The sequence below is a fragment of the Nomascus leucogenys genome, chromosome 22a (genome assembly GCF_006542625.1).
Source record: "Nomascus leucogenys isolate Asia chromosome 22a, Asia_NLE_v1, whole genome shotgun sequence".
In the NCBI taxonomy this organism is placed as follows: Eukaryota; Metazoa; Chordata; class Mammalia; order Primates; family Hylobatidae; genus Nomascus; species Nomascus leucogenys.
The window spans coordinates 59,370,846-59,659,203 of record NC_044402.1 but is presented as its reverse complement, the minus strand read 5'-3'; the positions used below and the strand labels follow the sequence as shown (position 1 = coordinate 59,659,203).

The following is a 288,358-nucleotide window of genomic DNA, read 5'->3' as shown; positions in this document are numbered from 1 at the left end:
CATTTAGTCCTTCTACTTAAGTCAAGAGAAGTTTGCACACCACAATTACAGTGTCATGATATTTTGTGTTTTTCTGTGTGCTTACTATTACCAGTGAGTTTTATACCTTCCGATAATTTCGTCTCACTCATTAACATTCTTTTCTTTCAGATTGAAGAATTTCCCTTAGCATTTCTTGTAAGACAGATCCGGTGTTAATGAATTCGTGAGCTTTCGTTCATCTCAGAAGGTCTTTATTTCTTCTTCACGCTTAAAGGACATTTGCATCACAAATACTCATATATAGGGTAAAAAGTTGTTTGTTTGTTTGTTTTTCCTTTCTCCACTTTAAATATGGCATGCCACTCTCTGCTGTCCTGTTAGAGTTCCACTGAAGTCTGCTGCCAGCTATATTGGAGCTCCTTTATATATTATTTGTTTCTTTTTTCTTGCTGCTGTTAGGATCCTTTCTTTATCATTCTTGGCCATCAGGAATTTGATTATTAAATGCTTTGAGGTAGACTCCTTTGGGTTAAATGTTCTGGCTGTTCTATAATCTTCTTGTACTTGAATGTTGATACCTTTCTCAAGGCCTGGAAAGTTGTCTGATATTATCCGTTTGAATAAACTTTCTACTCCTATCTCTGCCTCCTCTTTAAGGCCAAAACCTCTTCAATTTGCCCTTCTGAGACTATTTTCTAGATCTTCTGGTTATGCTTCATTTGTTTTAATTCTTTTCTCTTTAATCTCCGCTGACTATGTATTTTCAGATAACCTCTCTTCAAGCTCACTAATTCTTTCTTTTGCTTGAACGATTCTGCTCTTCAGAGATACTGATGAATTTTTCAGCCTGTCAGTTGCATCTTTCTACTTTAGAATTTCTGTTTGATTGTTTTTAATTACTTCAATCTCTTTGTTAAATTTATCTGATAGAATTCTGAATTCCTTCTCTGTGTTATCTTGAATTTATTTGAGTTTCTTCAAAACAGCTAGTTTGAATTCTCTCTCTGAAAGGTGATAGATAGATAGATAGATAGATAGATAGATAGATAGTTATAGATATAGATATATGTATTTCTCCAGGATGATTCCTGGTGCCTTATTTAGTTCATTTTTTGAGGTCATGTTTCCCTGGATAATGTTGATGCTTATAAATGCTCTTCAGTGTTTGGGCATTGAAGAGTTAGGTACTTATTGCATAGTCTTCATAGTCTGGGCTTGTTTATGCCTGTCTTTCTTGGGAAAGTTTTCCAGGTGTTCGAAGGGACTTGGTCCCCAAGCCTAACACTGTGGTTGGTGGTCTTGGGTAAGATCTGGAATAATTCTCTGAATTACTAGGCAGAGACTCTTTTTCTTTTCCCTTACTTTCTCCTAAATATATGGAGTCCCTCTCTCTGTGTGTCTGTGCTGAGCCACCTGGAACTCAGGATGTGATGATGCAAGCAACCCTGTGGCCACCACTACTGGAGCTGCACTTCGTCTAACATGAAGCTGGCCAGCACCAAGCTACCTTGCCTTGTCAAGATCCTTCCCTTCAGCATGGCAAGTTCCCCTAGCCCCTGGTTATGTCCAGAGATGTAGTCTGGAAGCCAAGAATTAGAGAAAACAATCTTGTGATTTATCTGATGTTCTATTCTACTGTAGTTAAGCTGGCACTCAAACCTCTAAACAAAGTCTTCTTTGCTCTTCCCTCCCATTTCCACAGGCAGAGAAGCCTCTCCCTGTGGCTACCACCACTACCTGTCCAGAGGGTGTTCTGCCAGGCCACTACCAATTTTTGCTTAAAGCCCAAAGACTCTTCTGTCAGCTTGTGAATGCTACCAGGCCTGGGACTCACACTTAAGGGAAGTAGGCTCCCCGCTGGCCCAGGGTAGGCCCAGAAATGCTGTCCAAGAGCTTTGGCCTGGACTTATGGACCCTAAGAGCCTGCTGGTTGGTCTATCCTACTGTGGCCAAGTTGGAACCTAGGGTGCAAGGCAAAGTCACCTTTACTTTTCACTCTGCTTTTCTCAAATAGGAAGAGTCTTTCACTGTAGCCACCACAACTGCAAATGTGCTGGGTCTCCCCTGAAGCCAGCATGTGTAAGAGCCCAGTTCCTGCAGCATACTCCCTCAGTATCCCTGGCTGTAATTCAGAGCTCAAGCTCTGTAGTCAACATGTGATAAATCTGGCCAAGACTGCATCAGCTTCATGTTAGACGAAGTGCATCTCCAGTAGTGGTGGCCACAGGGTTTCTTTCTTTAAGGCAGTGGGTTTCCCTTTTGGCCAAGGCTGTGTCTAGAAATGTTACCTAGAAGCTAGGGCCCAGAATGGGGCCTCACAACTCTGCCCTGTGCCTTATCCTACTGTCACTGAGCTGTTATCTAAGACACAAGACAAAGTCCTCTTTATCCTTCATTCTCCTCTTCTTAAGCAGAAGGAAGGAGCAACTTTCCTTGCTAAGAGCTGCACTGCCTGGGGTTGGGGGAGGAATGGCACAAGCATTTCCTTAGCTGTGCCAGTTGGTTTCTCCCTAGGTCATGTGCCACCCTAGTTCACTGGCTCTAAGCCCAACCTGGGACTAGGAGCTGCCTAGGAATTGTAGTCCTTGTGACCTAGACTGTCTGTTAAGTTGACCTAGGACCCCAGAGCACTTCAACCCATGGCGGCAAGGCTTGCCAAGAAACTCAAGTTATGACTACTGGGATAGGTGATGCCCTTCTGACTAGGGCTGGTCTAAATGTTGTCTCCATGTACAGGTGCTGGCTTAGCCTAGCAGAGCTCTATTCTCTGTTGTGAGAGAGCAGCACTGAGTTCAATGTAATGTCTCTGAGTCACTCCACTCTCCCTTCCCAAAGTGCACAGATTCTCTCTCTGGGCCAGGTGGCTGCAGGGGGGATGAAGGAGGGGTGGTATTGTTGATTCAAGGCTGCCCTCCTCAATGACTCTTAGTGGTATGAAGTTAAAACCACATACTGTGATTGCCCGCCTGATTTTTGGTTCTTAGTCCTTTTCTATGTGCAGACAGTTGTTAAAATTTGGAGTTCTGTGGTCGCAGGGAGGGGAGATAAGTGGTGTGTGCTTTTATTCTCCATTTTACTCCACCCCCTGAATGAATTTTTGATCAGCTGGATTTCTTATGCTTCTAACAAGATATCCATTTTTGTGACTTTCTTCCATCTATCTCTTATAAAATCTTTTTATTAGCCAAGAGGACTTCAATGTTGTCATACCACTATTAGTACATCAATATCAACACTCATTAAAAATCTGGTAGACACTTGTAGGTAAATAAAAACTGATTTTGAATGTATAATGTCTAGATATTGAGAACTCTGCATTTACATAAAATTTAGACACTTTAGTTCATTATGCAGACATTTTAAGGAAAAAATAAACCCTAAGAGAATAAACTGCTATGAGAATAGAGAATAGAATGTTCTCCATGAGATAGAAAACAGGTATCTGTGTCTGTGCTGAGGAACTCCTGAATGATTCTGTGGTTCTGCAGGTGGTTCTTCAGATAATTAGGCTTGTCAGTGATGTCCATGTTCTGCAGTTTGTCTAACATTGTTCCTGTTTCACAGAACTTGAAACTCATACAGCTCATGGCCAGGGAAATTTCATGGCCTTCACAAGTCACATGCAAATCAATCTTTTCTGTAAATCTTGTCTACTTGGGAAAACAAGGGCTGCCTCTGTCTTTCTTTCTAGAAATTCTCTAAGTATCATAAAGACAAGAAAATATCCATGAAAAAATTGTCAAATTAAGAGTGGATCTTGGATTGTTACAAATTTTAACACATATGTCTTAAATAGTTTATTTATCTGTATGCAAATGTGTTGTTATTATTAGCTCACCTGAAGAAACAACTAGCATATTCCTTATTTCTTTACCTACTTGCTTTAAATAATTATGGCTTCATTCTGAAGTCACCATTCTTTCCCAAAATGGTGCTTGTGAAGGAAAAACTCATGTTTATAGGGAAATAATGAAATTCATATCCAACTTGATTTCTAAACTCCATATTATATAATTACATTTTCATTGCCATATTAAAGAAACAAAAAAGCTGCTTTCCAAAAGTTCATTCCATTCAGCTTCTTTGTTTCTTTTATGGCAAGAAAAAAATTCTTAGCTACTAACAAAAAAAAGTTTCTCCCCAGTATTTTTCTTGTTGTATAGCAATAATCTTCCTGTGAGACAAGGGTCTTCAACACTCCAGAACAAGAGCAAACACAGAAATGAAACAATTTTAAGAAATCAGTTAAATTTTAAAGTCAATTGTATGAAACCTAGAACAGGAAAAAAAAATTAAAATACAAAACAGTTTGGATTTTCAAGAGGCAGATCTAAGAGAAAAAATACATTTTTTATTACCAAAAGACATGCCTTCAAATAATAATGAAAACTTCAAGCTACCCTATAGGTAGAATTTATATCATAAAAACAGGACTAGGAAAAATGTATGATATCTAAAATAGACAAAGTCAATCCAGTTTGAGGAAATAAAAAACTTTAAAAAGATGAGCAATAGAATTAAGTAAACCTAAGAAGGTGCCTTGCTCCCCATCTCAGCCACAGGCAGAGCCCTTAAGGTATTACCAATAGGAACCCTGGACCAGGTCAATGGGAACCCAGAGCAGAACAACACTTCCCAGTGTGTGTTCTGGGAAGCCCCTTGGGAAGAGCTGACCTCCTAGAGAAGTTCCACTTCCAGCATAGCACCAAAGTACCTGATTACAAATGTGGCACAGTCCATCTAAGCAAAGAGAAGACCTGTATTAACCCTCCCATTCCTGGGGACTTAAGAACAGTTTGAAGAAAGACTTGAGAATGTTTCATATCCCAAAATAATTATATTGACTTTAACATTGAGATGGAGCACCCGTGGAGATTTCTGATGGTGGGAAAGAGGGCAGTATCTTAAGGGTGAGCATGGCAAGGCTGGGATCATCATCTAACTATCAGCTTGGGATCATCATTTGAGTATCAGCTAAAGAGTGTAAATGCCAACAACCTAAGGCCAACCACCTAATCCTACATTTCAGCGAAAGCCTACCGAAGAAAGTACTAATAATTGTGAACCAAAAATGTCTTCCCCAGATACTAAACAATATATAATCCTATGAAAGGGAAAGAGGAGGACACTGAACTGACTGAATTTGACTGAATTTATAATGAAATTTTTTGAACACTCACCAGTTTAATGGTGTTTATCTTATAATAATTATATATTATATAAATATGCATTATATAATTTATTATTAGATTAAACTTACTGTTGTTGACTCAATAAGGACTTGAAATCAAAATCTGAAGTTATTTATGAAAATGAAGAACATTATATTTTGCACAACAGAATAAGTTGCTTATGAGCATATACCTACCATAATGTCATCTATCGACTAACTCTGGTTCCTTGAAGACTTTAGCATGGAGTACTATCTTCCTGGCAATTAAAAGTTCTGCCATCTCCTAGGTGATTTCAATGCCATTGAAGATGATATATTCAATAGCATAGCTTATCAGTTGTTTGACTTCCAGTAAGTGCTTGATCAGCACTTACTGTCCAAACTGGTACCTGGAAAACAGCAGGATAGCTCATCTCTGAAATATTACATTGAAACATTATATTGGTCATCACAACTACTCATCCTTCAGTTTTCACATATCACTTTATCAAATTTCTTCTTCTCTGTCAACCGTTTCCAGGATTCATTTTTTACAATATTCACTTTAGACTCTGTAGTTAAATCATGTAATCAACTCTCCTCCTCATAACCTTAAATGAGGTGTTCTGTGGCCTTGCAATGATTCATTCTAAAAATCCCAACCATGATTCAAATGGTGAATTTCTCTTGCACCTACACATACAGGCACTGAGCATTGTTGGAGAAAATTTTAAACTACGTAGATTAGCCATATTATAGATGTTTTTTCTCTAGCATAAATTGAGTCCTCAATTCTTCTGATTGGTATTTCTCTATTTCCCAAATAAGCTATTTTCCAAATCCCCTACGATGTATTTTCAACCTACTCTACTTTTATCAGATCTCTGATCTTTCTTCTTATTTCATTTTAGTAGATAGGCTTTCCTTCTACTTTCTAGAGAAAATATAATCTACCAGTGAAAAATTACATCAATTTACTCACCAATCCTATTCACTTACTTTAATACATACGTATTATTTCCCCCAACCTCCATCCCCCTCTTGTTACAATTATATAGAACTCCTTATTTTAAGGTAAATCCTGTCATGCATACTATGGCTCTGTGTCCTCTCTTTTTAATTTATATTTCTACTGGATTCTTCCCATCAACATTTAAATATGTTGCAGTATTTCCTTACAATGATAAATAGATGATAGATAGATGGATAGGTAGGTAGGTAGATTGGTAGATAGGTAGATAGATAGATAGATAGATAGATAGATAGATAGATAGATAGATAGATATCCTGCCTCCAACTCAAGTTTCCTTACAAATACCACCATAACATATTAAATGAAATATGTATGGACTCTTTCTCCACTTAATCACCCCTATTTGTTCCTCAATTCACTAAATCTGTCAACCACCTTCATACTTACCAACGCTTCTTTATACTATGGTCTTGGCAAAGTTTTCTACAGCTTACCTTTGCTAAATTATTGAATTGCTTTTAATTGTTATCTTAGACGACCTCATTAGGTGAGAACATTTGAAATTTTTAACAATTTCTTCTTATCAGAAACATCTACTCCTATACATTACCCTTTCCTAATTTAATTCCTATTTTAACGTTCTCCTAGTTACACATTGGTCATCCCTTGATATTTGCTGAGTTCATTTCTAGAGATCATTTCTTCTTCATCTCCCAAGGTAATCTCATATATTCTCTTGATTTCCATTCCTATGCACATACTGATAATTCCAAAATAATATATCTATCCAAGCTCTCTTTACTGAACTCATGATTTAGAAACCCAACTTCCTACTGGGAATTTTTTTCAATATCTCATTAGAATCTCAACTTTAATATATTCAAAAAGTTTCATTTCCAAAGATGTCCCTCCTACCTCACTGAATAACATCATTACCTAACTCATTTCACAAGTCAGAAATCTAGATGTCATGTTTTACCATACCCTCCTCCTAACCTAACCCTAAGTTTCTCTAGGTCTGAATTTATGGATTATGGTGAAAATTTCAGACTGTACTCTAAGAATTATAGGAAACAATTGTGAGAAGACAAAGTGTTCATCAATATCTATCTTTTTATTTTTCTTCCTGATCACACGGCTGAGCCATATTCCTCAGCCCCCGTGCAGTTATGTGGGGCATATAACTAACTTACCAGGTGAAAATTATAGGCACCATTAACAGGCCTGGCCACTTAAACATCTTGTGTACTTCCCTCCACTCCTTGATATCTCTCTTTTCATCCATCTGCCAGCCAGATCCAGGAGAGCCGGTAGAAGACTCGGAGTCTCTGTAAGGTAGTGGAGCCACAACAAAGAAGGAAACTGGGATTCTGAAACACCACAGTAAATAATGCCCACTGAATTGTGATGCACTAAGAAATAAACTATTGTTGTGTTAAACTATCAAAGGTTTCTTTTTTTCCCCTAAAGCAAGCAGTTTATCCATTGAAAGTTTCTGAACATAGTAATAACACAATATGATTTCAAAGATTGCTGAGGTTTCTGTGTTGAGACAAGGAGTAGAGGGCAATGGGTGAACGTTGATGAAGGGAGACTAGTTAAATTTTTATTGCAAAAATCTGGGTAAAGAAAAATGGCTACTTTGACACCGTATTACTTGTGGCAGTGGTGAGAAGTGGTCAGATTCTGAATATATTTTGAAAGAAAAGACCACAGAATTTGCTGATGAATTAAATATAGAAGTGTAGGATGTACTTTGCCCACTTTTTTATGGGGTTGTTTGTTTGTTTGTTTTTTTCTGTAAATTTGTTTAAATTCCTTGCAGTTGCTGGATATTATACCTTTGTCAGATGCATAGTTTGCAAAACTTTTCTCCCATTCCGTAGGTTGTCTTTTTACTCTGTTCATAGTTTCTTTTGCTGTGCAGAAGTGCTTTAGTTTAAAGAGATCCCATTTTGTCAATTTTTGCTTTTGTTGCAATTGCTTTTGGTGTTTTCATGATGAAACTTTTGCCCATGCCTATGTCCTGAATGGTATTGCCTAGGTTGTCTTCTAGGGTTTATATAGTTTTGGGTTTTACATTTAAGTCTTTAATCTATCTTGAGTTATTTTTTGTATATTATATAAGGAAGGGGTCCAGTTTCAATCTTCCACATATGGCTAGCCTGTTAGCCCAGTACCATTTATTGAATAGGGAATCTTTTCTCTATTGCTTGTTTTTGTCAGGTTTGTCGAAGATCGCAGAGTGTGTGGTTTTACTTCTGAATTCTCTATTTTGTTCCATTGGTCTACGTGTCTGTTTTTGTACCAGTACCATGCTATTTTGGTTACTGTAACTCTGTAGTATAGTTTGAAGTCATGTTCATTGTAGCGCTATTCACAATTGCAAAATATGGAATCAACCTAAATGCCCATCAATGATAGATTGGATACATAAAAGGTGGTACACATACACCATGGAATACTATGCAGCCATAAAAAAGAACAAGATCATATCATTTGCAGAAACATGGGTGGAGCTGGATACCATTATCCTTAGCAAACTAATACAGGAACAGAAAACCAGATACTACATGTTCTAATTTATAAGTGGGAACCAAATGATGAGAACACATGGACACATTGGGGGAACAACACATACTGGGGCTTTTTGGAGAGTGGAAGGTGGAAGGAGGGGGAGGATCAGGAAAAATAACTAATGGGTACTAGGTTTAATACCTGGGTAATGAAATAATCTGTACAACAAATCCCCATGACACAAGCTTACTTATTTAACAAGCCTCCACTTATACCTTGAACTTAAATAAAAGTTAAAAAAAAAAAAAGCACAGGATTTGTGACGAGAGGGGAATCAATAAAAATTCTAAAATTCTTGAGCTCCCACTTACTGAGCTGAGGACAAAAGATTGATTTGACAAGACTTGAGAATAGGTGACAAATTTATGGATCAAAATGCCATCTGGACTTAACTTCTCTTTTTGTCTGCCTTCCACCTTGACAGCCTATTCTCACTTCCAAGTAGAACCCCAGGCAAATTCTGTTTCAATGTCTTAGGTTAAATTCTACATAAAATTCTTGCTCTCTTTTGCTAATACTCCCAACAAAAATATCATCTCTGATCCTAAATTGAATAATGTGTCCAAACCTGAAACAACATCCTCCACCTCCAACCCGATGCAAACACCACTGGGAGTGAGATGGGAATGCATTGTGGGGGCTTGGGCTTCTGTCAACTTGGGCACAGAAATAGAGTCATTCCTCTGCAAACCCCATGGACCGAGATTTGAGAAGTGTTATTGTATTATGTATATATCAAAAGAAGGTTAATGAATATAGGGAAACCAACAACAACAGCAAAAATATATAAAACCTCTTTATTTCAATAATCTACCATAGGGATTGTGTAACATGGTATATAGGTAAATCATTTCTTCAACAAATACTTTTGTTAGATATTGGGATATGTTCTGGTAATAAATGATAAGTAAAAATAGACATGTTCTATATTTTTGTAGAGTTGAATAATTCTATGAAGAAGAGAGATTTGACCCAATAACTCACTAAACAAAGTATAATTGTAAACTTTGTAGGTACTATGAAGAAGCAAGCATATTCTAGGATAGAATATCAAAGCACAGTGACCCAGACTGGGGCATCAGAGGATCCTCTAAGAAATTTGTAAAGATCATTCTGACTTCAGTGTGGAGAAGGAACTGAAAGAGGGGGCAGAGTCTATATGTGTAGACAAATTAAGAGGCCGTGTTATCAGTCTAAGTAGAGGTCAATGGTTGATTTAGCATAATGTTAGCACAATATGAAGAGAAGGGGACACATGTAATGGATATTTATGAGAAATACCATATCATATATGGGTGGATATAGGTAACAAGAGAGAAAGGTCAAGGGTTACTCCTAGGTTTCCAGCTTATGCAATTGAGTGGATAGAGATGTCATTCCCTGAGAGAGAGAATACAAACAAAAAACCCCAGAAAATTAGGGCAGGAAAGAGCAATAATTTGTGTTGGATGAATAATTCAGTAGAATATATAACACGGGCCCTAACTAAAATCGTTTATGACTTCCTTAGGTATAGTCTCAAAGATTCTCTGGGCTGAAAATTAAAATTTATTTCCCACTTCTCACTCTTTGTCTCTCTGAAGGGCAAATTGCCCTGCAGAGATAGAATCAGAAACATGTGTCTTAAATGTCAAAATAAATGTCAAAAGAAAATAACTGGCATAATTGGTTAATTGCTAGTTGTCATGCAACTGAAGGAAGGAAATGCAATTAGAAGAAGGCGATTTTTCCAGACTTCTCATATCTATCATACTTTTCCTTTTACTGTTCAAGAGGTGTATGTGAAGTATAATTTTTCACTGACTGGCTTAATTATATGTTTACAATTCTCAGGTTTTCTGATGTGTTCATTTATTTCTATTTATCCTGAAGTTCTACAGATATGTATCTTTGTTCTTCACTTTATGCTGTATTCAGCACTAGGTTATTCCTTCCTGAATACAACTGAGAGGTAAATTACACTATAATCTCGTCTAAACAAAAAGTTACCAAATTATTTCCCCCTTGAAATGTCAGTCTATAATGTAGCTGCAAGATCAGTTCTAAATCTTGTATTTTGGACATATCACACTCTGAATACATGTCAGAAAACGACAGAAGTTTGGGATTCATTGAATTCACTACTTCCACAGAGTGGAAGTCCAGTGAGATAGAGGTGTCCAGTGGGATAGAGAGATAATTATACTATGAAAATAAATGCCTCCTTCAGTGTTTTTATCCTGGCTAGATTGTCTTCAAATTCGGGAGGGAGTCAACTCAATAATTGGTTCGTGAGCTGAACTATCTAATTTATGCACCTCATACCCCTGCATTACTGACTAATATTTAGTGTGTTCCAGACTCTGTCTATGGTTTCAGAAAGACAGGAAAAAGCCAGGTACAATCATTATATTTAACTTTTATTTTACTTTCATGGGTACATATGCAGGTTTGTTACACAAGTAAACTCATGTCAAAGGGTTTTTTTGTGCAGATTATTTTGTCACCAGGGTACTAAGCTTAGTACCCAATAATTATTTTTTCTGTTCTTCTCCCTCCTCCCACCTTCCACTCTCAATTAGCCCTGGTGTCTGTTTTTCCCCTCTGTTTCTGTGTGTTCTCATAATTTGGCTCCCACTTATAAATGAAAACATGGCATATTTGGTTTTCTGTTCCTGTGTTAGTTTGCTAAGAATGATGGCCTCCAGCTCCATCCATGTACCTGCAAAAGGCATGATCTCATTCTTTTTTATGGCTGTAAAGTATTCCATGGTGTTTATGTACCACATTTCCTTTATTCAATCTTTCATTGATGGACATTTAGGTTGATTCCATGTCTTTGCTATTGTGAATAGTGTTGCAATGAACAAACATATACATGTGTGCTTGTGGTAGAATGATTTATATTCCTTTGGGTATATACCCAGTAATGGGATTGGTGGGTTAATGGTAGTTCTGTTTTTAGCTCTTTGAGGAATTGCCACATTGCTTTCCACAATGATTGAACTAATTTACACTACCACCAATGGATTATAAGCATTCACTTTTCTTCTTAACCTTGCCAGCATCTGTTATTTTTTGACTCTTTAATAATAGTCATTCTGACTGGTGTGAGGCAGTATCTCATTGCGGTTTTGATTTTCCCTAATGATCAGTAATATTGAGCTATTTTCCATTTGCTCGTTGACCACATGTATGTCTTCTTTTGAAAAGAGTCTGTTTATATCTTTTTCCCACTTTTTAATGGGGTTGTTTGTTTTTTCTTGTATATTTGTTTAAGTTCCCTATAGATGCTGGATAGTAAACCTTAGTCAGATGCATAGTTTGCAAATATTTTTGCTCACTCTATAGGTTGTCTGTTCACTCTGTTGGTAGCTTCTTTTGCTGTGCAGATTCTCTTAAGTTTAATTGGATCCTATTTGTTAATTTTTGCTTTTTTTGTGATTGCTTTTGGCATCTTCATCATGAAATTGTTGCCTGTTCCTATTTCCAGAAGTCTATTGCCTAGGTTGTCTTTCAGAGTTTTTACAGTTTTGGGTTTTACATTTAGGTCTTCAGTCCATCTTGAGTTTATTTTGTATATGGTGTAAAGAAGGGGTACAGTTTCAGTCTTCTGCATATGGCTAGCCAAGTATCCCAGCACCATTTGTTGAATAAGGAGTTCTTTCCCCAGTGCTTGTTTCTGTCAGCTTTGTTGAAGATTAGATGATTGTAGGTGTGTGGGCTTATTTCTGGGCTCTCTATTCTGTTTCATTGGTATATGTATCTGTTTTTATATCAGTACCATGCTCTTTTGGTTACTGTAGCCCTGTAGTATAGTTTAAAAACATGTAGTAATGATGCCTCCAGCCTTATTCTTTTTGCTTAGGATTGCCTTGGCTATTTGGACTCTTTGGTTTCATATAAATTTTTAAAAAGTTTTTTTTTCTAGTTCTGTGAAGAATATCACTGGTAGTTTGATAGGAATAACATTGAATCTGTAAATTGCTTTAGGCAGTATTGCCATTTTAGTGATATTGATTCTTTCTATTCGTGAGCATGAATTGTTTTTTCATTAGTTTGTGTAATCTCTGATTTCTTTGAGCAGTGGTTTGTAGTTCTCCTTGTAGAGATCTTTCACCCCCCTGATTAGCTGCATTCGTGGGTATATTCTTTTTGTGGAAATTGTGAATGTCTCTTGGCTGTTGTTGGTGTATAAAAATGCTAATGACTTTCGTATGTTGATTTTGTATCCTGAAACTTTGCTGAAGTTGTTTATCAGCTGAAGGAGCTTTGGGGTTGAGATCACGAAGTTTTCCAGATATAGAATCATGTTGTCTCCAAACAGGGATAGTTTGGCTTCCTTCCTTCCCATTTGGATGCCCTCATTTCTTTTTCTTAGCTGACTGCTCTGGCTAGGATTCCCAATATTATGCTAAACAGGTGTAGTAAGAGAGGGCATCCTTGTCTTCTCCTGATTTTAAACGGGAATTCTTCCAGCTTTTGCCCTTCAGTTTGATATTGGTTGTGAGTTTTTCATTGATGGCTCATTATTTTAAGGTATAATCCTTCAATGCTAGTTTACCAAGAGTTTTTAACAAGAGGGCTGTCGAATTTCATTGAAAGTCTTTTCTAAGTCTATTAAGATTATCATGTGTTTCTTGTTTTTAGTTCTGTTTATGTGAGGGATCACATTTATTGATTTGCATATGTTGAACTAACCTTGCATACCAGGGATAAAGCCTATTGGATCATGGTGGAGTAGTTTTTGACGTGCTGCTGAATTTGGTTTTCAAGAATTTTGGTTGAAATCTTTTGCATCGATGTTCATCAAGGATATTGGCTTGAAATTTTCTTGTATTGTTGTGTCACTGCCAGGTTTTGGTATCAGGATGATGATGGCCTCATAGAATGAGTTAGGGAGGAGTCCCTCCTCCTCAGTATTTTTTGTAATAGCTTCAGTAGGAACAGTACCAGCTTTTCTTTGTACATCTGGTAGAATTTGGCTGTGAATCCATCTGATCCTGGGTTTTGTTGTTGTTGTTTTTGGTAGGATATTTATTACTGATTAAATTTCAGAGCTAATTATTGATCTATTCAGGGAATCAATTTTTTTCTTTTCAATCTTGGGAAGGGGTATGTGTCCATGAGTTTATCTATCTCTTCTAGGTTTTCTAGTTCGTGTGCACAGAGGTGTTCACAGTAGTCTCTGATGGTTGTATTTCTGTGGAGACAGTGGTAACAAACTCTTTATTGTTTCTGATTGTGTTTATTTGCCTCTTCCCTCTTTTCTTTTTTATTAATCTAACTAGCGACCTATCTTATTAATTAAAAAAAATACTCCTGAACTCATTAATCATTTTAATGGTTTTTTTTTGTCTGTTTGTTTCTCAGTCTCCTTCAGTTCAGCTCTGATTTTGGTTATTTTTGTTCTCTGCTAGTTTTGGGGTTGATTTGCTTTTGCTTCTCTAGTTTTTGTAGTTGCAATGTTAGGTTGTTGATTTGAGATATTGCTAACTTTTTGATGTGGGTATGTAGTGCTATAAATTTCCCTCTTAACACTGTTGTAGCTGTGACCCAGAGATTCTGGTATGTTGTATCTTTGTTCTCATTAGTTTCAAAGGTCTTCTTAATTTCTACCTTAATTCCATTATTTACCCAAAAGTCAATCATGAGCACATCTTTTAGTTTCCACGTAATTGCATGGTTTTGAGCAATTTCTTTTAGTATTGATTTCTCTTTTTATTGCTTTGTGGTTTTTGGTACAATTACAGTTCTTTTGCATTTGCTGAGGATTGTTTTACTTTCAATGTGTGGTTGATTTTAGAATAGGTGCCATGTGGTGATCAGAAGAATGCATATTCTATTGTTTTAGGTGGAGCGTTCTGTAGAGGTCTATCAGATCCATTTGGTTCAATGTTGGGTTCAGGTCCTGAATATTTCTGTTAATTTTCTGCCTCAGTGAGATCTACTACTGTCAGTGCAGTATTGATGTCTCCCACTATTATTGTGTGGGAGTCTATGTCTCTTTCTAGAGCTCTAAGAACTTGCTTAATGAATCTAGGTGCTCCTGTGTTGGGTGCATATATATTTAGGATAGTTAGGTCTTCTTGTTGAATTGAAACCTTTACCATTATGTAATGCCCTTCCTTCTCTGTTTTGATCTTTGTTTGTTTAAAGTCTGATTTATCTTAAATTACAACTGCAATCTCTGCATTTTTTCTAATTTCCATTTGCTTGGTAGATTATTCTTTATTTCTTTATTTTGAGCCTATGTGTGTCATTGCATGTGAGATGGGTCTCTTGAAGACAGCATACCATTGGGTCTTGCTTTTTTTGTGCAGCCTGTCATTCTGTGCCTTTTAGATGGGGCATTTAGCCCATTCACATTCAAGGTTAGTATTGATATGTATGGATTTGGTTCTGTCATTGTTTTATTAACTGGTTACTATGTCAGCTTGTTTGTGTGGGTGCTTCATTGTGTCAGTGTTCTGTATATTTAAGTATGTTTCTGTATTGGCTGGTAATGGTCTTTCCATATTTAGTGCTCCTTGCAAGATCACTTGTAAGGTACGTCTGGTAGCAATAAACTGCCTCAGCATTTGCTGATCTGAAAAAGATCTTAGTTCTCCTTTGTTGAGGAAGCTTAGTTTGACTGGCTATGAAATTCTACCCTGTACAATTTTCATATATATATACAGAGATTAATAATATATATGTATGCCTCAGTAAAAATGCTATTAAAGTATAAAGTAAAATCCTATTTGTATTTTTAAACAGTCAAATTTAAGTATTTTGATTTAGCTATCTATTACTTTGTAGCCAACTTTCTCAACACTTAGGGCTTAAAACAATAAACATTTATTATTTAACAATTTCTTTGGGTCAGGAATCTGGACAAGCCTTAGCTGAATGCCTTTGGCTCAAGGTCTCTCATGAGATACATTCAATTTGTTAGTCAGGCTGCAGTCATCTCAAAACTCTGCTAGGGCTAAAGGATACACTTCCAAGCTCACTCACACAATTGTTGGCAGCCCTCAGTCGTTTGTTCCTTTGGCCTTTTCACACATATGGCAAATCCTCACTACATGGCAGCTGGCCTCTCCTAGAATGAGGGATCAGACATAGAGTGAGAGTGAGGTGGGGAGAGAGAGAAAGAGAAAGAAAGGGAGAGACCAGGAAAATTCATGGTCTCTTTACGAGCCAAACTCAGAAGCAGTATACTATCACTTCTACCCTGTACAGTTTATTAGAAGTGAGTCAACAGGTTCAGCACATGCTCAAGGAGGAGGAGTTTATATAAGAGTACAATTACTAGGGAATAGGAATCATTTCCCCTCCCTGCTTAGAATTTGCCTACAACCTACGTATTTTTACATGTCTATGTTAACAGGATAGATATGTATCTCGATAATGCAAGAAAATTTTGAAATTATCTTCAGGGACAAACTTTTTGTTGTTATTAGTTCGATTTTTAGAGGCAGACAAGTATATTTTAAAGTAGATTCTGAAGAATATAATAGATAATCAAGTTATGTAATGTTATTTTATCCCAAACAAGGGTGTGACTATAAAGTAGGAATACACTCCCTTGTTGAGTCATTCATAAGTTTTCATTCATCAGGGCAGCCACAAGGTAATTTAAGTGCACACATTTTCATAATTAGGCTGTTCTTTTGTGACTTAAAGGGGCATGTTAGTAGGATTATAGTTGATGGGGGAATATAAGACTAGGAAGAGATTCCAATGCTGAAACAAGTGGTACCCCCTCTCTTGGTAGTTTCACTAAGTACATTATCTGCCTCCTTCCTCACCTCACAACTGTCCAGCTGTTGAAATTGCTTCTTCATCCAAGGCCAGTCAAAGCCTTTCTTTTTATTCTTGTTGGAAAATTCTCCTGGGCTTTTAACTGGAATTAAAACATTACTGCAAAGTCATCTGTCTCAAATCTCTGCTATGGTACAAAATACCTTTATGTTAACTGAACTAGTTACCTGAGGAAATTATTTAAATTATTGCCAAAAGTCCTCAATACAGCCTATTCTAAAATTTTTCAAGATAAGTAGATGAAACATTTCATTGAAACATTTATTTTTCTGAACTCTAAGTTATGTTATAAAGATAAAATGATATACCCACTATAAAGTTGGACAAACTGATAAATTATTAGTTATACAACTGAAACCTACAGGAAGGGCCACATATTGTCTCACAATAACCATACGAGAAACTATGGTTCCCTTGACTAGAACATAAGCTTCTGAGAATGAAGTAACAGAGAGAGGCAGAGGAAAGGAATCCCTACGCTCATAACTTTTCAGCTCACAAGCTTTTCCGCTACAGGAATGTACTTCTATAAACCCTCTTTTTTTTTTTTTTTGGTTCTGAATCAAGCGTGGACAATAAAGTCCCAATTGTATGCTAAAAAGTAATGGAACCAGCATGATCCAGCCATGCAAATAATTTTATAAATAGGGCCTAGAAACAGCATTAACTAAACAGGACTATATGCCAGAAACAGTTTCCCATTTCAAGAATTAACCCACAGGGTACTCAGTAATCAGTTAACCCTCTTCAAGGAAAACCACATTTTTATCCACTCGAAGTTTCAGAAATCAGTTACTGTACTTTGTGAAGTGCCCAAGTTAAAGTCAGGGTAGGCAAAGTCCTTAAGGAAAAGCAGTTATGTTTTCTTTCCCACTCCTTGCCACGTCAAAGAAAAAAAAATTACATGTTATTGCATCTAATATTACATGTTAAAGCCTTGTAAAGATTAAAGTTTTTATTTTTTTATTATGAGAGACCAGGCCACAAATTATCATAGATTCATAGCAGGACTCATTTATTTTACTCTAATATTTTCTAGCTTAACGGAGCATGAAGGACTCACACAGATATTCTTTCCAAAGCAATAAAACTCAAATTATTTTCTCTCAGCTATCATCTTAAATGTTTGATTTATACCAAAAGGAAACAAATCCTACTGCATGGGTAGCAGCCAGTTTAGAAAGCTGCACCAGTTAAATTTTTCAAAATTTTTGGACACATCATCTGCCAAAACTGCATGGAACATCCCTTAACCAGACATGGGAGGAGAGTACCAAAAGACATTGCAATTGAGTCTCTTTTACAGCATTATACATAGAAGCCAGGAAACATTCACAAGCTTTTATTTTTTTTTCAAAAGTTTGGGTTCCTGCACATCATGTTCTTAAAACAGACTAGGTTGTAAAAGTCATGAGTTTCCATTGACCTTTGCCCGGCCTTCTTAACTTTGAAGAGCATTGTATCTTGTGTTTGAAAAGAAGCATAAGTGGGTTTCCAATAGAGATATTCCAGATTCTAATTACCTTCTAACTCCACCACATACGAGAAGGTGGACAATATTTAGCATTGAGAAGCACTTTAATATACGAATCACTTGGAAAGATTGCATCACAAATCACAAAATATTCATTAGTTGTAACAAGTAATTTTCATTCTACTCAACACTGAAGATACTTTTGATTATCTTAGAGGGCAAAAATAAATGACTTTATTTTATTGACATATTAAAACATTAATAATACTAAGCATAGCTGAAGTTACCAAGTGTTTACTATGTACCAGGGTTTACATTTACCTCCTTTAATCCTCTCAGTAATTCTATAGGATTGGAACGGATATTATCACCCTCATTTCAAAGATAAGAATCCTGGATGCAGAGAAGCTAAGTAATTTATCCAAGCCTACTCATCTAGTAAGTGACAAGAAATGGTACAAAGGAGGCTTTTTCACATCAGAGTCTGTGTGCTGTACTCTACACATTAAGACACAAGCACTTCAGGGGGAAAGAAGCCAGTTTGTGCTTTGTTGGTGGTGGTGGTGATTTGTTTATAGCACAGAATCATAAAAAGGAAACATATATAACATTATAAATTCTAAGCACAACTAGAGAGAACATTATCTATAAAACATTTGCCTTGTCTACCAATGTTCAATGCCACAATCAAAACACATAAAAATACCTGTTAGTTTTACTAAACTTTCTAGGAATACGAACAGATGAATGCTTCTAGCATAATGATCACATATTATTAGTAAATAAATCAGGACCGACATTTCTTATACAATATACACTAAACGCAACAGACTTTTTAAATATTTTTTGATTTTTGTGTTGCTTTATGTTTTTTATGTTTCTTGGTTGCCCAATACCTTTTGAATACCCTGACTATGCTTGGGGAATTTTCCTCCATGAAGTAGAACCCAGAGAACTCACTTCTATGGCACACTTTCACTGTTAAAAATATAAGTATACAACTTGGATTGCACAAATTAAACTCACCTATGAGACATTTTGATTTAGATGTGAGTGACTTGATTAAGAAGGCATTTCGGGCTAAAATGAATGTTTGTTTGAGTTCTGGCTTTGGAGATGGAATCACTGCTGATGGCATGGCTGTTGTGAGAAAGCTGAGTTTCTGGTAAATGCCAGCTTTGTTCTCGTAGCAGGTGTTCCCTGATCCAGCAGGATCTGTGACAGGGTTAACAGAATTGTCCCTAAAATATAGCCTTCCGGCTAGTTCTTAACACTCTCAAAACGTCTGTAAATTACTCACTACCCTTTTAAAAGCTTTTCTTCTCTATCAGCCAGAGTCAGCTTCTATTGCTTATGTTAAAGAACTGTAAGTTAGGGGCTCTGGTTCTGGGTAAAATAAAGTAAACACATCACATCCCAGCCCGTCTCTCTCACTTTACGTGACTATAAAACCTAGGCAGATTGAATGTACTGGACTATGAGGAGTCTGAAAAGGAAATAGCAATATGTGGATAAAGAAAAGACACCAGAATTCTAATCATCACTAAGCCTGTGGTGAGTTTACATTTTTTCCCTTTAATATCCTTGACCTGAACTCAAGGCAGCCAAAAACCCAGAAGTGAAGATTGTGGTAAAGAGCGAGCTTTAAGAGAAGCCTGGCTCAGGGAACAGGGAAGGAAACTGCCAGATCTCAGAGAAAGTAGAGGAAATCAGCCAAGAGGTTATTTTTCTTTCATTTTTCCTGTATTCACTCATGACTTATCCCCCAGGCAATTCACTGGTACCACAGCAGCAGCAGCAGTAGTGGCCAGCAACAGCAATCAGTAGGGTATACAACTCCAGGGAGGGAAAACTTCCTTTCCATTTGGTAGGGCTGTGTCTTCAAAAGGGTGAGGACAAACCCATTGCTTTTTTCCTCTTTTCCTTGTCCTACCACGTGGCCTCAGACTTGGCACAATAATAGAAGTCGACAATTTCTGGCCAAAGAACCAAAAACTAGAGCCTGTGGAAACCAGAAAGTTCCAAGAAAACAGTAGAGAAGGAGGAATTAAAAAAAAAAAAAAAAGAAAGAAATGTTTTATTAACTCCTGGAGTCACTGTCAACCTGAACATGCCTGGATCTATCATTAGTAGCATACAAAAGTTTGGCCAGCTGAATTAATGGATCAATTTCCTTCCAGGTCCCACATGGAACAGTGAATGATGTACACATAAAACAAATTTGAATAGCATTGCAACAACTTTGGCAATTAAAGTGACTTTGGAAACAGCTTACAAAAGATGAGTTGATACATGTAGTCTGAGCCAAACCAGTCAATTGCCTGCTGAACTAAAAAACATCAACTTCCTCCATGAGATTTAAACAAGACTCAGTCCCACAATATTCAAAATGTCCAGTATGTAATCCAAAATTACTTGGATTATGAAGAAAAAATAATCTAAAATTATATGGTAAAATACAATCAATAGACACCAATAACAAGATAACACAAATGAAAAAGGCTTTAAAATACCTATTATAAGAATGTTCAAAAAAGCCACCACGAAGTCTTGAAACAAATATTAAGATACAAAGTATCAGTAAATAAACAAAAGAGGCAAAGAAGAATCAAATGGAAGTTTTTGAAATGAAAAATTCAATAACCCAAGTTAAAGGCTCACTGGATAGATTAAAAAGCAGAATGAAAATGACACAGGAAAGAGCCAAAAGACTTGAAGGTAGATCAATAGAAATTGTCTAATGTTAAAAGGTAGAAAAAAGATTTAAGAAAAATGAACACTATGCAGCCATAAAAAATGATGAGTTCATGTCCTTTGTAGGGACATGGATGAAACTGGAAATCATCATTCTCAGTAAACTATCGCAAGGTCAAAAAACCAAACACCGCATGTTCTCACTCATAGGTGGGAATTGAACAATGAGAACACGTGGACCAAGGAAGAGGAACATCACACTCTGGGGACTGTTGTGGGGTGGGGGGAGGGGGGAGGGAGAGCATTAGGAGATACACCTAATGCTGAATGACGAGTTGATGGGCGCAGCACACCAACATGGCACATGGATACATATGTAACAAACCTGCACATTGTGCACATGTACCCTAAAACTTAAAGTACAATAATAAAAAAAAAACTTTCAGCAATTTTGAGAGAGAACTTCTTCAGTCCAATAAAGAACATCTATAAAACAAATAAAATAAAATAAAATAATAAAATAAAATAAAATAAAATAAAATAAAATAAAAAAATGAACAGAGCCTCAAGGAAAGGTGGAGCAACAGCAAATATTTAACAATGATGTTGTTGAAATCCCCGGACAGAACAGACTCTAGAGGTTTAAAAATGTGAAAAAGTAACAACTAAAAACGTTCTAAATTTGGTGGAAAACATAGATTTAGGAAGTTAAATTAGAAATAGAATCAATCCTAAGAAATTCACATTCAGATTCATCATAATGACAATACTGAAAACTATATACAAAGAAAAATTCTTGAAAATGGTCACAGTCTCAAAAAGACACATGACCTCTGCGAGCAGAAATATGTGAATGACTACGGAGGTCTTATTACAAGCCATGGAGGTCAGACAGGTGTCACAAAATATTCTTCTTCAGTGTGGAAAGAGAACTGTCATTCCAGAGTTCTATCTCCAACAAAAATATCCCTCCATAATGAAAGAGAAATAAAGATATTCTCAGATGAAGGAAAACTAAGATAATTCAATGCCAGCAGGCCTGCTATTTAATAAATTGTTAGAAAAGCACTTCAGACAAAACAGAAATTATACCAGAAGAAAATACCATAAATAAACAAATAACAACAAAATGGTAAACATCTGAGTTATGTTACATTTTTATTCCATTTGAGGTCTATTAAATATATTCGATGCTTGAAAGCAAAGAACATAACATTGTTAGGATTTTCAATATATGTAGATGTAATGAATAAGATACCTACATCACAAAGAGGGAATGTAAAGGAATTTATATAGTTATGTTTCCATATTCCTACTGAAGAGGTAAAATACAAATTCTTAATAGACTGTTAATAGTTTAGTATGGATTTATAATCCTTGGGCAACCACTGTAAAACATTGTAAAAAGATACATTATGAAAATTACAAATGGAAGACAGAAAAGGGGAAACATATAAAAAAAGGAGGAACCAACAGAAAGTAAATAATAAAATGGTTCACTAATAAAATAATTGCATTGTATGTAATTGCAACATCAATAATTGCATTATATGTAAATAATTTAAACAAACAAATTGCAACAGAGATTATGAGTGAATAAAAAGCATGACCCAACAAGATGCTGTCACCCAAAAACTCACTTCAAATATAATGATAAGGACAGATTAAAAGTAAAGGAAATCAAAGAAAACTATGGTGGCTATATTAATAACAGGCAATATAGGCCTTAGAGAAAAGAAAATTACCAGGAATAAAAAGGAAAATTACGCAATGATAAAAGGGTCCACTTTAAATGTGTATTCACTTCTGATAAGTGAAATTTCGAAGAATGATCCTCGACCTTTTGCCTTTGTATAATCTGCCTTCCTTTGAGTATGGGCTGAAGCAGTGAATAGGATGAAATACCACTGCCATGAATATGTTACGTTTCTTGGTAAAAGGAATGTTTCAATTGTGTTGAGTTTAAAGCTGAATGTTTTCTCTGACTGGTGGGATTAGTCAGAGAGATTTGAAGCATGAAAAGGACTTTATATGCCATTGCTCTTTAGGACCCAATAGAATTCACCCGGACGTCTGACTTACAGAAATGTGAGGTAATAAATGGAAGTCATTTAAAGCCATTGAGATTGTGATAATTTTTTACTCTGCAAAAGAAAAAGAAAAAAAAAAAACTATTACAACCTCTAACATGAGTTTTTTTTATTATTATTATACTTTAAGTTTTAGGGTACATGTGCACAATGTGCAGGTTTGTTACATATGTATACATGTGCCATGTTGGTGTGCTGCACCCACTAACTCGTCATTTAGCATTAGGTATATCTCCTAATGCTGTCCCTCCTCCCTCCCGCCACCCCACAAGCGAAACTAACAGAACCGAAAGGACAATATGAAATTTTAGTTGGAGACTTCAACGCTCCTCACTCCTCTCCTAGTCGTAGATACAACTGGTAGAAAACCATCAAAGACATATAAAAACTTAAACTTGAAATTTTTCATTTATTCATATGAGGTTCTATCAGCTTGATCCGTTGAAAAAGAACTATGTGGAGTTAGGTACCTGGGAAACCAACAGTGGACATGCAGCATGGATGGAAATTAAACTTTTATTGTATAAGTGCTGAAACTTGGGGATTTTTTTTTTTACAGCAGCCGTATCTTCTTCTTCTGTTTGATACAGTCCATTATTAGGGTATTGCTTAAATAATTACAGAACATAGTGTAATGAAATATGAATACTACATCATATAATTTTAGATACATTGTTGGTTGAAAAAGATATAATACAAAAGAAAGTGAAGAATATGCTAGCCTACAGGGTATGTGTTTGTAGTGGATATGTGTTTGTGTGTTCATATGCTCCTGATTAGCCCAGAAGGGTGCATAAACTGATAATATTGATTACCTCTGGGAAGAGGAACAGGGAACCAGGGGACAGAGGAGGATTTTCAGTGTCTATCCTTTTGTACCTTTTAAATTTTAATTATTGAGAATGCATTATGTTTTCAAATATCAATAACTGATCTTAATTTTTTAATCTGTATAGTTTCAATTATGTTTAAAAATACATTTACAGAAAAGACAGCCAAAAGAAATAAACTAATCTACTTTATTAGCCTTTAAAATTACTGATTGCTTAAAATTTTGTCTGCAAATTTTATCTGTCATCTATATCTTCTAGAATAAATATAAATTAATTTTGTGAATTTGTTTTATAAAATGAAAATTTATGTATTAAGCTCAAATTCTCTTAGTTTAAAAAATAAACTTTTAATCTCTTTTTATGACATCAGATCCTTCACCATTTATATCTAACCTGCTTTCCTAACCTATACTATTTTCCTTTATAATAATCAAATATAATATAATCAAATTGAACAGCATTCTCTTTCCTTGAAGACAGGAAGAATCCTGTTTGTTTCTAGTTTGAGGGTATGTAATAACACAGAAAGAGCAACAAGCAAATTGGAATACTTTGCAAATCACTTTCGCCTAATTGGCTTGTTACTGAACATTAGCCTTGAACATTAGAAATACTATTCGAACATGCATATACAACACTAAATTACAATTATATGTAATTGCAAAATACTATAATAATATATAGAATCTACTCTTGATAAGAGACTATATTCTACTTGAGTTTTCCATTGTGTGTTATTAGTAATCAGCACTTCTGCATGTGTAAAGTAAAATGGTTGATTTAGCTATAAAAACTGATCACAAGTTAAGTGCATGTTATGCATTCACACGGAAAACCTTTAGGCACACTAATATTGGAATTTTTTCTTAAGTATGTCAGGACTAAGATTTCTAATTTTCCCATTTGACAATCATTATTAACAACTCAGTTTATATACTGGATACTCCTTACAGCTCTTTCTAAGGAGGAATAAAAAGAAGTGCCTTAGCAGAGGCCTTCAGCTGATACCTATACAACCTTCCTATGGAATCAGTGTCCAAATATAAACCATTTCTCATAACAGCAAGATTTTAAACCCAATTTGAAAGCTCAGAGATTTCCAACTCTGTAGGTGAGGTGTATCTCCTCATAGCTCCTGTATAAATATGCAAGGAGGCAGGAAACTGGTTTCTCTCTTGGTGGAGAATCCAGCTATACTTAGCCTATTGGTATTGTCTAGAAGCAAAGTAAGCACAGTGTAAAAAGCCATGTGCACTTATCAGCCTCGGCTTGCAAGCATTACTGAGCCTGTACTATGTATTTTATATGGTGATCATGCTCTCCCTGTGTCCAATGATTATCAATATTACAAAAAATTGAAATAAAGACCCAAACTATTTACATAAAGATAAATGATGCAACGTGACATAAAATAATGTAAAAACAAGCTAGAAATAATGTTTTAAACCTACACAAGGGCAAACGAACATGCTTTGGAGAAAATAGCAAACCCCCATTAACAGAATTAAACAAGCAAATAAAAACAAGACGGGATTAAAAAGCAGTCACGTTAAAATATTACTAAGATGAATAATTTGCTATAAATTAGATACAAATAATGCATAATAGCAAACTATTTTGGTAGTGATGCCCCTTAAGGGATGATGATAATAATAAAAATAACATAATCGCAACACTAGTATTAATACTTTTCCTGCTCATTGTGTGTCAGATACTTTACAAAGTATTTCAAATATATTATCACATTTAATATGATGTTAAATGGTCCATTTTGTTTTGACCTTAATGTTATGGTCAATTTTGTTGTTTACTGTTTTATAGATTGAGAGAATTAGGCTTAAGAACATTCAGAACTTTCAAAGACATCAGAGAGATTTAAAAAATGCCAGAAGTAAAACTAAAACTTATTATCTTAACTATTGTACTATAAAAATTGTGTTGATATCAATGAATGCAAATGGAATAAGACTGATAATTGGTAGATGGAGAGCAAAGAAGGACAAAAGGAATTGCTTCCAAAGTAGTAGCATGTCGTAATGTTTCTAGTTGAAAATGATGTTGATACAGGTTACCATTATCAAATTATTCTCTAGATGCCATTATCTTTTTATATTCCTGACTCCTACAGGACTTCAGGGAATCAATAGAATATGGCGTCAAGTTATATAAAGGAAAAGTAAGCTAGTTTTATGACTCATTCTGGCCTTCATTTACAAAAGAGATACCTAATTTAAAGTAGAATAAATGATTTGCTGAGCATGGGGTTCGAGGTTATAGGTGATACGATCATGCCTGTGAATAGCCATTGCACTCCAGCCTGGGCAACAAAGCAAGAATCTGTGTCTTAAAAAAAAAAAGAAAAAAAAGATTGGAAAAATGTTCAACTTAATTTAGGTCATTGGTAATGAGAATAACTAATTTTAAAATACGCAATGCAAAAGTACTAAATTGTGAAAAGCAATTAAAAGATCACAAGCCATCAGTAAATTTACCTTTACTCCATGTTATTATCGTAACTACCTACGAGGTTATGCAAATGAGCTAGATAACCATACTTTTGCTGTAATTTCTGTCTTTATGAGACTACTCTTCCTAATTTGGGGCTCCACAAATGAGAGGCAATGATAATGTTACTATAAGATTGCATCCAACAAAGTTAGCAAGGGTAATAGGACCTGTGAGGAAAAATTGAGGGCTTGGGGCTTTTAGAGGAACTGAGAAACAAAACGTTAAAGAGAGACTTATTGTAAGAGCATGATGTCCAACAGCTGTTCTCTTTTTCCAGCAAACCAAAAGGAAGAGGAGACAGGCTTCAATTAAGGCAAGAGAAATTTAAATTAGACATCTGCTGAGTTGGCATAATGATCCCATATTCTTTTGGAAGTGGAAAGAAATGAAGAAATCTATGAGTTCAATGTTTGAAAATATTATTTAAACAATTTCATAAAAGACAAAAATCCAGTCACACTGATACATGCTGGAAGAAGGAAAGAAAAACATTTACTTGTGCCTAAGAAGTATTTTGTTGCATCATCCAATAACATTCTAAATAAATATTTTTGATCACAGGAATTAAATCAAAAGTTCCATGTAAACATGGGCATAAGGTAGAATGCAATCACTGGAAGTTGTACAGGATGTGCTGAAAATCCTATTCACCAGAAGTTTCGATAGTAAATTTTATCTTGTATACAGGCAAAAGAAAAAATACTAGAGAACACACACATTTTTTATCCAATCTATTCTTATCCTTTCTGAGTGGTGTTTCACCTAATTGGCTTGTTACTGAACATTAGCCTTGAACATAAGAAGTACTATTCAAACATGCATATACCACACTAAAATTACTATTATATGTATTATATTAACACTGCCAGTAACAATAAAATGTTTTCCATTTTTGGAATAAATTATGTCTTAGGTGTCAGTGGCCATATTCAAACTGACTGAAATGTCAATGATTGATTCTTTTCTAAAGGATGTAATGCCTAGATATCTTACTGTGATTCTTGGAATTCTAGGTTCCAGGTTCCTAAGGCATTTGAGAGAGCAACAATGTAAAATAACAAGTAATAAATGAATTTAGTCTGGAAACACTTATGGTGATGATCATTGCTTCTCTCTTCTGTCATGCGCTACTCTCTGAAACCCTTAAAATTCCTTCAATCTATGTAACCTTAATGACATCACTCTTTGTGCATGTGTGCTTATTTTTATTCCATCTGAATGCAAAATAAAATGGGAATGTTTTATGTTATTGCTCATTTTAACACTGTAACTTTAATTACATCATTCTTTGTGTTTGTGTGTGTGTGCTAATTCTTATTATATTTTAACACAAAATAAAATAGGAATATTTTTTATTACTCATTTTAGAATTGTTAGCAATACAATCATTTCCCATTTACATATCAAGGCTCTGAGCTGCAATGCTTGGAATCCAGAATTGGCTGCTTATCTGGCCACCTATAGCCAATTTTTGCCTGAAGATTGGCCTTATATGTTTGATTATTTCCAAATAGTTAAAGCATATGCTTTTTGAGAAAGCACACTACATATTTTTAGAATTTCATCACTCAAGGCCACAGCTGGTTAATACCAAACACCACTCATTTTCAAACTTTTAATAGCCATTAAAGTAAAATCCTGCACATCACAGAACAGACACTCTTATGCTTAACGTACAAACATAAAAACAAGCAAAGATAAACAAAAAAACAAGGGGCTGCATGTCTCAGCTACCATAAACTACTGACACTAGAGACAGGTATAGCAAATTTTCCTTCATTTCTCTTCCTCCCTCTACCATCTTATGAGAAATGGCATACCAAAACAGGTCAATATTCAGACCAATGTCTTCCAAAATTTTAACACTATATTATTGCCTTATAAAAACCTGTGGATGCTAAGTTCATTAAATAGCCTTGCATTGAGGAAGTAATGACAGCAACAGTATGGCCTAAATTTTTCCCTTTTCCTCACCCCTTCCCCATGGCCCTTTACCAAGCATTCCTCCCACTTATTACACATTTGCCTACACTTAATAATGGCAGTGGAGGGACAGCATGGCATCTAATGCTGAGCATATTCTGTACAGTATCTGAAATCTCCAAAGTTGTAATAATCTTCATACACTTTCTTTCAAGAATGCTTGAAACAAACACTGCAATAAAACTCTTCAATTTGCAAATGTTTTGATTGTCCACAGTTTCCATAAAAGAACCCATGTAACAGCTTGGTTTTAAGAATAAAAAGAGTGTCTTAATAAACGCAGTTTAGAAACAGTTCAAACTGTCTATCTTGACCGAAGTTAAGTTCATAAGAGATGGTTCCCGCGTGCAGGGAAAAATGCTTTCCTTGCTTTTGCATTTGCTTGGCACTTGGGGCCTATTTATTACTTCATATACTTGGACGTAACAGCAGCTAGCACGTAGTCATAGTTGTGGAAAGGGGTAGTATTGTGGTAGATACACTGAGTGTTAGCAAATGTCACATAATTGTTATCTCTAGGCTTTTTCAAGCCCAAATAACAGGAAAGTTTAAAAATAATGACTTTACAAAGTACTTTCGGCTGTGCACAGTGGCTCACCCCTGTAATCCTAGCACTTTGGGAGGCCAAGGCGGGAGGATCACTTGAGCTCAGGAATTTGAGACCAGCTTGGTCAATATGGTGAGACTCCAACTCTTCAAAACAATTAAAAATTAGCCACGCATGTTGCTGTGCACCTGTGGTCCTACTACTTGGGAAGCTGAGGTGGGAAGACTGCTTGAGCCCGGGAGTTCGAGGCTGCAGTGAGCCTTGGTGACAGAGCGAGTCCCTATCTCAAAACAAAACAGAAACAACCCCCCCGACACATACACAAAATATTTCCTACATAATAATCTTTAAAGCCTGAGACAAATTGTGAGGAGAAATTTACTCCATTAAAATTCACACTTTTAACATCCAAGTTTGTTTTTCTTATGATATTGAAAACTGCTTTATACATATGAGTTAGTATTTTAGAACAAATTTCTTTTTAAGATTCCTTGGTTTGAGGATTCCACTAAAGTAATTCTTCAATTACAGTGTGTGTGTCTTTAATTTGTCAGAGAATACTATAATTCCTACATTACGGTGATACCTGTTATCAAATGACTACACAGGGAGGTACTTATTTTGCCAAATAACTTAATCCAATCTACTTATGGCTCAGTTTTACAGTTCACTGAGAGTGTGAAATAAAACACAACCTATAAGTGATAATATCACAGTAACCTTTGCTTCAAAAGCCATTCATATTTATTTCACCTAATTTTCACATTTATCCAATAAAGTAACTATGGAAGACATTGTATTTTATGCATCTTGGCTGCCTTAATGCCTATCTGTAACGTGTAAGAACTTACTATTAGCGTCTGACAATAATGGATGAGGTTGATGTTGGTTACCTAACCCCAGGCACTCAGTGAGACTGTGTCATTGTACAAACTAGATTCATGAACATACTCTAGCCTCCAGACTCTTCTCATAATACCATGCTGAAATTAACTAGGAGATTGTTAATAGTCAGGAAGCTACCGTGTATGAAAAATTATTAACCACTCTAGGTCAGGGTGTTGGCTCTTATGGCTGGCATTTTGAGAACCAGAGCTATGGGTTAGGTCATATTAAATAGGAATAAAAATGCTTGGCACTTCCAATATCTGGAAAGATCATTCAGGTCTATCTTTGCCTTTCTCCTCCAAATCCTTTAGCAGAGATACAGCTACACAGATTTTTTAGTTTACTAAGGGCAGGGAAAGATCATTAGCACAAACTTTAGTTTCCATGAACATTATTTAAACACAACATAATCAAGAAATAAAATGAAATACAGGGAATGAATAAACAATAAGCTACTAGTAAGCCTGCTTTATGGTCTTAAGGGGGCCAACCTATGCGTAATGACTGGAAGTGATGTAATAGTAAAATTGTACCAAAGCTGTCACGTACAGTGTCTACGAAATCTGATAAGCTCACTGATACTGAGCAAGAAAAAAGAGGAACCATCAACAGAAGGGGACTGTTTTTCTTTGTGATGTCACTGCATTAGCTCAGTCAGTTAGTTAAAAACAAAAACAAACAAAAAAACTAGTTTTGTCATTCAGAAAACCAATAATCCCATTGACTTTCCAGTTTGTTACTATCATGAGGCATAGTCCAAGGAGAGAAACAAGGCTGTAACAGAATTTTAACAGAATTATCTTTTTTAACCAGTTAGAAGACAAATGGAAGTGAGAGGTGGAGGAGTAAGGAGAAATGAAAGGGCACAGACAGATTCCCAACATATAAGCATTATTAAATATTATTGGTATTTTGTTGACTATACTTCTGTTAACATTAACTTGGTCAGTGCTTGTCTATGAATCAGACTCACTGGACTCATGTCCATGGTGTACTCTAGAGCAGTAACTTATATCGTAATGGGCATGCGATTATGTGGGCATGTTTTTAACATGCAAGCTCTGATTTAGGAGGTCTGGGCTGCTAGGAGACGCAGCGGATCCAGGGACCACACGCTGAGTAGCACTGCTCCAGGCAATCCATATTAGCTAAACTGAAGGTCTTCATAACAGCTTTCTTCCTGTCCCACAATGGATTGTTATGAAGAGGTTAATATTTTCCCTAATTGTGTTTCTAATTCTCAAATAATAAGATCCCCATTGTAAGCAGATAATATTACCAATGTGACTTATGCCATAAAGAAACTGTGCTATAACAGATTGTTTCATAATAGAATTCTCAAACAAAGATGATGAAATTATAGAATTTAAAGCTATCTATCTGCACACTGGAGCTCTATAAAAATACGATTTCTTAAAAATGGGTTTTAACAACAGATGCCTTGTTTTTCACGTGAAACCCCTCATGCCTCTCTATCTTCAATATGTGAATATGTGAAACAGATAAATGAGAAAGAGAATATCTTTCCTCTGACTTTGCCTGTGTGTAATGATGCTGAGAACCTTCTTAATACCGCTGAGAAAGCCCTTGGGTATGAAAACAGCTTTTCCAGGGAAAAGTCCTGTCACCTTAAACCAAACCTGAGACTAAGGCCTCACACATAAAGTAAACCACAGAATGAGCCTTTGCTCTCTTTGCTCGTCAATACTGGTTTTCAGCTCAGTTAACTCTGTCCCTTTCAGTCCATTTACCACACTGCCAAAAGTAATTTTGCCTAAATATCATATTTCTGATGTTACTCTCCTGTCCAATAAAACCTTCAGTTCTTTCTACCTCTTTAGAAAACAACTCATTTACTAGCACAACATTCAAGATTTAGAATTAAGCATGGGTTCTAATTTACTCTGTGACACAAGTCCCTTAAGTATTGTCTTATTTTCTCCAACTACAAAGTAAGGACATACAATTGGGTTGAAAGAAATTTAGAAAAAACTAAATGAGCTGTTGGTCAAAATGATTATTTGGTAAGAAATGAATCAAAATAGTCACTCCCCTACTTCCCCCCGCCACAAAAAGCTAGTTACTTTGAAGCATCTCTGAGAAGTTTTATAATCTTTTGATTTTTGGGGGGAGTCTTTCATTCTTTTATTATTATATATATATATATATATATGCAGATACACACACACATATATATACACACACACACATATATATATACGCACACACATATATGTGTGTGTATATATGTGTATATATATGCAGGCCTGTTTTATGTACAACAACTGATCCCATCAAATAATCAGACGAAGGCATTCTACCGGTAATTTCCCCCCAGATCAATTCAGGTAAAATTAGATATTAATGTACTTAACAGAATATTAACATTTGAGAATTCATGATCAATTTCAGTTCTGAGGCCATACACACAATTCAAAATATACATTCACTGAGTTAAGGCAATAAAAGTGGATTGAAAGAAACCACAGGTTTCAGAACAATTAAACTTTGTATTTTGCTTGCATTAGAGTCACGATATGAAGAGCAAATACTGCGTGTATCTCACAGGTGTTTTGTGCAGTGTGAGCACCTTCTGAACACCTAAGGTGATTGCACAGCAGGTGGGCAAACAGCTGGTGTGGCCTGCTTAAGGCTTCTCGGAGGGCACATTTCTTCTCCGCCTCTCCTCTCTCGGGTCCTTATTTTAGTTTGTAACCAGCCAGGTGGCCTTGGTTGCATCTTCAGCCAGCAGGGAGTAGGCAGTTTCATAGGAGGAAGGCAGGGCTCCTTGGCGATGTCTGTGTTTTTGAGGGTATAGGCTTTCTCTATCATATTCTTTTTCACCCAGTCAGTGGCTAACGGGCTGGAGGCAACTGCAGAACTGCAGCCAGATGTTTTAAACCTCATGTCCACAGTCTTCCCCTTTTCGTCCACTTGAATCTGTATTTTATCACCTCATGCTGAAGCCCACACCAATCCAATTCCAATATTTTTAGATGTCTTATCATGGGAACCCACATTTGTAGGATTTTCATAGAAATCAACAATGTTCATTTGACCTTTTGTTTAATATTTTTGTTGGTTTTGAAGGGTTTTATACTTGTTAGATGTTTTTCTATTTTCTTTCTTTCAAATATTATTGCCTTTCCCTATCTATATTAGTCATATTAAGTTAGTTTCTAAACCAGTATGTGTGCTCCATGCAATAATCATAGAATATGAACTTAATGGAAGAAAATCAAATGAAAAATTTTTAACTTTTAAAAATGTTAACATATTATTAGAGGAGGTAAAATGAGATGAAATAATTGTGGGAGACAGAAGAAGGAGGGTTTGAACAGGACAATCCTTCCAAATAACAAATGTTAAAATTCTATTATTTGGTTTGTTGACTCCATTCAGTTACTGTTGCTGGAATTACAAAAATGTAAAATAAAATAAAAATTGTGATCCTGTCACACATATAAGAAAAACAGCAAATACAAGAACGGTATTAAAAAACTTATAAAGCTGTTCACAAAAATCAACGATAATCTGCACAGTTTTATATACTTCCAAATATATTTCTATGCGCATATACATGAATTTACAGAATGGAGGCTTGCTTTGTCCCAGGCATTGAGCTAAATGCTATTCTTATGTAACTTCATATAATCCTCACAACAACTTCGAGGAGTAGATATTATTCCCATTGTTTTTCATATAAAGTAACTGAGGTTTAGAGAAGTTACAAATTATTCCACTGCATTGTTATGTCATAATGCATTTAACTAATCATTTATGTTTAAAAATTCAGATTTTAAAACCTTTTAACTACCACAAAGAGCTCAGGATAAGAATAATTGCCTAAAGATGATTTCAAATAATTAACAAGAACAAGAACAAAACTTTATTTTACAGTTTAGCAGTTCTTGGATAAATGTTCACATCTTTACCTTAGCTTCTTTTTGTCTAGTACAATATTGCAGCTTTACTATCAGGCTCTGCTAAACACCTTCTTTGTGTGGGTGTGTGAGTGCATTTAGTTTCCACAATAACTCTATAAAGCAGATACATCATCCCCATTTTACGTAAGAGGAAACTATAGGTCAGTGAGGTTAAGTAGCATGTCTAAGGTCACAGAGCTACTGTACAACACATTTAGAACACAAGCCAGGTCTGTCTTGCTGCCCAGCTTTTCACCATCAGTTCATCAAATTGCTTCTCACCCCACTAGAGTCTCTTCAAGTAACAGAAACGGCCAACATTAGCAAACTGGAACTCTGTACTCTCCCTTTTGAACACCCAATTCTTGTATGCCCCTACTAAAATAAGGTCTGTATCCTCCAAATGCCTAAGAAAACCTATCATCTATTTAGACTCAGTTTTCTGTTTTTTCGTTTGTTTTTTGTTTTTGAGACAGAGTCTTGTTCTGCCGCCCAGGCTGGAGTGCAGTGTCGCGATCCTGGCTCACTGCAACCTCCACATCCTGGGTTTCAGCAATTCTACTCCCTCTGCCTCCGGAGTAGCTGGGGTTACAGGCGCATGCCACGCCCAGCTTTTTTTTTTTTTTTTTTTTTTTTTTTTTTTTTTTTTTTTTTTTAGTAGAGACAGGGTTTCATCCTGTTGGCCAGGCTGGTCTTGAACTCCTCACCTCGTGATCTGCCCACCTCAGCCTCCCAATGTGCTGGATTACAGCAGTGAGCCACCTCGCCCAGCTGGACTGTTATCTTTAAGCTTGTTTTTAATTTACCTCTCCACATATTCTAGATTTCTGCACTATGGGCTCATGCTTTAGGTGTTCAGTAAATATTCAAATTGCCATGAAGATGGAGGAAATGATCAAATTACCTGTTACTGTTATGTTGTTTCCATCACAAAATGCAGACCAAGCCTTTTTTCATCTTTTCAATAATTTTATTTTCTTTTAAGTAAAGACATTGCAAACAAAAAGTAACTTATTAATAGATATTTAATTTCTTGTTAATAAAATTTCTTTTTCTATTGAATTTCTTGTTAATCATTAAGTAGTCGTTGCCTTTAAACCTTCGGTCCCCAACCCAACCCCCAAGCCGCAAACCAGTACAGGAACCCGGCTGCAGAGCAGGAGGTGAGCGGCCTGTGAGCAAGCATTACCGCCTAAGCTCCGCCTCCTTAGATCAGCAGCTGCATTAGATTCTCTTAGGAGCAAGAACCCAATTGTGAACTGCGCATCTGAGGGATCTAGGTTGTACACTCCTTATGAGAATCTAATGCCTGATGCTCTGAGGCGGAACAGTTTCATCCCAAAACCATACCCCCAACTTCATCCACAGAAAAACTATCTTCCACAGAAACCAGCCCCTGGTGCCAAAAGGTTTGGGGACTGCTGCTTTACACATTTTTAAAATTTATAATCTGTCAAAGAATAATTTTGCCACAGCCATTTTCCTTTGGTTAGTATTTTTCTCTTAGCTTCAAACAATCTGTAAAGTGACTTCTGAAGGTGTCTTCTGTAAAAAGAATATAACATGATTTTTTATAAGCCAATCTACTTTCTGTTTTCACACTTTAGAAGTTAATGGCAAAATATTACAATGAGAAAACTCAAATTTAAAAAATTTTTATTTTGGGAAATAAAGCAAATTATATAACAAAATTTCATTTATCTATTACCCAACTTCAACTAGTATCAACAATTAATTCAATTTTTTCAATGTATATCTCAACACACTATTGAGAAAGTATCTTTTGACATATACCCTTGACCTATTAACATTTTTTGCAATTGATAAATATGGAAACTATTTCTACAACTTTTTTTTCCAATTTTTCTTTGCTGTCTTTTATTGAATCAAATTTTTAAGTTCCTTTTCATCTTTCATTTATCGTACATTATATTTCCATTCCTTCAGTAACTGCTTCAAAAAAATATCAGTTCCTAAATTAACAAAGCCTAATATTGATTAATATATTTTTTCTGCTACTGAATACATTTGATATGGTTTGGCTGTGTCCTCACACAAAACTCATCTTGAATTATAGCTCCCATAATCCCCACCTGCGGTGGGAGGGGCCCGGTGGGAGGTAATTGAATCATGGGGATGGGTTTTTCCTGTGCTGTTCTTGTGGCAGTGAGTAACTCTCACGAGATCTGATGGTTTTATAAAGGGCAGTTTCCCTGCATATACTGTTTTGCCCGCTGCCACGTAGGACGAGCGTTTTCTCCTCCTTCACCTTCCACCATGATTTTGAGGCCTCCCCAGCCATGTGAAACTGTGAGTCTATTAAACTTTTTCTTTATGAATTACCTGGTTTCGGGTATTTCTTCATGGCAGTATGAAAATAGACTAATATAACTTTAAAAAGAATTAACTATATCCTAACCCAGTTGCTATTATTTAATATTTTATATTTACTTTCTATATACACTCAGGCAATTATTTTTAATTTACATAGTCAATGTTTCTTTTATGTTTACAACTTGTTACTTCTTGCTTTCTTCTATTGCTTCATTTTGGGTGCAATTTCCTTCCTCAAAGTACTGCTTTGGTCATTCTCAGTGATGGTCTGGGAATGGTAACTGCTTGAATTTTTACTTTCTCTAAATATGTCTCTGCTTTACAATCAATCTTGAATGGTAACTTAACTCAGTAGTCGTTTTATTCTCCTAACCTAACAGTATCTCTAGAAAAGGAAAAGCTTTTAAGATTTAACAAAAGTACAGTTTGTCAATGTTTTTCTTTTATGTATCATACTGTTGATGTCATATCTAAGAATTATTTGCTTAACCCAAGGTCACAAATATATTTGTCTTATAAAGGTTTCTTTCTAATTTTAGGTGTTTCATTTATAATGTAATGAATGAATTTTTTGAAATGGATATTCAGTTGTTCCCCCACCATTTGTTGAAAAGTCTATCATTGTTCTCTGAATTTCCTTTGCATTGTCAAAAATTAGTTGTCAATACATAGGTGATCTGTTTCTGAATTCTTAATTGTTTGACTTCAAATTCTTTTTGAAATAAAAATATCTTGATGCCAGTATCATGTCTTGATTACTATAACTTTATACTTTTTGAAATTATCAAACATGAATTCTTGAACTTTTAAAATCGTTTTTGAAGTTGTTTTGGTTATTTTTCTCATTTGTATGTCCATACAAATTTTAGAATATGTCAATTTGGGAAGAATTAACAATATTAACAATATTGACTCTTCCAAGGGGTATCTCCTCATTTATATTTTTTAAATATCTCTCAGTAATGTTTTGTAGTTTTCAGTTTAAAGGTTTTGCACATCTTTTGTCAGATTTGTCCCTAGCACTAATATTTTCAATGTATGATTTACTTTTAATTTCAACATCCGTTTGTTCATTGGTAATAGAACTATGCTTGAATTTTGCATATTGATCTTGTATGCTATAATATTGATGAAATACCTTAATAGTTCTGGTAATTTTTTTGGTGGATTTTGTGAATATTCTTTGCAGATGAACATGTTATCTTAAATACATACAATTTTACTTCTAATCTCTTTTTGCCTCATGGTACTGGATCCAATCTTTAGTATAATGTGGAACAGAAGTAGTGAGATCTGACATACATGTCTTGTTCTTGATCTTGGTGGGAAAGTATTTAACACTATTAAGTATAATGTTAACTTTCCAGATTTTTGTTGGTCCCTTTTGTCACTTTTAAGATGTTTTCCTTTTTTCTTATTTCACTGAGAGATTTTAAATTTTATTTTAAAATCAGGAATGGAAGCTTGATTTTTGTCAAATACTTTTGATGAATCTATTGAGATGATCATATGGTTTTTCTTCTTTTACTTACTAATACGGTGAAGTATATTGATTTTTTGCAATGTTAAACCAAACTTTCATTCCTGGTATAAAATATCTTTGGCTGAAAATGCATTATCCTTCTATCTATTTTATTCAGTTTACTAAAATTTTGTGCAGAATTTGAGATTCTATGATTATAAGGAAGAGTGGTCTGTAATTTTGCTTTCTTTAACTGTTTTTGTTTGGTTTTGATATTAATGCAACACTAGTCTTATCGAATGTACTATGAATCTAAAAAAATCTGTGTAGGATTAGTATTATTTTATCCTTAAATGTTTAGTAGAACTCACCTCTGAAGCTATCTGAAGTTTTCTTGTAGAAACATTTTTTTACTACAATTTTAATTTATAGATATAGTACCATTCAGGCTATTTTTTCTTGAATACACTTTGGTAGTTTGTGTTATTCAAACAAGTGTCTATTTCGGCTGGGCATGGTGGCTCATGCCTGTAATCCCAGCACTTTGGGAGGCCGAGGTGGGTGGATCACCTGAGGTCGGGAGTTCGAGACCAGCCTGACCAACATGGAGAAACCCCGTCTCTACTAAAAATACAAAGTTAGCTGGGCATGGTGGTGCATGCCTGTAGTCCCAGGCATGGAGATACTCTGGAGGCTGAGGCAGGAGAATCCCTGGAACCCGGGAGCCAGAGGGTTGTAGTGAGCCGAGATCACATCGTTGCACTCCAGCCTAGGCAGCAAGAGCGAAACTCCATTCCCAAAAAAAAAAAAAAAAGTGTCTTTTTTATTTAATTTGACTAATCTATTACCATATAGTTGTTTACAATGTTCTCTTAACTGTTGTTTCAATACCTGTAGGATCTCTAGTGGACCATCTTTCCATTCCAGATATTGGTAATGTGTATCTTCTCAATTTCCATCTTTTTTCAGATTAGTCTGGCAAAAAGTATTTAAGTTTTAAAAATATTTTCAAAGAGACAGTTTTTGGTTTCATTGGTTTACTCTCTTCGTTTTGTTTTCTCCTTCATTAATGTTGACTGTGTCATTATTTTCTTATTTTTTGTGCATGTTTGTTTCTTAAGGTGGAAACTGAAGTCATTGATTTGAGCTCTTTAGTGCAGTCAATTTTCCTCTTTGCAGTGCTTTTTCAGTATTTCACAAATGTTGATATTTTGTGTTTTTATTTGCTATTTTTTTTTTCAGTTAAAAATAATTTCTGACCCCAGTGTGGTGGCACACACACGTAGTCCCAGATACCTGGGAGGCTGAGCCTGGAGAATACTTTGGGCTTGGGAGTTCCAAGTCCAGCCTGGGCAATGCAACAAGATCCCATATCTTAAAAAATAAATAAATAAATACTCTTCTATGTATTTTTTGACACATCAGTTATTTAGGAGTCTGTTAATTTCCTCATACTTGGGGATTTTATAGATGAATTTCTACTATTTATTGCTAATTAGTTCCACCATGGTTAGAGAATACATTGTGTATTCCCTTAATGATTCTGTATTCATTGAGAGTTGTTTCACATACCAAATCTATCCCGTGATTTATCTTAGTATTTCATGTTCATATAAAATAATGTGTATTATGTTATTAGATAAAATGTTCTAGCAATGTTAATTAAGTCAAGTTGGTTGTTATTCAGTTTTCTATGTCTGTGCTGACTTTCTGCCTATTGTTTCTATCAATTATTGAGTGAGGGATATTAAAATCTCCAGCTGCAATTATAAATTTGTCTCTTACTCATTGTACTTCTAGTTGTTGCTTTATGTATTCTGAAACTCTGCTATTAGGAACATAACTTTAGGATTGTTATGTCCTTCTGATGAATTGACCACTTTGTACAAAATGACTTTCTGTACATGTAAAAATGGTGAAAATGGTACATTTTATGTTTGTATACTTCACCAAAATTAAAATAATTGAACATTAAATTGGGTGAAAAAATAATTTAAAATCAATTGTTTGCAAGTTCCTCCCATAATACCTTTCTTTCTCTTTTTGTTCTTAATATAATCTAGATTGTAATGTTATGATTTATCCCTTTCGCTTCTGTTGCAGCCTATTTCTCCTCTGTGAAACATGGAATTTCCTAGATTTATAGACTATTACCATCCCAGCCTTTACAGTCTAATCTAAACACTCTTGAGTGACTTATCTTAAATTGACAAACAAAGAAACAAAATTGAAACATTCTGTGCATACTAAGGTCAAGTTATATTTTTTATCTAATTTATACTATTTGCCAATTAAAATAAGGAGCATTGTCTTCATGAAAGAACAATTGATCTGTTAATGATTTTAGGCAAGGAGAAGTTTATTTTATCTTAATCCACCCTGTAGAAAAGCATTTCCTTTTCTTTTATGTGGTCTAAATTAAGTAAAAACATCATACTCCGAGCAAAGAAATAATGGAATGGGCCCCTTGCTATTGTGTGCTGATGTTAATATAGAAGAGAGACTTCATGACTGGAAGGCATCCATGATATTAAACAGGCCATGGTGCTGTGAAGTGCTGAGAGTGGTCATGCCGAGCAACAGGCCACAGGAATGCAAATCATCCACAAAGCCAAGAGTGGAGCTAGCAGGTGGCCTCGCCCATTCATCTGATGTCAACACTTTACTCAGTCCAGGCCCCTTTAACATCTGGGAAGGCCCACTATAGCTTTTAATTAAGTAGAATACAGGCCACGCAGTGTTCCCTTCATTAAAAAAAAAAAAAAAAAAAACCCACAGTCACAAAAAGAGGTATCTTCTATACACTGAGGGTCACTCTCCTTATATAAATAAATATGGGCATTTAACTTAGATTGTATGGAGGTTTTCGTTTCACAGATTTTTCCATACATTATTTCAGCATTTTATAGAAAATATTTATTTGGCTTTTGGTGACAGATCAAATTTTCTTTTGGGGAAAAATGAGTTCTTTTAGTTCTCTTACGATTAACATTTCAGACTTTTGAAATATTTCTACTTTAAGGAGTTTTGGGATAACCATAACATATCATTTCAAAATGAGTTTATAGAAGATTAACCTATAGCAGTGGAAAGTGTCAGGTTATGGAATTAAGTCATTTTCTGAGGTCTGAATCTGAAGCCAAAGTCATTTGTAAGTGTAATTCTGTCTGTAAGTGCATAATACATGCACCCACACACATATTGAATATTTCAAGTTATGTAAAACAAGTCACTGTCAAAAACTATTTAAACCACTACTCTTTAAGAGTCTTTTAAATGTGAAATTTCTTAAGATACTCATCATGTATAGTAAATATTTAAATTAGAAATGCCAGCCAAGGTACAAAGTATTTAGAAGGTTCAGTTAGAATTTCATAACAAAGATCTTATAATTTAATTAGGTTAGTATTTTCCTTCTTTAGATGTCTTCGAAAGGCAAAATTTTGCTTTCAGAGGTAAAAATGTTCAATGTCTTTGTGGGAAAATATTGTTTTCTGTTGGAAATAGGTTAAACTTTCCTTTACAAGTAACCAGTTGTTATAAATTCTAAATTGTTAAACATGGCAAAATTTTTACAGAGTCTAGTAAAGTATTAAGAGAATCACACTAAGAAATTCTTGATATCATAAATCACATTTTTATATCCACATCCTTACACCTTCGTCTAACATATAATAGGTATTCAATATGTGTTTGTTAAGAAATAAAGGAAGAAAGGAAGGAAGTGGGGGTGATTCTAAGAGTTAAAGATGAGTGACAATATAAAATACAAAAATGATACATATCCATAAAATAAACAAACTTCAATCAAAGTCATAACTTTTGAGCAGATTGTTCAACAGTCTTGAAAATCCAATTTTATCTGGATTTTGAGTGAGGTCTTATTCTTTTCTGCTAATTTAACCTTCTATCCTTACGTTTTTCACCTTTCTGAATGCAGACACACCTGTAAAACTCCTTCAAGATCTACATCATAGAGTTCTATTCCAGGCATGCTTATTCCGACTATCCCATTTAGGAGCCTGATATACATACTATCTATGGAAACATTCCGGATGGTTTCATGTCCAACAAACACTAGTAACCACCACTTTAGCAGCACCAAACTAAATGTTTTTCTTTCAACATACTTTTTTTACCTCTCTATTTTTACTTATACTTTTCCCTCATCCTCAAATGTTCTTTTCTCCTCCTATTCCTAATCAAAACTTAAGGATTACATATCCCTTCCTCCAAAGCTAAGGCCCCTGGAAAAATAATTGTTCTCTGACCTCTCCTAAATCATTTCACTTGTAGTTAATAATGTTGGTTACTCGAGAATATTTTGCAGCACATTAAATTTGATTCCAAGCTCTCAATGTCAGGAGATCCCAATAAAAGCCATTATTAGAGAACTGCTGCAGTCACTAAGGATTTGTAGGTATTTAGACTGGGTAGACAAGGGTCATCTTGCCTTCGTTGAGAATGCCCAGGCCCTCAGGCTCATTCAAATGGCTCCCTCCATCCACGCAAAATAAAGTCTCAAGCTCTCTAACCATGGCTGAGTGTCCAGGCTCCATAGGCACAGTACACAGCTATTCCTCTTATAACCCTGGGAGGGAGGGACCCAGGTTTGGCTTAAGCACTTTTTACTTACTCAGTTCCTAGATGAGTTTCCCAATGGACTTCATCTTCTATGATACAATCTGTATAGGGATTATTCTCAAGACATTCCCAGAAATACATAGGAGTTCCTATTTTCCAATCCACTAAAAGGGCATCTAGAATTCTGAACACAGATCTATACTTTTGAGCTCCTTTAAGAAGGCAAATGTACCTGCCATTTTTTGCTGTCTCTGTGGCAACAAAAATGAGCCACAAAATAACCTCTCAACATATTACCCTACTATAGAATTTTTAACTCGTTACATAGATGTTTATTTTTTTATCTAAAATGTCAATGATCTTGTTTGAGATTTGTAATTCATTCATCTTGAGTTGTTTACTAAACTGCTTGGTTATGAGCACTGTGCTAAATGCTAGAGATAAGAGGGCAAATAGAAGCTACCAATCCCCACCCCATGATGGTTATAATCTGGTGAACAACTCAAGCCAGTAAACAGGCAATTACAATATAGGATCCTGTGATGTATACTTGAAAAGTATAGGAGGCTTTGGGGGTATATGAGAAGGGCTGTCTAACCAAGGTTTTCACCTTTAGAACATAGTGCCTATAGATAATTGGTGATTAATGTTTATTAACTGAATAATTTTATAAAAAAATCTAAAAATACATTATAAATGTCATCACTCATTTTTCAAGGTTGATAGGCCTCTATTGTGAAGGCAATACTTTTAAAATTTATGAAATGGAGAGATAATTCTTTCTCCACTATAATATTAAGTTATACTGCTTTTAATATTTATCTTCAGAAAAGGAGAATGCTGTGGGGGTCTACTGCTATTATCTGGACTATGGGAGGAATAAATAATATAAAAAATCACACTGATGAAAAAATGTCAATGGCATCAGAATTATGTTCAAGTCGCTTGCTAAGAATTAGGAAGACACAGCCTTATGTGCCCAGCACCATTCAGAAAGGCTTGGGTTCTTAAGACCTGGAGTCATTCATCTCTAGATTAAGGTCTGATGGTGACAGGATGTTGAATCCTGGGGCAAATCCATCCTGTGCAAGGTGAGGTGTCCTAAAAGGTGGTGAATATTTGCACAGTACAGATTAGAAGAAAAGCAAGATTAGGTAGAGTCGGGCAGGTAGTACTTGGTTGGCAATGGAGAAATCTGACTTTAAAAAATGAGTGTTCCCAGGCCAGGCGTGGTGGCTTAGGCCTGTAAATCCAGCACTGTGGGAGGCTGAGGCGGGCAGATCACGAGGTCAGGAGATGGAGACCATCCTGGCTAACACGGTGAAACCCCGTGTTTTTTTGTCTCTACTAAAAATACAAAAAATTAGCCAGGCGTGGTGGCAGATGCCTTTAGTCCCAGCTACTCAAGACGCTGAAGCAGGAGAATCACTTGAACCCGTGAGGCGGAGGTTGCAGTGAGCCGAGATCGCGCCACTGCACTCCAGCCTGGGCAACAGAGCAAGATTCCATCTCCAAAAAAGAAAAAAAATGGGTGTTCCCCAAGATAGACCTATGGGTGTACAGGGAAGCACAATTTAACAATGAAATTTTCAATTCCCTATAATTAGTACCAAACTTTGAGAAAAGTTTTATAAAATCATACCATGTTGAATGGTGGTGGTTTGAGGAATGAGACAAGGTAGCAGACTGAATGTGCTGTGCCCCACAAAATATTCATTGCTGCTTCTCCTGTAGGACAGAAATATTTCTTTAGAAAATTGGGTCTGGAAACTTGAGGCTGCGACCAGTAATAAAGTGAAAGATTTCCCATAATGAAGCTGTTAGCACCATGGAAGGCCCAGAGACTGAGGTATGTTTTCACAATACACAACTCAGGAGATAAATGAAATAGCCTCCTCTCTCCCCATAGTATTTCCTTGAAGAAAGGAGAGGGAAGCAGGTGATTAATTATTCTGATTAACCTTAAGCAAAATTCACTCTTCTTTCTCTCTGTTTTCTAATTAGAAACATGATGATATTTTGCCAGCTTCAGTGGACTGATGTGGAGAAGAAATAAATCAGTAAAAGAAGTATAAAAGTTCTATAAAGACAAAAAAGACTTTATCACTGTACATATGCTAGATTATTCTCATGATGTGTAGCAATGATTGGGATCAAGTTTTAAATTGTAAAAGTTCAAGTGCATCCTAAATCAATTTAATAAGAATGTGTTGGCCTGTTAAGAATTTCATACATGTTGCTGTGATTAATAACTAGAAAGAAAATTTATGGAATCTTGCCAAAAATGCTGTAGAAAGATGAGCATATTTGAAATTGTTTTCACCAAAAAAGTGTTCTGAAGCTCAAATGTGTATGCTTTTAAAAATATTATATTAAAAATATATGTTAAACTTACCTCCTAATATTGCATCCCTGTTTGTCTTTCATATTTATTGTTACAGAAGATTCCATGTCTGTTTAACTCATAATTAGCCATGGTTGGTAGGTCATATAGACTTCTGGAAGAGGCTATTCATTAAGGATATTAAAGAGTATGTATAATAGATATTTTTCTTAATATAGCAATAAATATCCTAAAATTTACTATTACAGACATAAGGTTTTTACTCCAGAATTCAAGTATTTCTTTAGAAATATTCTCTGGCTGACTAATTGAAAGTACTAGTGGAATTTCTTCACCTTATTCATTGCAAATTGGAAGCTCTATCATTTTACTTACCCATTTATATTAACACTTTTCAGATCAAATAAGAAGGTTGGTACTCAACTCTAATTAGGAATTTATTTTGCATGTTTAAAAATTTATTATGATTCAAAGTGTAATAAAAGTTGCTTCTACCAACTTAAATTGAAGAGTAGAAAAAAAACCTGATTTAAGCTGTGTAATAAAGGCGAAATAGTGTCTTCTAATTTGTATACTTTTTCTCACTCTTTGTGGGGAAAGACAATCTTTCCAACACTCCCATCCTTGCTTTTCTCTAGTTTTTGTCTGAATCTATAGAAGGATTGAGGGGCTTGGGCCATCTCAGCATGGTGGAGAAGTGAGCCTTATGGCCACAAGTTAGCTTCTGAATCCATGCTAGTTTCTGCTGCAGTCACAGGTCTGATCCGGCCCCTGCTCATTGTCCATTTAGATACAGTTATGATACAGAAAAAGAGGCAAATTTTATTGGAATAAAGTAATTGTCAGGGAAGAGACATAGTTTGAAGGGGAATTGTTTACACTTCAAGGAAATGTAATATGACTTCAGAAATAAGACCCATTTGAGGATGGTGATCGTTAATTTATTGAGAAACTAGCAAACATAGCTGCATTTTTCCTCCATTGATTCTGGGGCAGACAGTATAGAGTTGAATCCAAGCAGGGTTGGGTTTTTGCTAAACTAGCTAAAGTTAGAATAGCAGGGTTAAGAGAGTCTCGGTCTAAGGAGTTATTGTTTTGATGGAGTCTTTTCTGGGTAAAGAGAGAGATCAAGACTTGAAGGAGACATAGAAGAGCAAAATGTAGTGGGGTTGATGAATAGGGAAGCATTACTAGAATTGCAGTGTAAGCTGGAAAGTGGAAAGGAAGCATGATTGAAATTAGATTTATACAGATACTGCAGTTATATCTAAATATGACAATGGATGTTGGTGACTGTGGTAATTGATAATTTGACTACATATGAATCTGGAGTTATATATCAAAACAAATACAAAAAATTGCAGCATATATAATAAAGGGCTAATAAATGTACCAAATATGTTTTTCAAATCAATAAGGAAATGAAAAACATCCCAATAAAATTGGGAAATACAGGCTTAGGCAATTATCAGAATAGAAATACAAATTAATAATAAATATATGAAGAACTATCCAAGCAAATTAAAGCATCTGTCAAACTGGCAACGACATTTGCAAATTGTACTATCCAATGTTAGCAGATTTATAGTTATAAAATCACTCCTGTACAATGCTGGTGTAAAGGGTAAATCAGAACAACTTTCTCAAAGTCACTTTGGCAATTATTTTTAAGAATCTAAAAATGTGCATAGCCTTTGACACTAATTCTGTATCTAGGAATTTTTTCTAGGACACAATAAGAAATGTGCTTCTGATTTTTATTTCAGCATTTATTTAGCATTATATTAGTGAAACATTGGAAATATCTTAAAGTTGAAACATCTTACACGAAATGATTAATGATAGAATGAAATATTGGGCAATCTTTGAATATCAAATTTTCAAATAAAGTCTAATAACCAAAAAAATTATTTAGAACGTACTAGGTAGCAAAAGCAGGCTACAAAATGCACACAGATACTGTTCTCTGAATAATTATGTATTCCTGTGCAGTGTTCAGGGTGTTACACGTGTGTACAGTAGCATGCATAAAGCCTGGAAGACAAACTCAGTTGTCCTTTTATCTGGATGCCGGATGACTTAAAAAATACTTTCAAGCTGGTCTCAAACATGGCAAAACCTCATCTCTACACAAAAAGAAAATTAAATAAAAATTAGGAAAATAATTTTACTAGTATTCATGCCCAAGACCATATGTGAACACCCAGCTACAGCTTGAGGGAAGTCAAGTAGAAGGAGAGGTGAGATAACAAAGTTAGGAAAAGGAACTCTTGACATCATTTGGGTTTCTGAATCTAGTCATGCATAAACAGTTCCCTATTATCCTTCCCATGATTTTATTGAATATACAAATATGTTGCTCCCACTTTTTTGTTTTCTGTTTTTCCTTATGTAGATTTCAACTGGATTTCTATCACTTGAATCAAAGAGTGGTAGACAAGATTAATATAATCACTATTATGAATTACATAACAGTGAATTCTTGGCACATATATCTTTGTCCAATTTTTACCCATTTTCTTATATAAGAGATTCCTAGAAGGGACTGAATGTATCACAATCTTACTGGCTGCTGTGGCAGTTAAAAGAACTGTAGCATAGAGATATCATCCCAGGGCCAGCCAGCCGTAGAGGCAGGGGTTCAAAACATGACCATAGGTGAATGTGTCTACCAGTTCTTTTTTTTTTTTTTTTTTTTCCCAGACCGAATCTCGCTCTGTCACTCAGGCTGGAGTGCAGTGGCGTGATCTCAGCTCACTGCAATCTACGCCTCCTGGGTTCATGCCATTCTCCTGCCTCAGCCTCCTGAGTAGCTAGGACTATAGGCGCCCGCCACAGCGCCCGGCTAATTTCTTGTATTTTTAGTAGAGACAGGGTTTCACTGTGTTAGCCAGGATGGTCTTGATCTCCTGACCTTGTGATCTGCCCTCCTCGGCCTCCCAAAGTGCTGGGATTACAGGCGTGAGCCACATCGCCTGGCCGAATGTGTCACCATTTCTAATTTTAAAAGTCAAGAAATTGAATTTTCATTGGTGAAAACAAGTCTCAGAGATAATAGTATCAACCCTAATAGAAGTGCTAAATTATGGAGTCAGAACTATTACCATTATACCAAGTAAAATATCCGTGGCATTTGATCAGTGCAACTCTTTCTACAGGGAAGCAAAATCCCCCCACCCACTCTGGCAGCAATATCTGAAGACATGTTTTGTTGTCACAACTGAGGATTGCCACTAACATCTAACCGGCAGAGGCTAAGATGCTGCTAAACATCCTACAAGGCACAAAACATGGTCTCTATGACATAGAATTATCCAGCCTTCAATGTCCATAGAGCCAAGATTGAGAAGCCTGCAATAGAGACGTGTACTTGACAAGTAATTATTTATCCCAACTGATCATTTTTATAAATGGGAAATGTTAGACAGAAATTAATACTTTTTTGACCGTTATGATCCCTATTTCTAGGTTACATTGATCATTTCCTAATACAAATGCCTCCAGTAAGGGTACAACACAGTTAATTACGTTACAAATTTCTTGGTTCCAAACACATTCCACCTCTGCCTCCCTAGAATTACAACCAAGTCAACTTGATTGCAGTGCTTCATTCACATGGACAAAGCTTTATCATGGTATATGCATATTTCAGTTTTTCCAGAAATAGTCAAATTGGTTGTGTCAGTTTATACTTCTTCCAACAGATTTTTACCCCATAAACTAACCAATAGCTGGCACTTCTGGACTTTTAAATATTTGTCAATCTGGATATAAAGTTGTATTTTATCATTATTTTAATAAGCATTTTTTCTGAATTCTAGGGCAGTTGAGGATCTTAGCAATAGTTTTATAACCATTCTGGTTTCTTTTATTAAAATTTATCTGTAATATTCATCTTTTTTTAGTTTTTTAATGTTTCTTATAACTTTATAGAAATCCTTATAATTTCCTGGTACCTAATAATTTTTTTTTCTGTTTAACATGTTGCAATACAATTTAGTGATGTTTATTTATTCATTTATTTGTTTGTTTTGGTGTTTTTTGTTGGTTGGTTGGTTTTGGGTTTTTGTTTTTTGAGACAAGGTCTTACTTGGGTTGTCCAAGCTGGAGTGTAGTGGCGCAATCTTGGCTTACTGCATCCTAGACATTCCGGGCTCAGGTGATTCTCCCATCTCAGCCTCCCAAGTATCTGGGACTACAGGCACACAAACCATGTTCAGCTTTTTGTATTTTTAGTAGAGATGGGGTTTCACTATGTTGGCCAGACTGGTCTCTAACGCCTGGACGCAAGTAATCCGCCTGCCTCGGCCAGACAAATGCTGGGATTATAGGCATGAACCACCATACCCAGACAGTAATGTTTCTTTATCATTGCAATACTTGGGATTGAAAAGACATTTCAGATTATCTTCATTTTTAGTCTAGGAAAATATATACCTGAGTGTTATCTCCAAAAATACTACTCCCTAATAGTTTATTAATTTCATAGAAGGAGGGATAATCATCAAGTATTATGTTTGAATACATTTTTCACTTTTAACAAATATGTTCCAATTGTAATATAATCTTCTACTTTTATATATTTATACTTCAGGGAACTTTAATGAGTTCTTTTTTTAACCTTTTATTTCCTTTCAAATCACAGATCTTGTGTGATAAGTTTATCAATTATTACTTATATTTATGCCACTTAAGGTGGTCATAAATGTTTCACCTAATGATTTTTAAAAAGAATATGATGTAATTTACCGTTGTTCACTTTAACAGAGCTTTATTTTATTTTGTACGGAACTGCATGGCACCTCTCTCATTTGCTGGCTCAAAAAATATTTATTGCATGCACTCTTGAGTGCCAAGTAGTGTTTTAAGTACAGGAAATACACCAGGATACAAAACAAATTTAATTCCTGTCCATATGGATCTAACTTAATGGAAAGGGAGGCAAACAATAAACAAGATAAATATATAAAATGTCAGCTAGTAATAGAACTAGGAAGTCCAAAAATGGAGTATCTGCATGGAACATAAGTGAAAGAAGTGTGATTTTTCAATGGAATCGCCAGAAAAGCCTCGCTGAAGTGATATCTGGGGGAAGAGAGAGGGCTGTGGATATAAGGAGAAAGGTCATTTCACCTAAAAGGTAAAAGGAGAACAAAGCCTCTGAAACATGAGGCTTTAGACATGAGGCTTGGATAGCTAGAGATAGGAGAACTAGAGAGAGAAGAATGGGAGATAAGGTCAGAAAGATCATTCAGGAGCCAGATACAAATTTTTAGCTTATACCCTGAAAAAGATGGGAAAGCACTGGAGGGTTTATAGTAGACAGTAACAACATCTGATTTAGATTTTAATTGGATCACTAGAACTTCTGTTGCCAGAAAGTCTTCCAGGAGGCAAGGGCAAAAGCAAGATCAATAAAAAGATGTTGCCTTCACTTTTCTCTCTACCCTTTATCTATCTGTCTGTCTGTCTGTCTGTCTATCTATCTATCATTTTAATAGAGACAGGGTTTCACCATATTGGCCAGGCTGGTCTTGAACTCTTGGCCTCAAGTGATCCACCTGCCTTGTCCTCCCACAGTGCTGAAATTAAAGGTATGAACCAACCACCGTGCCCACCCACCCTTTCTCTTTTTAACGCACTCCAATGGTGTATTTGCTGTGACTCATTTTCCTATTAAGGACAACAATGATATCCACCTAGGTAAATTCGGGTGTCCATTCTAGTTCATCTTCACAGACCATCAGCACTTTGGCCTTGATACACTTTCTCACTTGGCTTCCAGGATAGCATAATCTCTCCCTTTATCTCCTAACTTACTGGCTTTTCCTTCTCAGTTTTCTTTGCTGGTTTCACCTCATGTCCCCAGACTCTTAATGTACAGAATCCAAGAGTTCATTTTTTATTTTCTCATCTCCAACTACACTGACTCCCTGCATGATCTCACCCAGTCTCCTGGCTTTAGATATCATGTAAATGATAGCAGTTCCCAAGATATATTTTTACAGAGACTTTTCTATTGAGATATAACCTCATATATCTAATTATCTGAATAAACTCTCCACCTAGATGTATACTAAACATGTCAAAATCACTCTGCCTAACCAAAATCCTGAGGTTCATCCCTAGTCCTTCTCTATCTGCAGCCTTATTTATCTTAGTTATTCCAGTTTCATTCTTCTAGGTGCTTAGGCTAGAAATCTTGGGTTCTGAAATTAGGGTTTGAAAACTGAGCTACAAATATAAATTTTAGAATTATCAGCACATAGATTATTTTCAAAAAATTCCCTAAAAACATGTTTTAGCTGGTATTTAACACGATAGTCATATAAAGTATCTTTTTGTTTCTGTAAGGCACTCTTCAATACAAATGTATTTCTTACCTACATCTTATGTTAAATCTATAAACACTTAAACATTTAGTTAATTAGGCAAATAATTATTATAAATAACATTAATAAAGCAATAATTGATGAATGAATGAACTAATACAAAGTACTTATTATATGGCTAAGCACAGATTTTCTGAAGAGGTTTGACTAGCTGGTCCGTTTGAAGCTAACTAAACTAACAACAGTTATTTTCTTTTCTCCCCTCTTTCTTTCAGATCCTGTAATCAATCTCTTAATAATTTTTGTTTAACGATGATTTTCCTAAAAAAAGTAAAATCATTACTCTCAAACAGATAAAAATTAGCATCTGTAAGATATCTTACGTAATTCATTATTAATGAAATAAGTGGGCAAGTGTTAAACTGCTCAAGGGAGAAGTCAAAGAACAGACACATTTATAGATAAGGAATATTAAAATGAATTTGCAAATAGACACGAAACTGACTTTTTACATAGTGGAGGAGGGAAGTCTCTACTTGACAGAATTTATTTGCATGTCTATAGAGAAAAATTGTTTTGGATCACTAGTAAGTGCAATTTAGGGAGCTGTAAAATAACTGTAAGAGAGTGGAGGGCACAGAGCCCCGCAGAATTAGAATCAGATAAGCCAGGGGAGGAGATTGTAAGTAATGCAGTTTTTCATTGGAGACACCCAGTATTCTTTTTTGCTTATTCCAAATTTTCTTCTGTAAATACTTATACCCAGTATCTGTCATACAATAGAATGAAAATCTGAAAACTGGAGAGTAATAACATGAAAAGAGGAAGTTATTACTTTTCATTAATCCATATGTATTTAGCTTCTTCATAAGAAATGAAAAGTTATGTTAAACATAATAAACATACTTTAGTAACAACCATTCTTCAAAAATTTTTATGACATTAAAATGTTGTATTTTTAGTTATCAAGTTTATATTCAAATCTTCTATTATCATAATTCAAACCACAATACCTCTAACAGACTATAACACTATTATTCTCTGTAAAAAAAAAAAAATAGCACTTGAGAAAAAATTGGCCTCCGTTATCTTAAAGATTATCAATTAAATAACTCCAGTTAAATTTATATATGTGTGGTATAATAAAAGATTTCTACCCTTTGTTATCCATTTCTGTCCTAGAGCTTCAAAAAACTTGGAATTTCCGGAGTGGAAATTTTCTGAGTCAGAGTATTTGTTAGGTTAATTAGGTGACTCATTATGGGACCTTATGCACATTCTGAATGGGAGTTGGTCATTGAAAACACCCACCACATGATTGTGACTAGAGGATTGAAACTTTGGGACAGCTCAATCTCTGGCAGGGACCAGGGGTACTGGAATTTGAGCTCAATCACATGGCCGATGATTTAATAAATTATGTCTACATGATGAAACCTCAATAAAAACTCTGAACCTGGGATTCAGTGCAGCTTTTGGGTTGGTGAGCACATTGATTTTCTAGGAGGGCAGTAGGCCAGATTCTACAGAGGAGCGTGGAATCTCTGTGCCCCTACCCCACCCCGATCTCAGACCTTGCCTATATGCCTCTTCCATTTGACTGTTCCTGATATGTATCATTCATAACAAAACTGTAACTGTAAATACAGTGATTTTGGTGAATTCTGAGTCATTCTAGCAAATTATCAAATCTGAAAGGAGCAGTGAGAACTCTTGACTTTATAACTGGTCAGTCAGGTGTGCCTGTGGCCCTGAGATTTGCAGTTGATACCCGAAGTGAGTGTAGTCTTGTCTTCACAACTGTTTGTACAAACTTGTGAGGTCTGTGCTAACTCTAGGTAGTTGGTGTCAGAATTAAATTGAATTAAAGGGCATCTAGTTGTCAGAGAATTGGTTTTAGAACATGTAGATACTGAGCAGTGTAGAATATTAAGTCAGCAATAATGGGAAAGTATTATGATGAAGTACTATATTTAAGAAACACATAAGGAGTGACTGAACTGCTTATTGAGTCTGTCCATGTGCTATTCGATTATCTGCTCAATTCAGTTAAAATAAATCAAGCCACAAAACAAAGTAAGCTCTTCTATCTATGAGTATTGAGATCTTTTGCATATAAGTTACAATAACCTTTACTGAAGCAACTTTTCCAGAAGGCTTCCTTTTCTACCCACATAAAAACATAAAGAGGAAACTTGTGGGCCGGTTCTTCCTGCTGCAAAAAGGAAAATGGCAAGTATCCAATGGTTGTGAATAGTGTAAGTGGTAAGCCTGGATGATGTTGGAAAGAAAACTACTTTTTAAGTCATCATATTTCATTACTTACACAATTTTCTGGCATCAGTGCATCTTGACTTCATCTAACCAATTTTTTCAGCCATCTACAAAATAAAAATGTAAGGCTTTTACAAAGAAATATTGGGTAAAATAAATCCAGACATAAACAGCATGTCTGCAGGATTGTTATAGCAGCTCCAATTATAATGAAAGCAATGTCTTTAAGCTTTCTTGCATTATGAACAGAATGCTCCCAGTATTACAGAATCCAGGAGTCTATTTATAATGCTCTCAGCCTCCCTCTCTATACCAAATCCTTAGCATGCTAACTGAAGCCAGAAAACCAAGGATCCAAATTACACCATGCAGAATGCCAAGGCAAGTTTCTCTTTCATTTCCTAAAGTGTTAAGACTAAGAATGTAAAAAAAAAAAAAAAAAAAAAAAAAAGCTAAAAATATGCTTATCCTTGAATCTTCAAATGTGTAAAATAAAAAGCATTCAATCTCTATTTCTTTATTTCTTGAATCACATATGCGTAAAGCAGCACTGAAAGTATTTCAAGCTGATTTTGTGGCAAAGAGGAAGCTTTGCAAAGAACTGAAACAGCACAAAGGATTTAAGTCCACATAACACATCACCTTAGTCTTGCAAGACACAGTAGCGAGATCTCACTGATTTCAAAAGAAAAAGAAGTGCTATTATGTTAAAAGGTCTAAGCATAAAACTGCTAGAAAACAAAGTACTACAATTATATCTGCTATCTGTAAATCTCAGGTAGTGAATGAAACAAAATGATTAGATGGTTGTTGAAAATCACTGTAAAACTGTGCTCTTGATATTGAGTAAAATTGGTTCCTTGAAAACCTTCATTTCCACATGTCATAATGAGAACACTGGTTTCATACCTACATGTTGTTAGGCCATTTTACAAAATAAAACACCCAAACTTTGGAATTTGAGCTATTTTTCTTCTGTTTTCCATTTCAACTATTGAATTAGTAGCAAACCATCACAACTGTTCGTTATTACACGAGTTAAAAGCTATGAAGCTCTGAACATATCCGTTATAAAAATGTGTTACTTCCTAAAAGTACTAAAACTTTCTTTAGCCTAGATATGTCCAAAGTTTTTCTAATCCAAAAATGAATTCTGAACTGTTTTATTGTTTCTAAATTGAAAATATGAAATTAAACAGTAATCATATTTTAGCAGACATTGGCTTTTGTTTTTTATACTCAAGATATACATGGATGGATGACCTTCTCCTGCTCAGTAGGCATAAAACATAACGTGTGACACCCAACTGGACTCACAAGTAAGTCCTGACACCTCATGCCTACAAGCAGGAGAGATCCTAGGCAAAACTTCAAGGCAAATGAAATGTCTTCTCGTAACCCTTAAGGTCCTTTTCATAGCACTTCACAGCTTCAGAATCTCTTCTGTTCTATGATCCCATGGGCTCTTTTGAGACTTTTTATGTTTTAAAGGGCAGTTTCTGAAGAGCGCAATGCTTAACAAAAAGATATAAATTAGGTTAGACATATTTCAAGTATTTCATGCTGCTTGGTCAGCTTCCACATTAGGCTCTTTCAGCCTCTGTATAGTGGTGGAGAAAACTGTCTTTATAATAGTGAAGCTAATGATTTAAGAATGCTTGGGATGGATCATTTAACCCAGAAATACTTTGATTAAAAAATGCTGTCTTTGGGTAGGTCGCACTTATTCTTTATGAAAGCCTCTTTCTAAAGCTAGAACATTTAAATTATTTCCTTGTTCAACTTATCTATTATCTGTCTCTCTTGCTCTTGATATATTCCTTTCTCTGCAATTCCATCCTGATTTTAATACTTCATCCTAAACTTCTAATGTTTAAGTTATTTCTTGTAGTATTCATAAACCTAAGTAACCTTTTGAAATTATATTAGAAGACAGTAAGTATTCTTACTGAGAAAATACAAATCTCAGACTATTTATTTTAGAAGTAATCATAAACACTACTTCCAAAATTCTGTCTTTTTTATTACAGCACTTGACCTGGGTTAACCTCAACAAATTCAAAAGTCTTTTAATAGTGACCTAATATTTTCTATTCATTTAAACAATATTTTATTCCTGGTGAATTACTAAGCTTTTCGATCTATTAATCTCTTATTTTTTAAACTAAATATTTTTAAGTGTGTTCATAGCACATTTCTGTGCCATTTATTTCTACATAAGTAAATGAAATTCAATTTAACAGTGTTATTTTGTTTTTATTATTTCAAATATTTTCAATGTGTTCCTGAATAAGAAGGCTTTTTAGCTTTTAAAAATATTTTTAAAAGATAAGAAAATAAGTGCTATATTTTTCTTTTATAACTCTAGCAAGTCCGTAACCACAAATATTCAGGTATAATGATTATTTTATTTACCAAACTAATTTGGTAAATATGTGTTCTCTATGGGCATATATAAAGTTCCAGTAAAAATTTCACTTATTTGGAGGAAGCATAGTAATCTCTAAGTATTTTTTTTTTTTTTTGAGATGGAGTCTCACACTGTCGCCCTGGCTGGAGTGCAATGGCGCAATCTCAGCTCGCTGCAACCTCTGCTTCCCGGGTTCAAGTGATTCTCCTGCCTCAGCCTCCTGAGTAGCTGGGATTACAGGCACCCACCACATGCCCAGCTAATTTTTTGTATTTTTAGTAGAAAGGGGGTTTCACCATGTTGGTCAGGCTGGTCTTGAACTCCTGACCTCATGATCTGCCAGCCTTGGCCTCCCAAAGTGCTGGGATTACAGGCGTGAGCCACCATGCCTGACCAGTAATCTTTAAGATGTTTTTAATTATGTTCTTTGACAAATGAAAAAAGAAACCTATTCCTATACATCTTAATGTCTACATTAACCTGGCTTCAGTGGTCTTTATGGAATTGTCTTTTTTGTTTACTACAGGAACTTTTGAAAAGACTTATCAACTTTTCAATAGAAGACATAAACAGACAGTTAACCTAACAAGATTCTTTGAACCCCTTGCATAAAAATCTTGGCATTGCTGCTTGCACCAATTATAGCCTCTTATGTCATAAGAATTTCCCAAAGCTAATCAAGCTTCCTCCTACAACCCCTTCTTCCTGCCCCATTCCCTCCATTGCTTTCTTTAACCAAGTTTCAGAATCTCAATAACATTCAATCTTGCCCTTCCTAGTCTGAGACATTCCCAAAGCTCTGTTCAAGTGGTGTTCTCCCACACTGCAGTGAGCAATAAACTTAACTTTGTCTTACCCACAGTTGGTGATATATGAGGAGCTGGCATTCAACATAAACATAATTGAAAACATTTTTTCTCTCCCTCATAATACAAATGTTTCTAAATTAAACACAATTTTGGACCTATCATTTAAATTGGCTGGAAAACATACTTTTTTTGGAATCTCTTTGAGAAATTCTAAATAAGCGTGTATTATAGCTTTAAAGCTTTGAAATGGTTACCTGAGTTATATGGTAGTAAAAAGTTCACAGAAAAGACAAGGTTTTTCAGGTTATAAACGTAGTAATAGGAATTTTTCTCTAAACTTTTTCCAAGTTATTTTAAAGGTCTGTTTACTGTGTTTTTTATAGAATTTATGAAGTTTTACCACAAAATGCAAAGCATTGAAAAGGTCATTCACTACTATGTTCAAAGGAGTGGAAAAAATAACATTTGTGAATTGCCCATCTTCTTTTTAGAGAGAAGAAACATACATTAATTCATTTAAAAATTGTCATGGTAAAAGTGCTTGTGGCAAGACCTTTCTGAAATTTAGATATAGGTCTACATTCATGACTCATTCCACTGGACCATTGCATATTCCCACAGTGTTGCTCTAATGTAGAACCTCATACTACAGTTCTGTTCAACAGCAATGACAGAGCTAAATTCATGCTTCTTATTTTGAAAGTCCTGGGTTTCTTAAGTGTAGGATCCATGTCTTCTACCCATTAAGTAAGCAAGACGTATTTTAATGAAGCCAGTTAAAGGAATGAGGTAAAGGCAGGCCAAGAAAGTGGAGAGATGTCCAAATGGGGGAAACAAGTGAGAAAGAGCTCCCAGGGTTTATGGACTTCTACTAGAGGGTGAGGAATACGTGGAAACACATGCACTGTTAAGTTCAGTTTAGATAAAACAGGAAGTCAGAGATACGAAGACACACAAGTGTACTTTTATTGTCTAGAATCTTGTAGATCCTTGTCAAGCTCACTTCTTAATTACACAAACACACACATACAATCATCATATGATGGTCAGTTCACTTATATGCTAATTGGTAAGATTTCTTAAGGGTGGTTCTAGTATCCTTTAAAATTAGCTTTAAATTGATGCCAAGGTATGAAACATTAGTTTTTATAATGGCCCATTCTAAGGATGCTTTGCTATTGCTTATTTTGAACTGTGCCTTTATGCTTTATCCCAGGTACAAGTGCCTTTCTTTAAGAAGTATTCAGTTTAAACTCATGTGTGCATACAGGCTTCAGGATATTCTTAAGTGGGTAGATTCCTTCCTTTTTTATTAAAAAATGAGATAGTATCTTTTAGATCCCCTAAAACTTAACTGTACATCTTTTTCATATGTGTAGGTAAACATTAGTCCAGAAAGTTTGAAATAAATTTGATTATATAAAGTGTGGAGATAATAGTGGGCACGTGGGCATTTGAAAAGCACGTAACACATTTCTGGAGACAAATGGTGGCAATTATTTGAGAGTAGTTTTTCAATTCCCTGGCACCATCACCGATCTTGGTCTGATGTCTCTTCTGGGTCTGCAAGCCCATGATATTAAAACTTTTTGATTTTTATCTACCTTGAAAATATATGTCATTTTTAAAATTTTTTTAAATAATTTTTAAAAATTATTAAAAGATGAAAAAAGTCAACTATTTTAATACCTGAAAATTTGATTTAAAAAAAAAAAACACAGTGCTACCAATTTTTGTTTTGTTTTCTGTTGTTTTGTTTTATTTGGAGTGGAAAACCTATAGGAGATTTTGCCAGTCATAGAGCTAGTAGAAGATGGAAAAATTGGATCAAGATTAAATGTAACAATTTATAGAATATGCAAAATTTCTAACACAGTCCATACATACCATAGGCTCTCAATAAGTTTAAAACACTCACTAGGCTCTCAATAGTTTAAAACACTTACTTCCTAGTCTGTGCTAATGATTATGTACCTATTTACTTGCACTGTATGATCCTCACACCATGAGAAAAATTAGAATATCATTAATCCCATTTTCCAGCTAGGAAACTGAAGTTAGGCAACTTTCCTAAGGACAAACAGCTGATAAATGATAAAGGGGCTTTTTAATCTGGCAGTCTGGCTCCAGAGTCCCGGCTTTTAACCACTGAATTATACTGCTCTTTCAATTGTTGTCATTAATACAGTTGCTTACAGTCGGAAATTCTTTAAATATTCATTATATTGACAAATGAAGTAAAGAAAAAGTGGAGATGCATAAAATCAAGATCTGCCATTTAAGCATATATAATTTTCCTTGTTTTATATTTTAAAAAGCTATATGAATAGTACCTTTGAAGTTTGACACTTAGGTTTGAATTCTGACTTTCCTATTTGCTAGTTTAAGTTATTGCATCAGTATGAGATTTGTTTACTCACATTTGAAACCATTTATATGTAAGGGTTATTGCAAGGATTAAATAAGTTTTAATGCATATAAAGTGCCTAGTAGATAATACACACTCAGTAAATGGTTGCTGTTGTAGCAGTCATAGGAGTTTTTATGTTCTTCCTACTCACTCTCTATTTTTTTTTTACTCCCTCTTCTCAAAGGAGAAAAGAAGAGGCACATAGGAAGATCCTGGAATGACCCAGTGGCCTTGGGCTATAACGTATTCAACTCTCTGAGGTGGGAAGACAGGCAGAAACTATACATGCAAGGCCCTGTGGCCAGAGGAATGATTACTAAAAGCAATGGATTGAAAAGGCAGATAATCTCAACTTTAGAAAGTGAAGAAGCAGATGAGACTGGAGAGGTATCAAGGTACCAGATCACAGGGGACTGTCAGCAATTTAATGAAGTTAATCTTTATCCTAAGGACACTGGGAAGTCACTGAGAGATTTTTATGCAATAAGGTACATGAACAAATATGCCAGATTATTATTTGACTGCAGTGTGGAAAACAGAATTAAGAGGCAAAAGTGGCAATCAAACAAATTAGGGTCTGGGTTTTTTTGTTTATTTTTGCATTGTCTAGTCTAAAGAAATACGATCTGGGTCTAGAAAGGTGCTGTGGGAGATGAGGTGCTTTGGGGATCTGCTTCACACTACCTAATAAATTATTACACTAGGAAATGAATTCCGTGGTAAGCATTGTTTTTTCTCATGGCAGCATCATTTCTATCTAAATCAATTATCCCCTATTGTCATCACCCCCACATTCTCTTTTCTCAGGCACTATACTTGCACACTTTTACAAAAGACTTTATATTTCGTTGGACTTAATAAAATAAAAAACTCTCATAAAGAAAAGTCTTTAAAAGAGAGATTAAAAATTATTAATTATAGAATGAACCATAGAGAAAATCTTGTGTCTATATGTACTTATTCCAGGCAAACAATTACAAACATTTGGTGAAAGAAGTCAAATGGCTTTCTACCTACTTGGTCTATTTTTGAAGTCAACAGGTATTTTTATTTGTTGTATAAAAATTTATTGAATTTATGAAGTGCCTGTTTGGTGCAAATTTCTATGAGTGATACTATACAAACTAAACAAAATTATTTTCAAAATAAGAAAGGTTCTTTTTGAGAAGATACAATTTATTTGAAAGTTTATTTAGAGGGCCGGGCGTGGTGGCTCACGCTTGTAATCCCAGCACTTTGGGAGGCCGAGGCGGGTGGATCACGAGGTCAGAAGATGGAGACCACGGTGAAACCCCGTCTCTACTAAAAATACAAAAAAATAGCCGGGCGTGGTGGCGGGCGCCTGTAGTCCCAGCTACTCGGAGAGGCTGAGGCAGGAGAATGGCGTGAACCCGGGAGGCGGAGCTTGCAGTGAGCCGAGATTGCGCCACTGCACTCCAGCCTGGGTGACAGAGCGAGACTCCGTCTCAAAAAAAAAAAAAAAAAAAAAATTTATTTAAATAAATTATGTATTATAATGACTCCAGGAAAAAATAGCCATCTCTAGAAGTCCTACCCTTGGTGGATTTTACCCATTTGCAAAGCAACAATTACATCGCAATAAGTAAAAACTAAAGATTCAAGGAAGAACAAATCAGGTTTTCTAACCTAGAATGACTACAGAAGTTAATATTAACTTAAAAGCAACATTTTGTCTCACTAGAGACCATGCTGTATAACATACAAAGGACTTATTTTGAATTGTAGCAAATGTAAACTGTAATGTCATCCTTATTATTTAAGGGGTCTCAGTTTACTTATCTGTAAGTGAGGATAAGCATATTCACTTTGAATTGCGGGGATTGGAGGAAATAATGTATGCTAAATGTCTAGCTTGGTGCCTAACACATAAATGGAATTAACTGTAATTAACACACTGACAGGCAGAACCCAAACTAAATCTGCATTTGAGACCAATACCTTCTCTATCTCAAATATAAATTCATTAGAATAAGCAATGTAGCACGTTATTGAATGCAGGATTTGGGGTAGATATGCCAGAAATGATAAAGAAGCAGGGATGGATTGTTGTGGGGATAGGAATGGGCAGAATTTCTGAGCAGTGTGGTTCCTGACCTGAGATTTTTTTTTTCCCTGGGTAGGAAGAAAAAATATATAGAAAATTTACGCATTTAAGATATTGCATGAATTTAAAATTGTTACAACATCCTGGAGAATTAGACTAATCTCACCTATGAAAAACCTCATCTTTAAGAATTTCAGTTAGAATGATTTAATCAAAATGTTAAAATAATAGCAAAGGATTCATAGAATCCTTCACAGAGCAGCGCACTGTATTCTAAAAGTGTGCTGTAGTTGCTGTAGATTTTCCTCGCATTTAGGGTCAGGATTTGAGGCTAGACAAAAGGGTAAAGATGATTCAAAACCACCAGATTAATTTACTTTTAACTAATTATAATTAATATCACTTCAAGACTGTTTACATTTCTGCTGTCATCCATATGCATTAGCACCAGGTTAATGTGATAACCATGAACCAAATAATAGCTTGCATAAATCTCCACTGTATTCAGATAGTAAAGTCCATTGCCCTGTTCTTACTTCCTGGAAGCAACCTTTGATCTTCAGATCAACAGTAAAAATAATTACTGGCATTGGCCAAACCAGGATTAGTCATTTCTGTTCTGAGTAGCTGCACAGCTGGAGACAGATGTGCAGGTCTCTTTGCACAGATCTGAAAGGATCATCTCCAAGCGTTTATATCATGCTTGTCATTCGTTTATCAGAGGCCAAATGTTTTTCTTTGTAAACGTGTGTAAAACATTCTCAGAATTTTAAACAATAACAAATCAGGGCTGAATGTGGCCAACATGCAAAAAGGAAATCTCCCATCTGTCCAAATCAAACAGTTGTATTATTAGAAACTGAGGGCTAAAAACTGTGCACATACCCAGACACACATATTATTTTAATATAGATTTTCTATATTGGTCTAGGATAATTGGTCTAGGATAAGGATAATATACAGAGAACATGCCAAAAGTTTAAGCAAGAAGAAAACAAAGACTGTTACTACGGAAAAATGAAAATAGACTTTAAAACATGTTAATTCACGAAGTTAATTTTTGTTAGATTTACTTTTCTTCTTTCACTTCTTACCTGTCAATGTTATTAATATTTTTAGGAACAATAAATCACACTAATTCCTTATCTCATTTGAAATTTCACATTTATGATTGATACCTTTAAGTGTCGTTTGTTGAAGGAAGATTATTCATTTATTCATTCAATAAATATTTTTTAGAATAGTAAGTCCCAGGCACAAGACCAGTATTATGTTCTAGGCATTGGGGATACCATGTTCACAAGACAGACTATGATGTACAGGATCAGATGTGGACTCTCAAATTCGACTGAGAATAAAACAGACACTAAACAAGTAAATAAAGTTAATTTCAAGTTGTAATTGATGCTAGAAAGTCAATGAAACAGAGTCATGTGACCAATGAGAGAGATGAGGGTGGCAGCAGCCTGTTTTAGATAAGGTACCTGATTGGTGGGATTGGAAGACCTCTCTGAGATTAGTGTCTTCAGATATGACTTAATGATATGAAAGAACCATTCATGGGAAGGCCTAGCATTAAAAACCATCTAGGCAGAATGAGCAGCAAGTGCAAGGGTCCCGGATAGGAATGAGCTGGATGTACTCAAGGATGAAAGAGAAAACCAGCATAATGAGCAAATTAGCTCAGGAAAATTTGGCAGGCACTGATTTTCACTGGGCCTTGTAGGCTATGGTTAGCAGCACCAACTTTATTTTAAAGATGATTTGGTGTTTCTAAGCATATTTTTAATATTTTCCCCTAAAGAGCATTGACAGCATGGGAAAGCTAGAACTCTCTCTTTAATAAATAAGTTAACGAATAGGAAAGAAAAATAGATACAATCAAGCCTATTCTAACATTTAAAAAATCACAGACTCCTCTTGTTTTGAAAAAGAAATATATAATCCAGCCAAATTGTTTCTGCTCATCTCTTTAGGCTATTGTTAAACCCGTGACGAAAAGGGAAATTTCAGGTTAGATTTCACACCCCTGGGGGCTGATTTTTACATTTTATTGAGTTTGGCTCCTGGATCATATGACTTGAAAGAGCTGATTTTACTCGGGTATTACACAGACACAGACTAAATAAATTTGCAGCATTTCAGGAAATCCATTGTTTTTATTCTAGTTGGTCACCAGAGTTGAGCCCCTTTCTTGCTCACTTGAGAAATCGCCATTCAGAGGCCTTACCTCACTTGAAATTAGCTCATGATTGACATTCTCAAAGCTAAGCAATAAGTTCCCAAAGAAATTAATAGGACTTTAAAGAATCATTAACTAAATAGTATTTTAATTTATCTTCCTAAAGTCAATAATTTTATTCTGATTACTGAATAAAATTGCTCCTGCTGTGGATCTGTGCTTTAAGAAGTGTTTCCAAGAAAATGCACTGTTTAAGTAGAATGTAAATACAGGATTACTGATGAACGCACACGCAGAAAAAAAAGTATGAGAAGGTAAAATCCTACCCCAAGAACAGCATAACCAACATTGGAAACTGGGAAGAACAATTAAATCAAATAGGCAATATTACAGGTGACAAAGGTGGGCTTACTATAGATTTAAATTGTATAGAAAAGAGTAGAAATACATTGAAATAAAGATATAGAGCAAACTTGTTCAACCCACGGCCCGTGGGCCACATGCAAACCAGGACGTCTTTGAATATGACCCAACACAAATTTGTAAACTTTCTTAAAACATTGAGATTTTGCATTTTTTTTTTTTTTTTAGCTCATCAGCAATGGTTAGTGTTAGTGTAATTTATGTGTGGCCCATGGCAATTCTTCTTCCCATGTGGCCCAAAAAAGCCAAAAGATTGGACACCCCTGAAGTGAAATATATTCCCTTTTATTTTAGACCAGTTAACTAAATTGCCTGAGCCTGCATTTTCTCATATGTAAAACTAAGGTAATAAAAGCGATATGCGTCTGACTCTATCATAGGAAAGAAAGGAAATCAACTTTATTATTTTTTTTGTTTTTCATTTTTTCTTTGTTTCTTTTTTTTTTATTATTATACTTTAGGTTTTAGGGTACATGTGCACAATGTGCAGGTTTGTTACATATGTATCCATGTGCCATGTTGATTTCCTGCACCCATTAACTCGTCATTTAGCATTAGGTATATCTCCTAATGCTGTCCCTCCCCCCTCCCCCCACCCCACAACAATCCCTGGAATGTGATGTTCCCCTTCCTGTGTCCATGAGTTCTCATTGTTCAATTCCCACCTATGAGTGAGAACATGCGGTGTTTGGTTTTTTGTCCTTGCGATAGTTTACTGAGAATGATGTTTTCCAGTTCCATCCATGTCCCTACAAAGGACACGAGCTCATCATTTTTTATGGCTGCATAGTATTCCATGGTGTATATGTGCCACATTTTCTTAATCCAGTCTATCGTTGTTGGACATTTGGGTTGGTTCCAACTCTTTGCTATTGTGAATAGTGCCACAATAAACATACGTGTGCATGTGTCTTTATAGCAGCATGATTTATAGTCCTTTGGGTATATACCCAGTAATGGGATGGCTGGGTCAAATGGTATTTCTAGTTCTAGATCCCTGAGGAATCGCCACACTGACTTCCACAATGGTTGAACTAGTTTACAGTCCTTACATCTTATACAAAAATTAATTCAAAATGGATTAAAGACTTAAATGTTAGACCTAAAACCATTAAAATCCTACAAGAAAACCTAGGCAATACCATTCAGGACATAGGCGTGGGCAAGGACTTCATGTCTAAAACACCAAAAGCAATGGCAACAAAAGCCAAAATTGACAAATGGGATCTCATTAAACTAAAGAGATTCTGCACAGCAAAAGAAACTACCATCAGAGTGAACAGGCAACCTACAGAATGGGAGAAAATTTTTGCAACCTACTCAGCTGACAAAGGGCTAATATCCAGAATCTACAATGAACTCAAACAAATTTACAAGAAAAAAACAACCCCATCAAAAGGTGGGCAAAGGACATGAACAGACAAATCAACTTTATTTTATGAACAATTTACGGTACAATCCTGATCTGTCCTGAATAAGAGAGATAAGCTGTAAGTACATCTAAAACAAGCCACGTGTTTATCAGACTTCCCACTCTTTCTTCTTCCCTCCTGCTCCAGTACGTCTTCCATTCGTTTTTTAAAATAAGAGTTTTCTTGAGACACAATTATATATCATAAGGTTGATCCTTTTAAACTGTTTAATTCAGTGATTTTTTAGCATATTCTCAAACTTGTGTAACCATCACCAATAATTTCAGAACATTTTCATCACTCCCCGAAAAACTTCATACCTATTAGCAATCACTCCCTATTCTCCCTCCCTCCAGCACTAAGCATCTGCTAATCTACTTTCTGTCTCTTTGGATTTACCTATTCTGGATATTTCATATAAATGGAATCATATATACCATTTGTATCTGACTTTTCTCACTTAACCTAAAGTATTCAAGGTTCATTCATGTTTACCATGTATCATAACTTTGTTTCTTTAATCTCTGCTTCATTCTTCTTTTCTCTGTCAATAGAAGGCCTTAGCTGCAATGGCCCACATGAAGGAAAACATGGCTGCCAATACATCCAGAGTTTAACTTCTTACAGATCACACAATGAAGAGAATGGTTATACTATCTGGGATCCAAATGCAGGGAGAAGAGCTCAGGATGGATAAACCTTGATAAGGCTCATCTTTAGATCAATCCATGAGACTAATGTACAAGTAGCTTAGTTTTGATTCTTCCTTGGTACCAACCAACTGTTACCAGGGAAAAATTTACCAGGTTATAAAATTGTCAGATTTGAGGAAGGCTTGTGAAATAGAGGTGGAATTGGATCTGGGAGGCACATTTTTCAGAATATTTGAGGATAGTTGGTGAGTAGATGAAATAATGTGCTTAGTATAATACATATCTGTCAAACTAGTGAAGAATAAGAAAATATATATTAATAAATACATACCAGTATAAAACTGTCAATTGGCATATACAAGAAAAGCTTAGATATTAAAAAGAAATCATGGAAGGATGGTGGAAAGAAAAACAGTTGCCAGGATTTTGATGAGTGGAGATCATAAACATTTTCGTTTAATGAGCACTGGTAACAACTTTTAACTGTTTATCTAGGAAAATGTAGAGTCTTGTGAGATGGAATCAAAATTTCTAATTTTCTTTGAATCAGAAGAAAGGATGTATTAAATATTGATTAAGGCAGCTTTTTATTTTATTTCAATAACTCAGTTCCTTATTTACTATAAGCATCCTAAAAACAGAGGTGTTTTTAAACACCCTATGCTACCATCACTAATAATATTGATCAATTTATAGCACAGATGGTTGATTCACTTAAATATTGTGCTGCAGCATTTTTTTCTCCATAGCCTATAAAATATTTGAAAAAATCCTTGCATATTATAAAATTAGCATCTTTTTATCAGTAGTTTTTTTGGTTGCAAAGGAGGTTATAATTGGAGCTTGCGAATACTGACATTTTAAAACTAAATTGTTAAATCATTTGTTCAATTAAAATTATTCGAATGTAAATATCATAGCTATTTGGTACCTATCATTATAAATTTTAAAAATATATGAGAAGATAATCAGAAATTTTGCATTACCTATTTTGAAATTATACTTCCAATCTAATTCTACCCAAAAATATTATTAATATATTATAATCTTACCTAAATAGGTTACATATGGAACATCTTGTCATAGCTATAACAAAAGGATATATATATATTTGGAATTAAATAACATTATTTTCTGTAACTGTAAAATTTTTCAAGATTCAGTTATTCAGATTATTATTGAATAAATATGTTTAATATATTAAACATAAAAATAAAATGTATTTGAAAGTGTGTGTGTGAAAATTGGTGTGATTCTAAAATTAGTTGGTATATACATAGATGAATATTTCCATCACGGGAATGAGACAGGACTCAACATAAATTATATAGTTAGTTTTCACATTGGGGATATAAGTTGTATGTACTTCAGTTACCTATAAATAGTTACATAGAAAAAAAGTTTATCTCTGGATTTATCACTTAATTTTTTAATACCCTTTCAAAGTTTTATATTAAAGTTACAATAAAACTTACATTAAATATATATATGTGTGTGTATGAGTTTGTGCACGTGTGTGTCACCCAGACTGGAGTGCAGTGGTGCAATTATGACTCACTGCAGCCTTGGCCTCCTAGGCTCAAGCAATCCTCCTGCCTCAGCCTCCCACGTAGCTGGAATCATGCGCAGATACTTTTTCTATTTTTTTTTTTTTTTTAAGAGATGAAGTCTCACTTTGTTGACAAGCTTATTTTGCACTGCTGAGCTCAAGTGATCCTTCCACCTTGGCCTTCCAAAGTGCTGAGATGACAAGTGTGAGCCACTGCGCCCAGCCAAAAATATTTTAAATAATATACCAGATTATATCTTATTTAAATTATTTCTAATTTTGTTGCACGAAAACAAGTTGTGTGAATTGCAAGAAGTTTTATTATACAGTCATAAGAGTAATGATCTTTTTAGTTACCCTAAGAACAAGTGTCCCTCAGTTTTGTGCCTGGAGGGCGGTTTTTACCCTTAAAAAAGTAAGAATCAGGATGGGTGAGTGAGATGTGTTTATTTCACAACTTGGGTAAAGAAAAGACAATAGTGAAAGGAGTAATTGGAAAGGAGTTTCAGAAAACTATGTTCTCCAGGTAGATCAGTTTTTCAATAGTACAGATGGAACTTGAGGATATGGATCCTGATTCCTTTAAAAATTCTGGGTCTGCTTAAGTCCAGACCCAAAGTCTGAGTGCCTCGGTTTTAAGACAGCTTGTCTTGAATGGTGGTCTCCAAATGAGGTGCACGAATCCAAAAGGATGCAGAAGACCATCCACAACAACGCACAGGAATAAACCGGTGCTATATTTATATTTTGACCCAAATTTAAAAAAAAAAATTTTACATTATAAAATATATGCATTCACACTGATATCCCTTGTATCTAGCGTTATAGTAAGTCCTGGGGAGAGTGAGTGCCACATGATCACTCATTTGCTTTCAGCATATTGCCACAGATTGAAGGCTATTGTTTGCTTATGTGAATTTTGGGCTTTTATTATTATAAATAACAGAATCTTTATAACTCTGATATGAAATGGTAAATGATCATGAAAAATTTTGTGTATCCCACATAGATTCACCAGTTACTGCATGACAAAATATTTAAAGAAGTTGTTGAATATAAAACTTGACCCAAAAAAGAATTTTAAAAAGCATAAAATACCATAATACATTTTACTATGTGAAAAATTAAGAAGGTATACTCATCAAAAATACCATAAAAAGTATATAAAAGCAAGCAACAATTCAAGAACAGACATTTCTAACTCATATTGCATATTCTGAATGTACATTTAACTTCTACAGATCAGTAAGAAAGCATAAAATACCCTGCTACCACCATTTTACATAAAAGGAATTAATAGGAATTTCACAGAGTAGGATACAAAAATGGCTCTAATCTCAAAAGATGTCCAATCCTAGTAGTAATTAGGAATATGAGAAAACCAAAATGAAATACCCTTTCATATCCACAATTTGTCAATACCATGTGCCCATGAGAATGTGAAACAACAAGAATCATTTTACTATTGCTGGTATAAGCAAAAAAGTGGGCAAATATTTGGAATATGGTATGTATCGCATAGTAAGGTTGAACGTGCATGTAGCATGTATCCAAGAAAGCCTACTTCTCGAGAGTTATTTTAGGTGTTAGAAGCTTTTACACATGTTTTCCCAAAGCTATGCTAATAAAGTTCATAACAACCTTGTTAATAATAGCAAAACAAACAACATCCGGCCAGCCAAACAAAATACTTTTGAACAATCCTAAAGTCCATCAGCAGTAGAAATAGACAAATAAGTGGTGGTGTATTTATACAGTGGAATATGATTTGATAGTGAAAATGGGTTAATGACAATCATAGGCATCAGTACATTAAAATCACAGAGATGTACTATTGGGCGAAAGAAGTCAAGAATAAATATATGGTATGATTATATAAAGTTCAAAGCCAAATAAGCTACTGTTTATGAGTTTCTACATATCTGTATGTATAAAATCTGTGAGGAAAGCCAGTAAATTCAATGTTATGGTTAACTGGTTGCAGGAGGAGGCATTGGAAGTGGGCAAGTAAAGTCATAGATAAGGAGCTTTTAGAGTACAAGGTTTTATTTATCAATTTGGTAGTGGCCATATGGATATACACATTTTTTATTGTTTTAAAATTATACACGTAAATTTTCATTCACTTTTGCATATGTGGCTTATTTTACAATTACAAAAATTATTATTGCCCTCAGGGAGGGAAAGAATATGAGTTATGGATATTTCTTTTACAAAAAGACAAATGTTTCAAATGTGCTGCCCTTTTCTGCAGAAGATAACTGGCCAACATTTATATGTCGCCAAAGACATATTTGGGGATGGAGAGTGAGAAACACGTTTTATGTAACCTTCAAAGTAAAAATAGTGTTTGTAAAAAGGACATAAGAGAGAATTTTTCAAATTATTTTAGAAAATTTTTATCATTACAAGATTTGTGGTAAAAAATAATGTGCCTCACCTATGAAAATTATGTGTACACATAAAATTAATTTGAGAAAAGAGTATTGTTAACTACTTTTCAAACATTCCAAATGAAAAGTTTCAATGGGTTTCAAACAAGTTTATTAACATTATTAAAATAGTGCAACTTCCCGGTGATGGATACACCAAACTCTCACAAATCACCACTAAAGAACTTACTCATGTAACCAAATACCACCTGTACCCCAATAACCTATGGATATAGAAAATAAAAATAAATAAAAATAAAATAGTACAACTTCAAAAGAATATTCAGGAAAAATCAATTGAAATAAAGGAAGATGAAAATTTTCTAGCCAAATTGCAAAAATTTTAGATCTATGTATCATTGTGAGTTTTCTAGTTATGGTGGCATCAAAACCAAGCTTGAAAGCCAAAAAAACCCCTCAAAATCATAAAATACTTCCTCTGAAGTTAAAAAAATAAAATAAATCATAAGATATGTTTAAATTGGTGTATCATACATTACTAAACAAATATTCTAAAATTCATGAAGCAAATTTAGTTATGTTGCACTTACTACAATGTTGGTATTTAAAATGGTTTCTACCATTAATAGAAAAATTAAAAATTCCTTAAATATTATATTTCAAAAATACTGATTTCAATTTTATCAATTTATTTCAAAATCTTATTTCAAAGCTAACAGTTTAGCTCACCTTTTAAATGTATATTTAGGGTATGCATAATGAACAATAATTTTCTGCCATTCCAGTGGTTTATGCATGTAATTTATATGTGGATAAATATACGCATATTGTATGTTCATGCTACAAAATTATAGTGATAAGATTGCATGATTCTAAAAAGTTTGGAGACCAATGGTCTAAAAATCTTTCAGCAAATGAAATATTAAATTTGGGTTTCTTGCCGTTCACCGTAGACATACGGCCAGAGGACCAGATTAGCCCTCAGATTAAACAATTATTACAATTCCAAGTCCTTTGCCATACAAATCTGTATTCTTATACAGGTATCAACTTTGCAACGTAATTGTTTTAAATATTAATGTAGTTTGTTTCACTCTTCAGCATGAGTTGCCAATGAGTTGCATAGAGTTTGCAAGTGTTTTCTGGTTTTTCAATATTCAACATACCAGTAGTTAAATAGTATGTTATATAGACTATATGAGTGATTGAATTTCTAAACAAACAGGACATGATTCAGAAGGATGAATAATTTCTAATACATGAACTGTATAGCTATGATTTTAGGTCATTCATAGTTCCAAACATTACAAAAACATTTTATATTTCCCCATGTGAAATGTCTTCTCTATTTCTTCTGGAAAACACTTTGAAAGTCAGCAGCAGTGGCACACGCCTGTAATCCCAGCATTTTAGGAGGCCGAGGTAGGTGGATCACCTGAGGTTTGGGGTTTGAGACCAGCCTGGCCAACATGATGAAACCCCATCTCTACTAAAAATACAAAAATTAGCTGAACATGGCAATGAACGTCTGTGATCCCAGGTGCTTGGGAGGCTGAGGCAGGAGAATCGCTTGAACCTGGGAGCTGGGAGGCAGAGGTTGCTGAGATAGCACCACTGTACTCCAGCCTGGGCAACAGATTGAGACTCTGTCAAAAAAAAAAAAAAAAAGTCAGTTAGCAGATGCACCAACTAATGGAGGAATTTTCTCCTGTTTCCCTCAGCCAGATTCATTTTCTTCGCTTTTCTCCCTCCTTCTTGTATGTTTCATTAGATTTTTAATTATTCTTATTACTTTTACCATAATGAATTGTAATTGAACGTAGCCAGTTGTTGTCATTTGTATGTGTTTGAATTCATTTATGAATTGTAAATTATTTGAGGACAATCTTTTTTTTTTTTTTTTTTGAGACGGAGTCTCGCTCTGTCGCCCAGGCTGGAGTGCAGTGGCGCAATCTCGGCTCACTGCAAGCTCCGCTTCCCGGGTTCACGCCATTCTCCTGGCTCAGCCTCTCCCAGTAGCTGGGACTACAGGCGCCCGCCACCACGCCCGGCTAATTTTTTGTATTTTTAGTAGAGACGGGGTTTCACCGTGGTCTCGATCTCCTGACCTCGTGATCCGCCTGCCTCGGCCTCCCAAAGTGCTGGGATTACAAGCGTGAGCCACCGCGCCCAGCCGAGGACAATCTTTTATTATTTAAACTTATAAGAGATGATTCAAGAATTATTTCTGAATAAATAAAATAGGCATTCCTTCAGTATTCCTTAAATCAGTGTTTCATAAAAAAAATTCAGAAGAACAGTACTATCTTGATAGTCTCTAGGTAAAAGAGTTCCATTGTCAAATAATGTTGTTTGGTGCATAATAAATATTACACTTCCCTTCTGAAAATCAAAAATGCACATTAGTCAGAATTCCTACCATAAATAAACCTGTTAAAATTTCTTAATTCAGTATTTTTCAAATATATATTACAAATCTCTTTTTTTTTTCGTGGAACACACATTAATGTCCTGTGGAAGCGGTTTTCTATGTAATAATACTCTAGGAAATGCAAAAATGCTACATTTCAACATTTATATTGCTAAATGTGCATGCAGAGAAAGTAGCTAAGGGGGAGAACTATAATTATACTTATGTTATTCAGGGGACCATGCTGCAGCTAAAGGAAAGGAAATGAATTCTAAATAGTTAAATTATTTATCCATGTAGAACTATGTCATTTGTTTATATTAAAAACATATGTTGTAAATTGAGAGATAAATTTTATTCCATGTACATTTTTAAAGGAGAAAGATATGACTTTGTCTAAGAATGACTATCATATGAAAATGAAAAAAAATAAGCTTTAAATTAACTAAATCAACAGAACTCATAAATTCAGTACAACAAATTTATGCTGCCCTCCATAGTGTTAGACATCAGAATTGCCATATTTAAAACTGTGATGTTAAATATCTCTGAGGAAAGTTCACCAATCACAAAAGGAAATCACTCTCATCTATTAATTTTTGGCATCAAAGAGCATTATGAATTTGATCACCAATTTTATTCTTCAAATTTAGATTTTAATTCTTAGTCTACTTTTCTTAAAGAAATTCTTAAATGGTATAAATTGTTACTGCTGAAGTTTCTCAAAAGGACTTTATTGAGCATATGAAAGTAATTTTAGTTGATAAGATTGATTCCAAAATAAAAATTGACATTTAAATATCAGTTCCATTCCTTCAAATAGCTGCCATGGTAGGAGTGCTTCTAAATGAATTTAGTAATGAACATGTTAAACATTTGAGATACTCTTAGGATTACATATTTTATTAACTAAAAGAGACTATTTAAAGGAAATATCTTTTAGACAATTGAAATGCTAAAAATTGCAAATATAGGCCGGCGCAGTGGCTCATGCCTGTAATCCCAGCACTTTGGGAGGCCGAGTCGGGCAGATCACGAGGTCAGGAGATCGAGACCATCCTGGCTAATACGGTGAAACCCCATCTCTACTAAAAATACAAAAAAAAAAAAAAAAAATTAACTGGGTGTGGTGGATGGCGCTTGTAGTCCCAGCTACTCAGGAGGCTGAGGCAGGAGAATGGCATGAACCCGGAAGGTGGAGCTTTAAGTGAGCCCAGATCACGCCACTGCACTCCAGCCTGGGCAACAGAGCGAGACTCCATCTCAAAAAAAAAAAAAAATTGCAAATTTAGATCATCTTTATTCATTCTTTCAAAAAGTATTAGTTACCTGTGTAACTAAAATGAGTTAATACCACTGAAAGATTAGTTTTAGAATACCTGTGTGGATAATAAACCAGCATAATATTTGACTTTTTTTTAGTACCAGAAAATGCTACTTGATGAACGTTCTTTCACATGGAAAAACAATGAGTTGTTTTATTCAATCTCAAACATGTGATTTACAAGGCGAAAGGGCTGGAATAAACATAAAAACACAAGAATCTGACCCATAAGGCTTTGAAGCTCTTTATACTACTCATTGGGATCCAGTCCTGGTGTATTAATATACATTCCGCAAACTCTTACTCTTTACGTTTATAGAAATCTTCAACACTAATGAAAGAGGGAAGTAATTTTCAATATCCTATATATATTATTGTGTTCTTTGGGAGAAGAGGTCAAAGAATAGAAGTCTACTTTCTTCCAAAGAAGCATCAGAATTAAGGGGAATGTCAATAACGAGGAAGCATAACATTTTCTACCCTTTTACATGATTAAATTGTCTAAAGTCAGTACAAGTGTACCATATGAAAGACTATGAAATCACCAAGATTTAGGAGAAAGTACCGGGCTAATTTTTACCCTTGAACCAAATATCTCTAAGGGATTCTCTGTCACAGATGAAAAAGAAGGAGAAAAAAAGAAAGTGGAACAAGAAAGATAAAACTAACTTTGTACAGACTTTTGGAACACATACTTTTGCTTTTTAGAAACGTCATTGCATGGAGTTCTCTTTCTGTGCAAATGTTATTAATAACGCATACATATTATTAATACAAATATAGACTGGAACTGAGAAGGATATTTAACAAAGAAAAGCTTATGAGTAGTGAGAGGAAGGGATGAAGTTGTTTGTAAAAGCTAGGAGATGCAACGTTCTTTCCATACATAGTGGAGTCTTGCATGTTTATTTTAATACTTGAGTTTGTTAGCTTTTTTGAAGTATTTATTAATGGTGCTTACTCTGGTTTTCAATAAAATCCATAGCTGCTTCCTATTTCTATATATACAGCACTGTCATTGTGTGAATTTTCAACAATTTACATATTTTTGATTAAGTCAAACAAATAAGTTTTATATTTTTAAATTTAAAAGACTGATGACTTGAAATCACACATTCATTTCTACACATTTACATGCACAGTCACAGTACTAATATGTAGACATGACTATAAATCATGTCAAATAGGATGCACTGAAGCATATACACTGCAGTATCTGCAGTCTATATAGTGTGACCCTTGTTTAAAAAATGCCATTTTCACAAAGGAAAATGTTAACTTGTCTGAGAAATATTCTACTGACTTAAAATTTAATTCTATAATCTAGCCTTTTCTTGCTTTTAAGAATGTCAGCCATAATTGCTAAAAATGAAGTTTTAATCAAACTTGGTGCTTGTGCCAAATAGTCACACTTGGGAAGGGGAGTGGGTCATTCAGTGAATTCCAGAGAATAGGCAGATAGAACAAGTGTTTACCAAAAGCTGTGGGGGCTACTGAAATAAGAGAAGTTTAAGGAATCAAGAATTGAGCTAGAAACAGAGTTTAGTGAGCTTTAGAGATAAGTCCAAATCAGGAGTCCAGAAAACATATCAGAAAGTAGAGGCATAGAAACTGGCAGGGCAAATTCGATGGAAGCAAAGCAGGGAAGGCTTTTGAACAGTCATCTAATACGCAAGCTATTGTCTGAGGCTGGTGTTAAGAAACTTATTGAGGGTGGCCTACAGAACATCTGTCATATAAAGGACTGCCAGTTTGGACTGCCTCTGATATTTTCTTTTCAGGGCACGTTTTTTCCCCAGGCAGGTTAAATTATAAACAATTTGCGAGAAGAAACAGTCTCTTTTAGCTTTTGTCCATTTAAAGGAGAACAAAACAAGGTGTCAGAAGACCCTGATTTCGGTTTTAGTGTTTGTATAAGTTTTCTATTGTTGCCATAACAAATTACCACAAACTCTGGCTTATAACAACACAAAATACTTATCTCTAAGTTCATAAATCAGAAGTCTAAGTTGGCCCAACTGGTTTCTCTGAGTTTTGCAAGGCTGCAGTCAAAGTGTCAGGAGGATAGGGTTTTACCAGGAGGCTCTAGGAAATAATCTGCTTCCAGGTTCATTCAGGTTGTTGGCAGAATACATTTCCTTGTGGTTGTAGGACTGAGTCTCCTATCTCCTATGTCTTGCTGGTTGTTGGCTGAGAATTGTTCTCAGTTACTAGTGGCTGCCCACATTTTCTGGCTCGTGCCCCTCTTCCTCCATTTTTCACAGTTCAGTCTCCCCTCCTGCCTCACCTCTCCAGCCTTCCTTTTCTGCTGCATCTCTGTCTGGCTCTGCTATTTTCATTTCCTGCTTTTAAGAGTTCATGTGTGTATTAGTCTGTTCTCATGATGCTCATAAAGACATACTTGAGACTGGCTAATCTATAAAGAGAAAGAGGTTTAATGGACTCAGAGTGTCACATGGGTGGGGAGGCCTCACAGTCATGGCAGAAGGTGTAAGAGGAAGGCACGTCTTACATGGTGACAGGCAAGAGAGCTTGTGCAGCATAACTCCTCTTTATAAAATCATCAGATTTTTTGAGACTTACTCACTGTCATGAGAACAGCATAGGACAGACCCACTCCCATGATTCAACTACCTCCCACTGGGTCCCTCCCACTATATGTAGAAACTATGGAAGCTACAATTCAAGATGAGATTTGGGTGGGGCCACAGCCAAACCATATCAATGTGATTGCATTGGGTGTACTCAGATATTCCATGATAATCTCTCTATTTTAAAGTCACCTGACTAGCAAGCAGAATTCCATCTTAACAACAATATCTACATCAGTGTGTGATTAAATAACCCAGGACGGGACTCTTGTGGGGACATCTTTAGAATTCTGCCTACAATTGTCTTACAACCAAAAAAATTGTGTGAAGCTGGCAAAGCAGGCATCTGCTTTGTAACTCCTTTTAGATAGTCTCCCGTTGAAAAACTCAGAAATTAGGCCAAATAAATGTTAACTTTCACTTCCAGCTGTCTATACCTAAGATCAATTTACTTGACTTTAATATAATGTCATGTAATCAGTTGCAGCCCAGTGAATATTTGTTTTTTGAGATGAAATAAATAAAAAAACCTTAATTGTTGAATACTTGAACTTATACTTTTTGGCTTTGTTTCACAAAATTGTATTATACTAATAAAAATTCACATAAATTGTTATTAATATATTCTATTATATATCTAAGTAAAATTCATATGGCATTCTTACAGAGTAATACTGGCACAGAGTTTTTTAAAAAATAACTTCACTACCAAATTCTCTAACTTCAGGACAGTTAAATCTTGCCTATTACATCTTCCAATGCTAGACTTATGACTTCCAAAAATCTGCTTTTAGTTTTCTATTTTGATGTAGAATGTACCTATTGCTTAGCTACTATAAAAGATGAGAAATTTACCAAAACTGCATTTCTCCGCTTACTCACATCCTTCATATTGGTGACTGTGGCAGATTGTATTTTCCAGGATAGCCTCATTAAGATCTCCCACCTCTTATCTTACAGCATGATGCTGACTTTCCACTCATCAAGATGTGGGATGTTTTTTCCCTCGCTTTGACTCTCAGAGACTTGTGAAAACAGTGGAGGTGTTGCTACTTGACTTTCAAGGGTAGGTCATATAAGACAACCGGCTTTCTTCTGGTTTTCTGGGGATGCTTATTCTTGGAATACAGCCAGCATGCTCTGAGGAAACCCAGATCACAAGTATAGGCGATGTTTAGGTGTTCTAGGCAATAGACCTAGTTGAGGCTCCTCCTGACAGGCAGATCCAGTATCAGACTCACAAGAAAGCTTTGGAGATGATTATTGTCCCCATCATCATCTGGCTGTAACCACATGAGAGACCCAGCTTGAGAACACCTAGCAGAACCTGGTCAACCCAGAACCATAAGAGACAATAACATGATTATTATTGTTTTAAGTTATCAGGCTTTGGGTCAGCAATAGGTAACTGGAACAGCTACAGCTATATTTTATATTCTTAAGTTTTATTGACTCAGCATTCTGTCAGAAGTTCAATTTTAATTTGTTGAATGATTTTAAATATTTTAAAATGAAAATAAAATTTTGTTTATTATGGTTATATATTAATAAATGCAACTTAATAAAGAATAAAGAAATGAAACCTAGGGGAGGAAATGCATGCTTGTCACTAAGTTCCTGAAACCCAAAAAAGAATGTCTCAAACAGAAAGGTCCAGTAAATTCTCTGCTAATGTTTTTATAGTTGTAATCAGCTATCATTCTTCCTGTACCTGAAGACATCCTCTTTTTATGGCCCTTTTCTTTTTCCATTTTTCTTCCTTACTGTCCTTACTTTTCTTTTTTTTTATTTTTTTTATTTTTTTTATTTTTTTTATTTTTATTTTTTATTATACTTTAGGGTTTTAGGGTACATGTGCACAATGTGCAGGTTTGTTACATATGTATCCATGTGCCATGTTGATTTCCTGCACCCATTAACTCGTCATTTAGCATTAGGTGTATCTCCTAATGCTGTCCCTCCCCCCTCCCCCCACCCCACAACAGTCCCCGGAGTGTGATGTTCCCCTTCCTGTGTCCATGAGTTCTCATTGTTCAATGCCCACCTATGAGAGAGAACATGCGGTGTTTGGTTTTTTGTCCTTGCGATAGTTTACTGAGAATGATGTTTTCCAGTTTCATCCATGTCCCTACAAAGGACACGAACTCATCATTTTTTATGGCTGCATAGTATTCCATGGTGTATATGTGCCACATTTTCTTAATCCTTACTTTTCTTAAGTAATATTTTTAGAAATTAAATTACTTAAGGAACTTACTTTTCTTCTGTAACTTTTTTACTAGAAATAAATGAGTGGGGAATACTCTGGGTTATATACTTTTAAATGTTTTTATTTTATACTCCTGCTTTCTTGATAGTGTGGCTTGATATGAAAATTTAAGTTAGAAATATGTTTTTAATTAAAGACATTGTATTTTTTCTCATGTCCTCTATTAGTCATTAATTGATCTTAATTTCTTTGTATGTAAGCTATTTCTTGATCTCTAATGGGTGTTGGAATTTTTTTCTTTTCGGTAGATTTTAATTTTTCACCTAAAAGCATTCAGATGTAGGTATCTCTTAGTCTATCCCTTTTGGCAATTGGAAGTCCTTTCAATTTGAAGAACTATGTCTTATGGCAGCTTGGGAAAAAAAAAAAAAATATATATATATATATATATATATATATATATATATATATATATACTTGATTGGTTTCTACCATCTCTTTTCTCTGCTTCTGGATATTTTATAAAATGACCTCCAAGATCTATCATTTCTTTCTTACTTCTCTCATGCTTTAATATCTGTCTTTAGCTTTGCATTTGGGGAGTTCTTTGTGTTTATGTTGTAGATCACTAGTTTGGTTTTTTAGCCTAACCCGTTGTATTATTTAGTTTATTCATTTGTTTTGTCTCATTTTTGGAGATAATATTTGTCATTTTTGTCTTGATATCTAATTATTTTTAGGAACAAGCTGTTTTTAATTTATTGATATAATATCTCAAATCTCTGTAAAAATACCCTGTGTTTCTTAAGAGAATTCCCCCGAATCCCAAGATATTTGGCAACATCTGGAGACATTTTTGCTCATCACAATTGTGAGGGTTGCTGCTGGTATCTAGTGGGTTGGGGCCACGAAAGCTACTAAATAGCTAATAATTAATTCCTAGGACAGCCCCCTGTAAAAAAGAATTATCTGACCCTGAAAGTCAATAGTGGCAAAGTTGGGAAGCCCTGGAATATAACTATTAGAAATATGAAAAATTCTCTTTATTCCATATATTGCTTTTGATTCCTCTGGATTTGATGGATATATTTTCCTCTTTCTTTTATTTTGTGGTTTTTCTTCACCCAAATAGGTGTTGATCTTAGCTCCTAGTTCTCAACATGTACAAAGTTGAGTCATAGAATTTTCTCTCTGGTTGTGTTTACCTATTTTCCCAAGAGCTTCTCCTTTAAATGAGTGGGGCCAACTACTGATTTCTCTTAGAGAGCAGGGTCATGTCAACAAATCAATACCACTGTAGGGTGCTTACGTATGGAGCAGGTAGGCTAGAGATCTCTTCAATTATCAAATTAAGAAGAGTTTTACTCTGGAGATTAAGTATTTTATTGGATTTCACTACTAGATGAAACTTTTTGTTTTCTTCTTTTACTTGATATTTTCTTGGTGTCTGAAGTAAATGTCTGGAGCTATTTCAAATCCTTCTCTACTTCTCTCTCAGGCCAAAACTCATTCTAGAATACCTTCCCAGACAAGTGTTAGGTTCTAGCTTGGAGGCAAATACTACTGCTGTCAGCCATATCATCTGCATATATTCCAGAGGAGGAGAAAGAAAAAGGTCTCTCTAGGCCCAGCTATTAATAAAGCGGTTGTTTAATTAATTAATTTCCGTGATGATTCCCAGGACCCTCTCCTATTCTTTGTGTTGATGTCATTGAGTTTAGGATTTCTCATGGGCTCCGTCAGGATTGATTGCTCTCACTTCTGGAATCTTGGCTTGAATTCTTCTGCTCTATTTTCTCCATTAATCCCATTCCACCTACTTTTTGATTTCCAGGGTTTGTTTAAATTTTATGGTCCACTGGTAGCACTTTTTTCTGTTTCCCAGCACCACTATTGTATTTTAAAATGCTGATTCTAACCATTTTGATGAAACAGCGTGCAAGAGGAGAAATAAACATGGAAACCAAAAGCTACCCTGAATCAACTATAGATCCCAACTTTCATAGATGTTTGTCACTTTTTCATTGTCAGCCCCCCTGTATTAGATGATGTGCCCTGGTAGCACATCTTGAGCATGTCTTGTGCAAGTGATTTATTGACAAATGCTCCTAGGGAAATGGTATGGGAATACACAGAGCAGGATGGGGGAGGAGGAGGAAAAATGCCAAGTCTGATAGGCAGAAAACTGCCACACCCAAAGACGTCCAAGTCCTAATCTCTGGAACCTGTAAATACATTACCTTACATGGCAAAAGGTACCTTACAGCTGTGAATAAATTAAAGATCTTGAGATAGTGAGATAATCCTGGATTAGCCAGGTAGCCCAGATATAATCACCAGGGCCCTTAAAAGTGAAATAAGGAAGCAGGAGTATCAGAGACTGAGAAAGAGTTGAATATACTATGTCGCTGGCCTTGAAGATGAAGCAAAGAGCCACAACATGGAAAGCATATGGCTTCTAGAAGATGGCAGGCAAGCATGGGAAGGATGTGATTCTTGCTGAGAACCTTCAAAAGGAACCCAGCACTGTCAACACTTTGATTTTAGCCCAAAGGAACTAAAATCTCAGGCAAAGTCCATGAGAGAACATCTTTGACCTGATCCCACACGAGAGTCCTATGGTGTAAGTATTGCCTCAGAGCTGTCCCACTGATGACAAGGGGTTGAGACTTTAATACTGACACACCTATACATTTTCTGGTTATAGTTAAATTCCCAGGTATTTCTGGCTATCCACTTGAAATTGGGAGAGCACACGATTGTCAAAAGGGATTCAGAGTTCTGGAATGAGCACTGACATTATTCGCTAGGCCTCTCTTCACCTAATCTTCCCTTTAGATACTCAGCTATTATATATTCAGAATCACTGAGAGGGGATGCATCTCTAAATGTCCATTTCCAAGCCTAGATCCCCAGCAATCAACTGATTCTCTATAACCCTACTTTCCAGTTTTCTATCCAAAAGAGTTCTATCTTGACTAAAATACAATCCATTTCTATTTCTTGCACCATAAAATATGAACAACAAAGAAAATATGGAGTGGGAAATCATTCTTCAGAGAAATGAGATGAAGTAGAAGGCAGCAAAAGTCTTATTCCAAGATGGGAATCAAACAGCTTATACCATGAAGTGATGACACCTGATTAAAGATATAATCGAAGGTCATGAGAAATAGAGTGTCCTAGAGAGGCAAATATCTGGGCTATTGTGAGTCTGGTGCTAGAAAACACTATAAATGGCATTAAAAAATCAAAGGCTAAGAGATGGGTAATTAATTCTGGATTTGAAAAGTTAACAACAAAAAAAGATACTCATTTAAATACTAAGTATTAAGCTCAAGGCAAAATTCCAGTAACACCCATTTTGATGTCTGAATCTCTGCCCTTAACCTTATAAATGAAACAACCTGAATGAAGTTATTTAACTAATACATCCTTTTGCCTACTAATGCATTTATAATTGGATTATGTCTATAAAATGCTGGCACCTGTGTAGATGCTAGAAATAAAGAAAAATAGTACTGTACGTATTCACAAACAATCTTTGCCTTCAGATAGCTTATAGTCTCATAGTGTAGGACACTTACAGGAACCTAAATATAAAATATACATATATCTTTGTAAACATAAGATATTAAACATATTATTTGAGTTCTTCGATTTCATTATAAGTCTGATAATAGCGTAATTCTGACAATTAGATTATTAGAGATAAGCAGGTTCAACAGGTGCTATGGTTGATTAAATAGTTACCTTGAAAATTTAGGACCGACAAAATGCCCAATCTAATTCACAAATTTCTTTCTACCAACACACTCTTCCTGATTTTACAAAGACATTTCCTTCAGTTTTTGTTTGAGAAACTAGATTACATATCGTCTTCACCATAAAAAAAGTAATCAGATCAATGTGGTACTTCAATACATAAACATTTAACCAGCTATTTATTATTTTACCCATCTTTCATTTTACTCATATTAATATAAAATTCAGGCAATTGTGTAATGAGAATTCAAGACTCTCACTGGTATAAGAAATGAGCTTTGAAATTTAATTTTCATATTGACACTTTATATATCTTAGATTTAGAATTGTTGGTTTGAAAATAAGATTCCGTTGACAAAATAAAACTATTTTGCTATCCTAGAAACTATGCTCACTTATATTACAATTAAATAACACAATCAAGTTTTATCTATTTATGGTAATTGAGTAATTAAGTTACATTTCTTTGTAAGAATTTCCCCCGAAGATATTCAAATTTAAATCTTTAAGATATTTAAGCTTAATTTCCCTAGGTTTGAAATTGTATCCACAGATTTGGTGGTAAAATGAAAGTTTTAGCAGCCTAACAGAATGCTGACAAATTGGCTCCATGTCTCTGGTTTGTCAATTTAGTTGCTGAAATCTAGAAGACAGCAGTCATGATTCAACTAGATTGACCCTTTTTGTAAGCCAAAAATACTTCAGTCAAAATTTTAGAATGTTAATATATGATTTTTAAAAGATCCTCATCAACATTCAAGACTAATTGAAATGATTAATATGATCCGATGACCAATATCTTATAGGCCTTTATTGCTTTTGAAATACTTCTCTTAAGCATTCGTAGTATTCTTCCTCTGCTAACAAAAAACCTGCTATGGCATTTGTTTGTTTTTGTTTTTGTTTTTGTTTTCAGATGGAGTCTCACTCTGTCACCCAGGCTGGAGTGCAGTGGCGCGATCTCAGATCACTGCAACCTCTGCCTCCCAGGTTCAAGCAATTCTCCTGCCTCAGCCTCCCAAGTAGCTAGGATTACAGATGTATGCCACCATGCCCAGCTAATTTTTGTATTTTTTAGTAGAGATGGGGTTTCACCACGTTGGCCAAGCTGGTCTCGAACTCCTGACCTCAGGTAATCCGCCTGCCTAGGCCTCCCAAAGTGCTGGGATTACAGGCATGAGCCATCGCGCCAGGCCTATGGCATTTATTAACTCACTTTTCATTGGTTTTATGTGGTATATAGAACTTTTAGCCAATTATCAATAGTTTATTAGTTTATCATTGCTGCTCCTGTTTCAGAGGGTTTTTTGTTTGTTTGTTTGTTTGTTTTTTGTAGCAGCTAATGTTGTTTTTGCCATGGAGATACAGACACAATGCCATTGGTTGGACTTTTATCAGGAAGAACATAGCTAGGGGTTCAAACTCAATATTACAGAAAGTAAATCCTTCAGGATCAAGTCTTGGCCAAGAAATGTCCAGTAACTGACCCCATTTGTATCTCCGTATGACCCAACTGTACAAAAGTCTCTTCTCCACTGAATAGTTTCCAAATTTTCTGTTATCAAATGAACCACTTTCAAATTGTATCTGAAGTTTGTAACTTCATATTGAGTCTTCATTTTATTGACACTGAAATCTATTACTTGAGGTAAGATGAAACACTGAACTAATGATCTCACCCTTACAACTTCCCAGAGATAAACATACTGAGAGCAGAACCAATCAAGAATGAGACCTAGTGATACATGGTATTTGGTTTCTTAAGGAGAATAGAGAAGAGACAAAAGGAATTTCTGGCCTCAGAGACCCATACAGACATTCCTAAACTGGACTAGTAAGAAATATGAGCCTTCCAATTGCCTGAGAGGGAAGGAATCTGAATTGGTATGCTGTTCTCAGAAAAAATTATTCTCTTAGCAAGAGGGCTAGGGGCAGACGAAGAGGAATGTAGTCTTTCTATTCTACATATTTTCCAGGACCAGCCCTTGAAGGATGTCACATAGTGAATACTTTCCTAATGGATTTCTTTCACTATAGTATACTCTTCCAGAAAAATCTCCAGTTATAAGTGTTTTGAGTTTGTAAATGAAGTTTTAATCTTATATCTCTCACCCAAAAAATCAGTCATGTTCAAAAATAACATTATGTTACTTAAAACAGCCAACAGACAGCCAAATAACTACATAATACAACTATACAGGTAAGAAACAGATATATGTATATATGAATATATAGTTGTATACAGGTACACAAATTATAAAACAAAATATATTAGCTAGTAAGAGACAATATCTAAGTCTCAGGATTTTTCTACCATGTAATTAAATTATAAACTCTCTTTTTTTCCCCGAAGATCTTTACTAAGTATTTACTTAAAAAGAAATTTTAAAAATATTCTTGGGAAATAACTTAATTTTTAGGTCCCCCAAAGTGACAATTTGAGAACTTTCAACAGAGTCACATTAGTTGTTCTTAATTGCCATAAGTACTCATGGAAGATAAAGTACGTGATATAGGACTATACGTTTACTTTCTGCAAAATTAAAGAATAAGAGATAATGTGAAAGTAGTTTCAACTGTAAGTAAATGTTGTTTGTTTAAAGAATATTATAATGATCACTTTTGTGATTTGACAACCATAATGAAATTTACTTGATATGAACAGCAAAATTAACTTTAGTTTCTTCCTCTTTTATTATAAATGTAATATGGACTGTGATCTTAAAAGTAGATCTTGAGTTTCATTCCTATGGAAAAATAAACATATATTTATTCTAGAAATATGCTGTAAAATACACTGATCTCTGTGCTTGCCCAGAGCTAACATTGCTGAGAAATGAGAGCATAGTAATATTTACATTGAGAGCCTTTCTTATATCAACAAAGTGTCTTTCACCATGACAATGAGAAGAAAGCTCATGAAGCAAAATAATAACTTATGTTTATAGCTCTGTAACAGTAAGCTAAGGCCACGATAAGGCTGTGTAACAACCAACCACAAAAATCACAGCAGAATATACAATCATTTATTACTCACAATCATACAAGTGTTTTTCAAGGCTTTATTCATGTAACACCCTTCAACCTTCCATTGGATAAAGTAAGTCATGTGGTCCACTACAAAGGCGAGGAGTAGAAAAACACACTTCACCTTTTTAGTGAGAGAAACTTCAAAGTGCAATAGCAAAGTGTATAGATGCAGGGAATGATAAACAACTGGGTCCATTAATACGGTATAACATAAGCCTCCCTGGAGCACATAGGAGTCTCCTCCAGCTTTACCTCTGGCTGCCTTCTCTAACTCTATGGGCCCCAAGAGACATCATACTTCCCATTGTTTTTTTTTGTTTTTTTTTTTTTTGAGACGGAGTCTTGCTCTTTCACCCAGGCCAGAGTGCAGTGGCGCGATCTCGGCTCACTGCAAGCTCCGCCTCCTGGGTTCAAACCATTCTCCTGCCTCAGCCTCCCGAGTAGCTGGGACTACAGGCACCCGCCACCGCACCCAGCTAATTTTTTGTATTTTTAGTACAGACGGGGTTTCACCGTGTTAGCCAGGATGGTCTCAATCTCCTGACCTCGTGATCCGCCCGACTCGGCCTCCCAAAGTGCTGGGATTACAGGCGTGAACCACCGCCCATTGTTAATTTTTATTTGCTTTTGAACACATGTAATATCATTTCTCACTCAACCGTCTTATGCAAACATTCACAATTAATTTTAATATAATCAAACCTCTCTTGATTCCACAAAGGCCTCATTCAGAAAATACCTCTTTCAATTTGCTTATTTGGGGAAGTGATTTAGGAGAATGTGATGTCTGAGGCTCATTCTTTGTAGGAACGTGTGCGGTACTGCAGGCCAACATTCGAGCATCACCTTTTAATGAGGGCCTTAGTAGACACCAGTGCACAACAGTATGAATGCAATAACCAAAGAGCAAAGAATAACAAAATGTGTGGGGAATGGCTATTCTCCTACCTGGCCTCCTGTCTCCCATCCATTCTCTAATTAAAGCTAGGGTACTATTTACATTATTTCTTTCTTTCTACATTTTTGGCTTTATTACATCACCTTATTTTTTTAAATTCTTCCTTACAGGCCATATACATGCAATGTGACAGAAGGTAAACAATGAAGATGAACAAATCTCAATAGTTTTAGCAATTACTTTGAACAAATTTAGATGTTTATCCACAATTATCTAAACAATTTCTCCCCCCTGAAATTGTTTAGATTCCAATTCCAGAGTTTCTATAATGAGCTTATTACTTTCATAAGGATCCTAAGAAGAATCAAGAATAATCTTACAGTATTAGGGTTTCTGACTTCCCATCTCATGCATTACCAAATAGCAAATAACCAATGTTTGGCTAAGAAAATGTTCAGTTTCTTTAAAATAAGTAATCTATATTTTTCAAGAATCAAGTAGCTTCATTTGAAGGTAATAAAGGACCATCTTCGTGTTCTTTTCACTGGCCTGATTAATATGGACTTGAGCTGTCAGGAATTCAGGAGGAAAGTTGTACGAACATGTTCAGGATGCTACAGAAAGACTTATCTTCAGAATACCATTATACCCTGATAAATTCAGAAACTCAGGAAACTTGATCAGTTATTCAAAAAATCATCTCAAAGATATTGTACTATTAATTCCATTATTAAAATGGCTTTCTTCAAGGCTGGTTTGTACGCAGCGAACCCTGTTAGCCAATTTGTTTGCCTTAATAACTTCATGCTTCCTACAGTCATACCCCATGGTAAATTTTAATGGAGTTTGCGCAAGATTCTCATGCCATCAGAATTATAGCCACCACTCGCTAATTTTCCTCTTTGTGCCAAGAACTGTATTTGAAAATATTATTACAAATATTCACAAGAACAATCAGGTAGTTTTTGTTATTATTCTCAGTTAAAAATGAGAAAACACACTCCAGGACCCTGAGTCTTGTATGTTAGAGATCTAGGATTTGTTTTTAAATAGGTGATAGGAAGTAACTAAAGAATTTTAGGCAAGAGAATGACATAATCAAAGTTACGTTTTGGATCAATTATTCTGGTGGAAGAACTTACCTAATCCTTGGGTGATCTGCCACGGGCAAGAATGAAAATGGATGCTTGTTAGGCCGTCATCATACTGTAGTGAGGGTGATGAGAAACACTACAGGCTAGAATTAAGGTAGCGACATTGTTAATGAACTTCAGCTTTTTAATTTGTTTTAATGTGTAAACTTGCCCTAAGACCTTTCTCAACAGTCTTTCATGCAGCCTTTACAAATATATAATAATTGACATGCATATAAATCATTTTTGTTATTCTTGCCAAGATTTGTGGTTCCCTACTATACACACATGCTTTCACACTGCAGCCTGATTGCTTGTATTAGCTACAACAACGGCTAATGCCCTAATGAAGAGAAGCTAAAGTAAGAAAAAATCTCTCTCACTCTATGTATTTCTCTCTTTCTTTCTCTTTCTCTGTCTCTCTCTCTCTCCCCCCCCTTTCTCTCTCTCTCTCTCTCTCTCTCTCTCCACTGACTGAAATATCCCACATTTCAGTAGGAGGGTAGGGAAAGAGAAACAATCAACTTTTTTTTATCCAAATGAAAAAAAATATAGCACACAACACTTCCTCTCCCATTCTTTAGTGAGAACTTAGTTATGGCACCAGAACTAGCTGCCAGGTAAGCAGCTGGTTTCCAATAGGGCAGCTATATGTCTATAATGAAGAGAAAAAAGGGATTTGAAATGACAACTGAAAGCGTACAACAAAATTCTTCCTTACGTTTTTCTATGTCATTCTCATAAATACAATTCCTCAATTATTTTAATTGCCACACAAACTTTAAACCCTTTCTCCTATTATTCATGTCCTGTTTTATCTGACTCTTTCCTACATACAGGGTATTACTTCCTGTTGCTGTCATTTAAACCTTGTTGTTTTAGTAAAAAATAAATAAATAAACAAATACCCCCTTACTCCGTTCCCTTTTTTGCTTTATGCTTCTCTTTTCTACTAGATTGCAATGCATTCTGACTTCCCAAAACCCTAAGCCTGCATCTCTTCTAATCCCATATTTAATGTTTTCTCTGCTACAGAGCCTGATTTGATCCCACCACCCAGAGTAACCCTTCTTCCATTGAACATCTTGAGATCTTGACATATATCACTTCATAGGTGTTAATCATTTGATTTTTAAAAAATGTAAGCACTTTTATTATTGAATATTGCACATATGCAAAGTAATATATAAAAATAAATGTGATAGATTGTTGCAGTAATAACCCTCAATTTGTTCGTGCCTCTTGTAGCTGTGTTTTTGTGTAATTATCTCCCTCTGAGGTAAAAATCACATATACATTTTTAAAAATTTATAAGATCAGATTTTTAACTATCATTTATACTAAGAAGTAGCATTATAAATATCTCACTCACTTATTAAATACTGTGCCATAATTTTGGGATAACCATTATGAATTTTAAAATTTTTAAATCATTCCCTTGCTAACCCTTAATGTACATACATATATGCCTAAAATATTATTTTGCTTTATTTTGAGGTTTATAAAAATTATACTATATGTAATCTTCTATGATATACTTTATTTCTAAAACATTATGTTTGTGGGATTCATCTATAGAATTGTGACTAATTTATTTTCACTGCTATATAATGTGATATAGTTGTCCATTTTCTACGGATCAATATCTGTGTGACATCCATATTTTTAGTTATAACATACATGCATGTATTTATTATTCTCCAAGATAAAGAGTTTTGTCATAAACCTTCTTGCATAATTTCCAGGTTCAGATCACCAGAAGTGTTCCAAGGTAAAAATTTAGGAGAAGAATCCTTAGGTGGTGGGTATGTTGAATGTTCTTCTTAACATTATTATATTAATGGCTTTCAAAATTATTTTACCAATTTATACTCCCACCGGCAACATCGTAATACATAATAATATTCTCTTCAACCATGTTAAAACATTCTTTAAAAATTATTTGCCAATCCAGTGTGTATTGTGACATTACTTTGGTCGTTATTTGTCTTTTCATAAATTTTAGTGGAGTTGAATCTTGTTTTGTATATTACTTGGCCGTAACTGGCTTGATAACAATTATTTCAAAACAGATAAAGTATTTTTCTTTCTAATTGATTGTTTGGCACTCTTTATATCCTTATGAGGAGATGCTTGAAAGAAAAAGCAAGAAAACAGACTCCTTCAATGTGTTCATTCTAGTTCAACACACAGCCATGAAAGAGGATAAGCCCTTTCAAATCAACTCCTACAACATTATCTAGGATGTAGCATTTCCTATGAGAGCTGGATTAAGAAAATGTGGCACATATACACCATGGAATACTATGCAGCCATAAAAAATGATGAGTTCATGTCCTTTGTAGGGACATGGATGAAACTGGAAAACATCATTCTCAGCAAACTACTACACGCAAGGACAAAAAACCAAACACCGCATGTTCTCACTCATGGGTGGGAACTGAACAATGAGAACTCATGGACACAGGAAGGGGAACATCACACTCCGGGGACTGTTGTGGGGTCGGGGGAGGGGGGAGGGACAGCATTAGGAGATATACCTAATGCTAAATGACGAGTTAATGGGTGCAGCAAAACAACATGGCACATGGATACATATGTAACAAACCTGCACATTGTGCACATGTACCCTAAAACCTAAAGTATAATAATAAAAATAAATAAATAAATAAATAAAAAAGAAACCTTGAATAATAAAACAGATAAAATACGAAGCATTTTAGAAGACTTCTTCAGGCTCTAGAGACAAAGTTCGAGGTACTGATGTTTAAAACTAGTAAAGTTGAAATAAGAGAAACCAGCACAGATTTTAAAAAGTCATCCAAAAATTCTACATATTTTATTAAATTGGTATTGTCACAGAATATATTATTTGTCTAATAATAACATACCTTAACCCAATAATATGTTCCACTTACAGAATGGTCACACTAATACTACAACATCTAGAAGTGTTTGGATGGATATTCACATTGTTTCCCCATGACACAAATTCTTCTGGACTAGTAGTACTTACTATTCTTGGAAAACCAACTTTCTTGATAACTAGGTCTTAATGCAAAAAATATAGCAAGTTTACAAAAAGAAAGTAGACGTAATTTTAGCACAAAGTAAAGCCGTGTAAATCAAGTAAATCTAAAGAATATATAAAGGAACTGAATCGAAAGTAAGGCAGAACTATCATGTCAATGGTGAGAGATGAAGATGATCAAATATTAACATCGCTTCTGCAAAGGGTTTTTCAAAGCCTTTTCTTGGAGAGCCATTTTAATGTTCAGTGATATTTCAAATCAGAGAAACCTTCTTATGTCTCTCCTAAACCTTTTACGCTACAATTTAAGCTCTTTTTTCTCACCACATATACAGTATTGGTGAAAAATACATATTACTTTTTTTGTTTGTTTTTCATTAAATACTCATCTTCATGTAGCATTTACATCAATGAAATGTTATACAAATACTCCCAGATGTTTAGCTTCATTTTTTTTTTCTCACTGCCATATTCATTTTCCCAAAAGCTCTTTGGACTATCTAAAAGTTTCAGCAAGTGAAGACATTTAGTAACTAGTACCTAGATTTTATTTTCTGAAAAACATATAGAGATTTCCAAATGACCCTTCTCATTAAACAGAGATAACGTGATTCCTAAAGTCCTGTGGCATAAGAAATATCCCCAGCACTATGCTGATGGGCTTCACCTTAATACCTGTTTTCCACAGGTAGACCCTGGTGTGATTTAGCTGAGTAGTAAAAGTTGGAGAAGGGTTCTTATTTACTTCCAGTACTTCGCACCTACAGTAGTAATCTTGCTGAGTATATGGTTTTAAATGCCGTTACATGCTGATGACTTACAGATTTATATCTCTGGCCCGTATGTCTCCTGCAACATCAGGACTTATATTTCTAACTGCTTTCCGGGCATCTCGCTCCGACATTAACATGCCCATAACCAAGGTCTCAATTCCTTGGAGCAATTCCTTTCTGTCCTATACTGAACCTAATAAATGACTCCTCCTTCTTTCCAGTTACTTGAGCCTTATTAACAGGAGTTCTGAACTCACTTTGGATGTTTGTCCCCCCAAATCTCATGTTGAAATGTGATCCCCAGTGTTAGAGGTGGAACCTGGGGGGTGTGGTTTGTGTCATGAGGGCAGATGCCTCATGAATGGCATGATGTCTTCCAGGTGGTTCTGAGTTCAAGCAAGATCTGGTTGTTTGAAATGGTCTGGGACCTCTCTCTCCTCTCTCTTGCTCCCTCTCTTGCCATGTAACACGCGGGGTCCCCTTTATGCCTTCTGCCGTAAGTAAAAGCTCCCCAAGCCCTCACCACAAGCCAAGCAGATGGTGCCATGTTTGTATAGCCTAAAGAACCACGAGCCAAATAAACCTCTTTTCTTTAGAAGTCACCCAGTCTCAGGTACTTCTTTAGAGCCATGCAGAATGGAATAACACATTTGCTCTCTTCTCACACCCCATTAACACACCTTATCAACTCTGCCTGTGAAATATTTCCAGATTCCAATTACCTTTCATCACCTCTACCATTACCACACTAGTCCAAGTTACCCTATTCTCTAGGCCTGGCTTATTTCAGTGTCTTCTAACCTGCCCTCCTTTCTTTCTGCCTTTACTGTAACACCCAGTATTCTCCTCACGTGGCCAGATTCCTTTTAAAATACAAGTCATGGCCTCTTCTGCTCAAAAACTCCAAATGGCTATGCATCGCTGAGTAAAAATTCAAAGTCCTTCCAGTGGCCTTCAAGATCCTATACAACCTGGCTGCCTACTATCAGCCTTCACTTATGTTCTTCCTCTTTTCCCATCAATTACTCGCATGGCCACACTGGCCTCCTTGCTGTGTCTCTAATATGCCAACCATACTTCTGCAATTGCTGCGATCTTTGCCCAAAATGCCCTTCTCATGGATATCTACATAAATCATTCACTTCGTCTCTATGCCCAATTCTGTATCACCACTATGTGAATTAGGCAACACTTTCTACCTTGGTGGGAAGCTTTTTTCCCCTCTTATAATTTAGAAAAAGGAAATCATCCTGTGGGTTTCATATTGTGTTTCTTGTTTTATCTAGACTAGCATACTCTAAAAGTGAAAGATACTTGGGGTCTATTGGTTTTAAAATAAGGAAATTCGTCCCCTCACTTTCTCAATTTTGATGATGTGCCTTTCAGATGTGCTATTTATTTCCCATTAAACAGTAAATTAGGTCATTTTCCAATTATTTCTAAATCATTCATTGAGCATCAACTCTGAGAAAATCTTTGTGATAACTTTTTAAGGAATTGATAATGAACGTGCTAAGATTTCTCTATCTTTCAATGTAGAGGGAGTATATTTCCAAATAACTGTAGTAACTGACATAATGGGATGATGTGAAGCATGTATCAAAATAAGAGTGCTATAGTTATTTATTAGAGGAATTAAACACACATGGTTTCGTGTATTTGGTCATTTTGAAGGAATTCGCAAATGAGAAAAGTCTCTAGGAATCAATAGAATATCAGCAGGCAAAACTTAGAAAGGACATTACCGGTGAATAAAAGAAAAATGTTTTCAAGGTGCGTCGGGTGATACAGAGTAGTTAAACTTATTTTCACTTAATAACAGCCCTCAATAATAGAAGGTTAGTGTGAGATGAGATTCATCGGGCCCCTATATTCAATAGCCAAGATTTTTCAAATATTTCCTCTTTCTATCATGACATCCTTGGAGAAACGCTTGCCATCTCAAATAAACTATTTAAAGTCCTAAGTAGAACACCTTAGAAAGGCTTATTGACCTCAAGATGTATTGTTTGGTACAATATTGTTGACTTTCACCTTTAAAACAAGTAATTGTCAAATAACCAGCCACTATGTAACACGTGTCTTTCCTCCTCCATCTTCCTCCATGATTGTGAAGCCTCCCCAGCCATGTGGAACTGTGAGTCCATTAAACGTTTTTCCTTTATAAATTACCCATTCCTGGGTATGTGCTTATAGCAATGTGAGAACGGACTAATACACCTGTCATATTTGCTTGAAAATAATATATATTCTGCCATGTTCTACATATGTCCATTAAGTCATATTAGTTAATAAGGCATCTGCTGTATTCTCAGTAATCTTTTTTCCTGTTAATCTATCAACTAATAATAGCGTTTGCTAAAAATCTTTCACTAAAATTGTACACTTTTGATTTATCCTTCTAGCAATTTATAATTTATTCACTTCTAAACGTAGTATTAGGTACACTTAAGCTTATTAAGCTTAAAATAATAATGATGATTGAAAACCTTATCAATATGTGTTGATCTTCATTGTCTCTAGTAATGATTGTTTTGTGTTAAAGTGTAAACACACTTTATACATATGATTAAGTCAGAGTTTTTGTTTCTGTTGTTGACTATTGTTGTCCTGATAATTTCCCTTCATTTTACTTTAAACTTTTCTGTGGTTTTGGGTCTTTAAATAGCATGTAGCTACTGGTTGAAGTTATTATTTTTAAATCTAATATGGTAAAAGTGACTTTTCAATCCACTTAAACATTTAAAATTTCATGAGTTTATCTGGATGTGTGGGACGGTCAGGGTCTTACTGTGTCACCCAGGAAGTAGTGGCATGATCATAGTGCATTGCAGTCTCCACCTGCTAGGCTCACGTCACTCTCCCACCTTAGCCTCCTGTGTATCTGGGACTACAGGCACATGCCACAATGCCAGGCTGATTTTATTTTTTTTAAGTAGAGATGAGGTCTCACTATGTTGCCCAGGCTGGTCTCGAACTCCTGAGCCCAAACAATCCTCTCTCCTTGGTCTCCCAAATGCTGGAATTACAGATGTGAGCCACCACACTCGGCCTGGATTTATTTCTATCATATTACTCTATGCAACATTTCTCCCTTTTAATGTGTCTCTTTTATCTTTTCCTCCTTTTTTTATTTTGTTGAAATAATTGCATTTTATCACATTGCAATTACTGGCTTAGAACAGGGGTCAAAAATCTACAATTCAAGGACCCTAATCCAATCCAACACATCTTTGTAAATAAAGTTTTATTGTAATAGACCTACACTCGTTCATTTAGGTATTGTTTATGGTCGCTTTCACACTACAGATGCAGAGGAGAGTAGTTGGAACAAACCTACAAAGCCTAAAATATTTACTGTTAGGTCTCTACAGAAAAAGTGTGCTGACCCTGATTTAGAAGATATATATTGTTTTTCTGGTATTTTATCTTTGCACTTAAAACTTTACCATGAATTCTGAGGCCAAATCAAATTTAATCATCATCATCCAGTAAAATGCAAAACATATATTTTCAGTTATTTACCTTCTTGCATACATTCCATAGTTTCACTGTATTTAAACGCTATCTTAACTCTTTTAACACTATTCTAACTCTACTCTGCTTTTTTAACCATGGTTGTTAGACAATATTATTTATTTTAATCCATCCCCCATATTTACTATTTTTTACTTATCAGTTTTGCATATATTTCCTTTCGGAGTTCATTTTCTTTCTTCCTGAGGTATAGCCATTAGCAGTGGCTTTGCTATTAATGATTAATTCTTTTTCAGTTTTCGTTTTATTGTCTCAAAAACGTTTTAATTTGCCCTAATTATTGAAGATGGTTTTGCTGGATATAGAATTCTAAATGACAGTTATTTTTCCTTATCAATTTAAAGACAGTAATTACAAGTTGACTGACTTTTAAGTTGAGAAAACAGTTTGATTGAGAAGCCAACCGTTAGCCCAAAAATTGTCCCCAATTTTCTGGAAGACTGATTAGATGGATGTTAGAAGTCCCTTTAATCCCCACATACTTTTAGTTCTCTGTTAGATTTTCCATCTCTTTATCTGGCTCAATGCTGCCTTCTGGATAGTTTCTTCAGATCTGTCTGCCAGCTCACTGTTTCTCTTGTTCTGGATATCAAAACCACTATTTATCACATCCAATAAAGCTTAAAGATTTTTCTTCTTAGATGTTGGATATATTCATTTAAAATATGTTTATATTTATGTTCTGATTCTTTCTTTTTGAAAACTCACATAAAATATACTTACTTATATTCTATATCCAGTAATTCAGTAAACAGGACATTTATGAGTTTGGTGTTACCCTTTTTTATTTCTTATAGCTCTTATGGTGCCTTGATTGTACATTTATTGTGATATTTTTGTTTTGTTTGTTTGTTCCTTTTGTTGTTTTGGTGTGAGCTTATATTCCTTGGCATATTTTCAGTGGGAGTTCCTTGAGTCCTAGGTTGAACGTCAAGTTCCAAAAGATAAATTTTGCGTTTGCTTCTCTCAAATGCTTTTTCAGCTTCACTAATCAGATCAGAGACTTTTAAAACTTACATTTATGCCATAACTGCACATGAGTATATGTGTATGTGTAGATGCCATACATAGTGTGACTTCTAATCTGAAATCTGAGCTCTGATCTGAGCTCCTGCCCTGCACAGACCTAAGGCTTTGGCTCTTGCCCCATGGAATGGTCATTGACCAAAGCTCCAGGCTAATAGAAATCAGAAAATGCTACTAATACAGTACTCATTTCTCCCGTGTGTGTGTGTGTGTGTGTGTGTGTGTGTGTGTGTGTGTGTGTTGGAGAAAGTGATATGTAGTCTAAGCTATCCTATTGGGCTTATGCTCAAGTTTGAGAATTTTTCTCCTACTCAGCTTTTTCTGTAGATACCTGAAAGAAAATAAATATAGTCCAGCTTTTTAAGTAAGTTCTACGATATTTCACTACATAGTATTATGCACAATGAACTGAAAAATATATTGCTTATATCCCACTAAACTCTTGGGTTAGGTCCTGTTTCCAGACTGATTCTTGAGGCTCTTTATGCAGTATTATCTACTTTATTCTCTTCCCTATAATTTGCAGAAGTTGAGGCTCTACTGTATCTACCCATCCCCTACCTTGAGCTTTCAGATTTGATTAGATTAGATTAGATTTGATTTGATTAGATTTGATTTGATTTGATTTTTGAGACGGAGTTTCACTCTTGTTGACCAGGTTGAAGTGAAATGGTACGATCTCAGCTCACTGCAACCTCTGCCTCCCAGGTTCAAGCAATTCTCCTGCCTCAACTTCCCAAGTAGCTGGGATTACAGGCATGTGCCACCACACTCAGCTAATTTTGTATTTTATTAGAGATGGAGTTTCACCATGTTGGTCAGTCTGGTCTCAAACTCCTGACCTCAGGTGATCTACCCACCTCGGCCTCCCAAAGTGCTGGGATTACAAATGTGAGCTACCATGCCTGGCCCAGAATTGATTTTAGGCTAGCTGTCTTAGTGAAGTTGAAACAAGGATGCAAAAGTTAACATACATGCTTTTAATTTTTGAAATTTCTTTGTAATTTTTAAAGGCTATATCTGATGTGACTTTTCCAGTCTTTGAAATCTCTGTATTTAAAACAGCCTTTAACAAATATCACAATAGACTTTTAAAATTTTGCAGAGCCTTTGCTATTTTTTTTAAATTGCTAACTTGGATATAGCATCATTTTCTACTTAAATAAGCATTGACATTGATTGTTACTTTTTGTACTTTCTCTTCAATTATGATCTTAAAGAAACTTGATAAAACACAGACGTATACCTGTATACCAACAATTTTTACGCTTTATCAGCAAAGGCATCTTCAGTTCTAACTTTAAAAAATTCCAGACCAAAAAAAAAATTGTGAAAGGAAAATAGGTAATCCGAGATGGAAATTAGATAGTAGATTGAGCACTGGACTCAATGGTTATGAGATGGTTACTTGTGTTTGGGAATGAGGATTTCTTCTGCCTTTAATGGAACTGGAACATAAGCTAATTATTCACTGTAAATGTCTTGGGAGATGATATCTGCCAGCTTGTGAAGTACCCAGTAGACTCTGGCTCGGGTTTGATGATGATGATACAAGGATTATAAAATGACAGTTCTTAGTTGAGAAAAAAATAATTTTGGATTTTCTGCCTGTGTTTTCTTAATTTCTTTAGTTTAATGCAGACTATTTTTGCCTTAGTTTTAAAGAATTTGAATATTTATGACTTATGCCCTTCTATTTCCAAAAAGGATTATGGCCACTTTACAAAGTAAAAACAAGTATAAAGCAGAAAAATTAAAAATAAACAATCAAAAACACGAGTACGTCATTAACTAACTAAAAAGACCTAAATGAAGACCTGTTAAAATAGGCCAAATTATTCTGGTTTCTAGTAATAGCTTGAGTATCACCAAGGTGATACTAAGAGTTTACTGTAATAGTTATTAGAAAATAATGTGATTGAGTATATGTGCATATTATACACATAGGTAATTTTAGAAAATGCAAAAACCCTGATGCCAATTACCTCCCTTCTCATATGAAAAAGAACAAATGAGATATTTCTCCATTCTAATTATTTTTTGCTATTTTTAAAATTTGTTGTTTGAACAGATTAAGAAAATCTTTAATTCATGGATTGTTGCTTTGCACATTTAATAGTGAGATAACTATTAACAACACAAAAAATAATTTTGGCAATTAAGAACAACACAAAGAATCATGTGATCCACAAACACTTTACATTTGATAAATATTCTTATTGTCTCAATTTATGATATACTTACATTTTGTATTCCTTTTAAATAAAGAACCAAATCAAGAACAGCAGAAATTAGCATCCGTTTAATATATTTTAAAATATGGAAACATATTTAAACAGCACATTTAAAGAATAAAATAATAGACTTCCATTTCTTATTCTCTCAATGGTACACCATTAATTGAAAATATATTACTTAATGTACCCCTTAATATAGTTACTGTCAAATTTTCTTTAAGATAAACTGTATTTCAAAAGAACATTTTAATATACCTGAATTACAAACAAAGCCATAACATTTTTGAAGACATTTTTGATATGTTTTGTTTGAAAGATCCAAAAGGATGATTAATAAATGGTGCTTTATGAATATTTTAGATTAACTGTAAATAAGCCTAACCACAGAGTCACCATAAATAGCAAGTTATCAATCAAAAGATCATTCTTCAAAAAGTCAGTGTGTGTTAAAGAAAGGCCTTAGAGGGCATTCTAATAGATAGAGAAAATAAATTAATTTTAGAGGGAAGAACACACATGCACACAGAGACACACACACACACACACACACACACACCAGAACCTTCCTGTTTGGAATTATTTGTGCTTGGAAGAAGGTTTACAAAATCCCTTTACAAAATAAGGTTTTCATTGAGCTCACTCTCAAAGATATGAAAAATGAATTTCAGCTGTTCTTTAGAAATGGCAATTCTGTCAAAGCCATTCTGGGACTTTTGGTAATTTCCTCCAGTTTAGTTTCAGTGCTTTTACTTCTAAATAAAATCCCTTGCATCACATCAATCAGCAAACTCAGTTATAAAGGAGAGCTAAAGAAAATGGTTCTTTCGGCATCTTCTGCTCTTGTACATTTTATGCATGCAGTGACTCTTGCCTGTGGGGAGGAAAGTGGAGCACATGTAAATGTTTCTTTATTTTGGACTAGGTTTTTAAATCTGAAAAAAAAAATTCTGCAGCAGTAGTATTCTAGATAATAGGCAGACATGATTTATTTGAGGTAAGAAGGTTGTACTACAATTAGTGTTAACTTGGAAAGCTATGGACACAGGCTCAAGCCTGTCTCCTGAAGCTTTGAGCTCTTTGCAAAATCTACAATCCACAAGCCAAAAAGGAACATGCTCCTACAGTTACACCAGTTCTGTTAAAGCAAACAGTTAAAACAATTATGTGCAATCTTTCAGCTTCTATGTTCTGCCTACTGTTTATTTATTCAAATCCAGTTCAACATTTCACTTTGTCTAATGAAGCAGGAACTCTAAAAGAGAAATTGTGTTTATCCAAGAAGTTTTGTTTGGGTCGTTATTTTTTTAAGTCTTATTTCTAAATAAATATTCTATCATGGTTTTCATTGGCACAATATAACTAAATTATTCAATTTCCTTCCACAATATTAAACAGTCACAGGAGTTCTGTCTAATCTCAGAAAATTATATAAAATTGTATTAGAAAAAAATGTTGAAATGGAATTGAATGGACTCAGCATAACCCATTGAAAATTAGACTAGATGATCTATTGTATAAAGTAGTGGCCTATAAAATAGATTTTATTGATAAAGCATCCACAAAAGAGAATATATACCTTTAAATAAATAAAAATGACTATATACATGATATTGTACATAGGAAAAGAGCCAAATGAGCCAGACTAATTTTAGGAAATTCCCCGTTTGTCTGAAAGTATGCTTTTTATTGCAGCCATAAACCTTAATACAGATCTTTTTGTTATTATCAACATTATTTAATATTAGTGGCAGCCACATGAGCGTACTACCATATTTCTATATTTTTTCAAAATGACATTGGAGCTGTCATCAAAGTACAGAACAGAGATGGCGTTTAATTTGGTTGGAGCACAGCAAGGCTTTGGTACGTGGTCAGGAAACATCAGATGAACCTGGGAAAGACAAAAGATTTTGTTTTATTAAGAAATAAAATACACATTTTTTGCAGTTTTAAAATGATATGCTTATTTTATCACTCATAATCAGGCACACCATTAAGCTGATCGCCCTTCTCCCATTTATTCCATGACTGGGGTGGGGGACTGAAGGATGTATTCTTAAGCATTAACACCTGGAATCCTAATGCTAAATGACGAGTTAATGGGCGCAGCAAACCAACATGGCACATGGATACATATGTAACAAACCTGCACATTGTGCACATGTACCCTAAAACCTAAAAAGTGTAATAATAAAATAAAAAAAAAAACACCTGGAATCAACCCAGCCATTTCAATTATGTGTTTGAACCTTGAAAAATATCTCACCAAATAAAGAAAACTTCCTCTATAGAATATTCAGTGGAAGTTTTCCTAGGGAAAGAACACAGCAACTAGCACTTTATTGCTTTTAGTTGAAATGACTATTTCTATATATATCATGAGGAACATGGAAGTTACAAGAGCAAATCAATGAAAACACATAGTTGCAGAAAGATTTGGATCTAAGAGTTATCTTTTAAAAGGAAAATTAAACAATAAATCATACATTTTATGCCAACTCTTAATTTTCCATGGTAAAAGAAGCATAAAAATCATAATAAAATAAAATCCATGTATAATCCAATACGTGCCTTAAAGCAATGATTTCAGCTCTTCATAGAATTTTTTTATCACATTGGCTGGAGTTTAATATCCATTTACTCTTTTTCTCCCTTGCCTGCCCCCTAGACAAGTGCCGAAAAGCAGGCTAAGCTAAATCAGAAGCGAAGGGCCTAGAGACTTTACAAATGAACAGCCGCCTCCCCAAAAGCCTAAAAATGTGTCTGTACATGAAAAGTGAAATGCTTAAGTAAAGGGTTGATAATAATTTTGATCAGACTGGCAGTCCGCCTATGATTTGAAATAATTGGGCAAAGAGCCAGAACACAGTTCCCCCCTTTCCCACCCACCTATTCTGGCCCTTCCCCCAGAGGAGTTTATGGGAAACCCCACCGATGAGTCTTACGGGATCCACAGAAAGCGAATACAGCCTCTTACAGTTTTGGCTGTACAACGTCCTGGCTGAAATGATATAGGAGCCTTGCATGTGGACAGAAACAGCAGGAAAAATGAGGTGATCTGACATGAACTTGAAATTTCCTAAGACCTCACAAAACTAAAAGTTGGATAGTTTCTACAAATTTCTGATGCAGCTTATGTCCTTCATCAGCTTTATCTTCCATAACCCACACATACATGATTGATAATCCTGATGTTTCAATGGCCTTGGCAGCCTAACGGGAAAAAAATAGATTGTTCTTGAATGGTTTCTCAATATATTAGTCACAAACATGCTTTCCTCGGTCTTTTTGTTTCATGTCCTTCACAGAACAAACATAAAGCATGCACAACACCAGGAAAAAAAAAATCAAACTTCCCGTGTATGCTCCAGTTTTGCAATGACTTATGTCCTACATCCCAGGGTGGAGATACAGAGCAGACTCTTGTTCCAAGTTTGTGTCAGATTTTTTTTATGTTTGTTTTTTGATACTTTACTACAGCCGCAAGAGCTGAAAATACGTATTTATTTATTTTAAAAAAGAAAAAATGAGAGAGGGGGGGTATTTGACAAAGGATATTTTTCAGTAAGTAGGCATTGCTAAGCCTGAGGGAATCTTTGATACATTAGATCCATATCTAAGGAAGCAAAAGTCTGCTTTCATAGTCATCGAAATGATGATAAAAAGAGGCAAAGAACTTTCTGAGAAATTAAGTAGTATTACTTCCACTGATAGGAGTTACTCTATGACCTTACAGAAAGACAGTGATCATGAAGTTCTCTTCGTAGGATGAAATAACAGCATTCTTCTTTATCTGATATGCTTTCATGTCAACATGAGTTCTCATATACAAAGAGAAAAGTTAGCTTCTTAAAAATTCTTTTAGTGGTAGAAGTTTGAATGCAAAACGTCCATCCTTGCAAAGCCTACCTACTCTCCATACTCCTGGAAACACTATTCCATATAAAGAAGAGCTTATATTTACAGATAGCAAAGGTGAAGTCATATCAGACTTTAAACCCCCCCCCCCTAGAAATTTACTCTATACCTTGTACATGGCACTAAAGTAGGCATTCTCGCTGGTCATGAATCAATAAAAAGAAGAATATTTATAAATCACTTATTATCAAAATGTGTATTTGCTTTACCTTTCTGTTGCTCTCTAGCCCAGGGTTATTTCCAGTCTTTGATAATGTTCATGCTCTAGTTGTTATAGATTTCATTTTTTGGTGTCTAGATATTCTGTAGTATTTTATGAAGTCAATAAAGATGCCAGTAAATATCAAGTCATTCAAGTATTTGCTTTTGCCAGTTCATAGATATCATTGTTTATTCCTTAACTCATCTTTAAATTTTAAACTAATTGTGGGGGAAAATAGCAAACTTATGGAAAGTCAAATCTTCACGAATTCTAAGAGTAATTCTTTCTTTTTCCATAAATAAGCCTCACCCACAAAGATAGGTTTTTCTACTATCTACTTTTCTCTTACTGGCATCCACCAAATAATTCCACTCCCATCAAGCCTTGATTCTAAAATAATGTGTTCTCTCCCATTCTTCTTAAATACAAAAGTTAAAATTTTTATATTAGCCCAAACATTGATTTAAAATTATATCACATAGTCTGGTATGTTTTCTAGGAGCCTCTCATTTAGTCTTAGGGAGATTCTTCCTCTGCCAAATCGATAGGTCAGATACTATGAGGTACATCAGACTCTCAATAGGTTTCATGAGCTCATTAGGGAGAATGCAATCAGTTAATCATGTCAACCCTTCAGTACATTATTCATAAAAATAAGCCTAGATTATTAGAGATTTAATCACTGCTAAGTTTCTGAGAGTGAGGAATAAAGAAAAGGAAGTATAATTTCTACTTTAAAGATTACAGGAAAACGAGGAGAACAATAAGAAATATAGTTTCCTATCTGTATACTACATTGAAGAACTTTTATAATACCAAAATATGTTATAGAACATTCTTAAATAATTAAAAACCCTCAGATGAAATTTAGTACAGCTATTACTCAATGTTTTTGCAATGATTACTAATGAATTGCTAGGTTAAAAACAGCCCCAGGGAACCTGTGTGCTTAGTCACACTGTGTAATGAACAAACAGTTCAAGATGACCATTTCATGTTATTACTCCAGTTTTCCTAGCTGAATCCCTCTCCATTGTGTAATTGGGATTACTCTAAACTAGCCCGAGTTTCCTGACTATACCCACAGTTGTTACTTCAGCTCTAAAAAGAAACAAATGAGTTTGAGAAGATAAAATAATGCATTAAAAATTGTAAATAGATGCTTTCCTCTAAAACAACTTTATAATATGCTTGCATTCTAAGCTATTTTTAATCCTTTAAAAACAAAGCTTACCAGAGTCTGAACTATAGCATGGTTGGTGGCATTCATATGGGCGTTAAGTGGAAAAGAACATTCTCCATCACAATAAAATGCAGCGTATCCTTCTGGTGCTATAATCCAGTCCTGACACACATACACACACACACACACACACAAAAAAAAAAAAAAAAAAAAAAAAAACAAGAAAAAATAATATCACCAAAGTAAAAATTAAAAAAAATCCTCTTAAAAGTTATTGAAATACATTGTATCTGAATAGGTTTATATTCTTGGTCCAACAATTATTCTAATGGAATTATCTTCCCCACACCCTTTAATTTTAAGCTGAAGTTTAGGACAGAAGTATAAATATTTTCACAAGAAATTGTCCTCTCTAATTACTCCCAAGAGGTAGTTATGTAAGATATTCATAGTATGTATTAAACATGTATTCATGAATAAAACTATTATAAGAAAATAGCATTCTAAATATTGTTTAAACAGGAAATGATGAACTCTGGAAAGTTCAAGTGAACCCAAAAGAAAAAAGAGAATCAAGTTAATTGAGATCATTCTCATTACTTCTTAAGAACTCATTCTTAGTTTTATAAGTCTGACAACATCCTAAAGCCTTAATATTTTTTTCTGCATGCTGTTTTTCTTTCCATTCATGCATTAACTTTATAGTCTCTTTAGAAAAAATGAATTGGAGCAAATTCCTAAAAACTGAACATGATAAATTTTGGGAAGCTAAAGAATTGGTACATGAATGGTTGCCTTGATATTTTTCCCACAGAAAAATAAAACTTGGCACAAATGTGAGAATTATTGAGTTATTCACATTGAAAGTTTATCATAAATTTTGAGTATATTTACATTTTCATAGTATTTCTCAATACAGGAACTCATATATGACAATCCATTGTAATAGAATATTAGGAGAAGTCTTAAAATTTCATTTTAAACTGTCACCACATAGAGCCATTAAAAAATTACTTTGGTGAAATCTTCCTCCTCATCCTGTTTCTAAAGGCTACCTAAAAGATAGCAATACATTTTTAAGTGCAAGAAAAAAAAATGTGTGCCATCTTCCCCATGACAGGGACATTATAGTTGAGGGCTCTATTTCCTAGCCCAATAGTTGGAGACCCTTAGAGGCTTAGTGGAGCTACTTATACTAATATGAACAAATCTTCTATTTACAATAAAATTAAAAGTTTGGAATACTTAAACAACAGCACTCTTTTTTTCTTCCTAAATATCTTAGTGTTCTATGTCTCATTCAGCGTAGTTTTTTTTGTTTGACTGTGAAACCTACTAATCATGTTTCAATGGTAAAAGGTTAATTGGGAAATGAAAATAAAGTGAATAAGCCATATTCTAAATGGTCATGTCAAAAATCATTGGGTATTATATTGGAAAATTACTGCCAAAGACTATGACTTACTAAGGATTTATGATAATTCAGAAAAGAAGCACCTAAGTTGACTGAAAATTCCTACCTGCCATCCCAGATCCCGGAAGCTCACATAGAGTTCGTGCTTCTTACAGGCTTGTTTTTGCTCACTTGTGTTATAATCTGAAGATAAAAACCACATTTTGAATAAATGGTTGCTTACAGATATACTAATATTTCTTTTGCGAGATCACTGGTAAGATTTTTTAAAGGAGTTTTATTTGAAGTTGTGGAAAATGAGTTTCAATCTTAAAGTTAGAACTACTTACTAACCATGTGAACTTCAGTCAAGTTACTTGTCCTGAGTTTCTTCTTCTGTGAGATGTAGACAATACCATTTACCTGATGAAGCTCTAACATGGATTCTGTTAGGCCATCTACTTGACAAGGCACAGCGTGGTGTCTGTCGTTCATTGAGTACTATCTGTTCAATGAATACTTATTCATTAATTCATTCATACTCCAGGGGTACTTAATATATTGAGATATATATATATAAAATATATATATATATAAAAATATTTGTGCAATAATTTTTAACATCTTCCATGAGGCAAATACTGGGATCTTACTTAGCTGATTTTATTTTAATAAATATCTTAACCTCAGGATACCACAAGTTGAGCTTCTAATCATCCCCCAAAATCCTGTCCACCTGTAGACTTCATTCTTGACTGACGGTAGTTGCCTGGTTTAAAAAATAAAAACCAAAACAAAACAACAAGAATCAAAATAGTTCTCTTTTTTTTCTTTCATTTACACATCCAATCTGTCAGGAAATCTCACACCCTATCTTCAATAAGTCCAAAATGCACCTGCTCTCAGGCCCTTCATAATTGGTCTTGGTCCAAGACACCATAATCTCTGGCATGAATTACTGCAATATCCTCATTGCCAGTCTCCCTGCTTCTGCCCTTGCTCCTCTACAGCAAACTAGTCAAGTGGACCTTTTAACAAGCAAACTTAATTACATCACTTCCCTGCCAGTCCCTCTATGGTCCTCATATCATTAAGAGTGAAATATTCTCAGAGTGGTTACAAGGATCCTTACATTTTGGTCTTATTACCCCTCTGATTCATTTGATCCTATTACCCCTCTGACTCACTCTTCTTCTCCTTCACCTTACTCCAGCCACCACACCTCCTTGCTGTTTCACTCACAGTCAACCTTGCTCCCACTTTAGAGCCTTTTCTCTCACTAGTCCCTCTCCCTGGATAGCTACATGGCTAATTCCTGCATCTTCATGTCGTCGCTTAAGCAACATCTCAACAAGGCCTTCACTACCCTTTTAATATTGCAACTCTCACCCTGATACACCTGATTTCTCTCACTTTGTTCTGATTTTTTTTCCATCTCAATTATCACTTTTAGAAATGCTGTGCCATTTCCTCATTTATTTATGCATGGCTTCTTGTCTGTTTCCTCCCACTAAAATATAAGCTTCGTAGGGGCAAGGATCTCATTTGGCTCTGTTTTGCTCACTGATGTATCCCTAGTGCCAGGAACAGTGGCTGGCATACAATAAACATTCAAAAAAGTATCTGAGGAGTTAATGGACAAATTTCTCATAGTGTTCCATAAGTGATTTGAGGCAAGTGAAATACTATCATTACATATTTTGGAATGTAATCTGAAATACCCATAACTTTTTATAATTGTTTTAAATGATTAAATATAAATGTAGAATTTCAATCTTGCATCTGGAATAAAGTAAAATACAGAAGAAACACAGAGATTTATGGAACATTTTTCATTGTTGTCTTATGTGGGGTTTGCTCACATTTTGTACAAATTACATTTGAAAAACTAGTCCACTTTGATTATTTCTAAAATAAAATATTAAAGAAATAAAATTTAAAAATAATTTGTTTTACAGTTTTTGTTAAAGTGTCACCTTCCTGTTTAATTACTCTCAACCTCTAATGAAAGTGCAGGCAAGTTAGAGATCAAAGGAGCCCATCATAGAAGGCCTTGCTTCTCATGGTTACTTCAAGCAATTATTTGTTAAATGTTAATCTAAAAAACAAGCTAATGATTAAATTTTGAAATCAAGATATTTTTCTTCTAGGTTATTTATTCCTACTATGCAATTAACTTCATTAAAACAGATTAAATAAGTAGATAATGGGAAACGGAGGAGAGAGGATTTATTTCAGACTCTACGTTCTGGTTCTTCTTCAGGAAAATATCTCCCTTGCAGCTAACTTTGTTCAGGCAGTGGACAAATACACTTTAACACTAAACATGAAATGGTTAAATTTCCTCGATCATGTTTAGAGAAAGGAAATAATTGATTCTACTATTGGCTTGATTTCATAAACTCCTTGATATACAAAATGGGAAAAAACAAATGTTAGCTATGCATTGGACCAGGGGTCAGCAAACTTTTTAAAAGTTTTTTAAACTTTTTTTTAAAGAGACAGATAGTAAATATTTTAGGCTAAGTGGTCTCCTTGCAACTACTCAATTTTGCTGCTGTAGTATAAAAGCAACCATAGACAATATGTAAATGAATGGGTGTGACTATATTCCAGTAAAACTGCATATGGATACTAAAATTTGAATTTCATATGATTCATATTCAAAATATTGTCCTTATTTTCCAAGCAAACATTTTAAAATGTAAAGATCACTCTTAGTAGGTCATACAAAAACAAATGATAGGCTTAATTTGGTTATTAGGCCTTACTTTTTCAAACTCTGCATTAGATAATAATGGGAATATTTATTCATCTTTGTCTTAATTAAAAATATTAAATATGAATAACAGCATTGTAGCCAATAGCACATACATGTTTATATGAAAAGCCATAAACTACAAATATGGTTATTTGAATTCTATGTATATAAAAAATAAAGAAAATAAAACTTAAAAGTCAAAATATATCTATTCCATATATATGTCTTTTTATGCAGGCTAAGTGATGTATATAATGTAACATCACATAAATGTAACAAGCAATGAAATGTGTACCAGAATCTGGTTCCAAGAGTCTGATTTCATAGAGCATTAGGACCATATGCTTATTCTGTCAGAAATAAAAATTAATGGATAGTGAGTGAAGTAAATGTTGTACCCAAACTAGAAAAGCCTGCAGTTAGGTTTACTCTAAATTCTTGGCAGAATAAGCTGTGGGAGGAAGGGCAAGGAAGTTAGATTTATGTCTTTTAAAATACTGATGGGCAGCCTTTAGGAGATTAGTATGAAATGGATATAATTCTGTTAATGAACCTGCCTACAAATGAAGAGTGATGGCATAAATTATTAAAATGTTCTACAATCGACACTAGAAAAAGTAAACCAACGTGTCTTATCCATAGTGCAAGTGTTATCAATAATATTTCTCTGTTTTGTCTCTTAATAGTAATAATATTAGGAAGCCAATGCCAAAATAGTAAAAATATCATTAAATACTGTACGCAAATTTCTTTATGATCAGTTTCTAGATATTTATAAATTTAATCTTTAGTTCGATTTTCTTTAGTTTGATTTTTTTTTGTCTTAGAATAAAATCATGAAAAACAAAATAAATATGTGGAGGTAAAAGTTGGTAAAACACAAAAATTCCTGAATATGATAAGGAGAACACTAGTACACTGTTGGTGGAAATGTAAATTAATACAACCACTTTTTTGAGGTTTCTCCCAAAAGTAAAAGTAGAGCTACCATATCATCAAGCAATCTCACCACTGGGTAGATATCCAAAACAAAGGAAATCAATAAGTTGAAGATATATATCTGCACTCCCATATTGATTGCAGTGCTATTCACAAGATACAGAAGCAACATAAGTGTCCATCAATGTATGAATGGATAAAGAAAACATGGTACATATACACAACAGCTTATTATTCAGCCATAAAAAGAATGAAATTGGCCTGGCACGGTGGCTCACACCTGTAATCCCAGCACTTTGGGAGGCCAAGGTGGGCAGATCACGAGGTCAGGAAATCGAGACCATTCTGGCTAACACGGTGAAACCCCATCTCTACTAAAAATACAAAAAATTAGCCCAGCGTGGTGGCGGGCGCCTGTAGTCCCAGCTACTCAGGAGGCTGAGGCAGGAGAATGGCGTGAACCTGGGAGGCAGAGCTTGCAGTGAGCGAGTTGGTGCCACTGCACTGCAGCCTGAGCAACACAGCAAGACTCTGTCTCAAAAACAAAAAAAAAAAAAAAGGAAGAAAAAAAAGTCAATTAGAGCAACATGGATGAAACTGGAAGATGTTAAGTGAGATAAGCCAGGCACAGAGAGACAAATCTCCCATGTTCTTAGTCATATGTGTAAGCTAAAAAAAAAAAAAAAAGATTGATCTTATGAAGATAGAGAGTAGAATGGTGGTTACCAAAAGCAGAGAATGGTAGCAGAAAGAGGAGATGAAGAACAATTGGTTAATGAATACAAAAATACAGCTTTTTAAAAAACTTATTGAAGAAATCAGCTGTAGTGTTCAATAATAGCACAGTATGGTTACAATGGTTAGCAATAATTAATTCTACATTTCAAAATAAGTAGAAGACAAAATTAAGAATGTTTCCAATGTAAAGAAATGATAAATATTTGATGTGATGGATATCTTAATTACCCTGATTTGATCATTACACATTGTAATCATCTATCAAAATATCGCATGTACCCCATGAACATGTATAATTATTAGGTATCAGTAAAAACAAATTCTAGAAATCTGCATGGACTGTCAAAGCTCTGCATACTAGTTCCTGAAAAAAATAAATAAATAAACATGGGATAGACTTGCTGTGAACTGGACAAAGACAATCCAGTCCAAAAACCTTCATATACCATTTTTTTTCTTCAGAACAAAGTATTAGTTTCTTAAAGGGATGAAACACAGATATAGCTATAAAAGCAAAGAAAAATCAGAAATAAAACTTAACATTTAACCATGACAACAGCTTAAATGAGCTAAATATGATGATATGCTGCTGTTTCAAAGCAAAAAATAAGATGTTAGTTTTTTCACTCTTATTTCCCAAAGAGAAAAAGGGAAAAAGGAAGTTGACACCTAAAGCATCAGGACAGAAGACCTTAATTTATTTATAGAAATTTAAAATGACAAATGAATGAAGGTACAAGAGTTGAAAGAGCAGGAATGGTGCTACCATAATGTGAATTTTGATATGACCTTGGGGGTAAAAAAATTCAGGATAAGCCCAAAAATAAATAACAATCCTACTCAAAGATAAGTGGCTTTAAAATGCTATTGTTGCTCTAGCTTAATCATTATCTTCTATACCCAGTGAATTATTCACTTGCATTTACACAAAAGCCAGTAGTAAGTACTGTTGTTTATTTTGTAGATACATTAACACAATTTTGTGTTTGTGTAGGTACCAATGTGTGACACAAAACACCACAAAATAACTCTAACGTGTTTGCATAACTCTGCTCAGCAAAGTATCCATGTGGATCATGTAATTAACATCCTCACTTTAGAGCTCTTTGATATAAAAATCTATCCACAAACCTGAATTTGCTAGACACCTCTAAAAGACAGTTCCCTGATGCCTCCCGCTCACTATTTCTGCTTCTGACCTCACACTCAATGTTTGCTATTTTTGTTAATAGGACCATCAGTCGGCCAGGCCAAAAAATTTAATAAGCTTCTTGATTTTCATTTTTTCCCCTCTGATCCTGTATTAAATGGATCCGCAAAGCCCCATTAGTTGATCAATTTCACCATTTAATCTAGGTATCCTGTTGGAAGTCCTTTGCTCTCTTAGTTGCCTCATACTTCCTCAATGTCCTCTTCTGGTAACTTTTTCTAAAATAACACTTTATCCCTGCTCCTCTGTGACATCTCTGATATTTTTTTTGGCTTATTTTATGGAATTTCTTTTTCTCCTCTGCCTGTACTTACGTACAGGCAGGAACTTGTGTTGATGTTCCCCAAGGAGGCTCCATCTTATATTTTTTCTTTCTTTGTTTCCTGTGGTATTTGGTCAGCCTCATCCTACATCTAACAATTCGGCTTATAGCTGTATCTTTTCCCTACACATTCCGCTTATTCTCAACACTCCCCTCTCCAGAGTCCTGGGTTATCCACCCTCTTCAAACCCCTGCTGGCCTTATCCAGTGTGTTTTGGTTCCTACATCTCTCTCTCCAATCTATGATCTTCATTGCTTGGAGTATTATACTAGAACCTAATCATTATTTGAGTTTTCTGTCTCCACCCTTGGCATTCCATTCTGCACTCTGTGGCCAAAATTAACTTTTTAAAATGCATATCTGATTATGATTCTTCTTTTTCCAATTGCCTGTGCAAAGACATCACTGCTCCTCATTATCACATACCCTACTCTTTATGATTTGGCCCCTTAATAATTTCCTAGCTGATACCACATTCCTCTCACATAAAAACACACACATACCCCAGCCATTTGACAATGGTCCATGGCTCTACAACTGCAGAGCCATTTCATTTCTACAACCTGAAATGGTTTCATCCATGTCTGTATTTCTGGAAAATGTCTATTTATTCTCAGATAAGTCCCTCATGTAGTATTTTGGGCCATATAGTTAATATAGTGCATAGCATTTAGTTATATAGCATATAATGCTGTGTCTGGCATGTAACGGGAGTTTATTTGATATTGAATAAATATTATTTATAAGAAATTATACCAAGATATATTCTTCCTGTGGATTTTTCCTAGAGAGAAATTTAACAACGGACACAATGCCTTAATGTCTGTTGGCAAGTCTTTTTTAAAGTGTGTAGTTAATTGCTAATATAGATTAGCCAAATTAGGTTAAAGACTCTAAAATTTCTCTTGCTTCTAAAGTCTCAAAGGATAAGAAATCCTGTGACCACAGGTATGAGTACTTATAAGAGAGAGTGTGAACTTCTAGTTTTCTCTGATGTAAGAGTCTGAACTCCTTGTGTACCAGTTCTATAAAACCAATTATAATGTTCAACACTTAATGAGCATTTGCCACGTACCACTACTTTAAATTAGTTATATATAATAACTCATTTAATCCTCACAACTCATGTAATCCTGCTCTGCAAGGCAGGTATAATTAACATTCCCAGTTTATACATGAGGAAACAGTCAGAGAGGTAACATATCTTGTGCAAGATTATACAACTAGTAAGTAGTGAAGTCAGTATTAGATATTAAATGATGGATAGATGATAGATAAATGTATAGAGAGAGAGAGCTAGCTAACAACATATTATAGGCATCAACATACTTGTTTCAGCACGGGTTTCCAGAATTTTTCATGATTCAGGGCACAGATAGCAACTTTTAATATTAGTTACTGTCATAATTACGTGGATTAGAAATATTCTCACTTGTGCAGCATTGCAGGATTTTCAGTACAGCATTTATTTTGGGAGTGCCAACTTGGAAAAAAAGCAAAATGTCTTTCCGGAGTGACATGATTAAATAAACTGATGCCAATACAAAGTTGCAACAGTTGAAAAGAATTAGCTCACATTATTTGAAATATGGCTAAACATTGTTTATAAAACCTGTAAAATATATAACTCATGTAATTAAAAGCATATAACAAAAATATATTCTCTCAAAAGAGATGAGAGAGAGGTTTGTACCATGTTGATATCAGCATATTAAGGTAATCTATTATGTATGGATTAGGTAAACAAGGGAGAACTTTAGCTTTATTTATGATTTTATTATTTCTAAACACTAAAACTGTGTATTAATTATATAATATAAAACATTCGATGGAAATAACTTCAATTAATTATTTTCTTGTTTTGACCAATATCTGTTGTTCAAAGAGGCATAAATTTACATTGTATTCATTAGGCAAGAGATAGTGCCTATCAAAGTTGAGAACAAGAATAGAATGTTTCCATTTTAGTAACTATGCATTTTATCTGATTTACAATGCTTTGACTTAAGATTTTTTAAATTGATGAGGGTTTGAAAGCAATACACATTCAGTAGAAATCATACTATGAGTACCCACGCAACCATTCTGTTTTTCACTTTCAGTAGAGTGTCCAATAAATTACATAAGATATTCAAAACTTAATTATGAAATAGGCCTCGTTTTAGAGGAGTTTGCCCAACTGTAGGCTAATGTAAATGTTATGGGCATGTGTAAGGGAGGCTAGGCTAAGCTATGATATTTGAGCTTATGGTACTGTAAACTTTATTTGGGTTTATTGGGATATAACCCCATTGTAAGTTGAAGAGCACCTGTATACCAAAGACTTGCCCTACGAAATCACCATGGACGTAGGCAAGGCCACTACATGATTGGATTATTTTTCAAAGATTCTCAGTATCCAGCATACAATAGGCCAATAAGCAATCTTTCTTAGCAGTTCTGTAATGATCCAGGACTTGCCATTTGCCCTGTTAGTTCTTTTGGATTCTTCCTACAGGTATATGTCAGAGACATTTACTGGGGAGATATTGTGTATTTAGTTCCAGACCACTGCAATGAAGTGAACATCACAATAAAGTGAGTGTCACAATATTTTTTGGTTTCCCAGTGCATGTAAAAGTTATGCTACATTATACTACAGTCTATTAAGTGTGCAACTGGATTATATCTTTAAAAATGTACATACCTTAGTTAAAAATAATCTATTGATTAAAAAATGCTAGTGACCATCTGAGTCTTCAGCAAGTTGTAATCCTTTTGCTAGTAAAGGGTCTTGCCACAATGTTGATACCTGCTGACTGATCAGGTTGGTGATTGCTGAAGGTTGATGTGGCTGTGGCAATTTCTTAAAAGACAACAGTAAAATTTGTCACATTGATTGACTCTTCCTTTCACAAAAGATTCCTTGTAGTGTGCAAGGCTATTTGATAGCACTTTACTTTGTGAAGGTCTTCTTTTAAAATTAGAGTCCATCCTCTCAAATCCTGCCTCTACTCTAGTAAATAAACTTATTTAAAATGCTAAATCCTTTGTTGTCATTACAACTGCATTCACAATATCTTCACCAGGAAGATTTTATATCCAGAAACCACTTTTTTGCTCAACCATAAGAAGCAACTCCTCATTCATTCAAGTTTTACTATGAGATTGCAGCAATCCAGCTATATATTCAGGTTCCGCTTGTAATTCAAGTTCTCTTGCTATTTCTACCACATCTGCAATGATTTCCTCCGCTGAAGTCTTGAACCCATCAAAGTCATCCAGGAGGTAGGAATCAACTTCTTCCAAACCCTTGTTAATGTTGATATTTCAACCCCTCGTAAATCATGGGTGTTCTTAAATGGCATCTAGAATGGTGAATCCTTTCCAGGAGGTTGCCTAGATCCTTCAGGGGAATCACTATTTATGGAAGCTATAGCATTACAAAATAAATCTTTAAAATCATAAAACTTGAACGTCAAAACTACTCTTTCATCCATGGGCAGCAGAATGTATGTTGTGCTAGCAAGCATGATAAAAACCATTAGTCTTCTCGTATATCTCCATCAGAGCTCTTGGGTGATCAAGTACATTGTCAATGGGCAGTAATATTTTGAAAGGAATCTTTTTTCTGGATAATAGGTCCCAACAGTGTGCCTAAAATAGTTAGTAAACCATGCTATCAACAGAAGCACTGTTCATCCAGGTTTTGTTGTTCCATTTGCAGAGCCCAGGAAGAGTAGATTAAGCATGATACTTAGGGGTCCAAGGATTTTCAGAATGGTAAATGAGCATTGTCTTCAACTTAATCTCACCAGGTAAATTAGCCCACAGCAAGAGAGTCAGACTGTCAGAAGATTTGAAGCCAGCCATTGACTCCTCTCTAGCTATGAAAGTCCTACATAACATCTTCTTCCAAATAAGGCTTCTTAATCTACATGAAAAGTCTGTGGTTCAGTGTAGCTACCTTCATCAGTGATCTTAGATAGATCTCCTGGATAACTTGCTACAGCTTCTTCATCAATACTTGCTGTTTCACCTTGCACTTTTTTGCTATGGAGACAGCTTCTTTCCTTAAACCTCATGAACCAATATCTGCTACTTTCAGACTTTTCTTCTGCAGCTTCCTCAGCTCTCTCAGCCTTCATAGAATTGAGGAGAATCAGGGCTTTGCTCTGAATAAGGCTTTGGTATAAGGGAATGTTGTGGCTGGTTTGATCTTCCATCCGGTTTGATCTTCCATCCAGACCACTCAAACTTTCTCCACATCAGCAAGAAAACGATTTCGCTTTCTTATCATTATTGTGTTGATGAAGTCATACTTATAATTTTCTTCAAGTACTTTTCCTGTGCAGTCACAACTTGACAGCTGTTTGGCACAAGAAGCCTAGCTTTCAATCTATCTGGACTTTCAACATGCCTTAAGCATAATCGTTACTGGCTTTTGATTTACAGTGAGAGATGTGCAAATCTTCCTTTCATTTGAACACCTTTAGGCCATTGTGGGGTACGAACTGAACTTATTTGAATATTGTGTCTCAGGGAATAGGGAACCCAAGAAAAGGGAAAGAGATGGGGTAATGACCGATCGTTGGGGCAATCAGAACACACACGTTTACTTCCCATCTTATATGGGTAAAGTTTGTGGTGCCACAAAACAATTACCAATAAATATCAAAGATCACTGATAACATAAACCATAACAAATCTAATAATAATAGTAAAATTTTGAAATATTGCAAAAATTACCAAAATGTGACACAGAAAAACCAAGTGAGCAAATGCTGTTGGAAAAAATGTCACCAATAGACTTGCTTTATGCAGGACTGCCACAAAACTTCAGTGTGTAAAAAACACATTATCTTTGAAACACAATAAAGCAAAAGCAATAAAACATGGCATGCCTGTACTCTATTCTTTTCAACACTGAATGTACTCCTTCAAGCAGTGTCATGCTCTGGAGGTTTTTTAAAAAATCTTATCCACCTAGTGCCTTTATATCTTCAAGGATAGCTAGCTCAGAATTTAGCTATTGGCTCCATTTTCATTCCTCTCATACACAAATTCAAAGAAATACCCTTTGCACTGCCTCAACATGAAACAGGAAATATCTTCCACAATGTATCTGTTCAACCATCTTGCCAAAAACCTGAAGAGGAACAAGCATTGCCGGGCAGTTTCTGCAGGAAACCTGGAAATAATGGTTCTATATACCTTTACCTGAAAAAGGAAGTTAGTTTTTCCTATGCTGTCAACAGGTTAATTTACTCAACAAGTATTTTAGGGACTCCCATTTTGTGCTGATTTCTGTTCTAGGCTCTCCCACAGGAATATGGAAGAAAAAAAGAACATTGGGAAGTCAGAAGGAAGAATCGTTGAAGTAGAAAAGAAATGGGATAAAGACAGCAGACATGACTTGGGTTTTAATTCTTCTGTACTAATGGAGATTTTCAACATTTGACAATATGCTTTGCAAAAAACCCAGCAATCAGGCAAACATGCAATACAACTTTCCTCCCTAAATCCATCCCCACCCCACCCCTTCTTATCCATCCATAGAGCCTTTGCACAATATCTTATTGTAAAATCTTGTTACGATTACAACTTTGTTATTTATATTTGGATAATTTTTAAATTTCACTGGCATTTCAAGTCTCTGAAGTATCAAATTTTCTGTTTATATGAGCATTCCCTTTCCTTAAAGCCCTGTCTTTTAGACCAAATCCTATGAGGATTTTCCCAGACTGCTTGATTACTACCTATTGAAAGGTTAAGTCTTATAGACACAAACCAGCTACTTTCTTTCTTCTTCTTATCAAAATATGAACACATTCCAAAACCGTCTACCACATATTTCACAGAAATGGTTGCCAATGACAAAATTTCAAAAAGAAAATATTGGTCTATATTAGAATAATTTTGTACTCTAAATGGTGTTAGGAAACTGGTGAAAAGTTACGTGATTTCTGCTCCATGTGTTTTATTATTCATCTCTGCTTATAGATGTACATTTGTTTCTTGTGGTCAGGAAGAGAAGATAAATAGAGTTAACCAATAGGGAAAAGGACTTTGATGATTTCAGTCACTGGAACACCTCCGCCAGAGTCATTATGAGCTCTAATAATAAGTATGTGACTTCTACTTTTCCCTTTGTAATTTCCTCCAAAATTATTTACTATTCTATTCAAGGTTTAGCAAAACTTTTTCTTAATACAGTCTGCTACATTAAATTAAAAACATTTCAACCAAACTTAGAACCATTCTACATGAAAAGAAAAATATACAAGTTTGACAGCCTAGTATTTACCAGGAAGAAAAGGTCTTACAAAGTTATTTTTCTCCACCTTTCATATTAATTAATTACAACTTTTTGCCAAACTAAATATCTTGTGAAGATCTTTAAAAAATAGCTTTGTAATAAGGCACTAGTGTCATGCTTTACTAAAAGTGGTTGAATTTCTTTGTTGGAAAATTATTTTAAAACATCACCTTATAAGTAGCATTTAATTCAGTATAATGCAATTCCATACAGAAATCTTCCCTCCTGCTTCTGTTGCTTGATACACAAATAGGACTTCTTTCTAACATGATTCTCCTGGTGCCTACCCTTTAGGAAAAGTCCAATGAATTCCACCTAGTAGTTTTATGGAGCGTCTCTGAGCAAATAAAAACAAACAAATAAAGGTCTTCATCTATTTCTTATCTAAACACTCATGCATGTTTGAGTAATAAATGGCTGCTATATGATCTGTCACTTGCAAGTAACCTGGGAAAAATGAAGATTTTAGGAATAATGACAAAGACTGTTTGAAGTTAGAATTTCAATTTGCTAAAATAATATATATAGGAATCATGTCTCTTTTGTTTATCAGTTCATCCATCATGCCTGGCAGAGTGCTATGCATAAATTGGCCATTATCACAGAGGAATGGATATTTGACAAATAGATAAGTATGTGGTACTAAATTGAGATGTTCCAGGATGAGTTCCCCCTTCAAATTTATTTTTATACACAAAATCAATTTTTGGACTAAAATAGCCACCGTTTTCATCTAACAGCTTACTGTTTGCATCCTGGACTAAACAAGGTACTTCTTGGTATAAATAACACAATTAAGCCACTACAAATTCTGGCAGTTAGATGCTTTCTGGTCAATTGAAATTTGATCCCTCTATAATTAACAGATTAATTTGCAAAGACTGACATCAATTGTGCATTTGTAATATTTTGTTGAAAGATTGTGTGTGTGTGTGTGTGTGTGTGTAGACACACGTGAAGAAAATTATCTAGATAATAGTCCTCCAAATAATAAAAAGAGAAATACTATTTTAATCATTGTCTTCTTATGTCTTTCTCCTGCTAATATCAGAAAAATAAAACTGAGTAGCATAATTCACATGTATTGACTTAAGTACGAAAGAAAGGATTTTGTGTTTAATTTACCTGGTTGACCATCCATTTTTGAGAGGCCCTGAGGAAGTTAGCTCAGCAAGTTTTGTAGCTCAGTTCTGGCTAGATTTTGTTGATGAGCCATTTCATAATTTTATTACTGTCATCTTGACTTTAATTGGAACTGAATCTTTCAACATATGAAGGAAACTCATACGTATTTTAAAATGAATTGCTGAGTGATTCACTGATGAAACATTCTGGGATGCTAGAAACATCACTGGAAGATTTAATGTACCATCCAAAGGTATATATAGAGGGTAAATTTATCGTGGCTACTTGATTTGCAACATACGACCCCATAACTCTCTGTGCATAACTGCTGCTTGGGTTTATTCTTACCTCCAACACTGGACATTCTGGAGGAGTCCTGATGAGAGCTGGATTTATTGCGGTTTTGATTTTTTCGTTTGTTGGCTGCTCTCACGGATCGAAGAAGTACCTCACTCGCCTTGAAGAAGGCCACCATGAATGGTTGTTTTGACTGAGGTCCCTGTCTTCCCACAAGACCGGCAGATTTTACGTTGATACTGCGTCCTAGAACGTAATACAAAAGCCCTTGGTTTATGAAAAAGAAAGAACAATTACCTGATGTGAATGAATTCCGAGGGTACTTTGAAAAGGGGAAAAGTTTTAAAACATTATCAGAATGCCTTCCTTACAGGCCAAGATTCTTATAAATATTGAGGCTTACTATTACAGACAATTATCCATCTATGGTGTTTCATCTTGCATCATTCTTCCAGCACAGAACACCCTCCAGCTGCTTTCACTCTCTGAGAGCTTCTCAGACCTTGAAGTCAGGAATACTATAAATTGGAAGATTTGACTACTCATTCGCTTCGAAATGTCCACATTAAATAACAATTTAAAAAATATTAGCTATGGGCTCTTCGGCACTAAATGCCCTATAATTTTCCTGTAAGTTATAAAAGCCAAATACTTGGCGGGGTGTTTCTGCTTTCTCCAGCCTATTCGAAGCCTTTCAAGTGTTAATGAGTGCTGATAGCCTTTCCACCTTCACTTCTGGCCAGTGCCCAGCTACCTTTACTAAGCTGCACTACACTTAAAGCTCTTCACAAGTCATTCTGGAAGCCTAGTCTGGGGATGGAGGTCTGCTTTAAACCGCAGTTATTAAAAATAGTGGCAAAAACTGGAATTACCTTTGCACCAACCTGATAATTATCAGTATGAAGTATTGTGAAATAAACATAGAAATTTTGGAATTCCTCCCCTTCTGAGTTTTGACACACCTAAGTGTTTACTGAAAGGAATTCAGAAGAGGCAAACTAAGCCTGGAGACTCTCAGAAAGAAGAAAAAACAATCCAAGTGAGCTTCAAGACTCAAATTTGCCCATAAACAAGCCTGTGTCTCAGACCCTTATGAGTTCTTTGATGTGGTTATATATCAGTGAAAAGGGACACAGCCAGTACCTACATAGGAGTGAGTTAAAAGTCAAGGTGCCCTAGAGATAAAGTTGATAAAGTACCTCTCCCATGTGGGTAGTAATAATAATACTTAAAACTATGTCAAATCACTTTGGAGTGGTGGCTGTGCTATACATCTTTCTAAGTAGTTTCCATGCATTATTTAATTTGATTCCACAAATGCCCCAGAGTTAGGTATTAATAGTATCCTCTTTTAATAGTTTTTATTAGGCTCTTCTAATTTAAAATAATCACTGAAAATTATATTTTATATATATGTGAAAAAGAAAACCATTGATATCTGGTTCAGTGAAAATCATTCAAAGATGATATTTAACCTTAAATTGTAAATTTGGTTAAGAATTACTTATATCTTATGCAAAGTTGCTACTCTAGATACAGAAGTTAGCAATCTTTTAAGAGTAATATATAATGTGGTTTGAAATATGTGCATGATTGACTCTGGTTTGCCCCATGAGAGATGTACATGTTTTCTTAAAATATTTATTCAGTAAAGACTGTGGAGCAACCTCAGTCCATTAGAAAACCTGAGCCACCTTAGAAGAAAGGAAAGGAAAGCAAGTCCCCAAAATGGCATCAATGGCATTTTAGCAAATAAACCCTTGCTCTTAACAAAATTTATTTTGGCAGCATAAAAACTTTTGTGTATACTTCTATTGTGCAGAGAATGAGACCGCCAGAAAAGGAGACCGTGTCATATGAGGCTGTGCAGCTGTTGAGACGGACGGACACGGGGGTTCTTTAAATGTGGAGGTATTGGTTTAAAAAAAAAAGGCTGCATCAATTCAGACAGCATAGGTATCCTCCACAATTGTCCTACAACCTACTGGGAAAAGTTGTCCAATTCCTACAAGTATTAAAATGGCCATCTGCCTCACAAATGCCATTATACTCAGTTCTACAAGAGAAGGGACTTACAAATAATCAAAGCAGTAAACCTTAAACAAATAAGCATACAGATTTCTCTTTTAAATGCAAACTTACAGTGGCTCTATGCCAGAGTCTATATTTCTTAGAAAAACTCTATCACTGGCATAAATGAAAGAGGCAGTTTGATTTGTGGTCCGAGCAGTTTCCATTCTACTTCCACCGTAACAAATGTATTAATTCAGCTCAGACTTCCTCCTTCTGGCAGCCCTTTCACTGTAAAAAGAGAAATTAGAAGTTCCAGCCAAATACCATACCTTGAACTGACCCACTTCAATACATAAACACTTTTACAACATGTTTATTCAGGTGTAGCACTTGAAATTGGTTTAAGATGTTTCCAGTGACAGAGAGCTCAGCAAAAGAAAAAAAAAAAAGAACTGAGAAACTTAACTGTTATAGAATAGAATAACTGGCAACCTGTTCTTTAAATTTTTTCATTTTTTTTCTGTCTTGGAGTACAACATAAAAAAGTATTTGTCGAAGCTTTTATTTTGATATTTTAATGAAGTGTTAATTTAACAGGAACTAAATTTTAACTTGTATACATTGATGACTGCAGAAATCATTTTTAATATATGACCTTTCTAATACTGAAATAGGTTGCTGTGAGATGTTCATAAATGGAATACAATAAAATCAATTTTCCATTCATTACAACACACACTGACTCTTTTATAGTTAAATAAGCACTTAACAAGAAGTTCCAAGTTTCCTTTGGGTTGCCAGGGGGTTTCTTTTGTTATTATTCCAAAGACTTTCAATATTTTAATTTTTATCTGTGGAGAAATAATACGGCTCTGAAGATTTATGTTCTAAAAACTGTAAAGATGTGTGTATGTTACAAATACGGGTTTCTTGGGTTTTACAAAGGTGGATATTGTATGTGAAGCAAAGTGCCCTTCAAACCAATGTGAACTCCCTTTAAAATAACTTTTAATATTATTAAGTTTCCTCTTGGTTTCCTTTTTACTTCAGCAATGGGGTGACTATTAAGATTCCATAAGTTAATGCTTGCTCAGTTACCCTTGGTCTTGAGCTACACCATAGAAGCATTCACTATTTGACCTAGTCTTTCAGACACAATACACTTATACTGATTTTGTTGACTAAACCTTTTCAAAGACCGAATAGTCTTTTTAGTAGAAGTACTGATAGAAACCCAGACTACACTGCATGTATTAAAAAAATAGTAAATTCTTTATAAAACTTAATTTGAACTTTTTAAATGGTATTATTAAACATACAGTATGTTTTAGATATTGCCAATATATAACTGAAGAAGCCTACCTAAAGCATTTTGATTTAGAAACACATTACCTTTATGTGTGTGTATCACCATGGATTTAATTTTCAAAGCTGATTCTTGTTTTAGAGTAGTTTCTAGTTTAAAAATATACATAAAGATTAAGCATTGAATATACAGCGGAAATGAAAATGGGGGTGAGGTAACAAAAAGAACATTAAAATAAAGGATGGTAAGGATACCAGCTTGAGCCCAAGCTTAGTCACCTTAGGATTCAGACACATCCAGGCATAGCTAGAACAGTGATAGATTGGATTCACCAAGCATATATTTAAAGAAGATGGAGCAATTTTGTGGGCAAGAAGTCATCTTAAGAAAAAGATGAGCTGCAGTGATTTTTTTAAGTCTGTAACTCAGAGTTACTTCTGGCACAGCTTCAATAGATGCATGTTTAACTCCTACAAAGAAAGGCAATCAAAGAAAATCCAATACGTCCTTTTTACCCAAAGTCTCTAAAATACTGGGAAGACAAGGTAGCACTACTTTAGAACTTAGTTAACAGACTGTGACACAAGTGGTGAACAAAGATTCTCTCTATATAAGAAGAATGGCTTCTGAGCAGTTCCACATTTGGTCAGGATGGCAGCAATGGAATGAGCTCCAAAATTATCTTCTGTATTAGTCATCAGCATTGACTTCAAAGAGTAGTACCAGCTCAAAGCTGAATGGAGCAGCAATCTGACAACACTGGGAGTTTTAATGTGCATCAATAACTGTACCAAAGCAAGAGACAATGCCAGTGATGGGATAAAGTGGCTCCAATTGCAAGAGAAAAATTCCCTTGTGTGATATCCACGTCTTGATGTGGACACTGGAAAGAGGGTAGGGATATGATCTGCTAAATGGATGGGGTGGTTAATAGGAGGTAAAAAGCTTGGTTGCTGGAAGCTGTTCAAGCTTAAACACACAAATGGGAGGGGAGAAGAGACAGCGGAGAAGAGATTGAAAGGGTTCTTGAAGGATGTGCCAACATTTCAGTGATCTTGCTGGTGGCAGTTAGACCCAAAGAAACATTGTTTATTCCCAGTTATTTCAGGTTTGGGTGTCATATAATACTTGGATTATGAAATGAAAGTAGTAATGACTATAATTGCAGGCGTCCAGAGTTTGTTATTGGCATAGATTTTGTCTTTTTGGATTTACAAAAACAAAACAAAACAAAAAACAGACAAACAAAATCATTAAATCTTTGCTCGTGAAAAGTTTTTTTTAAGAAATATTTATACCTTGTCCATCTTATTTTCTCCTCAAAATTATTGTACAGGAATCATAAAGAAACAATTTGAGCAGCAAATATATGGGTATATTATTTTACAGTTTTATTAACTCAGGGAACAAAGATAGGATTGGACTGATATCTTCTAAGAAATTATTACTCTATTCATACAGAGATGAAGAAGGATGTAGATGAGGCTGGAGCTCTGAACTACTAAATTTTGTCATAATTGGGGCTGGAGATTCAATCCTTCTAGATCTGCTACTCTAACCCAAATGACTTCATGTAAGTACTGAGGTCAGGGTATTGTGGTCACATTTGCCTAAGAACACAACTGAAACTATTCCAAATTTATAGTCACAGGGAAGATAGACTGGCAAACAAAAGCTCTATCCCAGACTCACTGGTTTTGTATTTCAGACCACTCCATTTGGAAAATATGATTTTCAAAATGTTTATTTCTTTCAAAACAGAGTTATTAAAGGAGATTCTGACACAAAACAGCTCTTCAGACACATGTTGATGTTATAAGGATAAGTGGTTCCAAATATGATCATTGAGTTTCCCTCTAGGATACACAGTTTGAAAAACATTCATTTGAGGATTTATCAGAGTCTAAACGTTGATATCACTTTGAGATGTTAGCATACATTCCAGTTTGTTTTTTTTCTCCTCTAAACCCACAGTAATTGACTGCTTAACCCAAAACACCTGTGATGGAACTTGTGCACAAATTATCTTTTCTTCATTTCAAAAAAGACTCTTGCGGTATCCGTTACGGTCTCCTTAGCAGTAGTCAAATCAGTGCATTGTCTCACATCTACACATCTATCTGATCTTCACTTATTTTCAAACTGTGATTAACTTTGATTCTGGTACTGTGAAATTATGGATTATATGACTCTAAATTACACTAGAATTCTACCCTTTTTAGAAACTGATCATTTAAAACGTACAGAATTCACCACCCAGCATACAGAATAAATCATTTTTATATCAGATTTTAAGGAATGTGGGGAAGATAGAATCTTGCCTACTTAAATTCTATGTATACTTAAATTTACTATAATCTTAAATTATGTATATTGTAATCTAGCTACAAATTTCAACTTTGTTATACTTTGATGAAAAATTTGCATCTCTTTTAGTTTTAGTGTAAAAGCACAGAACTGTTGCCAGACTTAAGTACAGAGACTTGAAGTATCACAAACAGAAATTTAGCATTCCTCCTTATTACTTTCTTGTTTTTCAAATGGTGTACATTGCTTTATAAATTCAAACAAAAATAAGGAAAATTTGGGATTTTAAACTATTGTTTAAGTATTAATATTTTCTTTTAACTGTAGAGAACAGGATAAGATTTTTGAGTGATTCTTCACAGTAATTCTGGGGTTCTGTTTAACAAATGAGGTTTGGTGTACGGTACTTTTGCTGGACTTTTCTCATCTCTTCTTTTTACTGACATTTAAAAGAGTAATCTAAAAAAAAAAGCCACTTTGCCAATATTGTATATTGATAATTATATATTATTGGTAATGTGTGAAAATCAAAGGAAGGGACAAATGTAATAATAATATGTACAAACAAGCATAGGATTCTGTGGCTTATAAATAAAGGGGAAAAAAAAGACAGACTGGAAAAATGAAATCCAGGAAGGGGCTATTAGCACAAGTACCCTGACACACTGACATAAATTATGAGTTGAGAGTTTTCCGTGGATAAGAAATGTGCTTATGGCCAGGCGTGGTGGCTCATGCCAGTGATCCTAGCACTTTGGGAGGACGAGGCGGGCCAATCATGAGGTCAGGAGATCGAGACCATTCTGGTTAACACGGTGAAACCCCGTCACTACTAAAAAAGAAAGAAATGTGGTTACGACTACTGGTAACATATAACAGTAGAAGAAATCCATTTTTCTATATGATTGGGGTGTGTTAGGGATAAAAAAGTTTAAAGGGGATAGAGATTTTTTTAAAGTGTTGACATTCTTTCTAAAAATTTTGCAGAAGATACTGTCGTGCCCCACAGTTTGATAAAGTGACAGGGCTTAGAAAAGAAACGGGATATTTGGTCAGAAACACTGGCAGGATAACTAAAGACATGCAGGTGGAGAAACACAAACCCTTGAGAACCCAAGCTCATGAGACTCCAGGAAATAGGGCCTGAGGACAGAGAGGCCGAGAACCATAAAGCAGCATGGCCAGAGGTTTGTGCCCACTTGTGGAAGATGTCCAGAATGCCGAAATGTTTTATTGCATGGAGGGCAGGACTGAGGTGATGGAAAATGATTAGTTTCCTTCCATGGGACATCACTCTGAAATGAGGGGCTTACTGTCTCGGGCATGACAAGCCCAACAAATGTGTTTTACTTGGTCCCTATTTTCAGCCGCTGGAAATATGAATCTCACGCTAGGGATTGTAGTTTACCTCCACAAAAGCACTTACATTTTAATAGCTCTTGTCTTTATATATAGCACCTTTCCCCTGAGGTCCTATGAACTTTACAGACATCATCTGTCACATGCCCCAAAAAGATTGGTTAGCAGTTGGTCTTATAGCCCTCATTTATTTTAAGAAAGCAGAAACATTCTTTTCACAAAACCATGAGAACAGTTTTTTTTTTCTTCTTTTTCTCCAGTTATTATGGGACTTTTTAAAATAAAAATTATACATATCTTAAATGAAAGAATATTTTCCTTCAGAAGCCTGGGGGATTTTAGTAAAACTATAGGGAAGCAGAATTTCAGCAGAAATCAACCAAAAACTTTAAAAACTCTTTCTTTGTGTTTCAACATCAGTGACAAAAAGCTTTTAGATGTCAAACACATTTTGGTTTGTTTCACAGCAGTGAAATTTTAGTATTCTGCATTTTACCTATAGTGATTAAAGTGGTCTTTGAAACTTAGAGTAGTTACTTGGGAAATTTATTGAGTATCTAAAGGAGATACTCTTTCACCAGCTAATATATGATTCCAATTTTTTTTTTTTTTTGAGATGGGGTCTTGTTCTGTCGCCCAGGCTGGAATGTCGCCCAGCCTCCCAGGTTCAAGTGATTCTCCTCCTTCAGCCTCCTGAGTAGCTAGGACTAGAGAGGCATGTGCCACCACACCTGGTGGTTTTTGTATTTTTTTAGTAGAGACAGGGTTTCACCATTTTGGCCAGGCTGGTCTCGAACTTCTGACCACAGGTGATTCTCCCACCTCGGCCTATCATTCAGAAAATCGTATTTATTAAATATTTGACCTTCCCTTTCGTTTTGTACATGAACCTATCAAATGATCATAGGGTACTTCCAGGATCTTTGGATCAGTCTAGTACCAGCAAAATAGAAGAAAAATAAATTATTCGGCACCTAATAAAGAAAGTGAAACAAAAGTAAAATATATTTTCTAAAATATGCAGTAGAGAACTGATACTGAGATAGCTAATGTAATATGCCATAGTAACTACTTCTGCAGGAACACATTTTGAATGCTGCTGCCACAAAGAAATAATAAATGTTTAAAATGATGGATATGATAATCACTTTGATTTGGTCATTATACTTTGTACACACGCATTGAAACACCACATTGTACCGCAAAAATGTGTGCAATTATTGTTTCAATTATAAATAAAAAATAAATTTAAAAATGTGGAGTTTTACTATTTGGGGCTTATTTTCTTCACATATGAAGGCTGATCATAAAGCATTCTGAGTAAAAAGAAGTAGAATTTTTCTTCACCATTTTTTCATGTATCTGGGTATGGCCAGAATGCCATCTAGCCTGCCCCACATAAGGGACCAGTTACAAGGTGAAATCTTAACACCACCATGATCCCTTGCTGGCCCCCAGAGCAAAAGCAACCTGAGCCATTTGCATGCAAAATAAGAGCTGGTTTCCAGGAGTGTTTTCCTTGTGCTCAGTCTGGGTCAGCAGTGTCGTCTGACCTCATAGCATAAGTAGAACTTCCATAGTTCTATCAGTTGTGTTACTTCAGAGAAAAATAATGTGAAGAATACTTCTACATAGAAACATAACTGGTACCTGAGAGTCATAAGAAGCATGTCTCAAAGGATCAGGGACATTGGGAATTGAAAAAGCCAATTCAACATTTCTGAAATTAAGAGAGAAGCAACGGCTGCCATGTATTGAAGACAAGTACTTTACCAGTTGATTTGTATACATCTTATTTACTCCTCACAGCAAAGTAACTGTTATCCTCTTAAAATAAGGCTCAAAAAAGAGTCAGATTTTTAACTCAGCCTTGTCACACTACCAAAGTAGTATGCTTTTCCCTCTAAGTACACAGTAGTCCACTTTTTAGAGATTGGTGGATACTTTCATCTTGGGTTTCTGTATATTTTCACCTTGAGAAGAATGGAGGAAAAATAGCCTGTCAGTGGCATACATATTGTAGTTTTCAAGAATAATGTTATAGCTGCTTCTTTCATTAAGTTCAGGATCAGACTTTCCTTAGTAAGTAAGTAGGAAGATAAAGACTCAATACTTCTTGTTAGCCATAAGAAGGCAGGTGGCTTCCCCAGTTCCTATTCCACTCTAATTGAAACTTAGATTCAATTACTGTCACACTACAGAGAAATTAGCATACATTTTTAAGGAGTGGGGATATATAATTTAATTATCAAAGTAGTATTAGTCTAATCCAAATTTTGATTGCCACTTCCAATATATACTACTGGATTTGATGGTTAGATGACTTTGTCTTTTGTTTGTTTGTTTCGGTTTTGGTTTTCCTCCCTCTCTTATAATCTTATTACCGGTATGCCAAAATGGAAATCTCAGCAGCATAGACACACAGTGGTTGCTCATGCCTTATAAGGATTAAAGGTTCTCTTGTCTTCTCACTTGTGCTCTCTGCTCAGGATACAAATACCAGCACTACTGCTAGTTTTGCAATATATCTTTGAGAGATATGTGTCAACAATAAGTTAAACTTAAGTAGAAAGAAAAGAAAAGAAAGAGTCAACTCTAGTGTATGATGACAATAAGTAGTATTTTATATTTTTCATGATCCTAAATTGATATTAGCATGAAAATATTTACCCCACAGATCATTAGTTTAGCTACAGAGTCTAGAAGAGAAAATACAACAAACAACAAAAACTAAAATATATTTCTGACTTTGGCATTTGTTTGGTAAGGCTGGTGCTCCATAGTTACTGTTCTGAATTAGGGAAAATCAAAAACAGAAATACAGATGTAGCCAAGCACTTCTGAACCCCTTTTCATTAAAGGAAACCTTAAAAATTAGTAAAATATATATTTCGCCAGATAGTGAACCACAACTAACTCCTGTTTGTAACTGCTTACTTTAAATCAATAATTTTAAAACCTTTTTTCATATATGTTTTTTAGTTGTGATGCTGAACTTTGGATAAGCAAACTATGTTAACCATATGGCTCTCATTCAAACATAAATAAACTAAATTAAAACAAAAGCTAAGACTTCCGAATAAGTTATTGTGATCTGCCAGTGTAAGACATTCTTAAGTATGATCAAACCTGCAATTCTCCACTTACAAATGTTAACCTGCTTTGGGACTTGAGGAAGAGAACTGTTGTTTCTTAGTAACTAGACTATGCCAAACGTTTCACATATTATTCTTTTAAAAATGTTTACTGCTAGGCAATTATCCTAAGAGGACATAACAAAGAGATGCAAGTCTTCAAAAGAAAAAAAGACTAGTTTTAAAATATTGTTTATACAATGGACATGATAAAACAGCAAAGTTTAGTCTTTCAATTTATTATTGAATATATTCTATAATCAATATCTATAAAGAAAAATTATTTTCTGCCTACGAATCATCATGCAAGACTAAATTAAGAAGAGGGGGTTCGTCATCCAGTTCTAAATAAAAAGAATAAATTTGACTAAATTACATGTTGAAGTGAATCATCAGCAGATGAAAAGTTTCTTTTTCTCCTTTCCAATTTACTAATTTATCAAATTAACTATAATTACATAAAGGGACCAAAAAAACATTGAAGAGGTTGATTTAGAAAATAAAAAATGTGGCAGAATTACTGTTACATATTGTGGGCCACATCACAATTAAACTCCAGGCAGAAAATATAAAAACCCAAAAATAATTCCCAACAGATACGGCATAAAATTCAATTCTGTCCCATATAATCATTTTTAATGGCATTGTTTTATTTGGAAATTATAACAATACAATTATTTTTCAGCTCAGAATTTATAAAAGACTAATTTAATTTGTAAGAGTCAGCATATAAGAGGCTGGCTCTGAAAACAAATCGTTTTCAGATTTATTCTTAAGCTGCATTTACTCATGTACAAAATGGGATAAGAAGAAGTAGATATTTCATTTAAAGAGCTTAGCAAAATGGTTAACACTGAGTAAGCTCTCAGCAATGTTAGTTTCCACTAATGTTATTTATTTGATTTCAGTTGTCCACAGGAAACGCATGGTTTAAATTCTTACTGAAGATGAATTAAAGATATACCTAGAAAGTTAAACCTGGATTAACCATGTAGAATTTAAAAATACTAAATATTAGCATAAAAGAACAAATTGATATTGGCAAAATGTATTGCTGAAATCAGCGTATAAACAAGAGGATATTTGTGTAGACAGAAAATAAGCTGATAAGAAGAGTAAGTTTGAAAATATATGGAGTATATTTTATGAAAATTCTACATGGCTAATAAGAGAATTAACGAGATCTTTGGTTGAACCAAGCAGAAATTTAACAGTGATCCGTTATTTACGTTCACTTACTCCTGCCATGAAAGACATATTAATGATTTTGCTCATTTGTATGCAGTGGGCAAATGACAAAAAACTAAAGCATACAGGGAAGATTTATGTTCTCCAATGTGCTTTAAGACGTGACGCAAGTTAGAAAACCCATGGGTCACAGTATACGTGGGTTTGGAAAATTAACAGATACTGATTTCAGACCCCAAGGGAAATCGATGTCATATTTATTTTCAGTAGAAATCTAGTCATTTTTACCATAAATGTACAGGAATTCTCAATGGACACTTTTGCTAAACACATTAAAATGACCAACATAGTTGTTTCTCTTAGCCACATCTTTTAAATATTTCTCCAAGGCTTGATTTCTTGCAAAAAAAAAAAAAATTTTTTCAGAAAGTAACACATGGCCATAGATAATTTATGTTTTGATGTTTTTGAAATTTGATGAAAAAATTTGATAGAAGTAGAAGCCACTCTAAAATGTTATGGAAAAATTTAGATTGAGTTTTTTGTTTTGCTACGATACTAAAACATTTAGTATGGCACTTAAAAAGAAAATACAATCCTGCTAAATGCTGTAAAAAGAACTCTCTAGAAATCTTATTATAGATTTTCAACTACGAATTTATATTTGATCCCTAACACAATTACTTAAGAATGTGTATATGCCTGGGTATTCCATGTCTACACACTCATGCATGCGCACAGAAAAACATGTCTAACTTTCTCGCTTCTCTTTACCAGTTTCTCCATCACTATTTTTATACAATAGCTTAAGTTGGGGTTTGAATGTAACTATTTAATACCAGCCTCCTCTAAGACAATGCGTTTCCATTCACTGTACCCTCTCTACATATAGTATTTTTTATACATGAATATAATGCTTAAAGTATAAATATATGCTTAAAGATTACAAATGGCTTAACATTCCATGATGCAGCAACGTTGTAAGTGACTGTAGAAATTACCTGAAAATTTACATTATGCAGCATAATTCCTAGACAAGAAGTCAACTAAATAGTGAATTCTTCAAGTCACATAGAGCTTATTCCTCACAGAACAAACAATTCTATGGCCATTGGCTTCCATTATTCAGGCTTCTTTTCTTTTTCTTTTGTAAAGAGCCCTCAGTTTGCCTTTTATGCACATTGATTTAACTTGTGGACTGTACAGAAAAAGTTCAATTTTATTTATTAATTTCATTTCTTCAGGTACTGGAAGATAACTATTCTTCTGCTGTCCTCCTAATTTATTCTTAAATATTAATCCAGAAGTCAATATCCACTTATCCTTAAACATTAGACAATACATAAAGAACTACTTATTTACAACAATATTTATCTAGAGCAAATCATAAGTGTATATGTTCTTTTCTCCTTTCAGAACCTCCAGCAAGATATGTGATTCTTTCAGTTTCTTGGATATAGATACTCTCTCATTTATTTATTTAAAACCAATTGTCATCACCATAAATTCAGCAAAAGGGGAGCCATATGGTTTTATGAACAAAAATGACTTAATTACTTCAAAAGATAAGATTCAGATAAGAGAAGGAAATATTATCAAATCTTAGAATGTTTAAAAGATCCTCAGATAAGTGGACATAATTCAACTTTTTGAACTTAGATAAATAATAATGAGAAACTGTAGTCAAAACAGCAGGAGAAAAAGAAAAATATCACCCTTGATCTCGGAATTTCTTCTGCTACTTATTAGCACTGTCAGCTGATATTCAGATTACCCAGCCATATAGATCATCTAACCTTTGACACAGATAAATTAAACCTCTGACAACACAGAGGCTTAATTTGGAGCTCTTTCCCTGAGGTAAAAACGACTCTCTTAGGGATACGAAGAATAACACAACAAACTTAGCCAGATACTTCCATTTAAAAATAGCAGATTCTAGGACTTATTAAATTTAAGTAGATATTATATTAAGAACTCTGCATTTCTCACACAAATAGACTTAAATTTTATAAACATAAAAGAATATTCAGTTGTAAATTATATCTTTGTTTAATATATAATCACATGTGAACTTTAGATATCGGAATATATGTTTCTAATTAGGAATATACTGCAATTCAAAAGATGTGGCAATTTGGGAAAAACTGATTTTAACAGAATACATTTAGGAAATATTACTAGATATTTTAATTTGGAAAAGAAATGTTATCAGTATGTTAAATTACTATGCAGGTATGAATGAAAAACAACCCAAGGTTGAAGAAAAAGATGAATCCTGTTCTTTGTTAACATAGCTGTAACAGTTGTCAATTACTGGGAATGAAAACAACAAAATTACCACAGGTTGAAAAGGAGAGAACACAGCAACATCCTGGGTAATGAAATGTAAAATTACCCACTTTCAAGTTAATTGTCCTGATAACAAAAGACTTTATTTGAAGTTTGCAGAATAATATTGGTGAAAATAAAAGAGGATTAAACTGTTGGTGCTTTTGATTTTCTAAAATCTAAATCTCAAAATCTAAAATCTCAGCTTTCCAATCATTTTTTGGGAAATACCATTTATATGGTGGAGATTTTATGTGGTTTGCTACAAACATCAGCACAACATGTATTAGGGACCATTGGACCCTACTCTTTATCAAAGACTACTAATATTTATTTGATCTTGTATTCTATGAACATTAAAATCCTGCTTATAATTCAATTATCTTTGTAAGAATCCATTCTACTGTTTAATGCTTACTAATAGGTTTACTAACTCAAATACTAGTAATTTGTCCTGAGGCATTTTTAAACAGGAGTTTTTTATGCTAATGTTGGCCAGCCTTTAATAAATTAGCCCCATATATAATCCTATTGCATTATGAAAAGCTTGTTTCCCTTATTTTCATTGATTAAATTAGTAATCTCCAAAAATATGTTATTTTTCTAAGAACAAAATGGGTTCATTTCTATTAACTTCACACCCTAGATTGAAACAGGTTAAAAGTTTCTTACTAGTAATTATTTTATCAACCAATGTTATTAAACATGAGCTTAATAACATAACTGCCTACATACTCTGCTGTCAACTCAAAGTTTCAGAATATATATCAATCTGACCTTTTCCCTGTGGACTATCACTTGTGAATTTATCTAAAATGTATTTAAATCATCTGTAAAACCTCCACAATAAAAGAACTAGTCCCAAGTTAAAGGGGTGATAACCAGAGCTAATGTAAGTGAAAAGTCTGTGCAATCTCTAGTCCAATTTATCATACAGAACTTTATTTGTGCCCTACCATGTGCCAGCTACTATCATCTAATACAACTTCACATACCTTGTAAGGTAATTACTATCACACTCATTTTATTGATGCAACGGCTAAAATGGTAAATATTTTATCAGAGCCCAGATTTTAATCTAGTTTTCCTAATGATTTCTTTTTAAAATGTTTATTTCCAGAAGGTAGCTATCTGTTCATTTATCCTCCTTATTTAAATTAAATATCAAAACTTTAAATTCTAAGTTACTGTAAGCAATGTTTCTTTATTTTACATGTAAGTATCAGTTATAATATAATTTAATTTGACAGTTTAATACCTCTGAAATCTTTTCTTTTTCTTGATTTGGGTACAAAATTTAGTGAAACGTTAAACTTTCTGACTTTAAACCTAAAGTTTTATCTTGATGTGGTTGAAAATGATGCTATGACTTTGTTTTCAAAATGGCTTTTAGAGTTCTACTTCTAAAAAATAACCTTATAATGTTTCTTGGACATTAAACAACTCTCTGACAAAACAACATTTCGATGACTTGAATACAAATGAATCAGAAACATACGGATTGAATTTTTCTTGATGTATAAGCAAGTTTGAATAGAAAGAAAAAAAGTCACTGGCAAAATTCATTCTGAGTATTGCCAAACCGAAAATGTCTGAAAACATAGGGCTTTTTAAAAGACATTCTAATGAACCCCAAAATACTATCTTTGTTTTTCCATCTCTAAATTATTCTATAAACCCAAGTTTGAAAAAAAGAATTAATCTACTTGGAAGGCTTAAGCTATATAAAGCATCAAACAATGGAAAATTATAGTGTTTGGGGGGAAAACTCAAGTCTTTTAAGTTAGATTAAATTGCTATCTGTGTAATAAACTATGTGCATATGTGTGTAGGAAAAATCATTACTGTAGATTTATTAACAATGTTAATAAAGACCTAGTATGTCAGTTAATTAATGTATCATTATAATGTAGAGAACTGGAAATCTTGCAATAATTTAGGACAGATTTAAGCCTACTCATTTGCTATTAAAAACAAAAATAGAATTTATTTTATCATAGAGGTTTATTAACCACCATGAGAAAGTGCTTGAGAACTTTAAAACCAATTTTGTACAATTGGATATAACATCTTGCCTGGAATGTCTAAATTTTGCCATTAAGAAGCGGCAATATATTTTTTCATTTGCTTGCTCATATGTTTGTATTATTTTGCTGAAACAAACATATGGAGCACTGAGAATTATCTATTCAGCATGAAAAAATAATAAAATATTCTTGAACTCTCTTGCCAAATCCATTGCAGTTCATTTGTCAAATTTCTAAAAAGAGTATTTCATAAACTGACATAATTTCCACAGGCTCTCTGAGGAATCAAAATGCTACTTTTGATTTCAGCAGCCTTTTGATTCCCAAAATATATTTAGACCTTTTTGGTATTTTTTTCTTCACAGGGGCAGGCTAAACAAAATTTAATAATACACATCACTGACTTTCCCCTTTCCTTATGATTTAAACTATTTAATTTCTGTACTGTGGTTTGCTCTACAAAATTCTGCTCCTATGTTACATTAAACTGCTTTAGTTACTAATTCCAAAACTCATAGTTTGGAATGTCTTCAAGCGGACCTAATAGACACCTACAGAACTCTCCACCCCAAATCAACAGAATATACATTTTTTTCAGCACCACACCACACCTATTCCAAAATTGACCACATAGTTGGAAGTAAAGCTCTCCTCAGCAAATGTAAAAGAACAGAAATTATAACAAACTGTCTCTCAGACCACAGTGCAATCAAACTATAACTCAGGATTAAGAAACTCACTCAAAACCGCTCAACTACATGGAAACCGAACAACCTGCTCCTGAATGACTACTGGGTACATAATGAAATGAAGGCAGAAATAAAGATGTTCTTTGAAACCAACGAGAACAAAGACACAACATACCAGAATCTCTGGGACACATTCAAAGCAGTGTGTAGAGGGAAATTTATAGCACTAAATGACCACAAGAGAAAGCAGGAAAGATCCAAAATTGACACCCTAACATCACAATGAAAAGAACTAGAAAAGCAAGAGCAAACACATTCAAAAGCTAGCAGAAGGCTAGAAATAACTAAAATCAGAGCAGAACTGAAGGAAATAGAGACACAAAAAACCCTTCAAAAAATTAATGAATCCAGGAGCTGGTTTTTTGAAAAGATCAACAAGATTGATAGACAGCTAGCAAGACTAATAAAGAAGAAAAGAGAGAAGAATCAAATAGACACAATAAAAAATGATAAAGGGGATATCACCACTGATCCCACAGAAATACAATCTACCGTCAGAGAATACCACAAACACCTCTACGCAAATAAACTAGAAAATCTAGAAGAAATGGATAAATTTCTCGACAAATACACCCTCCCAAGACTAAACCAGGAAGAAGTTGAATCTCTGAATAGACCAATAACAGGCTCTGAAATTGTGGCAATAATCAATAGCTTACCAACCAAAAAGAGTCCAGGACCTGATGGATTCACAGCCGAATTCTACCAGAGGTACAAGGAGGAACTGTTACCATTCCTTCCGAAACTATTCCAATCAATAGAAAAAGAGGGAATCCTCCCTAACACATTTTATGAGGCCAGCATCACCCTGATACCAAAGCCTGGCAGAGACACAACCAAAAAAGAGAATCTCAGACCAATATCCTTGATGAACATTGATGCAAAAATCCTCAGTAAAATACTGGCAAACCGAATCCAGCAGCACATCAAAAAGCTTATCCACCATGATCAAGTGGGCTTCATCCCTGGGATGCAAGGCTGGTTCAACATACGCAAATCAATAAATGTAATCCAGCATATAAACAGAACCAAGGACAAAAACCACATGATTATCTCAATAGATGCAGAAAAGGCCTTTGACAAAATTCAACAACCCTTCATGCTAAAAACTCTCAATAAATTAGGTATTGATGGGACATATCTCAAAATAATAAGAGCTATCTATGACAAACCCACAGCCGACATCATACTGAATGGGCAAAAACTGGAAGCATTCCCTTTGAAAACTGGCACAAGACAGGGATGCCCTCTCTCACCACTCCTATTCAACATAGTGTTGGAAGTTCTGGCCAGGGCAATCAGGCAGGAGAAGGAAATAAAGGGTATTCAATTAGGAAAAGAGGAAGTCAAACTGTCCCTGTTGGCAGATGACATGATTGTATATCTAGAAAACCCCATTGTCTCAGCCCAAAATCTCCTTAAGCTGATAAGCAACTTCAGCAAAGTCTCAGGATACAAAATCAATGTACAAAAATCACAAGCATTCTTGTACACCAATCACAGACAAACAGAGAGCCAAATCATGAGTGAACTCCCATTCACAATTGCTTCAAAGAGAATAAAATATCTAGGAATCCAACTTACAAGGGACATGAAGGACCTCTTCGAGAACTACAAACCACTGCTCAATGAAAAAAAAGAGGATACAAACAAATGGAAGAACACTCCATGCTCATGGGTTGGAAAAATCGATATCGTGAAAATGGCCATACTGCCCAAGGTAATTTATAGATTCAATGCCATCCCCATCAAGCTACCAATGACTTTCTTCACAGAATTGGAAAAAACTACTTTAAAGTTCATATGGAACCAAAAAAGAGCCCGCATTGCCAAGTCAATCCTAAGCCAAAAGAACAAAGCTGGAGGCATCACGCTACCTGACTTCAAACTATACTACAAGGCTACAGTAACCAAAACAGCATGGTACTGGTACCACAACAGAGACATAGATCGATGGAACAGAACAGAGCTCTCAGAAATAATGCCACATATCTACAACTATCCGATCTTTGACAAACCTGACGAAAACAAGGAATGGGATGAGGATACCCTATTTAATAAATGGTGCTGGGAAAACTGGCTAGCCACATGTAGAAAGCTGAAACTGGATCCCTTCCTTACACCTTATACAAAAATTAATTCAAGATGGATTAAAGACTTACATGTTAGACCTAAAACCATAAAAACTCTAGAAGAAAACCTAGGCAATACTATTCAGGACATAGGCATGGGCAAGGACTTCATGTCTAAAACACCAAAAGCAATGGCAACAAAAGCCAAAATTGACAAATGGGATCTAATTAAACTAAAGAGCTTCTGCACAGCAAAAGAAACCACCATCAGAGTGAACAGGCAACCTACAGAATGGGAGAAAATTTTCACAACCTACTCATCTGACAAAGGGCTAATATCCAGAATCTACAATGAACTCAAACAAATTTACAAGAAAAAAACAAACAACCCCATCAAAAAGTGGGCAAAGGACATGAACAGACACTTCTCAAAAGAAGACATTTATGCAGCCAAAAAACACATGAAAAAATGCTCATCATCACTGGCCATCAGAGAAATGCAAATCAAAACCGCAATGAGATACCATCTCACACCAGTTAGAATGGCCATCATTAAAAAGTCAGGAAACAACAGGTGCTGGAGAGGATGTGGAGAAATAGGAACACTTTTACACTGTTGGTGGGACTGTAAACTAGTCCAACCATTGTGGAAGTCAGTGTGGCGATTCCTCAGGGATCTAGAACTAGAAATACCATTTGTCCCAGCCATCCCATTACTGGGTATATACCCAAAGGACTATAAATCATGCTGCTATAAAGACACATGCACACGTATGTTTATTGCGGCACTATTCACAATAGCAAAGACTTGGAACCAACTCACATGCCCAACAACGATAGACTGGATTAAGAAAACGTGGCACATATACACCATGGAGTACTATGCACCCGTAAAAAATGATGAGTTCATGTCCTTTGTAGGGACATGGATGAAACTGGAAACCATTATTCTCAGTAAACTATCGCAAGGGCAAAAAACCAAACACCGCATGTTCTCACTCATAGGTGGGAATTGAACAATGAGAACAGATGGACACAGGAAGGGGAACATCACACTCCGGGGACTGTTTTGGGGTGGGGGGAGGGGGGGAGGGACAGCATTAGGAGATATACCTAATGCTAAATGACGAGTTAATGGGTGCAGCAAACCAACATGGCACGTGGATACATATGTAACAAACCTGCACATTGTGCACATGTACCCTAAAACCTAAAGTATAATAATAATAATAAAAAAAAGAGGAACATGTTCAGTGGAAGTGAACTACAAAACCCTTTTAATTACAAACTCACTCAATTACCATTCAAAGTACGCACTGAGGGTACAAGTGCGAATGAGTGATACATGTCCCGTGACCTCATGAAACTGACATTCATTCAACCTGTAATCACAGTGGTGTAACTGTGATTGATTAAATAAGTTTAGTTCTTTTTTATCGCTCACGGTCAAGCTACAAGAGAATATTACATTTAATTTAGATGTCATATTCCTTACATGATTTGTTTACAGATCACTTGCCTAATAGCATCTGCAATCACATTTTATACATGAAAGTTGTTCTGGCCAATCCTGGACTGTTAAATTTTTCCAGAATATACCATGCCATTTTGACATAGTGTGCATTTACTTACTGTTTCTTCATCCAGGAATGAATTACCCTGTCCTCACCATCACTTCGCATACTTCCATGACTTCCCTTCCTCTTCATCTGTATTTCTTAGTATCCTAACTGCTGACCCAGTTTCAAGGCCACCTGTACCATGGCTCTTTCGGCTCCATCCCAGGTGTCTTTAGCCATGTATGTTCTGCTTTCCTGTGATGTCTTTGTTGTATCACTATTTTTCAGTATTAGGGCACTTTGTTCTTTCTAAAATTAGCTACCTATAACCTGTCTCTTAGGTGATATGCTTTTGTAACCTGCCACCTTGCATGCACAGATAATAATTGTATGTTGAACAAATGGATAAATGAATAATAGTTTACAAATGAATTTGAAAGCAGACTTTCCTGAGTATCATCCTTTCATGATTTTCAACTCCTTTTGTTTAGACAAAAATGTTAGGAATACATTACTGAAAATAAAAGATGGTCTGTCTGCTCTGAAGCAATGTCACATTGAGAACACAAGCAGTGGTAATGAGTGAAGCTGTAATAAGCTGAAGCATCTGGTTATTCATATTTATAAGGAAATGACACATGTATATTCTCCATGAGGTTGCAGTTAATAAAACTAACGTGCCCAGAGAATCAGTTGCTTTCCCAAGGCCCTATCTGTTCCACCTCTGGTTAAAATCTGTTTTAAGTATTGCCTAAAAGCAAAAAGCCAGCTAGCCTAGCATGTTTAACCATTTGAAAATTCTTCAAATTAGACAATATCAAAGAGATAAGGAAAAGCAACAAAAGGCTGCATATCTCAAACCGAACTCTCAAATATAGAATTTGGAAACCTTTTAAAGGAGTAAAACATTAGTTTACTCTAGGCTAAAAAATAACATACTAGTAACTTAAAGTAAAATTATCCATGTAATATAAGAGAAAATCAATCATAGAGAAAGGGAAAGTCAAAATATAGACTAGTTCTCAGAGAGAAAAAGATAAATTGAAAACAACATAGAAGTTAAATTATGGAAATAGTAAAAGAGAGAACCAATACAAGATAAGAGTGGGGGAAAAAACAAAAAGAGAAACTTTAGAAGTCCACGTGGAGCATGAGGGAAGATGGAAATTAAAAGGAAACAGGCTGATCATATTTCATAGATTTCTTGATTTGTTTAGTTAGACATTTCAAACATATCCCCAAAGAGGAGAGTGGGAGAAGCACATACCACTAATTTCATTTTTCTTGTTTAGGCCACATACCAGGGAAGGAACGATTTGCTTACCTCCCCAGTGCCAATTTCCCAGTCACATTTCTGACCATAAATGTACAGTAGCTTAACATTGTAAGAATTCTTGGAAGATTATTTAAATTTGTGCTTTACTCAGTCTACATTTATAATGCTTGAACTCTGAGGATCGTTTAATGATAATCTTAAAGCCATAATTGGACTCTAACCTATAATCCAGAATATTTGAATTGTTTATGAAAATTCAATATTGTAATTAAAAATTATTGGAAAAATCTGGATTTGAGAGCATAGGGAAGGTTTGAAACTTTGCCTATAATACTTTCAGTAAGAACTTTCTTTCTCTACATCAAGATTTGAGACCCGGCCGGGCGCGGTGGCTCACGCCTGTAATCCCAGCACTTTGGGAGGCCGAGGCAGGCGGATCACGAGGTCAGGAGATCAAGACCATCCTGGCTAACACGGTGAATCCCCGTCTCTACTGAAAATACAAAAAGAATGAGCCGGGCGTGGTGGCGGGCGCCTGTAGTCCCAGCTACTCGGGTGGCTGAGGCGAGAGAATGGCGTGAACCCGGGAGGCGGAGCTTGCAGTGAGCCGAGATGGCGCCACTGCTCTCCAGCCTGGGCAACAAACAGAGCAAAAAACCAAACACCGCCATGTTCTCACTCATAGGTGGGAATTGAACAATGAGAACACATGAACACAGGAAGGGGAACATCACACTCCGGGGACTGTTGTGGGGTGGGGGGAGTGGGGAGGGATAGCATTAGGCGATACACCTAATGCTAAATGACGAGTTAATGGGTGCAGCACACCAACATGGCACATGTATACATATGTAACAAACCTGCACATTGTGCACATGTACCCTAAAACTTAAAGTATAATAATAATAATAACAATAAAAACAGAGCAAGACTCCACCTCAAAAAAAAAAAAAGATTTGAGACCCATAAAACATTCACTAGACTAACCCTTTAATATATTTGTGTGTGAACTTCATTCCATATATACAATCTTTGCAATCACAGCATTGGTAATGTTATTATCCATAGGCTGTGAAACTTGCTGCAGGTAAAACAAGGCCATAGTGAAGTCTTAAGTATTTATAGCAATAAATCTCCTTGAAAAAGGTCCAAGACAGACACAACTTTTACTTACCTCTGTGGTTTATTAAACAAGGCTTTTGTGTAACACAGCAATGAAAAAGGAGGGTGGTAGACTGTAGGCCTAATGCTTTTCTTGCCTGATTCTGTGATAACTAGAAGCAGTGAAACTTAAATAAGATACGTTCTCTTATTAATGATCTTTTTAAAAATTAGACTCCCTGTCCCTGGTGATAACATTTTTAGGGTAGAGAATAAGGGCACAATGTAGATCTCCATGATGTTTTTTATAAATATTTAAAATTAAATATTAAGTTTTTAAAGGTAGGACACCATTAAATTGTGTCTTATCCTATCATGACAAATATAATTTTAAATTACCTGCGAAGTCTAGATTTGAGTTTAGAGTGTTTGAAGTTTGAGTGATCAAAGGGCAACAAAGATCTGAATATATTGGCCTTGGCTTCCTGAGCCTTCTGAGCAAATATGCCAGTATCACCATCACCACAGTCTGCAAATTCTGTTCCATGTGTCTGAATTGCCTGCCCCACAACTTCTTCCCCTAATCACATCTTTGTGTTTCAGATTATAGCTCAAATCTAGTCACCATCCTATGTTAACAGATCCATTGAACTGCTCAGTGTGCTGTGATATGCATTCACTAATACTACTGTGTTATTACTACCTCGTGCATCACTCAAATGCAAGTCTCATAAAGCCATCTGCATTGGCTCACTTTTATATCTCCAGAATCTCACCAAGTGGCTCTTTTGGCTCTATCCCAGGTGTCTTTAGCCATGTATGTTCTGCTTTCCCATGGTGTCTTTGATATGTCACTATTTTTCAGTATTAGGGCATATAGTAGGTGCCCAATAAATACTTGTGAGCATAAGAATTACTTCTGGACCTTCTTAAAAGTGAAGATTTCCTACAGACCCTTCCACAAGTAATTCTGGAGCAGTAGTCTTTGATCAAACATTGCAATACGTAAAGAACTAACTTGGTATTATTTTTCTGCAGTTTTTTGTGACTCATTCCATCCCCATCTCCTCTATCCCACTTTGTATTACTGGTAGCTCCTTTACTTCCCTAGTGTCTTTTTTGATACATATTTATCACTGTTTTAGTTGAGGTTTAAGACATAATTTGCATATAGTAATATTTATTCTTATTTGATGTACAGTTCTATAAATTTTTACAAATTATATAGCTGTGTAACCATCACAACTATATAATTTTGGTATTGTTGTATTAGAGTAGTGCTACTTACTTACATATACAGGTCTTCAACACTAGACTCAAAATTGCTTGAGAGCAGTAGCAGTACCTACGTCTTCTTTACCTCCCACCCCACAGCCTGACAATAAATGTATTGGATAAATGTGTTCTAAATTGATTAACTAATATGGTTTTGCACTACCCTATGAAATGTGTTGCCTTGGACATCATAAATATAAAACATATGTTGGTTATATCACATAAAAAACGATAACTCTCAATGTGTCAAACAAGCTTCACAAAAAATATATAAAATTCAGTGCTTACCATCCCCTGTTTCTGCACAGAGCTGTAAGCCCAAATTATTCTGGGGATTAATCACCCAATGATTGCTGGTCACAGTGATATCAAAGACAAGCCAACCCACATCTAAAGCTTGGGCCTTTCTTGTGTCTAACAAGAACAGATCTGCATCCCTAAAAAGAAAAGGAACAACAAAAAAAGTTAAAGGTTTAAATGAACATCATTATTTCCTAGACTTAAGTGAAAACATTACAAAAGCAGTCTGTAAAATAACAGCAGTTAGTTAAAGAACAAGAGGAACAAGTGACTCAAGTGATGAGTAATAAGATACAAAACGCTTTGTTACTAGGCTTCCAACCAAACCTGGTACAGATTAGTAATCTCTATCTGAAAGTAATTTCCATTTTCCTGCTTTTCACTGGCCTTTATAAACTGACTTAGTGCTCTTAATTTGATCCCTGGTCATCAGTGTTCCTGGTAACCACCATCTGTAAGTAGTCCTCAAAACAAAGGATTAAACTGAATAGAGACAAATGAAAGTAGCTGTTCCAGTTTGGATGAATGTGAATTCTCAAATGAAAGGAACACAGGCAGGATGTAATGCAATCATCTGTTTTAGAAAGAGTTTTCTAATATTTTTTCTATTTTTATTATATAATTATTTTATGGATACCAAACACCAAGAGAGTATTACACAGTAATACCACTGGTTTAAGGAATAAATCCCATGAGTTGAGTGGCACAATCTGTGAGAACTTTTGTTAATATCTTCTGCAAGCTTAAGTCCCCTTGGGACAGTAATGGCTGTGAATATGAACATACATATTTTAGAATAGTCTGCACAGTGTTACTGTTATTAACATTTATACTTATATTTTTGAATCTTAATTTTAGCATTATATTTATAAATGTATAAACATTTGTTGAATTATAATGAATACTTTATTATTCTCTTTCTACAGGCAGTCTCTGAGCTAAAATTACCTATTTCTGACATTTAATTTTTACAACAGCTCCTTCGTATTGAAAACATTCAGACTCAAATAGGTTAACTGTAAAACACTGTATCTCCCTCAAGGTAGAGTAGAAATAACACCATTATGCATTTTATGACCTTTGATGTTCTATTGAATCTATTTAAGAGCATATTATTTATATAGAAAACAATAGAGCTATTCATTGTTTAATATTAGTATACTATGCTAAATATCAACATACTATGTTAAATACTATTTTACTGCATTTTCTGTCTGTACACATCATAGAAGTCACTTTAAGGGTGGCTTACAAAATGTGAAAACACATTTTTAATAAATCATACTTTTTTAATGAAAAATACTCCAAAATTTAAAATTGAACTATTTTAACAAAATGAAGTTAAAAAAATGTGTGAGTATCTTAGAAACTATATCTTTGTTTCCTAACTAGATTTGCACTTTTTTTTATTAATCTAGAGAAATTCAAATAAATGTAATATAATAATGAAATAATCTAAACATCCTAATAAAAACTATGAATGTTTTATTGTCTTTTCACAATTACAGTCATAGTGTTTACGAAAGGAAGGTTTGAAATGCTTTTTTCACATCTGATATAGGATTCAGTTTTAGATACTGCAGACTTATGACAAGCATATCGTACAAAGCAATAAAATGATTCCTTTAGTTCTCACTAGAATTTGTAGAACCCTTTATAGTCCCAGTGTGATAGCATGTCAGTTAAACTCTTCCTCTTCCTCCTAAATTGGAAAATCCTCCAAATAAGCAGACAAGAAAATAAGAATTGTCTTAAAGTTTTGAGATATTTGGTAAATATCTCTGAGACCTTAATCTTGGAATTAACTCATTTACACTGTTCACTTTCTAAACAGGAGCAGTCACCCTGTGCCTTGGGCAATACTTGAGTGCTACACTGATTTCAGGTCTGCTTTCATTTGAAATATGGCAAAAAATGTCCTAATCCATTCTGCAAGGCTCATAATGTCATCCCTTGGCATGATATTAATAAAGACGTGAAAAACAAAAAAGAACAAGGAGGTAAACTTTCAGAAGCAAAATTAACAAATTTCTTTTGGTAGTCATTTCAATGATATTTTCTATTATTTTTAAGTTGTGCCATCTCTTCAGAAAAAAAAAAAAAAATCCCCAAACTCTCCATGTTCAAATCCCAAAACTTTCCAGCATGTCTATGAAGGAAACAGTTCCAGTTTAAATGTATGTATTTAGAAAAAGCATCAAGTATGGCCTAAATATCTGAATTTCAGTGATGAAAATTGCAATTCATTGGAAAGTAAATCTAGGAGGATGAAGTGGTAAGGTCTAAAAAGACCCATATATTTCTAGTTCACCTCTGAAAAGTTATGAAAGTTCAATTGATTTCATAAGTGCACAGTTTTCTATTAATGGTCAAAGCTATTTTACTTTTGACTGACAAATTATTTAATTTCTCCTTTCTCCTTTCATATATGAAGCGCTTCTGCATTACCTATGGACAACAGAATATGCTTGAGGAGAATCAAGACTATGACTAATAAACACAGTGGTAATAATTCTGTAATTTTTACTCATACGGCCCCTTTCATAGCAGGTTCCTAAAGACAAGTGCCCCCCAACCCCATTCTGTAGAATGTTAGAGGGGATTTCTTTTGAAGTATAAAATTTCTCCACTAAAATATGGCACTTATACTACCGGGAATAGTAAAATATCCTAAGTATTTCCCATGAATAGTGTAAAATAAACTTGTTAAAGTTGTCCTGCCTCACCAGTTTTACTTCACTTTTTTAAAGAAATTCTTACAATATCCAATAAAAGAACATTTTAAATAGTAATGCATTTAAGAACAGTGCAATAGAGAAAATACATGTATAAAGAAAAAACATATTTATTTGTAGCAAAAATAATTCCATAAATCCTTTAAATAAGGTGCAGTTACAATACTTAAAATTAAAGCCTACATTGTGGCGAAGAAAAAGCCCATTTACATGAATGTGTATAAGCAAATATTTCAGAATGGTGTTTGTGATTGTTTTCTTTTTTTTTGTTTTTTTTTTTTTTGAGACGGAGTCTCGCTCTGTCTCCCAGGCTGGAGTGCATTAGCGCCATCTCGGCTCACTGCAAGCTCCGCCTCCCGGGTTCATGCCATTCTCCTGCCTCAGCCTCCCGAGTAGCTGGGACTACAGGCGCCCGCCACTATGCCTGGCTAATTTTTTGTATTTTTAGTAGAGACGGGGTTTCATCATGCTAGCCAGGATGGTCTCGATCTCCTGACCTCATGATCCACCCTCCTCGGCCTCCCAAAGTGCTGGGATTACAGGCGTGAGCCACCACGTGTGATTGTTTTCTAAGACTGTCATGACAAAATACCAGACTGGAGTTTGCAATTGATTTTCTCTCATTTCTGGAGGCTAGAATTCCAAAATCAAGGTGTCAGCAGGGTCGGTTCTTTCTGAAACTGGAGGAAAAGATCTGTTCCAGGCTCTCTCCTTGGCTCGTAGATTGTTGTCTTCTCCCTGTATCCCTTCTCATCATCTTTTCTCCTATGCACGTCTTTGTGTCTAAATTTCCTCTTTTCATAAGGACACCAGTCATATTGGGTTAGGATTCATTCTACTGACCTCACTTTAGGTCAACTGCCTTTGCAAAGACCCTATGTCCAAATAAGGTCACATTCTGAGTTACTGGAGGCTAGGATTTCAACATCGGGGGAGAGGGCACAATTCAATCCATAATACTAATACTAATAAAGCGGGTTTTTTTTTTTAAGGCAGGAATGTAAATATTCCTGGATGTGAATAGTCTGTCTTTATTGTCAACATAGCACTTATCAAGATTGAGAGGTTTTCAAAAACAAATATGTGAAAGTAAATTTATATTAATAGAAATCATAATGACTAAAATTTGCGTTTTTCTTTTTCAGGTAAAATTTCATTGTTCGTCTTGAGTATGATCTAGATCAGTATAATAATTTCCTCTATGGTTAATAAAGTCATCATGCCATTGTTAAATACAGAGTCAGGTTTAACAGATAAAGTTAGATTTGTAGTATCAGATAAGCTTATCAGATATGAAATATTTTGGAATATTAAGTTTAACTACTCAAAGATGAATAGTAATACATAATATATACATACATTTATTGTCAATACAAATACATTTGAGCAGGTCTGACTCATCATGATCAGAAGTTTAAACATGTCTAGTTATACATGGGCTGCTGGTGTGTTTGTGTATATTTACTTGCATGAGTGCCTTTTATTTTAGTGAAAGAAGAAAGAGTTTTGCATACATACCTTGAGAATCTTAAAATACCAGAAGGACACTACACTAAAGACTAAACAGCAGGAACCAAAATTCAGCAGAATTTAAGTTACTACCATTAGCATAACTCAACCGAAAATGCTAATTGGTGGAATGAGAAAATTGAAGCTATATAGCTAAGAAATTAATATTTATCATCTTTTTATCAATATCAATGTAGTGCTATAAAGATTTGGAGATCAGACAGATCTTGAATAATTAAGGAATTCCTCAACCTCAGTTTCCTTGTATATTAAAAATGGTATGATAATCCCTGCCTTAAAAGGTTTTGATCAAGACCAAGTGCAATACTTTGAATATCTATCTGGTTAAGAGGTAAATTACACTTAAATCTGCAATCTTTTATAGTGTCTGCCATAATACAAATGTCTCTAAATTGCTTCATTTTGACCTATGAGTTTTGGGAAAGTATCATTTAGGGAAGCACATTACCTCCAAATGACCTCGATCAGTGTTAATTTGGTATTTACAAGAAGGGGGAAGAAGAAAAAGAGAGGAGCAGAAGGAGGAGAAAAGGAGAAGGAGGAGGTAGAGAAAACAAGGCACAAAAAAAATTAGAAAGTATTTCTGGGAGTGTTGTTTTAAAACTTCAACTATTGACTGTCTTTAGAAGTTTACCTGTGGAGGCCAAAGCAACTCCATCTAGAAAGCTAATCCACTCTATTGGCTTCTGATTAACTTCTGTTCTGGGAAGCCCTCTAATACTTTCAGTTTATCTATCTTCCTTGTATAAGAGCAGGTACTTACACAAATTCTGCCTTTAGGTCAAACAACCTTTATGTTATCATACTTCAATTGTCCTGCAGTTCCCTTCTGAACCATCCCTCCTCCCTAGGTAATGGTGTGGGAATCCACCATCTCAACTTGTTGCTGCCCAAGACACAGGCATGGCTTCTGTTCCTAAGTCCCTATTAAATATTTCTTCCAAGGAAACTGGTTTTGTCAGCCTCTCATTTCAGCCTCTCAGATTCCTGGGACTTTGGGGTAGGTTTGCACAGACCTCCCCACAGTGAAACATCACCTTTTAAAAAAGCACTTTAAAAAGCACTTATATAAGTACCCTTTCCTTGTATAAGAATAGAGTTAGAGGTTGCATTGTGGATATAACATTTATCCATTTAAATAAATGCTAAAAAAACAACGACAAGCCGGGTGCGGTGGCTTATGCTTGTAATCCCAGCACTTTGGGAGGCCGAGGCGGGCGGATCACGAGGTCAGGAGATCGAGACCACGGTGAAACCCCGTCTGTACTAAAAAATACAAAAAAAAAAATTAGCCAGGCGTGGTGGCGGGCACCTGTAGTCCCAGCTACTCGAAGAGGCTGAGGCAGGAGAATGGCGTGAACCCGGGAGGCGGAGCTTGCAGTGAGCCGAGATTGCGCCACTGCACTCCAGCCTGGGTGACAGAGCGAGACTCCGTCTCAAAAAAAAAAAAAAAACAACAACAACAACAAACACACACATACACACACACACACAACCTGTGGATTCCTGCATTTTCGATAGCATAGTATTTCCAATGACAGTATCATACACAAATATACAAAAATGCTACTTTTCAAACAACATAGATGGATCTGAAGATGATATACTTATTAACACTATGATATATGATTAAAAATGTGATTCTAGTGATAAAGACATCATGTCAAAGACGCATGAGACAAGTTTGAAGAAAAAGCCATCATATATATGTTTTGAGAGTGAAACAAGGAATACTATATTAATCATTTCATATAACATGTGAATTAAAATATGCATGCAAAATATTAACAAACGATTATAGTTTTGTCTATTTTAAGTGTATTCATTATCTACCTATGTTTATACAAAAAATCAAGTGTATAAAACATTCAACTTCTTGCTCTAATTTGTTTGATCTTTTACTTGAGTAAAGGGAATATCATTTTATATGATTATATTATGATAATGTGTTCTCCTTATAATTAGATATATAAGGGACGTGGACAGGCCTAGTAGCACACCAGGCATGTAGTATTGGAAATGTTAACTTACTCTATTTTTCTAGTCAGCTGAATAAATGGAGTATTCTCATTATAAGACCAAAAAAAATTGACCAAGAATATTCGATGTGAAATCAATGAGTCTGGGATTTTAACTCTGAAAGTGACCAAAATAAATCACAGAATACTAGAACTGAGTGAGATATAAATTACTTAGCCAAACTATTTTTTCATAAGGAAATTTAAAGAGAAATCAAATAATTTTCCATGTTCAGTTAGCCAATAGGGGGATCCAAACCCAGTTTTCCATTTTCAGAACACTTTTATAAAATACCAGCTCCCTTTACTCCCAAACCATAACTCAATTGCTTTCCTTATCTTGAAGAAAAGCATTGATATTTGCACTGGACCACTGAAAGGTTGATCTGAGCCACTAGCCTAAAACAAGATGGGTAGAAACAGCTAAGAAGTGACTTTGGCTGTCGTTTCACAAATCCATCTATCTATTAATTCATTTATTCACTTTTTCAATTTAACGTATTTTCACACTCCATGGTGGTTTTATACTATATCAATTCAACTAAGCTGGAACTACTGTGTATGGTTCGGGGTTAGGGTTGGCTGCAAAGGGAATTTGGGTAACATTTAGAAGGTGGCAGTGAAGCAGTAGCCATATTTATACTTAGAAGACTACCGTGTGATCAAGTGTTATTGCAACTTAGACATATTGTGGAGATCTGCTGGTTCATCTTATTGGTGTTGGGCATGCAGCTTCTTCAGATCCCACTAATTCTCCTTATTTAGTTCCTCTGAATCCAGGGCATCCCCTTCTAAAAGAAAGGACTTGGCGGCTAGAAAGTCAACTGCATTATTGAAGCTGGAGACTTGGAGGTAGGTTCCACTTTGTCCTCATGGGTTCCAGATTATCTCCACAGGTTCTGTTTTGTCCTTGTTTCCCCCAGTGCATCTTTCCTTTCTGACTCTCTGGCCTGTGGACCTTAAGCCTGGCTTCAGATGCAGAGCAACAGACTTAAATAGACTGGTTAGCTCTAGGAATGCATAAGGTCAAATCTCTACCATCAATCCTTGAAGAAGCATTTCCCAGGAGGATAAATCTCCACTTTGCTCTTGGCTAATTATACTGGAACACTTACTTCAGTACTGGAAGGGAAGTACTTTGTTCTCTCTGGAGAGGGTGCTCTGGATATGAATCTGTCTTCTTTGTCCATGATGCTTCTCCCCAAAATTACCACACATGAACTTCCAGAATGCCTTATTCACTTATTCATAGAATTCCATACTGCATCGCTTCTGATAAAAAATGGGCTCATGCTTACGGAAGTCACTGGTCTTCCCATGCTTCCCATTAAAAGGATGGCCTTTTGAAGACTCAGTTATGCCACAAGTTGGGTACCAATATTTTACAAGAATGAACTGATATCCTTCAGGGAAGCTTTGTATGATCTAAATCAGTAACCAATATAGCAAGGATGACTGTTTCTCTCATAGCCAGATGTCTCATGGTCTGGAAACCAAGGGGTGGAAATGGAAGTGGTTCCTCTGAACTCATTATACATGATTCAACTAGCAAAATCTGTGCTTCTGACTCCCAAGACATTGGGCTACGTCGGTCCAGAGCTCTTAGTTCTCAATGGTACAATGCTAACTCTAGTGTCCATAGCAATAGTTCTATTAAATTGGAAGTTGAAACAGCTACCTGGCCACTTTGACTCCTCATGCCAGTGAATCAAGAAGCCAGTAAGCGGTTACTATACCATATGAATCAATGATTCTAAATATCAAAGGGAAATTGGACTACTACTACCACAATATGGGTAATGAGGAGTATGCACAGAGTACAAGAGATCACCTGGAACACCACTTAGTACTCCTTTGTCATATGACAAAAGCAAACGGAAAATCACAGTTCATTGCAGGCATTATTGCTAATGACCCAGACACTTCAACAATAAATGTTTGATTTACCTTACTAGATAAGGAAAAGTGACCAGCCATGGTGCTTGTCAAAATAAACAGAAAATTGATTGCATAGTAAAAGAAGGAAATTATAAACACCAACAGCAACCATGTGACTAGCTGCAGAAATGAGTATTGTAATATGGTATTTCTTCCTTATTTTGAAATTAATATATTTATGTTTTTGTATTAAATATATGTGTATTTTTCCCATTACTTTTAATGGCAAAAACCACAAGTACTTTTGCACCTATCTAATATATATTAAACAATTCTTTTTTTCCCCTTTTCTTCCCCATCTACCTCCCATCTAGTATAAGCAGTGTTGATAGTAGCTAATCACATATTTCAGTATTGAAGTTACAATACTTCAAAGGGGGAGTACGGCTCAGCTAGAAAAGGAATGAACAACATCCAAAGATGGATTAAAAGGCAGAATTACTTTGCTATTACATTTTTTATAAGTTATGAATGGTGCCAGGTGCGGTGGCTCATGCCTGTAATCCCAGCACTTTGGGAGGCCGAGGTGAGCAGATTATCCAAGGTCAGGAGTTCGAAACCGGCCTGGCTAACATGGCAAAACCCCGTCTCCACTAAAAATACAAAAATTAGCTGGGGCGGTCGGGGGGAGGTGGCAGGCACCTGTAATCCCAGCTACTCAGGAGGCTGAGGCGGGAGAATCGCTTGGACCCAGGAGGCAGAGGTTGCAGTGAGCTGAGATCACGCCATTGCACTCCAGCCTGTGTGACAAGAGCGAAGCTCCGCCTCAAACAAAAGAAAATAAAACAAAAACAAAACAAACAAAAAAAACAGGAAGAAGTTATGAATGGTTATAAAAGGTGTATATTAGTGCCAAATTGACAAGGATGGACTGTTGTGGCTATGTACATTGTCATATTACCTAAACAGAAATGACAAATCCCAGAATTCCCTTGGGAATTTGTTTGGGGCTGCTTTGAAGTTAGCCATCAGAGAAATCTGCACAGGAGTTGGGTAGTGGAATGGAAGCAGCACCCAAGTTTATGACTGGATAATTGGTAAAGTGCCAGGCTTTTCTGCTGCTCGCATACATTGTCACTGATCTGCTAGCTCACCTTACTGTTGGGAGCACCTGGGCTCTTTCAGCTTCCACTGAGTAACAGCTCCATCAGTTTCTCCAAATTCTGGCCCACGATTCCTTCTGCAAGATCACCTCCTTCAGCTTCTCTACATCCTAAGCAAAGGAGTTTGTGGAATTCATGGTGAAGCATACCAATCTCCCCTGCAGGCCATGCACATCATTAAAGTTGGAACTCCAAAGGCATGAGAAAGACATGGGTTCCAATTTGTCCTTGGGTCTCCAGCATATCCTGAAAAGTTCTAGTTCTTCTTGTTCTCTCCAATTCTATATCAGTTTTTCTTCCCAGCTGCCTATGGGAAGCTAACTTTAGACCCATCACAAGATGGAGAAGCAACAGCCTTCCATGAACTATTTAACCAGGTCCCATGATTGCAGAAAGTCAAATCCCTATAACAAATCTCTTATTCCTTATGACTCCCAATAATTTTATTTTTCTTATCAATCACTATCTAGCTTACTCCCTGTTATGGGTTAAATTGTGTCTTTCAAAAACATATGTTGAAGTACTAGTCCCTCGTACTTGTGAATGTGATCTTATTTGGAAATACACTTGCAAATGTAATCAAGTTAAGATGAGGTAAGCCATATTTCAATACAACCAGCATCCTTATAAGAAGAAGAGGAGAGACACAAAGATAGAGACATAAAAGGAAGAGAGCCACATGAAGACAGAGGAGGAGATTGGAGTTACAGTATCTTCACACAGCCAAGGATCTTCTAGGGCTACCAGAAGATGAAAAAGGCAAGGAAGCATCATCCTCTAGAGGTTTTGGAGGGTGCGTGGCCTTACCAATTCCTTGATTTGGGAAACCTAGCCTTCAGAAATGTAAGAAAACAACTTCCTATTGTATTAAGCCATCATAGTTTTTAGTCATCTGTTATGGCAATTCTAGGAAACTAATATATTCCCCTGATTAGGATATTTTACGTATTAAATAGGGAATGATCAACAATATCAAATACTGAGGAGAATAAGAAGAAAGAAAAAGTATCTGTAAGATCTGGTAAAGAGGAGGCTGATGGTAGATGCCTAGTTGAGTGGAGTTACGAAAATCAAATTACAGTGCATTGAGGGGTGAATTAAATATGAGAAAGAGAAGGAATTGAAAGTAAAGTTTTATATCTGTGAATATGGTTATGATGTGGAAAGGACAAATAGTGTGGAATTTGGGGAAATAGGTGCGAACAGTCATGTAAAGGGATTTTTAATGTGATAATCATGAGGCTAATTATAGGATGCACTTAAGTTTGTATGTGGAAGATAGAACATCTTGCACTATTTCAATGTAAGAAGAGATGTATGTAGACAGTACAGAAAATCTTCTGGAATAAGCAAATGCTTATTTACCTCTCTACAACACTATCCTTAGAGTTCAAATGCAAAATTTCATTATAAATGAAATCACCTCTTAGCAAGAGACATTGGATAAACTAATATGCACTGGGTGGGATGCCCATTCATCTTTTGCTGAAATCTCTTTTATCAAGAGTACTATATTACAGACACATGGCAAAAGTGTTTGCTTGTTTTAAAAATATAATTGAACATTTCTTGTTGGTATCAGGTGCCAATAAGCTGTAAGACTCACAGATACTTGATTTTATTTATTTAATTATTTTACTTTAGGTTCCGGGATACAAGTGCATAATGTGTCGGTTTGTTACATAGGTATATACGTGCCATGGTAGTTTGCTGCACCTATCAACCCGTCATCAAAGTTTTAAGCCCCACATGATTAGCTATTTGTTCTCATGCTCTCCCTCCCCTTGACCAGATTCATCCATGTCCCTGCAAAGGACATGATCTCGTTCCTTTTTATGGCTTTATAGTATTCCATGGTGTATATGTAGCACCTTTTCTTTAACCAGTTTATTATTGATGGGCATTTGAGTTAGTTCCAGGTCTTTGCTTTATAGCAGAATGATTTATATTCCCTGGGGTATATATCCAGTAATGGGATTGCTAGGTCAGATGGTATTTCTGGTTCTAGATCCTTGAGGAACTGCCACATTGTTTTCCACAATGGTTGAACTAATTTACATTCCCACCAACAGTGTAAAAGCATTCCTATTTCTCCACATCCTCACCAGCATGTATTGTTTCTTGACTTTTTAATAATTGCCATTCTGACTGGTGTGAGATGGTAGCTCACTGTGGTTTTGATTTGCATTTCTCTAATGATTAGTGATGTTGAGCTTTTTTTCATATGTTTGTTGGCCGCATAAATGTCTTCTTTTGAGAAGTGTCTGTTCATATCCTTTGCCCAATTTTTGATGGGGTTATTTTTTTTTCCTTGTAAACTTAAGTTCCTTGTAGATTCTGGGTATCAGACCTTCATCAGATGAGTAGAATACCAACATTTTCTCCCCTTCTGTAGGTTGTCTGTTTACTCTGATGATAGTTTCTTTTGCTGTGCAGAAGCTCTTTAGTTTACTTAGATCCCATTTACTACTTTTGGCTTTTGTTGCAATTGCTTTTGGCATTTTCATCATAAAGTATTTGCCCATGCCTATGTCCTGAATGGTATCGCCTAGGTTTTCTTCTAGGATTTTTATGATTTGGGGATTTACATTTAAGTCTTTAGTCCATCTTGAGTTAATTTTTCTATAAAGTGTAAGAAGGGGATCCAGTTTCAGCTTTCTGCATGTGGCTAGCCAGTTTTCCCAACACCATTTATTAAATAGGGAATCCTTTCCCCATTGCTTGTTTTTGTCTGGTTTGTTGACAATCAGTTGGTTGTAGATGTGTGGTGTTATTTCTGAGGTCTCTGTTCTTTTTCGTTGGTCTATCTGTCTGTTTTGGTACCAGTGCCATGCTGTTTTGGTTAGTGCATCCTTGATGTATAGTTTGAAGTTAGGTAGCATAATGCCTCCAGCTTTGTTCTTTTTGCTTAGGAATGTCTTGGCTCTACAGGCTCCTTTTTGATTCCATATGAAATTTAAAGTAGATTTTTCTAATTTGGTGGGGAATGTCAATGGTAGTTTGATGGGAATAGCACTGAATCTATAAGTTACTTTGGGCAGTATGGCCATTTTCATTATATTGATTCTTCCTGTCCACAAGAATAGAATGTTTTTCCATTTGTTTGTGTTCTGTCTTATTTCCTTGAGTAGTAGTTTGTAGTTTTCCTTGAAGAAGTCCTTCGCATCCCTTGTTAGCTGTATTCCTAGGTATTTTATTTTCTTTGTAGCAATTGTGAATGTGAGTTCATTCGTGATTTGGCTCTCTGCTTGTCTATTATTGGTGTATAGGAATGCTTGTGATTTTTGCACATTGATTTTGTATCCTGAGACTTTGCGGAAGCTGCTTATTACCTTAACAAGTTTGGGGGCTGAGATGATGGGGTTTTCTAAATGTAGAATCATGCCATCTGCAAACAGAGACAATGTGACTTCCTGTCTTCCTATTTGAATACCCTTTATTTCTTTCTCTTGCCTGATTGCCCTGGCCAGAACTTCCAATACTATGTTGAATAGGAGTGGTGAGAGGCGGCGTCCTTGTCTTGTGTCAGTTTTTAAAGGGAATGCTTCCAGCTTTTGCCCATTTAGTATGATATTGGCTGTGGGTTTGTCATAAATAGCTCTTATTATTTTGAGGTATTTTTCATCAATACCTAATTTATTGAGAGTTTTTAACATGAAGGGATGTTGAACTTTATCAAAGGCCTGCATCTATTGAGATGTGATTTTTGTCATTTTTTTTTTTTTTTGTCATTGGTTCTGTTTTTTTTGTCATTGGTTTTTTTTTGTGATTTTTGTCATTGGTTCTGTTTATGTGATGGATTACATTTATTGATTTGCATATGTTGAACCAGCCTTGCATCCCAGGGACGAAGCCAACTTGATCGTGGTGGATAAGCTTTTTGATGTGCTGCTGGAATCGGTTTGCCAGTATTTTATTGAGGATTTTCACATCGATGTTCATCAGGGATATTGGCCTGAAGTTTTCTTTTTTCATTGTGTCTCTGGCAGGTTTTGGTATCAGGATGATGTTGGCCCCATAATAGGGAGAAAGGACTCCTCCCTTTTCAATTGTTTGAAATAGTATCTAAAGGAATGGTACCAGCTCCTCTTTGTACTTCTGGTAGAATCTGGCTGCGAATCCCTCTGGGCCTGGTTTTTTTTCGGTTGGTAGGCTATTTATCACTGGCTCAATTTCAGAACTTGTTATTGGTCTATTCAAGAATTCGACTTCTTCCTGGTTAAGTCTTGGGAGTGTGTATGTGTCTAGGAATTTATCCATTTCTTCTAGATTTTATAGTTTATTTGAATAGAGGTGTTTACAGTATTTTCCAATGGTAGTTTGTATTTCTATAGGTCCAGTGGTGATATCCTCTTTATCATTTTTTATTGTGTCTATTTGATTCTTCTCTTTTTTCTTCTTTGTTAGTCTAGCTAGTTGTCTATCTAGTTTGTTAATTTTTTCCGTAAACCAGCTCCTGGATTCATTGATTTTTTGAAGGGTTTTTCATATCTCCATCTCCTTCAGTTCTGCTCTGATCTTAGTTATTTTTCGTATTCTGCTAGTTTTTGGATTTGTTTGCTCTTGCTTCTCTAGCTCTTTTAAATTTGATATTAGGGTGTCAAAGTGAGATCTTTCTAGCTTTCTGATATAGGCATTCAGTGCTATAAATTTTTCTTAACACTGCTTTAGCTGTGTTCCCCAAGATTCTGGTGCGTTGTCTGTTTTCTCAATGGTTTCAAGGAACTTCTTGAATTCTGCCTTAATTTCATTATTTACCTAGGAGTCATTCAGGAGCAGGTTGTTCAATTTCCATGTAGTTGTGTGGTTTTGAGTGAGTTTCTTAATCCTGAGTTCTAATTTGATTGCACTGTGTTCTGAGAGACTATTTGTTATGATTTCAGTTTTTTTTGCATTTGCTGCTGAGGAGTGTTTTACTTCCAATTATGTGGTTGATTTTAGAATGAGTGCCACATGGCACTGAAAAGAATGTATATTCTGTTGATTTGGTGTGGAGAGTTCTGTAGATGTCTATTTGGTCCACTTGATCCAGAGCTGAGTTTAAGTTCTGAATATCCTTGTTAATTTTCTGACTTGCTGATCTGCCTAATATTGACAGTGGGGTCATTATTATTGTGTGGGAGTCTAAGTCTCTTTGTAAGTCTCCAAGAACTTGTTTTATAAATTGGAATGCTCCTGTATTGGGTGCATATATATTTAGGATAGTTAGTTCTTCTTGTTGAATTGATCCCTTTACCATTATGTAATACCGTTCTTTGTCTTTTTTTATCTTTGTTGGTTTAAAATCTGTTTTGTCAGAGACTAGGATTGCAATCCTTGCATTTTTTTTTCTTTCCATTTGCTTGGTAAATTTTCCTCCATCTCTTTATTTTGAGCCTATGTGTGTCTTTGCTCATAAGAAGGGTCTTCTGAATACAGCACATCAATGGGTCTTGACCCTTTATCCAATTTGCCAGTCTGTGTCTTTTAATTGGGGCATTTAACCCATTTACATTTAAGGTTAATATTGTTATGCATGAATTTGATACTGCCATCATGATGCTATCTGGTTATTTTGCACAATAGTTGATGCAGTTTCTTCATAGTGTCATTGGTCTTTATATTTTGGATTGTTTTTGCAGTAGCTGGCACCAGTTTTTCCTTTCCATATTTAGTGCTTCCTTCATGAGGCAGGCCTGGTGGTGATGAAATGCCTCAGCATTTGCTTGTCTGGAAAGGATTTTATTTCCCCTCACTTATGAAGCTTAGTTTGGTTTGATATGAAATTCTGGGTTGAAAATTCTTTTCTTTAAGAATGTTGAATATTGGCCCCCACTATCTTCTAGCTTGTAGGGTTTCTACTGAGAGGTCCACTGTTAGTCTGATAGGCTTCTCTTTTTAGGTTACCTGGCCTATCTCTCTGGCTGCCCTTACCGTTTTTTCCTTCATTTCAACATTGGCGATTCTGATTATTATGTCTTGGGGTCAATCTTTTCATGGTATATCTTAGTGATGTTCTCTGTATTTCCTGAATTTGAATGTTGGCCTGTCTTGCTAGGTTGAGGAAGTTCTGGATAATATCCTGAAGTGTGTTTTCCAACTTGGTTCCATTCTCCCCATCTCTTTCAGGTACTCCAATCAGTCCTAGGTTTGGTCTTTTTACATAGTCCCATATTTCTCGGAGGTTTTGTTCATTCATTTTCATTCTTTTTTCTCTAATCTTGTATGCATGCCTTATTTCGGCAAGATGATCTTCGAACTCTAATATCCTTCCTTTTGCTTGGTCAATTCATCTATTGATACTTATATGTGTTTCATGAAGTTCTCGTGCTGTATTTTTCAGCTCCATCAGGTCCTTTATGTTCCTCTCTAAACTGGTTATTCTAGTTAGCAGCTCCTGTAACCTTTTATCAAGGTTCTTAACCTCTTTGCATTGGGTTACAACATGCTCCTTTAGCTCAGCAGAGTTTGTTACTACCTACCTTCTTCTGAAGCCTACTTCTGTCAATTTGTCCATCTCATCCTCCATCCGGCTCTGCACCCTTGCTGGAAAGGCACTGCAATCATTTGGAGGTGAAGAGGCACTCTGGCCTTTTGGGTTTTCAGTGTTTATTTGTTGATTCTTTCTCATCTTCATGAGTTTCTCTAGTATCAATATTTGAGGCTGCTGACCCTTGGATGGGGTTCTTGAGGGGACTTTTTTTGTTGTTGATGCTACTGTTGCTTTCTGTTCATTTGTTTTTCTTAGAATGGTCAGGTCCCTCTTCTGTAGAACTGCTGTGGTTTGCTGGGACTTCACTTCAGGCCCTATTAATCTGGTTCACTCCATCACCCACGGGGATATCACTCAAGGAGGCTGGAGAAGAGCAAAGATGGGTGCCTGCTCCTTCCTCTGGTACCTCTGACCTCAAGGGGCACCGACATGATGCCAGTAGGAATGCTCTTGTATAGGGTGTCTGACGATCCCTGTTGGAGGGTCTTACCCAGTTGGATGGCATGGAGAGCAGGACCAGTTTAACAAAGCACTTTGACTGTTCCTTGATGGAGGAGGTGTACTTCAGTGGGGGGGAGAAACCCACTCTTCTGGGCTGCCTGACTTTCTCAGAACTAGCCGGAGGAAAGACTAAGTCTGCTGGTCTTTGGAGACTGTGACCACCCCTCCCACTAGGGGATCAGGTCCAGGGAGATTAGAGTTCTGTCCCTGAGCACCTGGTTGGAGTTTTAGAAGCTCCTGCAGGAAGGCCCTGCCCAGTGAGGAGGGATGGGTCAAGGTCAGGCCTGAAGAGGCACTCTGTCCACGGTATGCCACAGCTGATGTGTTGGGCTGTGAGGGATACTTCTTGGGACCAAGCCAACCAGCCTCCCTGGGTCCAGCCAAGGAAAAGCACAGCCTGGAGCTATAGAGATGGCTGCTGCCCTTCTCCCGCCCTAGGAGGTTAATGTGTTAGGCAGTTATCTGTCCCAGTGTTGGCTCTCACCCTCCCCAAGGACCTCAAATGGCTTAGACAGCAGTCGGCCACAGCTGTGGTTCTGGTCACTCCTCCCTCTGTGAGCTCAGCAGGCTTAAGTAGATTCTAGCTTAGTGGCTGTTGAGAACCTGCACAGGTCCATGGTTGGGATCCTAGGCACTGCTGGTGTGGGCTCACACGTGGGATCTTCCAATCTATGGGCTGCACAGTTCTGTGGAAAAAGCATGTTTTCCCAGGTTGGATAGCATGCTCACTCACGACCTCCCTTGGCTGGGGAGTGGCGGCCCCTCTGCCCCATGAGGCACTCAGGTGGGCCACCGCACCCCACTGCTCTTCCTTCCTCTCCATGGGTGATGCCAGCTGCCCAGTCAGTTCTGATGACAGAATCTGGATACCTCGGTTGCTGGTGTAGGATTTGCATGCTGTTGTGGTTCTTCCCAATGGGAGCCTCCTATTGCTACTGCTTCTAGTCAACCATTTTGACCCGCCCCACAGATACTTTAAAGAGCCACACTATCCATGTACCTTCATGAATCTGGGAACCACAATCATAGATGGAGTTGGTGCCTGCTTAATTTCAACACTGACTGGCTATACTCAGGCTTTGCTTAACATTAGAAAAAAATCATTATGTTCTTTAAAGTCACCTTTCTAAAGTTATCTTTCTTTTTTAAATGAAGATTAAAAGAAGATTAAATGAATATTCTCTAAATGAAAATTAAAGTAATTTCTACCTCAAAAATCTATTGCAAGGATAAAAGAATACACAAATAAAAATGATATAGAAATTACTATAATTGCTACTTTCTTAACAAAATGCATGTATAGTGTGTAAGTGTATATGAGTTGTATGTATTATTCTTGCATCCAACTCATTATAGTCAGAAGTGATTTATGCAATTACTAATGTAAAAGTTCTTTAACAACCTGTACTTAGAAACTTTGGAAATAGAAATTTTTTCATTTTCTTTAACTTTAGCAATATTTTTGATACATAACCCATAATAAAACCACCTCTCAGTTCTACTGGAGAAAAAAATGGGTTTAAAACTTATCAAAAAGAAGTAAAATCATTTATATAATCAAGAAGAAGAGATAAGAAAAGAAATATTAACCCTGGTTGTGATTGTGGTTTCAATTACATGAATATATGTATATGTGTGTATGCATGCATATATTATATACATATATATATATATATGGAGAGAGAAAGAGAGAGAAAAAGGATACTTAACCAAGAGGATAGCCACATATTTTTTTATATACAAAGAGAAACAAAAAGGAGAAACCAATAGGATAGCCACTCTACTATCTAATCATGAAGCACTTAAACCTGGTCCAGAAAAGCTTTAAGAAATTATCTAGAGGCCACACATACAAATTTTAGAGGAAAGGATGCCACACTACTTTATTTTCGTAAAGTACGAACCTGGTAGTCCACAACGACATCACTTTTCCCAAAGCTTCTATTATTATAACTATTTCACTTCCTTCCATCTCCTTTTTTCCTTGAATAGCTTATCAAGTCCAGTAAAAATATAATGATGGCCACCCAAGGAGAAAGCATACATCTCTCTCTGGGTACTTGTCATAAATACCATCATATTATTCAAGAGATTACAAATTAATAATGGCAAATTCTAGAGTGTATAAGGTTCAAAGTTTCTCTCATGAGCAGCTTTTAGCTTATATGGGCTAGAATTTGAACTGGTGTCTGACTGATGTTTTCAAATGGTAAATCTCTTTTTTTCCCCAAAATAAATGTGGAATTATACAATTCTATAAATCTTACTAATCATTAATTTTCAGAATATCTGATTCCATGCTGCATTTAAAAGGTACAGATGAAAACTGGTAAAATAGTAATATTAGATGCAGTTGAATGAAAAGCATGGCAGAAATGAAAAAAAACAAATTGGATTCTCACTAAGAAAATTTAATCACTTTTCACTGAGCAGAATTTAATTGCCAAGACATTTTTAATATTTAGTAGGTTTCCTGGCATTACATCATCTCATATTTTTCCCCTGCAGAGAAATTTAAACATGTGCTACCAGGTATACACCCAAGAGGTCCCCTCATTCAACAAGCAAAAAGGCCATGAGGCTATTACACAGACAGTTCAACCATTTTTCATGCAGTGAATGAGCAATGTACCCAGTACAAACTCCTAAGAGCTCTTTCAGCTTATGAATCTTATGATCCAAAACATCAAATGCTCAAAGCAAAATTCACTGATATATTAGTTTACGGCACAAACTATTTCCACTTTAGGTTTGTATCTTAAATCTTCAAATAGAGCAAGATTTCTCAACCTTGGTACCAAGGACATTTTGGATCAAACCACTCTCTGTGAGGCAGAGGAGCTGTCCTGTCCATTTTAGAAGGTTTAGCAGCATTCCTACCCAAATTACTATCCCAGCATATCTTCTCACTAAATGCTAGTAACAATACACACACATACCTGCCCCCTATCAATTGTGGATGACAAAATAAAGTGTTTCCACACATTGCTAAATGTCTCCTAGGGACCAAACTCACCCCAGGTAAGAACCTCTAAAATAGAGCATGATCCCCACACACCGACCATATGCAAGCTATGCTTGTGTCCTGTTCTAGACACTTTAGAAAGAACACAATCTCCCATCTGAGTGTCCTGCGCTGGCACCCTGCTCTCAAGAGCCCAGGAAATCTTCCTGAGTGGAAAATGTCAGAGTACCTTCTGATGTATGTCCACAGAAGAATCACAAATCTCAGAGAAGAAGGAGGCAGGGGGAGATGATGTAAATATGAAGCTGACTGTGAACTGGAAATGATGACAGCTTAACTAAATATATCCAAGTACTGAAGGTGGCTAATGACATCGAGCAGGCTAGCTTAAAATGTTTTCACAATGGAGTACAGAAATTTATATTCATAGCAAGCATTAGGAAAAGGTTGATTCTACATAGCACATTTTCTTTAGGGAATACATAAATATATATATTTGTGAAAAAATTAATTCAAGTAAAGCACTTAGCACAGAGCCAGACACATGGTGAGTGTCCATTAAATGTGTAAGTACTGGCTGCTATTCTTAATAGTAGTAACACTAGCACTGATCATTTTATTGTATTAATTTAATTCATTATACGCTTCAACATTTTTATACGCTTCAACATTTTAGTCCTTAGGAACATTTCTTCTGGGATACACCTCTGTCCTCTCTCTCTCTCTCTGTCTCTCTGTCTCTCTCTCCCTCCCTCCCTCTTTCTCTCTCTCTCTCTTTCTCTCTCTCTCTCCCTATTCTTTCCCCATTTGTCGTTTTGCCTGCAGAAAGTTCAACTCAAAAGTGAACTCCTCTCAGAGGCTTTCCCTAAGGTCCCTTACCCTTCCAAGTAAAAAATTAACTTTCTCTTCATTTCTATTTCCACAACACTTAGTGCATATTTACATCATCGTTCTTAGCACATTGTATTATAGTTATTAAAGTCTGTGTGTGGCAGCCCCACCACAGTCCCTGGCCTCCAGGCTGTGAGCTTTTGAGGCCCTATTTACTCGGCCTTACGTCCTCTGTGCTTGCCACATGGTAGGCGCTCAACAAAAGCACTCCAATCTCAGCTGAATTATCTGGAAAATTCAATCACATGGAAACCTCCTTTCCCAATAATGCCAGATATATGAGGTGTGACTAAAGAGCAATGCCTTCTATATAGAATTTGGGGCTGTCAGCCTTATATGAAAAGATTAAATAAGTGAAATGATGCAAAGTGTGTTAACTTTTTACCAAGTAAAATACAGATTTGGATAAATATCAGAACACTCCTTTAAATTACACACATTTAAATATGAGTAGGGATAAATTGGGAAGGTGGGAGAAATGGTAGGAATAAAATATATAATTTTGAGAGCTATAAGTCTCCCTAAGATAAATAAATAAGAAAAGAGGTGACATAATGGATCTACCATATTTTAAATTTGATTGCATAACACTATCAAATAATTCATAGACTAGATGGTTAATAGGTCAGACTGTGTCTTGAATATAAAACATATCCATAAAACATCAGTCTAAATTACTGTACAGATCTCCCTCACCCAGCCACTCCTAGGCAGTACCTTAGGGAAAGGAAACTTTACATATGGAAAACATATATGCATTGTCAAATAAATTACATTAAAGAGTACAGTCTGCCCTGACTTTTCAATCGTTTCTGTTTAATTGAAAATACGAAGTAGATAAAATCCACAACTTTGACATACACATTTTGGGAGGTGACTCTGCTTTAAAAATAGCCAGAGGTACTAGTTCCTTTTTCTACCTCCATTTTAGTTCTTTAAGAAGTATATGAATCCACAAATAATCAATACTTAAAAAAATTAATAGGATTTTAAAATTACTTTTCAAATTGAAATTCCATTTTAACTGTGATCATGTAATATGTAAATAAAGTATTTTTAATACAATACTCGTCTCAGAGAATTAAAGTCAAAGTTCCAAAGCAGTGGTGGTAAATTTTTTCAAAAAATAAAAAAGATACTATTTATCTTCATTTCCTATGAGAAAAAAATACCTTCCATAGCTTAAGAAAAAATGAGAGCAACTGATTTTTAAATCCTAGTGTTTTTTGTTTTGTTTTGTTTTGATTTGATTTTTTACTCTCTGTACCTGGCAGAAGTTGGGAATGCTATTTTGTAAAGATGTGTGTAGCATACAATCGTTTCATTACCTTTTTTCTCTCAACTATAATTATTCATATTTCTGTTTATACAAATAATGCTCATCATAAAAATTTTAAAAACACAGAAAGTGATGAAGAATTAAAATGTAAATTACCCATAGCCTGCAATGAATATTTGATGGGTTCCTTCAATCTGTTTTGTATATAAATTTATTTAAAATAGTATAATAATGTATATAATAATGTTTCTTGGTTTTGGTCAATCAACATTATTATTTGAGCATTTTTCAGTGTTAGTAAATAATTTTCAAAAATGTAATTTGGCCGGGCATGGTGGCTCACCACCTGTAATCCCAGCACTTTGGGAGGCCGAGGCAGGCGGATCATGAGGTCAGGAGATTGAGACCATCCTGGCTAACGGTGAAACCCCGTCTCTACTAAAAATACAAAAAATTAGCCGGGCGTGGTGGTGAGCACCTGTAATCCCAGCTACTAGGGAGGCTAAGGCAGGAGAATGGCATGAACCAGGGAGGCGGAGCTTGCAGTGAGCAGAGATTGCGCCGCTGCACTCCAGCCTGGATGACAGAGCGAGACACTGTCTCAAAATAAAAAAAAAAAGTAATTTGTATATTCTCTGTGCTATTTTTCCAAAAATTGTACCTCAACTTTTTTCTTGTTTAATTATGTTCGATTTGTGAATTGTAAACAATAATACAGCTATAAACACTTTTACATGACTCTGTCTACATCTATCTATATCTGCAATGTTTCTGTAAGATAAATTCATAAATAAGACCTCTCTCATCCCACACTACCCTATCCCCATACTTTTCCAAATGTATTTTAAAGAGTTTGACTATTTATGTAAAACTTGTGTTTTCAGCTATTAACTGCACAGAAAGATTCAATGATATTGCTATTAAATTGGGTGGCATTTATTTTATTATTACACTTCAAAACCTACCGATTTATTTTGCATATATTAAATTGTGTAATAAAACTAATTATTTATTAAATAAAGACACCTAGAACATTTTACTTACTTTATCTTTACATAAAGGTAGGTGTCAGTAAACAGTACCTACTGTTATTATAATAAAAACCAATTTTTTGCCATTATGTACATAGTTCTGTAAACTAAAATAGATGCTCATATGAAGTTATATGAAAATATATTGATTATATTGAATATATCTAATTTATTATATATTTATTATATATTATTTATATATATTATTTATTATATATATATCTAATTTATCTAATATATCTAATTTATTATCAACTATGGTCTTTGCATTGGGATACACATTAGCCCTTCCCACATCATCTGAAATTATTTTTCTTGATCTGAAATACTTTTTCATTAGTTTTTTATTTTTTCAGATTTGTAAACTGAGACTCCAAGAAATACAGAAATTTCCCTATTTGGGAATTTCAAGTCTATGCTCTTACGGCACTATATTATTATTTTCTATGGTGACTTTGAAGTCCTTCATAGAAACCTGAAATATTCTATAAGATATATCGCTATTTCTATATGTTCTTTCCCTTAAACATCTTTCTTTGGAAGAAAAGGGGGAGTACAGAAAGTGAATCCTACATCTATAGGTAATAACAGGGCACAGAATTGCATTTTCTTGCAATGCAGAATAATGAACTCCTGGCAATGAACAAATGCTTATTTTAAAATAAAAAAAGTGTTTTGCTAGAGATTGTCATACCTGATCAACAGTATATAAAATTGAAATATGGCCAGGCGTGGTGGCTCACGCCTGTAATCCTAGCACTTTGGGAGGCTGAGGCGGGTGGATCACCTGGGGTCAGGAGTTCAAGACCACCAGCCTGATCAACATGGTGAAACCCCCTCTCTACTAAAAATACAAAAATTAGCCAGGTGTGGCGGTGGGTGCCTGTAGTCCCAGCTACTCAGGAGTCCGAGGCAGGAGTATTGCTTGAAACCGGGAGGCAGAGGTTGCAGTGGGCTGAGATAGTGCCATTGCACTCCAGCTTGGGCAACAAGAGTGAAACTCCATCTCAAAAAAAAAAAAAAAAAAAAAAAATTGAAATACGAAGTATGAGTCTCTGTGAATATTTCAGGATTGAAAAAATAATTAGTAAAAAATTCCAAATACATTAGCAAAAACAAATATCACAGAGGACAATAAATATACTATAACCCTAGAAGATAAAGTAACAATCATAATTCAGTAACACTACTTAATAGCAGATGTTCAAAAATGTGAACTTGGTAGAACTGAATTAAGATTGAATTGAATTTTTAAAAATACTGTTTGGCAAATTAAATAGAAACCTGTCAAATCTATATCATCCCAGAGTTTAAAATGGCAGTGGAAGAGAATGCCAGGCAAAGATATACATGCACTTTAGATTTTACAAATTAAGTCAAAGGAATTAGGAAAAATATCAGTGAAATCCTAAATCTGAGAGTAGATTTAAACACATGTTAAAATAAAGTCTTAGCCAAATTATACCAAAGAATACTGAAAGAATATGTAGCTATAGTAGCAGAAACATTAAGAGTAATATTTTTTAAATCAGGCATAATTAGAAAAATACCAGAGGTGCAAGATAAACAAACATCTCATTTTTGTAAAGAGAATTAAAATTTCCCAAAACTATTAAGTCACGTGAACTAAGCATCAATATCCATAAATATTCCAAAGTGGACTGTTAATAAAAATAAGCACCAGTTTATTTAGAAATAGACTATAAAGTATTAATAGACTCTTAGTTCTTTATTTTTATCATTTTTGTCATGTGTTAAATTATACCATTCACATCCTTAGAAAATAGAAAGGTGAAAGTAAGCTCAAAGGGAGCTTCATTAGATGACATTCAGAAACATACTGAGCAGACAGAACGGTGGGCATACAGAAAAGATAGGAATTTTAATTGTGATCAATGTAAAATTCTGCAATTAGATACAATTAATAAATATATTCTAGAGGATAGAAAACTGGTATGCCAATCACTCCTGAAAAAAATGCTTAAGATATAAATAACCAAGTATAAACTCAACATACATAAAAATATATATAACTGACAAAAAATAAACATAATTCAAACATTTTAGGATATGTATATGGAAGTAGTATTCCAATTTGAGTAATAATGATGTCAAAGCATTGAATCATACCGAGGAAAATGGTAGTGCTGAGGATAAAAATAAATAACTTATCCTTATCTCTTCTTTAAAAAACTCATAATCCAAGTGTGAAAACAGACATAGAAAAAGATAACTATGAATAAAATAATTTGTTAGTTTGGGCAATATTATTAACTAACATTCAGAATATTATTATTTTCAACTCTTCTCACTAATTTTGAAAGATATCATTATTATTTAACATAAAAATAACATTATAGTATTCACTATATATGCCTGGCCCTATGAGAAAATAATATTAGTGTCTTAATTTTATAAATGGAACCATTAGATTGAGATTTTTTAAAAACACAACTTATCTGCAGACAAATAGCTAGTCAGTGTTAAAGTTGAGAAACAAATGTAGGTCTTTCTGCCTTGAAATTACTGCTGTTAAAAATAACAATGCATGTCAGTCAGTACGCATTAAAGTGAGTTCTGCTGAACTAGCGTTCCACAGGATATTAACAAGTACTACACACCCAATGAATCCATAGCCAGATAATTTTGAGGAAGACTAGCTAAAATAGAATTGCTAGGGCATGTGCACGTGCGTGTGTGTGTGTGTGTGTTGTCACTGTAAAGCCTTTTTAAGACTTTAATATCTAGAATCTACAAAGAACGTAAACAAATTTACAAGAAAAAAACAACTCCATCAACAAGTGGGCGAAGGATATGAACAGACACTTCTCAAAAGAAGACATTTATGTAGCCAAAAAACACATGAAAAAGGCTCATCACCACTGGCCATCAGAGAAATGCCAATCCAAACCACAATGAGATACCATCTCACACCAGTTAGAATGGCCATCATTAAAAAGTCAGGAAACAACAAATGCTGGAGAGGATGTGGAGAAATAGGAACACTTTTACACTGTTGGTGGGACTGTAAACTAGTTCAACCATTGTGGAAGACAGTGTGGTGATTCCTCAAGGATCTTTAACTAGAAATACCATTTGACCCAGCCATCCCATTACTGGGTATATACCCAAAGGATTATAAATCATGCTGTTATAAAGACACATGCACACGTATGTTTATTGTGGCACTATTCACAATAGCAAAGACTTGGAACCAACCCAAATGTCCAACAATGATAGACTGGATTAAGAAAATGTGGCACATATACACCATGGAATACTATGCAGCCATAAAAAATGATGAGTTCATGTCCTTTGTTGGGACATGGATGAAGCTGGAAACCATCATTCTCAGCAAACTATCTCAAGGAAGAAAAACCAAACGCTGCGTGTTCTCACTCATAGGTGGGAATTGAACAACGAGAACACTTGGCGACAGGAAGGGGAACATCACACACTCCTGGGCTTGTTGTGGGGTTGGGGGAGGGGGGAAGGGATAGCATTAGGAGATATACCTAATGTAAATGACGAGTTAATTGGTGCAGCACACCAACATGGCACATGTATACGTATGTAACAAACCTGCACGTTGTGCACATGTACCCTAGAACTTAAAGTATAATAAAAAAAATATTTAAAATTTGTAATGCTTTAATCAATGTTTGCCTAATTGAATTGATGTAAAGATTAAAAAGTGAAGGTTTGGGAACTTTGTGAATAGGTTATTGGAAACACTCACATTTGATAGGTAGGTATATAATAGTTTATTTTACTTGAGATACTCTCTTCCTGTATTGTAACTGCCTTTTATGACCAGAATTCCTACCTCAAATGTATTGATATGTAGGAATATATGTATACTCAAATTTTCATGTTTATAAATAGTGGTGCTTCTATGAAAGTCTTGGCAGTAAGATTGAAGAGTGGAGGTACAAGAAATGTGGGCTAACAGACCTTAAGAAAATTGAGAGAATAGTTGTCAAGCCAGCTCCAGACACTTGTTGGGCCCGTGAGGAGGATTTGAGAAACTCCTTTCTTGAAATCTGCCTCATTTTCTTAATCCAGTCTATCATTGTTGGACATTTGGGTTGGTTCCAAGTCTTTGCTATTGTGAAAGTGCTGCAATAAACATACATGTGCATGTGTCTTCATAGCAGCATGATTTATAATCCTTTGGGTATATATACCCAGTAATGGGATGGCTGGGTCAAATGGTATTTCTAGTTCTAGATCCCTGAGGAGTCACCACACTGACTTCCACAATGGTTAAACTAGTTTACAGTCCCACCAACAGTGTAAAAGTGTTCCTATTTCTCCACATCCTCTCCAGCACCTGTTGTTTCCTGACTTTTTAATGATCGCAATTCTAACTGGTGTGAGACGGTACCTGGATTAAGAAAATGTGGCACATATACACCATGGAATACTATGCAGCCATAAAAAATGATGAGTTTGTGTCCTTTGTAGGGACATGGATGAAGCTGGAAACCATCATTCTCAGCAAACTATCGCAAGGACAAAAAACCAAACACTGCATGTTCTCACTCATAGGCGGGAATTGAACAATGAGAACACATGGACACAGGAAGGGGAACATCACACACCGGGGACTGTTGTGGGGTCGGGGGAGGGGAGAGGGATAGCATTAGGAAATAAACCTAATGCTGAATGACAAGTTAATGGGTGCAGCAGCACACCAACATGGCACATGGATACATATGTAACAAACCTGCACATTGTGCACATGTACCCTAAAACTTAAAGTATAATAATAATAATAAAAATAAAACAAAATAAAATAAAAAAGAAATCTGCCTCAGAACTGTCCACAATGACAAACACTCCTACAATCCAGAGGCCAAGGCATAGCCTAATTGAATGTTAAGCAGCTGAAATAGCTTGAAACCAGAAAAACAATGTACATAATGGAAACCCTGACGAGCCCATCATATTGGTGGTCTCCTGTGATTGCAATGATAATAATAATAATTTATTTAAAACACCCAAGGTAGAGACAAAAGTCTTTGTGTATTCAAGCCAAACAACTCAGATGAATGGCACCCCCCAGACTAACTTCCGAGTAAACCATACTGTGATAACATAAAGCCCTTCTGTGTCAGGAATATTGGGAGGTGCTATTAGGCTGGAGGACCTGCATATATTCATATATTGTCCACAGCCTCCTTTTGGGTTCTGGTTGTCTAGATGGGATGACTCTAGATGACATGTTTACAGGGTGGATTCTAAACCAGAGGTAGAGCAGCGTTAGTGTCTGACTTTATTTTTTTTTTAATCTTTTGGTACCTAATTTCCAAAGCCACTCAAAATGACAAACATAAGTGATCTGATTATTATACCAGACACATATAAAAAGTTTCTATTTCCTTACAAAGTTTTTCTGGCTCTCAAATGTAATCACTGTTTTGTTTTCCTGTTGCTGTTTGTTTTTCTAAAGAATCAGAACAAGAACTTCCCTTATTTTAAAATAAACTATTAGTCTCAAACTTTGGGCACATCACAATGTCCCAAATTAGATTGCATTTAATTCAAGACCAAAATTAAATTGATTTAAAGTAAAAAATTTTAAAAAAGACTTTAATACTCTGATATGCCTTGTGAATCTCCGAGAGGATAGTCTAACGGGAAGGCTTTACCAATAGATGTGACCTCAGAAGCTTTTTCATTTTTTCTTCATTGAGTATTGCAAGGCACTATTGCGAAATTCTGCCAAACTGGAAGACCAAGACAAATCTAAACATCAAGAACTGCAAATAGTCAACAAGGAGAGAACAATACCTTACAGGAGACAGGATAGCAATCTTTAAATATTTGTCTCATCAAAAAAGGATATATTATTTCATCAAAAGGAAGATCTATGTGTGAGGAATGAAAGCTACTTGGAGAGAGATATCACCTCAATATAGGATTTCAAATAGATTTAGATACATGATAGATGATAGATAGATAGATGATAGATAGATAGATAGATAGATAGATAGATAGATAGATAGATAGATAGACAGATCTGAGCTGTCTGACAAAGGTGATTCATCACCTGAAAAAATGTGTTATCCAAGTGATTTCTGCATTTTGTTAAATGTCGGAGAAAATGAAAAGGTCCCTTTTTAACACTTATTTTCAATGGTTCATTTGCAGTCATTATCAACTGAGGTTTTTATGCATTTAGTATTTCAGACTATCTGTCCATTTTTGTACCATTCCAAATTAACCAACTTATAGACAGAGGACATCAAAATACACATAAAAACAAACATACAATTTTTACACTCATGTCAGTGAAAAGTAAAGCAGTGCTTCTCTAACTTCCAGAACACCAAGTAATTTCATTATCTTAATTATACATTTCATGTGGGCAGAACAAAGTGGAAGTTTTCTGGGATGAAGGACAACTTTACAACATGAGACAACGGACCTAGAAAGCACATTTTTAGAAGCATGAGACTATTTAGCAGACGAATTGGTGTCAGGAGTAGGGAGCAGCTCTGGAATGTAGGAGTAAACTATCGCAAGGACGAAAAACCAAACACCGCATGTTCTCACTCATAGGTGGGAATTGAACAATGAGAACTCATGGACACAGGAAGGGGAACATCACACTCCGGGGACTGTTGTGGGGTCAGGGGAGGGGGGAGGGACAGCATTAGGAGATATACCTAATGCTAAATGACGAGTTAATGGGTGCAGCAAACCAACATGGCACATGGATACATATGTAACAAACCTGCACATTGTGCACATGTACCCTAAAACCTAAAGTATAATAATAAAATAAAAATAAAAATAAAACAGCATGTGAAATATAGTAAGAGTTCAGTAGATGTAAGTGGCCAAATTTAACTGCTAAATTTTTATTTTTGGTCATAAGTTTCAGACAGACTTCTAATGTTTGAAATAAAAATATTTACTTCTAAAAAGAAAAAAAAAAGAAAATTTTCAAATCGATTACTGTTACCTTTCAATATCTCTACCTGGCTCTAAATGTTACTACACTGCCCAAAAAAAGATAATTTGTTTGATAGATCACATGAGTTATCAATGGCTTTTACTAAAATTTTACATATATTTGCCAGGATAATAAGTTAAATAAAAAGATTATACCTATTTGTGTATTCCTTGATGATTTGATATATGCTAATCTTAATTGTTTCATTTTCAAATCGGTTGTTGCTCCGGTCCTTGTATATCCGGAATTCAGCTGCTGTCACTGCCTCTCCATGAGGAATTTGGGTAAGATCAAATCGAAATTCTTTGTAATGCCTTCGCTGGTGAGAAAAATCCTTGTCTCTTTCAACTGAAAAAATAAAGGGGGTTGAGGAGGAAAAAAGTTAGTCTTTTATAAAATATGGAAATTAATCATAAATTCTCCAGCTTTGAAAGAAAACAAACAAGCAGGATAGTATAAAACTGGAAAAACACTAAAACCACAAACTGAAACGTGTTTCCAGTTAAAGGAAATTCCACAAACCAACAGCCTTTAGTTCAAAAGCAATATAACCTCTGTGGTTTTATACGAATTCCTGGATCCTAAATGGAAAGGTTATCCAAAAATGTTTTTAAAAGTGAAGGTTGTAAAATGATTACTAGTATGTATCAAGTATCAGACCATAGAAAATTTTATACAGAAATTCTGAGTATGTTACAGTAACCTCCAGAGTTCCAGGTGAAATGACTGGAGAGACAGCACAGCCATGGGAGGTAAATGGGAAAGAGGACTAAGGAGTTGCAAGTATACAAGGACTGTGTTTACGGCCTTTCAAAGTTCAGGTAAATAAAGCAAACTAATTTTTACAAGAAAGATTGTTTTTAAAAAGTCTTCCCCAGAAAATTTTTTCTCTTTTCAGCAAATAAAATATTCTTTTTCTTAAAAACTTTTTTTTTTCTTGAGAAAGGTCTCATTCCGTTGCCCAAGCTGGAGTGCAGTGGTGTGATCACCGCCCACTGCTGCCTCGACCTCCCAGGCTCAAGTGATCCTCCCACCTCAACCTCTAGAGTAGCTAGGACTACAGGCGTGCACCACCACACCCAGCCAATTTTTTTATTTTTTGTAGAGGCAGGGTCTCACTATGTTACCTAGACTGGTCTCGAAATCCTGGGCTCAAGCATTCTTCCCAATTTGGCATCGCAAAGTTCTGGGATTACTTGCATGAGCTACCCTGCCCCGTGTTGTTTGTTTGTTTGTCTGTTTGTTTGTTTTTAAAGCATTTTTATAAATTCTTACCCCTGTTCCAGTATAAAGTCTCTCAAAAACCTCTGTCATTATTCAGAATTCAGAGGGGAGCATATTTTCCCTCTTTAGTAACCTTCCAAACAAATGAAGTCAAAGAACTGTTCCTTTTGGGAATATTAAGAAATGCTGAAGAATTTAGGACAGTAAGTATCAGACACATTATTATATAATCTGGCCGTGTAAGATAGTGTATTGTACAAGTGGTATTAAATGATTCACACAGCTCAAAAATTGGAAATCTTTAGAAGATTAATTAAAATTTATAACACTGCCATACATATACGAAACTTAGGATCCTAAGCTAGAAGCGTTAAGATTAGGGAAGGAAAAAGATGATAATGACCATCAGGAATGATGCTGCAGAGCCCAGACTGCTAGACCATCATGTTCCAAGGCCAGATGGGTGGCCACATTTGAAGCTCCTGACAAAGGAACACACAATTCTTTGCCTTCATCCTCCATAATAATCTCTGGTTTATTTTCCCCAGAAGAGCAGAAGGTGGTTCAGGAGAGAGCAAGAAGCTGATCCTCACCTCCGTCTCAGACTCCAAAGCAGGCATACAGAAAAATGTAGCTACATTTGGGGGCATATTTTTTTACATTTGATTTTACAGATGAGGTCTCTGTATGTTAGCCAGGCTGGACTCAAACCCTGGACTCAAGCCATCCTCCTGCCTCAGCCTCCCAAGTAGCTGGGACTACTATAGGTGTTCCCCACCGCACCCATTTGGAAGCACTTTTGTCCTGTGGAGCTTGGCAAGGATGATGCTCTTTGGCTGTCTGACTACAGTAACACCACCTCACATGATTCATAAAATTATTCTCTTAAAATAGCATTATCTTGGTCCTAAGAGAGTTCCATTTCCAGAGAGATTATTAATCAACTTTTCCTAAATAAGGACAAAAAACCCATTTGTAAGATGTTATTTTGGTCCATAATTTAAATCTCTCCTCTGGTGATAGTGCAGACTGCCGTGATAGTGCAGACTGCACACTCCTCCTTCCTCTCCCTTTTGTCCATTTGACTGGGCTGTGTGACAGCGGAAGTCTAGGGGAAGAAAATGGCTGCTTACCTAAGTAGCTAGTAACTGATGTGCGTGTAAGAATGCTAAAACTAGCCACAACTTTTGCTTTCAGAGAACTAAATCTAACTCACTGTATTCTTATTTTCTTATCCTAAATTTAAATGAAGTAGATGACATCATGTGACCATATCTAAATAGCATTTATATGTCAGACTATATTCTCAGTATTTTATCATCTTATTAATATTAACATATTCTGCCTCATAACAGCCTACAAGGTAGGTTCTCTTATTATCCTCATTTTAGAAATGAAGCAACCGTGGAAGCATAGGGAATAAATACCTTACCAAAAACTTTGAACCCAGGCATTTGGTGTCACCAATCCATGGTTGTTAAATGTCAGGATATGCTGTGTCTGCTTACACACTATTGCTTTGTCCTATTTTATTAACACAGACCTAAAATCTTGTATTTACAAGTCAAAAATCCAAAACATTCTGAAAACTACGAGTTTGTTTTCAAGCTCTTTTGACAGAAGAATCAAAAGTTAACTGACATGAGGCGATTTAAAGTCTCTTTTTATTCCAGTTTCTATAAACATTTATTGCTTTGCTGCAGAAATTGTCATGTGTTGGCCTAGGTAGCACTGTCCCAGACCCTGCTTGACAAATACTATACTTCATGATAAATGCACCAACCAGCCATTTGAAAATATATTTTCTCCATTCTGAAGGACAATATTCATAATTCTAAGTGATAACAACCATTATTCATTTTTTCAGTAACATTAAATTGTATATTTAAAATTTTAACCAGCAAGCAACAAGTATAGTCCTAAAATTAAAGGCTAAGACATGAGTTTGCTAGCATCCAATCTAAATTGTGCACCTGCTTAATACAGATGAGTATCGAATTCATGTTATGTAAAGTAATCTACTGTTCTGGAATCCCCTGTGAGATGTTAGTGTAATAAAGTAGAAAGCTAGAATTTCAGCCATTATTATAAAATTTCAGTTTTCTAATCCATGCTATTTAACTTAAACCCTTAAGGGGACTCATTTTCAAAGAGTTTAATAAAATTTTGTATTAAATATACCACACAGAATGAAGTTGCATTGCAGACTTGTCTGGTGACTCAAATCCTTATATCCTACTGCTTTGAATCATAATTGCAACAATAAATTCCATGGGACATATTGGAATGAGTAATGGAATAAGACTTACAGCCTAATGATGCCCACAAATATTCACCAAGGTAATCTCAGTTACCTCAAACAGTAACGCTAGGAAGGTGGCAAATATTAATATCCCTGACTTAAGAATAAGAAATTGGGTGATGACAGCTACATGGTAACAGATGTCTGTCTCCTAAAGTTTATTATAAATCTTCGTTCAATACGTATACCACCTACATAATGGCATCCTACTGTTTTGCACTTAGAGCTAGTTCATTGTCAGTTTAAACAATGTCTTTCAGCAGTACACAAAAAAGTGAAGAACAGAATAAGGAATTTGATCACCAAAAAGTATGTAGCATCTAACACATCACAATACATAATCCAGAAAAGTCTTTTAATAAATATTAATTGAATGAAAAATTGCATGAATGGGTCAAAAGCTAGTTATCTCTTTCCACTCAGCAACTCCTGCTGCATTCCCCCTTGGCTGAAGCCATGGTAACTTACTTAAGTATCATTTGCGTGGTACATATTTCATTTAATCCTCATGACCCTACTTATGTCCATCAGTTTTATAACTTGTCAAAGAGCTCAAAACTTGTAATTGGAAGATAACAGATTTCATCCCAGGATTTCAATTTCCAAGCCCTCACTAACACAGCCAGAGTGTGTTTTTCTGAATATTGTTTTGTTATGTTTTCAATCTAATTATTTCTTGGGAAAATTGACCTTCTTTCAGTGCTTTCATTATCTTCTCTCCAAAGAACCCTTCCCCTTCCCTTTATGATGCTCCTATAATAAAGACATGCCATTCTTTCTGGACTCAGTTCATTCTTTTAGAACACACCTCCTCCTATCTTTATCTTAGCACATGTGTTTTTATTCACTTATTTAATATTGATTACATTTCTTATCTAAGGAATATTTTATGAATAAACAAATGATTATATAATTTGAGTATTATATACTATATATGTTAATGTAACATCATACTTTTACTACAACCATATGTTGAAATTTAATTATAGCTTTTAATTTGGACATAATTGTGATTCACTGGCAGAATTCCTTCATACCCAGCCTTTTATTCACCAGAGCTGCTACCAAAATCAAAACTTCCAAAGTAGATGAAAAAGAACAAACACACACATTTAACACTCCCTAAATGTCAGCTTTTTAAGAACGATCTTTGTCTTATTCACATTGTGACAAATTTGGTAAATACTAAGCATTCTGTCTTTCTGTGTATTACTGCAGTGGTAAATGACTTGGGAAGGTTAAAAGATACACGAGTAAATGAGAAGAAAGAAAACAGAGAAGTGTATACTATTATTGGCTTTCAGATTCATGTATTTGGCCCTTTTAATTCACTCTTTAATGTACATTTTACATCAACCAAATATGAATTTCCAGAATCTTTACCAGTATTTCTAGTAAAATCTGTTTTATCAGATATAGATATGCAAGACTCCATAAAAGCCCTAAACACATTCCCTCTTTGGTGGTGAACAAGCGTCTCTTAATTACCATATAAAAACAAATAAAACAAGACAAACAAAAAGGCAGAAGATTTGGCTCATTTAAGCCAACCCAGACTTGTTAAAGGGGATAGAAGGACACAGAGTAAAGACATACTGAGATCAGGGGTTAATGCTTTTTTCCTAGTACCATCCCTTATCTCAGACCAAAATGACATTTCTCTCATGTGAGAATAGAAAGAGTGTTTAGTAACACTTGTGTCAATCAATTTGCTTCTAATAATTGTATTTAAAAGGAGACCACAGCAGCCTGTCCAAATTCTTATATGTGCTGACCTCACAAGATCAAGAGGGGGTGCATTTTGCCAAACAGCCGTACATAGACTTCACTAATCGCAGACTCTTCTCTCATTGTCATTTATGACACACACACGTTTTAAAGAGTTCCAGGTGTAAGCCATTTAATATCACCATAAAACTGAAAAAAGGAAACTTTACAATGATACACTTTATGGATGGAGGTGTAGATCATCCCAAATATTATCATGTAAAATTATTCCATTCAAATAAGTCTATCAACATAGACTTGTTTATTTATTTGAGCTGATGGTTGCCAACAGTGCTCTCTAAAAAAATTAAAACAAGTTGCTTTCCTATACTCACACACACATACCCAAACTCACAGAAAATAAAACATCAAAACTTCAGCAAAACTTATACATTTTACCACCCAAATCACAAACACAACGATGATGGTGAATACACTTCCTTCTGCTTCTAGGGAGCAGGTTATTTTGTGTGTACTCCAAACTATGTGAAACTACAGAGCTATCTAGAGAAACAGAAAACTCAACTACACTGCTAGAAGAAGAGAAATAATTTATTATTATATTTTGGTTTAAAAAGTGGTAACATCAAAGCATACAAGATGTAAAATATGAATCAAATTATTCACATCCCATGATTAATGGACTGATAGTGAAAAGAAGCAGAATTGCGTTTATATAAGCACCAAACTATGTCCTAAGTGCTCTGAATTGTCAAAGTTCTGCAAAGGTTAAACTCTGTTTAAGACACACACTGAAGACTTTTATTGTTGAGATACAACTTAACAGAAGTTAATGACTGATAGAAGTTTTTTTTTTTTTTTCCTCCCAAGCAGATATCTCTCTGAATGACTTTATCACTAATAGAAACTGGATGAAATTGTCCTGGGCTAAATATTTTCATGTCTACGTTATCTGAAGAGTAGAATTAATTAACAGAGGATTACAGTTTTATCTATGTAGTGATTTATCTGCAGTTTTAAGGAGATGCATTCATGGGCAATCAGTCTTAATCTCCCACACAAGAGTTGTAACTTGGAAGACACAAATAGCAGCAGTAGCTGTAAGGCAAAGATAGCATTCTCCCAGGAGCCTAGCCAGCTGTTGAAAGAATACAGATCATTGTTTGCTGCTGAGTGCAAAAAATCATTAAGAGATTACTCATAGAATTATTACTAATCTGTGTTGCATTGTAAAAGTGAAAAAAAAGCAAAGATATCATGTGACTACCAAGATACATCACTTTCCAAGATATCCTTCGCTAACTAGTCCACCAAAAAACATAAACCTAGTTCTATAAAGACTTATTTATTGGTCAGTGAAAGAATATGTACATGCTTTCCGTGAATGGATAACCATTCCAGAGAGTGTGGCAAACTCCAGATTCCAGAAGTCTTAAGAGCCTGTTAATACACAGTAATGTGTGACCTGAATGAAAGAAAATTGTCCCCCTGAATGTTTTGTTTCAAAGAATAATTTCAATTGACTTTCAAATTTTCTATAGTTATGATCCTCTTACTCATAAATACTTCATAAATACAGTTTTATAAAGAAGTAAAATCTCAAAGAATTATTAGATAGTTAAATAATTGTAATACTCTATTTAAACAAATTGATTTTCAAAATCAATTTAAATATAATGCATATAATTTTGAAAATTAAGAAATTTAATTGTTGTCAAATATTAGTTTACTTTAAAAATATAATAGTTTAGAAACAAGAATTAAGTCTTACATAAAGAAAGCTCTAATATTAGAATGAGGTTTGTCTCAAGGTGTTCCTGTTTTCTTTAAATTAAGCCTAGCAATGAGCTTTCAGTGATTATTTAGAAACGATAAAGCTGTGCATATCAAGCATTGGTATGAAAATTATATATTTAATAATTAAATTAATAACAAAAACAATTGTAACAATAAATTAATTAATGATGGAGTTAATAAAATTAATAAATTTTAATTTTTTGTTTCTTCCCTAATTTGATCCAACAAGGTGGAGCTTCCATTATCTCCCTCATGGTAAAGATAAACAATATTAACTTTCTCACTGTCACAGAGTTAGTCATCACAAAGCCAGAGGCAATATCTAGATCTTATTACTCCTAATACTCTTTGCATGAAAGTTTCAACTAATAATAACTGCTACATCTGTCTCACGGCAAAGTTTTCCTATTCCATTCTAGAGCAATGTTTCTGCTTTAGCCTTACGCCAAGCTCCTATGCTCATCCTTAGCGTGCTGTCTCCTCCTGCCCATTTAGTTTCTTCCTTTTTCCTCTACCTTAAGTCTGTTGTGGAGACAATAGAACACTGGGAACATGCTTGCAGATGAACAAAGTTGAGTGTATTGCCTTGTTTCAACTTGTATCATGGGATGGATGCCACAGCAAATGTCAGTAAAAGGCTGTGAGAAAGGACACATTAGGATGGTTAAGTAATATAGTAGAAAGTTCTAAGAGGAAGGGTTTTCCTCTGGCCTGAGTGCTCTTAGGAAGCAGAGGTAAATTAATCATTTGGTATCTTAATAAAATTTTCTAGAAGCTAGATGTCATTGTGGTTTTTTAAAAAATGTTTGTTATTGTGGAGTTAAAAAAAAACTGCAGGCTAGGTTTCTACAACAGTGGATAGATAAAAAATAGTTCTATTTACTTGACATCTTGCTTATATATTGGTGGAACACATAGCACATATTTGAAGGTTCACAAATTGCCAAGAAATATCAGTGTAATCAAATTTACTGGTTCTTACAAATTTTTTTTAAGTCTTAAAGTCATTAAGTTATTTGTATCACTGAGGATAACAATGCATTCCAAAGTATACACATACTTTACTATTGTTTTTATTATGAGCATTTTAGAAAGGAAAAATTATTAATTGAATGTTAGAAGCAAATATACATCATTTTTGGGTTAAATGTTAATATTAAATATCAAAAATTAGCTTAGAATACCCACAAAGGGTGGTACTTGACTGATTCATTCTGTATAATGAAAAATGGTTAATGATGAATGAGTATATTTACTACACAAATAATGGATTTCAATAACACTATGTACAAATATTTGAGAATGTTTTGTGTTTACCTGTAACAACTTAAAATAAAGCCACAACTGTCTGATAGCCGTCTTTTGGTCAATATTTAGCTCTTACATTTTCTTTAGTGGAAAAAATCTCTTCCTTTTACAGATTGTCTGGCAGCTAGAGGTCAACCATTCTATCTCACCAGATTTCATTAAATGATCTTGTGAATTCTTCTGCTCCATCAGTAAAATAAAACAGTTTTTAACCACCTTTAGGTGATGGAGGTTACAGTAAGTCTATGTACACAAAGACTTTCCTTTACATCTTGAAATCAGTGAGTTGATAGTTTATCTACAGTGAATATTTGTGGTTACATGACAAAAACAGGTCAAAGGTTTTGTGAGTTTTCTTCTGAAACTGCTCAGTGCCTTCTCTAATGACTGATAATTGAAAACAGAGATTGGGACTATCAAATGTGGTGGGTGACAGATAAGTAGTAGATTAATGCCAATACTTGGTTACAAGACACTAAAAGGTCAGAAGTCACATGAATTAGCTATTGTGCTACTGTGAAAAGACAGACTTCAAAAGTCTATTATCCCCTTTAACAGCTCTTAACCTAGCTTGAAATCCATTCTCACTTCCTTAGGTTATAATTTACAAGTAATCTCCATGTCATTTTACGTATGATGTCCAAGTGAAGCCACTCACCCTAAGTATATCAATAGTTGGAGTTTGCATATTTTATTTACATAATAAAGAAAGTTTGTTTTTAAAAAATCACTTTTTTAGTGTATTCAATGTTCATCTTGGTATATTTTAGGAACATTTTATTTAGAAAAAAATAATTATACTCAATGAAAAGAACACTTGAAAAAATAAAGAAGTTGACAAGTATATTACATTTGCTCAATATTTCTCTATGGGGGAAATGGAGTGGGTTTAAGACACAGTTTGTATAGTTTAAAGGATATGAGGATTTTTGTAGCTGAACAAACAAATAAATATCTCAAATCAACCACTTTTAATTTTAAATTGGTAGGATAATTTAAGAGTTCACTCAAGTTCAATTTGTGGTTCAATCGGTCATTTTGCAAAAAGACAAACTATGAAATCTTCTGCCAAATGGGTTGCATCAGTGAAGTTTGGTACATGGACGTGTAATCACAAAGAAATGTGATTATCATATGGAATAATATAAAATTAATAGAGACACATTAGTTTTACAGGTTTCTAAGATTAGGAATAAAACTATGAGAATATATTACATATATATTACATATACGCTCTAAAATTAATATAGGAGTAGCTGATGTATCTATTCTGTTTAGGCAAGAACTGCAAGTGGCCCATGTTTGTTTCCTAAGGAGTGATAATTTGCTTTATGTCTCCCCCAGTAGATTGTAACCTTGATAACAGCAGCACTTTTGTTTTGCTTACTACCGTACACTCTTCCTTACCTCAATCCCTAGCACACAGCAGGTATTCATATACATGTATAATAAATAAATATAGGAATATATGTTGGTTTTATTTTTCTTTCAGCTTTTGTTTTGTTTTTTGTTTTATTGTTTCATAAGGGAGGCTAAATCCAGATTCTGCCATTCCAGTGAATTCAAAAGCAGAACCCCTCAAACATCTACTGTGGCACAGCCCTGCTCATGCCACAAAATAGTATTAATGTTAGGTCTAGTAGTATATATATATTTTACTTTCTTCTTCAAAAGAAATTCAAATACATAGTGATAGCTAGACAGAATCCTAATGTCACACATTTATTTTCAGTTTCACACTACCTGTGTTGGTACTTAAAAACATATGCTAGTGTAATAGAATCTCTATAATTCTTTAATGAATATATTACTCTTGAGGAAGAAAAAAAGGTAATTCAAAAAATACATAACCATGCAAAAAAAAAAAACATTTATCTTATGGTTATTATCAGAATTGTATTAAAGTAATCCACATAATGAATTACGCATTGTAAAAGACAATATGTGATGTTTTTGAACATAATAAGATAATTTCTATATTCTCATTGATTTTCTTATGCGTATAAAAATATTCCACCCAACTGTGTATAATCAAATCTTTGGTAACATATTTATAATTTTTAAGCTTCTTTTTAAGGTATTAAAAATATTTGGTCCCTTCAAAAGTATGGTTATTTTGTGTGTTTCTTTTATATTTGGTTGTTAGGACTGCTATTATATGTCATAAGTTTCCCTAATATCATCCTTACAAATTAACCTTCACCAGTCTTTACATTTACAGATAGAAACTGGAATACATAATACATGACTTGCTTAACATCTCTTTATAGCACATTATTAAAATTATGAGTTATATGAATCAATGTATTGTATTTAAAGATGTATAATGGGAGAGTGACTTCAGTACATATGTGTATTTAATAAAGATGTAACAGGTGCCAGAATCAATAAAGAAATCACATGATATTCCTACATTTTATTGAATGAGACCACACTGTAATTAGAGTCAAGGGATCCTTAGTGGTCTCAGTTCACAGAGTATTCACATGAACAGTCTCACATTTGGGTTGATCTGGTTTCACACTCTTGGACTTTTCCTTTGTATTGGGATTTCAGGTCAACCACAAAACTCAAAGCAAAATTCAGCTACGTATCTTTGAGCAGTATCTGGTTTTGAGTTCAAATATACAAGCCCTTCAAGTTTCTTAAGATGCACACCTGGAAACAACAGTAAGTCTTCTGAGATTTATGTTAGACCATCTTATTTTAGATTCAAATTTAATAATTTCCTGAGTCTCCAATCCAATGTTATGTTAGTTATCAGATGATCTGTTTTCTGATGCTTTTGCTGTTAAGTTTGACTTGTTCTTAACGTTATTTAGTAATCCATCTAACTCACTCATATGTACAGTTACGTAAAACCTAAATTTACAATAGAAAAGGCTGAATTAAAACAATTTAAGCCACATATTCTCCAAAATGGTCAGGAATTGATGACATCTACTACCTCCAGAAATGATTGTGTAAAGCAGATACAAGTTTAAGGTTAAAATAAGCATGTTTGAGTTTACAAAGCAGGTAGATTCTTAGGTCTCTCTTCAGATTCTGTGCTTTTGAGTGACTGTTCTTTTCTACATGAGAAGTTTAGACATTTTTTTTTTCCTAAAGAAGGGAAAACAGAGGGTTCTTGACTGGCAACACCAGGCACAGTTAGAGTGTGTTAGCACCAAGACAGAGGAACTAGACAAGAATATTCACCCTGAATGCAAAATTCCCGGCTTCTTTCCCCACTTGGTTGCCAGGATGTCGACAGCTAGGGTTATACCTTCTAGGCAAGAGAATGAGAATCCTTTTTTTGAAATCTGACAAATCCAAGAGGAAAAGACTAAGTTTCCACAAAATAGCAAAGAAACAGTATCCTAAAGGGAAAATAATACTGACAAGTTCCACCCATATGCTAAGTTGCTAATCAGCATTTTAATATCTCACTATTAAATAAGCACAGACGACCAATTATTTATTATCAGATAGCTGAGAAAATTCTCCACCTTGAGATATAAATGTAAAAATTGATTTTTTTAAGGAAAGGAACTTGAAGGAACCTACTAAAAAAGCTATTATATTATCCCTTAAGGGTTAAAAGAAACTATTGCATCCATGGAACAAGTACTAATACAAATCCTATAAAATAGAAATAGTCAATGCTAAAACGTCTCTTGGAAGTAAAGCAGAAAGTTAATCTCAGTTTGAAAGATTGAATTGAGCAAATTCTCAAAAAAGAGAGCACTTAGAAGTGGCAAATTAGAAAAGAAGACTTTAAAAAATAAAAAAAAAGTCCAGAATTAGCCAAATAATAGTTTCTGGAAAGAGAGATGAAGAAAAAAAGAAAAAGGAAATCATCAAAGAAATAGTTCAATTCACTTATCTGAAGTACAAAAAATTTCAAGATTAAAAACCAGTGTTCCCAGCTCAGTGGACACACATCGTTGTGAACATTTAGAACATTGGAGGCAAACAGAAGATTTTACAGGCTTCCAGAGACAAAATACAAATCACATACATATAAGAAATAAGTAAACCAGAAAGAAGATAAAGACATGGGTAAGAGGAAAGAGAAGGTCTAACACAGAGAGAGACAAAAATAATGCTTAAGAAGGGAGATTTCAGGACAACAGCTATGCTCCAGGTATAGGAGGCAAATAGTCCGTATTGGAACAGTGCGATTCAACAGAAAGATATATTAAGGGCTAACATCACAAATATCCCATTTACCATTTGTACCATCTTTTGGACCTGACAAAGTCTAGGTGAGCCAAGGCTTGAATTGTACCTACAAGTAGCTCTCCTGACATGTCTTCATGAAGTTCTTGCTCTCTCCTCAAAGCCATGCTGCCTCTTGGGTCATTTGAGAACACTCACTTCTCCCCAGTGAATTTTTGTTTTATTTTTTTCCCTACTCCTGAGAGCTATCTGTTGATCACAATGAGCCTGGAAACTGAGACTGCAGAAAAGCTCACCTCCCCTCACCATGTTTCAGTTGGCTGGACTGTACCTGGGCTTGCCACATGGCAGATCCCCCAAATCCCCAGGACAATACCTCCCCAGAAAAGAGTCTTTAAAAACTGTTAGGCAAATTAAGCCAGGATTTTACTCAGAGGCTGTGTTTATCTCATCCTCTGAAAGAATTCACTAAGCACCTGTATTGAAATATCTAGCTTTGTGCTTCTCATCTGTTTTAATAGTAAGTGGTTTTACATGTACTTATATGTGAAATATATTTGATAAAACATTACATATCTGATTGAAGAAAAATTAACTTATCCAAGTTCATATGTATAGTAATCTATGGAGCATGCACTCAAATCTGTACCTAACCACATCAATGCCTCCTATTAAATGTGCCAGGAGGTTACTGAATTTCTTTTTGAGCTTTATCTTTTTGCTCTGTCACAGTGTTAATGCAAATTCCAAAATTCTGTGTCTCGCTTTTCCTTTGGGTTTTGTTCCTTTAAAAATAAATCTTAGTACAGGTGCAGTGGTCCATGCCTATAATCCCAGCACTTTGGGAGACTAAGGCAGGAGGATCACTTGAGGCCAGGAGTTTGAGACCAGCTGTGCAACACAGCAAGACCCTGTCTCTACAAAAATTAAAAAAAAAAATTAGTTGGGAATGGTGGCACACGCCTGAGTTCTAGCTACTCCGGAGACTCAAGCAGGAAGATGACTTGCGCCCAGAAGTTCAAGGTTAAAGTGAGCTATGATCATGCCACTGCACTCCAGCCTGTGCGACAGAGCAAGATCCTGTCGCTAAGAAATAAAAAATAAATACATCAGAGATATTATGAATATCTAACACTAGGGAGCATTTTCAGTAATCTGCATGGCACTGACCACAGTACAGGATGTTTAGACTCTGCAAAATGCAATTGTTATTCCTACAATCACATTTAAGTACAACAAAAATTGCTCTTGTATAGAAACAGCAAATGTACTTAAAGTTCTGCTTCATTTTCTCGCCCCTTGATGTGTGTTCACAGCCTCAAATAAGGCATGACTTTGAAAACATATCAACATCACTAACCAGCCTATGCCACATTGGTTTTAACATATAGTGAAAACAAAAATTATCTCAAACCTAAGTTGCGCTTTACATGTTTCCAGTTATGGCAGGCTTTATTCTTTTTCTGCTTTTGAAGGAAACCAGCAAAACTTAAAATAACTCTAGGAAGCCATGTAAATAATCATTACACAGAACAGAGCTGACAAGGGTAATGGAAAGGATTAGGTGAACACATTTGAAAGAGAAACTGAATCCATCTGAAAGAATGAAGGGCTAATAAAGCTCATTAATATTTATTACCTAGTAAATTCAAGCAATATGTAAACAGGACAGCAATCTCTGAAGGATAAAAGTCTGTGTCATTAACTATGTTAATAGTGGCACAGAAACTAAAGGATACAGTGTCTCTTTTCTTCTTACCCAAAATCATGCAGGATATCCCATATTCAATCATGGAATCCTAATGAATTTATAAAGCTTTGGTGTATATTCAGAAGTCCTACAATGTACAGAGAGAGCCACTAACAATAATGATGATGACTATAAAAATTTTAATAACAGTTATGAGACGTTATGCAAAAATCTATGATTTCATTTAATACAATATGTATTTACTAAAAGAAAAAAGAGGAAAACAGTTTTCACATCTATTGAACGATTATCATTTAGCCACCATTTTGGGCACATGATTGGGGAACAAAGAGAAGGTGGGAAAGTGGGGAACAAAGGGTATCTTCCCGCGAGCAATCACCTAATTACCCTCTGAGGTGGCTTGATTCTAGATGAAATACAGGTCATGGAACTAGCATTAGTTAAACTGAGCATTTTTTCATCTGTGATTAGTGTGCTGCTTGTTGAAATTTTAAATTGTCTTGTTCTCTTGAAGTCACTTTAGAGTAGACTTTACTAACAGAAACTTCCTTCCCTCGCTCCTTTAATTCTGCTTTTCATTACCCCTAGTTATATTCTGAGAAAAGAATTCAATAATAAAAGTTAATATTACTAATATTATCTGCATTCGATTGATAAGTAAAACTAGATATTCATGTATGTAATGTGCCTTGCCTCTTATCTCTGACATAGAAGGCCATATTTATTGTTTTTGAGGATTCTGAACTGACTCAAAGGGAACCTTGCACTCAGTTGCTTTCATGTTTGTTTGTTTGTTTGTTTTTTCAGGCCAATATACATTCATTTAGATTACGGCTATAAAAATTTAACTATCATTTTATTAAACTTTTTCATATGGCAGATACTATACTAGCTGTCAAGGGAATACATACCATCCTTTCCCCCAGAAAAGTAAAACTCATAATTTATAAACCCTTACTGACTTATCTACAAAAATAAATAAAATAACATGTTTAAATGGACAGAAACAGATTCTATATGTGCTTACATACCAAACAAATAACATAAAATTCCATATGGAGGCCAGGTGCAGTGGCTCATGCCTGTAATCCCAGCACTTTGGGAAGTTGAGGCAGGTGGACCACCTGAGGTCAGGAGCTCAAGACCAGCCTGGCCAACATGGCGAATCCATGTCTCTACTAAAAATTAAAAAAAAAAAAAATAGCTGGGCGTGGTGGCAGGTGCCTGTAATCCCGGCTAGTCAGGAGGCTGAGGCAGGAGAATCATTTGAACCCAGGAGGCAGAGGCTGAAGTGAGACGAGGTCGTGCCATTGCACTCCAGCCTGAGCAACAAGAGTGAAACTCCATCTCAAAAATAATAATAATAATAATAATAATAATAATAATAATTATATGTGGAGTTAGTTTGAGAAAAATTCATTGTGAATAGCAATTCTTATTTGGTCTTTTGACACAGCTTCACTAGCAGAAAAATATTTACCTTATTTTTCAAGATATTATCGAAAAATACTTTTATGAGAACCAAGACCCTGTCCCCAATTTTTCCCACCAAATTCTCAACAATGAAAAAATAAGAAAACCCAAGATTACATCAAAAGCATATAAAAACAAATGCGAATGTGTAACATGGGTGGGGCAAAACTTCCTAACTGAGCAGAAATTATTTCCTGGATTTCAAATGCACATGTACAGGAACACTTTGACTTGGTTAAGCAATACTGTTTAACACTTATCATTACATACTAACTTGCAAATCAACTCAAACTGCAAATCTAGCTCTATTCATATTTACTGAGCACCCGTTAGGTACAAGCTGCTCAGCTTGCAGTTGTGAATGAAAAGCAGCTTTCATTGTTAACAATGCATATTATAGACAGTACTTTTGTGTTTAATGCTAAACTATACTGTTCATTGCTTAGGAGTACATGGTCCTACTTTTTCATCTCCCTCTGTCTGAGGCTTGAATTATGTTCAATTTCTAGAAATCCATTTTTCCTTTCTAAAATGCCAGCTATAGCCTACATTGTGTTCGAGGGGGAAAGATAACAGAGCAAATTTGCAACACTTGAAAATCGCTTCAGTGGCAAGAGACTAAGAAAAGAATTTTCTGTCAGAAACAATTGGGGGAAAAGAATTACAAACAGTTTTCAATTTAAATGTGAAACTAAAGTAAGAGATGAATTTAAAGTTAAACAGCATTAGTTTGGAACTAAAGAATAGGGATGTAATCTATACCACTGATGGTATGTTTTCAGTACATTTTGATTTAACACAATACAGTATTTTCTTTCTTTCTTAAATATTAAATAAGATCATAACATCATCTATATGTTTATTTAAATGTAGGCTACCTGGCTCAGTTTTCCCAACCAGAACAAAACAAAAAAATTTAACAAATTTGTAAAGTTGATTAAGATATCCAAAAGACTCATAAAATATCACAGGATAAACAATTATTTTAATTATAGATGATGTTTATTGAGTGCTTAAAGTATTTCATGAAATAAATTGAGGACTAAACACACATTGTTTTATTAAGTACTATATAAAAATCAATAACTACCGTTCAGACTAATCTTGAAAGTGATTATTATTGAATTTTTGCAACAAAATTGTTAGCATTAAGTAGCAAATATTAACCAAATTATATAACATGTGCGTATATAACTATTTTGCAAAGACTAGAGAGCATACTTTAAAAGTAAAAACAAACAGAAACCTTTTTCTATTACTCTAGAGAGGTTTAAATCTAGAAGTCCAGCATGAAAAATCTAAATCGACAAAACTTGGTTAGCCAAGTTATGTGATAAATCAGTAGTCAGAATGAGATTTTTGTCCACTGACTTTGTAGATTGCCAGATGACAATCTCTGGGCTGTAAAGATCTTAACTGCCTAACCTCACCCCACCAACACACACACAAACATACACACACACACGCACGCACGCACGTAGGCATTACTAGAAGACCTCCCAGGTTATCTTGTTTACCCTCCCAGCCTTTAGACTGGTGCCAACTAACATATTCCAGAGAGTGCTGTCAACTCTACGTTCACACAGCTGTACTTTCATGATTTTTTATTCCAGTGCAAAGAATCAGTGTTAGGAAGTTCCTTGAATCTATCTCAAATGTTGTTTCACACTAAAATCTAAAACACTTCTTAAAGTGAACTACAGGGATATACAAATTTTAAATCAGGCAAAATATATAGAAAAATAAAATAATTGTAAGCAAACTTCTTCAAATTTGTAAGAAGTAATGCTGTCAAATGTGCTTTTTGGTATTGAAAGTATGGGAAGAATTGCTGAAAATTATGTAACTAGAAAAAGTTTTAAAGTAACTTTTTTTTTTTTCTGAGAAAGAGTCTGCTTCTGTTTTCTAGGCTGCAGTGGCGTGATCACTGCTCACTGCAACCTCTGCCTCCTGGGCTCAAGCCATCCTTCCCACTCAGCCTCCCGAGTAGCCGGAACTGCAGGTGTGGGTGACCACAGAGCATTTTTTCTTTGACTAATCATGATAATGAACACAGTATGTTTAAGAAGATTGACTTAACTTTATGTTTTCAATAAATATATTGAAACAGTGAAAGAAAAAAATGACTCTTTATATCCTTATAAAATATAACTAATTTAGATAGATAGATAGATATAGATAGAAAGAAGAGATGGATAGATGACAGACAGACAGACAGATAGATATTTACTTTGGTTTACTTTGGGCTAAATCAGCCAAGTCTTTTAAATCTGTTTCATTAAGTACTCTTTTATGTTTTAAGTTTTTTTTTTATTTTGAAGTTTCATGGATACATAGTAGGTGTATATATTTATGGGATACATGAGATGTTTCGATACTGGCTGGTAATGTGAAATAAGCACATCATGAAGAATAGGGTATCCATCCCCTCAAGCATTTATCCTTTGAGTTACAAGTAGTCCAATTATACTCTTTCAGTTACTTGAGAATGTACAATTAAGTTATTATTGACTATAGTCATTCTGTTGTGCTATCAAAGAGTAGGTTTTATTCATTCTTTCTATTTTTTTGTACCCATTAACCAAACCATCCCCATCTCCCTGCCAGCCTCCCACTACCCTTCCCAGCCTCTGGTAACCATCTTTCTACTCTCTATGTCCATGAGTTCAATTGCTTTGATTATTAGATCCCACAAATGTGAGAACATGCGTTGCTTGTCTTTCTGTGCCTGGATCATTTTACTTAACCTAATGATACCTAGTTTCATCCATATCGTTGCAAATGACTGGGTCTCATTCTTTTTCGTGGCTGAATAATACTCCATTGTGTACATGTTTCACAATCTCTTCATCCATTCATCTGTTGATGGACACTTAGGCTGCTTCCAAATCTTAGCTATTGTAAACAGTGCTTTAACAAACACAGGAGTGCAGTTATCTCTTTGATATACTGATTTTCCCAGCAGTGGGATTGCCAAATCATTGGATAGCTCAATTTGCAGTTTTTCAAGGAACCTCCAAACTGTTCTCCATAGTGGTTATAGTAATTTAGATCTCCAGCAACAGCGTACCAGAGTTCCCTTTTCTCTACATCCTTGCATTTGTTATTGCCTGTCTTTTGGATATAAGCCATATTAACTGGGGTGAGCTGATATCTCACTGTAGTTTTGATTTGCACTTCTCTGATGATCAATGATGTTGAGCACCTTTTCATATACCTGTTTGCCATTTGTAAGTCTTCTTTTGAGATATATCTATCCGAATCTTTTACCTATTTTTTTATTAAATTATTAGATTTTTTCCTATAGAGTTGTTTGAGCTCCTTATATATTCTGGCTATTAATCCCTTGCCAGGTGGGTAGCTTGCAGATATTTTCTCCCACTTCATGTGATGTCTCTTCACTTTGTTGATTTTTTCCTTTGCTTTGCAGAAGGTTTTTAGTTTGATGTGATCCCAAACCCCTGGGGATGTTTTTGACATCTGGACTTCTCCAGGTTATTTATATCATTTAAAAAATCCTTATCATTTAAAAAAAATCTATCCTATTATTCCCCCCTGGAAACATCTATAAAATCATTTATTTTCATGATGCTTTTGCTGCCATGCTTATCCAGAACAATTATAAACTGTAAATAACATGTTCCATGTGGTGTTTCCATTCTAATTCTGTTTTGCTCAAATTCATATATTTGGTTTTTTAACAGAGCTCTTTCTTGAGACGTAGTGAAATGCACAGATCTTAAGTGTACAACTGTATAATTTGTTGAGTTTGAATAAACGAATACACTTATCTAACTGAATTCCCAATCGAGATATAATTTGCATCTCCATAGAAAATGTTTGGGAGATTCATTCATGTTCTCAGGTCTATCAATGTTCATTTTCTTTTTAGTGCTAAGTATTAATATTATATCATCTTGTGAGTATGCCATAACATATCTAGATAGCATAAATCTATTGATGAATCAGTGTGTCATTTCAAATTTAGGGCTATATGAATAAATCTCCAATAAATATTCTATTTATTTATTTCTTATTTCATTTTTATTTAGGGGTTTTATTTATTTACTTTTATTTGTAAGATTTTTACTTTTTATTTATTCATCATTTATTATTAATTGATATATATATTAATTGTGTTACTTTGCTAAGGCTGCCACAACAAAATGCCACAGACTGGTTAGCTTAAACCACAAAAATGTATCTCCTCATAGTACTAAAGGCTACAAGACCAAACAGGTCTGGTGGTGGTGTTTGTTTGTTCGTTTGTAGTCCTTTTCTTGGCATGCAGTTGGTCACCCTCTTGGTGCCTCTTCACATGGCTGTCTCTCTGTGCATACACACCCCCTGGGGTCTTTCTGTGGGTCCAAATGTCCTCTTTCTATAAAGACATTAGCTCAGTTGAATTATGTTTCACCCTAAAGGCTTTATGGTAACTTAATCTCATCTTAAACAGCCTTATCTCCAAATATAGTCACATTCTGAAGTACTGGGAGTTACAGCTTCAATATATGAATTTGGAGAGAACAAAGTTCAGCCCATAACAGAGAGAGAGAGAGACAGAGAGAGAGAGAGAAGAGAGATTTTTCCATCCTTAAACATATTTATGCATTTCCAAATCCTTGTCTGCTAATTCAAATATCTGTATCATCTTGCAGTCCATTTCTATTAACTGCTATTGATCGTGACTTTACGACACTTTTTAAAAAAAAATTTAGTTGGACATTATGAATGATACGTTGCAGAGAGTTTGTATGTTTTCATTTTCTAGTCTGTTGAGATTTGTTCTGGAAGACAACTAAATGTCTGGTGAATCCACTTAGTCCCGTCAAAACTCATTTTGTGATTTCTTAGAGTGGATCTCTTTCAGTTTGTTCTTAGTTCTAAGGCATGGCCCTATCTTAGGTATCTACTCCTAAGACGCGGCCTTTCTGGGGCCCTAACCGAATGTCCAAGAAGTGAGCAAGTTCTCTCCACCCTGATTGGAAAAGAACGTCCATGTTTACGTGACTTGACTTCTGGTGTGCCAGTTCAAGTCACCTCTGTAGCAGCGGCTCTCTGCTAGGCCCTGCAGAGTCTCGGCCTACACATCCAGAACGCAACACTCCCCCAGGTTTACAAGGAAAGCTCAGTGTCTCCACATAGCACCTTTATTTATAGTGTCTTTCCTAGAAAATTCGAACTGCCTCAGGAACCCCAGACTCCGATCACTGCCTCCTCAATTCACTGGCTGCTGCTCTCAGCTGAGGTTTCACCTTCTTGCATTACGCCGGCCCCTCAAAAAAAAAAAAAAGCCCCGACACAAAAAACCTGGGCAAATTGGGGTCTTCTTTTGTGTGTACACATTCTGTTGAAGATTATAATCCTCCACTGTCTGCTGTCTGATACCTAGAAAAGTTGCCTTATTTTTTTTTTACAATTTCATTGGAATTATTTGTTTTGTTGTGTTATATTTCTTAGCTTTGAAGGTATAAGTCTAAAATTAATCTATCATAGGCAAAAGAGCAAATCACATTTATATATTTCTTAACTTTCAGCTAAAATTACATATATCAACTGTAAAATATTATTTCGCTTCACCCATTTAATTGCTTCATCTTTGCTGTGAGACTGAAAAGAATCTGATTGCCTGTTTACACCAGATGCAGCCTCCTAAGAATAAACATCATTAAATCTCTCTATAACTGAAACAGATTCTTATGAAAACTTTACAGCAAAAAAAGTAAATAAAATAAAGCATTAAGATTTTTTTCCAGTTTGCTTAATTTTTTTATAAGAGTAATTTGCACGGCTATATTACACCATGTAAAACACATTTTTCTCTAGTATTATGAGTTAGGATATATATATTTATAAACTTACTGATAAGTAATTAGGTTTTAAGGCAGCCTGGCTATTTCATTAAATTGTTTCATAGAGGCATACAATTTTTTAAAGTTTCCTTTAAATATTTAAGCATTTTATAAACTAGATAATTAAGACATTTCTGAAGTCAATAAAAACTACTTTAAGATTAAGAATACATCTCCATAATGACTTTTGGGATCTCAGTTTTCAAATACTTGCGTACCATCTTAACCATTTGATCATACTTATTGTAGTATTTTTTTTCTCAAATTCATAGTTACGTTATTTTCTGCTTTAATGTAACACATTGAGGCTGTGTTTCATATAGATTAAGCTGCCTTTATCGCTAAAGAACTAAACGGTTTTTCTATAAGCACATTCATTTACGAATAGAAAAAAAGCAACTATAGATCTATTATTATTCCAATTTTACGGTGGAGTAATCTGAGATTAAGGGAAAAAATAATCTGAAATAGGAGAAACTTTTTATCTGGTATACTATCATATCAAATGCAATCTTTGACACAAAGTATTAATAAATTTGTGCTGAATAAGTTTAATAAGGCTTTTTAATAGTGCCTCAGCCAAGATTTAAATGCAGGTTTGCCTGACTTCAAAATTCATACTTTTACTATCCTGCCTTGAACAAAAAAAGATGATTTATCTAAATAATTTTAAAATACAAATTATGACATTCTTGTTTTTTCAAAGAGAAATTGTCCTTAAATGTTACTAGGTATCAGTCATGGTTTTTCATGAAAAGTCAAACTTAGCTCCATTCACATCTCTATGAACATATACACTAAGGGTGAATGATCTAGGGAGAAGCTTGAATATGAATCTGTATTTATAATACAGGAAGAGTTGTTTTCAGTTTAATAAACTTTCCACCCACCCTTTCAACAAAGTATGATATTATTTATCCTAACACAGCATGAGCCCAAGAGTTGATTGTTCTGTCTTCTAGATTAAGCCACCTCCCCCACTAAGATTTTATATTCAGAAGAGCAAAAGCAAGTAAAGTTTGAAGCTGGTCCACTGATGATTTATGTATTCTTTTAACTGTGCTGCTGTCATCATGCCTCATTAATCTAATTTTTATTTGGATAATCAAATAAAAACATTGACAGATTCTCTTTCCTAACACATCAATCTAAAGATAGCAAGCTTTTTAAATTAATTAAAACCAAAAACTATCAATATAGGGAAGACATAGTATCATAAAACTATACAATTTTATAGCTACAACAGATTACACATATTTGTGAACTCATTTTTAATGTTATATATTTAACTTAGAAGTGATTTCCTTTCTTATAATGGATTTTTTTTCTTGAGAGTGATTTTATGAGTTCTACAAATTAACAGATTACTTTCTTTTCCAAACTTGAGATGCCAAAATAGTTTACAGCTGATTGTTAAAACTCAATGTGAATTCAATAATAGGAATACCAATGCTTTTTATTAAAATTTTTATAAATTACATTATCTTCTGAAAGTTTTCTTGACCTTTAAAATATAGTAAGTATACAGTTTAACTCTTGCCATAAGTAGTTTTGAAATGCTAAGAATACTTATAATTTCATATAAATGAAATATACAAGAAATAAAACTTATCTAGAAAAAAAGTAATAATGTTGTTTAGAACCAACCAAAATGTTTTCCAAAAGACCTAAATGTTTAGCTAAAAATGTATATTTTGAAATATTGACTTTGACATGTTTAATTCATTTTAAGTTCATTTCAAAAACAAAAAGACAACTTGTTTATATCATATAGTTTTAGTTTAATTCACCATGTACGGGACTATCAGTTATATTTATTATTGTCTATACACATGAAAAGCCATAAACAAATGCTGTTCTTTAGGTTATTTGAAACATACTAAAATTTGAAATCCCCTAAAGGGCATTCAGCAAATTTTATGGCTAATATCTTTACATGGCACATGTGCATAATAAGAAACACAGCTGTCATATTTACTTCAATGGACATTTATAATGAGATTTATATTTTTTGCCAAGAAATTTCAGTTTCACAACTAATCAGTTATGCTGAGACAATGAAAAATAAACATGGAACTTTATTCTGAATTATTCTGAGATATGATTTTACCATACAAATTACTTGACAAATCTGAAGGAACTAAATCACTCTGAAGCAAATTCACCTGGAACCTACAATGGGTCTGTGGAGCAACTCTTGAAAAAAAGAATGATCTGGATGTTTTGATGTAGTGACATAACCAGAAGATGATGGGATTTCCATGGATTGTGTGAATATGTAACCCTTCCCTTACTGTTAAGGTGAGTGTCTCCTACTACCTTAAGATGTTTCTTATTTACCATGCAGATCTCTGGGTGATAGCAATATTGTACTAACACTTCAAAATTATTTTAATATCCAATATATGGACCTTGATTAAAATATGAAGTTGAACCACCATAAAAGAAGCCTTTGAAGGAAACACAGTGGATCGAGAATTGGTTCCTCTTATACAGGGAGAGAGGTTGTGATGCTTCTCCCCTTCTATGATTTGGAGGTTACACCATGAACCCCCTGGACTCAAGTTTATCAAATTCCTTCATGTCAGTCTTCTTGAAAAACATATATTGGTCAATTAGGCAGCTATTCTTAACTCCTTATTCCCATACTTTTATAGAAGAAGGTATTTGGGAACAAGAACACCAAATCCAATTTCTTTTCCATCCTGATCCTACTCTTACTCCCGCTCCCCTTTCTAAGACACAGAAAATCTTGGAGGCAGCAATGCTGTCTCTTAGAGAGAGTTTGGAACTATGTAAAGATTTGGAATTTAGCTGGAAGAACAAGTGCTATTTTCTAATGAGTCCCTCATAGTGAAAAATTTATTTTCTTGGGCCCCACACAGTCTTTGAATGGCCCACTAAACTCCCATAAATATAAATTGTTCATTCTTTAGTCGCTAATAATAATGAAGAGTTTTTACAAGAATGTACATGAAAATACCAGTAATTCAGTGAATGTTCAACTTGGAGAGCAAAGCGTAAGTGGAGCCAAGACACTGTCTTGAAATGTACAACTCAAATACTACATGCAGATAGGAAATAAAATAGAAAGGGAAATATAAATATTGATTTGATAATTTTCATTTGGTTAATATTTTATTTGGTGTTATTGAAGACACATGGTAGTTGTTCAGGATGGTTCTCACTTACATTATTAGAGAGAAATGCCACCCAAAGTAGTTTAGAAAAGATGGCAACCTGAAGTGCTCATGGTAGCATTACTTAATACCCTCATTTGAAAAACTATAATAGTCTCTCATTTTCTCAACTTCTCTAGTAGACCATTTCTCTTGTCATGTATTTCTTCTTCAATTAAACTTGCACTCATATTCACACACAAATTAGTATCCTCTTTCATGTGCAACAGACCCAGTGTCTTATTTATCCAGACACTAATTTATATGCTCAAATCTCCCTGAATGTCTGCTCTTTCATTTTAATGTATTTCTTGAATGGAATGGGTTCTAACATCATGTCTCTTAAATTTGAATATCTTCATTACTGGTAGGTGCAAACATCTGATATTTTTATTGTTTTATCTACCAAAGTAATACCCAAGTTTTATATATTCAATAAATAATATTTAATAATCTTTTATTCTTTTTATTTTTATGTATATGCCTCAGCTGATATTTTATAATCATATGTAGGTAGATTATGTTTTTCAATGATTTTCATTTCAGGGAAGCAAATATTTATAATTAAAAAGGAGCTTCAATATGAAATTATTGCTCTAAAATTTCAAAAAAAGGAAAATAACCAGCAAGGATAACCAGCAAGGGGCCCAGACCAGTCCCAAACATCTATTCCATTATCTCATAGACTAGGCACTGCAGTTCCTATTTTATCAGTGTAAAATATAATATTCCAAGAGATTTGTTTGCCCAAGTTAGCACAGCTTAGAAAGTGGTGGAACTGAAATTCAAAGTCATTGCATTCCATAATACATTAAAGCCCCTGTGGTTATCTTTGCCAGACCCAGGATAAATATCCACGACTTCTCATCTTGTCCTGTCATTCTCAACCAGGGCAATCCCAGCACTTCATTTTATGCTGTTTGTAATGTGTCCTTTTCCTATCCTGAGACAAAACTTTTACGTAATGTGTCCTACTTACCCTCATTGTCTTGAAAACATCAATACAAAATTAATCTTACAAAGTAATGTAGGCATACAACAGATGTGATCATAGGTTTACACCACCAGGAATGCAACAGCCTTAAAGGTAGACTGATAGAATTGTGTTACCATTTGTCATATTATTTATCAAAACTGAAAATGTTGCTTATTTAATTCCTGGGCCAAAAAGTGTGCTATTATTCATTGACTTCAAAGACAAATATATTAATGGAAAAAAATCAATGTATATAAAAATGCAATAATATTTTTCACTTTTATGTAAAGTGAGTTTAGAATCTAGGTGTTGATTTTTTCATCTACAGGAATGTCCAAAAGGAGGTCAGAAATTTTATAAAATGTAGTCAATTCTTCACTATGTAGAATATCCATTATTGTAGAGTATCTTAGCCATCAAAATATCAGTGATATATCTCAATATTGTAAAAATAAAAATTGCACTCTAAAATTTTTAAAAAGACTCCTAGGGAAAATAGTATCACTTCTACTCCTATAGCTTTTTCATCTAGATCACCAATATTGTGAAGGATGCTTTTAATTCTACTTCAATTAATATTCCTTAAAAGGATAATTAATTGGATTTTAATTTGTACAGTTAATCTTTTAAGCCATTATTTTAAAAACAACTTTTTAAAAACTTCTATTTACTTTCCTAGTCAAAACTGCTGGTGTAGCCTAAGTTACATTTAGACTTCCCTGTGTGAGGTCAAAAGTTTCTACTTTCAACCAGAATGCTTCTTTGTGTATGTTTCTATAACACTGCTTGTGAAATATTCTGTTTGTTGTTCTGTTTCCCGGAAGACCACCCTAATGTAGGAATAAATATCCTGCAAAAATTCAGCCGACTCCTGGTTTCTGGTTGACCAACAGCCGTCACTTTGGTATAATCATTCAAAAGCCAAAAGAATGCAAATTTGTAAACAAAGAAAACACTGTCTCCCAGTCACTACACTTGATTCCCTATCTTTTCCATTTAGTAATAACACACAAAATTTAGATGAGTGAAATACTACTTATAATTCAATATATTCATATTATTCATATATTCAATATATACATACATTTATACACATACATACATGTAAGTCTAGCTACGATATGGTAAATGGTATCACAATGAAAAGAAAGTTCTTGTCTATCTCATTTGCTGCTGTAACCTCAGGGTTGAAAACATTGCCTAGCAAGAAGTTAGAGGTTAGTAAATGTGTATTGATGACTGAGGAGTTGGGAGTTTATGCTGTGGTCAGTGGATGATCATAGCTGGTTTTGTTGCAGAGAGATAATCTCATCTCCTGGTTTTCAACTTCCGGCTCTATGTGACCTTTAGTCTCTGTCAGCCCTAAAATGCTATGATTCTAAATATGAGCCAGGTATCAGGTGGGACAAAGGACGCAGCAGGAATCATTTTTCCCTGAACTCCAGTCATAAAATCAAAGACTGCAGGATTAGACCAGCTCTTACAATTCATTTAGTCCAAATATGATCCTCTCTAAATCTTACCTAAGAAATTAGACTGTCACTGCTTGAATATCTTCAGTAACAGAGAATAAACACACTTCATCTTTGAACCACTGTGACTGTAATAAAAAATGGGATTACCATTAATTTAGCTCTATTTTAGATTATGTCTAATCACACTTCTATGCCAAAGCAATTCAAATATTTGAAGATAACAATTAGCCTCATTGCATTTTTTTCTACTTGAAGCTAAATGGTCCATCATTTATTCTTTCAATCAATATTTGTTGTGACCCTTCTGTGTTTCAGGCACACTGCTGTGATCTGGGGCTACAGGAGTGAAGAAAAGAGGCAAAGTCCCTATCCTTATAGAGTTCATATTCTACCGGAGAAAACTGTAACAGCAAGAACTAAGAATTGATGAATATATAAATAATATCAGGTGCTGATAAAGGCCTTCTTAGGTATGTGCATACCTACACACGAACATACATATATGCAGACATGTGCACATATATACCAGGATAAGTGAATAGAGAGTAATATGAATGCTATTTAAATCAGATGATTGAGGAAGAAATCTCTGAAAAACTGGCAATTTACTAATCTGAGAGTAAGCAACATACAAAGATTGGAGAGGAATATTTAGGCAGCATGAATGGCAGGTGCAAAGGCCCTGTGGAAGGACAACGTCTTATTTAAGGAAGAGCAAAAGGAGCAGACTAAAGCTGAGTGAGCTGCAGGAAGAGTTAGGAAAAATGTAAAAGGGCTAGCCAAAATAGATATTATTTAGGGATTTGTAGAACAGAGTAAGGAGTTTGAATTTTATTATATGTAAGATGAAAAGCTTTTAAAAGATTTCCTTCAAGCATTCCTAATATATGATTTAGAACACCTTCACACCCTGCATTCACCTCCCATGAACATGTTAAACTTTCTCTATATATTTATTAAATTATGGAGGCCAGAAGTGAATGAAAATCATCCTAGATTTCTCTGACCACCATGTAGATGAGGACTATTTCCATCCTACCCTTGATAATCTTTTCTACTAATAAAACCTAAACTTACAGTACATTTTCTGGTGGACCTATCAATTTGTTTCCTCTGAAACTTGTGCTTAAACAGCATTTTGAAGTCCTTTGCATACATAGTATTTGTCAAGGTCTGTCAGGGCCATACTTTTTTAGTTTTTGACCAAGAACGGCACTTCAAGTTTATCTCTAATAAATCACCTTTCCTTGAAAAATCTGGATTCAAATCTCAGGTGTCACCTACAAGTTGCACAACCTTTACCAAGTTACTTGACTTTTGGCTTTTATTCATCTGTAAAATAGGGATTAATCATAGTATTTATATTATTATTTTGTTGTTGAGAATTATATGAGCTAATACATATAAATTGCTTAGACATGCCTTGCAAATGTCAAGCAGAACATAAATATTTACCTGATCGAAAAGTTTATGTGTGTATTTATAGATATGCAGTTAGCTAAGTAGGTAGATAGATAGATGATAGATAGATAGATAGATAAGATAGATATAGATAGATGATAGATGATAGATAGATAGATATAGATTAGATAGATAGATAGATAGATAGATAGATAGATAGATGATAGATAGATAGACAGATAGATAGATAGATGATAAGAGGTAGATAGATAGATCCCTACCTAGGATATATTTAATATCCCTAATCAGGGATGCTGGGCCCCAGTGATACATGCAGACCTTATATATTCACACCACTGCTCAAGTTATTACTTTATCCCACAAAGTTCCTCTGTCCCAAATTTTATCCAGTGTAAGCCTTACTTTGTGCACATTTTCTACCTTCTGTCTCCTCACAGTAATCCTTTCCTCGTCGGGCAAAGCATTCACATTAATGCTTATTTGATAAAGGCACTGCCATTCATCATAAGGCATGTCTGTCTTTTATTAGAAATTCTTTCATCAAATATTTATTTAGCATCCACTAAATGTGTATCTGGAGGCTGTTCAGCATAGTGATTAGGAAAGTAGGTTCCAGTCCCATCTTCTTAACTCATTAGTTGTGTAAATGTGGGCCTCTCCAAACCTCAATTTCCTCATTGCAAATAGGAGATAATAAACAGTTTACCTTACAAGATGTAGAATGCTTTAAATGATGAAATGTTTGTATACCGTCTAGCATTTTCTGCACTGCATAGCAGTTGAATGGTAAAAGATAGCTATTACCAAAGTTACTGTTTTGATCTAACAGACTGAATTTCTTAAAAGCAGTTTTGTGTATCCTTCTTTATATTCCTTAGAGCGAAGAGCATAGTGGCACAAAATATTAGTGTTGTGGGGTTTTTTGTTTTTGTTTTGTTTTGTTTGCTTTTTTTTTACTTTAATAGAATAAGGAAAAGAAAAGCTATTTATAATTTTTTTCTCTTAATTTTCTTCTCCCCATTCTAAGCAGCTAGACAGGTCTCTGTGCTATTTTTTCTTTCAGTGGATGATTGTGCTTTAAAACAGAAAACAGAGCTTACTTGTACACAACTTCCGTTCCTGGCTTCTTTCAGTCCTATGACAATGTCATGGAGCGAGGAATATGCTATGTATGTCACACGAGAAAGGAGAGAAGCTAATGCTTTTAAGGGAGATAGGCAGGGGCAGTAGACAAAGCAAGACTAAAGCGGGTGTCCAGAGCCGGTTCTCCCATGGAGGCAGGTGGTAGTACCTCCGGAAGAAGTGTGGAAAGCTGGCTTGACTCCAGGGAATATTACTCGAACATTTCTGTAGAGAGGAATAGGCAGTAGAACCACTGAACTGCAAAGGAATCTGCGGACTTGGAAAATAAAGTGAACTTCTGTTTTTTTCTTAACAAAACTTTATAGCATGATTTAGACCATGTGCAAGTATAACCTTGGTAAAAATAAAAATCAACTTAAGAGGATTAAGTATTACAAAAGTACCTTTAAATTTTAAACACTTATCATGGCCACAGTGTTAATACTCTGATTAGATGTCATAGAAAGCATCTGATGATAAAAAATCTACATTCCCTCTAGTAAATCACAGAAAAGATTCCTTAAAAGGTATGAAAAGCGTCCTTTTAAGTATGGGCCATGTCAGATGTTAGGAAGTTTATTTTATTGCAAAGGTATCTTGAGTGAATGACTCTGCAAGAAAGTTGAAGATCCTTCTCATTTTTCAGTAAATTTAGAAGGAAATTGTATTAGCCCAAATTTTCATGCCTCCTATTCTATCCCCCCAAAATATTATTTTTATATGCCAAGCACTTATTAGTAAAATGAATTTAATTTATTTCTGTTAGTATATCTATCTACTCTCACGATATTAAAATCTATCCAATTCAGGAAGCGTGCTATATACAATTTGTTATTTGTTATTTGTTATATACAAATTCTATACTGTTTCTATTATAGCAATATATAAAATATTAAAATATTTGGTAGGGCTTTACAATGTACATTAAAATTTGGTACGAAGATTACTAAACTTGCTGTTCCACTAGTTCTTAGCTGATTTTTATTTTAAGATGAGTGTTTTCTTTTGTATATTTTTGTGAAGATCCAAGAAAGATTCAGTTAAGAGTTTCAGATTGATAGTAAATCTATATGCAGATAGAAAAACAATATTTCATCTCTCTTTTCGCATTCGGAAAATTGTGTGTCACAATTTATTTATACCAGTTTTTATTTATATAAAATTTAGTCATGAAAATCTTACATGTTCTTGTTAAGAGTTCCAATTAAACTTTTCACACTATTATTTTGGTGTTTTTTTCTACTTCTACTGTCATTGGTATGTAATGTTTTCATCATAGTCTCTGAGTGCTCTTTATATAGAAGAAATCCATTGTATTTTTATTTTTAGTCTTATTTCTGCTCTCTTAGTCATACCAATTAATTTTAGTATGTTTTCAGTTGATTCCCAAAGAAAGCAATATTATCATAAAACTTGCAGCATTTTTCAAACTTCCAGACCTCTGTTAATTATTGATAGTGATAACCAGCACAAAGTTTATTTTGCTGTAATGCTTCTGTTGTTTATTTTGCCTTAATTTGGAATTTCATTAGACATAATTTTATTATTAAAATATTTGTTGCTGGCTGGGCGTGGAGGCTTATGCTTGTGTAATTGCAGCACTTTGGGAGGCCGAGGTGGGTGGATCACGAGGTCAGGGGATTGAGACCATCCTGGCTAATGCGGTGAAGCCCCGTCTCTACTAAAAATACAAAAATTAGCTGGGCACGGCAGTGCCTGCCTGCAGTCCCAGCTACTCAGGAGGCTGAGGCAGGAGAATCACTTGAACCTGGGAAGCGGAGATTGCAGTGAGACGAGATCGCACCACTGCACTCCAACCTGGGTTACATCTCAAATAAATAAAAAATAAAATAAAATAAAATAAAACAAAATAAAATAAAATAAATTTGTTGCTAATTTGTGATAGATATTATTTATCATATGAGTAAATTATCTTTCTATTCCTAGCTCTCTCTCTCTCCCCACCCCCGCTTTCTCTCTCTCTGACTCTCTTTCCTTAATAGGAAACGGAATCAAGTTTTATTGTATGCCATTAATCTCCTATTAACATCATTGCTGTACCAAGGTTAGGTGGTTAGAGTAAGCCCCTCTGGGTTCAGGAAAGAAAAATATTCATTTTCTGTAGAGGATTTAAAAACAGTAATATAACCAACTATTAGTCATTCTGCTTTTTATTATCACCATGCCTCCAGCAATACTAAACAGTGTCAGTGACAAAATACTCCTCCCAGAAAAAATATGTGTTGAGCAAAATTTTAAAAATTGCTGTTGTAACTGCTGTATTTTCATAATATATATGTAAGTTTCCAATTAGCACATTTTTATTATTTATCCTTTAATAAACATTGTATTCCATGGAAGCTAATGTAGAGAACTGCTGGTTATACAGTCAAACGAAACACACATGGGGTGAGTAAGAACTGAAGTACGGTTCTACTTTTGCTTTATGATCACCATGCTATCATTGTTTATATAAAATCTACTGTTTGCTTGCAGGAATATGTAGTACCACATGACTTAGAGACACAAATAGTACCCTAAGTAAGCTCAACCAATTTCAAAACCATTATATACTTCAGAATTTTTTACCAAATATAATATAGCTTTATTTTATTTTTTGTAAGGATATTTTAGCAAACATTTTCAAATGTGAAAACTCTGGAAAACCACAACAAATCCAAAGAAACAATGACAGACTGCATTATAATTTCTGAAATTGATGGAGAAAAAGGTTTCTATGAATTTCTAACAAATTTCTTTGTGTTTAAGACATTTTCTACTTTTATATATGTTGTTGTCTGCATGAAAAAACTTTCAAAAATAAGATTTATATAAATTATTATTTTATCAAGTAGGAGTGAAGACAGATTAGCAGATCTGGACATCCTGATACTAAACACAAATACATAAAGATCATTTTGATAAAGTCATTGACAAATTTGCAGAAACCTTGGAAATGAAAACTATGTCTTATATAATTGACCAAGATGTTGATATTGGTCAATATTTTTTCATTTCAAAAAAATTAATGCAATTTAAGAGTGTTAATCTAATGTCTCTTTTTTATACTGTATTTTTTTCTTATTTTACTGGCATTCATACACATATATGTATATGTGTGTATATATATTCATATATATTTATCATTTCAATAAAGATAATTTTCACTGTATTTTCTTTTTAGCCTCACAATTATTGTTGAAGACAATTTTGTCACATAGAAGAGCAAGGTGTTGAAATGATTGGCTCTAAATGTCAAATATTTTAGGTATGCCATAAATTCAGATTAGTTTCCTAATTTTACCTTATATGCTACATTGAATTGATAGATTCCCTAAAATTAAATCATCCTTTTATTTCTAGAATTAAAATCAATTGGTAAAGACAAATGACTCTTTTAAAAGTACTCAATTTCAATTTGCAAGTATTTTAATTAAGATTTTTCCACAGTACTTTTGATTTTGATTTGCAAATAATTTTAAGTAAGATTTCTATGCAAAAAGACTCTCTTTTTTATATTTTTGTATGCATGTTATACTAATTCATTTAAAAATACTATGCAGTTTTTCATATTTTTAAAATATTCCGGACCAATTGATGTAGCATTTGATGTGTTTCTTTTTTTTCTCTCTCCCCTAAAATGACAAATTTCCTCATCTCCTTTAGAATACAGACAAAAACTTTTGATCAAACTTTCAGCAACTACCAATATTGTTTACCTATTTATGTTTCTCATTCCTGGGACATCTGGATAAGATTTTTAATAAGGTGGGTGGGGCATGCTGGCTCATACCTATAATTTCAACACTTCCTTTTTTAATTTTTATTTATTTGTTTTTATTTTTATTCAATTAGTTATTTTTGTTTATTTATTTTGGGGGAGAGTGTGGAAGGTCAAGGTGGAAGCATCACTTGAGCCCAGATGGTCAAAGCTGCAGTGAGCTAGGATGGTGCCACTGCATTCCAGCCTAGGTGACAGAGCGAGATCCTCTCTCAAAAGAAAAAAAAAGGGGGGGGGGATTTTTAATATATTAGATATTAGCATAGAGTTAATGTAGTAATCTTTAAAGTGCTAGTGAATATTTATAATACGTTATTTCTCTTTTTATTTGTTTGGGATTTTTCTATTTTTATTAAGTTTACCAGAAGTTTGTTGATTACTTGGTCTTGCAAATTAACAACCCTTAGAAGAATTAATCCTATTGTTTTTGTTTTCTAACTCAGTACATTTTGCTTTCACTCCTGCATGTAGTCCTTTTAGGATTTCATGGAGTATGTTTAATCAGATGCTTAATTTATTAATATACATTTATTCTGATCTTTTTCTTTTGGCACCAAACTTCCAAACACATTAATTTATCATACAGTTCTTCTTTGGCTGCTACTTTTATGTTTTGATAAATTTTTAAGTATTTTTTAAATGTTATTCCTTAAACATGTAATTTCCTCTCTTAATATAGCTATTTATTTTAAATAGCTCTTTTATGTATTTTATGAATACTTGATTGTAAATATGGCATATATCTGCCTCTGTAATTTGCTTTTACCAATGAAATCTACCATTAGCTCTATGGCTTTTGACAAATGCAGAATCGGTGATCACCACCACAGTCAAGATACAGAATAGTTCCATTACCTGCTCATGGCTCTTTTGTTGTCAATCTTTCACCCCACCTTTAATCCCTGGAAAATACTGATCTGTTCCTATATCTACAATTTTGCTTATTCTAGAATTTCATACAAATGAAATTATACAATATATAGCCCTTTGGGTCTGGTATTTTTCACTTAGCTAGATGTATTTTAGGTTTATGTTTTGGCATTATCAATTGTTCTCCCCTTTTAATGTTGCCAAGAAGTCTAATTCAATGGATGTGTCACTGTTTATTCAGTCATTGAAGGATGTTTAAGTTGTTTCCAGTTTTGGAGAATTGTGAATACAATCACTATAAACATTCATGTACAGGCTTTTGTGTGAACCCAAGGTTCCATTTCTCTAGGTAAATACCTAGAAGTGAGATTTGTGTCATAATGGCAAGCATATGTTTAATGTTATTAAAAAAATTGTAAGATGTTTTCTACGTGGTTGTATTATTTTGCATACCTACCAGCAATTTATACGCATTTTAGCTGGTCTGCATCATTGACGCACTTGGTTTTCTGAGTTCAGGGTTTTTTATTTCTTTTTCTATTTTAGCCATTTTTATGATGTGTAGTGGTATCTCATTTTAGTTTTAATTAGCAATTCTCTAATAACTGATAGTGTTGAACATTTTCTTACACGTTTATTAATTATCTATAGTTTTTATATTTTTAAACTTATATACCACTTGATTAGTGATTGATTTAACTGTTCCACGGAATCTCAAAAATCATGATTTCATACATATCAATATATTTCAAAGCACAATCCTCATTATGTACCATTTAATTTAATCTTATTAATTGTATTATTTGAGTACAAAATTATTTTGCATTTGTATGTGTGTGTGCATGCTATTATGCAGTATTAATTTTATGGAAAGATTTCACACTACAGTTTTGCTTCTACCAATTTTTACTTACATTTCTAATCATCTTTACCTTATACATTTTAATTTATTACTTTCCACGTACAGAGTTGACACTGCTGAAGCTTTGTAAAGTTTTGTGTAGTTCATGATCACAGTGACTTGTTTTGTTCAATGTCATTCAATTTTTTGAATCCTAGACCTACTAATATAAAATTTTGAACCCTGTTTTCTTCTGCTCGTGCAGTCCTGATATACCTTATTATTTGATTTAGAGTTTATCGATCACTCAACTGCTTCTTCAGTGGCATTATTTTTGCAGCTAACACAATATATTACTTGAATTTACATTAGTAATTGTTGCTTAAATGACATTTAAAAAACTATGCTGTGATACAGTATTGAGAATCAAAAAGTTATTATGTACTATAAAATGTTTAAAGCTAAGAAAGTTTGATAAGATGATAAACATGTATAATGAAAACCTGTCATTTAGAGACCAGGTTTAGCCAAAACAAAAATGCAGCCATACTTTCACACTCTTTCACATCCCTTAGAAGTAACTATCAATCTAGAAGATACTAAAGAGATCGAGGTGCTAAAAATGGATTGTGAATATCCTATATCGTTGTGATCATTTAAATAACTGCTGATGGCAAAAAGTTCCAAAACATCTTGAGGTTCTGTGAAAAGAAATGCTTTGACTCAAAAATCAAACTTGATACTAAACTATAAACTATATAATTTGTGGGTAAATGCATGCAATTACTACTCAATTAAAAAATAATGTATACATTTATTTAGTAATCCTTCTCTGCAATCCCAAAATGACAACTTTATTTATTTATTTTTGGTTTTTTTGAGACAGAGTTTCACTTTTCTTGTCCAGGCTGGAGTACAATGGTGAGATCCCGGCTCACTGCAACCTCCACCTCCCAGGCTCAAGCGATTCTCCTGCCTCAGCCTCCCAAGAGCTGGGATTACAGGCATGCGCCACCAGGCCTGGCTAATTTTTGTATTTTCAGTAGAGACGGGGTTTCACCATGCTGGCCAGGCTGGTTTTGAACGCCTGACCTCAGGTGATCCACCCGCCTCAGCCTCCGAAAGTGCTGGGATGACAGGCGTGAGCCACCACACTTGGCCAACACTTTTAAATAGTGTTATAAATGAGGTATTACATCTCTGCCATCCAAATTATTCTTTGCTCATATATACTTGAGCGTTTTATAATTAAGTTATAGAAGGTTATTTGAACATCAAGTTATTCAGACCAAATCTATTTGCTCACCTCATTTAACTCTAAAACTCTAACTCCTTGAATATTATAAACACCTCATTCTTCTCAATTGTTTTTTAGCAACTACCTACAGGATGACTTTGAGCAATTATTTTCAAAATAGAATGTTGATGGTATGTGTTTAAAATTCTTAAATATCTGGAAATGTCTTCACATGACTGCCATTTACAAATAATGAGTTGGCTGAAAAGAGATCAAAGCAAACAACGGAAAAAAAAGTAAATAATTATTAACACCTAGTCGCAGGAGGAATTTCTAAGCATAAGCGGCAAACTTAAAACTCCCCAAAGAGAAAATATAAAAGATTAATAAATCTCAGAAGAAACACAAATAAAAGAGATATCTTTTAGATTATCAAGAATGTAAATACCTAATATTAATTCAGGGTTCATTCTGGTAAAATAGTACTAACGTTTACACTCGTACAAATAGAAATGGAAACAAATTTACTGAAAAGCAATTTTGTGTATTTTTCAGGAGGCTTAAACGTGTATTTATTGCAGCACTATTTACAATAGCAAAGACTTGGGTCCAACCCAAATGCCCATCATTGATAGACTGGATAAAGAAAATGTGGCACATATACACCATGGAATACTATGCAGCCATAAAAATGAATGAGTTCATGTCCTTTCCAGGGACACGGATGAAGCTGGAAACTAACACAGGAATAGAAAACCAAACACTGCATGTTTTCACTCATAAGTGGGAATTGAACAATGAGAACATATGGACACAAGGAGCGGAACATCACACACTGGGGCCTGTCAGTGGGTGGGGGGCAAAGGGAGGGAGAGCATTAGGACAAATGCCTAATGCATGCGGGGCTTAAAACCTAGATGATAAGTTGATAGGTGCAGCAAACCACCATGACACATGTATACCTATGTAAAAAACCTGCACATTCTGCACATGACATGTATCCCACGACTTAAAGTAAAATTTAAAGCAAGAAAGTTTAAAAAGGTATAGGAGAGCAAGTGATTTAGCAGTGGTATTGAAACACTGGTTAGTTTCAATTATCAGTGTTCCTGGGTTCATTTTCCTCAGGAACTCCTCAGTGTAGTTCTGTGTAAGTGCATTAAACAAGGTCACACCTTTTGCTCTAATAATTCATTTTCTAAGAACAGACTCTAAAAAACTGGTCAGGAATGTTCATAAACACATGAGTAAAGATATCTATTGCAACACAGCACACAATAGTAAAAACTAAAAAAATTGCATGCCCAATAATAAAATACTATTTATGCAAATGACAATGAATTGTCTAGCTGATATTATTCAGTCATCAAAAATATATTCATAAGGAGACAATGAACAAATGAGAAAACTCAAAAACTTAAAAATCAAGAATTAAGTAAGGGTACAACCTTACATAAACAGTTCAACTATACAAAAAGGTATATTTTTAAAGCATAAGACAAAATGTACAAAAATATCAACAATAATTGGCTCTAGATAATGGAATTGTAACTTTCTTCCTGCTCCTTTTTAATTTGACATAAAAGTGACTGCAATGTCAACAAATTAAAATATCATAACGTTCTGTTTGCTGTATTTCCAGAATGGCTTTTATAAACAATGTTTCCCCATAAAGGAAAGTTTCTCCCAAATACCAATGATCAATCATGTGAAACACTGTAACTTATATCCTCCTTGCAGAGATTCATAATGCTCATTAGCATAATAAACGCACTGAGGAATCCTGTCCTGAAAACATAAGAACCTATTGAATTAGTTTCATTGCATAGTTCAAATTTATTTGGCCACAAAATTTGAGACAACACCTCTGAAAAGGACAGAGAAATGTTTTGGTGGCTCATGCCTATAATCCCAGCACTTTGGGAAGCTGAGACAGGCAAATCTCATAAGCACAAGATTTGAGACCAGCCTGGGCAATATAGGGAGACTTCATCTCCAAAAAAATTTTAAAAATTAGCCATGTGCAGTGGCATGGGCCTGTAGTCCCAGGTGCTTGGGAGCCTGAGGTGGGAGGACTGCTTGAGCCCAGTAGGTGAGGCTGCAGTGAGCCGAGATCACACCACCGAACTCCAGCCTGGGTAACAGAGCAAGATCCTGTCTCAAAAATTTTTTTTAAAAAGTGATGTTTTCAATGAAATTCATTTCAGGAAATCCTGACAAAGAACTCTGATTAAAAAGAGTAAATGATTGAAAGTGGCCAAGAGATTTGAATATAATTATAGTTAAGCACATGCTTTATCATATGTCAATGAAATTAGTCTAATAAAAATTAAATAAAATGTTTGACTTTTCATAAGTTCATCTGACTTCCTAAGCATGTCTCAGACTAAATAATTAGAAATCAGATATTAAGATCCTTCACACTTCTAGCATTACAATTGGGCTATTGGTAGATTGGGTATGAGTGGCTAAAGGTAAAGAGAGAGAGAGAGAGAGAGAAATAAAATAGAATTTTTAAGAAGCAGCAGGTGATGTCTTAAATGCTCATTTTTACTCTTAGCTACCTCTTGCCTTGCTTTTCAAAGCAGAGATTAGTTTTCAGTGTTTCAGCTAAACGTCAGTATGTTAACAACTGTACCTGCTTTTTATAATTCATTGTTTGGTCCCTCTGTTTGGTATTGAGAGCTGTGGATAGCCGGGTCTGAACTGTCCTCGTGTACTTCTGCATTTTTCTTTGAGAAATTTTGTAGCTCCAGAAATATTTTCTTTTGGAAAACAAATATATCCCAAGTCCTTACCCTTTAATTCATAAGATACATAAGGAGCAGAAATAATATATTTAGCTTTTCTGTGATACAGGGGCAATGAGTGAGCTATGGAAAGAAACTCACTTTACACATGCAAGAGATTAGGGCTGTAACTGCTACAAATCAAAGGATGTGTATTAAATATGGGATGTTATTAAATATTATCTAGAACACAGAGGAGTTTCAGTCATGACTAGCAGGATGAAGCAGAAGTTATCTGTCAGTTTCTAGCTGCAGTAAGCAGTAGGAGATTCCTAACTTGTAAGCTGTAGATGTCTCTGCAACCCACACTTCCACTTTAGTAGGTTTCTACTAATTCGCTGGCCAATCCCAAGTGGGGTCAGAGAAGCTGAGGCAAGGCACTCATACTTAGCAGCATGGCAGCCCTGCTTATATGGCCTTCTAGACTGGCCAGCAGGTTGGAAATCATCCAGCATCCAAATAAACTCACTATTACTTTATTCCAATCTCCAACCACTTCTTTTAAGGCCTATTACTATTTGCAACTTTGATATTTTACCTCTTTTCTATTTTGCCAAATGTTAATCTTGCTTATGCCAAACCTGTCTTTTAAAAGTGGGAATCAATAACACAGATCAATCTTTCCACTCCTCATTACTGACCAATTAGATTGCATGTCACAAATGTCAGTATCTTTGGTGTCTGCAAAGTGCTTCTTTTCCTCTGTTTTGTGAGTATTTGCCTCCTTTGGAAGGCCAGCAACACAACTCATCTATCAAAAGCCCATAACAGTTGAACTCCAGGGAGTAGACTCTTGGTAAACTCATTATTACAGACTTTCTTCTAAAATATTTTTATTTCATTTTATGACATTTTATGTCCATAACTGATGAAGTGAAAATACTGCAAATTCAATATATAATATGTTGGAAAATATATAGAACTCCACAAAGAATTCAAGCAATATCCCCACAACAGCAACCTTCTCAATAGCATTGACAAAGGCAGCACAGCATATCAGTGAATAGCTTGAGCTCTGAATCCAGTTCTTCCTATTACAGGAAGTAGGACTTTGGACAAAGGACTTCAGGGTCTCAATTTCTTCATCTATAAAATTGAGTGACTTTATGAAAAATTAAAATGTTAGCACTTGAAATGCTATCTGCATGCTCTCTTGCACATCATAAGCACTACGCTAGCTGTAGCAAACAGAATATCCACTAGAGAAGAAATCATTACGGTCTTAACTTCTTCCACTTCTATTATTTCACTTTTATGATAGAATGTTTTGTTGATGTGAATTGATAGATGAACGCTAACAACTGTGATGGTGTACCAGTACACTTATATCCATATTTTGATGTAATTTTTACTTCACAATTACAGTAAACTACCAGGAAAGAGTAAGGAAGTCATAGAATATTGGTCAATTTTTCTCGACAATCAACTTAAAGTAATCATTGCCCAATCCCCAATACCATAAGTAGATTCAAGGAAATGTATGAAAGTGGTCCTTATACCAATTCTCAGAATCCCCTTTTATTTCAATTTATAATTGTATCTCCATTGACTCTTATTATATCCTGAAACTACATTATGTTCAATGTATACAGTAGCAAAGTAAACACTGTATACAGTCTTGTTAGCAGTAAAATATGGGTGAAAATCTTTATCCATCACAATTGAAGAAGTAAGATAGGGCCAGGGGTAAGATTTAGACAGCTCCAACAACTTAATTTTGAAAAATTGAATGCTCTTGTATCCTTATTTCCTGAATACAACACAAACAATGAATGTTTGAGACACACTTACGTTTTGGAATATACAATTAGCATCCAGTGTACAATATAAAACCTTCTTTTCGGATATTTCCTTGAAAGTCACTGGAGCCTCCATACTAAGAATTTCCCAGAGCTATACAAGCAGGCTTCTAACAGACTCTCCAAGCTTTGCTGCAACTTGGTTTTACCTTTGCTCCAGTCTTTTTGGACTAAAAGGCTTCCATAGGTTCTGTCAACTGGTAACAGGCTTTTAAAAAAAAATTCTTTACAGGGATTTTTGTTGGTGTTCTTAATTTTACTTGGTGCTAGATTTTGGGTGTGATTTATTTAAAGTATGTGACATTGAGCAAAGAAAAAAAAAATCCTGGCACAAGAATGAAGGATTCTGGGCCTGGACCTGGCTCCTTTGCCCTGTGATCTTGGCAATAAAACAGGCACAGTCTTTCGCACAGTGTCTGGCCCAATAGTAGGTAATCAGCTTATATTTGTTAAATGACTGAATGAATGACCTTTCAGAACTCCGATTTCCATAGATGTGTGTTGTGGGATCATATCTACTTCCTTGAGTGCTATATACTGCAGTAATTTAGATCAAACTACAGAACGTATATAAAGATGCTTTTAAAAAATATAAGCCATTATTATTGTTGTTGTTAAAAGTTGTATACTTTTTGACTTCTCCAAAAGTTTGTTACAAAGCAAAGAATAATGGCAAAGAATATAAAAACTGTCGCCAGAGCGTGGCTCCAGTAATGATTCTGCCATTTACTAGCTGGGTGGCTTTTATAAGTTATTTACCCTCTGAACACCCTCAATTTTTACATCAATACATTGGCAGAAATATATTTACCTACGGAATTAAGATGTGGATACATTGAAATAATGCATAAAAATCACAGAGTTCAGTCTCTGTCATGGGAACTACATTTATTGTTGTTATTGTTCCTTTAATTATCACTACTACAACTATACTACGACCAGAAAATTTTACAGACGATTAGCAGCCACATAATGACAATGTTTAGGTCAACATGGATTGTATATATAACACTGGTCTCATAAGATTATAATGGAGCTGAAAAATTCCTATCATCTAGTGACATCATAGCCATCATAATGTAGTACAACCAATTACGTGTTTTCAGATATGTTTCAATAAACAAATACTTACCATGGTGTTACAATTTCCTACAGTTTTCAGTGCAGTAACATGCTATAGAGGGGTGTAGCTTAGGAGAGATAGGCTTTACCATCTAGCTGAGGTGTTTAGTGGGCTATGCCATCTAGATTTGTGTAATACACTCTATAATATTGGTACAGTGATGAAATCACCTAAAGAAACGTTTCTCAGAATGTACACCCCCATTTTTAAAGATGCATAACTGTGAATGCATCACACATATTAAAAAAAAAGCTCACTTAATTCTGATAAATAAAATTATTCCTCAATGTAAATTACTGAAGAATGATAACTTTGAATGTAAAGTGTAAAGAGAAAAACCTTAAATGGTGGTTTGAATATATCAATAAATATGTAGTTGGAATCTGTACTTATTTCAATAACTTTACCCATCACAATTAAAAATCTAGCAGTGATTATCGCTACGATTTGAGTATGTCCTCTCCTAAGCTCATGTTGAAAGTTGATTCCCAATATGGCAGCGCTGGGAATTGGAACCTCGTGAAAGGTGCTTGGATTATGAAGGCACTGCCATTATGAAGAGATAAATGTCATCTCATGGGAGGGAGGGAGTTATTGCTCGCCTGGGAATGGATTAGTTCCCTTGAGAGTAGGTTATAATAAGTCCAGTCTCTCTTGTGTGTCTCTGCACATACTCACGTTCCCTTCCACTTTCCACCAAGAGTTGAAGCAGCATGAGACCCTCATCGAATGGGCTGCCTGATCTTAGATTTCTCAGCCTCCTGAATCATGAGCCAAACAAACTTTTCCTTATAAATTACTCAGTCTCAGGTATTGTGTTATGCCAACACAAACAGACTGAGACATCATATTAATGACTTATCTTCCAGCATTTTATCAAATAATGAGAAAACAATAAATCTATGTTTTCCCACTCAATATATTATGAAATATCAAAAATCAATGTGATGATTTGACAATGTGCATCCTGTAATAGAAGATGTCCACAGTTTATGTATGGCCTTTTGTGTGGCTTCGGAGACCAAACAAATACATTTTCATCCTGTTTAAAATATTATAAGTTATTATAACAACTCAAGAAAATTAACAAAAATATTGAATAGCCTCATCTGAAAAAAAACAACCCAAACAAATAGTCGAGGAAAATCACAATACTTAAGGCTGAATGGTATTAAGTAGAAACATTACAAAAATGATTTAAATAGTAATGAGAATAGCTGCAAATTATAAATCATAAATTCAGACATGATTTGTGTTACAGACAATACTGAAAGCTCCAGGATTGAAAGATTATTTGAACAGAGTGACTTTCCTGCTTAGAGTTTAAAAGTTTATACACCTGAATTTTCATCATGAATCAACTTCTTAAAAATTAAAACCCTCAGAGTGAGTTGACTTATGAAAATAAGCATTAAAAACTTTTCATTTTTTTTACATTCTTTCAAAGGGTTCCTTATAGACTGTCCATGTCTTTACAATGAAATATCTTCTAATTGTATATTACTACCTTGGCTTCTAATCAGTTTCCCCTTCTCCTTAACAAGCAAGGAAATGGAACAGGTAATATCTAAAATTAAAGTAAAACCATGGAATAGTTCTAGGACTCTGACCAAAGGTAATATGAAAAGCACCTTTCAGCAGCTAATCACAGAAAATGTTGCTTTTGGGTCCTCAGAGGAAAGCACCACAGTCCGTCTCATGAAGGCTCTGCCATAGACTGACCTTTTCCAAAGCACCCTAGTGGGGGAACAGAGTCCATCAGTTGTCCAACTTGAAGAAAGAGTCAATGAAATTCAAGGTTTTTCTTTTAGACAGAGGAAAAACTATGTGCATAATGTTTCAGAATTTCAGCAAGGCATTTATTTGGCAAAGTCTTGTAGGCTGAACGTAGATTTTCTCTAACATTAGATCTCCATAGTATATTCTAGTAGAAATAGTTGTAATAGCAGTTGAGACCATTAATTTAGTATTTGTCTCATGTAGGCTCAAAAGTCTAGGACCTTACCTTATACAATCTTAACTCCAATTCTTTATTATGAGCTCCGCTTAGATGAGGAAATAGTTTCAACGAAGTGAAATGGTTTGCTCAAGGATACGCAGCTGTAATTCAAACCAGTCTGGCTCCAAAACCCTAACACTGAAACCCTACTAAAACAGTTAAGGGAGAACCAAATGACCCTTCTTCACCCAGAGCAAAGAATATATCTACAAAGATTTTGACATAAAGCATATTTAATTAATAACCTTCATTTCTTCCCCACTAGATAAATAAGTCTTTCGTGTGTCTGCATCAAGGTTATTTGCAGAGGAGCCTGCACGGTTTCTGAGTTGCACCCTCTCTTCCTCTTTTAATAATTATATAAGTGAAATTTCCAACTGTAGCAAATTTGATGGAAAACACAAACGGTACTGGAAAGGAATTGTTCTATTCAGTGTTTCTCTGTGATTGAAGGGCAGGGAGTGGCTTTGGCCTCAAGGTTTAGTGCTTATTTATGAGAACTAAATAGCTGACATACCTGCTCCACTACTAATTCTGCCTCTCTGAGTCACAGATGCTCTGCCAGAGGAGAATAAAGGTAGCAAAGAAGAAAGACAATAATCCCTATCTACCTCATTCTAACATTATTTTTGCCCGCAACATTAACTATGGAATGCGAATGCTGCATGTGAGAATAACATATGATTCCACTCAGAATTCAAAAAAGCTTTAACACGCAATCATGGATCATCTCAGGAGGTATGGCATACAATTGAGAATAAACAGGGATTTGAAAAATAAATTGCTCTTCATTTTGTTCTACATACTTGCATATATTCTACTCGTTCCCATACTGAATTTTTTCATTGGCAATTGCAGTCCGCAGTTCATATTGCGATCTGAAAGTGCTGCTATTCCTTGTTTTAGGGGCTTTTGTTTTCTGGGTAATTTTTGTTTCTTAATTTCAATTTTCTCTAAAATGGTTTTAATATACCACCTGAAATTATTGACCCATATACAATTTAAGGATTTTTTTTCAGCATGACATGCTTATATTTACCACTTTATTTCACCAACTCCTGAAGTAATTATCTCTCACACTAAATTATTATTCTCTCTTGAATTTTACTATAAATGAACTAAGACAAAGATCAACATATATGTCAGTAACTTGCACTGAAATTGAAGTAATTCCAGAACACTTGCTGACTAAACAACCAACGTTTATTTATCTACTTGTGCCAAATATCTTCCATTTGTACCTCAAGATCCACTCTCCACATTTCCCTATTCTGCTATTCTCACCAAGAGACTAACTTTTAGGAACTGCACCATTGGGTTCTGTGGCTCTCTGGCTTTCGGTGAGGGTGAACCAATGGAAGACCAAAGCATATGATCTGGGTATTTATCCCTCGGTATCTGTATCCCCCCCCTGCTGAGTATCTACGGATTAGATGCATGGCATCTTTCTCCCAATGCCTCAGTTTCTGTCAGGGCACCTTCCCCACATATCTCTCCTCTGAGCTTTCTGGTAACTATGCCCCCTGCCCAGGAGTAGTGAAGGCCACCCTGCCATCCCAAGATACTATATGATCCCTTGTTTTGCTGCAACAAAACAAAACCTCTGCCCACAACACTATAAACATTATAACATTATTTAAACTCTCCTAAATTATTCAGTTTGCACATTCTGTCTCTCTTCTTCTGGAAATGCTGATACATCTCAGTGGGTGGGGCAGGAGGGGAGGGATGAATGGGACATGGTTTCTGTTGCCACAACATGTAATCAAACATGTAGGACTAGCATCATGGGCAAGTGACCTGTGCAGTTGCACAGGGCCCGGGCTTAGAAGGGCACCGCTCTTGGTGTAATACTCTGCTGCCACCATCTTGAAATTCTTAATAATTTTTGAACAAGGGGCTTGCATTTTCATTTGCATCAGGGTCCACAGATTATGTAGCTGCTCATGCAGATTCTCTCAACATTCGTCGAGGAAGGTGATCTTATTATCTGCACTTTTTAGATAAGCAACCAGACGCGCAAATAATTTAAATAACTTGCTCAAGTTCACGCTGCTAGTAACCATGGAATATGGGATTCCAATCCAAGCATTCTGGCTTCCTGTATACTACTCTACTTCTGCCATGGAAGCACAGAAAAGAAAGCAATTAAATTTAATTTATAATTAAATTTTAAAGTCACGTGAGCAGTAATATGCCATGAACTTAAGATTCTAGAGATGGCTGTGTCTCCTATATAGAAAGGGTAATCACAGAGTCAGAACAACAAATAACATTGAACTTTTCATATCATTATAGCATTAAAATAGCTGAAGGATTTTGTACATGTTAATGCATCTTTTCTTGATTTAGACATGTCTTATAGTCCTGAAGAAAATCTAAATAGGATTTACATCTGTTGATCCTGACTTTTTAAAACTATTTTCTTTATTCCTAACAACTCCAGGAAACCTGTTTAACAAGAACAATAAAAGTTGCTAATTTTTTTTTCTAGAAAGAAATTGAACAAACACAATATCGAAGACAAGGATCTTCATTGTCTTAGAGGTCATAAAACAGCACAATTTCCAGTTTAATTTCAACATCCAACTATTCAGAATTATACAAGGTTTTGGTTTCTAAGAGTTATGTAATATGTATGTAATTCACTACCTTCCAAGCCAAGGTTAATGCATTCTTTTTGATTTATGGGGTGTTTTTGTTTGTTTGTTTTTGTTGTTTTTTTCTCCCCAAACCACTAAAGACCTTTCTTACTAATCTACAAAGTCATTTTTTTCTCTTTTTAAACATTGTACATTTTAATAGATTTTGTTTCTGCCTTTTAAAATTATCATTTATCCACAACTTTTTGGTCAAGACTCATACAAACTAGGTGTTACTACTACTTGGTTATGCAGATCGTTTTAAACATCTCTGAAAAAGGCAGGTGAATACGCCACCATTATTTTTATCTTACTGTCAGACTTTGTGAGCTGAATCTTAAACATCCCAATCTGACATCAAAATCAAAACAGATCCCTTTTTCCCCTAAATAAATGAGCTGTTTGTCAGGGCTGACTAGTGTGTTTTAAAGGATATCGTAGCCAAGGGTATTATTTTAAGAGATGAGCAAATGGGGAAACCCCACAGCCCAGCCAATAAAATATGAACTTAAGGTGCAAAGAAGCACTCATAAATATTACTTAGAACAAGGGATTCATTGTTTCTCTCCAACCCTTTCAGTGGTTCCTCTGATCTCAGCCCCTCTCCTGTGCGTCAGGGAAGCCTCTTCCTTTAACCTGTGGTTTTTTAAAGCTGAGCTACTACATTATTTATGACTGTAAATGTGAGTAGGCTGTCTGTATGCTCCTTGTACACACATACTGAGACAACCCCCCTCCTTCCCCACTTCAGTATTTTAGTGTGTAAGGATGAAAGGGTTTTCCCCTCGAGCTGATGTGGTTGGGGATGTTGAATTAGCTGCTGTTCAGTATGAGGTAGACTGAGGATTTCCCAGCACCTCCTCCACCTGTACAACTCAAAAACTAGCCTTTAATGACTCATTTCATTCCTTTTCTTTCTTTCAGGCTCTTTTTCAAAAATATTTTATTTCTTTCTCCGTCTCATCCTTATTCCTGTATGTCTCTATATCTTACTCTTCGTCTCTTTATTCTTTCTCATTATCTCTTCTCAAAAAAAATAATTTCTTCATGGAAGTGACAGAATATTAAATAAGGATAATAAGCGCAAAAGCTTTTTATAAACTAAATAGGAATGGCATGTTTGATGAGTGTTATTTTTATTCATTGTTGATTACTTTTTCTTTCTTTTACTTTTCTTGAAATTTTCCCTTTCAAATATTATTTTATAAAACAAAGGCAAAACACAATTAAATTCTGTCAATGGGATCCTGAGGGAGAGATGAGGAGGCAAAGAAGAATGGGATGATGGAGAAACAATTACAGGGGATGGCAAGAGCCAGGGCAGCTCTGATGCCCTGGGGAGCTTTTCTCCCAGTGGGTGGAGGCTGCAATTGGCACATCATAGCTTTTTCCTTCTCAACTGGAGAGAAAACAGGAGCATGTACCTCAATTCTCAAACTGTAACTAATTGATTTTCAACTAATTTAAGCCTCTAGCAAACCAGGACCAAAGGCAGACCCCAGGAAGGGTGGGAGTGGTAAGGAGAGGGGTGCCAAGAGAGCCTGGGGCTACAGAGACCAAGAACAAGGAGGAAAGGCCAAAAAATACTGGGATGAGAAGGGAGGAGGGAGAGTGGTGATATTACAGAAAATGGAAGAATGAAAGGGAAGGAGAGGTGGCAGCTGAGGCAGCCCCAAGTCCTTCTTAGTTCCAGCTCATACCTCTCATTAAACTTTTAAAATTTGATATTTGTGAGTAACCACTACAATCTGCAAAAAAAAAAAAAGCATTTAATTAAACTATGATTATAACTATCTCTGGCAACCCAGAGTTTTTCTCTCATGCCAATCACTTGACAATCAACCATCTTTAAAGGAGAAAAAGAATCCCGTTGGTAGTGATTATGAATATGAAGGGTCGTTGAAGAAGAGAGAAAAAGGTCTCCACACTCAGCAATATTTTTCTCTTCAAAAGTTAAAACTTTTACAGAATGACTGTTACTTTACCCATTATTAGCATTAGTTACTCCAGGCATAATTTATGAATATAGACTATAATGGCTTTATATTATCTTTCCTTCCAACCCATCCCCCTTCAAAAAAAATCTTCCATGTGTTTATGGGTGTGTTTATGTTACACAAGTGTTAATAACTCTGTTGGAGAAACTACATAGATAGGCATCTTTAGGTAGATTTGTATATAAATTCCTTTCCACTGGGCACATGATTCGGCCAAAAACAACAACAAATTATCAATGATGTCTTTCAAATCTGTCAACCGAGAACATAAGCATTTTTTCCTTCCAGTACCAAGAGGTCTTACAGTACGCAAAAAAGGTTTAGTTTTTGAAAGCGTTTTCTTTCACGATAACAGACTAAATATGTTTTTATATTTAAAAAATTTAACAACACATTTAAATACTTTTATGCTTGGAATTAAAACATATTCTTGAAACATATCTAAGAGAAAAACCATTAATAAACTCAAAGTTCAACTTTTTCCAGAGGAATACGTAGATACAAAGAATAATATAAAAGCAATTTTCCTGTTTTTACTTCCTCTGAAACATCTGGTGTTATGTCATTATGGTGATAATGTCACCAAGTAATCAGATAAAATTGGCTTCTAACTAAAAGATCTTAGAAATACACTACATGTTTTCTTTGTGTAAACAAGAGATAAATATTGTAAGCAAATTATCTAATCCTGTCTTTAACTTGTATTGGTATTTAATACATATACTAACACTTAGCACTTTTGACAAACAGATGGTTAAAAAAGAAAATAAAACTAAACAGAAAAACATTTTTATTACTAACAAAATAATATTATATGGACCAAGCAAAAATTCCACTGATATTCAACAGTTTTAGGGAAAAAGCAAAGAATTCAATCTGTAAAATTTAATACTATGAGTCTGATAAAAGTGGCCTAAGAATAATGAATATGATCGAAGGAATATTTCTCTTCACACAATTAATAATTTATATTTGTTTGTTCAAAATAAACAAGTCACTAAAATAAAGGTTAAAATGATGTGTTTGGTTTCATATCCAGATGTCGGCCTGCCTTAGGCAATTTATTTACATTTTATTTTGCTTTTAGTAAATTCAAATCTATTTTTCACCTATGAATATAAAGCTAATCTCATCTGAATTTTAAACAGTAGATATTTTGTTAAACATGATTCTGAGTTTGGATTAAGTTTAATTGTTCTTCGTGACCAAAACTATGTTGAAAAAAGAATTTCTGAATGACAAGGTAACTGTAGAAAATCCATTATTTGACTTGAAAAGGACAACACACAAGCATTTTTTAAAAGGATGCTACTAGATCTTTTTTATGTAATTCTTCTAATTATGGGAAATGTCAACAGATTCTTTTCACATATTTAAATATCCAGGTGACTTCCTCAATACAAATCCCTTGCCTATTACTAATGTGACTCATTTGTACTTAGTCTCAACTATATGCATATCTTTTAAGACAGTGAAAAAATAAAATCTAATCCTTTTTGGTCTTATAAGAACATGAAATAAACTACAGGTAATATTTGCTAGTGGCTATTACATTTACAAAGCACTGACACTCTTATTGTAGCTAATAATGTTATTACACTTTCACCTTTTCGGAGCATGCTTATTTACTTATTTGATTATAAAAGAAATGCAAAAGTTAAAGCTTTTTACTAAGTAGTGATCAACTATAAATCTTGGATGTATTTGAAGGCATGATCAAAGGATAATTAAACTGTGGTTTAATTTTCCTTAAAGTCTACCAGGAAAAACTCACCTAGTATCAGAATCAGTTTGTCAGTAATTTCATGTAAGACATTTAGTTTGGAATTATTAAATAAAGAAGAAACAACATAGTTTGTTATTGAATATAAAGCACTACTCAGCCGTTCAAGCATGATAAAAATAAATACACAATTTCCCTAAAGCTTATAGCTAACATTGTTTCTCTAGAGTCAAATGAATAATTGTATTTCTTCATATAGGCAATAAACTAATAAACTGCTATGTTATCATAGTCTGAACAATGTAACCAAAATGTCATTTATTTTTAAATGTGTTTCTCAATAACAAAAACGTTCTAGGAATCAATGAATAAAACTATTATTGGTTTTGACCTTCTTACTCTATGTAGATTTATAAAAAGTAAACACATAAATTCAAAAATCATGCTTACACTTCTCTTGTGAATGATCAGAACAATTCTAATAAATATATTATGACATTCATGACTGAGCTATTGTTTATTAAAATATGTAACATACATATGCTTCTTTGTCAGATTTTAGATGATATGACCTGATTTTCTCAATGGTTTATGAATATATGAATTTTGCTAGATTGAAGTTTTCCTATTAAAATATTTAAACTACTTTAAATTCTTGAATAATACTTTAGAAATGTTACAAAGCAAAATGTACCACGAGCTACCTTTGCATATCCCTTATACTAGGTAAAAGCAATCACATTAATTTGAAATTAAGCCATATTGTAATGGCTAAAAAGTTCCATGTGAAGTCTGTTAATTATATGTAGAAGAAAAGGCCTCCAGGACACCTGATTAGTGCAACAAATTATGACTTACTCACTTAATAATGAGACCTTTGTCTCTAGCAACATAAAACATATGATTTATTAAGTACCTTATCCTTCATGCTAGGATTGCTAAGAGCAAATGAGCAGAGTATATTAAGCAACATATATTATAAAAGCATCCATGTGTTATTAAGATTTGTTGATAATCTGACTTTTCAAAGAATATTTCCTTTAAGATGTTACATGAGGAAGTTTTCAACTAAGTGTTTAATAAAACATGTTAATTTTAAGTCAACGCAGATTCCATTTTTAAAACAAAGTTCTAAAAGCTATAACATCACAAAGTTCTCAATTCTTCCCAGTGGATGAAATTTGTTGACAGAGTTTTTAATCTTCAAAAATAAAATATATTCGATGTTATTTTCCTTTGACTGCCAGAAGATAGTAAATTTCACCTTCAATTTTTACTAAAACATTTAAAGAAAACAATAGCCCTTATAAAATAATTTGAAATTGGTAATCCATAATATTATTGTGAGAGGGAATATTGGGAATTAAATTGACATTTGACATTATCAGTATTTAAAAATCACCATGAAGTACCAGCTATGACTAAGACATAATTATAAAATTTTCTCACTAATATTGTTGTGGTCTACAGAAAATTTCAATCAAATATTTTATCTCATGTAGAAGGAAAATTTTGTATAGATAAAGACCACTAAAGCATGTTTTACATTTTTCTTGCCTGTGAAAAAAATCAAGTAGCTATAACATACTTTACTCATTACAGTTAAGAACTGTTAGATTGAAACTTTATTTCTGAAATATTTACTATAGAATTTCAGAATCCCTTCCTCGATTCCTTGATAGTAATCTTTTATGGTGCTATTCGATCTTGGTTAATTTTACCTCTATATTTTTACAGTAGTTGCCTCCCCTAGATGAGAGATTTTTAAGTAGTATGTGAATATATACTTATATGTGCTTTAAATCAGTTTTAAAAAAAAGTGGTTCCAAATGTCACTTTTACTTTCCCATCTGTAAGTGCTTCTTTTTTTTATTGTTGCCCATAGCATAGCTATCCTCATAAATTTCCCTGTTTTTAGACTATTGCCTTTGCATTCACATATTTAAGCGAGGTTGAAATTTTAACAAGATCTGAAAAGACCCACACTATAAGTGTTTAAATTTAACTATTCATATTAAATATATATATATGACTTTTTGCCTAAGGCATCAATGAAAGAAAGAAAACAGAAGCTAAACAGGAGAGTTAGAGAAAGCATCTTTATATAAACATGACCACCTACCAAGCAGCTCCTTTACCATTAGGAAAAACTTCCACTTTGTAATAACATAGATTAACAAACAAATGAACAACATACCTAAGTTGACAAAGCTCATGACCATGTCAGCATCATTCAGAAAGTTGGTATCATGGAGGCTGGCTAGAGGAGGACTCTGGGTGGTCAGAGGAGTCGTCCGAGATAACTGTATACCACGAGGATACCCATTGGGAGAGGCTGGGTATCCCTTTCTTGCCCCTCTGGTCTCTTCTGCCAAGGATGCCCTCACTGAGTACTCTGACTCTTCAGGGTTTTCTTCATTGGTCATGGCATTGTAGAGGTCCAGCATGAAGAGAGGTGCAGAGGACGCTTGTTTTCCAGGTGAAAATGGTCTGGGTCTGTGAGGCAAACCCAAGATAGAGAGAATTTCCCTTTGTATTTCCCGTCTTTCGTGGTTCCGTAGTCTTCTATAAATAAAACTGGAGTGAACATGATTGTCTCCCAAACCTCCTTTTGCATAACCCACTAGAACCCAGCAACTCCAGAGGAAACCCACAATACCCTTAAGTAAAAATACAGTCAGATGCATTTTTGTCCAAAAGCAAAAGTTGATATTTTTAGTCCTTCTTGTCCTCTTAAAAAAAAAAAAAAAAAAAATCTAAGTTTCTAGGAGGTACAGTTTCCCAGTAGCTGAAAAAACAAATTTACCTATTTTTCATGACAGTGGCATTTCTGAGCACAACATCCTCACCGATTTTCCTGTCCTATTTTAAATATTTTGGAATGTGTCAAGAGTAGTTATTTCTAAGAAAGCTGAAACTCAGATTTCCAATTATCCACAGTTGTTAAGAGTTTTTGCTGCATTGATGTAGCAGAAGACGGCTAATATTATTTGATCAGATGACCTATGCATTCCTATATGAATTTATGATAATCAGGCCTTTGGTATTTGAATTAGCAAAAGTTGATCTTCTGATAAACTGTAGTTCCCAAAGTAATCTTCACTTGCTCTTGAGTTCTTCTCAACCCTTGAGCTCTTTCCAAAACAAATCCTGATTTCTGAATCACAGATCTATGCTGATCTGCACCTTGGTGTTGGAATATATATCTGTCCGGCAGCTTGGTGATAACTTTAACATCTTTTGTGTCGTCTTAGTGTAAAATAATACTCTAGGTTGTACTATTCAAGTAAATGTGTTTCCCTGAATTTACTTGAAATCCTTCCTGTAAGTCCATTCAATCCCTTTCTCCTTCTTACTGTTAATTCCACCTCCAGCAGGCACAAATATACCAGCCCTCTTCAAGAGAGATCTAAAGAGTAATGTAAGCACAACCCTGCTGGGAAAGAAGAGGCTTCTCATTGTAATTTGAAACTGGTAAAGCAAAAAGAACTTAACCCTTTTGCTACCAGAAAAGTCTCCATTTTCACAATTTTATAACCACGCATCTAACATAGAACAGTGATGCATGGGACATACAAATTCTAGGGGAAATAAAAGGCAGTTTTCAAGTAGTACACTGAAAATTTTGCCATCCATTTTACATAGTACTTCTTTAGATCTTTTTTTCAATGACATGTACTTAATACACTTCTGTATTAAGTCTCAGGTTGTGCCTAAGTTAGCTTGATGAATCTCAGTTCTATATTTGAGATTATTTCTAGTTTTTGTAAGCCACTAAAATGCACTTCTTAAAAACTAAAAGGATGAGTTGTAAATTGAGGTTAATTCACTGTTTCTTAATGACAGCCAGATCCTTTTAAAATAAAATACAGCAGAGAATTAATCACTAATAAATATATTCTAGCTGCCAAAATAGTAGTTGTAATAATTCAATAACAGTAATTAGATAACCTAGCTTTAAGTGTCTTTAAGTATTAAAATTTTAAGCAGAAAGTTGAAATACAAATATCCTAAGATGTAGTGTCATGATTCATAACTTTTAAGTTATTTCAGTTGAAATATACACAGACTTACAAATTAGATATTTCCTATAAATTGTACTCAATACTTTGACTTGTTTTAACCCATGCAAATAAACACAAATCAAATCGTCATGACTACATGCAGATTGAAATTTGAGTTTTTAAAATTTGACGGGTAAAATTGGGAAAGTGCACACCTTTCTAAAATACCATACTTAATCCAAGGAAATGAGCAAAGTATGTGTTTATCCTTAATGTTTAATGCCTTTAAAATTTGGAAGTCTACAATGTTTTTGTGCAGCTATAATTTTCCTTACAGGCTCTCACTTAACCTTAGGGCTCACAGTACTTTCATTGTCTGGGACAGTATTCTGATACCAACGTAAATTTATCAAGCAAATTCTAGAGCTGTTATGAAATTTTAATGTTTTTCCTTTACCTAGAGGCGCCTGGTTTCTTGTTTCTTTTTAAATATTTCCTCTGAGTGTATAAAGAAAAGTCATATTTCTTAGAAGTCTTCAGTTATTGGTGAAGGCAGAATACTGAAAGGGTTTGCAGAATCTTATTGTACGCATCATTTTCTTATACAAAGTTATTTCACGAAAACTTGATGTTGCTATTTAATATTTGCTTTACTGAAATTTAATTATTAAGAGTCACGTAGGATACCACAGTAGCAGATGCAAACGCTGACATACATGCAACGCCCTTGTAAAATAGATATCACAAAGAATAGCAATAGTGCAGGTTGAAAGTAAGTTAAGAAATACCAGTTCAAAAAGAAATAGTTTAAATGGCTAAAATTCTTGACATTGCTTATTTAATATCCAAACCAAACTAAGAAACAAAGTCAAATCAATTACTTCAAGACAAAAAGTTTCTCTGCATTTATAAAACATCCTAGATAAAGTAGGCTACAGTCCTCAATGTTTTAAAATATATCATCAAAGTTATGAATTTGCTTCATTTGTCTCTAGAGCACAGCATAGAGTTACAAAGTAAAAATTTACCACACCAGAGGAAGAAACAACTCATTATCTTCCATATGTGCTGATTTTTGTTCTAAGATACATGTGAAAAATAAAAAATGAGACTAGGCATCACAAGTCTTAAAAACTCATTTTCCCAAAGCATGATTTATAATATCAATCAGTGTAATTATAATTTAATTGTTTCACCAGGCATATAGCCTACCTCTATATTGGAAATCAGTTGCTAGTATTCTTAGTCAGAATATTAAGTAATCACCCTCCCCACCGACGTTCCCTTCCAACTCAGACTAGATTTGGCAAACACTCATTTTTCAAAAAGATCAACTTGTGCAGTGAGAGAAAGAAAATAAAGAAAAAGCCTTCCAGGAATAAAGAGGAAATAGTAACCGCCAAACAAAAAGTCGGATTCATTTTCAATTAAAAGTACATGTATTTTACTCCATCATTTGAATTCTCAGGTAGACTTGTATGTGAGAGCAATTTGAAGGATAAAGTATTTTGCAACTGAAAAGTATAAACATTCCAAATTTCAGAGTATGTATTTAAAGTTGTATAAGGCATTGAACATACGGAATAAGCATATGCTGAGAAAGAAGACACGGCGACAGGAAAAACACCCAGGGCATCACAAAAATTGTGTTTAAAGATAAGCACATTTCAAAGAAAAAAAAAAGGAGCCTTGTAAAAATCTACCTTTCACAATGTAGTATTTCCCTGGGTATATCCTAATGTGAGGAAACTTCTGGTGAGGAACAGAGATGATGGAATTCATATAAGAAGTATTTCTCCACTGTCATTCTTTCTGACCATTTTTCTTTCCCTCATTAAAATCTGACACATTTCGTTCATTGATATGTAAACCAACTATGTCCAATCAACCAATTTTTTTTTTTTTTTTTAGTTTTTTAAAAGAAACTTGCTCCGAAAAAATTTGAAGCATTTAAGTCTGTTTTGCTCACAAGGACCTTTCTATTTCACTTTTGGCTTTTTGTTTTTGTGTTGTTTTCTCCTTGAAAACATTTCTCCTTTCTCTCTATTAGGAGAAAAATCTCCTAATATAAAGATACGACTGCAGTGAAAGACAAATACCCAATATAAATGGCATCTGCTTTCTAAGTTGTCTCTCAAATTAAAACAAAATTCAAAATCCTTTGAATGTGATTATAAATCTTAAGCAAAATCTATCTTAGATTGTACTGGAGGGAGTAAGAGGAAAGGGTGAAGATAAGGCCACTTAGAATGTTGAAGAGGCTAGAGGCAGTTGGAGAATTTAGGGAATGTATCACCTTCTAGAATCTTTTTGGTGACTACGTGGACAAATGCATAACAAAGCAGCATCTATAGTATTAAATTGCTTCAGGTCACTCTCTTTGAGTGAAAAACATATAAATAGAGAATATGGTGTGGTCCAAAGGGAGGCAGAGCAGTGCTACACCACTACCATCTGACTTAGATTTGCTTGTTATAACCTGAAAGGGAATTGTAATCATGGGCAGCATAGGCTTTTTGTCCATCTTGATTTCTAGTTGTTAAGGAAGTCTTGGAAATGCATAATAAAATACAGTCACCAAAAACTTTTGAAATGTTTGGTATTATTTTCCATGGATGGTGACATTACCGAATAGTTTTAAATGAACAGAAGATTTTTCAATATGCTTCATATTATTACATGTTCCTAAGATTGTTTTTATATTATTTCTTGAGAGTAAATGTTATCCTATCAGTAGATTTAAGGACACAAAATTATTATTTCAATGTAGTTATTAATCAAGGGAGATTTCTACTTTTTTTCTTGAGATTTTAACTGTAATGCAAACTGCATGAAAATAAGGGCAGAATTTATTTTGGTCACCGGTGTAAAGCAGTACATATTAGTGGCTCAGTTAATATTTGTATAACAGTCTGTTTTCTTAACAAAGATGAACAATATTCCAGGGAATTTTTTAAGGGCAGTTCTCTCTGAAGTAATAATTATGACGATTCCTTAAGCTGATGAGTTGATAAATTGCTGCATCACTTAGTATGTAGCCCCCCCAACCTTCTAAAGTTTCCTTTCATAAAGAAACTTGCCAATTACACATCTTACCCCAGAGTTTTGAATCTAACTACAAACTTCTGTCAATACTAGGCAATTGTAATAACTCAGAAGAGAAAGCAGTATATAAAGAATTACATTAGAACTTGCAAAATACCTTGGTCTATCATTACAAGGACAGCCTATTGAATTAAAGTAGCCCTTGACCCAAATGAGCAACTTCTATTCCTGTCAGTTAACACCTCATTCCTTTGCACTGTAATTGCTTATTGTATGTGTTTTGTTTTGTTTTGTTGGTGCTGTTTTTATGACCCATATCACAATGCAAGAAGCCCTGAAAATGACCATTTTTAAGGAACATTAGCAATTAACAGCACACCTGTTAAGGCTCAGTAGGTACACGCAGACATGAAACACATAGTAGACCCCGGGATAAGGTGGGGTCTGGAGCATGGAAGAATACACTAAAGGCATGTTTGCGAGTATCAAAGTAAATGCTTATAAGCCCACACTATTCATACTTTTGTAGATGGCTGACTTTAACTACAAGTATCTTACCAATAAGTTGACCAATTCAAAACCTGTGATAGTTCTTGAAAGGCACAGCTGCCAAGTTACCCCAAAATTCCCATTAACAGCATCTTGATCCTCAGTAGAAAGTAAAATCTATAAATGTCACTAGTCATGATATGTTCACAATGAGACAATTCGAAGAAAACTTAAAAATTATCTAATGCAAAGTGGCCTTGATGGCAGACCTACTATTATCTGTAATGTTTTAATGAAATGGCCCTACTATTCCATAGCATTCTTTTTTGCTAGGAAGCAGATAATATTTTATAGGGTCTTCTTCAAAACCTTTAAGATAAATTTACAGCCTAACAAATTGACCCAAGATATATGACAGAAATTGTCCATCAGGAATATAAAGAACTTGTGTGTACATCATCCAAGATCCATTAATATTCTGTGATATGAGAGGATATGGACTATCTGCTTCCTAAGACGTAATACACTGAAGAAATAGAATAATGGGGAACACAACAATAATTATTAATATTAAAGCTGTACATGTAAATATCCCTCTAACACAAAGGTTCTCAAACCAGGCTGTACATTAGAATCACAAACTGGGGACAGGGGGACATTTTAAGAAATACTAAGAGTAGGGCCACACCCAAGACCAATTGTATCACAACTCTTGAGAGTGATCCCAAGCATTAGTATTTTTCAGTACTGATTAATAGGTAGCCACAGTTGAGAATGACTAACGAATAATCTTGGCAACATATAAATCACTGCACATATAATAAGCTATATATTTCAGTATCATAACAACTTTAAATTAGAGCAAGATTTTTTTTATTTTTTCCGATTGCTACTAAGTTTCTATGATATGTAAATAAATTATTCTTTAAACAGATACACAATGCTTGCATCAAGAAAACCTTTTCCATCCATTTACAGACTAAATACTAGGCTATTCTGTACCTACTATAGCAGTAATTAAAACAGTTCCTACTCTTCCCAAAATTAGAGGTCAGTTGTCCCTAGAACAATTTCCTTAAGTGTTTGTATTTCGAATACTAAGCTTAAAATGCAGTTTCTTAGACACAAAGTGCTACTACTTCACAGAGGGAATAAGAATATATTTTTCAAAATGGTATCTACTTACTACACAGTCCTCGGCTCTTATTTGTAGTTTTTTTCTTAGATTATAATATAATGTGAAGTATAAAGCCTTCTCTGCCACAAAGCTTTAAAATCTAATTTTAAAAAATTCAGTCATTATTTGAATTCACATAAAAAGAACTCTTCATATCTATACTGGATATGTTCAGTTCTGAAGTTTTCCCATTTTCTTGGCTTTTAGAGAGAGCCGTGTGCATGGGTGTGCATGCACATGCATCTTCCTCAGAGGTGCATGTTTATTTCTGAAGTTTCCTCTTACACTGGATCTCCTTTCCGTCTTCATTTCCCAGTTACTTCCTACATTTAAAATGTATTGATTTTATCTTCTTATATGTTGCATTCTGTTTATATCTTTTGTTCCTCTATTTTACGATAAACTTTTTATCTTGCGTCTCCATTTTTAAAAGGCTTATCCCTCCTAGTTTTCTTATCTAGAACTCTCTTTCAAGTGTGTAACTGTTTTCTTTATCTCTCACCTTTCACCACTCCTTTCTTCCTACAGAGAGAGATTTAATCCTACCATCTCTTCTCCTAATCTCCAGTTCTTTCTTCTTTCTTCTAGAACAGTTGTATTTTTATAGCTGCACGTTCATCAGCAAGACAGTGATGACATCAATCTGCAGTATAATAGTATTCTTCCCATCTTATAACTTCATTTTGCTTTTAAACTGCTTTTGTGGAAACAGATGCAAATATTGTACCCTATTTACCCAACCCAAGAAGATCAGTGTTTTCAGACGTAGATATAAATTCTTTTGAAATATTCACAACTTTTTCAGTATTTCTGGCCAAAACAATGATAATAATAATAATAACAATAACAGTAATAATAACTCTAAATTTGTGTTTTAAGAGATGCGTCTCACTATGTGTCCCATCCTGGAGTGCAATGGTTATTCACACGCATGATCACAGCACACCACAAACTATAACTCCTGGGCTCAGGCAATGCCCCCACCTTTTCCTCTTGAGTAGCTAACACTTACAAGCATGTGCCACTGAATCCAGCAATAACTCTGAATTTTAATGAGATATGTAGCCTCATAGTAAGGATACAAGAAAATAACCTAAGTAGCTGTGGAAATTATATCCTGTCAGTTCACACTTATAATGAATAATTATCTTGGAGTCTAAGGAATTAACTTCTTACCATCCAATAATTTTATATTCTGGCATGAGATATTTTCTCTTAATAGTAGGCTCTAATCCAATATGCAATCTCACTTAATACTGTGTCTTCTAAAAAGTCTTCTAAGATTTGCGTTTTCCTCCAACCACTTCTAGGGAAATAAAGTTAAACCAAATTGTCTACAATTTCTATAATAACCCACAAACTCCACATATGTAAATACACTACACACCTACATATATATTTTAAGCATGCTTCTTAAATCAGTGATAAAGGCACATTAGAAAAAGATCAATCTAATAACATCCCTTAAACAGAGTCAGACAAGTGTCAACACTCACAACTAGTCAAGCTTTTCAAGAGCTCTCTAGATGCCCAAAGTTATTTCCATGGAAATCTAGAGCAGTTCAAATATTCTCAGCTTTGTCTATAAATCCAAATATACAGATTTCAATGGGTGTTTGCCTCTACAATTGTAAGCCCAAGAACAGGCTAGCATGATCTTCCTACAAAATTGAAATATAAATCATCCATATACGATAGAATCAGAATCTCTTGGATGGATAAAATCAATAACTAGAGGGCATAAGCTTAAAACTCATTACCCTATGATGGGAATACTGTATCTTTGCAACTATCCAAATGTCATTTGGATGCTTGAAACTTTTTAGTAGAAAGTCTCTATTCCTTATCACTTATCATGTGATCAAAGAATGTTGTAAAAATTCTTCAGTTCTCATTGCTTATGGTTTTTCCACTTCCATGACTAATGCCAGGGATATTTAAGAAGCATGGGGTTTGCCAAGGAAAGTGCATAGGGCTTAAAGCCAGGAAACAAGATTTATATCTTGTTTTTGCCACTTACTGTCTGAATGACCTTGGAAAAGTCACAATGGAATCACACAACTACAGAGTAACAGCAAAGAGTCACTTTTCTGAATCTAAGTTTCTTCATCTGTGAAATGGAGAAAAGAGTCCCTTATCATGAGGCTGTCGAGCCCATTAAATGAGAACATGTATGAGAAAGTGCTTCATAAAAGTCAACGTGTTTCATAACTTATTATCATGGGCACTTCGCCCAGTAAAATTGAGATTCTCGTGAGCTTTTCCATTGGTTACTTCACACTGACAACCTGGGATTCAATGTTTGTATTTCTGTTTCATCACTTGAAGAAGAGAAAATGACTTAAGAATTACTATGAAAAGATCATTTCACCAAATAAAATTGTTATGTCTATGGATAGACAAAGTTAGACAAAGCCAGGGATTTCATGCTGTTATCTTTCTGTACAATCTCCTAATATCCTGGAGGACATACAGCATTTCTTTCCTTGGTGATATTTCCTCATTGTTTTAACAGCACATCTCGAATCTGTTCTTATGGTATCCCAGTGCAGTAGCAATAGAGAAAAATAGGCTTGATTCACTAACTGCTCTTCCACTGCACAAGGAAATAAAATTAAAATGCACATCTACCCTGAGGTTCTTCATTAGTGTTAAGGGAGGCCGTCAACTTCTGAATATGATGAGTGAAAAGAGAAAAAGTTAGCTTGTTCATCTTTGAAGTAAGCAATACACAACCAACTAACAGCTTGGTAAAAGAATCATCTAAAGCATATAGATAATTGCCTACAAGGATGTGGTATTTGACAGTGGAGACATTTACTTTACATAATTGAGAGCATTGTGTTTTGAATTAGAACTGATTCAAGCACTGGTTTTGCTACTGCCTGCTTTGTTACATGTAAGAAATGTCACTTAACACCTCTGCCTCAGTTTCTTTACCTTAAAAAAGGGATATTAATAAGATATATTTCAGAAGATTTTTATAATCATTAAAGGATGCAGTATGTGAATATTCTTTCATAAATGTAAAGTAATCATTATCATAGCATTTGTCACATTATTCAGACCACTGTGGAGAAGTGTATAATTTTCATACCTTTACAAAGAGATCGCCCAAAGCATTTAGCATGCTACTGCACATTTAGATTTTTTAAAATATGGTAGTGAAGGGGAGGTGTAGTATATAGCATTTTCCAAACAAATTTTACTATGGAATCACAGTATCTAAGGAGCTAAGAAGGTGATTATCTAGGGAGCTGATTGCCATCATGCAAAACATATCCTAAGACTGATTTTCAACCAGAACATCTGGAAAAGAGTACGTCTGTCTTGTTATAAATGGAGAAGCAAAATAACACAACAATTAAAAGCCCCTGCTCAGGAACTAGACTAAATTTGTATCCCACTCCACCGTTTCATAATTGTGTAAGCACTATCTGCCTCAGTTTCTTGATCTGTAAAATGGAGATAATGGCAGGTGTTATCACTTAGGGTTTTATGAAGATTAAATAAGTTAATAAACATAAAAAGACTTGGCATGGGGCCTGACACAAAAGAAATAATAAGTGTCAAGTGTTATAATATTTTACTACTTCTTGAAGGATTGAAATTTCTTCTTATGCATTATCGTAGCCTCAGTGTTATAGGAACAGTGTTTGATCTATAGATGTCCAACAGAATGAATATTCATAGAGTGAAATTTATAAATTTGCTTAAAAATATTTACAAACCATCCATAAGCAATGAAAACTATTAAATTAACATTAATATTTATTCATATATTTTATTACTTGACTAATATTGTATCAAAGTCTAAGAAATGTATGTCACAATTGTGACTGGTCCATATAAACTTTTACACGGTTTATATGACAACGCAGCTCAAAAAAATGCATTCTCCAGTTTAATACATAGCAGTCAAAATGCTTATCTACTAAAGGATATTTTCTTATGCCAATATGACCTATAACAACACTAAATTCCTTGAGAAACACTACACAGAAGTAAGCAAACACATTATGAATCCAAGGTATAAAAATCAGTTCACGATTTTTGCTCTCTCTCTTCCCAAGTCTCACTGACCAGCCATAGACAATTTGACTGTCATTTCTGTTCTTTCAGTTGGGAAGCAAGTGAGTGGAAGAAAGATAAAATTATAACTAGTGTAACCTATTCTGTCCTAGAAGTTTTTCTTAAGTTAGCTGGTTAAGGAGCCTTACATGAATAAATAAATCATTTAAAAAGACTTTGTCACTAACATTGATAACTGAAAAATAAATGCACTTTATTCATTTTGATAAAATCAATTATAAAAACTTATTTGGGCTTACCAAATAAAAATAGCTATCATTCAGATATGTAAAGGCTTTGTTTAAAACTTGTTTCAAAATTGCTATGAGTGGTTCATTAATTTATATTTAGTATTATTTGCCAAATATACCCAATTCATAACTTTTATATACATATTTAAAGATAAAATTCTCCAGTTCAAAAACGTAATTATAATAAATGGTAGAATTTACTTTTTCCACGTTTATGAGAGTAAAAATGAAAGTCTTTTGGTGTTCAGACCAAACTCAAAAAAAATCCCTAAACTTCTGTTTTAGAATTTTGATGCCAAGTCTTTGCTAAGGAAGTAACAATCCACAGCACTGTTGCAAACCTCTGAAGAAATTAGTTTTTATACAAACACTGACAGGCTCTGACCATCAGTGGCATTAGAAGGCGCCACCATAATTACAGTCTCCTTAAGACATAACTTATTTCAGGCTAAGTAGGAGAGCCAATATTTTGTATTTTAATTAAGAAACCTGGATTTTGTTTGTAATAATTGACTGTTAAGTCAATTCTTGCCAGGATATACTTGTAAAAGAGAATTTGTGCCTCCAATAAGCTTTCATTTAAGATTTTCTGGAACAGATTTAGAATTTGGGATTGAAATCCGTTTCAATTATTTATGTTAGCTGCTTTCATTGTAATACTAATAGCTGAAGATAGTATTTGTATGTATTTTCAATAGATGAAAATATTCATAAATATTTATTATTTTCTTCTTGAAGAAAATTTTGAAAGATAATGATGAAATTATATTCCCTGTTATGAACTCTCAATCCAAACTATTCCCCTTATTAACTAGTTAGACCTGAAGATAAATCACTGTTTTCATAGTGTTACAAAATAAATTAATCAACATTTAAGACAGAATAGAACACCAAAGAGACAATCTAGTAACAAAGTATTTTAGATGTAAAACACCCATATGCTGATGTTGAAAATGTCTAATTTTTGGCTGTTCAGATCAAACTATTCTATACAGTAATGCTTTAATGTTCTTATTCTCAAAAAATGCTACTCAATTATAATTATTTTAAGTACATGTGATAGTAGTATTTATTAATTTAATAAAAGTTAATTGTTTTAAAAGTTAATTAGAATACATCTGAAAATTTTACCTCTGGAGAATGAGTTTCCAAAGGAAACTAAATGGAACACCGCCACCTCTTGGTTATATAAATTGTAAAGTTGCAGAAATTTACTGTAACCTTTTTGAATGGAAATGTTTAGACACACTTTAAGCTTTTAGAAATAATAATCCTATCTCTATTGCTATGAAAATATACATCTTTAAATTTTTGCTTTCCAGTTACAGTTCTTTAAGTATTTCACTTACCATTTTGCTAAGTTTGTTCAAAAACTCTTGAACTTTAGAACCTGGAAACAATTCTTCATGTTTATTTTGTAAAGAATGGCAAGTAATGACCTTGTAATGAAAAACACAAAGGGACTTTTATATCCTGGGTCTCTGCTGTGAACATTTCTGTTACTTCTTTTATACCAAACCACACCACTAACCTACAGAACAGAATTTTGCAACGAAACACTCAAATTTGCCAAAACACTAATTACATTTCTTTCAGCTAGAAGGATTTATACCTTCTCACCCCATAAGTATTTTATGTATACAGTTTAAATTATAGGGTAAAAAATTATCCAGTAAGTACCTAGGCACATCTAGAGACTAATTTGGTGGGTGAAAAGAAATGAAAGACTCTACATAGACCTAGATTTCACTTAGGACAGGATCTGAAATTGTGAGGTTGTCTCTACATGGGGTCAATGTAAAATCAAGGAAATCAAGAATGGGAAGGAAGATAAACATTGATAAATAAAGTAAATAAAGGAATTGGTTCAACAACAAATTTCAAAAGTAAATAAAGGAATTGGTTCAATAACAAATTCTATTATTATTTTTCAGTACAGTTCTTACAACCTGACTATAGTAAAAAAGCACATCTCTTGCTACGTAAGTAAATAACATGTAATCAAAATAATGAAGTGAAATCTATAGATGAGCTTAAAGGAAAATAAGAGAAATTCATAGGCACCAACAACAAAGAAGAAATGTAAAACCAGAGAATTTACAAAATGACTCAATAGATGTTTAGGGGGTTATCAGGCTCAGGAAAAGCCACATTTCTAGGGGATGCAGATTAACTGTCCATATAGAGACATGAATATTACCTTGGACTTATGTGAGGATAGATGTTGAACCTGAGATCCTTATAGAGAGCTAGGAAAATAAAGGGGGAACCTCTGAGCAATTGAAGAGAGAGATACAATAATAACCCTGAGTGAAGTGATATTTGATTTGGCCTAAGGATCTAAGTGAAAAAGTACATTAAAATTCTCCTTTAAAAATTAAAATAAGGCCGGGCGTGGTGGCTCACAGCTGTAATCCCAGCACTTTGGGAGGCCAAAGCAGGTGGATCACGAGGTCAGGAGTTCAAGACCAGCCTGGGCAAGACGGTGAAACCATCTCTACTAAACATACAAAAATTAGCCTAGCGGGGTGGCGGGCACCTGTAATCCCAGTTACTCAGAAGGCTGAGGCAGAGAATTGCTTAAACCCGGGAGGCAGAGGTTGCAGTGAGCCAAGATTGCGCCACTGCACTCCAGCCTGGGCAACAGAGCAAGACTCCATCTCAAAAAAAAAAAAAAAAAAAAAAAACAAATACAATACAATACAATATGATACAATAAATAAATAAAACAAAATAATTCGTGGTACTCTGCTGTCCTTAAGGATAGTGGTAGAATTCCCAAGCCTCAATATTAAAAACTTGTTTTAAACCAATTGAACGAACATAGCATAGATACATATTAATAGCTTCACTTTAAGCACCTAGAGTCCACAGTATTCTGCACAGGGAGAAAATACTTACTAAAGAAAAGTTTAAAATCAAAAACTACAAACCATATAAGGAAGCAATCTAACCTGAGCAGGAGCTGTCAAGTAAGACAGCAAGAAGTATTGCACATCCCCAAACTGGAGGGAATAAAACCATCCAAAGTAAACTTTTAAAATTATGCTTAAAATGGTAAAGACCCAACAGAAGAAATATAAATCATAATTTTTTAAAGCAGGACATTGATAAAAGAACAGGAGGATTTGAAAACTAATAAAAATGTAATGGAAATAAAATTATGAACACCAATTTTTTAAAAAATCAATCAATAAATGGTCAGAATTCACACAGCTGAAGAGAAAAATTTAATGAAGGTAGATCTGGGAAATGTATCCACATGTATTGCAAAAAAGATAGAGAAAGAAATATAAAAAAGATAGTTGGATATCTATCTTTTCAATACATGGCAGGTTTCTCTTAAACAGTGTCTTTGTCTCAATATAATATTTACAAAGAGATTTCAATAACAACTACCCTAATAGTCACTACTATTAATATTCTCAAGTATTGCTTGAAACAACCATAGAAAAAGTTTCCATGGTGCAGGTAGCCAAATAGTAAGAATGTCTTCGAAATTGTTAAAGAATATTCGTATGTTCTTCAGTGTAAAAATGTGAATACCTCAAGAAAATGTGTTGGTTTAGGTCCTGATACAGATAATGGCAGCCTCTAAAATGGCCCCTGGTCCTCCTGCCCTAGTGTAATCCCCTCCCCTGAAGTGTGGGCTGAATTTATTGACTGCTCCTAATGAATAAAATACATAAGAAGTAATGGAATGTTACTTCTACTATTAGATTATAAAATGACTAACTTCCAACTTGAGTGTTCTCTCTTTCTCACTCTCACGCTTTCTGTCGCTTGCATCACCAGCTGTCCTGTGGTGAAGACTTTCAGAGGGCCTCTGAAGAGGCCCGCACGGTGAGGAACTAAGGCCTAGAACCAACCACATGCCTAAGCTTCGAAGCAGATCTGAGGCCTGCCAAAAGCCACATGAATAAACTTGGAAGCAAATCCCTCTACCCACCCACCCCCATGACACCATCAGAGGATACCACAGCTACATTCAATGACTTAACCACAGTCTCAAAAGAGACCTTAAGCCAGAGGTATCTATTTATGTTGTCACCAGATTCTTAATGCACAGAAAATGCAACATAATAAATGTCCATTGCTTTCACTTTCTATGTATAGGAATGTCTTAGTCTATTTTGCTGCTGTAACAAAATACCTGAGATTTAATCATTTATAAAGAGCAGAAATTTATTTCTTATAGTTCTGGAAGCTGAGAAGTTCAAGATCAAGATGCCAGCAGTCTGTGTCTGGTGAGGGCCTTCTTGCTGAGTACTTAACATGGCAGAAAGGACACATTATTTCCTCACGCGGCAGAAAAAAGAAGGGCAAAAAGGGTCTAACTTAGTTCTCTCTGGCCCTTTTATAAGACACTGATCCATTCATAAGATCATGACTTCCCCCAAGGCCCCATCTCTTTACACCACCACAATGGAGATTAAGTTTTCAACATGAATTTTGGAGGCAATAGACACATTCAAACCACAGCAGGGAGTAATTTGTTATACAGCATTAGTAGCTTCTTTACCTAAGATATCCTTTGATTTAGAAAAATAATTAATATTAACATCTCAATATGTATAATGAAATGTTAAACAATATCACCTGATAATCCACTGTCTACAGAATATGAACCTGTCATAAATCAATCTTACAGATATTATCATTTTTATACTCATCAAAGAAAATAAATACAAAAACCTGTTTTATGATTTTCTTTAACGTGAGCTAAGAAACAAGTTACTTAGAAAAGATAACTTAATAAGCATGCCATTAATACATCCCTTGAGGAAATTTGATTTTAGGGATAAAGTATTAATATAAGCCATATTAGTTTAGTACATCTATAACACTGATGCTGAGAACATTGTTCATCTCTACATAAACTCCTATACAAGCATCACATGAATTTTTCTTTTAAAATTTAGTACCTAGGAAATATGTTTCTTTTGTAATTTTATCATTCATTTACACATTCATTGAATACGTACTTTATTGCCTTACCATAAGTTAGGCATTTAAGATGGTACCAGGAATACATTTATTAGAAGTAAAATATCTCTGCTTTCATGGAAGTAACTTTATTCTTCTAAGGAAGAAGCCAACATGAAACAACTGACTACATATAAAAAGATGATAAAGTAGGAGTTTTATCCGATACCTTAAAATGGCAGATTCAGAAATCAAGGAGAGGTGCTAGACAAAAGTATTTTCAAAGGAGGTTTATGTAAAAGCCAGCTAAACAACCAGTAAGTTCCTGACTTCCAGAGCAGAAAGGGGTCAGACGTAAAAAACTGGTGGGTTGTGAATTCTTCTTCTTTTTCAGGGGAAAGAGCTGAGGATGGGTATCTGCCTCTAACTTCAAACTTAATTACAGAAGTTTCAAGGAGTCTCCTCAGAGAACTTGATATGTGCACCTTAAAGTTGGAAGTTGCCATGCCTCACATCTGGGAAGTGTTAAGACAAGAAACAACGGGCGAATGGCTCTGATGGTGAGGCAAAAGGGAGGAGCTGAGTTGGAATGAGCCTGTATTCCCAGAATTCAATAAAACAAACTTAAAGGTTTCTATGGACCAGATGTGGGCCACAGGTAGGGGTGACTCAGTTTGTTGAGTTATCTTAGGGCCCATCCCATGAAGGCTACCTAAAGAGTGAACTGGTTATAGTAGAGAGAAGTTAAAAGCCACCCTGGATTCCTAGAGACTACAAAAAAAAAAAAGAACCATAGGTCAAAACATCACTTACATCAAGAAATAGTCAGTGAGAAATCTATCCTGCTGGAGGGCAGCAGTGGGTCATAAGAATCCACATAAGCAACTTTTCGTAAATCCGCCAGCCATTTCTATGCCTTTGGAAAAATGCCTATTCAGGTCCTTTGACCATTTTTTAATTATTTGTGATTTTTTTGCCATTAAATTATGCAAGTTCCTCATATATTTTCTATAGTAACCCCTTATCAGATATATAGTTTGCAATTATTTTCTCTTATTACACAGGTTGCCTTTTCATTTAACTGATTGTTCCTTTGCTGTGCAAAAGCTTTTCAGTTTTATGTAGGTATCTCTTACTTAATTTTACTTTTGTTGCCTGTGCTTTTGATGTAATATTCCAAAAAAAATATTGCCAAGATCAGTGTCAAGGGGCTTTTCCCCTAGGTTTTCTTCTAAAACTTTTATAATTTCAGGTCTTATGTTTTTCTTTAATCTATGTTGAGTTAATTTTTGAATATGGTGTAAGACAAAGGTACAAAAGCATGAGATATTGTTTTCCTAACACCATTTATTAAAGATATTTTCCTTTCTCATTGTGTATTTGTAATGCTCTTGTCAAAGATTTGTTGACCATATATGCATGGGTTCTTTTTCTGTACTCTATTATGTCTCCCATTGGTCTATGTGTCTGTTTTAGTGACAATACTATGCTGTTTTGATTAATACAGCTTTGAAATATTGTTTGGAATAAGGGAGCATGATGCATCCAACTTTGTGTTTCTTTCTCAAGATTGCTTTGGATATTTGAGGTCTTTGTGATTCTATACAAATTTTATGGGTTTTTTTTTCTACTTCTGTGAAAATGCCATTGGAATTTTGATAGGGATTGTACTGACATACAAATGGCCAACAAGTATATGAAAATGTCCAACATCATTAATCATCAGAGAAATGCAGGTCAAAAGCAAAACGAGCTATCACTTCGTACCTGTTAGGATGGCTATTATCAAAAAGATAGGCGGTAAGTGTTGGTGAGGATATAGAGGAAAAGGAACCCTTGTACACTGTTGGTGGGGATGTAAATAGAGACAGCCATATGGTAAACAGCATGCAGATTCCTCAAAAAATTAAAATAGAACTATCATATAATCCAGCAATCCCATTTCTCAGGATATATCCAAAGAAAATAAAACAGTATCTCAAAGACATATTTGCACCCCCCTGTTGCGTGTGCATTACTCATAATGACCAAGATATGGAAACAACCTGTGCCCATCGGTGGATTAATGGATAAAGAAAATGATATATGTGTGTGGAATATTACTCAGTCAAAAAAGAAAGAAATCTTGCTCTGTGATAACATGGATAAACTTAGAGGACATTATGATGAGTGAACTAAACCAGATACAGAAAGACAAATATTATATAATCTCATTCGTATGTGGAGTCTAAACATGTTGCACTCACAGAAACAGAGTAGAATAGTGGTTTCCAGGGGCACAGCGATGGGGGAGAGGGAAAGATATTGATCAAAGAGTAAAAACTTTCAGTTATAAGATGACAAGTTCCGGGGATGTAATGTATAGCATGAGTAATTAATTAATGTATTAAATAATAATTAATTAATTATTAATTAATTAATTAGATTATGATAATCATTACAATACATATATGTATATACATATATATACACTGAATCATCACATTCTATACATTGAACATATACAATTTTTATTTGTTAGTTAAATATTTTTAAAATAAAAAATAATTCACATAAGTGCTTTACGAAAGAAAGGGGTCAATGTTGAATACCTGCAGGCCCAGAGAATATAAAACAAGCACAGGAAATTTTGCTAATAAGAAATAATCTGTTGCTTTCATCTTTCTGTTTTAGTTTCCTATGGCTTCCATAACAAATTACCACAAACTCGGTGGTTTATAACAACAGAAATGTATTATCTCACAGTTGTGGGGCCTAGAAGACCAAAATCAAGGTGTGAACAAGGTGTGAACAAGGTGTGAACAAGGTGTGAACAAGGCGTGCTCTCTCTGAGGGCTCTGGGGAGGGCTCCTTCTTTGCCTCTTTTAGCTGCTGGTGGCTGGCTGGAATCTTTGGTGTTCCTCGATTTACAGATGCATCACTGTAATCTCTGCCTCCCTCTTCACATGACCTTCCCTATGTGTCTGTCTCTCCTCTTCTTATAAGGACACCAGTTATACTGGAGTTAGGACTCACCCTACTTCAGTATGACCTCATCCTAATTAATAACATCTGCAAATAGCCTATTCCCAAGTGAGAATGATGTTGTGGTTTTGTGTGGACATGCATTTTTGAGGACTCTATTCAACTCAGTACAGTTCCCTACCTGCCCATGGTTTAAATTCCCAAAGTGCTCAGAAAAGGAAGCAAGTGGTGGAGGAGGTGAGCAGTCAGCGAGGGGAAAAAAACAAAACGAAACAAAACAAAACACTTAACATTTCACCTTCAGCCCCCACTGTTTCCTCTTCCAGCTAGATTACACATCTTCATTTTATGGCAGCCTCCGCCTTTCAGTCACATTCACATTTAAGTTCCTCAAACTTGCCACAATCTCCCTTGTTATGAGGCTTTTACACTGCTGTTCCTTCCATCTGGAATACTCTTCTCTGTAACACCTACTTGCCTAAATTGTGCCTATTCCTTCAGCATTCAAAAGAAATATCACTTCTTCAAGACCCAAGGTCTAGTCATCAGTGTCTTACCAGATCATAGCAAAGCTTTCATGACCAAATAAACCAAAAAATAAGTTATGGCAATAATGATACAATAAGGATATGTGTGTATATATATATATATACACACACACACACACACATATACACACACACAAACACACACATATTTTACTGTATTATTATATCACATGTATATGCATATATATATGAGTATATAAATTTAAACTCAGGTATTAACATAATTGCAAAATGTGCTCTTTTGGAAAATCCTTTTTTTAAATCATTATATTTTGTCTTTCTTGCCTTTTTTCGTAGGGCAGATGGAAGTTCTTTTTTATTGCCCTTAATTGTCAAAAATAAATTTAAAAATTCTAAAGGTGGCAATTTTATGCATCAAAATTTGAAATTGTATTTGGGAATCACAGAGACTCTAATAATAGGACTTTCACATAGTCCACTAGAGGAGGAAAAACTTGAAAAAAATACCCACCAACTAAAAAAAAAGGATTCTTCTTTCACTAACTAAAAGTGCCTGTTATCCTGTGGTTTTGACTCAGTTACTCTCAGAGCTTCTAAACCTGTTTTTTTTTTTTCCTGTATTTCCTTGGATCTCTACACCATATTTCTCGATCCATTCATTCACTATAGCCTTAACCTACTACAGTCCAAATGGTCACTTAATTCAGTGTTGCTCTTCATTAGATCTCCGCGTTTCTCATCTCCTTAAATTTTTAGTATCCTCATCTGTGTTAATATATTCACAGTAGTTCCTCAGGCTTGCTTAGTTGCCTCAGACTTTGACACTAATTCTATACTTTACGTATCTTCAGCTAATGCCATAATTTCTTAGGAAGTTTTTGTTGTTTTGTTTTGTTTTGTTTTGTTTTGTTTTGTTTTGTTTTGTTTTGTTTGAGACAGAGTCTCTCTCTGTCGCCCAGGCTGGAGTGAGGTGGCATGATCTCGGCTCACTGCAAGCTCTGCCTCCTGGGTTCATGCCATTCTCCTGCCTCAGCCTCTCAAGTAGCTGGGACTACAGGCGCCCTCCACCATGCCTGGCTAATTTTTTGTATTTTTAGTAGAGACAGGGTTTCACCATGTTAGCCATGATGGTCTCGATCTCCTGATCTTGTGATCTGCCCGCCTCAACCTCCCAAAGTGCTGGGATTACTGGCGCGAGCCACCGCGCCCAGCCCTGGTAAGTTTTAATAAACCTAAAATTAATTCCCTTTCAACCTCAAAATGATTCTGTATCTATTTTCTTTTTCTCTTCTATGTCATGCAAAGAGGTGCCTCCCAAATCATCACAATGTCCCTCTGCAGTTGCAACGCCATACCATACTGCCTTGCCAAAGTTTATCCTTCACCAGTCATTCCTTTTTCAATATTTTCTACCTTCCCACTTTTATCAATCATTTGCTCCTTCTTTTCCAATATTTCAATTTAATGCAAACTTTTGTGTTCGCCTGTCAGTCCTTCAAGTTATCATGCAATTTCTCACCTGTCCAAATTCCACCATTTTATCACTATGTATTTGGTCATCTACTAGTATTAAGTTATTGTCCCCACAGCTTAGCTGGAACTATTTCCTTACATGTCAATTCTCATCTCCTAGTTATAATATAAACTGGATGTTCTCTATACTTAACTTTTCTTGTATATCCCAACCACAGTTTTAAAAAATGTTTGGTAGAGAAAGGGTATCACTGTGTTGTCCAGGTTGGTCTCAAACCCCTAGTCTCAAGCAATCCTCCTACCTCATCTTCCCAAAGCACTGGGATTACAGGCATGAGCCACCACACTCCACCCTCAATAGCACGTGATACTGTAGTTATATTTAACAATGTTGACCCATTATTCACTGTGAATTTTTTTCTTCTCTTGAGTTATGTGGCACTGATTCTCCTTATTTCCTTTGTATATTTAGAAAATCCTTTGATGTGTCTTTTTTATTAATTCTTTATCCTCCTATGCTTAGATAGATACATACTTTTCATAGCTTCAGCTAATACTGTGTTGAAGATTATTAGCAAACCAGCATCTCTAGTCCTGACTTATTTCTGAACTTCAAGTCCCACATGTCTAGTTGCTCACTGGGTATTCAAAACTAAATAAACCAATGGCACCTTAGTCTCAATATGAACAAAGTAGAATTTATTGGTCCCCCTTTAAAACCTGAGTCCCCTATATTCCATAATGCATATCCCCTACGTTATAGTCAATGTCAATTAAGCATTTTCTATGTTTCTGGTACTACACTGTGTCTTGTCAATGCCAATATAAAAGATGTAGTTTCTATCCTCACGTCTAATGGAGAAGACAGAAATATAGAATTTAGTGTATTTTAATAGAGCTAAACCCAGATTTCCACAGGTGTTTATCCCAGACTTACGACAATACGAAACAAATTTCTAAAAGGATGCTATCTAAGCTAAGTCCTGAACAGATGTAAATCACTAGCAGAGTTCTTGTTTGTTTTTTCTTTGTGTGCTCGCCAGCTATTATTTAACAACAGTATTCAACCTTGCGTGTGTATCGCAGTGATCTCCAGAACCGTTTTTCAAAGTTGAAGTGCCTGACCTTCACCTGAAAATCCTGTTTTGGCAGGGTCAGGGTATGAGCAAAACCATTTTATCATTCCAAAGCTCCTCACTTTAAACTTTGGCACTGATTTAGGATATCATTGATTGGTCCCCTAACGGAAAGAACTAAAATCAACTACAGAGAAAGATTTCTTTTAAACATAGGAAAGCACTCCTTAGTCATTAAAAACTTGGGAAAGTACATGGCTGCTCTCACAGTCTTAGTCCATTTGTGCTGCTATAACAAAATACTTGAAGCTGAGTAATTGACAGATAATAGAGATTTTTTCTCACAGTTCTGGAGGATGAAAGTCCAAGATCAAGGTGCTGGCAGTTTCTGTCTGGTGAGGGCTGCTTTCAGTTTCCAAGAATAACATCTTATTGCATTCTCGGACAGGGATGAATACTGTGTCCTCACATGGTGAAAGGGACAGAAGGGACAAATTTGCCCTCTGAGGTCCTTTTAGAAGGCACTAATTCATTTATGAGGGCAAGGCCCTCATTACCTAATTATCACCTAAAGGCCCTACCTTTTAATATTGTAGCATTGGGGGTTAGTTTCAATAAAAATTTTGGAGGAACACAAACATTCAAACCATAGCACATAAGTTCACTTCTTTCATGAAGTCTTTCAAGACCTTTCCCTCAATTCCAGAGACACCATCTGTGATACATCTCTATCAATGTCCTATCAATAAACTTATCTCTTGTGTCTGCCTCTTCCAATAGATAATGAGTTCCTTGAGAGCAAGGATTTTGGCTTTTTCATCTTTGGGATTCAGAACTAGACAATACTAGGCACATTGTTAGATGTTCTGGAATATTTATGGATGAACTAATTAATGAGAATTACTCAAGTGAATATTGGCTAATAAATATGCTAAGAAAATGTAAGAGCAAATATAGAGGTCAGAAAAACCATGCTTATTCAAAGGTAGAATGCAAGGATGGTTGTAGCCAGAGATGAGTCTGGAGAGGCAAGCATGAATCTGATTGTAAAGAGCTTTGGATCCAGTGCTATAGTTTTTGGACTTTACCCTAAAAGTTATAAGGAGCTTCTGAGAAATGTTTAGAAGTATACTGTAATTGAACAAATTTAAGTCATATTTTTAAGCTATGCATTCAGGCAAGCAAAAATTTAACATACTTTTTCTGAAATGCACTGCAACCTCAATTTTGAATCTCCATTATAATTCTTTAGCCAATTCTATGGAAAAACAGTTATTTCAAATTCAAATGCTTTCTATGCAAGATTTTCTGTCCTTCTACTCCTGTTTCTCTTCAGGGGGTAATTCACAAAAGAAAGACATCTGGTCTCTGGCCATTGGCAACTGTCCATGCTGTCATCTACTGAAATGCAGAGTCGAGCAGAGCACTTGGGATTCTAATTGAGTCAACTGGATAAATGTTATTACAGTTCACTAAGAAAAAGATAGAAGAGTAAGAATTAGTCTGAGGAGGGGTCAGGACAGAGAATGTTATCTTTGCAGGGCTTTGATTACAGTCAGGAGATTAACTCAAGTAGGCAGATGGACATCTGGGATCTGGAGCTCAGGAGGAAAAGGTGAACTAGAGATGATGATTTTGGGATTCATCAACAAAATGTCTGGTAAAGACAGGTACTCAATAAATATTTGTTTAAAAAACATTAGAAATTAAGGTTGAAACTATGGGAATGCATGTGTAGAATTATAAGATGTAAAGGCTGAAAATAGAAAGTTAGGAAACACCAACATCTACGAAATGGGTTAAGGAAGCATTGTTCTTTTTAAATAACCAAATATGTAGGAAAAGAAACTCAGAGATAATGGTGTCACAGAAACCAAGATAGGAGAGAGTGGAAAATGATTAATTAATTACCATTATCAAATAGTTAGCAAAGTAAAGATAAGGAATAGAAATTATCTAGCCTATTAAGCAACACAGAGATCATCATCAAAGACCTTTGCCTAAGAAATTTTGGTGGAGGGGTGTAGATGGAAGCCAGATTTCAAAGGGTATGGAAAGCAAAATAATGAAAATAATAAAGAAATATTTTATTAAAAATTAGAAGAGTAAAAGGAAAGGGAGAGATAGGTTTGCTACCAAAGACAAAATTAGAGTGAAATTTTGAATAGTTGGTTGCATTTAAAATTGAAAAACATAACTTTTTCACTGGTCAGTTTGTTAGTCACAAACAGATATTTGGTTATACTCTTCTCTTCAATACATAACCGATATCAAAATCAGTTGCTAAATGCTTTGAATTTTTTCCCTGTAGAAGTTTACGTTTCTTTCATTCTTCTATTATGACTCCCAGGAAGTATAACGTCTTTTGATTCTTCCTTAAGTCACCTTGCACAACACTCTTAATTACTAAAGTACTGCTTGGATCATGTCACCCATCTTCACCTTGTTTTTGGTACTTTCCTATTTCCTATCAGATAAACTAAACACTACTCTTACTTATGGAGAGAAAACAAACAAAAAAAATCTCAAATTGTTGCTCAGCTCAACAGCTATAAACCTTATTTTTAGAAGACTCTACCATTGTTCATGCCATTTCTTACGCCTAGAGATAATGCCCTCTTCACTTTTTCCACTATCCAAATTCCACTCATCATCTAAGACTCACTCTGGAAATCATCTCAACAATATTTGCTTTAATCTCCTCAGGTGACAGAGATCCCTCTTTCCTGGTCAATGTGACAGTCCTGAATTTTTACAGCTCCCTCACCCTCTTATGCTGTTTGTGTTAAAGTTACTGGTGTCTTTAAATCTTCTGTGAGATAGTAAACAACTTGAAGATAGAGGATGTGTCTTGTGTATCTTTTAGCCATCACAAAACTTTACATAGTAGATGTTCACCAACACCAGTAAATACATGAATCTGTTAGTAATGTTAGTGCAAGAAAGGTCCAAAAAAAAAAGCAGGTGCAAAAGAGTGAGACAGAATTATTTTACTGTCTATTCAGTAAACTGAGACATTCACAGATCATATATTGAGACTTCTTAATCAGGATTATAAAAATCCATTTAAAAATGAATGTATGACGGGGCATGGTGGCTTATGCCTGTAATCCCAGCACTTTGGGAGGCCAAGGCAGATGGATCACGAGGTCAGGAGATCGAAACCATCCTGGCCAACATGGTGAAACCCGATCTTTACTAAAAATACAAAAATTAGCCAGGTGTGGTGTCACTTGCCTGTAGTCCCAGCTACTCAGGAGGCTGAGGCAGGAGAATCGCTTGAACCAGGGAGTCAGAGGTTGCAGTGAGTTGAGACTGCGCCACTGCACTCCAGCCTGGTGACAGAGTGAGACTTCATCTCAAAAAAAATAATCATTATACACAAATGATAATGATACTAATAGTAGAGTCTCCAACATACTTTAAAAACACTATGAAGCTATGCACCTTGAAAGAATTCTTTACCTTCTGGCCAGTGCTAGAGAGGTAGCGGGTCCTGCATGCTTATTATCCTGAAGGGGTGTAGTAGTGAATGAAGTTAAGAATAATGGTCCCATGGAAAGTTTTTGAACTAAGAAGTAATTCCAATTTGAATTAACAAGTAAGTCTGGAGTTTGTTTTCTGTTCAAAACAGTTTGTTGTTATATAGTAAGAGATAGGAAAAAGGTAAGCCACAGGATCTCCTCAAGAATCTTGAAGTCTAACAGGAGAGGCAGAAAAAATGATGATAGCCTGAGATTATCACCTAGCCTCAAAGATCCAGCCCTAAGCTGAACATGTCCAGGGAAGCCACCAGAAATCACTCATGGCCCCACCGCCATTATGGACGGACTGTTGTCTCAGAGGGCCATCTCTGCAGCGCCTCTGCCTCTACAGACCAGAGCCGGAAATCTTCTCTTGGATAACTCCAAGGTCTTCAGCTCCGGCTTCTCAGCCTGTGGAGCTTGAGTCTCCCAAGCATGATGGCTACGGCCTAGTGCGCAGGAAGAGCCAGGTCATCTCCTCCTCCTCCTTCTCCTCCACTCTGCCAGCATTTATGCTGTCTCCACCCCTTACACCCTGCACTAGTGCTCTTCAACTCAAGATTTACCACAAATCAGAGCTGTTCAGTAGAAATAATCATTCCACTCATCAAAGCCACAAATGTAATTTTAAATTTTCTGGTAGCCACATTTTTTTAATGTATAATGAAACCAGTAAAACTAATTTTCATTTTAGTAATATTTAAGCCCGTATATCCAACATATTAGCATGTAAACATGTTATCAAAAATTATTTATATATTTTGCATTTTTATACCGTCGTTCATATCCAGTGTTGTATTTTATGCTTATAGTGCATTTTAATCCAGAGTAGCCATATTTGAATTCAGACTTGTAAACTAGAGATTATCATAATGCACAGCAAAGCTCTAGATATTTGACATGCATGTGGAGACTGAGAAAAGAAAAGATACTCAACACAGAAAAGTTGGGCATGTCCACCTTGCCTACCCTACACTACCCTAGTTACCAGATTCTGGAAGGAACATGTGGTCCCTCTGAGCCCTTCCAGTGGTAATTATCATGTCTACTTAAGTGCCTTTAGGACCTGAAGGTCCCAAATAATGTCAAATATAAAGAGTAATATTGAATATCCTCCTGATTCTTGATTCAAAAAAAAGCGTATCTGACATTTTTCTATTAAGTATAATATTTGCTCTAGATTGTTAGTATGTCTGTATCTTATCCTTAACTAGTAATGTTTTTTCATCAACAATGAATTTTTATTCTTATCAAATGATGTATGTACTTCTATTGAGAACATCTGAATTTTTTTCATTCCTTAATCTGTTAATGTAGCAAATTTATTAATACACTTTCTAATGTCAAGCCAAACTTGAAACTAGAATACAAGAATTTAATATTTTTGGTGTATTATCTAAATTCAGTTTGCTACTATTTTGCTTAAGTGTTTTTGCCTCTATGTTCATGAGTAGACGGGCCTGTTATTTTTATTTTACTCCATCTATCTAATTTTGATATGAAGGTTATTTTAGTATTGCAAAAAAATATATATTCTGTAGTTTTCTATTGCCTAGGAATTTTTTTATGACGAAAATCATCTATACCTTTAAAAGTTTGTAGAACTCACTTATAAAATTGCCTAGATCTGATGTTTTCTTTGTGGAAAGATTAACTAATGATTCAACGTCTTTAAATGTTATTTAACAACCCAAGGTTTCTATTTTAAAAAGTCATGAGAAAAGACAGACTAAAAGAAATGCTATAATACAGATACAGATGTAATTGCTGTCAAAATATTAAAAATTAAGATCGCTAAAGAGAAACAGAAAAGAAGAGGTTGTAAGCCCTAAGTTAAGATTTGAAAGATGATAGAGAATAGGCCCTGGCTGGCCAGGAGGTGGGAATCCTGACACAATGCATCATAGGAGCATAATTTCAAAAGCATCAACTGTGTAATATATTCATGGAGGAGCAAATGTTTAAGTCTGGGTGCACTGCATAAAAAAAAATAGAAAATGAAAAGCAGACTGGAACTTGAATTCAGTGCTTAGGTGTTTGGGCCTGACCTTAGTTATTTATAAGTTGTCAAAAATAATGAAACTGTTTTCTTGTCTTTGTTTATTGACAGATTACAGCTGCCTAATATTGTTATGAATCAACATGTGTTGTACTCTTCTTGTTTACTTCTGTCAACATTTTCTAAGTTTACAAATTATTCTGTAGTGTTCCGAGAAAACTAGTGTTAGTAATGGTTACATCACATCTTGAGTGCCTTTGCCTTTAAAATTTTATCTGAAAGGAGAGAATCAGGCTCGTGGTTAATCAGTTACTTCCTGGAAGAAATAACAATTTCCACCCTATATAAAAAATAAAATGGAAAAAGTATAAAACTTTAACTAGGAGTTACTTTATGATGGCCTTTCTGTCCTAGCCAGTTTAATGCTAGAAATTGTTATAAAATACTGTGATACATAAAGAATAAGATGCTGGTCCTGGCCCAGGAATTTAGCAGCTTGATAACTCTGAGAGAGGAGAACTGTAGGAGAGGTACAATTTATTGACTCCTGTTATGTGCCAAGCACTAACTTAAGTGTTTTGCATATATAACTTCATTTCTCCTCACTATAATTCTATTAGTTAGATATCATTTCTTTTGATTTAATAATGTAACCCAGGTTCTAAAATGTATACAGTCAATACAATTTTAAATTTTAAATGTTAATATTAATTTTAAAATAAAAGGCATAATTTTTTTCAAAAATACTTGTTAGATAAAACAATGTTTAATAACTTATACAAGGTCATACACATATTACTTGGCAGACACAGAACTGAACCCAGTCTCTGATCCATTGACCATGCTCCAAAACATGTTTTATTGACTGTCTGCAACATGGTTCATAAAATACAATGTTGACTAGAAGAAAGAGGTGATTGTTATTTAATAAATCTAGATTTCTTATAAAACTGTGAAAACTACTTCACTCAGCACAAGGTACATAAAAAACAGTTAATAACAGTCATTATTGCTAATATAATTAATACTATTTATTAATAAGATAAGTCTAGCCAAAATATTAAGCACTAAAATTTCCAGTACAAAAATTGAATTACTGTGCTGGAATCACCAGATGACTATAAATTCTTCGCTTTGCTTAGGAATAAAAGAGCTCTGGGGAGAAGGATCTATGTGAAATGGATATGGAGGCTTTGTGTCTGCTGCAGAAACACAGAAAGGGTAAGAGCCAAGGCATTCTTAGGAAGAAAAGTTTAGAGTATTTGTTTTTCTTTCCCTAGGTTCAGATTTCCAGAGGCCCCAAACATAAGCAAAAGAAGGAAAAAAAAAATACAGAGTTGAAAGGTAAGGTTTAGATAAACGTGACTCATTTGTTCAGAGAAAGAGTTCGAGTTCCAAAGAGATAATGGGAAGGAGCGCTCTTGAGGACTGGGGCAGTCAGAGAAGAGGCCCAGACTGGGTCATTTTTTTTTTTTTTTTAAGAGACATGTCTGTTAGGTCAAATAAGCAAAATAGAGATTTTGAGGGCAGAGAAAGCTTGTAAACCAAGAAATAACTCAGAATTGGTCAGGAAGCTGGTGATAGCAACACAAGCGGAGAAGGGTATGGTCTCATCTCCTCACCAGATAGCAGTCAAATTGAGTATTCGATGTTCTGCCAAATAATATCAAGGTGGAGGTGCTCAAACTAAAATAAACATTTAAGATAAAAATTACTGTGGTTTTATCAGGTGGCGTTTAAAAACAAAGGACAAAAGCAAAGCTATAGCTTGGCCCTGTTCTCTATGTGTCTGTCAGCAGAGAAGCAAGCAAATGAGAAGGGAAAAAATAAATATAATTAATGAAGAAGAAATAATACCCATACCACTGATTTTGGGAAAAGTTACTACAATGTCTAATTCAAAAGAAAAATTTAAAATGCAAACAGTGAAAATATTTTACCCAAAAGAAAATTATTACTTTTTAAAGCATTTAGTAGTAAGAAGCTATTATGTAACAAAGCATCTAAAGAAAATTAATTTTTAAAGCAATTTATTAAGGGACCCAAGAAAGAAGATCCCTTATTTAGTGCAATCTTGTTCCAATTGAAAGTTGAAACAGAACATTTCCCACAGACGTAGAAACAATCTGTTGAAAAAAATTTAAGCATCTTACCAATGCAAGACAATTGATTCATTTCCTTCCCATTTCAAAAAAAAAAAAATCCCAGTTATTACATGAACTAATGAAGGGCAGTGATCTTGAGTAGAGCCCAAGCCTGCAAGGTTATAGCCAGCTTATATGAGGAAGCAAGTGCATATAAATTTTTCTCTAAGCACTCTTTAATTTTTTTCTATTTTGCACTTTTTTCAAGGTGAGAGGGGGGGTCCGGTGGAATTTGGATGGGTGACACTTTCTTTTATGCACGTGTTAATTTAATAAAGCCAATAACACACTGTCAAAGTCAGTTTAGGCTGTTATAAAAGAATACCATAGACAGGGTGACTTAAACAACAGAAATTTAGTTCTCACAGTTCTCACAGTTCTGGAAGCTGGAAGTCCAAGATTGAGGTACTCAAAGATGAGGTGTCTGGTGAGTGCTGTCCTCCTGGTTCGCAAAGGGTCACCTTCTCCTTGTATCCTCACATAGTAGAAAGAGATCATCTCTCTCCTGTTTGATCTAAGGGCACTAATTCTAGTAATGGGGGCTCCATTCTCACGTCTTAATTAGCTCCCAAAGGCCCATCTTGCAAAACCATCACACTGGGTATTTAAGCTTCCACATAGGAATTTTGAGGGTACACAAACATTCAGTGCATGGAACATACCAATAACTGTTAGAACTGTATCATTAAGAATATTTTCTAGTCTCAGGATGCCAGAGGGTTAAATAAAGAGATGTCACTGTACTTTCTATGTCTTGACTTAAAATCTTCATCTCCACCACCCCAAGGAGCTCAGAAATTTAAATTTTTCTCATTAATTATACTTTTAAAGTTATTGTCCTCCCTTGAATGGGCACAAAATGCACAGAAAGAATCCTCCCCAGACCAAAGATAGGGATCAAATTTATGAATAGTACAAACAAATAATGGCATTGACATGAATGGAAGGAAATACACATGGGCAAGAACAGAAATGTTCATGGGGCCAAGGGATAGAGGAATAAACTCATGACCATTCCAGACATGGTGCTATTTCATCTGAGTCCTCAAGGAAGACCATTCTTCATTACAGAATTCTTTATTACAGAACGGTCTTCCTTTAGCGAAAAAGGTTACCCATTTCAATCAACTCCGTGCTGTTTTAAGAGGCTCGGGCCAGAATTGGCACAGGAAGGAAAACAGAGAAATCTATATAGTCATTAGATGAATGAGCTGCCACAACAGATTTTGCAACTAATTTTCCTCCCTGTCAAAAATGGATCAATATACCATATTTTCTTTATCCACTTACCTATTGATAAGCACTTAGGTTGATTTAATAGTTTGGCTATTGTGAATACTGCTGCAATAAACATGGAAGTGCAAATCTCTCTTTGATGTACTGATTTTCTTTCCTTTGGATATATATTCAGAATTACTGGATCATATGGTATTTCTATTTTTAGGATTTTTTTGTATGCTAAGTGAAATAAGCCAGGCACAGAAAGACAAATACAACATGTTCTCACTCACATGCGGGAGCTAAAAAAAAAAAAAAAAAAAGCTTATCTCAAAGAAAGAGAGAGTAGAATAGTGGTTATCAGAGTCTAGGAAGGGTAGCAGGGAGGGAAGGATAGGAAGAGCTTGGTTAATGGGTAAAATATTGCATTTAGATAGGAAGAATAAGTTCTAGGGTTCTATAGCACAGCAAGATGACTATACTTAATAATGTATTGTATATTTCAAAATAGTTAGAAGAGAAGATTTTTAATGTTACCAACACAAAGAAATGATAGATATTTGAGGATGATAATTACACTTTGTAGTTTGATAATTTGATAATGACACTTTGTATACATGTATGAACATATCACATATGCCCCATGAATATGTACAATTATTATGTCAATTAATTTTTTAAAACAAAATAAATCTATAGTAGCTGAAAAGAAAACAGATCAATAGGATTTTCAGAAGATATGGGAAAGAAGTTCTCTGTACTTTTACAAAAGCAGAAAACAAAATAATTCAATTTGTGCCCCCAGGAACTTTGAGCAGCTAAAGTGCAGAGTGCATTTTGAAGAAGAGCAGAGGAAAATGAAATCAGGAAAACAGCACAGAGCCAAAATACAGACATTGCTTATGAAAGTTTTTAGCCCATCAGGAGTGGGGAGTGAAAAATTTATTAATCAGGTATTTTACACAATCAACTACCTATAGTGGTAATGCGGAGAAGACATAAAATGAAGAGATGTTGAGAGCAGGGAGAACAAGTGGAGGCAATAATGCACAGGGCAAAAAGGGTTTGAACTAGCAGAAATGGAGACAGTGTATCATTTTCAACTGTGTCACACAGATAGATTCAGTTTTAGAAATAAACTTTACTTTTTTTAATCTGCATTTTGGTTAGCTAAGATTTGTGAAGAATTTTCCGACCTGTGAAATTAAAAAACCTTGGTCAATAAAGATTTACCTGAACCATAAAGACATGCAATGACTTCTCATAGTAAATAAAAATATCTTTTGTTCTTTAAAAAAACAATCAAATCTTGATCATTTTAAAAGTTCAAAACTTCAAATTGGCAAAATAATCATAGAAAAAATGTGTCATTCAAAGATTTCCTGGAAAAGTGAGATGTTCAGAAGTGATTGCTATAAGATTTTTATTCAATTGTAGAAATTAATTGAAGTGACCTCTCAGTTGCCTTGTCCTGAATAATGACCAGTAGAATCATTATTTAATTATACACTATATGTTTTTAAACTATATAGACCATCAATCTATAAAAGATTTCAAATAACTGATAAAGGCAATTGTATATAATAGGACTCAGAATAAGCAGGGAGAAGAGAGTTAAGCTCTGTAAAAGAAAAGGGCTGATAAATGCAACCAAAATATGGGCTTACATCATTCTTCAAACTTAGCATTAAAAAATAAGCACTAGACTTCCTGGAAGCCAGTTATTATTTTTTAATATTAAAAAAATTCTGGCCAGGCATGGTGGCTCACGCCTGTAATCCCAGCACTCTGGGAGGCCGAGGCGGGCTGATCACCTGAGGTCAGGAGTTCAGGGCCAGCCTGGCTAACATGGTGAAGCCCCGTCTCTACTGAAAATACAAAAATTAGCCAGGCATGATGGTGGGTGCCTGTAATCCCGGTGACTCGAGAGGCTGAGGTGGAAAAATCGCTTGAACCTGGGAGGCAGAGGCTGCAGTGGGCCGAAATTGCGCAGTTGCACTGCAGCCTGGGTGACAGAGACTCCATCTCAAAAAAAAAAAAAAAAAATCTGTCAGCCATTTCATCTTAAATTTTCTAAAATTTTGTCATTAGCCATTTCTTTTTTTATTTGTAGTGATTATGGATACATAACAGTTGTACATATATCTGGGGTGCATGTGAAATTTTGATACAAGCATATGAAGATCAAATCAAGGTAATTAGGATATTCATCACCTCAAGTATTTATCATTTATTTATATTAGGAACTTTCTAATTCCACTATTGTAGATATTTTGATATACACAATTAATTATTATTAACCATAGTTGCCCTACTGTGTTACTGAACACTAAACCTTATTTCTTCTATCTAACTGAATTTTGGTACCCATTAACCATCCCTTTATCATACCCAACCCCCTGTCCTTCCCAGCCTCTGGTAACCATTATCAGCTATTTCATTTTAAATTCTTTATAGTCAGTCTCTTCCAAACTGATAATCAGACATATCCAATTGGATTTTCGGCCAGAGCTTTAAATGACATCTAAATCCATTATATTTTCCACTAAATCAATATCCTATGCTGGCTTCTTTGAAGTACCTATTAATGGCATCACCATTTTCCCAAAACACAGTAATTCACATACACTATCAAAAAAGAAAAAACAATAGAAAAAAGTAATATAAGCACTCTTAGAATTATAGCTATAGCTATAGATATACTTTCAAACCTTTTCTATACATGCCTGCATATTATTTTTAATGATGTATTTTACATACTACTCAGTGATCCATTTTTATCACTTAGCAATAGATTGTGAATTTTTATGACCAAATATACAGATTTATATCTTCATTTTTGATGACTGTATTCTATTTAGTTGAACAAATATATAGATTGGTTCTAATTTGCTACTTCAAAAACAAAGATTCAAGGCCAGATGTGGTGGCTCACACTTGTAATTGCGGCACTTTGGGAAGCCAAGGCAGGAGGATCACTTAAGAACAGTTCAAAATCAATCTGAGCAACAAAGCCAGACCTTGCCTCTATAAAACATTTAAAATATTAGCTGGGCATGGTGGCATGTATCTGCAGTCCCAGCTCCTTGGGAGGCTGAGGCAGGAGAATTGCCTGAGCCCATGAGTTCGAGGGTACAGTGAGCTACAATTATGCCACTGCACCCCAGCCTGGGTGACAGAGAGAGAGACCCTGTCTCTAAGAAAAAAAAATAATAATCAAAAAAACAAAGCTTCAGGAAAAGGTTTTGTTCATACACATTCACATGTTTGCCTGAATAATTTATTACTTCTGAAGGTGGAATTGCTGGTGAAAGGTATACTGTATACTTCTATTTTTATAGTTTCTGGCATGCATTCCCAAATTCCCTATGTGGAGATTTGGCTAATTTATATTTCCACTAGCAGTGAATGAATGCACCTCTTTATAGAGATTTTGGCCTTTGATCAATGGTATTTTTTATTCCTCTTGTTTCTGTCACTGTTAATTGTAAATTCACATTGTCTCAATGAGTCACTATCATGTACTCATCTACCCTACATCTTAGCAGGATGATTGCAATAATGTCCTGACTGGTACCCAACTTCCAGTAATTTGCCCAACATTACGGTGATACCAAATAGCCAGATTGTCCATATGGGTGGCTGAGATAGTGAACCCATTGCTTTCTGTTGGTTCAATGTATACAAGCTTTGCTTCATGCACAAATTATTGAAAATATTGAATAAAATTATCTTCAGGCTATGTGCATAAGGTATATATGAAACAAATAATTTTCATGTTTAGGCTTGAGTCCTATTCTAAGACAACTCATAATATGTATACAAATATTTCAAAATACAAAAAAAAATTTTAATCTGAAACACTTCTGGTTCCAAGCATTTTGGAAAAGGGATACTCAAACTGTTTATCCAAATAAGCCTATTGCTTGAGGAATAAAAATACAAAAGATTGAACTAATATTACACATTAACAGCATGTGAGCTGGGAATATGCTAAAGACAGTTAAAGTAGTCTCCAAATGAGACTAAAAATATTGATTGAATCATTTTAAAATTCATTAAATTTAGGTTGCATGTTTCAATTTCTAAGATACCAATTAAAATAATTGTGGGCAAATCATCTCTAAACCAGAGAGAAAAAAGGTGAACGAAATAAAAACTTCATCTGAAAGAAAGCAAGAAAAAAAGAAAAGAAACATGGAAACACAAAATATAACATTAGAAATAAATTCAAATACAGCAGTAATTACAATACATTTAAATGGATTGAGTTCACCAGTGGAAACAAATTTTTAAAATGCCATATTGGTTGGACTTTAAAAATCAAGCTATATATTATTTGTAAGATATATCCTAAAATTTAATGAACCTTAAAGCTATTATAATAGCATGATTTGTCATAAAGTGATTTACAACCTAATAAAAGTTTTAATTAACAAGGAAAATAAAATACCTAAAAATTTTATGCACTTAATAAGATAGCCACAAAATAGATAAGATAAAAAAAAATTGAGAACATCACAAAAAGAAATGGAACAATCACCAACCACCAATATGGTGGGAGCATTTATATCTATCTCTCAATAATGGATAAGTCAATCAAACCAGAAAGGACATGGGGCATTTAAAGAGCACAATTAACAAGCTTGATCTAATGGGATTATATAGAACTTTAAACTGGTAATTAAGGAATACATATTCTGTTAAGTTAAATGCAGACAACTGATCATGTCATAGGCCATAATCCAGTCTCGACAAATTTTAAAAATATGTAATTTAATACAGAATATATCCTCAGATCAGAATGTAAGTAAATTAGAAATCATTGTAGATAAGATAAAATGTTGTATATTTTTATTTAAAAAATTATAAGACACATGTTAACTCATAAGTCAATTAAAAATGCAGTGGAAATAAATATGCATCTAAAATTGACATATACATACTACATACAAAAGTTGTTAAATATAAGTAAAAGAGAATTTAAAGGGAAACGTACAGTATAAATGCTTATATAAGAAGAAAGGTAGATAACTAATGTACTAATTCTGCAACTTAAGGAATTAGATAAAAGAACAGTAAAACTTTCTTTTTTAAGCCGTCACACAGGCTGAAGCGCAGTGGCGCTATCATGGCTCAGTGCAGCCTAGCCCTCCCGAGGTCAGTGGAGTTTCTTACTTCAACCTCTGGAGTAGCTGGGACTACAAGCACACACCACCATGATCAGCTAATTTTTGTATTTTTTGTAGACACAGGTTTCACTGTGTTACCCAGGTTGGTCTCGAACTCCTGCGCCCAAGGGATCCTCCCACTTTGGCATCCCAAAGTGCTAGGATTACAGACATGAGCCACCATGCCCAGCCTAGTTTCTGAATATCTTCTCCCATTCTGTAGGCTGTCTGTTTACTCTGTTGATGGTTTCTTTTGCTGTGCAGAAGCTGTTTTTTTTAAGAGCAATGATCTATATTCACGTTCTGCTATCTGTTTTTTACGGTTTTTTAAATTAATCCTCAACCTCTAGACTTTTTATGAGAATTTAACTTTCTTGCATCAGAGTGATACCAGACTATACTCTTGATAACTTTTAATGCAGGTTTTAATTATGTTATTGCATGCTGAATTTTCTTAGCTCACACAGCTAACTCCTTTTGTGTTTTTAACTGTTTCTGAATCAGGTTCTCATTTATTCTCTATCCATTCTCTTAACTTTCTATCTTTCATTGCTCTTAGAAGGATCTTGTAAGCGTGGAGCTGCCAAATAATGTTCCCACCTTACTGCCAGGTATCTGGAGCCCTTGGATCCTTGGATGCAGGTTCTTTTAAATGTCTTAAATTACAACAGTGAAAATGAATCCAAGTGGAAGGTTTCTCCTCTCCCAGTGGTGTTCTTGCCTTCTGTGGAAGTCTTCCAGAATTCTCTGTGCTAACCTACTTCACCAAAAGGGAAAATTTCAAATTTGGCTCTCCAAGTTCTCATCAATCTATACCATCCAGCACAAATTCCTGAAATGTTATGGCAAATTTACAGTCTTTTCCCCTCATTCTATTATTTGTGTCATTACAGATGAGAATATAAGAGGGGGAACTAGAAGTCAGTGTTTAGGTAATCATCTTATCTGACAGTCCCTCAAATGGATTTTTTCAACTAAACATTTTAAAAATCAGGGAAGTGGTCAGGCACAGTGTCTCACACCTATAATCCCAGCATTTTGAGAGGTCAAGGCAGGAGGATCACTTGAGACCAGGGGTTCCAGATCAGCCTGGGAAACAGAGTGAGACCCTATTTCTTAAAAAAAAAAAAAAAAAAACTGGACATGGTGGCACATGCCTGTAGTCCCAGAGGTACTCGGGAGGCTGAGCAGGAGGATCACTGGAACCTAGGAAGTCCAGGCCACAGTGAGCCTTGATCGCACCACTGCACTCCAGCCGGTGTGACAGAGCGAAATCCCCATCTCAATCAATCAATCAATCAAAATAAAAAGAAGGAAAGTAACACTAACTTTTCAGGGATTTCATGTTGCTAACACTGGTTTGTGTATCCTTGTAACACTAGCATCAAACAAGCCAGCGTCACTAGGAATTGGTTATTTTTAAGTACATCAGCTCTCTCTTGGCTCAAGTCCTTACTCAGAAAATGTGGGAAATCAGCCCATCTAAACAAGCTGACTCTCTCCCATTTGTCATGATGCTAACAAAAATGAGCCAAGCAAATATTTAGTAATAGTTGACAGGCAAGACTCCCTGATTTCACAGAGACAAGGGAGGTAACCTCCCCAAAGTCAAGTACAGACCTTGGCTATAGACTCTCCTCTTAACAGGGCTCACTTTACTTCCTGTTACAAAGTTTTCAGGGGTAAGCCCCTTCTCACAGGATTAGCTCACCACCCTGCACTCAGCAGGACAGACAGCTGTACTTGAGTTGTTTACAGTCCCATCAGGTAGGCTGACCTTACAACTAACTGACAGCCAATGTTCTCTCCTGCAGAGCTGAGATTATCCTCATTCTTTACTTGAGTAATTATACATGAATCCTATCATTCAAACATTTTCCTCAAAATTCACAGAAGTTGCCCTTACCTGAGAGAAGCTCCAGTTTCATTGGTCGTGTCAATCAATTTTAGGACCCAAAAAATACAAAAGGACAACTGTAAACTGCTCAAAATTATGTGACTTTTTCATCTCTAGGGTCAAGTACAGTGTCAGACTCTTTCTAAGTGCTCAATAAATATCAAGAGCTCACGTGATGACAGATGCTTTGTGTCATTATTTCTACGTGGCACAGTTAATTCCATTCTTAAAAGTTTTATCTCCTCAGTGCCCTTAATTGCAGTTTAAGAGAGGACAGAATGTCCTTTCTATACAAGGTCTAACCTTGGTCCTATGAAAACAACCAAGCCATTTTAACTTTTCTTCAGTTTATTTCCATAAGGCACTTAACAACATTTTGAAATTTAAGAGAAAAAAGAAAAGATTATTTTGGCTCGAATGAAAATGCATTTAATTATAATTAACTAATTATAAAGAAAAAGTCAAAGGCTAATTGAAATCCTTTCTCCTAGCTTACATACAAGTTCTTCTAAAGCTAATGTTAGAATTTTCATTGTAATGTAAACTGATAATGTTTATTTTCATGCAAATAAACTGCCTCACCATTAATGATATTTTCCGTTTCAACTTAACATACTATCGGTGATGTTTGGATGGTAGAAAAAATTAGTTGTTGCATCATATTTCATGTATACAATGTTTATTTTTTGCCAGCTTCAAATGGTAAAACTGGGTCAAGACAGAGACATAGGTTGTTAATAAATGTGGTATTTTTTAATAGGAACATATATTTACATGTTTGCATATATTTATTTATATATAAACATGTATATTTATATATAAACATGTATATATATTAGTTCCTTAATATGTCACACCAGAGTGGCTTAAGTCCAGTGCCTTCATTCATAAGATTATTTACAAAAATTAACAAAAGGAATAGCTTCATATTTGTCAACACCAAATAATTCATCAAAATTCTAATCTTATAATATTCTAATTGTATTATATATTTTATTTACATATTATATATACTGTGCAAAATATGGAAGATAATATGGATTGAGTCGATGTACCAGGGATGTACTAATAAATGTTTAAAAATCGGCTGGCTCTTAGTGGTGGTGGGGGGTCTGATGTGTATTATTTGTCAATTTTCATGGTGTAAATATTATTATATATTATATAAATTATATATTACATATTATATTATTAATAATACATTATTAAATTATATATAAATGTTATATGTTATTATTTAAATACATGTAAATATATTTATTTCATGGTATAATTTTTCCATATCTATCTTTCAGGTACAATTCTGAATACAAACACAATACCAACAGTTAGAGGTATCTCACAATATTTATAATGGGACAAGTGAGCCTGAGGTCAACTTCCTCTGCTAGGAGGCAAAGTTGTGGGGATGTGAGATGTTCCTGCAAATCATTCCACTGCCCCCTCTTCAGCTTCCTGAGTACTGGCAGGTACAGCTTTCTAATCCTAGGAAACCAGCTCCCTTCAAGTCTTAAACTAAGTAATGCCCATAGCAACCATACGGAAGCATGAGGAAATTTTGGTGAATCAATTATCTCATGCTCTGGAAATTTTCCCTGGAGGGCCAGGGTGGGATCCCCTCCTTTAGCCCTCCACACATTTCGTAAGCCTTTAATTTAAACCTTTTCTGCTTAAAATTTGCTACACAACTGGCTTTGTTGGCACATATTTACAACTTTAATTTTTTTTTTAATTTCTGCATATCTGGTCATGTCCTCTCCTCAATTCTCTTAAATATCAGCTCAAATATTACATTGTTATGAAACCTTCTTAGACAAATTTTTTTTTTCCTTAAGCCCTATACCTCCTTGTCTGTGAACTCTTATAGGGGGCCCAGGTATGTACAAAGTGGTCTCACTTTAAAATGTAGACAAGCTCCATCAGGTTGGCAGGACAGGTTAGGTGTGCACAAGTAACATATCTGCAAGAAGACAATAAGCACTTGGAAAGAAATTAACCAGATAAATACATATAGAAAAACAAAACTGGTTCAATAGCAATGCTCTCGTTATCAGAGGGTCCAGGTGAAGTTGATACAGTTTTCCTTTCCTATTCCTGAGGATTTATTTATGTCTAAATCCCAGGGAGATAGGGAGCTACTATTAGCAAGCAACAATAAATGACTGCTTCACGAAAATGCTGAATGTTATTGGTATACACACCAGAAAAGTAGAAACAATTTTCCATATTTGAGGTTGCGTACCATAGCTATAGAACCTGAAGACCACCAGCTTTCCCAGCTCACAAAGGGTATTCACACAGCTCACAGAGCAGTTTCAGCTACAACGTCTCTTTGACACCACATTTTCAGTAGTTGGTCCAACGGCAAGTTTGGCAGACTCAGATAAACCCTGTGGTTATCAATCACTTTGCTACTTATAAGTTTGGAGGCACAGGATAAAAATTCCCATGGGGCCTATGAGAATGAAAAGAGACAACAAGTGGGACGCACAAAATTAAAGCTTTTGATAACAACTAGTAGCCCAGATGAGTCACCTACCAGGATTTTTGAGCATGCATAATCCAATTGTTTCAGAGGAAAGAGAAAAAATGGCACATGGCTACTGTGGCTAAATCACCTTACTCTAAACATCTATGAGCACCATCTATGGACTCCTAGAAATAGCTGAAAAATAGTTTTCGTGATGGGGACAATAATAGAAATAATGTTTGTTATTAAAAATATGATTCTACATTTACTTATAGGTATGCAATGATACGTATACATGTTATTTTCCTTACCTGATCTGGACTGTAAACTTCTTAAAGCTAATTTATGAATCCCACACAATACCTAGCACATTGCCTCATACATAAGTGAACAATATATGTGTTAGATAAATGAGTGCACTTTTCTTCTACATATTTTTCTTCACTACAAAACACATACATACACAAACCCTACGAACATTGTAAATCAAGTTAATTCAAATTTCACCAGTGTATAATTTATAATAATAGGTATACATAAAAATATTGTCCCAAAAAACACCCAAGTACTTTCAAATGTTTTTTTCTTATTTATGAATCACAAGGCTTTTTGTACATATTAAAAGTAGTCATAGTAATTTTATATTCAAATGAAAATTTAGTATCAATAATTTAAATTAATTTTTCACTTTATATAGTTATTTCACTCGAAATAAAAGTACAGAAAAAAATTAAATCCCACTTCATGGTAAGTTTTATGCTAATTTCTCTAAAATATGCTGTATTTTTGAATGTCTAAAATAACTCTGATTATGTTTTAAAAAACATTTAGAAGGGGTTAAATCTGCAATTTTTAAGTGTTTATATATGGAGGTAGCAGGTCATTTTTCCTTTGGTAGAGGCAATTGGAGTTCCCTTTTCAAATATCAAAGCGAGTAAATACATAGGCAATTCCAATGAGTGTCTTTAAATATTCTGCTGATTTCAAAAGAAGCCAAGTGATGCCATATTATACCTTTATTTTCTCTAGAGAGAGCAGTCTGGTATAAAACATGTCTATCTTAAAGACAACATAATGTTTTACGACTACAATTTCTAAAGGAAAATGACAAAAATATGGCCTAAGGCAATACCATTATATGAACAGTGTTTTAAGTCACAATAAAAACCCTATACTTCACCAAATTTGCATGCATTTCATATTTGCCAGTAACAGTAGCCATTTAATACTATGGGAAAATGTATACACCTACACACCCACACACACATTTCTCCTTAAAATTATATCCTAAGAAGTTCTTAAAAATAACACTCTCCAAAGAGGGAGTTTTGATGAGGTTTGAATCAGAGTGACAGGAAAATCTGCTAATCTCCTACCAGGCAGAGTTAAATAGAAGTGCTATTAGAGATTTTGATGATTTTGGAGGCAAATTTAATAATGATATAAATCAAATGTTAAAATAATCCTCTGAGGAAATTTACTTCATTTGGGAGAAAAATAAAGTTTCACCAGTAACCATAGTGAGTTGATATTATTGCAGTTGTTTTTATAAGTTGTTGCCATGACTTTTTTGACTTTTGGGCTAGATTTTACTCAAATACAACAGATGGCAACGATTACACTTCTGTAACTTTTTTTCCCTTGAATAACTAAACAGAGCACAATAAAATAAACAGGCTTATACCCCAGAGAGTTTTGTCTTGTTTCACATTTTATTAAAACTAAAAGTGAACAAAGCAACTAAAAACAAATAATAAAGTAAGACCTTCATGTATCTCAAACTTCACCCAGATTTTAAAAATATTAAAATGTTCTCTTTTTCACCTTTTTCCTGGCTTCAACGGACTAAAACAAAATAGGACAAAGATATTGTAAGAAAGCTGCAACACTGACAGAACGTTGCTCAAATCAGAAGCAAATGTTTAACATTTATAAAGCTTCTCCACATGATACTTCTCCCTTGCTTCAAAATTTGAGTCATCAATTTAAATATAATTAAAATTTGGAAGAAAAATTCTTATCACAGAATTTTTATTTCAAACATTTTCAGATGTATTCCTTAGTATATGATATCTCTCCATATCCTATCTCTTCTCCTTTATAAAGATCTGAGTAATTTTCAGAATCCAAACTAACAGGTACAAGGAAAGTCAAGTTTTGATTATTCATCACAAGCCTATTTTAAATAAATTAATTCTATAAGGATTATTTAATGAAAATCACATGCTTAATAGGAATATATTCTAATAAATAGAGCACTTGATTAGATGTTAGAGATTACAGTCCCATTTCCCGGTGTTTAAAATAATGTGTGTCCTTGGGTGAATCATTTAACTTTTATCTGTACTTTTTCATTCTGGTAAACGAAGGTAATACATCCTCTGACAAAATAGATTTATATATCATGCTGAGATGCTGATATAATTAGACAGGGACTTTAATGCATCACAATAATATAAATGTTAAAACTATTAGTCATCGTAATTTCATTGGCATAAATAACAGTCTTTCTTAAATAGTGTGTGGAATGGTTTCTAAAGTGCCAGGTTGCCTTTTGAGTGATCTCATCATGATTTCATTCTTTGGTTAACAGCTTGAGAATTTGATGGAATAAAGTGTTCTGATTGAGCAATACCCAAAGTATTTGCCTATAAAATTTTTATTTTTAAAACAAATCCTACAAAACTTTAGTAAAATGACCATTTAAAGCAGATCAGCAAAACGATTCTTAGCGAGGGTTAACAATCTAATCCTAATAATAATTATCCACACTGAACTATCAATTAATTGCTAAGCATTGCAGATTAGATGCCACTGATCCTAACACAAAAAGACTAAAGTTTCTTAGTCATGATATGTTTCCTATGTGACTATGAGTGGGGAGGGCACAGAAGTGGGATAAGAAATACATAGGTAATACTTGATGATTATTTTTAAAATTTGGAAAACTGTAAAGACCAAAACAGAGACAATAATAAGCATGCATAATGCTTAAAAACAAACTGTTACATTTTTATTATATTTTTTCAAGATATTTCATTATATGCATGTACAGAAAGTCCTCTATTTACATGTGTTTGCTTTCCTGGAAATGTATTTAAAAGTTAGAGGCCTAAAATAATTGAATGTTTATATATTGCACGTAAATATATCAAGTTATATTCCCAAAGAATGAAATTCACACGCATACACGCACACCGCACACCTAATACAAAGCCTACTTGATATGGTTCAAATGTGCCCGGGTTTGTCTGGCAGGCAGACAAGAAGATCACAGTCAGAGTCCTCCACCAGGAAGACCCTAATAGAACCCTACTGGCTGTGCCCACTTGACGAAAGCTGGCCTCATCTCTCCGTCAACCTTTCTGCAAGGGACACAGAATCAGAAGTTCCTCAGCCCCTCCCTGCCCAGATAATCTGAGTGGCTAGACAGGGAATTGGGGAACAAGGGCTGTTCCCCCCTTTGTGCACGTGCAGTAGTCATGGGATCCATGGAGATTCCTTGGCAAACCAGAAAGAAATCAGAAGAGCAGGGCATGGTAGTAAACTGAGCAGACAATTTGTCTGTTAGACAGACATAGGACCCGCAGCACACGGACCAGCTGAAACACACTGTCAAGGCTGTAGCAACCTGCCCTTTCCTGTACTCTGTTATGTGATGTCTCTAAAGCATTCTGCAAAAGATACACACTGCACACACACACATACCTGCATGTGCACACACAAAAGATAACTGCACACACACACATACAGGTATGTCGCTCAACAAAGTAGATATGTTCTGAGAGATGCGTCATGCTTAGGCAATCTCATCATTGCGTACTCACACAAACCTGGATGGTTTAGCCTATTCCACACCTACGCTACATTGCTCCTAGGTTACAAACCTGTACAGCATGTTACTGTATTGAATAATATAGGGAACAGTAACACAATGGTAAGTACTTGTGTGCCTAAACATAGCTAAACATGGAAAACATACCATGAAAAATGGTTTTGTAATCTTATGGGACCACCATCTTATATGCAGTTCATTGTTGAACAAAAAATCCTTATGTGGTGCATGACTGTATATACATGCGTAAGTTTTCTTGTACCATTGAACTATATAACCTTATTCTGAAAAAAAATTTGTTACCTTATGTTGCACATTGCATTGTTTTAAGTTACTCTCACTTACATAAAGAATTGTATACTTGAATTATCATACCATCCAGGGGAAGTTTTATTCCTACAGGTAATTTTTAAAGATCACATTAAAAGGAAACAAAGAGTCATTGGAGGAGGATGAAAGCACCCATTCAAATATTCCTGATGTAACTAACACCCTAGAGCATGGAGGAATAGGACGGTTCCAGAATTATTTTTGGAAGAATTGCATAGAAATATCTGGATGAGATTTGGGGTAGGAAATCCAGGTCGAGTTCAGGATTTTTCTAGTGCTTACTGGACATTAGATACTGGAAATGATACAAGTTCTCTTTTACTCAGTTTGCTTAGGATTTCTGGTGGATTAAAGCAATTATAAATCCATTCCTCACTAAATACTATTAAAACACATATGGGAGTAGAAGTTGTAGATGAAGATAAAAATAGGCCAGGAAAAATATGAAAAAAGATCAGGACAGAAAGACTGAAGACAGGAAGTTCATAAATGAGGTCAGGAAAAAGGCAGCATTGGGGGTGGGGGTGCTGGGGGCATCATTGTAACCATAAATTGGAGGGAGAAAGGGTTTTAGGAAAGAGAGAGATAGTCAAATGTCAGATGTCTCTGAGAGGCCAAGAAAGACAAAAAATATAGAAAACTGTCTGTTGTCCTTTTATATAAGTAAAAAGAGAAGAAGCTGGATCTCCATGGATGTGACAATCATATTCTTTTCAGAATCTTGATGGAGAAGGAAAAAGCAGCAATGGCATTTGTTAGCCAACTGACATCCATAGTTCCCCTCTGCATATTTGAACAAGGTCTAGTACCTTCCCTTAATTAATTAGTCATTTCCTCCTTTATTCAAGGATTTCCTTGTAGAATTTACAGCTGTTCATACCCGAATGAATCTCCATTGTTAAGAGTTACGTCGGCCAGGCGCGGTAGCTCACGCCTGTAATCCCAGCACTTTGGGATGCCAGAGGCTGGCGGATCACGAGGTCAGGAGATCGAGACCATCCTGGCTAACACAGTGAAACCCCGACTCTACTAAAAATACAAAAAATTAGCCGGGCGTGGTGGCGGGTGCCTGTAGTCCCAGCTACTCAGGAGGCTGAGGCAGGAGAATGGCGTGAACCCGGGAGGCGGAGTTTGCAGTGAGCCGGGATCGCCCCACTGCACTCCAGCCTGGGTGACAGAGCGAGACTCCATTTCGAAAAACAAAAAAAAAAGAGTTGTGTCAATTGCACCCAAAGACCTAAGTACACAAAGGACAATGGTAAAGTCCTCAAAGGTATGTAACTTACTCATCTATGTAGCTCTAGAAACTGGTGTAGTACCAGACTCTTTTTGAGTGCTCATAAATGCTTGGAGCACAACAGGATCATAAATCTTTTGTGTCACTAGCTGTGTTAGGAAACCTCAACGAAAGACTTGGGTTTTGCACTGGGGAGTGGGTTTGTCTTGTTTTTATTTTAGTCAGATGGAAATTCAACTTGCTTATATACAAAGAAAAGAAAAGTGACAAAGAGGAGCATACAGAAGAACTAGGGTGATTACCAATGAATTGAAGTTCACTGAAGAGATGGCAGGGAATGGGATCCAGGACACAGGTGGAAGGGCAATTCTCTCCACCAAAGTGCATGTGATGGAGATAGGGACATATATACAGACATAGATAAATGTCTATGTGACTGTGAGTGGGGAGGGCACAGAAGTGGGATAGGAAGGAATCTGAAAGAGTTTCAGTCTCTGAAGAATGAAGTCAGGTTACCTGCTGACTGTGAGAACAGGGAATGGCACTTTTGACTTGAGTTGGGCTGTGATGGTTTAGAATAGTTGTTGTGGGCTGTTTGTGATAAGTGCAAGAAAATGCTTTCTACATTATGAAGACTTACACAAAGTTAGATTTGTATTGCTATGTATGCACATCTGGTCAGATGATGAAATTTAAATTTGATTGTAATAAGAAACTAAGTTGTATTGCTGTAAATATATAAAGACCTCTAAATTCTACAAGAAAGAAACAAACTACTAATAAAAAATTTGTGAAAAAAATGTGAGAATACAAATCACAAAAGAAAAACAAGGAAATAAGTACTGGGCAAAATTCAACTTCAAGAGGATTCAAATAATATGTTAATGATGTCACCATTTTGCCATTCAAATAAAGTTGGGTTCTGTAAAAATTATGATACACCTAATATATGTTCATCTAATAAAAGAAAGATTAAAAATAAAAATGCCCCAAAGAAAAAAACATTATATAATATCACTTAAAATTCCAACATCCAGGGATATTCACTGTTTATATTTTCCTGTATCTGCATTCTGATGTTTCCCATGTACATACATATGTAACTTTGTACACGCATTTAGAAATACATATAACATATATTGTTCTAAAACTTGCTTATTTCACTTACTGTTCCATGAATATCTTTTCATGTTAATAAATATCCACACAATTATTGTTAATAGCTATTTGTCATCCCGTACTATAAAAATAACAAAATTTATTTAAACAAACCTTTTTTTTGATGTTCTGTTTACAATTTGTTTCTGTAGCAAAGGATTCATCAAGGAACAGTTTTCTACATGACATTTTTGTGCATCTGTATAATTAATTTCCTGAGGGAAAAATTCTTTAAAATGAAATTTCTAAGTCAAAGACTTCACCCATTAAACCTTTGAAACCATTTTCCTCTAGAAAGACTGTGCCAATATTTGCTCCTAAGAGCTGTGTCTGTAGTTCTTCATTTCCCTCCACTCATGCCAACATTTGGTTTCATCCTTTAATCTTTGCCAAACTAATAAACAAACTATGCTGCTGCTTAATTCGCAATTTACATTTCTTTACATACAAGTGAGACTGTGATTTTTTTACTTTGTTAATGATGATGTGTATTTCTTCTTTTTAAAAATCAATATCCTTTCTCTACATAGAGTAAATACGTTTAATAGTAATATTCAGTGCTGGCATCATCTACTATTGGTAAAATTATAAGCTGATACAACTATTCTGGAAACATATTTGATAATACAATAAATGTAAACCAGTAAAGTGACTTTTAATATGACAATGACAAATAAAAACAAACAAGCCCTTTAAAAAGCGGGCAAAAAACATGACCAGACACTTTTCACACATGCGGCCAAAAATCATATGAAAAAAAGCTCAGCATCACTGATTATTAGAGAAATGCAAATCAAAACCACAATGAGATACCATCTCACACCAGTCAGAATGGCTATCACTTAAAAGTCAAAAAATAACCAATGCTGGCAAGGTTGTGGAGAAAAAGGAATACTTATATACTATTGGTGGAGGTGTAAATTAGTTCAACCATTGTGGAAGGCAATGTAGCAATTCCTCAAAGACCTAAAAACAAAAATTCCATTCCACCCAGCAATCCCATTACTGGGTATATACCCAAAAGAATATACGTTGTTCTATTATAAAGACACATGCATATGTATGTTCATTGCAGCACTATTCACAATAAAAACAACATGGAATCAACCTAAATGACCATCAATGATAGACTGGATAAAGAAACTGTGGTACATATACACCATGGAATACTATGCATCTATAAAAAAAGAATGAGATCATGTCTTTTGCAGGAAGATGGATGGAGCTGGAGGCCATTATCCTTAGCAAACCAATGCAGAAACAGAAAACCAAACACCACATGTTCTCACTTAAAAGTGAGAGCTAAATAATAAGAACACATGGACACATGGAGGGTAACACCATACACTGGGGCCTATTGGAGGGTGAAGGGTAGAGGGTGGGAGGAGGGAGTGGATATGAAAAAATAACTAACGATTACTAGGCTTGATACCTGGGTGACAAAATAATCTGTACAACAAATCCCCATGACACAAGTTTACCTGTATAAAAAACCTGAATTTGTACCCCTGAACTTAAAGTTTAAAATAAATAAATAAATATGACAATGTTTAGGGATATTTCTGTAAAGCATCATATTTCTACAAATAAATGATTTGTGTTACAAAATGGTAAATTGTTAGCAGCGTTCCTGGCACATAGTAGACATTTAATAAATATTTGTTGAATAAATAAATGAAAAAAATCAATGTTTAATCTTATTATTTAATTGGCTTCATAAAACAATAACTACTAGACATAAAGTGTGAAGGAATATATTATATCATCTTACTTTGCAACAGTTCTTCTACCACTTAGTAAACACAAGAACCAAGAGTTCGTGAAAAATGACCTTTTATTGTGGTATTAATGTTAATTTCTCTGACTAGTGAGCAGCTTATAAATATTTTTATGTGTTTCTTAGTCTTACATATTTTGCATTTGATGAAATATTTGTCTTTAGTCCAGGTTTCTATTCATTTGTTTTTTCTTATTGATTTGTAGCACCATTTTATATGTTCCAAATACTAATAATTTATTATCAATATGTATTAAAAATATCATTTCCCAGTTAGTGGTTTATTTGTCTTATATTATGTCATGAGGAGTTTTTAATTTTAATAAATCAAGATATATCAATAATTTTCTTTATGATTAGCAATTTTCGTATCATCTTTAGTGAATCCTTTTCTATTCTCAGGCCAGAAAGATGTTTTCCTACACCTTATTCTAAAAGTTTAAGGTTTTTGTGTCAAATTTAAGTATTTAAGTAACCTGGATATGATATTTTAGTATGTTGTAGGCAGGGATCTAATTTTATTTGTTTTTCCATCTGTATACAAATAATCCCAGAACTCCTACTTACCCTACTGTTTCGAAATGTCACATTTGTGAATATATCAAAGTTTCACATGTGCTTTAGAACTCTCGATGCTGTTTCTTTTGTCATTATCATTCAGTTCAAAATATTTTTAGATTTCTATTAGAATTTCCCATAAGCTACTTATAAGGTGTTTTAATTTCCAAACTCATGCATTTTGAATTTTGCCTTTTGCTTCTCGGATTTAAACTAAATTGCATTGTGATCAGAGAACATGCTATGTATGACTCAATTTCTCCTACATTCATTCCATTAGTCAGAATTACTCACACAGTTTTACCTAGATACAAGAGGTCTGGGAAAGTGTTCTTCCTGTGTGCTGATGGGGAAATTTTAACAGATTAGTGGGCATATGGCACTATTCTGCCATATTCTAGGACCCTGTTCTTAGATCAACCCCCTCAATTCCTTCAAATCTTTGCTCAAATTATTACCCTTTCAATGATACCCTGTTAATCCTATTTAAAATTCTTCTTCCTTTTTACTTTTTTTATACCTAATACTTTTTACACAGACCTATTTTTTTCTTTTTATAGAATTTTCTACCTTTTAAAATATTATACATTGTATCTATTTCTCCTGTCTTTTGTCTTTCACTTCCCATAAGATTGCAAACTCCCTAACGGATTTGTTCATTGATATATTCCAAAGGATTAAAACATGCACATAGCAGGTGCTCAGTGAATATTTGTTGAATTAATGAATGTATCCTCTAGTTTATTAGTTATTTCCTTACCTGTGCCTCATATGTTATGCAACCTATTAATTATTCAGCTTCAACATTTCATTATTGATTTCTAGATGTTTTCTTTGATTCTTTTTGAATTCTGCTGGCTATTTTATCATCTTTTTTCTCAGCATGATTTTCTAGTGTATCTTTATTTCTTCAAAAAATTTATAAATAGTCATTTTAGATTATTAAGCCTTTGAGGATTTTAATTATTGTTGTTTTTGCTTACTCTCAATCATGGTAGTTTGTTTCATTTTATATTAAATGATTTTTAAATGTGAGCTTCTCTTGAGTAGAGTAGCTACACAGTCACATAACTGTAAAAAGACTGAATTTAGGGTTGAGAAAAGGATAATTGCCATTTGGAACCCACAAGGATAATAGGATAATACTCCTACTTCTTGTTAGGAATTTTCCTAGGCCTGAAAGCTTGATGAGTCATCGCCCTATCTTTGTTTCGATTGGAGAATCAACCTCAGCAGATACGTGAACTGAAGTTATTATTGATGCTTATACCCTGGACTGTGTCCAGGGTCCTCATGAGTTTTAGTACCCCGCCCATGTGTTCTTCAAACTGCATACAATTCTTCTTCCACTTTTGAACTGCATACAATTCTTAGGCCTGGTTCCTCTTGGTGAAGGTAATGCCTGCACGTCAACCTGCAATAATTACATCTTTCTTAAGTCTGTGAGCAAGCCATATGAATTCAGGGTTTATGTCTCCAAATTTTCTCCCTGACTCTTAATTAAATTTGGGACATTTGACCTAGCACTGCCTATTTAATCATTGCATTAAGGATATTTGAAAGTAGAGCTTTACAAGTGTCAGAATCTTTCCAGTTTAAAGAAAGCAAATTTTGTTCAATGCACCATGCCTCAAAGACTTGTGAGGATTCTCTTTTCTATAGATATTCTAGTTTGTACCCACAAAAGCCTGGTTGCTTTCCTGTTGCACTTTCAATGACTCCTTGCCTTTTCTTAAGCTTGAAAAATCCCATTGCTATAAAAATCCACTAATCTACAGACACCAACCAAAGTAAAACTGTGTGCTACCTAGGATTTAAAGCCTTTTGCCCCATGACTTAGCAGTAATAAATGCTCTATAACCACCAATGTTTTAAAAGCCTTGCTTATACATTGAAGTTCAAGACTCCAAATATTGGTTCTATGACAAAGCTTTATCACTCCATGTGTAATATATAACCCCAATTTGGGAGAAGGGGAAGCTCAAAATGAATGGGTCCTCTTGCAGGGACACTTGCTTCCGAAGAGGGAAGTGAGAGGAGCCGAACTGAGCGTGCCCAGGTTACTCCTTCCCAAATTTACCGGTCAGTTCAATAATTCACGTCTTCTGAAAAGAATGAGGAAAAAGAAAGAGAAGGTGAAAATGTGCAGAGTAACTACATTCCTTTAATAGGAAAGAAAACTTTAGGAGATAATGACGATATACCAATTTAGTCTAGGAAAAGAGGGTCAAGGTAGAGAGGAAGAGATAATTTGGTATATTTTGTCATTCATATTATTATCCAACCCAGCTTCAAAGGAAAATCATTTTATTCAGCAAAGTGAGCTGTAGAAAGTGAAAATTGAGTCAAATGCAAATTTTATAACATTGGAGACATTTTTTCTTTTTTTTGTTTTACTTTAAGTTCTGGGATACATGTGCTGAATATGCTTTTACTACGTAGGTGTGCATGTGCCATGGTGGTTTGCTACACCTATCAACCCATCATCTAGGTTTTAAGCTCCGTATTTGTCCTAATGCTCTCACCCCCCTTTCCCCACCCCCATCCCCTGACAGGCCCTGGTATGTGATGTTCCCCTCCCTGTGTCCAGGTGTTCTCATTGTTCAACTCCCACTTATGAATGAGAACATGTGGTGTTTGGTTTTCTGTTCCTGTATTAGTTTGCTGAGGATGATGGTTTCCAGCTTCATCCATATCCCTGCAAAGGACATGAACTCATCCTTTTTTCTGGCTGCATAGTATTCCATGGTGCATATGTGCCACATTTTCTTTATCCAGCCTATCATTGATGGGCATTTGGATTGGTTCCAAGTCTTTGCTATTGTAAATAGTGCTTCAATAAACATACGTGTGCATGTGTCTTTATAGTAGAATGATTTATAATCCACTGGGTATATACCCAGTAATGGAATTGCTGGGTCAAATGGTATTTCTGGTTCTAGATCCCTGAGGAATCATCACACTGTCTTCCACAATGGTTGAACTAATTTACACTCCCACCAACAGTGTAAAAGCATTCCTATTTCTCCATATCCTCGCCAGCATCTGTTGTTTCCAGACTTTTTAATGATCGCCATTCTAACTGACATTTTTAAAAATAGTCTCTGATTTATAGAAAGAGGATTTTCTTTTACCTCAGCAAAATCAGTATAGATAGAAAATCAGGTTAATATTTCTGTGACCTACATTATATTTTATCCAAGATGATTAAATTATAGTGTGCCTGACCACTATTAGTTGAAAGTCATGATTAGGGTAGTAAAAGCTTCCTTTGTCCCTATGTGGAGAGCTAGATCACATTTCCTAACTTCTCTTGGCGGTTGTGTGTGCCTTGTGGCTGAATTCTAGAATATGAGTGGAAGTGACTTGCATCACTTTCAGGCCTGGGCCACAAAATCTCCCATATGTATCCTCCCTCCCCCAGTGTTCTTTTTCCCTGTGCTAGAATAATGCCAAGGCAGGGGCTGCTGAGTTCAGGGTACTGAAGGACTTGAAGGGATGCATTAGAGGTTCTCTAGGAGGAATTGGAACCATAATATGACCACACTATGGTAGGAGTAGAAATTTTCAAAGGCATGAAAATAAAGAAGAGTTGTGGAAATTCTGAGAGTCTCCTCTTGTGAAAGTGGTTTGCGATTTAAAAGCTAGAAATTAATCAGTCTGGACTCATGACAGCATGCACACATTATGATAAGTCTTTTATTGTGCAGTATTGTGAAGTACGCCAAATTTACTAATACAGCAAAAGTTTAAATTTGCACACTATAACCCAGATGTAAAAAAAATGCACTTTTAAAATCTGAAAAGGATGTCATCCTGTTTCAAATTTCAATTTTTACTCAGTAGATAAAACAATCTTTCAAATACTTTCAAGGTAGTTTAGTTCTTTTAAGTTCATCAGTCTCTTCTGGGTATTTGTAATTCAGATACTGTATTATATAAACTCATTGAGTTTTTATTTATTCCTGTTTTCATTCTTCCTTCTTCCCTCTCAAGGAAATCTATGGTCTCAGGAGTTTAAGCTATGCTTCCCTACAATCAAGCTTCATTCAATTAGTCACTGAGAAATTATCTGCCCCTATCTGCTGAGATGTGCTTGGTCCCACCTGGTTCATTTGACCTTTGTGCTAGCATCAGCTGCTAAAGTCTACTGCTCCTCCATGGCACCAAGACACACTCTTCTACAGCCTTCTCAGACAATCTGGTTCCTTTAATCACTTGTATGTCAGGCAGCAGGGCACAGGGAACTTCTAGGTTACCTACACACAATGCCCACGCTAATATATATATATATATATATATAAAATATATATATATATTCTGCCTTATATATATATATTCTGCCATATATATATATATTCTGCCATATATACATATATATATTCTGCCATATATATATACTCTGCCTTAATATTTTCGTAACCTACAATCCTCTCCAACCATATGGACCGTCTGATTTTTCTTGAAGACACCTGTCTTGGGGACTTTGCACATGCTTAGAGTTCACACTCTCACTTTAGTCAGGTTTCTGCTCAAATGTTAGTCCATCGGAGAACCACTTCCTGACCACAATTCATAAGGTATAGCATTCCTTCACTCTCTACCTTGTCTCCTTTACTTTTCTTTAAAATAATACCTATCGTTACCTAACGTGGTAACTATTGATTTATCTGCATGCCACTTTATATGCTAGCATGTAAGCTCCATGAAGGCAGAAACATGACCTGTCTTTTCTTCTGAATTTCTAGTACCTAGGAAATTATAGGCACACACAAAATATTTCTTGAATACATGAACTAGAGTATATCTTCCTGTGTATACTATATATCGTATACACATATGGTCAAAGACTTTAAGAGCAATAAAATATATGGAAATAGTTGTAATGTGGTGAGATTATAGGTGGATTTTCTTCCTTTTTTTTTTTTTTTTTTTGAGAAGGGGTCCCAGTCTATCACCAGGCTGGAGTGCAGTGGCACGATCTGGGCTCACTGCAACCTCCGCCTCCTGGGTTCAAGTGATTCTCCTGCCTCAGTCTCCCAAGTAGCTGAGATTACCAGTGCATACCACCACGCCCAGCTAATTTTTGTATTTTTAGAGATGGGGTTTCACCATGTTGGCCAGGATGGTCTCGATCTCTTGACCTTGTGATCGCCCGCTTCGGCCTCCCAAAGTGCTGGGATTATAGGTGTGAACCACCATGCCCGACCTCCATTACTTTTTAAACCATAAAGTTTAGAATTATTAACAATGACAATAGTATGCATCATAACTTGGGACTAACTACTTTCTCAGTCTTCAGAAGTGTTTTGTGAGGATAAAATAATACACATGAAGTTGTTCTGTAATTTGTAAAGATTTTGATTAAGGGAAGATACTGCATAAATGTAAAGTTATTTGGGCTAAGGACATATAGTAAATGTGAATTATTAAGATAATTAAAAGCTAATAAAGATATAAATTAAACTGACTTGATAGGTCTCTGAGTAGTCCATATTATCTACCTGTTGGATTATCTTTCATTTTACTTTACTTATTAAGATATAAGCTTCATTAACATCTCCTTCCCTCCAAGTTTCTTCTGTTTCTTAATATGTCAGATAAATTTTTGAATTATTTCCTGGGTTATATATTCTCCAAACTACTTCTTTAAAATACGTTTCATATATAAAAGCAAGCCAGAAACAAATTTTGCTAAATATTATGAGCTCCAAATTTAATTAAATTATACTGGAGAAGATAAGAAATCTCTTCAGATTATATGTAGAAGAAAAAAAAACCCACCTTTACAATTAATGACAAAGTAATGCTCAAAATATTAGCAATGATATTGACCTATAGCACACTGAAAAAAGTAATAGATGAAAATATCAGACACTACAGTACATTAGAGTGACAAAACACCTTACTTGGCTTCTTATGTGGCTACCCAGGGAAGAAGCTATCCCTAAAGCTTGAATAACTTTTCTAAAATTTTCTGCAGTGTCACATCACCTTCACACTTCTTATTTTACATTAGATAAATATTTTTCTTTTTCCAGTTTTTCTATCTTTGAACACACTGACCTCTTCCAAGAATACTTAACTAACAGCTGTAAAGTTCATTATAGTATCATTTATGGCTATGAATTCGAGCCCATAAAGCCAAGAAGTTTAAAAGTAGACTGTTATTCTGTAGAGATACAGTATTGTTCCTACAAAAGGGTGGATGAGTAGCACAATCTCACAGGCAGATAATTTATGCAATGATCTGAAAAATTAACAGTGAATTTTTTTAGTATTACTTTTATAACAAATACCTGGTATTCCAGTTAGAGGCAATTAGACTAATCAACAATGGGTTTAGCAAAATACCAATTACTGTGATAAAACGCACTTGGTGGAAAAGCACACTTCCCACCACTTCTCCAGAACCTCTTCCTCCAAGCCAAAAAGGAAACCTTGATTTCATGTATTTGGATCTAACATTATTCACTAAATGATTGATTTACCCTTTTACGTATATTTTGTCTTTATGAAGTTAATAGATGTCTATTTTACAAAATGTAAACAATACAAAAAGTATCTAGGAAAAAATAACAACCACCTACCAAAGCAACACTATTCGAAGATATTCACCAACATTTTGGTACACATTCTTCCAGAATTCTATGTGTACAAATAATTACAGACATATATCATTTTACATAAACAATTTTATTTTATACATGTTGCTTTTATTCTGCTTTTTCAATTCAATATGTTATGTGTGTATGAATATGGATATACATCATACTAAGAGTTAGATAGTACTCCATTATATAAACCAGCAGGGGTGAAAAATTCATATGCCTACATTACTTAGAAAGGCAACTACCCCATTATTACATTTCTTTTCAATAATTTTCTTGAGTCTTATATTTCTTTCTTTCAAATAAACTGTGGAAACATTTTATCAAATGGAAACATTAGCATTTTGATGGAATTATGTTGAATTATAGACTAATTTAGGAAGTGTTAATATCGTAGAGGCTTTCCATCCAAACACAAGATATATCTTCCCATTTATTAAGTCATCCTTTACACACTTCCATATAACATTTTTTGGTAAATTATCCTAAGGTGTTTTATTGTCATTGTTTTGTTTTACTTTGTTTTATAATTTTGTTGTTGCTATTGTAAAAAGTGGTACTTTTCCTGTTACATTTCCCATGATAGTATAGATATAGATGTAGGTATTATATATGAGCTAGACCGTATGCATTTGTCCCTTGCTAACCATGTTACAGAACTCTATTGTTTCAATAGTAGAGCACTGATGTGAAGACATTGTTCCAAGTCAAACAAGAAACCATGGGCTTGAGATTAGCTCTGACAGAATGCCTTGTGTTGCCCATGCAGCCTCAAGTATATATTCAAGTTCCAATTCTCTTAGCTATAAAATTATGATTTTAATGGAATCTACCTCATAAGGATATTAGGAGGATTAAATTTGATAAAATATGCAGTGTAATTTTCACAGTAATTTTAAGTGCTCAATAAATGTTAGTACAATAAGTAGTGATTCTAATAATATTTTTATGATTCTTATGGAATATAGTCACATAATGAAACCTGGTATATCATTTGCAATTTATAATCTGCTATTTTTGTTTAAATACATTTGAGTAATATTAACTGATAGTAGTGAAAATGAGCATTTTAACTTGCTCCTGATAGTATTGGAACTGCTTTAAGTTTTTCACCATCACACACAGTACTGCTGAATGTTTTAAGATTTATATTTTTAAAATCATATAAATAATGTATATATACTTTCACAAAAGTTTTTTTTCTTTATTGGGAATGTATATTTATTTTATAATCCTTTAATATCTATTAACTTGATCATTTTTTCCTCCTCCAGATTATAATTATGGCAAATTATAATTAGTATTGTTATATGTTTTGATTTGCTTAATATTTCACATTTTGAAATAAATAGTAATAAATACTGATAATTGCAATTAGTCTGTGGTTTTATTTTTCTGTGCTGTGTTACAAATGTTGGATTTGTAAAAAAAAAAAAAATACATATATGACAAATTTTGTAGGGGATGGCTCTGGAACAGTTGAAATCACATAGAAATGTATCATGCTTCTAGGTTTTCCTTTTAAAACTATCCAGACCAGGCACTAGTTTCTGTGATGATTATTTAACAATACTTCTAGTTTCTTCCATGGTTCTTTATTTAGATTTCATATTTCTACTCCAGTAAACTTAGTTTTACCTGTGTTGTCTGTATTTTCCTAGACGAGTGCCCATTTTTTCTAAATTTTCAAGTTTGTTAGCATGAAATTTTACTTACTATTCTTTAATTATCTTAATTTCCTCTTAATCAGTGATTGCTTCTCTTTAGTCATCTCTAATTTGCTATCTTAGCGTTTTTTTCTTCCCTATCCTGTCTTTACATACAGAGCACTGAACCACCTAATGAACAAAGACTTCAACAAATGCAACTTTTTCAAGTGTCAATGCTCTAAAAAAAGCCAACAGACAACATACGAAATTAGACTTCAATAGAAATACTTCTATGTAGTACTAAATTCAGGACCACATTTTCAAAGAACAGGCTTCAAAGTTGAAGGGCTCTGATTCACGTTCTTGGCTCTGGCAGTTATTGTTATATAACACAGGGTAAGTTAAGTAACCTCTCTAAGCCTCAATTTTCTTTTTTTTATAAGTTTAGGATAGCAATATACTCATCTAATACAGCTGCTTTTCGATTTAACCTAAAAAATTCATAAAAGGTGATTAGCACATTGCCTGAACATAACAGGCAGGGAATGAATTTTAACTTGTATTTTTATAATAACTGTGATTATTTTTTCTTCTGATGATAACTAACTTCCCACAGTGGTAGGAGTGGAGAGGACTTTTCTTCCCAAATGCCAATTTTTTAACTAAAAGAATCAAGCGTGAACCATGATAACATGGTAGAAAATTACAAAAGCTCCTTTATGAGAGAACTGCTATGTAACCTCGTACCTATGTGGCTCTGAGTAAGTTACTTATACCTGATTAATTTAATTCCTTATATGTAAAATAATGGAGGTAACATAAGAGGTTCAAAATTCTGGAAATATAGTAGATGTTCAAGAAAGGTTAATTTCCTTCTTTTAGGTGCACCATATAAATGAAAACACTCTCATCCTTAAAGAGTTGGGGACCTACCAGGGCCGGGCCCGGTGGCTCACGCCTGTAATCCTGGCGCTTTGGGAGGCCAAGGCAGGCAGATCACGAGGTCAGGAGATCAAGACCATCCTGGCTAAAACGGTGAAACCCCGTCTCTACCAAAAATACGAAAAAAAATTAGCCGGGCGTGGTGGCAGGCGCCTGTAGTCCCACCTACTCGGGAGGCTGAGGCAGAAGAATGGCCAGAATCCAGGAGGCGGAGCTTGCAGTGAGCTGAGATTGTGCCACTGCACTCCAGCCTGGGTGACAGAGCCAGACTCTATCTCAAAAAAAAAAAAAAAAAAAAAAAAAAAGAGTTGGGAACCAGGCAGAAGCAGAATGGGCTTTTTCAGAATCACCTTCTGCTAAGTTTCTCAACTGTGAATCAAAGAAAAGTGTCTGGTTCAATCCAGTCACAAGAACATTTGATAAAACCAAGTTTCTGATGCTAGGAAGGAAGTCTGCAGTGGCAAGACACCAAGGCTCACACTGCAAATGTCAAAAGGCACTCCCTCCATTTCAGCCTGGGCCTGCTAGAAGCATCTTTACATCAGACCTCTACTAACATCCTTGGTCACTGTCACATGCTCACCTCTCTGACCATGTTTCATCTTCTGGTACTATCATGTCTACACTGCTATGCTACTTCAAAAATCCATTTTCCCACTGTTACCTTCACAATCAATGATTTCTGTTGACCTGAGATCTTCATTCTATTTATTTAAACCAAACTCACCTTCATTCACCTTTCCCTGCATGCTCTCTGCACCTGCATTCTTTACGTAAAACCTGGCTCTCCTCAGAGATCAACTTTCTGCCACAGCCTTCTCAGTTGGTGACTTCTCTTCGGCACCCTAGCTCTTTGCCCCTTCATGTTCATGTACGAAATTGCTCTTCTGAATTTTATGGCTGTTATCCTGACTTGACTATGTTCATTCCCATATTCACTGAATGTCTTGACAGAAGCTCACAGTATCCCTCCTCATCTGCCAAATGGAAAATGTAGCCACACCGTAGATGTAGATGCTCCAAAGCCCTTTGTCTCCAGCTTGTTATCATCTCACTCCACACCATTTACCTGCATGCTACATGTAATGCCATGTCTCCAACTATAATCTATATCCTCATGGTCCCTTAATCTATTTCTATATTCCACAGAGTTTGGGCTCCAGACTCTATAGATATATTCTACAAGCAGCTCACATTCAAAGTCTGAGATAGGAATTTAAGCCATCTCCATACCTTTATCCACTTATCTCAGTGACTGGGTTTACTACCTGTAGTTTCCCCAGTCTAATCAGCAAATGTCATCCTGATGGATTCCCTCTTTCTTCACTTTCCAAATCAGAGCAGCCACCAAGTTCTGAGAAGTGCACTTCTCAATTCTATCCACGTCACTCACCCCACTGACACTGCCTTAGCCTGGGCTTCAATTTCTCATAAACATTGCTAAAATGTCCTTTCAACTGGCCTCCTTACTTCCAATCTCAGATCCTTCAAATCTATTCCCCACAGCGGTAGGAAGATGCAGTCTGGAACTCAAATCAAGTGATGCCATTTTTCCGCCTTAAATTTTAATGACTCTTCAAAGTTTCTGAGAAAATTTCAAGCTCCTCAGCATGGACTAAAAAGGCCTTTACTAACTGGCTCTCCTTCATATCTCACCAGACTCATGCACTTCATTGATCTGTTTGTCTTCCCAATATGTCAAGCGCCTCACCTCTAGATTATTCAACATGCCAACTGACATTGCTCTAGACCATGTGTTCCAACTCCTCCATCCCTTAACAGTCTATCTCTCCCATCCAAATCTGGCCAGTTCATCTTTCAGTCTGCAGGATGAATCAGTTTTTATCCTTCTCAGGAAGCTTTACCCAAGGCTCTCCATATGCTCATCTAGACCACTGCCCCGGTTTGGGTTAAATGCCTCTCATGATAGCTCACCTAAAACTCTGTGCCGCATCCTGAGATGGCAGTAACCAGGCTCTAATGAAATTGATTGTTTACTTAACTGTGCCACAAACTCAGTCCCCTCAGTCAGCCTAAACTGTCAGCTGATTGAAGTTAGAAGCTTTAGCTTTACTCATGTCTAAGACCCTAGTGTAATGCTTTAAATTGGGTACATAAATATTTGACAAATAAAAGGAAAAAGAGAAGAAAATGGAAGGAGGAAGGAAGGAAGGAGGAGGCAAAGAAGGGAAGGAAGCTGGCTCTTTGGAGCAACTGAGATATGGAGATAATCCCCATAGTTCCTACAAACATATCATACTTATACAGGTCTTGATCAAAATTATCAGGAAAGATCAGGCACACCATAAATGTTTACGATAGAACAAAAAAATCTAGCAGGATTTCTTGGTAGGTTTTTAAATTTGATACATTTTTGATAAATTACCAGGATGGTTAATTATAGTAGGAACTTTATCTGGTAAATGAGGCTATCACTTTTACCATATGATAAATGGTTCAATATATGATAAATATGACTCTAATACGATTTCTTATGTATATCATACTATTCAGACTTAATTCTTACAACCATACAAGGCAGACACACTATTATTATACCCATTTTATAGAGGAGAAAACTGAGGCAAGATAAGATGACATAATCTGCCCAAGATCACACTGACAGGACAAGAGTTTGAACCTAGAGAGTCTGATTCTTGTTTTTTTTTTTTCTGAGACATGATCTCACTCTATCACCCAGGCTGAAGTGCAGTAGTGCTATCACAACTCACTAGAGTCTCAACCTCCCATGCTCAAGCAATCCTCCCATTTTAGCCTCCTGAGTAGCTGGTGAGATCAACAGGCATATGCCACCACAGCCAGCTAATTTTTTGGATTTATAGTAGAGATAGTGTCTCACTATGTTGCCCAGATCGGTCCCAAACTCTTGGGCCCAAGGTATCCTCCCACCTCGATGTCCCAAAATGCTGGGAATACGGGCATGAGCCACCATGCCCAGCCAACAGTCTGACGCTTCAGCTCATACTCCTATTATGCAACAGTGCCTATATGTCTCTTTTTAAATTACATTCATTCATGTTGCATCACTTTCCGTTACTGAATTTAGCAACTCTTTGTAGAAGAAACAAAAAATGACATACACACACACAATCAGCTTAGAATTCAGGGGGTGGTATAGGCATTTTTAATGTTTAGAGCAGCCAGGAGTTAAGATAAGGAGTGTCCAAGAATTGTGGCCGAAGTATTCAACTGAGAGTTGGGGTTAGGCCTCTTACTTTCCTACCAGGTAACATCCTAAATATGTATTATTATTCAGAGCTACTCAAGAGCTGGACTCAAACGAATGCTTCCCTCCTTGCTCTTCCCTGGTTTTCAGCCAAGGCATAAGACATCATTACTCTTAGAAAGCCAACAACCATAGACAATTTTTCTAACAGCTACTCCAGCTTCTAAGATTCTACATTAATTTTACTTTAGTTTGTCTCTTTCTATGCTGCTACAGATGATCAAGAGGTACTATTTCAAAGAAATGGCACTTGACCAATTTTTTCCCTCTGAATACAAGAAGGCTCATCCAATTTTTCCAGACCCATATTTAATAGCTGATTAAGTGGAAGATGATCCATTTTTATAGCTGATTTGTAAAATCTGTATTGCATTAATAAGTTGCCTTTAAATAGTCTTTCTACAGTTAATGGAAGATGCTGTATTCCTCAAACATTTGCTGATGTGCTACAGATTTTGGAGACCATAAAGCACTTACAGTTTCCCAGAATCTTCTTACTCAACCTAGTGGCTCAGTCAGTATAAACTCTACCAACTCCCTGACCCCCTAAAAATTCTAGTAGCATCATACATAGCATACTGCATAGAATAATTATTTGGGAAAACATTGAAAAGCTGAAAACAGATATTTAAAAATAAACACACAATTAAGTAAACATTAAACATACAAACAGATTAACAACAAAATCAATTTTAACTTTAAATGTCATATGGTAAGCATTAAATAATTTTGTTAGCCTTCTTTTCAGTACACTATTTTTCTTTTTTCTAAATTACCCTTTGGTTTTCCAAAGATTTGGACTTCTTTCCCTCCTTGTATATGTACCTTGTAAGGAGCCTGTGGAGACTCATAAAAACGTTTTCTTGTATCCCAGATGGCTCTCTTCTTTTGATTTTCATTTTTTTTAGAGGCAGTACTACTTAATAGCTGATGGTTAGCAGCTCTTCTACTGAGTGGGCTGTTTTTGGTGCTTAGCAGGGAATGCCACTCTCCACAGAACCATGCTTAAAGAAAAACACAATAGCTACCTATTCTTATTACAGAAGCCAACTCCCTATTAGCAAAAGTTGGAAGAATTCTTATTAATGAACATCCACAAAACGTTTAAATTGAGTACACATACAGCCATATACACACACATACTTTAATTCATGACATTGATTAGGTTTGTCAATACTTTTTTTATACATGTAAAATTTAAGAAATAAATTTTAAACTGTGAATTAAAACAGGACCAGATTTTACAAAAAAAAAGAAAAACAGTATTTCCAAGCACCTGAATCCAGGCGTGGGCAACCACAGCTTCAATGGTCCAAATCTCCTTTAACATAGCAACAGGACAGGTCTGGTTGACAAGATTCCTATCCCAGGACACATCACACAACCAGTCTCATTAAGCTGTGTGTGTATTTTTTTTTTTACTTTATTAAAATTATGAGTTTATTTCATATGTGCATTTCCGCGTCCCACCATTTCCATGTCTGACCTCTATTACTGCCCTATCCTAATATTCCACACATACTTAAAACCAAAGGATGGAGTTCCATCTTTAAAAAACTAAACAGGCATTTTGGACAACATATTCTTAGCAGCAGAACCTGGACAACATTTAACAAACGTGGTGGGGAATGTTCTTATTTTGCATTACAAAAAGGACTGCCAGATATCAACTGTTGCAAAAATGAAATAAGAGAAAATTTTTAACAGCCCATTAATGATAGATGGGATAAAGAAAATGTGGTACATGTACATAATGGAATACTATGCACCCATAAAAAAAAACAAGATTATGTCCTTTGCAGGGACATAGATGGAGCTGGGGACCATTATCCCTAGCAAACTAACGTAGGAACAGAAAACCAAATACCACATATTTTCACTTACAAGGGGGAGCTGAATGATGAGAACACATGGACACATAGAGGGGAACAACATGCACTGGGGCCTATTGGAGTGGAAGGTGGGAGGAGGGAGAGGATCAAGAGAAATGATTAATGGGTACTAGACTTAATACCTGGTGGTGAAATAATCTGTACAACAAATCCCCATGACACCAGTTTACCTATGTAACAAACCTGCACATCCTGTACATGTACCCCTAAACTTAAAGAAAAGCTTTTTAAAAAGTGTTTAAACTGTTTTCTTAAAGAGACTTCCTCCACTGCCAGAGATCTTGAATAGTTTTCTGATCAGTCACCTGGAAGCAATTTTTCACAAAATTGATGAACTTGGCTTCCACTTTGGGAAGAGAACCATCTTTTCCTATTCTTGCTTGCATTTTTGCTTTAATGTCTTCTACAGAACTAGGTCTTTCTGGTGTTTTACAAGTTTTTTCCTGGTTTTTTGAACGATTCTTGACCTTTTGATCTTAGCTTTGATGGTTTTGAGTCCTTCCATTCTGATTTGACTTTTGTGCATTTTTGGCTGGAATAGGTTCTACAGATTTCTTCACTGAATTTTTTTCTTCAGTTTCCTCATCATCAAAATCATCATCTTCATTATCATCATCATCATCTTCAGCAGCATCAAGTTTTACTTTTTTCTGTGGAAGGTTGCTACCACCTCCAGGGGAAGATCGCTTTCCAGATATAGTTAGGAGTTTTACATTCTCCTCCACTTCCTGATTCTGCATCTTCCTCCACAGCTACTAATATGCACAGGCCCTGAACCACACTTCAACTATAAGACCATGGGTGGTGTTATTTCAAAGCCCCCAAGGGAAACTGTTGGCTCTACAGACATTTTCAAAGTTGCCAGTGTTACTTAATTCGACTGCCTTCACAACTCACTGCCTCTACTTCGACAATGCGCAATTCATCTTTTGCACAGGGCCCTAAACTGACCATTCTTAAAGATAACTGGTAATCATTTTCACCATTATCCACCTTCAAGTGATCATTTTTGCCGGCCTTTAGTTCACAACCAAAAAGGTAATTCTGAGGCCTCGGGGGGCACATTGCCATGTCCATTGAATCTTCCATGGGGTGGTGGCACTCACTTAGGTGGGAGAGAAGGTGGACAGAGATAAACAACTACTGCTCCAGAGAACAGCTGCTCAGGACAGAATCACACCAGGGCTTAACCTGTTTTTTTTCAATAAGCTACCCACTAATCATCTGTAGATGGCAATATAGTTCAGCTGTCTGTTAAGGTTATGGACTGAGCTGTATCCCTCCAAAATTCATATGCTAAGGTCCTAACCCCAGAACATCAGAACGTTACTGCTTTTGGAGATAGAATCTTTAAAAAGGT

General features: G+C 34.9%; 1 protein-coding gene and 1 pseudogene across 3 annotated transcripts; both read right to left on the bottom strand.

Moving 5' to 3' along the window:
* Positions 1-96,871: 96,871 nt before the first annotated feature.
* Positions 96,872-224,772, bottom strand: BMP5 (bone morphogenetic protein 5). Of its 3 annotated transcripts, XM_003254122.4 has the most exons (7): positions 223,552-224,772; positions 170,979-171,171; positions 141,385-141,533; positions 117,451-117,645; positions 103,836-103,912; positions 102,367-102,477; positions 98,659-98,903 (listed from the first exon to the last, which is right to left on the bottom strand). In XM_003254122.4, the coding sequence occupies exons 1-7, from the start codon at positions 224,039-224,041 to the stop codon at positions 98,754-98,756; spliced, it is 1,365 nt and encodes a 454-aa protein (XP_003254170.1). In that variant the 5' UTR covers positions 224,042-224,772; the 3' UTR covers positions 98,659-98,753. The 3 variants fall into 3 exon arrangements, with proteins under 3 accessions (XP_003254171.1, XP_030658679.1, XP_003254170.1); XM_003254123.4 differs by lacking the exon at positions 102,367-102,477 and having other exon boundaries at positions 96,872-98,903; XM_030802819.1 differs by lacking the exons at positions 102,367-102,477; positions 103,836-103,912 and having other exon boundaries at positions 96,872-98,903.
* A 62,477-nt stretch (positions 224,773-287,249) lies between these two features.
* On the bottom strand, positions 287,250-288,087 carry LOC100602113 (annotated as a pseudogene).
* Between the last annotated feature and the right edge of the window lie 271 nt (positions 288,088-288,358).

What these genes read in the sequence shown, in the direction of transcription:
- BMP5 (XM_003254122.4), bottom strand. Translation starts at nt 224,041, where the DNA reads ATGCATCTGACTGTATTTTTACTTAAGGGTATTGTGGGTTTCCTCTGG. An exon ending in CTGTGCAGAAACAGGGGATG is followed by an intron (nt 117,646 to 141,384) that starts GTAAGCACTGAA and finishes ATTACGTTCTAG; the next exon opens with GACGCAGTATCAACGTAAAA. An exon ending in ATGCTATAGTTCAGACTCTG is followed by an intron (nt 98,904 to 102,366) that starts GTAAGCTTTGTT and finishes TGTCTTTCCCAG; the next exon opens with GTTCATCTGATGTTTCCTGA.